The sequence below is a fragment of the Pseudopipra pipra genome, chromosome 6 (genome assembly GCF_036250125.1).
Source record: "Pseudopipra pipra isolate bDixPip1 chromosome 6, bDixPip1.hap1, whole genome shotgun sequence".
In the NCBI taxonomy this organism is placed as follows: Eukaryota; Metazoa; Chordata; class Aves; order Passeriformes; family Pipridae; genus Pseudopipra; species Pseudopipra pipra.
In genome coordinates this window covers 33,016,243-33,304,600 of record NC_087554.1, presented here as the reverse complement: position 1 = coordinate 33,304,600, position 288,358 = coordinate 33,016,243, and the positions used below count along the sequence as shown (strand labels likewise).

Below are 288,358 nucleotides of genomic sequence, written 5' to 3'. Positions count from 1 at the left end.
TGTGGGTCATCTTAGCAGCTTATCTGACAAATCTTTGCCCCAGTATCAAGATGTTAATTTGGGGTTGATGTGTCAGACTGGTTTTAGCATAATTTAACATTAAAAATGGCACATGATGCCCCCCTCTCAGCCCACCACTGATAGCTTGCAAAATAGGGCATTGTTTGAGTTGTTGAGATATGCCAGAAGAGGTGGCAGTTTTTCCCTTCTATTTTACCTCATACCAAATGTTGCCTGGAATCTAGAAATTAGTTCCTTATTCTAAACCTTGCTTTAGAAATGATCTGACAGGTTTCCTCAAAATAAGTTTATAGGACTGAGTAGACTATAAAATGGAGTTTCAGATTCTTACTTTATTATCAGCTGGAGGAGAGGTTTATACCATCTTTTATAAAATTTCATAGCAGTTACAGAATTTGCCAAGGAATCCAATTTTCACTTTTTTGTGCCCAAGAGAGTAAAACATACATAATTTTACCATTAAAAAAAATACTTAACCATCAGTTGTTACCCTGAGTACATAAATTGCTGGATTGTGATATACAAGAGGTCACACTAGACAATCTAGTAGTTATTTCTGGCTTTAGACTATGATAATCTGTGAAAACTTATGTGTTGCCAAAAATAAATAAATAAATAAGGCATCTTATCCTTCTGGAATATTTGTGACAAGTTCTGTGACACAAGACATGATGTTCAGTTTCCCATCTACCTTTTTGCCTTGGGGTATGCTCAAGTCAATGCCTTTGTATTTGCAACTGATGGAGGATTTCAGCAGGTGAGCTGAGTCCTATATGTAGTTTTTGAAGCGCTTCTGATCTCCAGTACTCCATAAATGTGGAGTAATATAAGATGAATTTTAATTTCCTTTCCATTTGCAGAATTATACCAGTCTGAAGCTTTTATTTTCTCCCAAGGAAGTTTTATTAACCCTTAAACTCTAGAACCATAGGTCTTCAGAATGAATGCATTGTCTTAGTAATGCATTCTCAGCATGGTTGCTTCAGTGGATCAAAACCGTATCTCTTCAGAGAAGAAACCTCTATTGGGTTTGCATGGCAAGGTTTTGGCAGCAGAGTGGCTACAGTGATGGTTTCTGGGAGAAGCTGCTAGAAACTTCCTCCGTATCTGACAGAGCCAATGCCAGCCGGCTCCAGGATGAACCTGTCTTTGGCTGAGCCCATTGACAACAGTTGTAGGGCCTCTGGGATTACATATTTAGGATGAGGAAAAAAATGCTGCAGAGCAGCAGCTGGATACAGGATTAAGAATATGAAAGGAAACAGCTCTGCAGACACCAAGGTCAGGGAAGAAGGAGGAGGAGAAGGTGCTCAAGGCACTAGAGCAGAGATTACCCTGCAGCTCATGGTAAAGACCATGGTGAGGCAGGCTGTGCATCTGTTGGTGTTCTCCATGGTGGAGCAGAGATCCACCTGCAGCCTATGCAGGACCCCACACCAGAGCAGATGGATGCCTGAAGGAGGTGGAAGCCCACACTGGAGCAGGCTCCCAGCAGGACCTCTGGCCCCGTGGAGAGAGGAGTCCATGCTGGAACAGGTTTGCTGGCAGGACCTGTGACCCCACAGGGGACCCACACTGGAGCAAGTCGTTCCTGAAGGATTGTACCCTATGAAACAGACCCACACTTGATGTGGTTTGAAGCTGACTCCCTGCCAAGTCTCCAAACTTCACCACAAGAACTTCCCCCCCCCAAAAAACCAAGGGAGAAGAGAAAAAAAACACAAGAGAACCGAAACAAGAGAGAGGCAGCTAAAGGAATATATATAAATATATTTGCACTTATATTACATTTTTATACAATTGAAATATATGTACAATTTCAAAAGGAAAAGGGAAAGGGAAGGGGGAAGGGAAAAAAGGAACAAAACCAAAATAAAATATACACGATCAATAGCCCAAGATCTAGCAACTAAAAGAATTAGCAAAATAATATCTTACTACTCTTCTTGGGACAACAGAAAGTCGCGCTGGAACGATCGCCGGCAACCTCCATCTCCCAAGGTCGGCAAGGCCTTACCAGGCCTCGCTCCCCAACATGACAGACTCAACAGCAGGGAAACCCGAACCTCCAAAGCCGCTGGAAGGAAAGAAGGGGCGAAAGCCTCTCCTCCTTTCTTCTTATACCCCGGCTTACATAAAAATCGTAGGGAATACCGGGTAATACCTTGGTTACAAACTGGTCACCAAGGAAGGCCTAGACTAAACTACCACACTCATGAAGAACTGCAGCCTGTGGGATGGACTTGCATTAGAGAAGTTTGTGGAAGGCTCCTCTCCCAGGGGGGAGACTGCACACTGGAGCAGGTGAAGAATGTGAGGAGTCCCCACTAAGGAGGAAGGAGCAGCAGAGACAATGTGTGAGGAACTGGCTGCAATCCCCATTCCCCATTCCCCTGTACCATGTGGCAGGAGGACAGAGAGAAAAACAGGAGCGAAGTTGAGCCTGGAAAGAAGGGAAGGGTAGAGGGGAGGTGTTTTTAAGATTTGGTTTTAATTCTCATTACCCTATTCCAATTTGTTTGGTAATAAATTAATTTTCTTGAGTTGAGCCCATGACAGTAATTGCCGAGTGATCTCTCCCTGTCCTTATCTCAACCCATGAGCCTTTTGTTGTATTTTTTGCCCCCATCCATCTGAGGAAGAGGGTGATAAAGCACCATTGGTGGGCACCTGGCATCTGGCCATGGTCAACGCACCCAAAACCATATGGCCATTGGTTCATTTCTCAAGTTAACTAGGTGATGCATCCATATCTTTCCAACTGAAGTGGAAACTGAGAAGATACATCTCTTGAAATATGGTACACATATAGTATACACATATAATAGACATAAGGCACTTGAGATACTTATGCAAAAGCAGAAAAATACAGAACTCGTCATTATTTACTGATAGTGGATGGGAAATCATTTGTCCACATAGCAAATACTGACAAAATAGTTCAGCAACTCCTTCTCATTTATAACCCCATGAGGGCTGACAGCTACTTCCCTTACAGCTCAAATCAGTGTCACACAATTATCCTCTAAGCAGTTACCCAATTTCTTGACACAGAGGGATTTTTAAAACCTGTATTTTGCCTTAGATATAAAATTTCCAACCCTTCAAGGAATTAAATATTCATTATTTCAAAATTCAAGTATCTTACCAGAAGCAGCCTATAATCCTCTAAAAAATGCAGTCTCTACTTACACAGATTTGAGAAAAGGAAACTAAAATAAACTAAAATTCCTATTACCTGGGTTTTATCCTGAAGTTTTAGGATTCACAAGATATCATGAGGAGACAGTTAATGGAAAAAAAAAAATCAATTTCACCTTTATCTAGCAGGAAGATTATGAAAGGGATGTACTGAAAAAAGAGCTTGTATTAAGTGCAATTTAAAAAGAAAATGGAGAGTGAGAAGCAAGAGGAAGAGATGTTATTTTTTCTTCTGAGTGCCACTATAGACCCTTGATTCAGACTTGGTTAGAGGAAACTATTATGATTTGGAGGGGTTTTGTCTGATAGCAACGTTAAATCTATGGTACTGCATCCTTCTTCTCTTTTTTTCTTTTTTTTGTTTTTTTCTTCTGAAAGCAAAACCAGCATTCTCTTAAAAAGCCCTAAAAATTCTCCAGAAATAGTATGTCCAGTTCAGCAATTGTTCCCTCTGAAGACTAGAGGTTCCCTCTGAGAACCAGTTGTTGAGATGAATCCTATCCTCAGAGTGCCCTTTTAGAGTGATTACTTAAAACAGCACAATGACTATTATCTGTGCAGCACTAAGGAACTGCACAGTAATATATACAATACAATACAATATATTGTAGTCCATATTTAAGGAGTTTGGCCATTTATAGGGCCACAGAAATTATCATGGGGCTGCAGCACCTCTCCTGCAAAGACAGGCTGAAAGAGCTGGGGTTGTTCAGCCTGGAGAAGAGAAGGCTCCAGGGAGACCTTATTGCAGCCTTCCAGTACCTAAAGGGGGCTTATAAAAAAGAGGGAGAACAACTTTTTACATGGGCAAATAGTGATAGGAACTGTTTTAAACTAAAAGAGGAGAGATTTAGATTAAATGTTAGGAAGAAATTCTTTATTCTGAGGGTGGAGAGGCACTGGAACAGGGTGCCCAGAAAAGTTGTGAATGCCCCATCACTGGAAGTGTTCAAGGCCAGGTTCAATGTGTGGCACTGTGAGACTCTGGATTACTATATTAATTATTGGCTCGGACCATCTTAAATATGTGTGTCAGATTGGCTGGCACACCAGAAGTCCTGCCTTGGGGTAGGGGCAGATTGCCCCAGAGGGCCAGAGCAGATAAAACCAGCACCATGCAGCCATTGTGTGATTGTGATCCTGCCATCTCCTGGACTCCTGGTAGCTGGATCTACACTGGATCTGGGGTAATAGCTGTAATTGTCTCTTTTTCTCTCTCTTTCTTTACTTCTTTTTCTTCTCCTAATCTCCTTTCTTGATATTTGGGTAACTAAAAACTGGATGGGTTGGATTTTGCTAAGCTGTATGGGCTAGCAGGTGTTAAGACAATGCTTTGTGAAATGCTTTGTTTTGGTTGAATGTTGCCCTTTAAACTTTTGCCAAGTTCCCTTTTTTTCTAAAGTTTCCCAGTAAAAGTGTGTTATTTGACCTCTTGAGAAACATGTGCAGCATCTTCTCCCATGAGCTCTCTCAAGGTATGAAAGACCTGAAGGCTCTTTTAATAGATCTGGCAAGCGGATTTTTGGAGCTTTCTGTATTTTTAAAGTGAAACCACTTTGATGAGCTCATAGCTCGAACCTGGGATCTTACAGGCTCTGAGCAATTTGATCCAGTCACTGGCATCCCTAACCATGGTGAAGGGGTTGAAACTAGATGATTTTTAAGATTCCATCCAACCCAGGTCCTTCTATGATTCTATGAATTACTATTTTGCTCTGCCCTGAAGACCTCGCTTGAGACTGAATAAGCTATTGTTGTCCCTGTGTTTAGAGAACAAGCAGACTTGCAGTAGATACCTTGAGACCGTGCTGGGGAGATCTGCAATCTTTGCTGATGCACAAAGAGATGCAGCAGTAGCTAATACCCAGATTTCCAAACAAGCTTATATCTCTGCAAGATACAAACACACAAAGCATTTCTGTACACTACTGGCAGGGCAACTGTCATTATCCTACCTATATCCCTAGACTATGTTTGTAGATAATAGGTCTCGTAAGACCAACTGGTATAGGTAGGGAAAAAACAACCAGATAAGCCTTTAAGCACTTAGACACTTTTTCAAGTCTAAAATAAAAATACTGGCTATAAAAGCTAGTCCCCCTCCACACCCCACCCCCCCCGCACCAAAACAACAACGAATCCGAAACAGAAGCTAGAATTTATTTTAGGCTATTATTAAATAAATCTATCAAACCAGGATTTAAAACTGGTTTTACTTTGTGTTTCTTGGAAGCAAAAACCTAAACACAGATTGTTATTCTGAATAGAAACAAAAGACTGCTATGAGTATCTTCTCTGAGAAATGGAGCACCCTAAGAAAAACGAATGAGGGTAAAAGATTATCCACCCTGTGAGGACAGGTATGCTGTATACTGCTGTCATTTGATAAATGTTCCAAAATTTCATTAGAAAAACTTATTTGACTACAGCACTAGTACATATAAAAAGTAAATTCAATTACTGCTTTTCACAAAATCCAAAAAGTTTTAGAATATTTCAGACATAATACTGATGATTCTCAGCATGGAATATTTAAACCCGAATGAGCTAGCTTTGATAATCTGTTCCTGTGAAATCTGTATATGGAGCAAGCTCAGGTACAGAGCTAAAAATTTATACAATTGATACTAAGGTTTTAAGGTCATCATATCTAGTTTTCTGCAACAGTCTCTTCAGAAACCTGAAACTTACCATCCTGAAACAGGTAAGCTGAGACTAATTCATAACCCAAGTGAAACTTGGTTTAAATAGGATTATTCTATCCTCAAACCATGGTTCAGAGGAAACTCATCTTGAACGTCAGTTTAGAGGACTCTCTCTCTAACCTTATTTCCTTACTTCAAATACACTTTAAATCCTTTTCCTTACAGTTTTCTTGATCTGTAAATAGTTTTCATCATGCTAGTCACAGAAGTAAGGGATATAGTCAACTTTAAATGTTGATGGTATTCAGAATATCCAGATTGTTTTGCCTCTGACATAATTCAGAACAGTTGCAAGTAGGGACAACATTCATATGTCAGATCCCCTCTCAGCACTTTCAGTCACGGGCCAAATTCTTTACTGAAGACAAGACAAAGCAGCAGGGAAAGTGGAAGACAGAAAAGGAACATAACTAACAGAAGTGCAGGCTGAACAACATGGAAAGATGACAGCAGGGAGTTGGAATAAATAATTCCTCATTAAGAGAGAAAGCCAGGAAGAAACAAGAATGAGTAAGGGTGTTCTGAATGAACTGTGCTAGTAGTCAAACTCTGAGGACATCAATGCGTAAACATGCCTTGTGCAGCTACTTTTCACAGTTTCTTCTGAATGGTATGGTCTGACTTTCTCCTCTCATGATTTTTATGATATTTCTTCCCTCAGCTTGTTTGTTTGAAGAAATAAGGCAAAACAAGCCATTGTACTGCCAGAACGAGGGATACTTGAACTCCTTCCCACCAAGTTCTGAGTTTGTTCAGGGAGGGGTACTTCAGATTAAGGTCTGGTTTTCGTACTCCTCATGTTTCCCTGCTTGTTGGAGTAGCTTGGTTTTGCTTATCTGTCTGATTTTCTGGTTGGTTTGACCACTAACTGTTCTGAGTGGTTATCGAAATGAGACTATTAGTAAACATTTGACTTCTCTTTCAAAGGCCTCATTTCTGGTGTAGCTTCCACAATTCACAAAATGCCACGCTAAATGGCATGTAGGTGCTCATGTTTTGGTCTTTTTAGTTCCAAAATATATGAATAATGCAAAGAGTGTCTGTGTCTGTATGTGTACAAATACATTTGTGTATTACAAGTAAAAAGAAGTGTAAGCCTGGCCCTCCTGATGACAAAAGAGAGTTATGTAATTTCCTTCACTCAGGGCAGCATTTCACTCAGAGATGCTTAAAATTAGAACTATTTAAAATGCCAGAAGCTTGGCATATCAGTTCTGAGACAATCTGGGGTGAGGGGAGTGCAGGGGGGAAGAAGAAAAATAGTTGTTTATTTTTTCTAACTCAATTTCAAACTAGTGTAATAGATTTGAGTTGGGATGCTACAACTGGTTCCAAATTTATAGTTCTTATTTTCAAAGTAATTTTTCCTCCTCTAGTCTCTATTCGCAAATAAAACAGAAATATATTAAAATAGTCACCTAAAAATATTAAAATATTTGACAAATGTTTTTAACAAAATTAATAGCTAATACTGTCACTTTAACTATCCTCTGCAAGATATAAAAAGATTATCTCCATCACTTTTTTTTAGTAAAAAAATGCAGCACATACTAATATAATGTGTTTTTTTCTTACATGAATATTGAACAGAAAATACTTGACTTGAAAACTTTTGATATTTTTATCAGATCACAGCTCCCTCTTGTGTAATTAACTCATCATTACTACAAAAAACTAAGTAGAATAGAGATTATTTAAATTAAATTCTATGGTACCTATTTATTCCTTCATTTTTATTTTTTTCTCATCAGTGATATTTCAGGTTTTGAAATTTCATATTGTCATGTCATTTCAATGCCAGGACAGATGGTAATACCTACAGTAAGTAAATACTTAAGTAGATACTTACGTTTTTTGCATTAAAGCTACATTTAGAGGAATATTACTTTTGCTCAGTGACTTGATTGTGACATTCATAATCAAAATCCTGGAGGCTTACTTGAGAAAATTCATATCTAATCTCTTATTTATTCTTGCTGCTAGGTCTTTTTAGGTTTGGGGGTTTTTTGCTATTTATATTTTGATGACTTTGGGAAAAATTCTAGCTATTCTCTTTTTATTCTCTAGTTTTTGTGTCCATAAGCTTATTATCATTCTATGTCTAAACTTTGTGGTAATGTCTGTGTCTCAGTGAAGTAAGACTCAGTAACAAAACATGCATAAGGGAAAAGCTGGAAAGCTTATTTTCAGTACAGCGCTTTTTTCTGACTCTACAGAGAAAGACTGCACTTGATTAATTGGAGTGTTATTGGCACTTGGAAGAGTTACCTTCGGAATAGAAAATTAAAAAAAAAAAAAAGAAGCAGCAGCTCTTTCTATAACAACATAGTGCAAACCCCAAAATGACCCTTCAGGAATAGGTGTACGAGATCATTGTATGGAACAGGCAAGGAACCCCAAATTTAGAAACTCCAAACAAACCTGGCACTAATGGTTTAACTGCTGCTTAAATTTAGGAGTGTAGTTTTGTCAACAGAAAATGATGAGTCCCCTCAGAGGGACCTGCACAGACCCCCAGGCTGATGCAGGGCAAAGCGGTGTCTCTGACTGAAACACATGGGAAGAATCTCGACCTTTTTCCTATGCCAATACACAACACCGTTGCAGTCAGGTTCGGTGGAAGAACCCAGCTTACTCACAAAACTTTGGTGTGCTGTTTTTAATTGAAACATTCGCAGAGAGACACACTTATTTCCAAGTAACCAACCAACTGAACCATCCCCGAACTCGGCACCGCTGGCCCGACACCTCTGGGAGCGAGCGGCGGGCACGTGGTGGGGCTGGGGAATGAAGGATGCGGGATGGCGGATGGGGGACGCGGGATGGCGGATGGTGGACGCGGGATGGCGGATGGTGGACGCGGGATGGGGGACGCGGGGTGCATCCGGTCCCGCTGTTCCGCTCCCCCTGGCCTTTAGGTAGCCAGTACGATCGCCCGAAAGCGGCGCGCGGGGGCCTTGGGCTGGGGGAGACTAAGCGGCGGCGCGGGTGGCAGGCGCGGCGGGGCAGCCCTGGTGGGCCGTTAGGCGGGCGGGTCCTGATTTCGAACGCAAACGGCCCAATGGGAGGCGCGGGCGGGGCCGCGCGCGGTTCGAGCGGGCGGTGATGGGGCTGTGCGGGGTCTGAGGGGGGACAGGACGGGACAGGACAGGACAGGGGGGAGAGAGGGCGGGGGGCGCCGGGATGGCGGAGCAGAGGCGGCGGCTGGTGCGGCTGGCCGTGCTGGAGGAGCTCCGGGTCTCGTACGGGATCAAAGTGAAGAGCGGGAGCTGCCTGGCGGCGGCCAAGGAGCCGGGAGCGGCGGCGACGGCGGCGGAGGTGAGCAGGGTGGGGGTGCGCAGAGGGGCCGGGCAGAGCCGAAGCTCACACGGGTCTGGGGCTTGCCGTGTCCCCGGCGAGGCCGCGGGCGCCGGTTCTGGCACCAGTTCCGTTCCCGTAATGCTGCGGCTCCCGCCGGCCGTGGCGGGGCATTACTTCCCGCCGCGGGGAGGCCTCTTTCGTGTGCAATGGGGAAAATCACTTTTTACCCTTTTCCCCAGGGAGTAATTGCTCCCGACAGTCGCCAGACAGCCGTGTTGTGATCCAGGAAGGTAATGGCTCAGTGATGCTGGTGCCCTCGCCCCCAGCAGTTCAGGACTTGCGTGTTGCCAGGCGGGCCAGATGGTGGAGGGGATGTGTTCCTCTTTTGTTCGTATACTTGAGGATCTCTGAAACACCCACGCTTGCCTCTGATCTGCGCAAGATTTTTATGTTTAAAGAGCATTATTTGCATGGTTTCCTAGTATAAGACATAACTATAGGTATTTTGGTGCCGACACTTCTGGCCTTGATTTGCCGGTGGTCCGAGGAATGAAATCTGTCCCATTATCTTAAATACCTATTTTGAATTTGTTGAAGGGAAAAAAGTGTGTTTTCTGTCTCAGGACTCTTATTTAAAACTAAAGTATCATATGAGTGGCAGCACTGAAGTCCATTTCAGAGCTCTGATCTTCAGGTAGACTCTTAATTTATGAAGTGTGGACCACTGTCAAGTCCTAAACAAGATCCCTGTGCCAGTGATATGGCACAGAACTGAACATCCTCAGACTGAGCTTTCTGTTAGGCTGAGAAGGTATTACACAATGCTGCAGTAATCCTTGGTCAATATAGGCCAAAGAAGCTGTGAAAACTCATGCTGGAGTTGGGTTGTTTGGAAAGGGACAAAGCAAGAGTTAATTTAGAATTAGTTTTCTCCCCCTTGTCAATATCAAGCCTACGGTTCTAGACTCTTCTTTTTTTTTTCATTTGAAGGGAAGGTAATACGAACTGTGAGTAATACATGCATGTCTTAATAAAATATGTCTATGTTGCTGTCTGTAATACTTAAATTGTATGCAAGGAAGAAAATGTATATTTAAATAACTACTGAGTAAGGCAGGAGAAGCTACAGAATAGCATTTGTTTTGCTGGGGGCATTTTATTTCTATTGTGAGGGAACAGACATAATTTTATTAACTTTATTGTTTGTCAACTACGAATTTAAGTCACAACTTCAGATACTTCACACAAAACTTAGAGAAGTGAGCAAATCAGTTAGGAATTGTAAATGTTGAATTACAAACCACTGGAATTCTCTATTATGCTATCGTGTAAATACAGGAAAAAAATATTATCTCTTGGAGTTAATTTTTTCTAGTTTTGGTAGCAACCTGGAACACAATGGCAGGTGTGTTGCTTCTCTTTCCTTATCGTGTTATGTTTGTTTTCTGTAGGACAGATAGGCCCGAAGTGGCCTAATGGGCTAGTAACTGATTAACTATTTTTCTAACATGGTCAGCACTTCAAGTTTTAAGCATAAATGACCAAGAGGTTGCATCCATCTCTAATAACAAGTTGGGCATGATCCCAATCCTCTTCTGGTTGGGAGAGGGACTAGCTTGCACATTTTGTAAATAGAAATGAAAAAGAGGTGAGGTAAGGAAATAAAAGTGCAAGTTGAAATGTGGGCTTTTATAACTGACACAACTGTGTAGCAACCCCAGAAATAAACCCACATTTAAAAAACGCTGGGGGTGAACATCAGTAGTAATGACTGAAGAGATTGCTAATTTTCTAATATGTAACAGACACTTTAATGTCTGGCTAAAATGCTAAATATGAGAGTTCAGAACATTTTTCTAGATTATTCTCTTGAGTTTAATCCTCCCTGAAACAGCAATTGTGAGTGTCTGAGATGAAAAAAAAAAAAAAACTTTTAAAAAAAAGAAGTTATTGTGATTGTCTTATGTTGATTTTAAGAAAAATAGGCTTTAGTTAATTTGAAAAGCTAAGGTGAGATTACAAAACAATCTGGTTAATATCCTTACTGATTTGGGAGCCCTATGAGAAAACTGACTTCTTGTAAAATTAAAAGTGTAAAACATACTCCAGAAAACCTTTGTGCTCTTTCACAATCATCTAGGGTGTTACCTGTAACTAGAATCAGCATAGTCTTTGATATCTAGATGACAGTGCTTTTCCAGACAATACTGTCTTATCTGAAAGACTTTGTGTTTTGTCTTAACTACCTTTATATTTATGCTTGTGGAATGTGTGCTTTTTTTGTAATATGCAGTTGATAATTATATCAACTTTTGAGTAATATTAATTGAATTTTGTATTTTAGGGTAAAATCTTTGGAATATCTTTTTATGCACTGCCACGATCACTTGTGCCAGAATATGGTTATATTCCAAGGTAAATTAACAATGTATATTTAGACTCTGCACCTACTTTGCTCTCTTTGTAGTACTGAACCCTTGTCAGAAGAAGGAATGCAATATTTCTTCCAGGTCTGCTAAAGCTTATGGTGGATATAAGAATAGTTTCAACTGGGGAAGGAGGGATGCAGAAGTTAGATGGGGAATTCAGAGCCACAGCTCTCATTCAGTTGTATTTCTTTATACTTCTTGTCACTGGCAGAAATTATTCTATATATTAAGTTTATAACAAAACTATGAAATAGTTTATCTGGAAAAAACAAGCTTTATTCTGAGCATTGGATTATGTTACTGTTCTATTCTCAGCTTTCTGGTTGATACTTGTGAATATTTGGAAGAACATGTTCATACTGAGGGACTCTTCAGAAAGTCTGGATCTCTTGTTCGTTTAAAGGCTTTAAAGGTATTCTGTAAAGCTGCTCTTGTTTTTCTTAATAAGCTGCATTTCACTTGATCATCTGCATGTTTTAATATTTGGACTCTTTTCAGTCATATTCCAATTTTAATATTGGAAGTAGATTGGTAACATTACGTGCTTTAGAAATGAGAGGAGATCTTGTCCAAAAACTGACAGGCTTCCCTTTGTTTTTAAAATATTTTGGCCTTGTGACTGAACAAACTAATTAACAGTTGTGCACACTGGATGCTGTGAGAATATTTGTGTAGCAGTGTTCTCCTAGAGGGTGTGTACATGGGAAACATGTAAATTACACATGTGGTCTGACAACATTGCCTGTGTCTCACTGTAGGTACTGTAGTTGGGTAACACATGACAAGGCTGAAACTAACTGTGGGGAAGATGTGATTGTCTTTTCTGACTTGGGCTAGAGGATTAATGCCTAAACTTAAATTCTGATGATCTGTTGAAGACTTTAAATCATGTTTCTTATGAAAAATTTCAGAGTAAACTGGATCAGGGTGAGAACTGCCTCTCAGCTGCACTGCCATGTGATGTTGCAGGGCTTCTCAAACAGTTCTTTAGAGAGCTGCCAGAACCCATCCTTCCACCTCACCTGCAGGAAGGCCTTGTCAAAGCTCAGCAGCTCGGAAATGAGAAGAAAACTGCAACTGTGCTGCTGTCATGTTTGATGGCCGACAGAATAATTGAAACTTTGAGATACTTTTTCAACTTTCTGAGAACTGTGTCATTAAGGTGAGTGTGAAGAGAGTGGTTGTAAACAGGCCTAATTCCTTTAACAACTTCTCTTTCTAGGCAAGTGCTGTAACTCTCTGTGAGTGGTTTGAACTTTATTATCTGCAGACATTCATTAGAATTCAGTCATAGTCTTTTATTTTATAAATCTCCAAGCTGGAAACTTGACTTTGTTCAAGCTGTATTTCTCATTCTTCTTTGGAAAGCAAAATTACCATAATCTGATTGATACTTTGCATTCCCCAAAACTGAAGGGGTTCTATAACCTCTATCCTCTTGATTTCAGTGACCTAGTTGTGCAATTACCTGGCCTGGTATGCATAAATCTACACATTAATCTTGTCTTGTTATGTAAGCACTTGAGTAAATTAGTCAATTTTTATTTTTTTAACTGCATTTGTCTTATTTGGTCTTTTCACTGCTGATATCCTGATAACTTATATAAAAAAACTTTTCTTGTTAAGATCCAATGAAAACAGAATGGATAGCAGTAATCTGGCAGTGATTTTTGCTCCCAACCTCTTGCACTCAAATGAAAATGAAAAGATGTCAGCTAATATGGAAAAAAAAATTCGCTTGCAAGCTGCTGTTGTGGAAACACTTATTGACCATGCAGCAGAAATCGGTAAGTTGATAAATGTTCAGCAAAATGTCTCATTGCACCTACTTGTATGCAGCTTTTCTTTTCATCTTTTAAGAATAATTTTAAAAAAATATTTCTTAACTAATCCAGGACAAGTACCAGAATTTATCTTGGAAAAGATTCCTGCAATGTTGGGTGTTGATGTCTTTCAATCTACTCCCTCACTGTGGGGCCAGGAAGACAGCGAGAATGAATCTCCCAGTGAATGTCAGAGGAGGAGGCACCGAAGTGTTGGGGGTAGGTATGTTGTGTGAAAGTTTCAAAACCAAAAAGAGAATTGAAACTTCCTGATCCTAGATGCTTCCTTTGTCCAAAAGCAGAATAGATGTCTGTGAAACTTGTTGGGCTTGACTTGCAAAGTCTATATAAGACTTCAGTAATCACATTACTTTATTTTATATTTACTCTGAGTTTATTCCAATGTGTCTGCTGTCTACCAAAAAATATATTTTGGTTTGTATGGATTTGTGAACCCAAATTAATATTCCAGCTTTTTGTTGAGTCAGCTGCAGATCCTGTTGCAAAACAGTAAAAGTTGAGTTGTTTGTTCTGTTTTGGTTAGGTTTGGGGTTTTTTTGCTGGTTTTGAAATGATACTTTAACACATACCTTGATAAATCAAGTCTTGAGGAAGTAAGGATACGAATGGCAGGTCTGTTTTTAATTAGAGTAGCTAATTTGTGTTTTGAAGTGTAACTTTGATATTATTGGATACTGTGTGCTCTGGTATCACAGATCTGGGGGTTTGGTGTGTTTTTTTAGTTTGGGGGGTTTGTTTGGTTTGGTTTGGTTTTGGTTTTTTTTCAATTTTCAATAGGGTTGGGTGGGGGTTTTTTGCCAAATGTGGACAGTCAAATGGTATATCCTCTCTTCTGCACTCTCAGAGGAAATACTGTGGAATACATATGCTTGACTTGATTCAAATCCACTATAACACTCATCTTGTATGTATTGCTATAAAAATATAGGTATGTATTTAGCTCATTTAACTGGAGTGTTAAACTTGACAGCAATTGAAATTAAGGCTGTATGATTGTATATGTTTAACCAAGGCATGTTTTGTTGTGTAATATGCTTTTCCACTGAAGAAGGGAGACCATCCCGGAGTTGCAAAGTGATAAACACAAATGTTAACATTTTGAGGAGAATCAGTTAGAATTTGGTAGTTCTGTGGAACACGTTCCAATAGTAGGTAGATTCTACTCCTTTTTCAGATGCAGTAAAACACAGCACTACTACATTTTATGTTTCCGAAGATGAGCTTTTAAAAACTACGGGATATCCACCAGATACCATAAAAGTACCACAGCCTGTAGTTTGCTAAGCTTTCCTGTGAACACATGGAAATACAACTGGAGGTTGCAATAGCACTATAGGTTTTGTTACACGAAACAACCATTTAAACTGATTTCCTTTATTTCTCCCTGAAAAGAATACAGGTTAAACTTGAGTTGAAAATAGAGCAAGACAAATTTCACATTTAAATTTGATTGCTTGGTGTGTCTTGCATTTCAGATATTGTTAGTGGAGCATTGAATAAATTTAAATCTAACAGAACACCCTCCACTACACCTCAACAAGACAAAAGCGGTAGGTATTGGTGTATTTGTACTATATAAAGCCCATGCAGTATCTTCTATATTTGTTAACTATATTCCACAATTTTTTTTTATCTGAAGAATTAGAACTTAGTTGAAGATAAGTGATTAAATTTAAATTTTTAAAAATGTGAATATAGATACATATTTATTGAGGATACTGCATTTACTGTAATTCTTGGAGCAGCTACAATCACTGCAGCAGTGGGCTGTGTGGTTTACTTCTGGGATTACACAACCAAACTTGTGCTTTTTAGCTAATGCACACTAAGGCTTCAGTGCAGTAGTGCAGCATTTTATCATCTTGGGAATGAATTTGCCAGGACTGAAATTCTTTCACACTTACTCTGTCTCCTAAACTTGTGGAATATGACTATACTTTTACTTCCTCCTAATACCTATATTGTTAATTAATGTGTGGGTTTGCATTTTCCTTTCTGATACTCTAAACTTGCAAAAAACCCAACAAAATAAAAAACTGAACCCTAGGCCATACTGATTGCTTTGCCTGTTCAAAATGCGTGCACTTTGGCTAAGCTTTCATAACAATTTTCTTTCAGAGTTAAAAAACCCAGAACAACTATTTATTTTAGTAAACCCTGAAACTTTTAAGCTACTATTACAAATTTGATTTTCTTTATTTCAGTCCTTTCGTCAGTGACTCCAGTGGTTCTTACTCCAAGTACCAAGCGTAAACTTCCAACTGATTGCTCTCAGGGCTTGTCCAGCAAGAAGAGACGGTCTTTTAAGCATAGTTTTGCCTTTGAGTTCTTACCAACTAGCATTTTTAACAGCAACTCAACACCAGCATCAGGTACAGTGCCTTCACTTTTTCCTCTTTGCTTGGAGTCGTCGTTTGTGGCTTTTTAATTTAAGTGTACAGTCTTCTGTTCTTGTTAGGCAGTCACTGATGCTCATTACTTTAGTGTTCCTTGCACAACTTCCCCATCTCGTTGCATAGTGTATGTTTATGTACATTAGTAGTGTCATGTCACAAGGATTGAGCAAAAGCACAAGTTTTCTATTAATCTCTGACTTGCAGTCCTGATGTCCTTTTACTTTTTCCCTCCCTCTGTATCATTGAGGGAGGGAATCATCATATATAATATCATTATACTCCTGTTTCTGTTTTAGAACACAAATCCATGCCTATGCTTCCAACCTCTTGAAAGGTTTTGGCTTCTGTCTCCTAAATGCTTATATCTTAGCTCTATGTGAAATATGATTGTTGCTATTATAAAGGTTCTTTCATGTATCCAATCACTTCTTGTTTTCTCTAGATGCTAAATAATCTCAAAACTCTAAAGAACCATTTTTACTTTTGTTTGGTAGTGCTTTAGTACCACTTTATTCTACTGGAGCGCTTTCAGCTGTCAGGCTCTTCTGCAGATCCTGGTGGTTTGTTTTTTTTTTTTTGGTTGGTTCTTTAATGTCCTGCCAGCTGAAGTTAGTCTGAAAAAAATTTCTAGATTGGCTGTTTGTTTTGCCTGAAGATTATCCCCCCCCGCCAAATGAGTGATCTTAAACTTACTGCTTTTATTTATTAAATCATTTCATGTTCTCTGAAATTCTTGGTTTTGTGCATAAGCAAATCAAAACGATGACGTTTTGTAAAGATAGTATAATGCATGTGTTTCATAAAAAAAGTTCAGTAGTAGAACAGCAACTCTTTTCTTTATTGTTTCTTTAACCATTCTGGCTAGGTACGTAAAAAAAATAAATACTGCAAATAATACTGAGACCGAATCTAATTTTTCTTACTAAGCTCTTAATCTGAGGAACTGATTTGATGATAGCAGTGTGGAAACTTACTTGAGGTAGTGATATCAGTAGCATGTAATTGCATTCCAGCCACTTTTATGGATGCTACAAGGAACAGCTTCATTTAATATTAAAGTGGAAGTCAAAGTAATTTCAAGCCAGCACTCCACAAAATAAGAAAACAAATCTTGTGCTGTTTAAAAACCCATTCTTCATTGTGTTAACTGTTAAGTCTTTACCTGAAAAAATGTGACTATTTTAAATTCATATAAATATAATTTTGTTCCTGTAGTTCACTTTGAAGCAAGTCCCTGTGTGTCTCTTGAGTCATCACAAACCTCACTGTCTCCTTCAACCATGGGTGAAAATCATCTGTCTAGTACAGGGAACAGAAGAAGTAAAAGACTTGCAAGCAAAAAATTATACAGGTAATTTGCCTTAACTCTCAGAACATAAAGATAAATTGGAAAGATGGGTCTACACCTCTTGACTAATGATATGTAAAGTCTCAATCTGTCTCTAAAATTACCTTTCTTGGTAGCAACTTGTGTAGTAATCTTAAAATGACCAGATCTTCCAATGTGGCAAAATGGAGCTCAAAACAAAATAAGAACTGGTATAGTAGCTTCCTGTGCCTAGTAAAAAAAGGTTGGCAAGAAGGCAATGAAGTAAGTAAAACTAAAGGAAATAACCATAAATGTCAGGATGTTTTCATTGCCCTCCTGAAGAGTTTTTTTTATGTGTCACTTCTTCCCCTCTCTCCTCCCAGGGCTGAATCAGGAAAGACAGGTTGTTTTTCTCCAAAGATAAGCCGAAAAGAAATGGTTCGTAGGTCACTGCGCTTGAAATTTGGTTTGGGGAAAAGCAATAGAGAAATGGTAAGTATTCTGCTTCTAACCCAGTCTTCTTGTTAGTGTGCAGATTTTAATCCAAAGTTTTGGGCACTGATTTTCAGTAGCAAGAAGGACTTATTTTGTAATGGAGGGGATCACAGCATTAACTGGACCTGCTAGCTGTCAAGTACAAGAAGCCTGAGGTTTATTTTCATAGCAGGAACTGATCAGGTTGTACTGTGTTTAGCTGGGATGGAACAAGAGGCTGAGGGAAGGGCAGCTGACCTGAATTGACCAAGGAGTGATTCTGTGCCTTGTAATGTCAAGCTCACTAGTAAAACTGGGATGGGGATAGTTTTTGAAAAGTAGCCACTTCTCAGGGGATTGTTGAGAATTGATCTACTTGTTGTAAATGATGGCCTTTGTATGGTGTGGATTTGGATTTTTTTGTTTGTTTGCTTTTGTCTGTGATGTGTCTGTGTCTTTCCTTTTTTACCTTTCCAATTCTCCCCCTCGTTCTGTTGGGGAATGGGGAAAGCAAGCATGTGGCTGAATGGGACCTTGCCTGCCAGCTGGGATCAACCCCACCACGTTTGTGATCAGTAGGTCTCACAGCTCCTGAACTTCTGACCTTGCAAAGCCTATGCACAGAATCACTCTTTTCAGAGTGTGATTAAGTCTACCTTACTGCAGGTAGGCTGTTCCCTACCTAGGTCTACAGAGAATCAAGGGAAGATAAAATATGGCCAAGAAAATGCTGCTGTGGCTGATTTGCATAGCCTTTTCCTGGAGGTTAATCTGTAAATGAGATTACAAGTTTATATAAATGCAACTAACACTTTGTGTTTGTTCAAGAATATTGTGTCAGGATGTACAGTTGGCAATAGATCTGAAAATATTGGAAGGCGTCTTGCAAGTCAGCAAGGTTTGGAAAACAGAATGGAATGTGGAAAAAGAGATGGACTCTTCAGCCCATATGCCAGTGAAAAATTCCCTAAGAAAGGTAATTATCTTACTGAGTATATTAGATGGGGAAAACTTTTACTTTTGTTTTTGTAAAGCAAAAGTAACTTTATGGATAAAAGTATAAAAGCAATTGGATTAGAAGTGTGCTTCTAGCTAAAGTTACTTCAGTGTTAGTGGCTTCTGGGGAAAAAGAATTGGTTTAGGATAGGCTTGCTGTGTTTGTAGTGCATTTTAGTAGTTCTGTTTTGTTAGTTAAGTGAGATGCATGATTCCAGTTCTTAATATTGCAACCTTTTTTCACATTTCTGAAATTTAAAGGAGCAATGGTGTCTTTAAATTCAATGCTGCTTAGACAATTAGTTTTTTAGTAAGAATTTTGCCTATAATTATTGTTAAAATCACAAAATACTCTTCTTAAACATTGATATTTATTTTAAGGTTCAAGGAATGCAAGCAAGTCAGAAGAAAACTTGCTAACTCCAAAATGTGACAATAAGGTAGTTCACCGAATGTCATGGAATAGTCCTGCTGCTATGGATTCTCAGGTGATCAGCAAGAGTGAGCAGATTCTGCCAGGACACCCTGAAATGAGAGTTGGCTCTTCAGAATCTGTTTCGTTATCTGGAAAGCCACCACTTGTTCCAGATGAATTCAAATCCACAACTGTAAGCAAACAAGACAACAACTTGGAACTTGTGCTTTCTGAAGAGGAAAGTAACTCAACTGCAGAAACATTACTGAAAGTTAAGCAAGCCTTCTCTGCATCTGGAAGTATTCATCACAATTTGATAGGTGATAAGTTTTCTCTCATGAATGTGGCAGGTGAAACATTAAGTGAAACTCTATGTCCCACAGGGCTCACTCCAGGGAAAGAATTGTTAACTGAAGAAGTTTCTGAAAATCTAGCAAATGTAAAATCCAGAGAGCAGTTGCACCAACTTAATCAATCTTCTGCTGCTGATAAACAGCAATCAAAACCCCCTGAAATTAAAGTTTTGGAGAAAAGAAACTTTAAAACATCTCTTGAGATTGAACTTCAGGTCCCAAAACTAGATACAAAAAAAGTAACAGAATTTCCTGTACCTCAAGTACTGGACAGGGAAGACAAGTTAACTGTTCAGAACAGTTCAACAAAAGATGACTTAAACAAATTAGATTTCTTTGGAAGGAAAGAGGAAATAGAATTAATACACTCACAAACAGCTGAAAACTGTGTGGTAAAATGCTGTAATTTAGAAGAAGGTACTGCTAAACTTTCTTCGGCAGGACAGCTTCCTACTTTACAGTTGCCTAAATTGCAAAATGAAGTAGGCAACAAATACTTGAAAGCTGAAAATTCTGCTAAAACTTTAACTAAGACATCAACTGTTTCTGATAGTGGAAAGGTTTCTGACCACATACAGTGGTTCAACAAGCTTTCGTTAAATGATCCAAGTTCTGCAAGCGAAACTAAACCACCTCTGAAATTTCAACGTACTCCAGTTAGACAGTCTGTAAGAAGAATGAATTCCTTGTTGGAGGCTAACAGACGTTCTGTAAGCTCTCAGCCACTTAAATCAAGCAGTGTTTGTTCACCACTTGTTAAATCTTTGAGCTGTGATTCTGCACTATTCTCCTGCACAGAAAAGCCCTCAAAGAATTCCATGGTTTTGCCGTGCAGGAGTGAAAGTATGTGTGACCAAATTTCTGTATCTCATAAGCAGCTAGACTTAACATCTAAATCACTTTGCAGGCCATCAAATCCACCAGAGAAGCCTGATGTTTCCGTCAGACCTGCTGGAATCCATGATCAAAAAGTGACTGTTCATCCATCAAAATCTGTTCTAGAAGATCTAACCAATCATGAAACGGTTAAATCCAGTTTGAAAGTTAATGCAAATATAAATATTCAAGGTGCTGCCCCAGAAAAATCTACAATTGCAAGAAGTGCTCCAGGAAAAGAAAGAGTTCGTTATAGAGGTTCTCCAAAGAATCCAATATCTAAAGTGAAATTGCTACCAACTGCAAAGCCAGTAGACTTATAAGATCAAATATCATGTCTAAACGGGTTCATTGTAACTTGGTTAACCTTTAGAAAGATCTAAATTTTTATGATTTTTTTTTTAACTCTAATTATTTGTAATTTTTGATTTATTTTAACTGCATGAGTGGTGGAGATGTACAAATATTAATTTGTTTTGTGTTGAGGTTTTCTTCATTTACTGAAACTTCTGTAAATGCTAGTCAGTTCAACTAAATGAATTTAACTTCTAAAACAAAAATAACCTGTTTCTACAAATGTTTGTGTTAGATCTCAAATTTGATTATTTAAGCTTCTAAAAACATGCTGCATCTCCCAAAACAGTTTTTGCAGTATTTAGATTAAGTACCAAGTTTAAAAAAACCCCAAACTTCTCAAATATTTAAAACAAAACTAACAGACATAGGAAAGAAAATATCTTGATGCCGAGTAGTGGTAGTTAAAGCTATTTACTTCTTAGTTTTATGTGTGTTGTAGCACTACTCGATACTACGAAGTTGGATCTTATATGAGCCTACTTCTTCTGAGACAATGTTTTTTATTTCTACTGGAGTAAATTGGGAGCATATTTTCCTTGTTGACTAGGTAAATGTCAAAATAAAATTCGTGCGTGCACACACACTGGAGAATTATTAGAACACATGGAAAACAAATGTGAACTTTATTCAAAAAGCAAAAAAAACTTAAAAACTTCATCCAGTGATGTGCTCTGCAATAGGTACCAAGTATTTTCAGTTGTGAGCAGTAAAATGTTTTATTTTAATATGAGAGGGGAGTTTTAACTTATTTTTAGAGCAATAGAATAGTGTTAACTAGATGGTGCAGAAGCTGGTTTTAGATGCTGAAAGTGTTTCAAGAGATGAATGTAAGAAGCCATAGTGTGTTAAAAGTTGATTCGCACAAGCAAATGTTTATATTTTTTAGAATGAAAATTGTTTATGTCTGTCATCAGTTGTAAAATTATTTAAGAGTAAACACTTGAAACTATTCATTAGCTTTTTATAAATGCGAATTGTTTATTGGCAAAATGTTAGAGCTGAAGCACTGGATATTTTGGTTTTAATAAAACCATTGGTTTTTTCCCTTTTCTGAACTTGTTCTTCTATAATGACTTAAAAAGTTAGATCATGTTGTTATATACACACTGTAGGCACCAAAATTAGTAAGGCTGAGAAAACTGAAGTCAGAAGCAAATCTGTTCTGGCTGTCTTTTTTGTTCATCTTAGATACAGTTTGGTGATTCTCACAATTAACAAAAGGCATGGTGCAACACAGTTTATCAGCAGTAGTCTTCTGACCTTCTTAAGTGGTATGTTAATGAAAGGAATAGTTCTTTCTGTTCCCTGCCTCCTTCCCTATGTGTCTACCAACTTGCAAGCTGAATCTGTTCAGCCGGTTGATCTGGTGGAAACCTCCTCTCTCACTCTGTTTGCTACATTAGTGTTAAGATCTAGGACTACGGAAACAGCCTTTAGAATATCTTAACAGGATTGTTTGGTGTTGTGGTTAAATATGGGAAGCCTCAGTTTCATGAAATAAAGGAGTTGATGTAACAGTTCACCACCATCCAAAGAGGAAGCTCCTTCTCTTGGCAACATGCTCTTACCCTCTGCCTTTAGCTGGTGCTGGTAGATCCTTCAGTTGATTAAATGCAGGCACCAGAGCACCACATTTTGTATCTTCTCACTGAGGTAAATAAGGATCAGCAAAACAACTGCCAGCTTTAATAGCGGATGCAAGGGGAGGTAGGAGCTGAAAATAGGACAGAAGGAAATGAAGGCAATGTCAGGAAGAAAATGAGATCTGACTCCTGTAATAGTGAGCTGTCATATCAATTTTTGTTTGAAAAAGTAAGTCTTGAGATTTTTTTTTCCTGTTAGTATGTACCAAATATTTTGAATGCTAGTGCAGCTTTGACAGTGTGTCCCAGATGGAGCAGTAAGCTACTTTTGATGATCGATGCAAGCCAATCTTGAACCACTAGATTTAGGTGTCAGAAAGGGAGAAGTTGGTAGGGCCTTGACAAAGAAAGCTTTAAATGCCATAAAAAAAATTGTCAAAGTTTAGGCTCTGTTTTTACAGGTTTTGCAGAACAGTCTGGATATATATCCATTTCTATAAAGTTGATTATGTTTTGCAGAAAGAAACACTAGATGCCAAGTAGAAGTCCCTACTGCTTAATCTTGCTTGTATAATGTACTATAGAACAGCAAAAAGAGAGAATAGTCTACATTTGAAAGTGTATGCCATGGTTCTCTTGGGGTTTATGTAGTATAATCTCAGAGCTTCTCTTTAGCTAGCTATCCTAAAATGGAATGTGACACCTTCCCATCAGTAGCAGTGAAGATGTGATACGTAAATTAGCCTTTAGAAGTTACCATTTTGACAAGTGCTATTACGTGGTGCACTTCATTCTTTTACAGTTTTCTTCTTGCTAACCTTTGCTATGTGTATAGATCTGCTTAATCTGGGGACCTTCACCTATAAATCCTTGGAGACGGTTCCCATGTTGATACCTTGTAAACCTGTAGTTAGGTAAATGCTATCACTCCATAAGTAAATCATATTATTCTGGGAAGAGAAATCACAGCGGGAAGACGGATACAGTCCCAGGAATATGTAATATCTTATTTCTGTAACTGTTAATCCATCACAGCCCTTCAGTTTTATTTTTAGACTATTGTGTTTAGCTGAAAAGGGAGATCTTTAATATGTCCCCAAGCTTTGTGTCATCTTCTTAACGGGACGAGCCCACGCCACGAGGGCAGGGTCCCTGCACGTACCTCGGGCAGCTCCCGGCGCGGGGGAGAGGCCGTGTCTGCTCACGGAGGATGCGCGGCCGCGGAGCCGCCGCACCCGCAGAGCCGCTGGGAGCGGGAGGTGAGCGGGAGGTGAGCGGGGCGCTCCGCGGTGCGGCGGGGCCCGGCCCGGCCCGGGGGTCCGTGCTGCCGCAGAGCTGCCCTGGGGCCGGGTCACGGCCCAGCTGCCCGGGGGGGCGGCACAGAAGGGCGCGGTGGTGCGGGCAGCGGAGTGGCAGCCCTGCTCCTCTGCGGATTAAAGGGAACGTTCTGTAGAAAGCGGGCTTTTTTCCTCCATACAGAGGCTGCAGAGGCTGATGAAGCGGGAGGGTTGCGAGGGGCGTGCGGTGCGGTGGGGGAGCCGCGCACAGGCGTAGCTGGGAATATTCCCAGCATTGGGGTTTTCAGCCATTTTTGCCTCAAAGACGTTTCCAGGTGCCTTGCGTCGAGCGGCTGGAGTATTGGAGCATCTTTAACTGTCTGGAGTGGAGAAATCAGACAGCTGTGCGTGTGTTAAGGACACACGGGAGGGCACCAGGGGGAGTGGAGGGGTTTTTGTTTATCTAAGGGATCGGAAGTGATGCATTTTAATTATGTTCTGATGTGAGGGGAAAAGGAGCTTTGAGAAAACAAGCGTTGGAATTAAAATTCAGCCTTTCGAAGAGGACAGTAAGTGATGCTTGGTTGTTGTTTTTCTTTTTGTTATTGGCTTTGGGGTTTTTTATTCCTAATTAAACTACACTGAGCAGCCATTTAGTGAAAGGGATTCAAGGAAACAAACCAATTTGCTTTAGGTGGGAAAGATGATGCATATGAAGTAGGAAGCCTTTTGTTTTCAGCTGCAAGAAAACCATATCTAGGTTGTTCAGAGGTCTCTCATTATTCATTTTGCAGTCAATGCAAGAATAGAGCTTGGAAAATACAGTTCCTGTCTGAAGAGTTCTTAGTCCAGAGCTTTATAAAATATCATAATAAGCGGGGGGGGGGGGGGGGGGGGAAGGGGGGAAGGGGAGGGGTGTAGTGGATGACGTATTCTCATTAAATGAAAAAGTGGATTAATTTTGTTTGCAGTGACTGTTAATGAATGTTATGGGCAAATACAAATCAGAAAATTGATTTCTGCAGTTTGCTACTTAATATTTCTTTTAAAAGGGAAGAACAAACCCACCCTGTTCCCCCCCCCCCCTCCCAGTTTCCACCTGGCTAGACTTTCAGCTGCCCCTAGAAGCTGTGGTAGTAAACTGTTATGTCCGGTGGTAGTATCGGATGTTATTTCCACCATGTGTACAGGACTTTTTTTCCCACTATAATTTATAATCAAATTCTTTTCTTTTTCACAGGATAAAAGTGGCTACCACTATGATAACTACCTTGTTTTGCAACATGATATTTCTGCTGGCATTTGGATTGGCTTCAGCGTTTAGCCACAGCCCTAGAATGCCTGACAGGGTTACTGAAGCAGATATACAAAGGCTCCTCCATGGGGTTATGGAGCAATTGGGCATTGCCAGACCCCGTGTAGAATATCCAGCACACCAGGCTATGAATCTTGTTGGTCCACAGAACATTGAAGGTAGCTGATTTCTACTTTGACTTGTGATGAATTTATGCTTTGGTAATAATTAATATTTTGTTTATAGATGCAGAGAGAATATCCTGAGTTTAAAATCATGGACTTCTTCACCATGTTGTTGCTTGATCTCTGTTTTAATATCATCATTCATCTTCTACCTTCATTAATGTAATGATTTTGGCAGAAGTAGTGGTTTTTTTTAATGTACAGGCTTTGCAGAAAAAGTTACATTACCTTAGCAGCGTCTCACCTCTAGTAGCTCAAAACTACAGCTTTACTAAATTATGCCTGAATATTGTGCATAAATATATCACATATATGTTCTATAATAAACAAATGTGACCTATAGAGTCCAAATCTCTTGGATTTTTATAAACATTTGCAGACCAAAAGAGATCAAGTGTTTGCAGTGCCATGCAAGATAAAGGGATAAACCTTACATTGGGATTTTTCCCTCATACTGCAGAACCCTGTAGGATTCTGCAGGATTCATTCTGGAGCACGCAGGGGGAAACCAGGGCTCGAGATGCAGGTGGGAAGGATATGGGTGCTCCTCTCCCTGCATCTGTAAGTAGCACCTCAACACTGTATTGCTGTGATGAATGCTCTGGGCTCAGCTTCATTTTTTTTTGGTCAATACCTCTGATCTCACACTGTGTGAGTAAGTTTTCCTTGGAATAAGTCTTTTATAGCTATGTAAATCATCTGAAATATCTGGCTCAAATGTTAGACTATTGTGATAGTGTTACAATGTGTTGCTATTTTAACTGTACAAACTAGCTTTTATTTTGGCATGACAGCAAAAGCTTGCAGGTATGCAACTCCAAATATTATTGTTTATGTTGGAACAACATCAAAACAGAGCAGAAGCTCTCAATCCTTCTCTCAGAATTAAACCACTTTGACACAGTGTAGCAAGTCTCCACATTCCAAAAGTCTATGTTCTTTATTTTATCGTCATTCTGATCTACAGACTATCCTATCCAAACAGATACAATTGCTCTAATGGAGGCTAAGGAGAGGATTAAAACTGAATAGGCATTTCTACCAGATAATTGCAGACCTAACTTTATAAATTTTCTAAAGAAACTTTGATGGACATACGTTTTTCTGCAAACTTAAATGACAGAGACTAGACTTAAAGAGTATAATTTGGTCTGTGCTCTTTTCTCCTCTTTTATGAATGTTCATAAATGGAGAAATTAGGACAGACTGGTAGAGTAATTTTACTCTCCGTCTTCCTCTTTCCCCTAGACTTTAAAAAAAAAATCCTTAAAAAATATAAGCAAATCTGAATCTCTGGCAAATACTTAATCTCAGCTGTTTACCATTACTTTCTAATTACAATATTAGCAAAACCAAAATAGGAATCTCTTAATATTGAAAATTTTCTAGTGCCTGTGAGACTCAAATAATGCTAGTTTTTGTCATCCATACAGTCTTCCACAAACAGCAGGTTGACAAATTTTTTTTTGTTTTACCTACTTTTTTTTTCTTGTTTTCTCTCGTTACCCCCCATGTATATAACAGAGTGAAACCGAAAGGTGATAAATCCAGTTAATTTATCATATTTAACACTCTCCTCTTGATCACGAGGATGTCTCTTTTTTTCTTCAAGCATACCATGGGTATTTAACATCCTATTGAGATATTTCTGCAAAAGAAAACTGGTCTTGTGAGATGACTGCTATCAGTCAGTGTAGAAATAGACAAGCAAATCAGACCTTTGTAATAAATGCTGCTTTTCGTGGAATGTTCTGCAGTAAGTTTTTCAGATAGTAATCACTTGCTCTTTCTTTGGTTTCTTGTGATGATATGTGTCTATTTATGGATAGATATCTCTTAAAGTATCTGATTAGAAACATCAGCCTACTGTTGGTTGCAGTTTCAAATTGTCTTTCATTGTTCCACACAGTATTTTCTCATACTGCTTTTTTTAAAAAGTACTACAATTCAGTAAATTTTCACCATGAGTTTATCTTTAAATATAGACCATGAGTTATAGGATAGTTAATCCATCAAAACTTGCATTTCATTTTGTATGGGTGATTTTAACTATTACGTTGTGAAAGACTTCACAATTGAATATACCAACTACTAATCAGTTAACAAGGCTCTGTTTCATCCTCTTTGAATATTTATTTCTGCTTAATCTGGAGAGAAACCTGCGTGATGGGTTTGACTTTCTATTAGGTATCTACTTTGGAAACAGAACTGCTAAAATGGCATGGTAAGACATCTATTCAAAACAGTCTAGTTCTGTGAGAGATACGTAATGCTTTCATATGTGGTGTCTGCCTCAAAAACTGCAGTTTTTACCGTTTTCCCCACAGCCTGCCCACTACTCAATTCTTGACAGGGGATTGACATTCCTGACCTCCCAGTGGCTCCAGTCAGCCAACATTTTCTGATCAAAAGAGCTGGATTCAGGCAAGGACCTCATTCTCTGGTGAGGAATGAGCATAGGAGGCATTTGAATGAGGACTCCTATGAGTTAATGACCTATGATGGATAGATGAAGTGTAATGCTCAGTACAGTAAAAACATAGTGACTTTTCTGAATGGTGTTTTGCTTGTTTGTTTGTTTGAGGGGGGAGGAAAGGGGACACAGATGGATCTCACACACATATTTTATGATATTCAGTCACATCATGCAGAAACAGAATTCTCTCAGAGGAGAAAGCACCAATCTCTGCTCTGTTAAACAGTTCTGCGCGACTTTCTGGATGAATGTTTTTGATGGTGGTACATTCTTACAGCTTGCTTGTGTCTCAGGTACTTCTTGGTCAATGCACAAGGAGTCGAACTGAGCAGCACAAGAAACAGTGTCATGGGTTGTAATGTTTAAGCAAAAGTCCTGTGCTCTTAGCACAGGTGTTGGCTGACAGGAGTAGTAAGGAGGATTGAGAGGGAACTTTGTGACTGATATTCCCAGTGCTGTCCATGTAAGAAATCAATTTATAGTTGAGTTATAGAAAAAATAAGTATATGTGTTTTTAAATAGGACTAGTACAAGATTTTAAAATTCTGAAGGATTCATCTATGGGACTTCCACAACATAGTCACACTGTTATCACTGGCTAATAATTCTGTGTGCAAGTGCTTAAAAAAATCTATGTGATAATAGAAAGGAAAACTAAGGCAGAAGGGAAGAAAGAGGCTTGACAGTTATTAGAATATGTCACAGCAAAACAAGTTTTTCATTCTAAATACCATCATGGCAAAGTGGTAATTCACTAACTACTCTCCTGAGGCGCTGTCTTCATTGGAAATTTTTGCCTGAAAGTAGTGGAGAGTAGGATTTGGTATGAAATGTTTATTATTTATGAGGAATTCTGAACTGCCAAGAGTGTTGACTTCCAGATGTTTTTCAGACTGTAGGTTTCAGTGACCAGTGACACTTTAAACAGTTTAAAACCAAGTTCATCCCGTGATAGCGTCTTCATCATTAGTGCACTGACTGTTCTGGGGTGCATTTATTTCTCATTTTGACCAGGTATTGCAACTCAGCATTAAAAAAAAAAATCCTTTATCAATCAGAGCTTAATAAATTATGTTCCTACAGAAAATTGTTTTACTTAACAAAATGCTTTTGTCAGAAATAGCCCCAGCAGCATAGACGTGCATCAGTGGTGATAGCTGTGAGTGCCATCAGCTTTAGCCAGGCCATGATTTCAGAAGTGCCACTGATTTTCAAAACACCAAGATTTCACCCATTATAGGTGTACACTTGCAAGCAACATACTGTCAGGAAAAAATTAATTTCTGTGGCTTTGGAATTTGGAAACAAATTTAGGCTGCCATAATATAGACAATTTTATACTAGCAGCCTGATTATAATGAAATGTTTGCAAATCTGAGTGATTATTATAATAACCTTTTCCAACTGAAGTTTTATATGCCACAAAAATACCATTGCTGTTAGTTCACAAGCAGATTTCCTAAATATACTCATTTTCCATCTCAGCTCTCTACATTTTTTCTGGTGTTAATCATCATATTTTGACTTTAAAATGCTAGAAACCAGAGGGTAGATGTGTTGCAAGGAACTATACATGGTCATCTCCATCCTTAGCCTCACCTTCCTCCCCCCCACCAAAAAAAAATATAAAATTTAGGACTGTATTGGCTGTAGAAAGTGAAGTCACAAACTTATTCTATACCAAGGAAAACTAAAAATTGGACACTTTTCAAAAAATACATTTAGTAGCATGTGTTCTCTTTCTGAAGTGACCAGACAGTTTTCTTGATAGATAGAAAAAAAAATTACAGTTTCTTAATTGAAATTGAAATTAATTGTTAAAATCTATAAATATATGGGGTTTTTATCTTCTTCTCTTTTCAGTTGTCAATTTGCCTGTTACTTCAGGTCAGGCTGCTAAAATAGGAGTAAAGTCTAGAAAATGCCTGATAAGAAGTTTAATCTACCAAGAAAGTACTGTGAAGTTCAGAGAGATGCAGACGCAGTGTGAGCTCTCCTCTGTTAATTAAGTAGAATAGGACAAATATATCACAGAAATGGGAATTTGCTGTCTGATTCCCTATGCTTTTGTGTACCATAGCCAGCAGATGGTGCATAGCATGTTAGCATGGCAGAAGCCAGACATATCCTAGAGGATGAGTGAAAATGTTTTAAATACCTGAAGGTGGTATCTTAGGATCAGCTGCTTTTGCTGGCCACTTGAGTTTCTTTCTGTACATCCCCTGATTCCTAAAACTAATAAACTCATATTAACTACTCTAATTTCTCTAATAATATTCCCTCTCCTTGTTGATTCATCTTTTCAGAAAGCTATGTTGGAGTCACTTAGCAGTGTCTATAAAAAGAGGGGAAAAACATGGAAAGGCAAAATAAGAATTTTTAATGAGTAGCTGTGTTTTAGTAGTTACTGTTTATCTTTGTCACTAAAATACTATACAAGCCCTACTGGGCTATATTCAAGCTTTCTACAGATAAGAAGACAGCTGTATCTGTGTTAAAAGAGAACAGTAGAATAAAATAAAGAAATGCATTCAACATTCAAAAACATAGAAGTTAATTTTTCTGCTTGGCAGGAATTTTACAAAGTAAGAGACTACTTTTTTTTCTTTCCTTGCATGCTTACATGTTTGTGCCAATATTTAAAGGGATTTGGGATTGTTTATTTATTTGTTTATTTGTTTTCCTGAGGAGTGGAAGGGATTGCATATATAATACAAATTTCAGGACTACTATACCATGCATAGCAGAACAGTAAAAATCTCAAACACACGGGGGCACCACTAGTTCAACTCGGGCAGTTCATAACACTTTAAATTCGTAATGGGAAATGTGAAGTCTTATTTTCATTTTGCAAATATCATTGTCTACCGTAAACTCAGTACCCCAGAAAACCTCTTGTGTGTTTGTGTTTGATTTGGTTGTTTTGTTTTTATTTCTTAAAAGCACTTCAAATGAAATGATTGTTGGTAAAGGTGCTGATGTGACAGCCTAGAGTCTGAAGTTTTCCATCTCCAGAGGAGGCATAATGTTTTCAACCTCAGTGACAACATTAAATGAGGTCTCCTAAATCCTGATCGTTTGTAGGCATAAGAAAATATGAAAAATATGATGCCTCTTAGGGAGGCTTTTGACTCTCCTGCTGAGACTGCTTGTAGCTACTGAGAAAAGACTGGGGTTGGTTTGGTTATTTTGAAAGGAAATAAATACCTGTTTATTGCTTCAGAAAAATGTTGGTACTGTTTCCCTGATTGAGATGATAAGAGAGTCTGGAACATTTTGCAAATATTTCTACTAACAACTGGTAGTTAATGACTTGTCAGCACAGACTCTGTACAAATAGCACTTTGCATGAAACCTACTGTCTGCAAAATTATGCAGATTACTCATGCATGTTAATAATATATGTTTTGTTTACATTTTACTAATAAGAAAACTTAAGTGCTGTATAACTTTGCTGTCTGTCCTGTATCATACCTGCAAGACTACTACTTGCTTCCTACAAGGCCAGTAAAATATTTGTATTAGAAAGTTGCAAAAACTTTTGCTGATGAATGCACTCAGTAAAACCAGTGCAGAAACGCGCTTTGCACTCATTCACTTTTGGGCTAATGTGTCCTATTCTTACACCCGAATATATTTGGACTTCCTCAGGTGACTAGAAGTCAGTGGTTATTGTACGATATCTGGGGGTCAGCAAACATGGCAGTGTGATGTCTGTGTCCTCTTTGCTCTAGTTTACATCCTCCGTGCCAGCCTCCAGGGATAGCAGTGGAGTCCTGGGGCCGGCCATGCGGCTGAGCTGGGCAGACCTCCCACAGCCTGCCCTGCTGATTCAGGGCTGCTTTGTTAGTGCAAAGAGACCACACAATCATTTGGAACTAGGGTTGTTATACCTGTTCAATAGAGAAGGTCTTGCTGCAGTTAAGACATAAAGTTGTATTCACATTGGGACTGCTTTTGCACACGTGACTTTAATCAAGCACTGTGTTATGGGCCTGGCATTTAACAAACAAAATCAAACCCCAGCATCACTCTATTAGTCTCTGCTTTCAGGTTTTGTTTGTTGGTTTTGGTTTTTTTGGTGGGTTTTTTTCCAAATTACTCAAATAGCCCAAGAAATATTGTTTCAAAATTTAACATGGACGTCTCAAGCTTGTAATATAAAATGAAAGTGGTAAAGCTAATTTTTTATATATTAATATGGTAGATATCTAGATTTGTATTTTCTTTGTATTTTATTTTGCAAATTGTATTATTAAACATAACCAGAATTTGAGTATCAGGCAGTGGTGGTGCATGTTGAAAGAGAGGTACTTTAGAATTCTAATTTCTGAATTTAAAAGCAAATGACAGTGACAGATGACAGTGCTAGATGACATCAGTGGTGCTTATGGTGGATTTTCTTTATCTGAGTGAGTGATATGGCACAGGTCTATAAAGAAATTGCACATAAAATGTTTATACCTCTAACTCCACAAACAGGAAGATAATGAGGTGGTATGACTTTGCTTTTATTAAAGAAAAGTCTTTGAAAATTTGGCCCATATTATCCTTGATTCCATATGAATTTATAAGACATGACAAGCAGTGAATAATAAGAAAGCCAAGTGGATGTCTGTGTTGCTATGTGGAGGTCATACCGTGTTACCTCAATGTTTTTCACAACCTTCCCTCTTGAGGAGCAAGAGCAGGATCCAGTGAAGGCAGTAAGTGTTACCACTGTGGACTCTGACACTTCTCAATTTTGGCAACTGCCCTTCCTCTATGCCCTGCAGGGGGGTGCAGGCACTATTCCTGTGTTCTCAGTGTGGCTGGGGAGATGTAGGGAAAATTCTCAAAACTACTGTTTTCATCAGAGAAGTCAGTCAGTGGGGAACACAAGAGGAAAAGTGTACTAATCCCTGTTTCTCTCTAAATCTCCATTATTTGCCTGTGGGTCTGACTAAGGGACCTATTTAGATTTGAGGCTTTGAAACCTTTTCTTGAAACATCATCTTCTGGTGACTGTGGAAGAGTCTGCAGGTGTCACATGTCTCTTCTGAGGAACCAAGAAGATAAAGAGGCTCCAACTCCTAAAACCTCATACTAACCAATGTTACGTGGTACAGACTACTGCTACTGTTCATGAAGTCATCTTTAAAAGATGCCATCAAAGGAGAAAGCTGTTTGAGATGGAACTCTTTCAGGAAAGAAAGAGGGCAAGTCTGTAGGGATTCAGAATTAAGTAGAATCTCCAGTACCTTAAGGTAATTAATCAATTAGAATGGGATTTGTAGCCCATACAATTACTTTTTTTGTACGTGTTACTAGAGGAAAAAAAAAATCCAATAAGAGAATAAGAAACTTGACAAGAAGAGGGAATATGACAGCTTCTATATTGTCTTATCCTTTATAGTAATTATGTTTTCTTGAGTTGGCAGATAGTATATAGAAATTTAATACAAAACTGTAAAATTTCATCTACCAATCAGTTATGGTCCAAAAGAATTTAAAAAATCTGCCAGTGAAGATCGGCCAAATTATGATGAGCTTTTGTTTTTAGTGATTTTTTTTCCCCTACTTGTCTTTCACATAGCTAAAATGTTTCTAACTAATGGCACAGCATGAGGAACAAACAAGAGGAGCTTGAAGCTTTGGCCGAGTCCCAGAGATGTGATATCATTGGCATGAGTGAAACCTGATGGGTTGATGAGACCTTTGACTAGAGTGCCCTGTTGGACAGTTACAGGCTCTTCAGTAGGGATAGGCAGGGCAGAAAAGGTGGAGGGGTGGCACTGTATGTTATAGAAGGGATAGAATGTATGGAGCTCACAGTTGGCAATGGCACAGTCAAGAGCTTCTGGTAAGAATCAAGTCAAACAAATAGTGTGGATGTCATTGTGGAAGTCTGCTATAGACCTCCCAGCCAGGACGATGATGCCAACAAATTATTCTTTGAGGAACTAAGGGCCACTCCCTAATCAACTGCCCTTGTCCTCCTGGAGACTTCAACTTGCCAGAAGTCGACTGTGAGCACCACACAGCTGGTACAACCTGGGCCAGAAGATTCCTAATAAACCTGGATGGCAACTTTATGGAACAGATCCTGAGGGAACTGACTCAAAAAAATGCCCTCCTTGATCTGCTGCTTGTCAACAGAGTGGATCTCGTGAGCAAAGTGGAGACTGGTGGCTGTTTTGGCCACAGCAACCACGGAGTGATTGAGTTTAAAATCTCTGTTGAGAGGAGGAAAAGTGCCAGCAAAACCTCAACTCTGGATGTGAAGAGAGAAGAGACTTCAGGCTGCTCAGGGAATTTGTAAGTAAAGTACCCTGGAAAGTGTTTTTACAGGTGCTGGAGTCCATCAGTGCTGGTCACTTTTTAAACATTACCACCTAAGGGCACAAGAGCAGGCAATTCCCAAATGTCAGAAGACAAGCAGGCTAGGCAGAAGGCTGGCCTGCCTGAGCAGGAATCTTCTCTTGGAAATAAGGCAAAAAAAAGAAGGGTGTATGCCCAGTGGAAGCAAGATCAAGGGACATGGGAAGAATTCAGAGATGCTGCTTGCCGCTGTAGGGAGAAAATTTGTGTGGTCAAAGTTCAGCTGGAGTTGAAGTAGCCAGAAAGGTGGGGGACAATAAAGAGTTTTTTTCAAATACATTAGTGACAATAGGCAATGTAGAAATATCATCAGCCCCTTACAGGATGAGGATGGTCACCTCACAAACAGGGACAGAGACAAGGCAGAGGAATTTAATACTTTCTTTGCCTCTGTCTTCAACATGGATGACAGACCAAGGGGGTCTCAGTGCCCTGAGCTGGAGGACCATGACTGTGAGAATGATCAACTCCCAGTTGACCTTGAAATTTTGCAGGATCTGCTGTTCCAGCTGGATCCTTACGAATCTCTGGGGCCTGATGGGATTCGACCAAGAATCCTCAAGGAGCTGCTGATGTCATTTCAGAACCTCTCTCGATAATTTTTGAGCAGTCTTAGGAATCCAGAGAGATCCCACCTGACTGGAAGCTGGCGAATGTTGTCTGAATTTTCAAGAAGGAAGACCCTGGAAACTTCAGTGCCTGGTAAAGTTATGGAGAAGATTATTCTGGGATTAAAAAACACCTGAAAGTCATCGGTCATAGCCAGCATGGCTTCAGGAGAGGAAAGTCCTGCTTATCCAACCTGATTTCCTTATATGACAAAGTAACCCACCTAGCTGATCAAGGGAAGCCAGCTGATGTAATCTTTTTGGATTTCAGTAAAGCTTTCAATACTGGATCCTTCTGGACAAAATGTCCAGCCCACAGCTGGATAAACACATCATGTGGTAGGTGAGCAATTGGTTCATGGGTCGAGCACAAAGGCTAATAATAAATAGGGTGACATTAGACTGGTGACCTGTCACTACTGGGGTTCTGCAGGGCTCCATCTTACCTTCAACATCTTCATCTTCAACATCTTCATAAATGATTCGGACACAGGACAGGAAGGGATACTAAGCAAGTTTGCAGATGACTCAAAACTGGGAGGAGCTGTTGACTCCCTCGAAGGCAGGGGATACCTCAACAAATTAGAGGACTGGGCAATCCCCAACCACATGAAGTTCAACAAGGGGAAGCACCGGATTCTGCACCTTGAGTGGAAGAGAGAATTGAATGAGTATGAATGGGACAATGAATAGGAAAATTTTCTGAAGTTCAGTGGAGCAGTAGAGAGAAAACGTGGTCCTGTTGTGGATGATTCTGGTGCATCCATGGTTCACATTACAGGAGTGAAAGGAGGATTTTTTCATAAGTGTGTTGACATTGATGGAGCATTTGGACTTCTCATGTAGCTGGTGTCAGTGCCAGTGAATAAAGCATTCCAATCTTTCATTGGCACATTTACATTTATAGAATTGAAATACTGTCCCATCCCTCGTGGGGTAAAGGAGGTCACTGTTTTCCAGTAGTTGCCCTGTTTCCCTGAGCCGTGCACTGCACACGTGGTCAATAGCGAGGTTGTGCTGTGGCAATGACAGGAGTGTGCTGTTTGCTGGATGTGCTTTCCCTCACTCTGTTGATGCGGGGTGGCTGGAAGTCAGAGCAGCAGAGGGGCCCGTGGCTGTGTGCTGCATGTTGCACTGTTTGTAAAAAGGGTAAGCTTGTCCACACAGTGAAGTGTGAAAGCTTCTGCTGAGACTGAAGGGCAAGTAAATATAGTCCATTAGAGGACTGTTCAACCAAGGCAGGCTTAAGAGATTGCTTTTTTCACTTTGTCAGCAAGTGAGCTGCTGGGTTTTTTTTATTGTGTATACAATTTGAATAATGACATATAAGCTACTGTTATAAATTTATTGTGAGGGGCATAGGCATTACTTTGATCCTAACCATTTCACAGTAAAAGCCTTTCATATCTTAAATATTTGTACTGTTTGTAATTAAAATATGGGATAAAATTGAATTGTTCACTGAAAGCAAGATCAGTAGTTGTATGGAGGGTGTGCTTAAGGCTTTAGAAAACACATTGAAAGGAATTTGTCTCTCTGCAGAGAAAATTAGTCTTTATAGTTTCAAGAAACTTGGTGTCATTAAGAAGAAGACAAGCTGACTCTGGAATCTGGGATGCCTGAGCATGTGTATAGCTGTAGTGTTTTTGGGTTTCCTGAGGCATGCTCTTGAATGGTTAAGGAAGTTGGCTAGGTCTGTATTTTTCCGTTCTTTGTTCTCCTATGCTTTTTCTCCTTCCCTATTCTCTTATTTAGCAGCTTCTGTGGAATAGTCACAATGTGTTAATTTATATTTTTTTTCAGTGCTTCTCATTTCCTGTGCTTAATCAATCTCAGTACATAGAACAAATAGTCCAGATTAACAAAAGATTTTGCAAAGTAGCGAAGATGGTATTGCATCTCTGATTAATAATCTATTTGCTCCCTCAGAAATCTGAGGCAAATAGGATAATGTATACCAGGCTTCTCTTGCAGCTCATATTTGCTTGGAGTTAGGTCAAGATCATAAGAGGTACAGTTTTTCTCAGGGAGAATACTCCTCTGTGCACCTGGGAGGGGCTTGGACACTAAGACTAAGGCATCTAGTATGACTCTCTAAAGTAAGGGGCTTTAATTTGGGATCTTGGATTCATTTATTCACAACAGATACTCGTGATCCTTTCTATTTTGTATCTCCTTGTTAAGATTGACCAAATTACCTCTTTTCTGAATTTGTAAGTGGGGTAACCCTATCTTCACTGTTACGTGGGAAATGGTTTCAATCAGACTGAAAGGGAAATTCGTCCCATTATTTCTCTTTAAATGTTCTGCAATCATTTTACACTTTTGAAAATCCATTCTCATTGACTTACTTGAACTGACTCTTCTGGGGGACAGCATTGCCTGTTTGAATTTGATGTGGAGGATTGCTCCCAACAGCAGATTTGTTTCAGCTGTGCTTTATGCTACCAACAGACAGGTGCCGGTAGCTAGAACTTCAGCAGACTAACAGCATTTCCATCGGATGTGTTCGGTCAGGGGAATATTCAATACTTGCAAGAAACTAGTTGCTTGTTGTGTTTCTTTTCCTTTTTTTTTTTTTCTTTTTCCCTCCAAGAATTGAGTGGTTAAGTTGTTTGTATGGGTGGGAGACTCATACGGACAGTATACGCCCCTGCAAAGAAATGAGCTGAAATGTATGCAGTTTAAATTTTTAATCATTCCAAGTATCTCCAATTGAGATGATACCAGCAGTTGATGAGGTAAATAAATACTTTTCCAGAATTATAAGAAAGGTGAGGCATTGTTCCAGTTTTGTCTTCCACCCAGCAACAGTTCCAGACCAGTGCCAGCTGATAACATATATGCATATATTTTAAGTGGAATGCAAAGCTTACTTAAGACAATACTGATCTCATCCCAAGAGACCTAAACTTCTAATTTATCCTGTAGGAATGTAAAATACCTACATACTCACACAGAAATCCTGCATGTAAAGGAAGCTGATTATTTTGGAGGGATTTTTTCTGGTAGAATGTGGCACAGAAAAGCCTGTTCATATGAGGAGTAAGGAGAGATGGGAAAAATATCTAGCCCATCCTTTCTCAATACAAGAGTGTTTGTCTGTACTATTCTGGATTTTTGCTAGTCTAGGTTTGAATAATTTAACAATGGTGTCTCTCATGGTTTCTTTGGATAGGAAATCATGAAAAGTTCCTCAATATTTAGTTGTCTTGTCTTTTTCTTTCAGACTCTCCCTGAAGGTTCAAGAGACCCATCTTGTGCTATTTTTGTAGCCGACTGTGTATGTTTGTATCACAATATTTTGACATGGTAACTGCAGTGTATTTAATCCTAATAAGTTTCTTCAAATCGGTAACGTTATAATACCAAAACTAACGCAGCTTGAGAGTTACTGTACATAATAACCCTATTTGGTATATACATAGCATTTCATTTTTATTATTGTAGTCTTTGCTGAGTGCACTATTTATCAAAGATTATAAGGAATGAGTTTTGCTGATGCTATTAAATCACTCAAGTGTGCTAAATTATGGCACCAGAGCAGGTGCTATTGTCTCCAGCTCTTCTGGAAAGAAAGGAAAGGAAAAACCCTGAAATGATCCTGGACATTTATACCTAAAGGAAACAATTCTTTTTATTAATATAAAAAGATTGGTTTGTACTCACTCAAGGGAATTCTTGGCAGTCGGTTTAAACTTACATGTATATATAGCACACTGGAGCCTGCTGAGTACCTCTGTTTTCTTTATGGATGGAGCTTTGGTGCCAAGAGGTCTGCACCACATACAAGCATAGATAGGCTTCTATCTGATGGATTGACCCATAGTGGACCACATTGTATACAGGATGTTCAAACACGTATTGATTATGCGGGTCTGTAGTTTACAGCAGAATCATAAACTGATGCTTTTAAGTACATATATGTAATCAATCTTTATGTGAAGGAAATCAGTACAAAAGAGAAATGTTATACTATACATTAGACATTATATTAAATTAAATTAGGTTGCATGTATGTTATACACTTTTTAACCTTATCACCATAACATTATTGTGTTCCACATATCATCTTTGTGTGGAGTATGGACTGTAAATGTATAAAAAGTTCATAGTGTGTGTAATGCTATTCTGCTTTTAGTGCTGTGTCTCATGGTTAGCTCCAAATGAAAGTCCCATATAACAGAGATGTAAATTTTTTATAGGGGTACTTTTATGTTTGTTACATATCTGTAAAACTTTTCTGCAACACTGTATTACAGAGTAAGAGACTTGTACTTAAGGGGGAAAATTAGCACATTGATTAGATTTTAGACGGTTGTGAAAATAAAATAGAAATATACAGGCTTATAGACTAACTTGTTTCTGGTAGCAAACGTCCAGCTGATTATTTACCAAATATAGACAATTTGGCTCAACTACCACTTTTAAATGGAAAAATAAATACAAAATTCGTGTTTTGTATTTGACTGCCTTATGTTTGCAATTTTTGCAAGTGATTATGTTAGCTTACAATGTCTAACTGTATAAAAGATGATTTAGGCTGGTCATGTTTATTTGTAATTTGGGACAGGAGTACTTGAATGATTCCTTTGGAGCAGCTTTCATGTTCAGAGGCTTTATTCCCGTCTTCTGGATCTATGAAAAATATATGAATTGAAAATAAGACTATTTGGTGATAATATGGTGATTATGCTATTTACCCAAACAGTTATGTCTGCATTCACACTTTAACTCATATTTTCCAATTGGTCAAATTCCTTCTCGTCTCATTCATTGTTAGTGGAATTTATATGTTTGACTGTATGTTGTTAGCCCTCTTTATATAGGGTTTTAAAAAAATATTGTGCTGCTGTCACACAACCATCTCAGTTGCTGGAGTGTGTGTGGTGGCTGTCTTATGTCAGGGAAAAAGAACATGCTTGAAACTAACTTTTTATTTGTCTGAAATTCAAAAGAATAGTGTATAACTGCATTTAGAAAACTCCACAGGCAGCTGGGGTTTAGCCTGTGGATACATTTGGTCAACAAAGCCTGCAGAAAAGATCTGGGGCAGATAAATATTTGTAGAGAGGCATATAGAGAGAGTGGCCTGAGCTTGTTTCCCAAATCTTTGATGAAAGACCCTACTTGTCCAAGGCAAGGCACTCAGCTGAGATGTGTGGAAGAAGGCCATAGCAAACCACTTCTATGTGCATTTACCCAAGAACAGTGGGCCCATCATTGTGTCCTCTGCCACTGAGTTATAAAACCTGTGCTGTTGTAACCCTGCAGTGATGGTGATCTCAGTCCCATGGGGCAAATATAAAAGCCTGCATCTAGAACTGATCTATTAAGTAAAGGTGTAGAAGTCGCTGAATGTGATGTTTTGTACTAAATTGACTACTGTGTACGTATACATGCACAAGAATTCCCATCAACAACAGGGACTCTTCATCACTTTTCACCATTACTGCAGGAAATGGAAGTTTACATTTAAGAATTGATTTGAATTGAAAACAATTTTTTGAGGTTTATACAACCAAATTTGCTAAAATACTCTGGGTCCCCAAGGACCTTAACGCCCTAAGTCTCCTTGGGACTTAATTTATTAATGTATTTCTAGGCTGTGCAGATAGTGTTATTTTTTTCTACAGTGTCATTAACTTTGTCTTCTTGCTGATGCTGTCTTGGCATATCTTCTGTTATTAGTTTCTACAGTGAACAGTATCAGTGACTGAAGATGATTGTACAGCAAATGTATCAAGTTTCATTATTGTCTCCTGTTCGTTTTTCTTTGCATTTTTTTTTTGCCTAAAACTTTCATTGTTAAGGAAAAAAACAACCCTAAGAATAATAATATGTGGCTGATTTTGTTTCCTAGTTTCATTTTTCATTATCTAAGTTACTGGATTTAGGTCACATGGTTACATTTCTAAAAGAGATGCTTAAAATCTAAACTTGGATCTGTCTCTAAAACAATTACATATAAGAGAGAGATACATATATTTTAAATAGAAGTCTGGATTACTCGAAACAGCTAAAGCACTTACACTTTTAATCTTGTAAAAAGACAGTGTGTATAAATTGTCTTTGCTAGGTGGTGCACATGAGGGTCTCCAGCACTTGGGTCCTTATGGCAATATCCCAAACATTGTGGCTGAGCTGACAGGTGATAATGTACCAAAGGATTTCAGTGAAGATCAAGGCTATCCTGACCCTCCAAATCCCTGCCCTATTGGAAAAACAGGTAATTTGGCTGTAGCCTTTGTACCTCTGTCTTCACTCTACATCTTCCAGTCTTTCAACTGGGTGTTTTAGTGGTTTTAGATGAACTTTTTTTTTTTTTTTTTTTTTTTTTTAATATGTACACCTTCTGTATTGCTATATGACTGCTGGAGAAGGTCATGTGAAAAAATTATATTGACCTCAGAGTAGAAGATAGTGAGATTGATGATAGCATCTTGTTCCCAAGGGACTTCATTTTCAGGCTGGCCCCTGAAAAAAGTTATCTTTCTGTACAGTCCGTTATTTTAGAGACTTTCATTGTGCCAAGAGGAATGAAACTGTCTGCCCTGATCTCCAACCCAGACCATGAGTCAATATTTAAGATACCTTGGCTCCAATCCATGTGTCTTTATAGCTCACTGAGGCTGCCTGTCTGCCAAGAAATGGAGAACTATGTGGATGTACCCCAAGATGTTGCATGCAGGCTCAGTCTGGCAGAGGAGCAGTGCAGCCTCTGAGTGCCAGAGAGGTGCCCCAGACACCCAGTGTGTCCCTCAGCTCACAATTGCACATGTACCGAGCCCTGCAGGTGGCTGGTGCTGAAGGATCACTAAAGCAGCACTGCATGTGCGTAATATAGACATACTCTAAGAGAATTGATCTTTTTCCTGTTATTTGAGCCAAGGAATGACTTCCAGTACTGAAAGTAGTAGTAAAACACTCATTGGCTGCCTTGGGAGCTCAAACTGGGAATGAGCACTCTATTTTTCTCTCGTTTTTTATTTGTGAGCTAAGATATCCTTTAAAAATGTTTTCTGTTTAGTCTTCTTTTATGTTATTTGGAAAATGCAGAACAGTTGTTTGTATTCTTGTTTAAAAATGTTCTAACTAGCTTAGAATTCATCAAAAAATAATATTTGTCATGAAAAGTTTTGTGAAGTATTTTTACATTTCATTCAAAAATTTGACAAAATTTCGAATAGCCCTTCCTTACTGTTTTCTATTACAGCCCATTTGGTGATGATGCCTACATCTCTTCTGAAATAATACCTCCTCTTCTAATTTTTTCATTATAGCTGTTTGACAGGTTGCAAATGATGGGTTTAGGTTTTCTCACACACACAAGCACACACACAGACTTTCTATCTTCTGCGTTTGCCCGTTAGACTTCTGTTAGTGATTAGATAAATAAATTAAAAACATGGCATCCAGGGAAATGCCTTTGAAAATCCCTCCAATTTTTCTTTCTTAGGCGAAATAATAGTTGTTAGCTAAGCTAATACAGTCAGATCTGAACACAGGGGGAATTCTTAGGGAAATGCTGCCTGCTCAGATAAATGGCTCTGTCATAGGTATGCCATGAGTGAAGATAGTATCTACTAGGATTAGAGTAAAATGTTTTTCAGAGCCTTAAATGGAAATTCAAGTGCTGACTGTATTATGCATACAAATTACCGGAGGCCTTCCTCAATCAGGTCTGTGGATTTGCTTAATGGAAACAATTTTTCCAGTCACTGTCTACATATGCACATTCCACAGCAGGAATACATAAGCCTGGAGCACTTGAGCTTGAAGACTTTTAGATTAGCAGTCACAGAGGGCACACATATGCCCAGCTGCCCTTTGTGTTTTCTAGCAAAAGACACACATACTCTGAGAAGATTGACCACACTTCTCTTGTCACCTGTTTCTCTCTTGAGATAACCTCGTCCCTGCTGGGACTGAAATAATTTTTAAGTGCTTTAGTGATATCTGAGTTACTTAGCCAATATATGTAGTTTTCCCCTGTTTTCTGTTGGCAACTTAATTTTTTCCTCATCCTAAGGAGCAAATAGGGAAAGCAGGATCTGTTGAACTCAGAATAACCTCCTCAGGTCATTACATCAACTCAGTTTTAAGTCAAACCTTTATTGTTTCCCACGTCTAAGAGAAAAAAATAATCCATCTGCAAGTCTTTTCACGTGATGACACACAAGGACAAAAGGGAAAGTCCACATGTGTGTGCTCCAGAGTGCCTGTGTTCTGGCAGATGTAGCTGCTTGGATGCCCAGCATCATGCCCTGGCTGGAAGGATCTTCTTCGGTGTGTCTGAGAGGAACTTGGACTGCAAGCTCCCCATGATGGCAAAGCAGAGGGAGCTCCAGGAGCAGACTCTATCTAGAAAATACTCTGGCTCCAAGTTGCTGAAACTTTGTTTAATCTAAAGATGACTTGTTTTGGTAAAAAGACTGTAAGTTGATTTTTAAATGGGTATTATCTTGACATGACACTCTCTACAGAACCATCCATTGTGGTTAAAGGAGGTTTCTAGACCAATCAGACTAGTTACCAATCTGCAGAAATGTCTTCATCATAAAACTTCTGCCACATTGCATTTTTAGGAGATCTTATGATGCATAAATGATTTTCAACCAGTTTGAACAAAGTAGCAAACCAGAAATGGAGCTCCATGAAGAGCTGCTCAGTGAAGGAAATTCAGTCTTTGTTCACAGCACTGTTTTACCATAACCTTCAAAAGTATTGCCTAAACCATTTCTAAAATTACCTGTGAGTATTTAAAAAAGAAAAAAAGATCCCTTATGAATAGGAACAGGATACAGTTCTACATAAAATCAGTGCAATAATGAAAAGAAAAACAAAAAGGAGGAGGAGAGCTTGGAAAATAAATTTTGTTTAGTTTTGAAGTTTCATGAAGTTGCAAGGTTTTGGGTTTTTTTAAATTAAATACATCCTGACAAATTCATTTCAAAAGAAAAGAAAACTGGTATTTTCTAGTCATCCCGTTCTTTATTTTTTTTTAACTGCATGATTGCATTTAAGAAATTTGATGACTAATGTGGCACATATTGTGTGTTTCAAAGCTACTAAGTACTCAGCGCTTTCTAACATACTTTTGCAGTTGATGATGGGTGTCTAGAAAACACCCCTGACACAGCAGAGTTCAGCAGGGAATACCAGCTGCACCAACACCTTTTTGATCCAGAGCATGACTACCCCAACGTGGGCAAGTGGGTGAGTACATGCTTCCTGCTTATTTTTTTGCATGTGAAACTGGGTATTGTCTGCTGTGTGTGATACTATGAAACCACAAGGAAAATATTGTCTTTATTGCTGGAAAAATTATCACCCTAAGGGAAACCACTCAAAAAAGGTAAACTTGCCCTGAAAAATACAGAAATAGTGCTTGCGATTGATAAGCACCCCAGAAAAATAGAAAGTAGAAATCCTTGTTTTATTACCTGTCCCAAAGCATGATAGCTATGTATGTACTTGATAAATGCAACAAACCACATTTCAAACTACAGTGAATAAGTAACCAAAATTAGTGCAGATCTTAAGACAAGATTTCAAAACATAACGGGACCCTAATCCAAAAGAATATCCAAGTTCAGTGACTATTCATTGTTCAGCTACTTAGATAAAAAATAGCAAGAAAAACAAAAAAAAGATGGAGTGCAGCAATCCCTAAACACCTTAAAAAATCCAGGACCAGACAGCTTGCTCTAAGGAATGCTCTCTGCCTTAAGGATTTTTGAGTACTTGATGCTGCTTTTTCCTCTGCTCAGGTTGTGCACTATATTGAAAATCTATTTGACACGTCACATATAATAAATACAGTGAGATACACTAAGGGCAAAAATCTCGTTCTAAGTATGCAAAGACTATAATAACTGCAGCGAGACTATTTCTGCAGGCTAAAGGCTCCAAAGAAAGCTCAGCTGCTTAATCTTAGATTACATCAGTTAAAATGTCCAATCCCAAAACCGTCTTCAGGCGCCAGGAAAACAATAACAATGATCATAATTTATGCTTCTAGAGCAAATAATGAAATCTCATTTTACATTGCTATAACACTTTACTTAAGATTGCCCTAAACCAGTGCTTTGTAGGCATATATCGATAAATGGACATGTTTGGCAGCCTCTTCTCCTGCTGTAATTGTGAGACAATGATTCATCATTCATAATCAAGCCAGTGTAAGATTTATAGTCTTAATTACTTATGTGAGTGCTAAATTTCTGGAGAGAATCATGCCAAAAATCCAAATTTTGGAGACTTGTGTCAGTAATTATCATCAAAGGTTTTCATCTAAAAAACACCAGATGGTGAACTTTCTTATTTTTGCCAGATAAGGTTGTTAATTTTCTTATTATTCATAAGTACCTTACTTTCATAATACCGTTTTGAAGACTATAAAAGCACTTCTGAAAATCTTTGGCGTCTAGTACTATTTCAGAGTCAAGCGTGTTGTCATTAGCAACATATATACGTAATAAATGGTAGTTAATCATTAGTGAATCCTGGACTTTTTTCATATCTCCATCCATCACTACTTATTCAGGGGAAAAAGCTGCTCATGCATGGATTAAAACAGACTTTTAGGTACTAAATAGTAATCACATCTAACTGCAGCTTAGCAAACTCCAGATCTTTCTAATTAGAGATGAAACAGCTGGTCATGTGCATGAGCAAATGTTCTGCCGAGATCCAGGAGAATTGCCTCATTACCTCCTCATTGTATATTATTACATGTTAAAAATATAAATACAATGGTATCTTTTTATGACTGATTTTGTTATTTTTAACTCTCTGGAAAAATCAGAGAAACACTCTAAAAATTATTTGTTTGAGACTTGATAAAAGAGAGAGATCAGATCTTTTAGGTCACTCACTGTGATCTGCATTAGGTTGTAAATGACCAGCACAGCTGGCTGTGGGCTGCCCAGGTGGTAACTGTGTGCATCCCATCCTCCCACTGCCCCCAACCACCAAAATTCCCTCTGCCCACCAACAGCTTGTTCCTGTTTCTTGTGTCAAAGAGCCTAGGACTAAACACCACTAGGTCTGTGATGGCTGTCTACTTACAGACTGTGTTTCCAACAGCTCCTACTGGCGCACACCCTGTAGGTGCAAGGCTGTCACCACCATCTGAAGCTTTCAGGGCAGGCGTGTCTCCTGGACCCATGTGGGCTGCCATGTGCTCTTGGGAGAGCTTCTCTCCTGCCTTTTCCTTCCACAGTGCAGTTTAGGCACTGTTACAGTTCCTAGTGACTTGTCCTTTCCAGGACCCAACCTGCATTCCTTAGCATAACAACCGTAAAACCCAACTTACATTAGCAGGTCAGGAAAAAAAACCTGCTTGTCTTAATGGGACAGAAGCAGGCTGGTTGGTTTGTTTTCATGATAGACTGTCACGCTTGCAAAGTACGAGACCTCTGCAGTACCCTGTGAATAACAGACACACTTTATAAGAGTCAAGCAAGTCTAGAAGGTGTCTCATGCAGCAAAGTGTATGGTTCCATGTAGATGCTAAATATGATGTGTAAATACTGCTAATACATATGAAAATATAAATATGTAAATCATGATAAATGTGCACTGGGTTAGGAGTGGGAAGAAGAGGAAGAATTTTTTTGTCTTTGGAACAACTCTCCATATGTTAATATGCTGACCTGTGGGAAGTCTCTGGAACAGATTCTGTTTATAGAGTGAGATGCACAGCTTATACTCTCATCCCCAGCCCCTAAAGCTCTTTTTTTTTTCTCCTCATATGTGGAAAACGTAGAGGCGACAGTGGGAATAGTAAGATGAGGGACTTTTGGAGGTTGCTACCCTACTGTACAAGTATAGTTTCTAAGATTTCAGGGGTTTTTTCCCCTCAGTTCAGACTTTTCCTTGCAGGACACAGATATTTTCCATTTGAGTCTGCCTTTTTTGCAGCTTATCTCTTTAGATGGTTTGAAGACGTGTTGTTGGCATCCAGAAAGACTTTCACAAAGACCATTTACAATATACAATTTACAATACAAATCTAAAACCCACTTATATGTAAGTTGTTATTTATTGAAACCCAAGGTGTTAACCAGTACCATGTGTAGGGGTTGAAAAGAGAAGGGAAGTTAGCTGTGTTTTCTGACACCAGTATCAGTACAAACAGAAAATTAAAAGCAACTATGTTTTTCAGCAACACTCCTTTGTACTGAAGCAATGGATGACATTTCACTCTAAGGATAGAAATAATGTCGGTTTTGCTTATCAGTCACAGTGGAGGGATCCAAGGCAATACAAAGAATGGCAAATGGGAAGCAGGGCTTAAAATATTCTACAAAGGTGAAGTCCTTGTTAAGAAGTTACTGTGTGTGGCTTCCTAATTTTAATAGAAACCTGAACTAGTCACTCAGAATTTATTTTAATCCAACTACAGTTGTAGTGAGCAGCCCTAAATGTATCTGTCTTTACCAACTGATATTGCTAAATATCTGGATGGTAATGGTGATTATTAGGATATGTTATGACAGGTCTGGTCCCCCTCTTCAATTTTAGACAGTACAGATTGTATAATTCAGTGTAGTATGCCTGATGTAATAGAAATTGTCATGCTTGATATTCCTGGCAACACTGGAACTTGACTCAAAAAAAAAAAAAAAGCCCTCCTGAAAGGGTGCAACCTTGCTAGTGGTTTTCAGTTTTGCTCAATAGTTGTGCAGATGCACGTTACAGAATTGCTGATTAATACTGACTTGAAGATTCAGTGCAGTCTGAAATACTTCAAAGATAAATCTCTCTGGCATTAGTTAGTTGGTTGCAAACATTTTAACTTCTGATTTTTTTCCCACCCAAATCCCAGCCTAATCCAAGCATCCTAATCCAGCATCCTAATCCAAGTAGCCAGGAGGGTGCAAAGGAACCTTCAAGAGTGATAGGAAAGTAGCAAATCATGTGCAGCATGTCTCCAGATGAGCTATATCTTTAACTGGACAAACTCTGTGCCTTCATTCCTAACAACCTCTTGGTGAAGGATGGGCACTGCAGAGGCAAATTTTGGTGGCTGATGAGATCAGACCATTACGCAGTGGAACATATTTTCAGGATTGCTGTTACCATACAAGTATGTTCTTAGCTCATGCTCCATAACCTTATTTGCTTTGTACTCCACATAATGCTGTAGTTATGGTCTTAAAAGATTCCCAAGCAGACTAAACAAAATATGATATTCATGGTTCAATTGTGAGGAATTTTTCTGAGTGACAGAAATGTTAGGTCCAGTAGTTAATTCTTTTTATTTCAGAAACACCATTTTTCCTCTCATGAAAAGTATAAGGTCAAAGAGTTTACAAAGAGAGGCTTTGGTGGTGTTTTGTTTCCTAAAGAGAATAATTCACACAAATGTGAGTTTCCTTAAAATGTTAAATTTAAGTTTTCCTGAAGAGAATTTGCATAAATTACTAGCCAAGAATGTCCCTCTTGGCCAACTTCATCTCTGTTCCCTTTTGGCACAGCTCAGACAAAATAACTGAGGTTGGGCAAGAGAGAGGCCTTGTGAATTTGGGGTTTAATGAACATGAGAAGTACAAACCAGACAATTTTGGCAGATTTCATTGTAACACTCGAAAATGTTTGTTTTTTCTCATATCAAGGCTGCAGAGAGGGTAGAAGTGTTTGGTGAATTTGTTTTGCGTTAGAATTACACTTTCTATTTATATAATCAATGTTAGGTCAGTTGTTTATAGCAGAATTAATGGCCTTGTTTATACAGTCTTCTGCTTTTATACATGTAATTCTTCTCTTCTTCCATGTTCAGGTTAAAGTTTGGTTTTGGTTTTCTTCATAATGTACAATTGAAACAAAATGTGGTGAACATGTGTGTGTTATTCTAGACTTTATTAGAATTCACTACTTGTAAGAAATACAACAATATGTGGATGCACTTATGTAAACTATGGTCAGAGGGGATTTTTGTGTTGGGTTTTTTTCTTTTTTCTTTTCTCATCATCATAACTTTCTTTTCTGCCAAGATGTTTCTGGCAGTTTTTAAAAGGTTTACCATTAAAAACGTTATAGACCAAATGGGTTTTAGAAACTTTATTGAGGGCACTACTTAAACAAAGGAAGAGTTGGCGCTGAACTGCTTTCAACAGAACTTTGCACTGGGAAGTGTTGATATCTGGAAGGGAATAAGCAAAGACAACAAAACAGTAGGAATGACGCCTATTGCTGTTTTTAAAAGGCATTAGAAAATCCCTCATAAAGCAAATATTTTTTTGCTCCTGTTCTTCTGTCACCTCAAATGCATAAAAAGATATACCGGAGGCAGGAATCCTGCTTCCCCTCCCTCCTACTTTTTTTTATCTTTTACCTTCTGCCTTTTTAAAAAAAAAAATAGTCTACGTGTATTTATACCATGTATCATGTGATGGGGAACATTCAGACCATATCATTATAGCAGCATGTACTTAAATCACTTATTGCCTTAACACGATGATAACATAGTGCAACATAGTGGAAAATTACTGTTACTGGCTTTTAAATTGTTAATAAGGCTGTGACTGCTCCTGAAGAACTTCACATGTTAGCAGGAATATCCAAATATTTATTTGTGCTTTATCTTTCCCATAAAACTGCACAGCCTTCTAAACTTGCTAATATTTAACATCAAAAATAGTATTTTAAAAGAAGAGTGTAATGAATTTGATGGCTGGTTTCTTTTTTTTCCCTTCCAGAGCAAGAATTTACTCTTTGAAAAGATCAGTCGTGGTCCAAAAAGAAGAAAGAGGGTAACTATTGGAATACTTTTTAGCCTTGTGTAATCTAGAGAGAATTAAAATCATATCATTAAAATGAAGAGTTAATCTAATGCATTCTTATTATACCTTAGATAATGTGTAAAGTCAGGGAATCTCTGTGATAAACTACTATAGCCAGCTTCAGAACTGTACACTGGCTACAAGATTTATTTCTCTAAATAGCCTGCTGCTTTCAGAAGATGCACTTCAAGGCAGAACATTAATTATAAAACTTCATATTACCTGTGTTTTAAAATTGATCCTATCTGCATAAAACCATTTAAAATTATTTAAATGTGTCTAAAAGAGAATTTAAAAGTTCCCTCCTAAAAATATTAGTAAATTTAATTACCACTGTCTATGCATGTGCATATGTTCTTTGGGTGTAAATGACACTAGAGGTAGTTCTTTAGCAGAGTTTGTCTTGGATGAAACTCCTATCTCTATGTCCCACTTGCTTGAAAGACAAAGATGACTGGGCTCTCATTGTTCTGCTCCTGGAACAAGGAAGGCAATCCATGTATCACAGAGAACCTCTGCACAATCTGCCTCACTACCATCTCTTTTTTGGTAGCGTCAGCCTTTCTTTTATTAAAAAAAAATCGTTTTCAGGCAGAGTCAGAATCTTTAGCTTTGCTGCTGGCATACTGTTTTTCTAAAAAGTCTAGCTCTCTGCCAGAAAGTAGCTTTTCAAAATATGACAGCACAGTTTATACTGCAAATGAAGTAAATTTAATTTAAAATAACAAGCATAAGTGAAGATTATTTATTTATTTAGCTCTCAAACTTCTAGTCTTCGCTAGAAAGGGAGAAGATAAGTTGATTTCTTACCAATTCACACATCACTGGCAATCAACACTGTTCAACCATGAGTAATGATCTGACCTGAACTTAGTATCTGTCTCCTGCTTACATTTGATTTTTGAGTTTGTTAGTGGAAAAGGAAAAAGGGTAGGCATCTGATTTTAATTTTTAAGTTTCGTGGAATGTTTATTAATAGCTAGAACAACATGTTAAAGTGGAATTCATGCAATATATACATGAGAGGAAAAAAATTGAAAAAAAGAAAAAGACTTTCTGTCTGTGAAATGACTGATGTGATTGAATACAAAAGAAGCAATTGCTGGAGACATGACAGCTGCATGGCCAGGGGTAGCCCAGAATTTTGAAGATGAAGCTTCAGTGTCTTGCTTTGCAGCAGATTTATTCTCCTAGCACAGGCATGTCACCTAATGGTAAATTCATTAGAATTTAAGGTGTTTTAGAGTAATACTGTAATGATTACTAATGCTTTAATGAACAATTCAGAATTTTCACTTCATCAGCAGAAGGGTAACCTAGAGATGTCACCAGCAGAGTGTATTTCTCCAAAAAGCGAAACGTCCACTGGATTCCACTGCTGCCTTCTGTGCTCCCTGCTACTCTTCCAGGCCCTTCTGCACAGACATAGAGTTTCAGAATCTTGCAACAAATTGGTCTTTTGGGTCTGATTGTCCCAATTTTAGCTTAAAACAAGTCTTATGTAACGGTGTAGGTAGTAACTCTGTTGTATCTATACAATGTGTAACAGTCACAGAGGCACTACTGAGGTCTAGAAAACCACAAATTCTAAGTATATGTTGCATATCCATATATTTTTAAACACACATGCAAGCACATATATACATAATCAATACATACAGCAAAGGTGTGTATTTACCATTTGCTACTGTGTTATTTTTTTTGTAGCACTTGTAGTGACAGACAAGGAAGCCTACATGACATCTAATTTTAATTAGCCATCCTCCCTTTTTTTGCATTTCTATGCATGAGCATAGTCCTGTCCAGAAAATAATATAATATCCCGAAGTGTCAGGAGCTCTTCTGTAATCACTGAGTCACGTTGCTGTGGGCTCGGAGCTGTGCACAAAGGTGCTTGGGACCTTGCATTGCTTTGAATTCTGCACAGCTGCATAGGATTAAACATTTTTTAACAAATCAGCCAAAATATTTTACATTATATTTTGATTTCTTTTGTCTGTTGAGAAGGATTTACATTTTTATGTAGTTTCATTCCCTTCTACTTTATTTCAAAAAGTAGCAAGCAAGTACCATTCCAAAAAGAAGACCAATTAATCTTCCTAAGAATCTAAAATAATTCCTAGAAGTTTATGCAACAGTTGAATTTCACTAAATTAACATTAAACAGAACTTCTTTAAACAAACACAAACAAATCATTTACATATGTCTTATTTCTGACAATTTAAAGCATTAAATTAGAGTTAGTTTATTTTCAAGGATTTTTCCACATTCATTTCTGATTCTTAATATTTTTATGCTTTTACTTGCAGCAGGCAAAACACTCAAAAACCAGTGGAAGTAGGCAAAAGGGTTGCTCTGTGCTATGATTAAGTATTAATGATAGCATCCACAAATCTGGAGAAACCCAAGGGGTTAAACTTGAAGGCAGACAAACCCCAAGTCTTTTCCAGAGATTCAAGAAATACTTGGGATATTTGAAAATAAATATTTTGTGCCCATTTTGAATGCCTTTTTTTTTTTTTTTTTATTCCTAATTTTTGGTGAAAGAACCACAGAAATATCTCAAGAAAAGTAATTTCTGTAACATAGTCAACCTGACAAGAATCAGGAGATACTGGAAAATTTGCATTCCTCCACTTAAGCAAACAATTTTTATGGCATCAAAAACCTGCACACTAGAAATTTTGTCTGTGTCTGTGAACGAGAAAGAATATACTTGAATTTTGTTTATACAGACACTGTAACATGACAGAAAGCAGGTGTAAATTATATTTAATACTGACGTGCCACTAAACTGCTTGCTATTTGTAAATAGAGTAAATACATTTTATTACATTGATATAGATAAAATTTGAGCATAGGCTTTCTATGTTACTTCATCTGCAATCTCCAAACAGTTTTGAGACAGGATCTGTTCATCTTCAGCCTCACATTGTGCTGCTTGCATAGTGCAAAGTGAAGTTAAACCCTCTCTAGGGATCTTCTTTCCAGCATTCCCTTGTTCTGGCAGTGGTAGGAGAGCCATTTTGTATGCCAAAACCTTGCTTGGCTCTGCTTCTGTGCCAGCAGTTATTTTATCTCAGCATCAAGAGAGGAGGCAAGGAGGGGTTTCCTGGAGAGGACATGGGCTGAAGAAGAGACTATGGTCAAAATGATTTGGTGGTCTCTAACTTGTCTCTCAGCATAATGTCCATCAGCGTCTAGTAATTTAATCTAAAACTTACCTGTACTTCTCTAGCAAGTTCTGTCCTGCCTCAAGAATTAGGGAGTTAGGTCTGCTGTGGTTTCTCTGCTGAGCTGGGGAAAGGGGGAATGGAGCAAAAAGGCAGTGTTTAATTCAGATTGTCCTGTATTCTTTCAAGTCCTCCTCCACTTATATTCCTTTCAGTGGATTGAATTAAATTCTTTCACAAAAAAAAATTGTAGAAACAAAACAGTGATTGACTTTTTGATTTAATCTCTGGAAGCAATTTTTTTTCCAGTCTGCAAGTGTTTGACAGATAAGAAATGCATAAATACATTTACTAATCCTAGTTACCTTTTATATGTTTCCCTGTTTCTAATAAGTTTAAATAATTTTAAACTTTTTCAGAGTGTGAACCCCTATCTGCAAGGACAGCGACTGGATAATGTTGTAGCAAAGAAGTCTGTTCCACAATTTTCGGATGAAGACAAAGGTCCTGAATAAGTACAGTAAAAATGAAAGATAAAAACTCATGCCATCCCCTGCTAGATTGTAATATTGCTTATATATAATCATCTATGAAAATCCTTGTGAATGGCAGCATGCTTATTATTTATACGACTGTAGATGAAAAACAGCTGTATTTATAACAGTATGTTCTAGATAAGAAAAATATGGTTCTGCTTTTTGTTAAGTTACGGTAAAAGGACATTTCTGTTGTTTTTATTTTAGTCATGGAGCAAACTTTAAAAATGTTAGTCATTTTAATAGCTAACGTGAGGTAAATGGTCCTAATGAGCAACTTGTAAATAGAAAGATGAAAAAATGCCCAATCTGACTCCAGCATTTAATCTTAAATGTTACTATGTTTGACACATGAAAATTTCAGTTTTATGTTTTGTTCGCAAATATTGTTACTTAGCAAAGACAAAGTATTTATTTTACCAGAGAATTTTGGCTTTTGGTCATTTTAATAAACATTTAAGCAATCTACAAGGTTTGCAAAGTGACATTTCCAAAATATTTCAGAGGCTCATTTGTCTCTGTTATTTCTGTGCAAATTTAAAAATTAAAGAACTGCTTTTTGACTCTATTCACTGGAATATTTTTCTGTTAGTTTTAATCATTCCTTAACTTTCCTGAACACTTGCACATCTTTCGTCTTTATCAATGAAACTGTTATGTTGAATCTCCCCCACAGTTCTTTGTCTGAGTAACAGCAGAATTTGTGCATTATAGTGTTCTTAAATTATGCTTCCAGGGGATATTATAAATGAAGATGGAGACATTTGTCTGTGTTAATAAGGTTGTATCAACAACCTCTGAATCTAAATCCAGGCTATGAAGGTCATTACAGTTGATCTTCTGAAAAATTATGCTACTCTAATAACACTGGCAGCTATCATTGCTCTTAAAGTTGTTCCAGGAAGCTTAAATTGCCTTTTTGCCCCTAGGAGATTGAAGAACTTTGTATTCCAGAGTTCTCCCTTTCTGAAAGAGGAGAATATAAAATTACCTAAAATTTTTTATTTTTAGAATACATCTGAATATTTAAAGCCATGTGCACGAAGCATTGGAATTATGGAAAAGAGCCTTATTTACAGCTTTGAACTTGAAATCTGTGGAAAAAGAAGTAGTTTCCTTTCCCATCCTACAGAAAAACACAGTAAAATAACGATGACCCCTTAGAAAACAAACTAAGAAACTAAAGTTCCTAGCTACCCAAGATTAAAGTTAACAGGATGGCACATATATGACTGTCAATAGCATTTGCTTTTTTTGTCCCACCACTTGGTAATAAATTATGTATGTAGAGAGTTGGCCCTCTCATGTCATCTATGGGTAGATTGTAAAACTGTGTGACATTTTAGGATGAACTATCATGTCTTTCATCATAGATCCTTTTTTAAAAAAATCTGGAAGAGAAGACTAAATAGTATGTAATGCAGTGGGGTTTATACTCGCACATGAGCTGCCTCCTACTGGAATACGATGGGAGCAATTCATGTGACAGAACTTGAAATCTCTGCTCCTTAAGCCTACTCTTTTTATCTGCACTCCTGCTTAGTCTTCACCCAGGTTTTGAGAGTTGCAAACTTGCAAAGGTTGTCTCCAAAACCAGCAAAAAGTATATATATGCTGTATATATATAAAAATAAATAACTATATATATAACTATATATCTGTCCTTATTAGCTCAAATAAAATCCATTTTAATCACAAAAGTGAAGCAACCATAATGGCAATTAATTCCATTTTTTAATCTCTTAGTAAGGACCAGTACATAGTAAAAGGAGGTATTTATGGTAAATAGGGGGCTTAAAAACAGAGGGGCAAAGAAACATTGTTTGCTTAATAGTATCAGTGATCTCACATCTAATTTCTTGAAATACTTTAGGCCACTACACCCTTTCTGGGGATGATGTGATAATCCAGAACAGCAAACTGGCCAGAACAGGAATCTTTAGATTCTGCCTGTGACCTGGGTAGGGCCAGAGGAGCTGTCCTCCTGTGGATGATAGGTCTGCACAGCACAGGCAAAGGAAAAATATCACAATTCAGAGGTGATTTTTGTCTTTAAATGCAAACAAAAAAAACGCAAAAACCTTTAGACTGCACAAAACGATGTGTCTTACAGGAATTGTGTGCTGGAAGAAGTCAAATGCATGGTGGTGAGCAGCTGTCTGCTGAGTCCATCGGGCAGCTTGAGTGTTTCACCAAGAAGACTCAATAGCACTATTATGAAATTTTAATAAAATATAACTCTTACACCGTGATAATGAGATTCATTATTCTAATTTCAGTTTCATACTAGAGCTGTTTTACTGTACTAGGATTGGTAGTCCCATGTTGATTTAAAAAAAAAAAAGAAAAAACAAGAAAAAAAAAAACAAAACCCTTGTCCTTCTGCTTCTCCAACAAGAGTCCTAACATGTATATGGAGTTTTTATTAGAATCATCTTTCAGAGTCACTGAGTAAAAATACCAACTATCCCCCTCACTAAGAGCTCACTTCACCAAACCAATAGATAAAAGAATCTAAATAGCTGCACAGCTCTTGCAGGTGTGATTGCCCTTTTACATTTACGATGCATGTGAATTAAGAAGCATGTCTGTTGATACTGTTGTTTAGAATTTTCATTAAATTAAAACCTTTTTAGAGTATTTTAAAACTCGCAACTGTGTTAATTACCTCTGACGTATTTGAGACACAATGTCCTTGAAAGAAGCTATACAAAATAAAGTGTATTGCCATGCAACATTGATTTTGTCTAGTAAAGAAATATTTATTACCCTGGCTTAAAAAAACCACCATGTAACTGATCATATTATAGTATTTGATTTGTGACACAAAACTTACTCTGGGAGTGCAATGTGTGTATGCACACACACACACACACACACTAACATGCACTTTTTAAAAGATAATATAGTCTGATAATAAACTCAGTAGTGAAGAATATAAATATGTTAACCCACAGAAGAAAGTAATATAAAAATGCTTAGTGAATTACTAAGGAGGGGAAATAGTGATATGCTTCTATATATTGGCACATTTGCATTCACCTAACAAAACTGTGTTGCTGATCTATTCAGCAACTCATGAGCAATCCAAAGAAACTTGGAAATAGTTCCAGGAATCTGATGTCAGAGTCCCAAGAGTCACAGGGTTGCAAGTAAAGCTGATCTGAAGCTTATTTTATGAAAATATGATGAAAAGTTCTTCATCCGTTAAACTGAAGAAAGGCACAGGCAGAAAGATGACTACTAAGTCAATTAAGTTTTTGGCTTTGTTGTGGAAAAAGTATCACTCAAGCCCCTTTGTTTCAAAATGTCAATAGCTGAGGATGAAGACAGGTATTTTTTTGATGATGAAGAGGAGACTTGAGTCCATGCCCTCAAACCAGGTCTCTAACCAGTAGCTTTGTGGAAGTGTTGAAAAACTTTGTTTTCATTTTCATGCTGTACAAAAACTAATTTTTGAACATTTACATTTGTTGGAAAAAGCCAGTGATAACATCAACCCAAAACAAACTTGGAATCTTCTGGCCTGTTTGCTGGTAAGCTCACTAAACCAACTCTAACCTTATTTGTAAGGCTGTTAACACTTACAATGTGATAGAAGTTTTATGCAATTGCTTCTTTTTTTATATATACACAAATCAGCAATGTCTGGATCTGTAGGACAAAGAGTTCAAAGATAACTTTTCAGTCAAAGTCACACACTTAGATTTATGGAAGGAGAAGGGGAAGGTAGGAGGATTCAGATGATACCACAACCCCATAAAAATTGGAAATGTCTAAGGAAAGTACAATTTCACATGATCCACAGGGGAAATGAGTATGTTCACTATTTTATTAGCTAAGTGTGCTAGAGGTAAGATTTAAGGTACCTCTCCATCCAAGTCAGAAACTATCAGGGCCATCAGGGAAAGAGAGGACATTATCTCCCGTTTTGAGACACCTAAATCCAAGGTTTCAGTCTAATGGAATTGACAATTAGATTGAACTATACTTCTGCCATACTTGATACAAATAAGAGGGCAATCTAATATGCCCTAAATGAAAGACATCAACAATAAAAACCAAAAAGAACATATTGACTCCATTGCCACATGGATACATATGCATACACTTAAAAATTTAGTTTTGTTTGAAGACATGCAATTACCTTCAATACAGTTAAAAAATAATCATTCAGGAATTATCTCAAATAAGAAGTCTTCTTTTTAAATAAAGAATTATTGTTGACCCTTAAAAGGTCTGCCTGTTTGTGGTGCCTAGAGTCAATGACAGATTCCAAGCATGAGCGAAGACAAGTTCTCTTGAAGGGTTCAGTCACTGACAGTGAGTGGCTTACATGCAGACTACATAAAAACTATAAGGAAATGTAGGTGAAGGAAGTGGAATTGCCATCATGAAGGGCCTCATGAATCACAAATGTAGCTGACTAGCACAGGATTGGGTCCTAAGCCAAGATTTTCATATACAAGAGAGCAAAATGCTCAAATGAACCATTTTCCAAGCACACTCATGGTCCACATCTACCACACTCGAGCCTTTTGCTGTTAGGTGAAGAGTGGCACTGAACTCCAGTTCATCGTCCTAATTTGCCATGAGAAGGAAGCATGTACTTTCAGTTCTTATGTTCGCTTTATTTATGATGCCAACTGCTTTGCTGCGATTACGTGAATTCTGATGGTTGGAAGAGCCTCTAGCCATGTGTTCAACACATGGGAGCATAACAAATGTTAAATAAGAGTGTCATGGCAGTAGTGTTACCAGTTGGAACTAAAAGAGCTTAAAAAAAGTCCTGTTTGACTATCAAGGTCTGTATTTTTATGTGCAGCAGAGGTAGAGATGGTAGGAATTGAGAATGGCTTCAGACTTTAGGTAGCTCTAATCACCTCTTTTTATTCTTTCCTGTAGTTCCTGTTACCAAAACACATGGAATGCAGCTCCTAATGCAATGTATGGTCTTTTACATTTAATCACTATGTTTCTTCATCCTACTCTTCTCTCCAAGAAAAACAGTGGTGGGAGTCAGTGGCTAAATTTCATTGTAAACTGAGTGAGGCAAAGGAGAAAGAAAGCACAGAGAAAAATAATGTGCTACTAGTCTCAAACTCTCCCTCATTCCCTAACCAGCGTCATTTATTTAGAGACCATTAAATGTATAGTGGGGGCTGCTTTCCTGGGAGCCACCAAAGATCTCCATTAGAGATGGTAAGGGTTTTTAGGTCTGGGCATATTTGTTAGATCACAGAAGGTGCATACGACTTCAATGCTGAATTGAATCTTAGCCTCTTTTAATTAGTTCTTTATTCTGTAAAACAAAAAAAACCACCAAAATCCTAGCAGTTCTTCAATTCAATATATGCATTCTAATGCCCCAAAGTCCTCTAAAAGTGGCTGAAATTCAAGTGGGATAGCCCCTATGGGAAGATGTGGTCCTGATTCCTCAACACAGTAGAGAACGCCTTTCTACACTGGGAAATAAAATACCACACTGTGACATTTTGTATTTCTAAATGGACAAAACAGACTTATGAAAGAACACGTCAGGCCATCCAGAGAAACACTCGTACTTCACCACTGGTTAGTTTTTTCCCTTTCTTTGAACAACATTGCAAACAGTCACTAACTCAATTGCAAAACTTTGATTCCAACAGGTGGTGCAATGGCTGTAAGATTTATGGGCTTGAAAGTTGCATTATTACAGTTGAAGTAAGAAACCTATTTTTAATGCTCAAATGATCAAATTAAAAAATAGTCATAACTGATTTAAGTAAGTAAAAGTCAGTGTTATGATAAGCATGGCTGTCATAGTTTGTGCACAGACTCTGGCTATTGGTTAAATTCCCAAACAACTCTACTACTCAGCTGCCACAGGAGTCTGTGCATGTGTGGGTAATGTACATGTGCACAGTTAAAAAAGCAGAAAAGTATGTCCTGCTTCTGATTCCTTATAGCTTTCTCTTGCTACTCCCACAGTGTCTCCAGCTTTGCTTCAACCTTTCTGGTGGTTACTGGTCTGAAGCTACGGTGTCTTGGAATATTTGTTTTCAGGGACTTTGATGAATGCAAAGTCTTCCAGCATGCAAGCAGTAGGCGCCAGAATGTTACACATTTCTTTAAAGTACGTTAATTATTTTCTGCTTTAGTAGTTGAGGCTATTTTCTTATTTCTAACCATATTGGCCATTTTCTGCTGTGTTTTTACGTTCTCAACAGCAACCTATAAGCCTTTAAAAGAACAAGAATTATCCACAAACTTGAAGATAAGACCTTCATAGACCTCCTGTAAAATACCAGTTGCTTGTTAAAAAACACTTTGTGTCTATTTAGTTCTGTATCTGGAGGTTCTTGATCTGGAGGTTTACAAAACTGGGAATTATTTCCAATTAAAAGATGGGTGAACAGTTGCAAAGAGGCTGAGGGCTGACTCCACTAAAGGCCAAAGTACCCACAGTTGGACTTGTGTCCAATGCAAATATCAAAGTCCAAGCACATGCTCCTCAAACTGTGACTCCCTTTCCTATAGCTATAGGCTATACACAACTATGTTTTCTTGTAATCATGTACCTCAGGGGCCTGAACTTCTACTTCTGTGCATGCCTAGGACTGTTTGAAACTTGGTGAACCTGCATAGCTCTACATCTCTCTCAGTCCTAAACCCAGCCTGAACCCACAAACTTGGCAATTCCTGCCCTATATTCCCTGGGGAACCAGCCTGGCAATGAGTCACCTCACACATGTCTATAGGAGCAGGCATTGAACAAAATACTGCAGCAGACATAGACAATTTAATTAAAAAAAACGGTGCCTGTAAGGGTTATGGCAAAAGAATCAAAGCTCTAATGACACCAGAGAGGGAGATCAAGAATAAACACAAATTTGTCATCTAGTGGTTCAGACGGCAGGCTGAACACAAGGAAGGACAGAGTAACACCTGGGCTCTAGCTACTCCTCAAAGAGTGTTTCGGTAGCTGGGCAGACACTTGATGAAAACACAAAAGTAGTCTGAGAGCATGGCAAAAACAAGCCAACCACGCACCCCCATCCTTCCCAGTAGATGGCTAATTTTGGCTCCCTGTCTTAATTGTTTCCTGAAGTGTTGAACAGCCTCAGCAGGGAAGGTACAGAGCCCTCTCATACAAATAGGCTCCAGACTCAGGGCTAAGAGGCTGCACCTCTGGAGGTGCAGGTTTGCACACCTCCAGTGAATAGATAGACACCACAACCATTTCTTTTCTGATTCCTGAAACAACACCAGCTTTCTTTCACTCACTTTTAATGTATTGTTTTTTCCAGGAAAGTTAGATGTATTTAGTTGCTATCCAAATTATTGGAAGAATGTTACATTTAGCAAGACTTGGAAACTAGCAAGAGTTAATTTGCTTGACTGTGCATTCTTTATTCTAGTAACTTTAAAAATATCTTATAGATCATTTTGCATCCGTTGAAAAGGAAGCACTTAAAAACCCCACTTCCTTGCTCACTATTAGCGTTCCAGTGACAAATTTGATCTTGCTATCATTGTCATATATGGGATTTGCTGACAAAGAGCTCCAGTGAGCCTAAGGGATCCTGTTAGCGTTGCTAACACAGCTCCTTATAGCAAGACGTGTCTTATTGTAAGTATTTTCAGCACCAAAGCTAAGATATAATCTTTTTCTCCACTCCATCACAAATAATTCTGTTCAATGTGCTTTCAAGTGGAATTTGCCCTATTAAAATACACAGGGCCAAATACTGAAGGGGTTTCCAAAGCTTTTCCATAAGCTGGTGGCAGTACAGTCAAAGCTAAGAGGGATCTGGACCCCAAATCAAACAAACAATTTGACTAGAAAGACTAAAACATAAAAGTACTTGGTCTTACAAAGTACTTCTCCAAATTAGAAACAAAGAAATCACATTTCATCATGGTGGCTTTTTTTCTACTTGGGAAGAAGGTTTTGTTAGACCTGACTGCAGTAGACACTCCCCTCTAATGCAGAGAGGCTTTTGAAACAAATCGTCCTATCTCCACTAGATAAAAAAATGCTTTTTGCCTCCAGATAGCCTGTGCCCTCAGCTGGATTAATTTCAACTAATTACATCAAGATAATACCCACTGCATTTTGTTTCTTCTATGCTTTTACTTCATAATAGCTTTCTCAATGTAAAAACTTCAGCCTACAGTAAAGGCATAGTCAAAAGAACTCATAAATTCTGAATCCAAGAATTTACTATATTAAAAAGGAGGGTTCCTTCTTTGCCTTGCAGTGCAAGAGAATATCCCGTTCATTTCTGTTTTCTCTTTGGTCAGATCAGAAGAACAAGAAATGGCTACGATGATTTTTTTTCTTTTTTTTTTTCTAAAAATGTGTCTGGTAACTTTTGGTGATGCCAGCTTCCAAAGACTCTTTCCTCTTAAGTGTTCTAGTATATTTTTCAAAAGAAAAAATTGTTATTTTTTTACTATGAATTCATATGCTCATTTTGAAACCCTGGTAAGAAATAATAATACCTCCTTCACAAGGAGTCTAGTTCCATCTGGTTGAGAACCAAACAGCCTTGCCACAGTCTGATCTGGAGTGTAATTGATTTGATCACTTGCAATTAAACTTCTTCACTTACGTCTTTAGTGCATTAAGACTTCCTGGGGAGGGGAAAGAAAACTGTTTACATTTTTAGACTTTTTACAAGTGCATCCAAAAGCTCCAAGTGTTTGGTGCCTGATTAATTACAAACACCTAAAGGACTGCTCGCAGTCCTATTTACAGAATCCCTCCTAACATCAAGTGACTTAACGCTTTCCCAGGCACTTTGAATCGTATGTTCTTCTGGGGGGGGAAATCATTTAATCAAACTGCCAATGAAAGCAGCTAGTGCAGAATTGCTGGGCAGTGTGGTTAGTCCCAGAATTTAAGATGACAGCTCTGAACATCTCTACAGAAAGGGAAGAGTGATATCTGTTGTAGCTTGTTTGGAGAGTAAAGTAAAAGGACTTGAAAAATGCTAATTAGAATTCAAGATAATGTAAGAAAGGGAAAGATCAATGAATAATATCTAACTGTCCTTAGCCAAATAGGCTAAACAGGATACTTTTGACAAGGAAACAGAAGAAGTAAAACAGAGCAGTTGTTGGAAGTATCAAGAAAAGAGGTTTGGCCCCAGGCTTGCCTGTATGGTTTCCCAGAAGTGATTTTTTTTTTGGCAATTTTTAAAAGAGTAAATTTTTGGTAACAATGCAGATAAAAAGTAGACTATTTTTGTATTTTATTATTATTGTATTTTTAATTCTTAAGTTCGTAAAGTTTAGCGTTCTAATATGCACGTCAACTAGAAAGTCCTTTAACAGGGGAAAGAAGTATATATAAATTATTTTTAGGTCTTTTAGAAAGGCTCGCCTGACTCCAGTCTCTTGGATTGTTGTGTGTGCTTTATACACTCTGAATAGTCCCACTGAAAACAAAGTCAAGCATCTGGCCAAACAAAGTCCCTGCAGGATTCGGGTCCAAATCTAAGTTTAGCAGAAAAATGAAGTATGTGCACAAATCCACCTTTCTTACCAAGGCACTTAACTATCTGTTTGCACTTATGTATATAGTTAAAACGGTGTATAAGACAACCAGCAGTTCTTTTTAGGTAATGACAACTGGTTAAACACTTCTTTGTCTGCCTTTAGATTTTTTTTTTTTGTCCAGAACAGTGAAAACTTGGCTTATTCACTGGAAATATCCTTTTTTTTTTTTTAATTGGGGAGAATTACAGAAGTTAAAAGGCCTTCTTCCTTATTAAAAGCATTTAGAAATTTCAAAATGGATGTATTTAAGCATATAGACAGAAAAGAGATGAAAGTTAAAAAAAAGTATGTTTCATCTTCCCAGATTAAGTGGAACTCTCAATTTCTCTTATAAATTGCTTATTTCATGGGAAGTTAGGTACCCAATTAGCTTTAAGGATTTAGGCCAAAATTATTCTGTCTCCATTGAAAACTCTGTTCCTTACAGCAGTTTTATAGGTGGGAAAATGGAGTCAAGAGAAAATCAGCGGGAGTGAAACAAGGTAAAGGATGAAGGGAGAATGCACTTGTGCCTCTTATACCTCTTCTTTTTGCTGTAGAGACCATCTAAATAAAAAATGTCAGTGAGAAGACTTTGTTTTCTTCCCACCTGCATTAGTATTTATTCTGAGAAGTGAAGTAACTGATGCTGAAGCAGTACAACTGTTTAACAGAATTCCTTCCTTCCTGTAACACAGCAGTCATTTTTTGAGACACTGGATTTCAAGTATAAAATGCAAAAATTCTACACAGTCTAAGGAAGTTGTTGTCTCAGATGAAAAAAAGGGCTTCAGATCTTTCATTCCTGCAAAGCTACTTTTTTATCTGGTATTCTGTTTTACATGGATATTGCCAGGAAAAGCAAAAAAAAAGATAAGATTTCCATTTTGAAAGGAGGACAATGGGATATTAAAAAAAAAAAACAACAAAAACCAAAACAACCCCCCAAAAACCCCCAACCCTCAACAAAACAAACAAAAATAAAAGCCTTGCAAATCTTCTTACATAATAAAATAGCTCTCTTGCCTCTCTAACTCTTTTTTTGTTTCCCTATAGACATAAGTGGCACAGTCAGGAGAAAAGCCTAGACTTCTTGAGTACCTGCTATTTACCTTACCTGCTAGACTGTCATTGTATGCTCTGTAGGTGTTGCACAGAAGCCCCCACAGGTAACACTCCGAGGTACAGGTGGTCACACAACAACAAACTGCCTTCCATCACAGCAAGAAAGGAGTAAAAGGGCCTACTTTGCCAGAACTGTGTACAAGACATCTATGTGTGTCAAAAAGTGTAATTCATCTAAGATGTTGGGATGCAGTAAGGTGTGAGAAGGTAGTCTTTTACTTTCACAGCAAAACTGGAAACTGTATTTCATAGTTGTCATATCCTTGGAGGGAAATATTTATGTAAATAATACATTGAGCTCTTTAGATGCCTCTTTTCATAATTCCCAGTTATAACTTCAGACTGTACGGGCTTCTTATGTTCATACAACCTCAGTTTGCTTAGCTAAGTCACTTGTATCATTTTGCTCCAGAGGTGCCATGAAAGCAAAGTGTCAGCAAACACCTCCTACAGCTTCAGGAGACAGAAGAAAAAGAAAAACAAAGGCATGAGAGTAGAGGAATTTTTCATGGGTATTTTATGGCTTTCATTTTCTTGGTAAATTCTTTTATAGTCATCAAATACATAAGATGCACCAAAAAAAAATTGTGAGAAGAGTTATAAAAAGGTTAGCTTGACAAATGATATTTCTTCATTTGGCATGAAAGTTTATATTTATCCAGCAGTCAGACTTCATCCTAATAAAATAAGCTTTTGTAAATCACTTCTGAAAAAATAATCACATATGGATTCGATTATGTCAGTAGGTATTTTGAGGCCACAAAACATATTTTTTGTTCTATGTCTGCAGCACACAGCAGAGTGGAATGCTGGTGGGTGACCATGTCTCCTAGGTGTGGAGATGACTACAAGCCTACAACCTGACTCTACATGCATTATATGCTAAACAAGAAAGCTTTTCAGGCATACCAGGATATCATACTTTTCAGAGCAGAATCCCAGACTTCAAGCTTTTCTCTCTAACTCATTTATTCTTTTGATGTCCAGTATCTCATTCCTGAAGATTTGCAAATTATTTCTAGAGCAAGCAATATTTTGAAAATAAAAAAATGAAAATATTTCATTCTCAAAAAAACCCAGCCCTAAAATAAGCATTTTTCCATACTTAATTTTCTCTCATTCAGCTTATGGAAATCTATACATTACAATGTTGATGTTCTGTCAACATAAATCTAAAATATTGGGTTTTTTTAGTAAGTACAATATTATCAAAATCTTTCTTATCAGCCTGTATGGTGGAGCCTCCATCACTCAGACATTAATTCTAAAACAAAAATAAGATTAAAAATCCTTAATTAAACAGAATTTTGCCAAAGTTAAGCACAGTCTCAAGCTTGATTCTCTAGTAGATTTTATGAGAAATGTAACTCAATTCAGACTAGCCTCAGTCTTTTTTTCTGGTACTATCTCATGTGGCTTGATATGAAGTTCAGTGCTACTTAAATGAGCCACAGGGAACTGGATTCTTCGAGTATCAATTCTTTTGTATGACAAAGTATGTAGTCTTCTTCCCCTGTATAGCAAAGAAGCTCAAACACCTGGGCAAGAATTCCATGCATGGCCCATCCAACACACACTACATATTATCTCGCTTATGCCCCAAGTCATGAAGAACTTCTGAGACACTGCCCCTCTTTCCCATCAAGTCAGGAAGATAGCAGTGTACACCACCAGAAGCTCAACCATATCCCACAATGTAAAGATATCCTTCATCTCTGAGGAAGAAAATGTACCACAAAATTTGTTTCTGAAACCAGACATCTCTGCACACATCTTTTGTCACATCAGATAACAAACTTTATAGCCTCACACCTCCACCAGACAGCTTCAAACCCCCCGAGGATGGCAGGTGGCAAGCAGCAGACTGCAGTGGAAGGCAGTGTTTGCTTCTAGCCTTGTTACTAGCTCAATCAGAAAAGTTACTGTTGTGTTGGTGAGATAAATTCTTCCTTAACATTTCATTCCTTTATTTTCACATGTTTTTCACAGGCACCACTGGAATTTTAAAGGGCAAAAAGCACAGCAAAACATCACTATCTCTGTATTAAAAAGAAGCTGAGGCATGCTGGTAGGTTGGTATGTAGGTGCATACATTCATATTTTCTCCTTTAAAATGCATGAATAGAGTGGCTTGGCAAAACTCTTCTTGAATGTTACCAATGGAAAGGAAACATCTCAAGTGACTGCCATAGAAAAAGCACTTAAAACATTAGAGATTTTGTCATCAATGGTTGAGTGTATTATGTACACCCTTAGGTTTTTCTCTGTAAATTAGTGCCAGATTCATAGCCCTGTATACCAAGGTCCTTTCTCTCTTTAGCAGTACAGCTCAAAATAACAAGTAAGGCAGTTCAGATGTGCCCTGTCTCTATCGGACAGCTTGCCTTATTTCTGACCTGGAGGACACATCTAGAAGTGAGAGATACTGGCTTTCTAGGTATATTAGGGCCAGCTCTCAGCTGTCACAGAGCAGTTACATCTCCCTGAAGTCATTATAAACTATTTCAATTTACTAAAGAAGAGGATCTGGCCCCTGTGAGTCTTTGACTTCTCTGCAAAGGCTTTTAATAATGTGCCAGCTGTCCTGGCAGTGAGGATATATTGAGTAGCACTCGAAGTTAGCAGTAGCAGACAGGAGCTCAGCCCAACAATATTTTTCTCTGCAAGAATTAAGTACAGCACTTCTTTTAAGCTTACACAATTCTTACTGTTCCACTAAAACAAAGAACAACTCACACAGTGAATACCAGCAAGAAATGGGAGAGGAAATTTAAAAAAAAAAAAAGCCCAATAAAACAATAGCAAGCGGGTGGTTGAAATCAGTCAGGTTCACAGTACAGTACACACTGCTACTACTCCATGACATGGAAGCTCTTCATCTAAATCTTTCTCACAAAAACATGCAGATTCCCATAGGCCTCTTTAATACTAAATAATTACACAACATTTCTCCATCAGTATTGCAGCTCCAATTAGCAGCACTGGTGAGCTTCAAAAGAATTTCAAGTGTGGATAAGGAAGAAGTATTTCCCTTTAAGCACTGGGTCCTTTTTTAACCAGTCTTTGGTTGGGATCTGACCAGCACAGCTGAACTTTTGGAGTAACCACAGGGAATGTTTTTTTAAAGACTTCAGCAAAAATAAAGAATACAATCTTCCAAGCTGGAAATTATCTGGATACCTGATGTTAAAGAAAGAACAATGAAGAAAATGATGTCTTTTCCCTGGCTCCCTCAATCACAAAAAAATAAAAATAGACACAAATGTTTCTTCTTTTTTGACAAGTCTATTTATTTATTTATTTATTTATTTATTTATTTATTTATTTATACCTTCATTCAATCCAAGAAAGCAGCTGCAGCTGCAATTGTTTACCTTGTTGGTACCCAAGTGGTTTATTTTTGTGAATGAGCAGATAAGTGCTTGCAGGAATAATTCTACTTTCCAACTGTCAAAGAAATTTGAACACTTGTCTTGCTGGATCCAAGCAGCTAGTGTTTACTTGAAACACTGTGTGGATTAAACTGAGAGAAAGATGAGATGGTTCTTGAGGAGGGGTCACAACTTCTACACCAGGAGCTGCTTCTTAGTGTTTCTTAGTTTACTTTAATTCAGAGTGACATCTACTCCAGATCACCAGCTCTGGCTAGATGACAGTAAGGCATTAGGTGGACATACCCGCTCTGCAATAGATGCCCAGAAGTATCATCTAGGAAAGTCAATACCAGAGTGGCATGTAAATGACATCTCAGAAAAACACAGCAGAGAGGCAGGTTGCCTGCCTGGAAGCACATGCAGAGCCAGGACCATCATCAGGTACCACAAGGAGCTCAGGGCAACTGCAGAAAACACTTCCTCCAGCACCAGTCAAGTGGTCAGACCATGGCCCTGGGGAAGGTGCAGCGCAGAGCAGCTCCCCAGCCTGTCTCCAGGGCTGGTAATCAGAGTGAGAAAGAGCAGATGAGAGGTGAATAGACCCTTCCCTTTCAGTACAACTACTTAAGAGAAGAAAAAGAAAAAAGGAACATATAGTCTGTCAACATACAGAGAGGAGGGAACTGTGACTTTTTCTTTGAATTCACAAAGAAAGTACCCCAATTAATTAAAAACATGTATTAATTTTATAGCACTTCTATGAGTAAAATAACAAAAAATCCTAAAAGTTCCCTGGGCCTCTCTTTCTATCCATCTAGGTACCATTTGCTGTAGTTCTTTGCAAGTAATCCTTCCCCCAATAATTGTGTTTGAATTTCAATGGCTCCTGCACATCAAATCATTTTCTCTCTGATGCTGCCACCTACCACTGCACTACATCCACTTGCTCGGTGACTGAAGTGATTCTTTTTTAACAAGCTGTTGCTAAGCACTCATCTACGAAACTAGTACTAAGGGGAACCATGCTTTGGCCTTAGCAAAGAACAAGCTATTGCTAAGTCCTATGAAAACTACTGTGGAAAACTTGCCATCTTGCATAGCCCTGGCACCCCTAATAAAGCAGATTCTTTCATTTTAATTTGTCTTCTGCAAAACCAGGCACAATAAAACTATCTCTTTGTCAGGTGAGATCCGGGCCTCTCTGCAGCTCAAGATGAATGCTGACTGTTGGGTGACTGAGGAGCAGGGCTGGTTTGGTTCACGGGCAGTAACTTGTGCCTGACAGTAAGGAAAGCACAGACCGTTGCAGCACCACCTGCAGCGCCGAAGTCCCTTGCAGAGCTTCTCTCAGCTTTGCTTTCACCTGGGTGATGCCCACAGCTTGAAGCAGCAGTTGACAAACATCTCCGTTTAATTAGGAAGCCCAAAAGTCAGTCCCTGTTTCAGAGGCTGCTCCTGTCCGTAGTGACCATCAGCTGCATTGCATCTCTCCGTGGTAAAAAGTCCGCAGTAGACGAGTGCCGGTGCTGGAGCGCCTGGAGGACGGGTTAGCCGGCTGGCACTGCAGGGAGTGCAGGTTTCACTGCGGAGCAGTGGAGTTCCTCCCCGCTCCAAGGCTCTGTCCCTCGATGCCCCTAACCCCACGCTGGCTTCAGATTCGGGATATGCTTCGGGCAGCCGCAGGGTTACGGCTGCGAAGGGTTCGGTCCGTAAAACGCTAAGCTCCCGCTGTTTTTTGCCTAATTTCGAGGGACACCTGGGACTCCGTGGGGCTGGCTCGGGCATCGCCGCCGCCCTGCCTTAGGCCTCCGCGCTGCCCCCACGACCGCCCCGACGATCGGGCGGCTCCGGCCACCTCCGCGCTCAGCCTCGGCAGGACGCGGCGCTCCTCCGCCGTCCCTGCCCCCCGCGGGATGCCTGAGGATCCCGCAGCTGTCCAAGAGACGCAGTGACGGGACACTCGAGGTGTCCCGCCTCTTGCGGGACAAAAAAAAAAAAAAAGAAAAAAGAAAAAAAAGAAAAAAAGTCAAAACAGCCAAACAACAAACCCTCCCTGATACAGAGCTATGAGCGCCGGTCTGCGGATGGGAGCCACGGTTGAATACCCTCTGCACACACACATAACCGCAGGGTTTGTGGTGGTTTGTTGTTTATGTTTGTTGTTTTTTTTTTTGTTTGTTTGTTTTTTTTTTGCCAAAGCTGCGTTACTCCCGGCGTATTGCAGAACCTCAGCAAATCCAACTTGTAAGAAGGAGGACTGCAAAGGTAGGCTGGTCAGCGGCTCCCCGCAGCGGCCTCACTCGTCCGGCCGGCTCATGGGCAGCGCAGCGCCCCGGCAGCCCAGCCTGCGGCCAGAGCAGCGTGCACGGAAGGGCAGTGGAGGCGGGGCGGAGTAGGATTTAACTCTTCTTAAATGTCATACTTTAATGGGGATGGAAAATGTGAATTTTCTGTGCATTCCAGGAACAATTCCTTGGGGTAGTGACCTTTAGCACCGATTCTCTTATGAGAGGAAAGTAGTCGAGTGTTTATCTGGATGACTGAAAGCTTTCCCTGGTGGAAGTTTATGGAAGTGTTAAAAGGGGCGGATAACACGGGCTTTGGAGGCGCTTGTCCAATGATCTGGAGGGGCTTGGAGAGCAGATCTCAGCTGGCAGACATTTAAATGGGAGACAGCTCGGCGCTGCTGCAATTTGTAGTCAGGATTCGAGACTCTCTCTCTCTATGGACTCCCGGGCAGCTCCGGGCTCCCACGCCACCCTCTCTACCGAGTGACCTGCCGGGCAGAGCCCCGCAGAACCCAAAGCCCCGCCGAGGAGCTGCCGACGACGAGCCGGGTCCCGCCGAGGAGCCGCCGCCGCGCAGGTGAGCCGGGACGGGACGGGACGCGCTGCGCGCACAGCGGGGGCGCAGATGGGTCCGGCAGCTGTGGAGGTCGGTCAGTCTCTGTAGGAGGCAAAATTTTAAGTTCTTTATCCTACCTTCGGGGAGAGGGAAGGGGAGGAGTCGTTCACTGGTTTCTAGCAAAACTCCAGGGCGACTCAGTTTTGCAGGGGGTGACACCCGTCCCTCCCGTCAGCGAGAGTGAGGCGGCCCGACCCTTCTGCTGCAGTGCTGGGGGTTAGGGTGCTGTTACATCTCTTTCCCCTGACAAGCACAGGGACTGCAAAAGCCCCGTTAGCTCTGCCTCTCATCTCCGCCTACAGCATCACTCCCGACAAATTGGATTCGGCGCCCACCCGAGACACGGAAAAATCCCGGCCCGGCCTCTGTACGGAGTGGGGCGGGGGCAGATCCCCAGGTGCCAGCCCCGTCTCGTCCCGTCGAGCGGCCCACTACGAGTTCGCTCAGCCCCTGACCCGCCTTTGCAAACCTCTGCTCCTCGGAGAAGAGTCTCCTTGGTGCCCCAGGAGCTCCCGGGTGCAGGGGACCGTACCGCCCGGGAGACTCGGTGTGTGTCAGCGGGATCGGGGGCCTCGAAGGGAAGGGTCTGCACCGGCAGTGACCGTGGGCAGCGCCGCGCGTCCGTCATCGCGCGGCCTCGGGCGCCGTCGGGCGGGACGGGACGCGGCTCACCGCTGCGCTCGGCGCCTCCCGGTGCCTCCTCGCCCTGCCCTCCCACCTGAGTCGGAGCCAAGGGCTTTTTGTCGCCCGACGGTTTTATGTATCTGTCGACCACCGCTCCCCTTCCCTGCCCTGACAGGCCTCTCAGCCAGGCCAGAGTGACCGGAGCCCTCCCCGCAGCGCGTCGGGCCCCTGCGGCCCCGCCGACGCGGACGGGCCGCTCTCCTCTCGGCCCCGGGCCAGTGGCGCGACTTGGAGCAGGGCTTTTCCCTCCCGGAGGAGGCTTCTTACTTGCCCCGTCCTTTCCACTGCGACCCCCCCCCGGGGGGTCAGCAGTCACCTTAGGGAGTTCGTCCTCCGTGAGGTAAACCTAGACGGCGGCCCGGGAAAAGAGCGGAGCGGTGTTCCCAGCCGCCGTGAGGAGCGCCCGCACCCGCGGGGTATCGGGCCGAGCCGCTCCCGGACAAGCCAAGCTAACCAAGCCTGCGGCCTCTCCCCTCTGAAGGCCGCCGACGGTCCCGGCGCCGCAGCCAGGCTGTGCTCAGCCACAGCTACGTCTTACCTCGTCGGCTTGGGCGGTGCGGCGGGGCTGTCCTGCCCCGGCCGGGGCCGTTCTGTCCGACGCGGGGAGCGCCGCGGCGGCAGTGGGCTGGGAGGGTGTGCCGTCCCCGCGTCCCGGTGGGCTGGGAAGGTGTGCGGCCCCCGGCCCGCTGTTCTGAGCCGCAGCGTCCCTCTCCGGCCATCAGCTGCGGCCTCGCTCCTGGTGTCCCGCTTGTGGCTCCTTTTGGTGACAGGATCGCAAGCGAAGCCCGTTTCGGTCATCAGGGCTGAGATCCAGCGTTGAGAAAACTTCCTTTTGCATAGACGGAGGATCTGAAACACCAGTGTGCGTTTGGCTCTCCCTGCTGCTGACAGGACACGGGGTTTGGTCATCCGTTTTGTGAGCGGCGACTTTCGGGTGCAGCGCCAGTTGGGCCCCCAACCTCAGCTGCCCCTGAGCCCAGCCCGGTGAGCCGGGAGCTGGAGAAGCGCTCCGCTCCTGCCCCACTCTCGCTGCCCCGACAAGCCCCACAGTAACCAAGCAGCGTGCGGTGAGGCTGTATATAAATTATAAAGAGCACTGATGCCCGTAGCTCTCTGCTTCTATTTAGCATCCAATGCCAAGCTGTCCTAAAGCATTTTCTTTTTCTGTTGCCAATGCCGCCCAGAAATGCGTAACCTCTGCTGAATACTCTCTCCTTTTCAGCACGCGTGGCTGTGCACGGGAGCAAGGCTATTCCGGTTGTTTTAGGGCTCCGTGAGCAAATCTGTTAGAAGGGAGTTTTGTGCTGGGAAATGGAGCTGTCGGGCTGCGTGGACGTCTTCAGGCAAGGCTAATTCGGGTTTGGTGCCAGCCATGCCCACCATGATCTTCAGCTTCCCTGGAGTGTTGTAGGACGTCCTGCAGAAAAATGCTCACTTAAAGGGGGAATTCTCAAAGTTTCAAGGGGGTTTTTTTGTTTATTTTGGTTTCTTTGTTTTTAAATTGCTGCCTATACTCATTACATGTCTCAAAAAGGCCCATCTCTATGACCCTCAAGAAGAAATTATCTGAAATGTAAATGTATCCAAATTCTACCAAACTGTCTTGATCTCAGAAAAAAAAAAAGGCAGTTCTCTGGGAACTGCAGTTGCCATGCCTTTTTTTATATTTAAAAATACAGATCTATGAACTATAAAAACATTACATAAGACTATTTCTGTAACTCATATGCAATAAGTGGGCCATAAAATTATTCTGATCCTTTGGGACATAAACCACTTCAATTTTCTAAATAGTCAGAGGGATTGTGTTTTTCCTCTTTGGCTAGTATTTGAAGCCCGCCAAATACATTTTTCTTTTGGGTCTTCATCAGATTATCTTTCATGTTTTCTGTGAAGCACAGGAGCCCATGGCTCATCATGATATTATCCTAGCAAATATGGTTCACAGATGAAATTATAGGCCTGCTGAGGTCTGTGAGAATTTTGCTGTATATTTCAACAGAACCAGGTTTCCATCTAGTTGTTTTAAACAAGTTGCTTTGTGCTAAAAATTTCAGTAGTAACTTTCTGACTCTGTCTGGGAACTCACAGGGAAATTCTGTCTATGAACTGACATGTGGAGGTCCTTAATTTGCAGCAGAAAATGTATAAATTAAAAATTACATCTTATTTGTATGAAATAATAAACCTGAAAGCATATACATTTCCCTATCAATGGTTGCTAGTACTGATCCACAAATTTCTTAATCTGTTTTAGATTATGAGATCTCAGCTCTAGATAATCCCCATATGAAGGGATATCAATGTTAGGGCACAATTCTGCTCCTATTTGAAGTCAGAAATAAAATTTCTTTTGGCTTTATGATTAAGACTTTACAGATGATGAAAAGTGGAACTCAGCAGTGAAATATGGAAAGAATAGATTTTTTGAGTATTGAGTTACTATTAAAAAATAAATATTAATTCAATTGTATCTCTCTGGAACTGAATGAAATAAGTGGGAATTGACTATGTTGGTTGTGGTCATCTGTTTGTTCAAAGGATTCTCAAATGAATTGTCAAAAGGATTTCTGGTTATGCCAGTGTAACATCCAGTAATAAAAATTTTGCAGAAATTTGGAATATAAGCTTTTACAGCCTGATTCTCACAGCTTCTACCCAAGCTCTAGGGCTATTATTTCTGCAGAGTTATGACAGTAGTGAGGAGAAAAAACATTTACTTCAGAGAGATTTCTCTTCAGTAAAACTTCGTGTATGGTGACGTTGATTTTAGTTACTTCTACTGTCCTCTTCTCTGCTCCTTTTTTTTTTTTCAGTATTAAAAAGACCTTGTTAAAGAAACATTCACAACTTCTAACTCATAGATAGATGAACCACTTCACTTCCTAATGTAAGCAAAGGTGTCATCTTCTCTCATAAGCAAATGCATTGCCCTGGGACCAAAGGTGATGTAGGGTGCCTGCATTGCATTTTGACTGCTTTCCTTCCTGAGGCATACCACCTCATGTTCCTTTGTATTTTGCATTTAAAACCCTATCCATTAATCTTTTAATAAATGTTTAATAACTTATTATTAGAAAAGGATCCTGCTTGAACTGCTGTGGGGATCTTGAAGTTCACACAGCCTCTTCTGTATTTAACCTGTATTTACCCCTAAATGACTGGATTAACTTTACTTTTAGAAGTGTTTTTTGGAAGTGACCATAACAAATGTTTCTGCTGAGTGGCTAATTTTCATTTGAATCACAACTTCTTTTATGAGAATGTAATGTAGCTTCCTTTAAGGCTGGAAATCAAATCAGTGAAAAATTACTTTCACCCCCCCAGTTTAGGATTACATTAAAACACATGCTTGTGTTTCCTTAGGGTTAAGCATGTGGTTAACAAAGATGCATGAATCTGGGATACAGACCTTTCAATAGTAAATATTATCATGAAATTTTCCCCAAATTCCCATCCCAAGGTACACTTTATTTTCATATGACTAGACCTTACTTGTGCCATCAATTGCACATCTATGGGGAAAAAAAGGTGAAGCATCGTGCACCTCATCAGTTTTAAAAGTAAAAGTAGTCCAGGAATATGCATGCTCATGAAACCTCAACTAAGTTGTGGGACACTAAACAAACACCTGAAGTTTTCTGGCACTGCTTATAAACTAGCAATTTATTTTCATTTGCATGCAATTACTTTTTTTTTTTCTGTTATGGCTCTGGCACCATGTTGAGCAAATAAATGCATATTATAATACTGTATAATAGAGCATGGGTATACAGTCACCAGAGAAGTAGGAATAGTTTTGAAAGAAATCATTCTAGTCTCCTGAGAAAATAAGCACTGGTTTATAAGCCTTTTTAAAAAATATTTTTAAAGCAAAATTAAAATGAAACATGTTTAAATAACATTCAGGCTGTAATAGAAATGAGGAAAAAGCAGCAAATGTGAAGTCTGGACTGACATTTGTGAAGTCTGGTTATTAAAATTGTGTGTTCCATATCATATTTAATTTAGATATTAAAAGCAACCCTTCCAAATTGTCTGTTGGAGTCAGCAATAGTGTCATTCTTACACCCCTTGCTTGAAGCCTGAAGCTTCTGACAGGCATAGGACATGCTGGTACATAAACATAAATGAATAAAATGAATGCATATATTTATGATATATATTGTGAGCTCTAGGGGCTCTAAAAATCTGTAGACAAAGACTCAAAAGCAACTCCCTGAGTATAATGGAACACCCCTATGATACATTTCCACTTCAGAAATTCCTTTCCCAATCCATTTGATGAGAAATGCTTTTCTAACAGCATAACATTTATTTTCTCCATGCGACTGGAAAGATCTAGTAAATGAGAAATTAGCGGTTATCTTTTATAGCAAATGGTACTGACCCTGAGCCTCTGCTGAGTCTCTAGGTGGCCCTCACAGCATTGGCATTTGGCTGCTTTCCTGCCTAGTTGTGTGGTCTCAGGCAGAGCGGATAAAGCCGTCCAGGACAGTGCCCTTGGTTTCATGTGTTTCTTGGGTAGTAACACAAGCAGGACTCTTCAGCTCAAAAACTAATTTTTTTCCATACTGATAAAATGAGTCTAATAGGGGATACAACTGCAGCATTCCAAGCAGGTAGAAGACACTGACTCCCTCAGGGTTTTTTCCACAGTTCTTCGCCTTTTTAATGCCTGCGCTCCTTCACAGTTTTAGAGTTTTACAGGTTGGGGTTTTTTTGTAAGTAGTTGCTCATTTCTAGTGGCTTTTTCCAAGCTCCCATGGGGAGGGTCCCTCAGAGATTCCCTCATCTGTCTGTCTTGCTACCATATCCCTGGCTTTAAGAAAAACTCAGAGACCACAATACATTTGGAAGGGGGAAGTGTAACAGCTGATGAGTTTCTGCTGGGCTGGCTGCTGTCTTGAGCTGACTGAACAGCCTAAATAACTGAGAGCTTTGGGAAGAGGAGAAAAGTGGAATAAGGGAGGCAAAAAAGGTTGTTGCTATGCTATTAATTAGGTTGGAGCAGGCATGCAGCTTTGAAGGATCTGATCATCTCCACTTAACAGCACTTCTTGAAGTGGTCTTTTTATTGTGTGCACAAACTCTATGATATTTAAGCTCATATATGAAACTCTGTTTCATATCCTACGTCCTTTCAATATCATCCTGCATATAATGAATAAAACTCAGAGGTCTTAAAAATTCTTAACACTTGGATTGCATCTGTATTACTTCTGTCAAGGATTCAGCTTAATGTGTGAGAAGGTGTAGTTTGAAATTATTGATGCATCTGTTTTAACCTATACCTAAATATTCTTTCATTTTAGTTGCCTCACTTATTGCATATCTCAGCTTAAGCATTATTACACGCAGGTGCATCAGTCCCCTTTAGAGGTGCAGAGTGACAGATCTTGGGATGGTGTAATTCAGGCAACATGTGGATACAGCATACACATTATATACTGGATGTATACTATGCAAGAAGCTGTACGAAGCAAGTCCAACTAAGGAACACATAGCTAGACTAGGTCTGCTGAGTCAGAAACTTTAGTCCTCTGATATAGCAGCTAGCTGTGTCATAATAATAAATCCTTGTGTAATGTAAAATTTATTCTTCCACCATTATAAGTCAGGAGCAATCTTCCTAATGTCAGTGAGCTATAAGAAAGGAATGAGAACGAGGGTAATATACATGGGGAAAAGATCTGGAAAAATATGGAGGGTACACAAAATAAAATTATGTTTGGACTTACTTTAGCCTCTGACTTTCAATCACTATTTGAAAGCTTTTATCACTTGGTAATTTGGAAACATCTGTCCAGCTGGTAGAGTCTGAATGCTTATCTTTTTATAAGTGTGTGTGTACACACAGTTCTTTTATGGAACTGAAAATTTACTGCATATCTGGCTTCTGTTGATATCTGAAATCCACAACTGTGCTTTATTTCCTCAACTTCCTTCATACAGGATGGTCCGCACACTGTATGCCATCGGTGCCTTGTTTCTTTTGATGGGATTTCTGCTTCCAACAGTGGAAGGGAGAAAGAGGAATCGTGGATCTCAAGGTGCTATCCCTCCTCCTGACAAAGATCAGCCCAATGATTCAGAGCAAATGCAGACACAACAGCAATCAGGTTCCAGGCATCGAGAACGAGGAAAAGGCACCTCGATGCCTGCTGAAGAGGTGCTGGAATCCAGTCAGGAGGCTTTGCACATCACTGAGCGCAAATACTTAAAGCGGGATTGGTGTAAAACTCAACCCCTCAAACAAACTATCCACGAGGAAGGCTGCAACAGTCGTACCATTATCAACAGGTTCTGCTATGGCCAGTGCAATTCCTTCTACATCCCCAGGCATGTCCGTAAAGAAGAAGGCTCCTTCCAGTCTTGTTCCTTCTGTAAGCCCAAGAAATTCACCACCATGACTGTTACACTCAATTGCCCTGAGCTTCAGCCCCCAAGAAAGAAGAAAAGAATCACCCGAGTTAAGGAATGCCGGTGTATATCTATTGACCTGGACTAAACTGAGACAAAAGTTGCAATTGCACTCTAACTGTACTCAATCATTGCCAGCGTGAGAGTGAGTGGCATGAACTAGCATACCTTCAAGGCTGGACAAAACTGAAAGGGACCTAGTGAATTACCGAAAACCAGCAAAAACCCTCCAAAAAGAAAGAAAAAAATTGATGTAAGGAAAGGGCATGCATGTGTGTGTGTGTAAGGGAGAAAATGGATATGTATAAGCAAATATCTCAATGTTCACTGAAAAAGAAAATTAACAGGGGTATGAAATATTGAAAAAACGCTATTTACTCACAATCATGAATTAGGATTCCTAGCGTATATCCACATTTTTGTGGCTTGCTGGGAAAGTGGGTTTTGTGAATGTTCACCTTTTGTGCTATTTGCTTTTACTGTATTACATGAAACATCAAAGTGAGAGGACAATACGTTTGAAAGCATGAATCTATTCTTATATACAAAATAGACAAAATGCAGTTTAAAGTGTAGCAAAACCATCACTGAAAATAGCAGCCATGTCAAGAGTTTGTAACATGCTTCTTCAGAAAAATAGCTGTAATCCAAAAGCCATGTCTGGGGAACAATGGGGGGATGTGGTAGTGTTGAAAAGTCACTATAGGTGGATGGAAAACAGAGCTACATCAACTTAGAAAGAAAAAGGCCAAAGCAAGTAGTCAGGGAGAGTACAAAAGGGAGTAGAAAAAGGAAAGATACACAAATAGGAAGACACAGAGGAAGAGATATTGTCTTCTGTTTATGTTTTGCTTTAATTTATATACCTAGTCATATATTACATAAATTAAAAAGAAACTATATACAAGGCTATAAATATACTTCTGAATTCTAATGGTTCTCTAAACCAATCAAACCCCACTCTTATGCTACTAGATTCATTTGATGTCTTGTATTTCTGATATCAGTTATTCTTCATATCTACATATATATGTATATGCAGTATCTTTTAGTCAGTGATATCTATACATACATGCAATGAGTATGCATACTTCAGTGTGTGTATCCAAACTCCTTCTCTTTTTCACACACAGACATAAAAAATACATAACCACAGCACAAAAATCTTGCTAACCCAGATCAAGTACAGAATGGCAGTAATTTAGTACATAAAGAGCAAAGCAAAAATTAAAACAAGCATCATGTGACTTCAAATGCAATAACCACACAAGAGACAAAAGACACGACATTCATGACTAGTAAACATTGCATTGTTATTGTTATTTTAGCTTTGCCACAGGCATGCAGTTTGTTGAAACAGAGATGCAGAACTTTGCCAGCAATAATCTTCTTTTTATATCTTTTGCCACAGACTTGCATTTAAACTGGATTTGGAGTAAGTACAGAAAATTTCCTGAAAATTGAGGGCTAACTGACCCTCTCATCTGGGGGAAAGAAAACATAAAAGGGGATGCACTGCTTCCGACAGCTCGATGACTCTCACCTGTGAGGTTATCCTGCCTTTTCTTTCCTTCAGGATTAGAAGCTTAAACTTGATCAGGGGGTTTTGTAAGAGCACAGAAGGCCCTGCAAAAGAAGTTGGTTTAGCGGGGTGTGTTCTGGGCCATTGGACCAGAAAGGCAGCCCTTCCATGCATGTAGCCCTTGCTTTCCCACGTGCTTAATGGGAAGCCTGGCAGTTGTCTCCCTGGCAGCATCTCACACCACATGGTGTGCAGACTGCTCCTGCTGTCCTGGGTGCTGCCTTTGCAAGGGCACTTTCAGGCCAGGTGCTGAAGAGCTTACAGGGTGCTGCAACCTCCCTGCCTGTGCTGTGCCTGTCCCTGTGCCTGCAGGGCCTCGGCAGCTGATCCTGTCCGTCCAGTGAGTGCCGAAGTAAAGGAGTGTTCCTGTGCGAGAGTCAGTACCGGGCCTGAAAGCAACCCTGACCTCACTGATATGAGTGAAATGGGAGTTAGGTCCACACTTACTATATGAAGAGTCATTGATAGTTCAGAACTTAGTTTCCCCACCCAGCAGCAACATTTTCCAGTATCTGCATAACTGTTCTCTCTCACATCAGATGCCTTTCTCAGCCACAAGGTGATTATTTTGACACCATTTCTTGCCACTGAATGCTGAGGAAGACAATTCCACCCTTAGTAACATGTCCAAAGGGAAAAATATACAATGAGTGGCAAGGCACAGATTCATCCTGTTTGGACTCATTATATTAGTTGTCCCACCTGTTATACAGTGCATATATTGGTGATATCCTGCATCTCTACAATTAATCTATTTTTACTTTAAAATCCACTGCTGTGTAGGCTGCGTTTGTAAGATGAAGAGATTGCAACTCACTGATTGATATTATAAAAATGCATTTCATTCGGTGTACTCTCACTCAGCAGGTTTGACACATTTCTTCATGGATTTTAGAATCCAATTTTAAAATCTGGAATTACAGGAGGTAGATTTCCACTGTGTGGAATGTGAATAGTTAAACAGAAAGATACAGATATTTAATGTTATTATTAATACAAATTCTCTTTCACTGATAATAGGCAGGGATTGTTTTCCTTTAAATTACTTGTTTGATTTTTATTTTTTTTCAGAGGAAAGGGCCAACCTCAGTCATGGCTGAAAGTTTTGGAGTAGCTTAGGTTTCTGTCCAAGAAATGGGAACACTTTAAGAATGAATTTTTTCTTCATGTAAATTTGACAGCAGAATTCCCATTGTCTTTGACAGGGATGGCTATGTCCCTATACTCTTAGCTGTTAAGCAAAGCTTCAAACATTATTGTCTCCTTTATTTAAGATTAGGCTAGCATTCTGAAGGAAAATTGATAAAAGTATTCAAAATCCTTATGCTCCAAAACCGCCTGTGCATAGATCATGACGGAACTCCCCTTGAGGCAGATCTTTCCCTCCCCCATGTAAATTTTATACAAAGAACTTTTATGAATTGCTAGTTATTGCTTGAGAGTAAGAAAGTTCTGCTAACTTACAATTATACTAGATATTTAATATCAACCACAATATGTATTTAAATGTCTGCTTTATTCTAAAAACAATGGACTATATAACCTAAGGCTGGAGTATTTTCATGCTCAGTCTCACAAAGCAAAACTTGGTTTAAAATGAAGTTTTAATTATTTTGTAACTGAATAGAATTGGAGTTTTTTTTCCCAGCATTTTGTACATCATTTTAACTACTAGTAACAAATAAATAAAATATCTTCTCCAGCCCGTGTCTATTGTTGTTTTTTTTTTCTTTCTTCCTTAAGTTTCCAGCTCTTTCTGGATCTGTTGTACTTTACTCTGACTTCTGTGGTTTCTTCTAATTATAAAGGGGTTTACATTATGACAGCGAGACACAGAGACAAGCAATGGCACCATCATTCAACATGGCTACTTCAATAAGGTTTTTAAATGAGATCTGTCACTCCCCCCTCACCCTTCCACAATTTATAGAAGGAAAATCTCAATCTTAACTCACACTTTTCCCCTTGTAAACCATATAGTGACAGTTCAAAATATAAATCAGTCTTGAATTGTTGGAGTGTTAGTTGGAGTCGGCATGCCTGCCTTACACCATATCTCGGTTTTATGTCTAGCTAGCAGTTTAGTCCTACTTTTAGGAAAAAGAGTAAGGAACACCTTTACAATACAGCACGTTACAAGTTGCAAATAGGGACAGAGGAGATGAAAAACAATTATAAAAGAGAATAGGAAGATTTGCCCCTGCTGGCAGCATTGGCACAAGGCCAGGGTTGAGGAAGGACTGCAACTAGAGAGAACAGGTTTCTTCAAACTTTCCATATCACCAGTGGAAAACCGGTGGGAAACAGGCAGTAGTGATATAAATTTTATCTCTCCAACCTGCCACCTTGCCAGACCTGTGATGGACTGGGTTCAGGCAGGGCAGAGCTCGATGCAGTGCTGCCATCTCCAGTAGCGGTGGCATTGGCTGCCCTTGTGATACCAGCTGCTTTGCTAGGGACTGCCATCCTGTTGAACCAGGCTGAGAACCTCCTCTGATTTCATGTGAACCTCTGAGCAGTGATACAGGCCTAGTAATTTTCAGACTTACACCTTTTACTTCAAAGAAATGAGTGACATAGTCAGATACACAGTTATATGGGGGAACAACATGCAGTGTTTTCCTGTGACACACAAAGCAACAACTAGAGAAAAAAGGTCAGATGCCCCATTTCCAGCTCTGAAAAGCCGGGTGCTGGTAAGATCCAGTGTGTTCTTCCCTGACACAACAATGGAGCTGAACAGTCCAGTAGTACTGCTTGTCTGGGGACTTCTGAAGGTTTTTTAGTTTAGTCTTCCTTCTCTTCTAGTATTTTTGTGCTTCTAAAACTTACTGAAAAGATAATAACATTAGCTAATACCATTATTTTTAGAAGGTGATTGACTTTTTCTGGTCTGAGATATAGGCACAGCTGAGTAGAATGTTTCCTTGAAAAGATGTGCATATATATCTTTATTTGAATATTTTAAACAGAGAAAAACCTTGTGGCCTTACCTTTGTAGTACTCTGTAGTACCATGGTCTTATTATTTACACGCTAACAAGCTCAGACATTCATTAAAATTCATATTTGTCCTACATACCAGCTTTGAATTAATGATACTTCCACTGTGAAGTCCCATGGGCTTTACAGATAATTACACTGATCCAAAGAAGATAACAGAGAGAGAATTCACACACCTTAATCTGCTTCCAGGGATGCAGATAGAAATAAGACTATTCTTCTCTCTCTCCCCAGTGAGATAGGCTAGATTTCTGTGTGTGCCACGCAGTTGATTCACACATGCGTTATAGGACTGAGGCATCAGGAGAATGTTAGATTTGCTAAGCACGTGTGCACATCTGAGCAGCAGATGCACACAGTAGGTATAGTGTGGCCTGGATGGGTCAGTGGGACAGACGGCATCGTGGCTCTGCTCCAGTTGCCTGTCAGCAGTGGTGCCTGGCTGGGAAGAGGGGCATTGCATTTGCAAAAACAACGTGGTAACTTCACCTTGTAATTTACCTTCTTCTGAGTAGAGGAAAAAAATAAAAAAATGAGAGCAATTAGAATTGTACCCTTGGGGACTGATGTTCCTTTTCCAGCATACAGGAGTAAACAGAGTTTTTCGTTTCAAAAGGTTTCCTGAAGGAGAACAACCAAGTCAGTGGCAGAAGACTGAGAAGTCCTGTTTGCTTAACAAAATTATGCCCTTGCACACTTTTCCTTTGCATTTTAAAACACTTAGATCCTATTTACTCCAAATAACTCAAACCTGCCTTAGAAATTACTTCATTAATTACTGAGATACAACAGTCAATATCGGCAGAAGAAGGCCCAACATTTTTTCTGAGTCATGCTGCTTGCTTGGATGGTTGCACTAACTAAAGTTTTGAATACTTCTGAAGGTGATAGTTGCATCATTTAAAATTTCATGGAGTGAAAAATTAATGTGTATTTGGATTTAGGCAAAACAATGAAGATATTTTTAATACCCATCAGCTCTTGGCCTTAAAATATCAAAAATATTAATCTTAATAAGATTCAGACACCTTGTTTTATTTTTTTAATCAGCTGAGACTGAAACCAGAACTTCACAGCAATGCACAGATATCACAAGGGATCCCAGCGCAGATTTTTGATACTACCTTGTAATGTAGCTTCAGAAAAACATCTGAAGCCTGTCTTCACTGCCTGCCTGAAAATGTAGCTGATGACTCTAAGGTGCTCTTTGACAATGTGTGACTTCTGGCTGCCTGAATTCCTTCTCTAGCTTTCGTGGGTCTGGATGGAGGAGTACAGAAATTTTAACTGTCACTTGCTCCCTTTCTTAATATTTTCTAAGAGTCTTGAAAATAAAATTTATAATTGGCTTTTTTTGAATGATCAAAGAGAAACATACAAGGATTAAATTCTATACTGACATAAAATATGCTTGTTTGAGATCACACTAAAACCCCCCCAAACTTCTAGGTTGTGATAAGTAATAACTTCTTGCTGTGATACAAAAGTAAATCACATAGCTTGGGGATGGATCAAATAGAGAAATTACACTGGCTCACAATAAATGTTCCGCAAAGAAAATTTGAATTCCTATGTTTGCATTTCTTTTTTAAGAATGCCTCGTGGAAAAAGTCATATTCCAATTCATATTACAAGGGAGTAAAAGAAAAATGGTTAAAAAATATCTTTCTCTAGAATATTTGAGAGCTATATCTTATCCTTCTGCCTAGTAATATCCATAAAGTTTCCAGCAATAAAGCAATTGGAAAAAATTAATGTGTCGGTTACAGCTCATCTGGGACAGAACACCCCAATTCATCAATCATAATTTTATAGTTATTGCAGGGCATCACTACTGAGTTGAGATTGTTTGATTCATATAATGATGGATTTGCAGACCTTAATATTGTTTTTCTTTAAATTCAACTTTTGGAATTAGTTTGCTGAGGTGTAAAGGCACAGTATTTTCTGTATTTAAGAAAAGAGACATATTCTCAATCTTAGCTCTGTATTAATGTATACTTATATAGAGACAATTAAAAATTGTGCTAAATAGATGTAACATAAATGTATTTATCTCTTTAAACAAAGGTATCAAAACCCTAGGTTCACATTAGATATATTTAAAAATCTGAAAAATGTATATTGGATAAGATTATACATAAAAGTATTGGCCACTGAGCCAAGCTCCTTAACTACACACTTTAAGAGTGATTAATATGGAATAAAGCCAAAAATGACACTAGTTACAATAGTAGTCAAGAAGAATTTATTTTTCAAGGATGGAGACAGAGTTGTGTGTACTTGGTAAAGTTTATTTCTAGAAAATTACACTTAATGGCAAAGATAAAGTCTTGCTGAACTTCTTTCTTTAAGACCTGAAGGACCTTGAATGTTCCTTCGGAAACAGATGTTCAAGAGGAACATGATTTCTATTTTTGTTGTTAATTTGTTTCAACTTCAAATGAATGAAGAAGCTGGAATTTGGGTGTTAAATTAGATTTAGCAAATAAAAAGGCGAAAGAAAACTATGTGTACAATGGAACAGACTTATTGAATGGATCTAAATCCTATGGTAGGTAATTTGATCTAATTTTTGCAGAAAGGCAAATGCCAGATGTTTGCTCCACTTTGATCTTAATAACACTTTAGGCTGCAGACAATAAGATTGGTTTAAAATTTATTGTCTCTTTGATTTCTTCATTCTAATGCTTTTTAAATTCTTTACACAAGACAGATCTATATATAGGCAACTCGGGTGGCATCAGAAGCACTGTATACTTAAGACATTCTTGAAAACCTCAGTATGGAACAGTGTTTGCTGTTTTATGCATCAAAACAAAGCCAGATTTTATACAAGCAACATTCAATTTTCATTTTATTATAATGTCTCTTTTTATTTTGCATATGATGTTCTGACTGTCGCATCTGTGCCACAGCTCCTTATGCTTTTATCTTTCAATAACCTTATTAAAAGTCAAGACAATATATTAAATCAACATTAAGCAGCAGGAGTTGAAAGTTAAGCTAATCCATTCCTTTGCACTGGGAGTATAATCTGTGTGGATCTCTAATTTCACCATTGAGTTGCTTTTAGGATTCTTTTTGTACAGAATATGCTTTTTAAAAGGAGAGCTGCTGCTGAAGACACTAGTAAAAGCCTCTGAGAAATCATAACATCCAAGAGGTGTTCAACTTGCCTTTGGTTTGCATCTTCACATTCAAGGAGGCCATTGCTCTGTGAATGTGCACTGAACTCATCTTACAGCTGTTTTTTAAGTGGTGTCAGGTTTCTACCAGAGTATCTTGTATATTCACTATTACTGAGAAATGATGAAAAGCAAGTGAGACAGAACAAACAGTAGAGCAAGAACAATGATTAAAAAGAAACAAATAAAAAAATCCTGGTATACACCCTGAATGTCTTATCATGATTCTCTGGCACAGTTCGGAGCCATCTGTCCCTTAGATCCATGCATGATGTCTCAACAATTGCTTTTATTCTGCTCAGCCCAGTAGTCTGAAAGTTCAAAAAGTCAGAGTCAGTTTTCCTCTGAAGGAAATTCTGAATTTTATCTGGTGATGAAACTCCCATCACTCAGCCAACTGAGAGAAGAGCTACTCTGACAGGTCTTCTTAAACAGTCAGCATTGACGGACTATCAGAAGTTGGCAGCCTCCCTACTCCTGTACCACCAAGTTTAGTTCTTTCAACAAACTCCTTTGCAAACCAAAAGAAAAATTCCTTCCTTCAGAACCAAATATTTTAGTTCATTACCAGGGACAAAATATTATGCACACATGCATAGAAGTAAATATTCTCTTTCTATCACATAAGCATGATAAGTGAGAAGACTTGCAATCACTTCACCTCAAGAGAGAAGCTGGGTAAAGCAAAAGACTCTTCCCATGAGAATTGTTCAAATGCATTTTCACATCTTTTCTTCCTTATCTTTGCTATATCTCCAGAGTGAAAACATCTTTGTTTATCACTATTACATTGCAATACTGTTTGCATAATTCCAAGGCACATTTTGTCAATGATTTGATTTCAAATCATTGCAGAAGCACTGATTTCCTAAAAAGGCACTGGTTTCCTAAAAAGGCATGATGTTTTGGGACTGAAAATCTTTCGCAACACTAGCTTTTGTGCATCATAGTTGAAAAGTGTACAAATGCTACCCAATGAAATTTAATGGAAGCCACACAAGGAAAGATTTTAGCCTCAACATTTATCTTTACCAACACACGGAACCCCCTTGATTACTGTTGGTGAAAAAAGAAGGCAGTGTCTATTTCACAGGAGAGGATAGGAAGTAACAGTCAGTGTGATGGATGGTGGAAAGAAATAGAGGGCAAGGGGAAAGAAATATGAGCATCAAGTACTGATCTCAAAGATGAGGTCTAGTCTGCTGTCAGAATGTATATAAATAGTTTATTAATAACAGGAGAGATGTATTGGCATTAGTGTGAAAGGAGTGTAGTCAGTTTGTATTGCATTGTCAGAAGTAAGCCATCTGGGTAGAGTACAGTTTATATTTGTTAGATATAAATAGACTACATCAGTAGAAATCCAGCACAGATCAATTCTTGTAAAAATATTCACTTACTTCAAGGCATTTATCCAGCAGATGACACTGCAGTAATCTCTACTATCATTATCAAATCTGTTACATTCACTTACAGGGGGGCATAGCTGTACATCAGCATGACAGAGAAATCCCAGAGAAGTTTTAACCTTATGAACTTTTTTACAAGTAATAATTTAATTTCAAAAGCTGGAAGTTTATCCTTTAATTAGCATCAGTCGATGGGTGAAACAAACTCTGCTTTCTCCCACAGGGGAAAACAACAGTTACCAGGGAAATCTTTCAATCTTCTGTAACAATTATACCACATCATTGCTAAGCACACCAACATTGAGGATGATGTCCTATTCTTTCCCCAGTTCTTCCCACTTAACCTGTCAGTCCCAACAGCAGCTTAGCTTCCATCTGGGGCTGGTACATTGGGGAAAGGAAGACCAAAATTACTTGGTGAGGTGACACTGAGGAGAGAGTTTATGCTCAGGGGAACCCCTGCAAAGTGAGGTTTGGTGCTACTTGCATCTTGCTTGCAAGAGAATGGATTCAGAGAGGCATGCAATATCAGAGATATGTCTGCAGGGCACCCTTGACACACGGTCAACAGCTTGCTGATGAAATGTCTCACTATCAATGCCAGTACAACCAACGTCTCCTGGGAAGCAATCTGGTTTATTGCTACATGCAAGATTTTTTTGTGATGCTTAAGGAATGCTTCATTTGATGTTGCATGTCTTGCTTGATTTAAGCTCCTATGTTTCATCAGTGATTTGCAGTAAGTACATTTTTCTTTGATTTATTATTTCTTTTCCAAATAAAACTAGTATTGAGCAATACTGATTAGTTTCGGTTCTGGATTTTTCAGATTTCAAAGGTTTAATTAATTCAATTTACTGCTGAACAACATACTGCCTGATAGCTATGGAAATAGGATCTCCAGTCTGTGGATTGTGCCTCTAAGAATAAACTAATCATAGAGTCCATTCAAGTGAAATGCTACACAGCAGCTAAAGACTGCAGCCTTTCCTCAGGACTCATTGTTGGTACAATAATGTGAACTATATATACAGTATTCATTCAGGTCAAAATAGCCTGGAAGCTGGGGTGGCAGCTCTAAATGTTCCAGCTTCAGCCTTAGTCTGTTTGGCTTTGCACAAAACCCTAACCTTACAGCGCAACCTCAGACAGGACTAGTTTTATGCAGAGGATGCAAGTTGCCAAAGCTTATATGTAGGGCTGTGTTTGACTTTCACAATGTAAGACCTGGAGTGCACATTCCCTCTGAGTTGGAATCGGATGTTACACCCTGAGGCACAGGTCAGCATGTCCGTCATGCATAGATGAGACCGTCTGCACCTCTCGGTTGGAGAGGGATGTTATTTTCTTAAGGAGCAGGATGTTATTCCTAGAGGTCTGCCCCTTGGTAGGGTCAAGAGTAATATTTTATGGATAATGTTTATGATTAATTTTGGCTGTGGCCTTTCCTTTCAGAATTTGTATGGTGTCAGTTCAAGCTGGTAAGGGGAATGCTTGACAAGGTTAAGGCGTGAACCGTATGCTCACTTTTCCTTCCAAAGTAAATACTACAACAACAATGCACATGGGAACCAAGCAGCACATTCCTAAATCAAATCAGAAGACTCATACAGGGAACTAAAATAGTAGGGTCCAAGAGGGTGGGTTTTCCCTTTTTGTTTTTTCAGTCCAAAGGATACATTTTCAGAAAGATGCCTTGGGAATTAGCTCTACACAATCCCAGGAGCAAAAAGGGCAGTTTGGCATCAGGTTTCTTTTGCTCACACTACTTAAAATTAATATTCTTTGCCTCTGTTCTCTAAAAAAATCTGCTAAAGTAAGGTGAATACTTCTTAGCTGTTCAATGCTGCTTTAAGGAAAGGACACACTAGCATCACAGTGTGATGCAAGTTTACATAGACTCTTGCTTTTGGAAAATATCCTGATTATCTGCCTGACTGCGAATAGGATCTTTAGATTCATATGTAAGTTGTTCTCTTTTTAAGAATCTAAACTCTTTTCTCAGCTTCTGGAAACTGTATTCCCTTCACGTTTTTTCTTAATATATTAGTTTCACAGTAGGCTTGCAGGTCAATTTGGTTTGATATTTTAGAAGACACTTAAGACCAGAAGAGATGGGAAACTTCTTTTAAAATCTCAAGGTGTTCTTTTTGGTGGGACATAGTGTTCGGTCCCACAACTTGCTTTCTGTGTCAGTGTCACTAGAGAGCAATGAGTAGAAGGAAGTATTCTTGCAATATTGTGAAAACTTCCAAAAAGATACTACTGTATGTAAGCAATTAAGACGACAATTTCAATAGTGCGTGCATGGAGCAGAAAACCATCTTGGATCTGCATCACCATTTTGGAGTGTTGGAATGTATCATCCAAGGGGTGTGGTGGGAAAAATCATTATATGAGAGTTTCTGATGGCGATTTCAAATTTGGAAGAGAGGGCAAAATTTAAATGGTGGAACACCTTCTCCTCCCCCTGCCCCAGCCTTGTCTCTTATTCATCCTATAGAAAATAATTTCTGTAATCAGAGAATACATCTCACATTGTGCTTTCCTTTAAAATTCTGAGGTTGTTAAAAATCTTTCAAATCTTTAATATCACTGAAATTCAGAACCTAAGGGTAGCAATGTGATCTATAATTAAAACCCTATCATGAACGCAAAGCCTCCTGAGAACATTTGCACTGTACCATTGCACCTCTGAAAGATAGGATTGTTATGGCTACTCTGAATCATATATAAAACCAGCATTATCACATATAAAACTAGCATTGTTAGCCTTCATCAACACTTTAATGGAAATCAAAGATGTTCAAAGTGAAAAAAAAAAAGGGCATAACACACTTCTGTCTTATTCACAGCCAATCAACAGCCCAAAATACTGCTATAGACGCTGCAAGTGAGATTAGCAAGAAAGCTTCAAAACATCATCATGTTTCCATTTTTGAGGTTAATAAGAGAAGCAAAAGATAAAAAACATAGACATCAAAATTTAAAATGTTCCTCTTAACTCACATGCATGGTCCCTTGCAGCTCATTTTATATGGCCATTTGTGGGTTAAGCTTTTCATAACAAGTTAATTTCAAATATTACTGCTCAGCTGATTACATAATTGTAGAATTCTCAATTGAATCCAAGTGTTTATTGACACTATCTTGATTAGTTAGAAATGGTATGGTAGGTTTTTGGGCCTGACTCTGTGACTAATTGAATCTGAAATGAAAACTTGTAAATATTAATACAAATACTTACAAGTATGTCCAAGAATTTGGCTGAGAAATTTAGGGATCAATTACTGGAGCTATTTCAAATAGCTTAATCATTGCAGTCCTGGAATTTGCAGTTGGAATAAATTTCATTATTAGCAATGAACAAATGCTGGAGCTGGATAAATGCACATGAAGCTAGCAATGGTTTCTTAAACAGGGAGGAGAAAGAGGAAGACAGAAAAATTTACAAAGAGGAAACAATGCAAAAGGAAAAAAAATGAAAGAAGTCTTAGAAGTCTTATAACACACTGTGACTGAAAATATTATTCCTCACTCACCCCTCACATTCTTTTTACAAAGCTGCAGAGGGTTTTCATGAAGGCTCAGCATGCCTAAACAAGTTTCACTCAGAAAGAATAAGTTGTAAAAGTTAAATCACCACTCATTTCTTTTGAGCCTGTCTTCAGCTGTGATCTGTGGAGCTTTAGCTTCTCTTGTCAAGGGTAGATAAAACAGTACTATAAGACCAAACTTGAAAACCCTTAACTTTTCCCAAGTGTCTGGGAAGTATAAGAACATATATAAGAACAGTATTTCTTCCAGCCGCGGTCCATACAGTAGATGACCTATATGCAAACTAGGAACTTCTGAAGCCCAGACATCTGTTCATCCACCATCCTACAGAAAAGATCTGGCATATTCATGAATGCATCAAAGACTGCTTGTAAGATGCAAGAAACCTAGAGCAACTAGACACAATGAAACGTAACAATTATGTAGAAAACAAAAACAGGACTTACAAACTGTTCTGCACATTTTTTTTCATCTCTCCCAAGAACCCAGCGTGCCTTGAAAGGCAGATCTCCCAGTTAGGCTGTCTTAGGGGCTTCTATTTTTTTTGCACTGGAATCCCTTGGTTTATTGACTCACGGTAGTAGCCCTTTCAAGACTGCTTTGTTTGACCTAGTGTATTTATCAATATTTGTATTGCTAATTTCATTATTTTGTAAAGGACCTTAGGATTTGTCTCATGAAAGAGGTTACACATAGAAATCCCCAGTCTGCTTTGATTAAATTTTCTGACAAATGCATCTCAAATGGTCATTTGCTTTTAAATTATTTCAGTAAGTACAGTATTCCAGCTTTTACTACTGATTTTGCACGAACTATCATTTCCTGAACTAATGAATGTATGAAAATTTCATTATATATTACTGAAATAGATAATAGATCTATGAATGGATCAATTTCTTTTGCCATATCAATAGCATAGTTTGTATTACAGATGTATGTACACATATTTTTAAAAATATATGTATGCATACATATGTATCTGCATATTTATAAATAAAGTAACTTAACAACTGCCTGCTTTTATCTCCAGCTTTAACCCCTGGATAAATAGCTGTGATATTTACAGAAATGAACCAATGCATCTCTGAAATTATTTAATTGTATAGATCTAATCTGCCTATTAATTAGAAGCGGACAGTTGTATTATAGTATTTAAAATCAGTATATCATAAATTCGCTCTGTATTTATGAAATAACACTTTTCAATAACCCCAGAGCTGAAATACATTAAGAAATAATAAAGAATTCCATGTTACAGAAAATAGGCTTTATGTCTGATGAGTGTTTTATCTGTTGTACTTGCTTCCCTGCATGTGGCATTTCTCTCTCAGAATAACAGAGGCACAGCACTATAGGAAATACTGCTCTTAGGCTAGATCCTGTGTGTTGCATTCCAAGAAGCATAAGGACAGTTCATGAACTACAGGAGTCCAGCACTCCTTTTGGACAGAGGGGTCAAATTTAGGTTCTTAATGAACAGTAAATCAATTGTTAATGCGGATAAACAATCTGTCATCTGACGTCTTGGCATATCAATAGGATTCCAAGAAAAAAGTTTATAATGTCCATCTTTTCAGAAGCACACCATTTTTTTGTGTCAGAGTATCAAGAAACTAGACAGTAAATAATATGAGGAACAGAGAGCAAATGTCTGCAAGTTGGATTGATTTGCTCAAGTATTTTTAATTAGGATGATGTAACTAATTACATCCTTGTGTAGCTGTTCAGTGTCTATCTAGACATGCTCAGCATTGTGGTACTTAAGCATGTAGTATGTCTTTATGGAATCTTAGAATGGTTTGGGTTGGAAGGGACCCTGTGAAGACCATCTCATTCCAACCCCCCTGCCATGGGTGCAGACACCTTCCATTAGACCAGGCTGGTCCCAATATCTGTGTCTCCCTCCCTTCTACAGAAAATTGATTGCAAACACTTCATATTTGGTTAATGTTTACATCTTGGTGATTATTTCTATGTGGCAATATATCTCCAATTAATTTACGTAGCTGAAATCTTGCTCAGGTTCTTGTTTTCTCCAGCCTCAATGCATTAGTCTCTTCTGTGAGGAGAAATGCAGCCTTTCAAACCAAAATCCATTGGCTTGATCATGCTTCTGTAGATTTGTTGAGTTTCTCCCTCTTTTAACCTGAGCAGTTATGATTTTCAAGGTCCTTCATAGTATGCATTTGCTCTTACTCTCTGTTGACATGATCACTCCAACTTCTCTTGGCTAAGGATAATGATTTTTCAAGCAAACACACTAATAATGTTCTCAGAAACATCTAAAACCAAGTCACAGTCTTTCAGTTTTAAATTTGTGATGGGTGATGCTAAAACCCCCCTCAAAACTGGCTAAAATATAGCCAGCTATCTTTGGAGCATTGTTGAGGATCCTGGTGAGGATGCTTCCAGTTTCTGTACTCCCCAAAATGGTCAGCTGCTAGATGAAATCACAACACAATTTTATACTTAAATTGTAATTGTCTTCTATTCTGACTATAGGAAAACAGGAAAAAAATACACCCATGATATTAAGGTTTCTTACACTATCAATATATAAGTAATGGCAAAATACATATAAAATTATAATTCAATTTATAGATCTTTCCCCCCCTTAGAAAATAGAGCCCAAATGTCTGGACACACAGATAACACATACCTCTGAGATGCCATTTTATTATAATTTTGTGGGCAGTATGCTCCAAGTTACTGAAAAGCTTTTCCATATTATGCACCTGGAAATGTGACAAGTTGCAAAAAGTGGGATGAGAACTAAAGGAAATCTACATCTTCATACCTGTGCAAATCATTTCAGATGCACCCACCAAAAAACACCTTCAAGAAACTGACATCAGTAAGCTATCAGTAAGCTAAGTATTTGAATTCCTTGCAGATCTGTGAAATATTGTGTGTCTTTTTAACAAGCACACTGAACCTGGCATATTACACGTATCAGTAAAACAGTGGAAATAAAAAGTTATTTAGACAAAATTTTTCAAACAGAGAAACCTACAGTATCTCAACAATGTATTTTGCATACAAAAAAGACAACTGATACAATGATCAAAAGTACTGAGGAGGAAAATATAGTCTTTTATTTACAGTCAATGTCTCCTTAAGAATTTAGTTTAAAAATAAATACTCCATTCCACAACAATAACTTTTACAAAATTAATCATGTGCACATCTTGGTTTTTGAGAAAATTAAACTTTCACATACATAGTAGAAACACATACAGACGTAAACACACACACACAATTACAATGTGAAGGGGGAAAAAAGGACCTGAATCTATTGAGCTTATTCTTTTAAGACATTTATAACATATTTAGTCAAGAACTACCCAAATGAGTTTAATTCCTGAAAAGCAAAAAACCCTAAACCATACTAATATTCCATTAGTTCTGCTTTATATATTGTAGGATGAAAAATGCAATTTTTCAATTCAAAGGACAGCAAATATATAACTGTTGAGTTTATGTGTGAACACTCAAGTAAAGCTATGATTTTACCAAAGCAAATACCATATGGACATGAAAGACTTAAATACTGTTATGTCTCTGAAACTTGCTCGGTACACAGAGAACATTAATAGCATTGTGAGAGAATTTACCATTTTGCTACATCTTCAAAGAGAAGTTAACCAGCCAAAGAGGGCTTTATTTTGATGATTTTGAGTCATATGGAGAGAAGAGAGGAAAGAGTACCAAAAATAATAATGTTCAAAAGTGCAACTATTCAAATCAAAATGACTGAAAAGGAAGAAAAAATTAAAATCACTAAATGAAGGTTGAAAATCATACTATAATCTTACTAAAAACACTGTCTAGTGGCCAAGTCTGATTCACCACAAAAAAATATTTCTCAATTTTTGCTTCCTATAACTTCTGAATATGGCGAAGCTTTTAGTACAGAGAAGAATAGCTGAGCACAGCTTTTCTTCTTGAGGCAGATATACCCCCCAAAAATAGAGTGTCACTATAATACAACTATGTTTTCAAAAAATATAAAAATAATTCCATTATTCCTGAGCAGCATGTCAGTCATCAGCTGGGCATTCACAGCTTTGCAGAAAGCACCTACAAGAAACAGTGCTTTTATCAACTGTCAAAAGTCCTTATCCAGTCCCATCTGACATGGAGCATGAGTTTTCCTTTGCATCAGTTATCACTGGCATTTCAAAACCAGTGCAACGTGACAAGAATGCATTTAATTTGACACAGCTTTTCTGAACTTGACACCTAAAAATCTGTGAAAATTCCCTCTCAAGTATTTCCCTTTTCTGAGCTATATGGAAATGAAAGTGTGTTGTTCAGGCTACATGCCCGACAAGCATGCACACAGATTATTTTGCTCGACTAGCATAGCACTCAGGCCTCCACAGAAACCTGTCCAAGATCAAGCTGGCTTGTCTAATATAGTATCATCTTTTAATTAAAAAACCTCACACAAACCCAATCAAAGACTTCAATAGGAAGTTACATGAGCATGGACTTCCCCAAAAGAAAACCCACGAGGAAGATATAGTGAGCTTTATATTGTTGCAGTGGTACTTTTTACCAACATTTTCATTCTAGGTATGTTTCTGAGTCTCTTTACTTGGCCCCTGCATAAGTGATGGAAAGTATGTGTAAAACTTAATGCTTAAACACTCAGATACATCTCCCACATAACACATCTGGGCTTGAATCAAGCAGAAGTTGATTAATAACAAGTTCTGTCCCCAACTCAGAGAGATGGGTTTTCTTGATGTAAAATGGTAAGCTACAGAAACGCAGGAAAACACTGTATTGATTGTCTAACTCTATTAGATGGAGTTGTGTTCAACCTAGGTGAATTATGAAGGTTTAACTCCTGCGCAGTAAAGCATTCAAGTCTTTATTTTGGTTTGGAATTTAACTGACCTCATCCAATAGTTGATTTTTTTTTCTTGGATGTTTAGGAGCCATGTGACTTTACTTTTATTAAAAGAAACAGAGAGGGAAATTAGATGAATTGCTGAGTAAAAATGGTGAGAGGCAAATTCCTGCCAGTTGGCTGAATTTGAATATTACAGGGAATCTTGAAGCAATGAGATTCACAGATGGACCTTCTTGTTTCTTTACAGCCCTTCTAAACACACTGGGCTGTAGTAGTATAACTGAATAAAAAGAAATGAGAAAAAAGTATTATTTTTATGTGGAATGAAATCATTTTTATTTGTTCATCTTCCTGCAGATATGAAAGAAGTCTGGAATCGAACTCAGAGCTTGTTCTGTTTTGATTCATTACAAAATGGTATCCTCCCTCGTAAAACCTAGAAGATACCCACACCACAAAAAATAATTCCAGTAGATAGAAAAGAAGAATTAAAAGAAGGAGAACATGGCTTTTATCCAGTTTATAGTGATTAGCTGCTAATGGCAATACATCCCTAAAACTACTTTACAACTAAGAAGTAAGTATCACGCGTTATACAATATATATGTTATTTGCTGACTATTGATGCTCCAAGCTGTAGGAAACAGTGCTATGGTCTTTGATCACTACTCTGTTTCTGCAGTTTCTATTATATGGTTTGTGAATAGTTGCTCAGGATGACCATTCGTTCAATTACACTGGAATATATTTACAGCATGTAAAATGAAAAAGTACTGAACTACAAGTTTGATCTCTCTGGGAGAAGTCAGGGAGAAAATGTACCATTTAAAGTATTCAAATGCATAATTCAGAGATTGACAAAATCATCTGGTGGAAGATACAAAAAAACCCAAAGAAACACTATCAACCAGTGAGGAGATATTACAGCTCCTCTTTCGAAAGTCACTTGAGCTTAACCTATAAGGATACTGTGTGTCAGTATCAATATAATACATGAATCACAGAATCAAACTCTTCATCTTTGAGCTTACCAAATATATAACAGTTTAATGGCTATCACAAAAACATCCCACCTGATATCTTTAGTGTTATTCTGTGCCCCAGTTAACTTTTAATTGTAGTGAAGACAATAGTTATCAATGACGATTGAATTTGGCCCCGTCATTTGGCCCTATGCTACAAGTATTTGTTTATGATTAGGAATGGCTGAGAATGCAGATGGCATGACAGCTAAACTCATCTTACCTCTAGCAAAATATGAATGTTCCTGTCAGAACAACACTGGAAAATCTGAAATACCGCTCTCTGTCCAGACTCTGATGATGGATCGCTCTTTCAACAGTTTTTGCTGTCAACACTTTGGTAGTCACAGCACAATAAAAGAGTAAGAATATATAAGCGATTCTGTTCATATTAAACAATCATACAAGCAATAAATACCAGAACACAGGCACAGAATGATGCTCATATGATGCCTGCAGCATTTCTGAAATCTGTGGAACCTAACTGAAGGACACAGACAACTGTACAAAATTTCTGTTTTGGAAGAGTGTGCTAGCTTTTACCTTAATCTGGAAATACAGCTGTGATCTCTTTCCCTCTTGATAATCTATGGCAATTGACATTATTTTCCAGTCTCCCTTCCAGGAGTCCCTGGGGCAATCTTGGCTCAGGGAATTCAACTGCAGTGTACCTCCTGAGAAAGGTACTTCTAGAAACTGATGGCCAAAGCAAAGATGCCATGCCAACAGCATCGTTTTCCATCCTCCAAAAGTTCCCATAACTCCAAAAACTTTTGAGGAAGAAGAAAGAAAAAGGAAAGGGAAAGGGAAAAGGGAAAGGGAAAGGGAAAAGGGAAAGGGAAAAGGGAAAGGGAAAAGGGAAAGGGAAGGGAAAGGGAAGGGAAAAGGAAGGAAAAGGGAAGGAAAAGGGAAGGGAAGGTTTGGGAAGGTTAGGAAAGGGAAGGTTTTGGAAGGTTAGGTAAGGTTTGGGAAGGGAAGGTTTGGGAAGGTTTGGGAAGGGAAGGTAAGGTTTGGGAAGGTTTGGGAAGGGAAGGTTTGGGATGGTTTGGGAAGGTTTGGGAAGGGAAGGTTTGGGAAGGCTTGGGAAGGCTTGGGAAGGGAAAGGCAAGGCGAGGCAAGGCAAAGGCAAGGCTAAGGCAAAGGCAAAGGCAAGGCAAAGGAAGGCAAGGAAAGGAAAGGTCCCATACTGGCATAGTTAATAACAGGATTCTAAAAGAGATTTTATTCAGTTTCACAACCCCATACTGTTCTCTATGGATGTTTTTTACTGTGTGGGCCAGAGAAATACATACATAAGTAAAAGTACATGCATCTATAGGCACTATCAGCCTCTAGAAAAAGGCTTCTTATTAACTCAATAGTAAACTGTTGAAGGGGAAATTGAGGTGAAAATGTATGAAATGAAATTAACCAGAAATATCTAAGGGAAAAAAAAAGTGCAGCCTTTAATTTACTCTGACACCTGGCAGAAAGAAATCACAGGAAATGCAATGCTGTTCTACATTATGCAAAAGCTTATGTTACTTAATAACGCCCCTGCATAGGTGGAGCATTCTGCCTCTAAGCTATTTATCAGTTCAGCATTTTTACTTCACTGCTTCTTAAAATATATAGTCTCTTATGTCCTGTGCTTGCAATTTACAAACAGGTCCTAATTTAAAATCTTGAATTCTATGAGGTATCAAAGCAAAATCATTTAAAGTCAGTTGAAGCTTGCCAAATTTCATAAAATAGTACAGTTTAGGTGTAGTAAATCTTCAAGAAGTGGAAAAAACATCCATTTTAGTAATGTTCTCAAGAATATTTTTTTAGATTGAGAAAATTGTTAAAAAACACCCAAGAAAAGGTCTTGCAGGTATTTTGAAGAAAATCTGCAAAACCAAGTATTTTTGAAGAGTTCTAGCAATTTTGCTTGCACAACTTCTGAACTTTAGATAGCTAAAAAAATAGTATAAAATTCATACGGTTTAAACCGTACTGAGCAGCAGAAATGTTTGCTAATTATACTAACAGGTCATATCTAATAATTCACTAAAAGGAGAGACAATTATATAAATTTGGCACCACGCGAGCTGCACCCAAGGTAAAGTCCCTTGTATATGCTCAAACCTTTGACTAAGGAACTAGGGCTTCTGTGACTTTGGGATTTCTCACTGTGCAATCCAAAATGCCAGTTTTCTCAGATCTAGCTTGGGAATCTCCAAATCAGAATTGAATTTCATAGCGTATAAATTTGCTATCTTGTAAATACCACAAGATGCATCCAACAGATATGAATTAATTTTTTTAAATATAAATATTTATAATTCGACAATGTTTTCCTGCATTATATTGTTCTACACCACACTGTTTGTTCATATTTTAATTTCAAAATCACAATAAAGGGCTCTTTCAGCTTGGATAAGGATATATCATTACAGATAAGAAAAATATTTTATTAAGTCTTTTTGCATACTTATTGTTATATTTTTCTCTCTAGAGGAACTATCTGAACTGGTGAGTCAATGGACATGGGATGCCACTGAACTGAGTCCAATAAGCTGTATTCCGCTACACACACCTTTCAGAAAAATGTTCCATCCTGATTTGAAAACATCAGAAAATGAAGACACTCCAACTATCTTTGGTAACTTCTTCCAGTGGTTAACTAGCCTCATTACTAATAGTCTGTAATTTATTGGTAATTCTAGTTTATCTGACTTTAATTTTTATACTGTTTTGTTACATTTTTCCTTGCTGGCTCAAGGAACCATGTTGCTCCTGGTATTTTTCTCTCTTTGAAGCAACTTATTGACTGTAATCAAGTTACTGCTTAACTTTCTTTTTTATTTTCTTTACAGTTATGTGCAAATACACAGGCTTATCTTCAAAAGAAGAACGACGAAGAGAACTCTCCAGATTGCAAATTCTGAAATTCACTTAACTGGCATTAAGAAATTCCAAAGGTGTTAAAGGGAAAAAAAAAAAAAAGAAAAAAAAAAAAGAAAAGAGCAAGGTGCATAAAAATACTGAATGAGACAGAGAGAAGGCCAAGAATTAGAAAAAACTAAGTGGACATGATTTTCTGAAACTATAAGCCTAGATGGGTGCCTAAACACAGATTAAAGAGATGAATATTTCTAAATTGTTGGGTGTTTCTGAAATTCCACACCCAGATAAGATTAAGGCATACATTTTTAACATACTGACCTGAAGCAATGAAGAAACAGTATTATTAAAAAAGTAACTACACAGTCTTCCGCTACCCCATGTTCAGCCAGGAAAGATGTTTAAATCTCAGAAAGTAATTGGTATCAATTTAATGGAAAATATGGGCAATAAGAACCCTCTACACAATATGGAAAACAAAATATTTTATTCATGTTTCATGTAGAAAAAAAATTAGACTGGTCAGAGATACCCTGGCTGTTTATATCTGGTTGGAGAAGACACGCTCAACAAGTCAGAAAGGTTGAAATCTTATGAAAACATTATCCTTCCTAGAACTGCTTAAGATGTTCAATTATTTTTCTCTCTGCTTACTGCATATTCCATATATTCTACTTTAATTTTCTACATATACAGAAACTGAAGATCATACAGTTTCTGTTTTGATGCAAAAAATTCTAAGTTAAATACAAAAGTGTAACATTCAATCTATACATTTACAACCCTGTGATAAAATTTATGATAAAACATTTGCGTGGGTTAGTCATGGCAAAACTCCTGGGTAGTTTTCACAGGTTAATAAAAACATAATGAAAATATAATCTATATTGTCAGATCTCAAAAACACTAAAAGGTCTTCCATTTTAAAATCTGCAAGTGATAATGTTGTAAGTAAGGTAAAGAGCACTTCAAAAATTATTCATATCTACTTATCTATACTAAATTCTTCCTAATAATTCAATTTATAAATCAGTAATGCATATAATTTTTTTGGGTCATAAGCACCTACTGAGTAACATGGCCCTTGCTTTACAGACTTTGAGAAGCTTGGCAATAACAGAAGAGATGAAATCAAAACAAAACACAAACCCCACTTCTGAAGCCACCTCTACTTCATGGTCACAGAAGCAACTTCTACAAAGTGTTGAGGTATTTTAAATTACATAGACCAGAAAGTTTTAACTGTCTATCTATTGCTGCTTGAATTAATTTGAGTCCACTCTTTACTTTTACTTCCTTGACAGTAATGTAGACGTACCACAGACTTCTGTTCCATTCCATATTTATGTATTCTTTCTTTTCTCCTTTTATTCTCCCCAAACTAGAAAGCTCAGGGTAAAGTGAGGCATCAAAACTAACTGTAAGCTTAAATCATAACTTTCTGGTGACACTTGGTGATCCCAAGATGAATGCTGGCTGATGCCTATTTTTTATGTCTGTAGTATCTAAACATTTCATAAATAAAACACCTTACACAGATATATCTCTTAATATCTCCTCTCCAATGCAACATTTTAGTTAAAGCCAGCAGGTGTACCATTGTGACTACAATTACTGTCTGAAGACACTTCTGGTTATCACTAGGGCTGTAAATGTGATATTTAGCTGACAAATTCCATCCAACGGTCTTAAAGTCTTGATTAAGAAAATGAATCAAATAATCTCGGTGAATTCTTCTTTTCATTTAAAAATAGTTTAATTAGTAGTCATGGGTCATGGGTGAAGTTCATGGGTGAAGCTTGAGAGGAAAATCAGTACAAATGAAAGTTAGGAAGAAACGAGGTCCCTGTGCTATGTAAGTTTTTGATCTTCGGAAAAAATAGCCTTAATTCTCAAAATTTTGGCAAATTGATAATCTGAAAAAAGAATTATAAATATGATCAAGGAATGCATTACATTAATAATTTTAATTTTAATCCCTTTTTATATACATTTTTAAACATTTCAAAATTAAGAGTGAATCTAAACTGAAAAATGAAAATTCACATTTATAAATTTTGCAACAGGATATTTCAATAATTTAAAATCTTTTTTCCACAATACACTTCTAATGAGAATTTTCAAGACAAATCGTTGTTCATAAACAGTGCTATTCTTGCTGCATAATATTTCAAGTAAAACAATTCATTGAAAAATTCTCGATCAAGTCAAATAACAATATACACTATCTTCATTACAGATAGAAAACTATACCAAAATCAACACTCATTTGCTTAAACACTCAGCAGAATTGCCTTGCTTGCTATTGTTCTTTGGCTTTTATAAGCGTTATTGCTCCTCTTGCTTATCACTAACAGTACTGGAAACAAATGTACTTTGCCTATTTAGTGGAAGACAGAAAACTTAAAACTTTGGAATTTTTTTCTCTGCAATGGGACTAGTCAACCTACAAATCAGATTATTTTTGCTGGCATATTATTGACTGCTTTCATAAGAATTATGCTCACACATCTTGAGTATATTTGTAGCAGCTAGAAACTCAAAAACATACAAGAGAATCTTAAGTCCTTTATTTTTATTTATGCAGGAATGAGAAAGATACTATTTAAGAAACCTGCAGTGAAATCCTCAAGTTAATTTATGGATGGGGTCTCTACAACTGCTGTTTCCCTTAATATTTCCTTAATATCACCTCTAGGGATGACTTTGCCTTAGGTTTCATCACAGTTTCTCTACTAAATTTGGCGTATGATAACTGATGCCTGTTTCATGTATATTCCTTCCAGTTTCTAAGCAAAGGACTAACACCTTTCCCCTGTTACCTTTTTGCACCTTTTTGCTTCACCTAATTTCTCTTTGTAACCAACTTCATACACCATTATCATAAAGAAGGTTTCTCTCTTGTGGACAGCAAGCAGAGTCACTTTTCTATTTTACCTTAAATTAACTTCTGCTTCAAGATTTCTCCTCCTAAGAATCAAAATCCTTAAAAGATCTTCAAGGAAGTGGATATTCAGTTATATATATATATATATATATATATATATATACGCACACACATAATGTATGCTGGACACATTCTTCATACAAACATAGGTGGAGAAGAGCAGGCTGCATTATATATTCTAGAGTGAGATACTTACTGTTTAAAAGAAAGCTTTCAATGGAATTAAAAGCCAGAGATTTAATGGCAAATGCGTAACTTCATAGAGACATATTACTGTATTTTATCTCAATGAATAATGACTAATAAGATCATCATTTTGTGGAATTGATACTTTAAATATATACTGAAATAAAAATATACAATTTATCCTTTTTTCTTTTGAAGCTTAAAATTTAGGAAATGTTAGGTTAAAGCCATAAAAATAATGAATCAGTTATGCCATCAATCATATAACTAAAGAATTTGAAACTATTCCTTTCCATGTGCAAAATATTATTTCCATTTCAATGTATGGCATAAGCTGAAGCTTCTTTAAAAATATAGTAAAATACAGCATAAATCTATAGTTACATTTAATCAGTTTTAGAAAGATGCATCCAATACTTCGACATGGTAAAATTATTTAGAATCAGTCAATTTTACCTCAGTTACTGCTGAAGTAACAAAAGCTACGATGCAATCGTCTTTTGTGAATGGAGTGGCATATTTGCTCTCATCTACACAAAACCCTGTAAATATAACCTACATGTTGTTAGTCATTACTTAACTCAGCATCCAAAGTGCTCATTTTAGTTGTTCTGTATTAATGCATTATGCACAGAGTATTTTAAATAACGATTAACAACAAGATGCATTTTAAGCAACGTAAGGAAGAGTTACAGAAAATAGTTTCGACTTCCCATATAAAAACCTTCTTAGAATTCCCTCCATTAAACATACAAACCCCTCTGAAGGAACTCAAAAGTCTTTAGTGGATTGTCTGGGAACAGATTAGCAAAGCAGAATTCAGTATTTAACATAAGGTGTTCTCTGGGCCATGGGTGTAATAAAGCATCATGCGAGATATGAAATAACTCCATCATTTTCATCTTTCTTCTTTCAGTTGGCAGTCACACTGGCTTCCTTCTGACGCAGTCTTTCTTTCTGTAAAAGAAAAAGAAAGAGTTTTATTATCATTCTTGTCTATAATTTTCCACCTCCTCTCAGTTGCCATGAGCACTTGGTCTTGAAGATGGAGAAGTACTAAACAAGTCACAGTAGATTAAAGTTTTCTTTAATTTAAAAATGCCTAGAGCACTCAAAGAAGGCCCAGAACCAGTTCTTACTCACTGTGGAAAAGCTGAGTTTGCTTTAGCTACACACTTGTCAAATACTGTGTGTACAGTAAAAATACACATCTCTGTGAAGAACAGTGCAGCCAGAGAAAATCAGATACATTTCAAATTCATGTGACTCTTAATACCTTCTCTTGTCTGGAATGGTTTCTGCTGACATAAAGGCTCTAATTTAGCATCAGCTAGGTTATCTTGCTTAATGACTTCTTCCCAGGTAAGTGTAGTCATTCTTATCTCTGACGCCTGATACTGCAACTGATATGCTCTGCTGGGAATGGAAGTAATATACTCACTCCTTCATGTGCATTTCCTTCCCTTAGTCTCTTTCTTACTAGAGTTTGAAAAATGCCAATCTAACCTATCTGTCTTTCACAAAGACAAAAAAGGTTTTCTTTACAGTGCAAATTATTAGTCCTCTTTTTGTGTTGTATTGAAAACACTAGTATACAGCAAGGAACAAAATAGGGGTTTAATCTCTTCTACAGTTATTTGACAGAGCAAACAAGATTTTTAAGGTTTTGAAAAAAACAGCCACTGGACAAATGTATGCAGTGAGTTTCAATGCACTATGAAGCATGGAAGAAAATACAAGAGACTTCAGTGGAAGGGAAGAAGAAACCACAAAAGCAGCTCTTCTCATATTTTGTTATCTAAAACAGCAGGGCCATGCTTTCACACAACTCAACTAAGTTTTAAATATAACTGTTGGACTACCATAGGGCATAAGCTTTAACGTTTCTCCTTGGGAAGAAAATTACTCTGCTACGTTCAAAGTAAGCATACTACATCACCCTTCAACAACACAGAAACCAACCATCATTCTGAATGACAAGGGTAGTGTCACAAAACCCATTTGCAATGTCATACTGGAAACCAGATCGTACCAGGCTAGCTGTAGGATTGATCTTCTTCGTTTCAACTTTCTTCTCTGCAGTTAACTTGCTCACTGACTGCTGAGCCACTTTAATTCTGAAACACAAAAAAAGACATCATTAGATTCAAAGAAATTAAAGGTATTCTGGCTCTGCTTTGCATCTACTTTATCTGTAAGAACCCTCACCACTAACTTTCTTTTTGGCACGTTAGCCCAACAAACTACTATTTCTATTCAAAGGCACTTAACAATGTACCAAAAGTAGATCAAAGTACATTTGCAAAGGGACAGCCCGTCTGTATTGCTCACTGAAAATGTCACCTGGTAAATGATTTTTCTGTTCCTGCAGTAGCTGGGTTTTATGGAATACCTTTCCCACTAAAAAGCTGCAGTATCAAGGCCAAAATATCCTCCTCTGAAAAAAAAAAAATCTATCCAGTTCAATCTGTTGCACATATAGAATATGCTATTTTAGTAGGCCATTTGCCAGGCTACACATTATATTTCCTGTGAAAATGTTGAAATGAAAGCATCTGCCATTTTTTCCGTGTTTTCTGTGTTGCTTTACATGGAATTGACTGACTAATCTCATTGATGGGGTAACTGGAGAAGGAAATCAGAAGGTATTCTTGTCTTGGGGTAGTTAAAGCTGTCTTATGTTCAGCTACAGACCAGTCTACTGACAGTACTACAGAGATAAGGGGAAAGAAGAACACAGATCTGATTCCTCTGTTTCTTTCTTTTTGCTCTTATGGTCTTGCCTACAGAACCCTTGTTTCTATGGGGATTTAACAAGAAGAACCCAATGAGAAATTTAAGCAGGAGAGAAAGGAGAAACAGAGAATTAAAAAAAAGGGACTGGACTCTCCTCTTACAGACTGGAAAGCACATGGGAAATTATGTGCTAAACAGTGATAAAAAGGAAAGAAAATCCTTGGCATTCCTAATACAGGATCTGCCCAGTGCTCAGTGCCTTTGTAATACTGATGCTACATACCCCTACCTTATAATTCATATGCAAAATGCAGAGGGAAAAAGTAGGGAATGAATTTTTACAAGCAAGGAGAACTAGCAAAATAGGAAACTAGTAATGCACACCAAGTCAGTCTTTTACTAGAAGCAACAAATTTCCTGGCACTCTTGAAACTGAAAAATTCTACTTCCTTCTACTATTTAACTTTTCCCACTGGCAGAAATAATTGTTATGGCCAGTCAAAAAGTATTTAAAATACCATGTCCAGTTCAAACCACTTTTGACACACTCAGTTTTTGAGGAATTTTGGAAGAAAAGCAAAAAGAAAAGTGGATTATAGCTGCAATTACTGATGTGTATTTCCTCTCTGTAACAGTAGCAGCAAACTAGATTCTTTTTAAAATACAGAACACAGTGATAAGTTCAATTACTGCGTTTATCAATTTGGAAATATTATCAGTGCTGGAAATTACAATTTCTTCTTTATGTATTTAGAGGCATCTGCTTGGTAGTTATTGGTGGTCTCACTTTCCAGTGCTTAAGAACAAGAGCAAACAGTTAGCACTACTTTAAAGTAAAATAATTTTCAACACTATTTAGCTACAGCATTGATTCAAGCTGTAACTACACCCTCAAATACACAAATACAAAATTATTATTCTGTACATTTTTTAAATACAGATGGCCTATTTTAAAACTGAATTAGTGTTCCCTGTTTCTACAGGTAAACACACCATTCCATCTTTTCACAACTTTGTTAATCAGCACAGTTTAATTCTTCATGATGAATGTAAGCACCCACTGGACAGCATGCTATTTCTCACAGCTAGGAAGTTTATGCAAAGATAATAATATATTTCAAGACAGTCTTCAGATTCAGCAGAATCACACCAAGTGATCAGCTATTCTGAGCACATTTTCTATCTTATCCCACTCTCTTTGGTCCTAGAAGTGTTTTCAAGTAGAGTTTAAATGTCTGGAGTCCATATTTTCACCTGAAGGGAGAATTACAGGGATTATAAACTTTGGAACTTAAAAAGAAAATTATGCCTCTTACTGATTTAGGCCTAGCCCTGTGCATTTTATACCATATTTGCACCATTTCTGGGAAACCTGGATTTTAAAAAAGAGAATTAATATTCTGGAATACAAAATAAAATTAAACCAACTCACTAACATGATTTGAATCATGTAATATTTGGCTCACAACAATGAGAAACATTATGTGTATTACACTTTGGTCTCCTAGGGAAAAAAGCCACCACTTTGCTAACAAATGACTGATAAGATTAGCAGGCACTATCAGAAATGTAACTGCATAATTTAAAAGGAAGGTAGTTATATGGATTTTTAAAAAATCAGGTGGCTCAATTTTAAGAAAGTTGTTAGCAGTATTTACTTCAGTAAAGCTGATGTAAAGGTGCCTATGCTGTAAAGGTGCCTTATAAATAAAAATAACTCTTTGTCAAACATGGATAGAATACTAGAACTGGCTAATGTGTTTGGAAGCACTATACTTGAAATGCAAAAATGAAATGGTATGAAAACTATCAAATTCAAAACCATAAAAGTGCCTAACTTTATTTTTTTAAAAATTTATTGTCATTAAAAAGCCCCCTAGATACGAACACATATCATCCATTAAAAGCTGTGACAGCCTTCCAACAAAACTTACACACACACTGTTCTTTACCCACATCCTTAGCAAAGGATAGACATGAACCTGTTGGAGCACATCCTGAGGAGGGCCACAAAAATGATCAGAGGGCTGAAACACCTCTTCTATGAGGAAAGGCTGAGAGAGCTGGGGTTGTTCAGCCCAGAGAAGAGAAGGCTCCAGGGAGAACTTACTGTGGTCTTCCAATACTTAAAGGTTTACCAGAAAGATGGGGAGGAACTTTTAGCAGGGTCTGTTACAAAAGGAAAAGGGGTCATGTTTTTAAAATAAAAGAAGGTCAATTTAGATTAGGTATAAGGAAGAAGTTTTTTACAATGAGGGTGCTGAAAGAGAATCAAGCCCTGAGATGGAGCTTCACCATTTAAAGCACAATTTAAATAAGAATCCCACCAACCATTCTACACTCCTTTCTTCTGATTTTTTGTTGTGTGAAATAATGTACAAGGTAGCAGCTCACACTGACTGGACATTTAAAGAGGCATGGCCATGAGGGAGAGTTTAGAGATGTGCAAAGAAATGGATTCAATGAAGAGATTTCATTTTCTTCCTACACCAGTATAAAATAGTGTGGATGGACACAATAGTCTAGCTATGTTTTAGAGAGTGCACTGAAGAGAAATTGGGACTTAATCTAATAGATGTGAAATCAAGGAGGAAGAAAGGGAATAGAAAAGTCAACGGAAGTATATCTAAAGCAGAAAAGCAAGAAAGGATAAAAGTGTGCAGTAAAACATGATAGAAAAATAGTGACAAGGACACTTTCAGACAGAGAGTTCTGGAAAGGACAAAGAGACCAGAAAGTATGGTAGAATAGCTGAATCACAACACAAGAGACAACAGTGACTGCACATTGGAACAGACTGCCCAGAGAGGTTGTGGAGTCTCCCTCACTGAAGATAATCAAGAACCATCTGGACACAATTCTGTGCAATGTGCTCTAGGATGACCCTGTTGAGCAGGGAGGCTGCACCAGATGATCGACTGTGGTTCCTTCCAACCTGACCAATGTGCTAACTTAGCAAGCAGCAACATGAGGCCACAACATTGTGGAATGCAGGTCGGTTAAGCCTTTAAATCTGATGAGCTGCAACACTGATGTGTTCAAAAGAAAAGTTATTCTCTTTCAACAGTGATCAAAAGAGATTAATATACCTTAATGAATAAAGAAGATGTGGTGTCAAACTGAGCAGTACTGCACAGTAGCACACGATACAGGAAAAAAACTGAATTACATAATCAAAACAATGTATTTTTAAATAGGAGACGTGACTCCAATACTGCATATGTATCCTTACTAAAAGCAACGGGAATATAACTGGCTTTTTCCTACCTTTATGTGGCAGATGTTGTCTTACCCTGTATGCAAGTCAGGTCTCTTAAATTAGAAGTTATTAGTGAAAAATAAAGACATTATTTTTATTCAAAATTATTTTTATTTTGTAACTAGGGACACAGAAACTAAATCTAAACATAAGCCTGTATTTTTTAAAAGTTTCCTTCATAAGCTCATGAAAATACTTTTTCTCCTTACAGGAAAAGATATCAAGCCAGGGATTAACCAGATAAACTGATTATTATTTTCACACCTGCTTCCCAATCAATTCAGACAGAAGGAGGAGTGAACTGGCATGCTCCATGCTCTGAAGCCCTCAGTTAGAAAAACTAAATGAGCCAATTGCTACTCATGTAATGTTCTGGCTCTGCTATTGTATGATGCCAGAGACCAAATTATCTGGATTGTCTCTCAGCTTCTTGATACTCTGGAATAATCCATTCTTTTTGCTTCTACAGCTCCTTCCATGCAGCTGGTGTGTTATGTGGATAGCTGTGGGTTATGAAATAGCCATATGACAATTCTGTGCCACCTGAGCGTTCCGTGACTAGAAGTTCAAACTTCTCCCATAAGACTGTTTTGGCATAAGGAATTGTTGTGCAAACAAAGCTATGGGTCAAGATGAACAAGCAGAGGTAGCTACAGTGAGCATCAACTGTTCAATCTAGAGCCAAGCTGTATACCCAGACCAGATCCTTAACACAGCTGAACAGTGACTCCCCTTGAGAGACTAAGAAATATCCCCATAGCTCAAATTCCTTTCATGTATTACACGCCTTTCTGCTCTCAGTCCTATAGTGATTTCTGTATGCAGCCCATAAACCTTAAGTAACAGCACTGTTTCCTGAAAACAGTTAGCCCATGCGATATAACAGATTAGATTTCAGTCTTAAAATTTTAGAAGACAGATGCCTGGCAGATGATTTTAGAGAGCTCTCGGTTAGCTTCAAAATTAGGAACTTTATACCAGACTATGAAGTTTGAACACTGTCCAATTCTAATACTGTGTTGTACAATACAATTGCTTTCAGGCTTAAAACTTCTGGAAAGAACTTGGTCATTACTGATCAAATCTTTAAATTGCAGTTTTAATAAATGTTCACTAACTAAACCAGTACAAATACAGTAAAATATATGTTGTCAGTGGATTTTGTTGTCAAATCTCAAATTGCTAATATGTTTGATATGCGTCCATTTTTTCTGGATCTACTGACAGCATTTATCTGTACAAAGCAAGTGAGAAATTTTATCTCTGCAGTCACAAGAAACAAAAATCCGTTTTTATGTTTTTAGGAAAGCTAGTGCCTAATTAAAAACAATATAAGGCTACACCAGTTCAGATCAAAAATATGCTTCAGACCATCTGAGATGGCCACTGGCACACCTAGGAGAATATAAAGACAGCCAAAACCTACAGTGATAATGCCCAGAACAGCTTTGCAGCTGGAAACTCTCTTCTTGTGTAAGACCTTCATAGATTTTTCTAATATGATTTTGTATTGTCACCATTTGGAAGCAATGCAAGCTTTTGCCACCTGTGACATTTTGTGGCAAAGTGTTCAACAGATTAAGTATGTCTACTGCAAAGAGACATCACTGCATTTGGCTTGTACCAGACACTTCCTAATTTGAATTGATTCTGTTGTATTAGATGTGGTATGTAATGACTATTTTCCATTAATCCTTTGTGCCTGTACAGATCCCTATCATATCCTGTTCAGTAGAGTCCTTTCCAAGCCAAAGAATTCCCCTTTATTTAAATGGTTCTGTATGCAGAAGCTATTCTGTACCTAATTTTTTTATTCTTACATCTCCTAGCTCTACCACATCCTTCTGGAGAGGAAGGGAAAAGAACTACATATGGGTAACTGTAGATTCATGTAATGATTCGGTGATGTTTTCTGTTTTGTTGTATAGTGCTTTCCTAATAACACCTAAAAAGAAACACTGTTCTTTCCAAGAGCAAGAACCTTGACACAGCACTTTGCCAGATCTGTTGTATGCTCTATGGGAAACAGCCATTTCTGTTTTGCAGCACAGGCCTGTAAGTTGTAATTATCTCCTCAATTTGCTCCATAGCTATACCTTAACCTCAGAAACATGCAAAAATCTTCCCATTTATTTTTTTTTATTAAACTCACATCAAATGCTTCTGTATGGCACGAACCATTAGCCTTCAGCCTGGTAATGTTGTAGGGCTCATTGATCAAATTTTCTCACAAACATTTTGCCTTTTCCTGATGCTGCAACTATGTGTACAAGAAACTCCCAGCAGAAATCTACAATGATCCTAATGATCATATTTCAAATATTTTCTTAAAAGTCATTTGTGTTGTGATGTCAACTTGCCTTATTAGACCATTAGTTTAATATCAAATGAAATAAATCTGTTACATTCATCTTTTAGCTTTTATCATACAGGCAGATTGTATGATAGCTGGATGATGCCCTTTCTGGATCCTCAGGAAAGAGTGTTTTACAATAGCACAAACTGCTCAACATAGTTGGAAACCTAGATTCTCTGTCACTCTTTTTCTTAGGTAACATATACATGACATACAATAGATGAAAGAGAAATTCACTTTTCAAATCAAACTATAAAATAAATTTGGTCTTCTAAAATAGATACAATGTGTTGAACTAAAGATTATTTCTCCTCCTTGCTCGCTGTGATATTGAAAATGAAAATATAATCCACTAGTTCTTCTGTGGCAAGTGTTTCTGTCAAATTTCAGTTAGGCACAAGGTAGTCTCATATTTAGCCTAATAAATGGTTGAAAATGTTAAATATTGCATGGCCACCACTGCTAAGAGATTTTGCAATCTACATGTTATCTCTTATGACCACATCATGTTGTGAACAAGTATTCCCCAAACTTACTCTTTTCCTGTTCAGAAATAAAGGGCACTGAATACAATTCATTCTCTAATAAATGGAAGAGTTCAGTAAAAAGCTATAGCCAGCTCCAACTTACCATAATAAACAAAAATTAGTTGGGCACTGCTTGGTGTTTTTTCTTTTGTTAGGATATTTTCATCTCTACCATTAGGTACTTACACTGCTACAGTCAGAGCTTCTGCTTCTCAAATATGTTATTGCCTTTGTGGCAATAAAAGAACCACTGCCTTTTTTTCAAAAGATTAAGCTGAAACCATCAACACATTTTGTGTTAGGGATGAAAATAAAGAAAAAATAAAACATTTTAGAGAAAGGACCTTTCATAAAAGATATTATTAAAAATATAATTTTGTTTCTGTTTTTAAGATAAAGTATGTAATTCTATTTGTTAAATAATGATTATATCTGGTTTTGTTTTCTGAATTCTGACCTATAAAATTTGTATGCATGTTCAATCTGAAAGAGATTACTCAATACAGTACAGTAACTACCAATACTGACTTACATTGTCAATTCTTCCTCTACAAAATTTCCTTCAAAACAAAATAATTGGTTCATGATAAACAGTACTTTTTTAAAATTAAATTACAATCTCTAAAAATGCACAACGAATAGTGCATCCAATTAATTAGCCAGTTAAGGAAGACAGCTGTCCATTCCTGTCATTCTAAGGTTTTTAGTTACCAGTGTGCACAATGACTCTTAGCTTGCTTTCAAATTTTTTTGGACAACAGCTCATCAACTGTTATTTTCATATTTTTTAAAACAGAACCCTTAAATGGTTCATGACTTCACAAGGCATTTTCAGGTGATGAAAATAAATTTTCCATCATGCTAATCTACTGATATCATCTAATTTACTGATGTTCTTCTTTTCAGTAGCACACAACAAAACAATTTAGGATGATGAAAACAGTTCTGCCATTCTAATTTACTTATTACACAAAGCTCCTCATTTTAGCAGCTCATTGTCTTGATGAATCACGCAAAGTTTGAATGTAAAGGGCAATGAATTGTCCTTTTGAGATTAATGAAACTTTGAAGTAAACTCTGAAAAAGTCTATGTGATCCAGAAAGTGTCAGCACTTTGAAGTATTATAGTAAATGCTGCTCTGCATTCAACTGATACTGCTTTACACTGAATAGGAATAAAGGCATCCATCAGAGAAGCTGATGAAATATTTGATCTGTATTTTTATTTGTAAATTGTATTTATATAACTATTAAAGCATGAGACGTTCTCAGCTCACCTGAGCAGGAAAGCACAAAATATAGCAGGCTACTTACAAAGATTTCTTTGAAGGGATCATTGTATGCCATCGGCAAGATGCTAATTACATAAAAAGGAAAGGATGTATGGTCTGGATTTCTTTTTCCTTGGGGAGTTAATTTCTATTCCTCTTAACTGCTTTTGGAATAAAAATAAGTCATGATTCAGCAGAAAACATATGCCTGAGATGATCTTTATCATGACTATAGCAATGTGCTAGAGACTGTTTATTTTACACAGTTTTTAACATGTAAACCAAACTTGCCTACTGATCTAGACACAAGGAAATAAAAGATTTTTTGTAAATGTTGACAGTTTTCAGGTTCCAAAATCAATCTAATAATAAACAACAGAAAAAGCTACAACTTTCACGTGTTTAAAACTGTAAGATCTGTAAAACAATGTTCATAAGGTTGATAATCAGGAATTTATAATTTCTACATCTCGCCCTTCAAAAAATATACTTTACACGGACCTAAACCCCCCACTGATTTGGAGCAAAATGGAAAATGCAAGTGTAAATCAACTTTTGCTGATACTTTTAGAGACATTTTTATCTAAATCTCTGTTAATTTGCAATAAGCACTTGAATTTAAATTTCATGCTGAAAGTGATTGCTCCATTTTTTTTCCAAAGCATGACTACATTACCACTCTAGGACTTTTTAAATGATATGGTGAGCATGTTGAGTTTGTAGTAGAGTTGCTGTTTTGTGTAAAAGATTTTGAGCTTCTTAAGAAAATCAAGAAAATAATTGAAGGTTTTAGGTTTTTGCATTCTTTAACTAATAAAATCAGGAGACTGTTGTGAGATCTAATGGCAAGTAGTTTGATGTCCTCAGCAGGACACCGAAAGTCAGAAGTAGTGCTGTAAATTCAGTGTGGGGCTTCGACACTGTGCTAAGTGTGGCCTGAATCTCTGGGGCTTCCCTTTGATGCAAGTGCAGTATATTAACTGGAAAAGCATTCGCTTTTATTTGTCTGTACTGTCTGCGACAGCAATATCGCCTCATTTAGGCTAGTTCAACATGAAAATGCACAGAGAAGCAATCTGTTATAAATTAGCACAGCTCCCCTTTCATTTTACTAGCTAGTAATTGGAAGGGGTTACAAAAGTGTAATTTATCAGATTATATGTGTTTATCTTTTTGTGGGGACAGCATGCCTTTGGTGAATTTTCCTATGCACCCTGAGGGAATAATCTTTCCTTGATGTCCATTAGATCAGAAAGAAAACAATGACGCCTGTGAAATATAGGAGGATAATTTGTTGGGTTTGAGAAGCAGCAGTTTCCCAGACATCTAAAATGGTATTAATGACTTTATTAGAACCTTACCGTTCCTTGGAAATGCTTTTGCTCTCTCGTTTCCAAATGGTCTTGAAGTCACTGCAGAATTCGTACCACACCGTGAAAACGTAGTTTGGTGTGATCTCCTTCTCGCCAGGCTTTGGCTTTATCCCAAAGTATTCCACTGTTTCTTCAAAGCTACAAGGGAGGGGGAAGAAAAAAAACTATCAACACGTAAGTCCACTGGGAAAACAGTAGTCAAAGCTGGTAATTACTGTAACTTCCCATAACCTTGGAAATTTTAGCAGCAATTTACGCTGAGTATAACTAATCTTCCAATACCCACCTCATTTCCAGGAGGATAACTTACAGATGCACAAGCCATCATAGATACATGTCACACTGGCAAATCATGGGCATATAATGCAAAAAATTTAACTTCTTGCATTTCAGGAAATGCTATATTATACCTATTTATTTAATTTTATTCTGCAACACTCCATGAAGATATTATTCTCCCATTTACATTTATTGAAGGACTATGGAAGAGTCACATGCCAAGTCAGGAAAAAATCTCCAGGCTTGGTTAAAAATAATCTTGTAGTGTTTAGGGAGAACTGTGAGTAGCAACAAACAAGCCCTAGACAGTGTCAACGGTCAGTTTGCAAAGCTTTTACTGAAAATTAATCATCTCCTTCCACATGTGTCAATAAACAAATGATTAATTTTACAAAAAAAGACACTGTCAATATTTTAATGGTTTTTTATTTCTTTTACAATGTGGCTACTGAATTGCTATACAGCTGGATATTTCCAAAGTAGTCTCTTATTACAGATGGTATTTCCAAGAGCATTTTAACTGACTGTGCATTTTTAACCTTTATGGTACTGCTTTGTATAGATAAAATGGAATGATCCACGTGGCTAGGTACTGATATAAATAGAAGTATGTTCACTACTGTAAAAGTTGAACCACTTTTCTCTGCAAAGTAGGCATAAGAATCCTGAAAGATTTGGTGATACTTATTAAAAATGCTATAAAGTTAGCAACATATTTAAAAACTACTAGTTTTTCTTGAAGTAATAACTTTATTTAATCAAAAGAAAGTAAAATTCTTCTTTAGAGTTGATAATAGGTCCTAAATCTAGAACATGGGAAGTGTAAATCTTGAAAGTAAAGCAAATAAGAGGCACTTTAAAGACCTGTAATGAGTCCCCAACTATTCAACAGATGCTACCTGAACAACAGATAGAGCTTCAGCAAATATTTCTTTTCTAATTTATATTTGCATAGTCTGCATATGTTTTCAAATGAAATTGTAAAGGTTAGGGCCAAGGTTTTTTGACTTGGATTGATGTTAAAGTTTTTTAGCTAGGCTTGAAGAATATAAAGTAAGGATCAAAAAATAGAGAAGTTATCCCCCCAAAATAAAAGAATATATACTCCAGCTGCTTCACAAAGTAAAGAAACTTTTATTTTAGCTACATGAGCCAATATGCTCTGGTTTGTTTAGGATTTTTTTATTCTTTAAAGATAGAAAGATATTCTAGACCATGTTGAAGAGTATCTCATATTGTTCAAGGTGAGCTATTAATATAATAGGTTTTTTAATCCCCATATGTGATAACCTTAACCTTTTACATTTCTTACACAGGTTTTGTATGAGACATGTAATTATAATTCAAGTTAATCGATGATGCATGGTAAAAGAATCACAGTGACATAAGTATGTATGAGCCATAATATTCAGAGTGGAAGAGTCTCATAATGACACTGTGAGGAGAAAAATAAATAAATAAAACTAATACAGCTTTAAATATCTGTGTAAACCATTTTGGTATTTCAAACCCTAAAAATACTAAAACACCTTAGTCATAATTACACGGTTAAAAACATTTATGTCTACTGGACAATCTAATTTTCATTGCATTCACTTGTGTCAAATACTGCTCAGATGTTCACAGCCCTCGACTGGGATAGCTGAGCTAGGAACAGCAAGACCATAAACTCTTCTCAGGTTTGCTTCATTTAACAGCAGCCCCAGTAACATAATTCTCTTCTTCCTAATAGAACCCCTCTCCACTCCAGTTGGTGCACACAGAGGTGGGATTCTGAATTCCTGCACATTGTCTCTCACTCTGCCTTCATGCTGACTCTTCTCATCCTCTCTTCGTGTTTCTTCTTCAGCCCTTCCCCCAGCAGTACTGCTTTGCTTTCACTCAGCTTAACCTGGCTTCCTGGGCTGCTTTCTACCTTTCAAAAGCAGTAATTTAAAATATTGAGTATTCAGTTAGCAATTAAAAAACAGAAACTCTGTGTCAGACAACTAATTCCCTAAGTCCACTGCAAACTAAGTGCAGCTCCATACCTTGGAGAGTCTACTCTACTCAAGAAAGGCTACAAAGCAGGTAGAATATGAAAGAGCCCTGAGCCAAAAAAGGTAGGTTTGTAGCTAAGTAGAGCCTGTCAGCCACCCTTGAAATTAGGAAGCAAAGCCCCAGCTGATGTCAGCCGCTCGTTCAGCCAATTTAGGCACCTTCTGCAAGCAAATGGAAATAGTCCACCTAAGACTTGAACCGCATTTGGGAGGTGCCTATCTTCCTTTTCCTGTCTTCCTAGGAAAACTAACCTAGGTGTCTCAGGTGGAGTGACTTTGGGCTGACAAAAGTAAAATTAAAATCCAGATTACCACAAATCTGTCTTTAGTGACCATGAAGAAAAAAATATTGATAAGAAGTTAAAAATTAATTTACCCCAGTTTATTTATAGCAGGTCCATAGCAAAGGCAGATCCTTCACTCTCACAAAACTGTAATTTGGTAAACAAAATTTATTAGAAATATTAACTTATTGGATATTTTACCCTCCATCTACAAATCAATTTATCTCACTTTTGTCCATATTTTGCCTCCTTTGGCAAGTGTGTAAGGCACAGATATTCACACAATGAAAACATTAGGATTTCACTGGTTTCTTAGGCAACTGAATGCTGTATACTAAGTAATGAAAGTGTTCAGTGATGATGAAATACATTTTACCGCATTAAGTAGCTAATCAGTTATTTCAATATTCTGTAAAACTGATTCAGTTCAATGCTGATAATAAATAAAACCTCAAACACAGTACACTGTTTGAAGAAAAACGCAACTGAACTTTTTCCTGGAAGACTACATAAGAGTTCTTCAGAAAACACATTACTTCTTTGAAGTACAGATCCTTTTTCCTATTTAATACAATTCCCAAGTTAAATAATATCTTTGACCAAAATAAACTGTAAGAAAACACTAGCAAGAAACTTACCATTTCTGGGCATTTTCCAAATTGCTCTCTTCTTTTTTACGTTCTTCTTTAGCTGCCAATGAAAAACATTTTAAAGATATAAATTACTGCCTTACCGTTTTAGAGATCCCAGAGATTAAACATCCCTTATATTTAAAATTGGATAGTTTCTATACTAGATATAATAAAAGTGATAAACACTTGCTAATTTTCAATTTTTAATTATTTCCTGTACCTAATGAATGCTTCTAATGTACCAATAAAGTGTATAGGATTTGATACGCAATTTAAAATCCGTATTATAATATATAGTGGTAGGTGTTAATATAAAGTAAATAATTAAACCTGACTTTCAGATTAAAAAAAAAAGAAAATCATTAAGTTGTGTATGTTTCTATATTGTTGTACGTCAGAATTTACAAATTTAAAACTGTTTAATTGGACAAATAATTGGAAGTTCAAGTGGAGTTGAACAGGTACTGAACATAGTTACAGGTCCATATAGCTACCACATTTTATTCTGGAAGCTGTAAAGTGAAAATACTTTAAATGTATGGTACGCACATGACTTTTTTTGAAAAAGCAGTCAAGAGTATGAAATACGGTTAGTGAATCTGAGTCTCTCTGCTACAGAATGCTCAAAAGAACTACTTAAAAGGATTTGATTTTCAGAAGACAGGCATTCTCTACTGTTGAAAATGTTTCCTGAGCTGGATACTCAAAGCAAAAGCACTAGTTTTTGTTGATCAAGTCTTCTTAATACAATGGAGCAACTTCAGCTGCAGTAGAATACTACATATATAACACAATACTATCGTGGAAAAGTTGTTACTAATCCACATTAGAATAATTCTGTAAGTGCTAATGTCAATATAAACAGAATTCAGACACTTCTATATACAAAGATAAAGAAGTGTATCTTTTTACTGCTCAGTCTATAGGAGTGACTGGTTGAAATACAGCTACAAACTGGAGTTCACAGACAAGGACATCGAGAAATTGGTCCCGAATGACTCTATTTCATCATAAGGCTACTGACAAAGAGGTTTGTACTATGACAGTTAAAAAAAAGATAAAACTAAAAAATGTATTACTTCAGTACATTTGCTGTTAACAAAACAGATTGATTTCAATTCATATGCTTCCCTATGTTGGGCAAATCTGTTGGAGATACTCAGATTATTTCAGTATGGCAATAGCCAGAAACAATGTTGTGTGACCTTTGCAAGGAAAGCAATTAATTCTATAACATTAGATTTTCCACCTCAAACCTTGGTGGCAAGACAGCTGCAACTGAAATAGATAGGGCAGTTCTGATTTGTTTGCATTCATTTCAATCTCCTGAAAATTCAGCTAAAGTTAACCTACTAAACTTAATTCATTATTTGACAGGTCTTTCATTTTATATCATTAAAAGCAAAAAACATAGGTTGGAATTCTGATGATTCATAATGATACAAAATAACTGCATAAGCTGAACTGTGTATAAAATTCTACACTTCATTATTACATTAATAATTTCTTTCTGCTTGTCAAGGAGATGAAAAATTCAGTAGGGCAAATTTATCAACATAACTACATTCCCAGCTACAACAGAAATTGAATATCTTCAGGTCCCTGTACACAAAACACAGTAACTAACAAGGACAACGTGCTCATACGTATATAGTTAGGTGGCAAGACCTGACCTACTCTCTTTTGATCTTGTAAGAACAGAATAAGGAAAGATAGTGGAAAGAAGTTTTAATTTGTTAGAGAGAGTAAAAAAAAAACTATGTGGCTTTTAGGAAGGAGCACACAACATTTACATTAATATAACAGTGTGTGTGTTTAGGTACCAATAAGAGGGAAAAGAGGAAGGAAGAAAATACTTTATTATCTGACAAACAGTATTTTTCATATTTTTAACTGTAAAAATGTCCACCTAGGAATTGTTTAAAAGCATTTATTGGAAATTCAGATGTTGAGATTTGTTAAGAAAATGAATTGGCAACTCTATATAACAAATTATATGTAAATAGGTGTTATAAATATTACATAATGTGTAGGACAAGAAACCAGAGTAATTCATTAATCTTCCATAAAATTTATAACTGATTTTCCACTCAGAATTTGTAATATCCTGCTCTTTTTCTCCCTCTCCACAACTGCAATAACTAACACAATCCATGCTGTCAGCAAATGTTTCCATGAAACACTGTATTTTCCTCAGGAGTCCTCAAAGACTCATAATCAAGATATCAGTCCTTATCTAAATTTGTGGAATTACTGAAGGCAATTAAAATGAATTACATAAATGAAAAAACTTATTTCTTTTTATTTCTCTGGCAACACCACACTTGCTTGCACAGAATTTGCTTTTTGCAGAAGTGGGATCAAGTAATTCTTTCACCATTAGGCCACATGGTTGATTTCAGTTTCCTCAATTTCCTAAAGTTAAGAATATATTAACAGCCATATCAGACTGGCACAGGGATTTATCCAACCTAATATCCTGACCCTGGCAGGCACTGAAGCAGGTGCTCAGTTAGATTTATGGGCCAGGACAAACACACAATCCTTCCCCTGAGTGTTCTCTGCCTCTGAGATTCTGTAGGTCATACAAAACGTTTCCTGCACTGGATGCCATTTTAGTGTAATCTCAATGGATTCCCTCCTAAGAACTTGCTCATTCTCTGCCTAAGCTTTTAGAAGCTTTTTAGCTTCCAAAAACTTGCTGTGGCAGAAGTACTATAGCCTAACTATGTGCAGCAATTATTGTTTGTTTTGAAATGGACATTTCCTATCACATTCTATTTCTTGTATTAGAGAAAAGCATGACTGCAGTGAACACTGAAATACAGTGACGATTGGCATAAGCTTTTTAATTAGGACGCTTTCGAAGCAAATTTCCTCACTGTCCCCATTTATTAAGCATTGATTTAGTTTGCAGATAAGTTCTGGTGCTTGTAAACTGATTTCCATTAGGAGGAAACTAAACAGGAAGCTCAACAGTAAATACACTCCAATACTTAATAGGGACAAAGGGACCAAAGTAACATTTGAGCCTTCAGACAGCTTTGAAACAAGAGGTGGAGATGTTCACCTCACAGTAAATCTAACTCAGAGTTTAAATCTGTACTGCAAACACACTGCTGAGCCAATCCTACTGCACCAACACATCTCATGATGTAACCACAGATGTTCTACCTTACATGTATACAGATTACATAGGGGTCCTTCAAAATTACTTCCCCAAAGCTGCATTTGGTATGGAGATACCCTCCTGTCTGGTCTTCAAGTCATTAGTCTTGACCAGTTTTGAAGATGAAAGGAAATTGTCAAATGTAAAGTTTGCTGTCTAGTCTTGCATCTAAATGCAAGTTCTTAATAAGCTCTACTGTTGGATTAGTCCATATCCTGAATGAAGTATCAGATCCTGTCCTACAAGAAGCAGACAATCTTAGTCAATATAACATCTTCCATCTTCCAGATATGGAAGTCAGGATCAACTAAGAACTGCTGTGTCTTTCTACAGAAAAGAGCTTTGAAAGGAAAACAGGTATTTACAAAATATACAGTTCTAATTTGCTGTAAGAAGTTATTTGTAATACAGCTGCAGACTCTGAAGACCAGCCACGAGTCTTACTCATCTTGCTGTCTGTATCTAGCTCAGAGAATAAGCAAAAAAAGGACTATGATCTTATGAATTTGCCTTATGAATCTAAGATGTTTCTAAGACTTCCTTCTACTGAAATGCAGAAGCGAGCATTTGAAGATTCATGACCCTGTAACAGTTTTAAAAGTGAAATGGTAAAACGGTAAAAAAATCCCCCAGCTTATTTCTTCTACATATTCTACTTGCTGAGGATGGAACAGCATGTGAAACACTATATTGAAAATGAGACATTACCAGAAAATATTTATTTTTAACAGGTCTAATATATGCACAGCAGCTTCCAGTTACAACAAAATGAATATCTCTCCATGCATCAGGCTACTATGAAATAGTTCCCTAAAGAATGAAGGAAAGAAAAAAGTGGACACCAGCATAGACTGAAAATTGGAGAAGGTCGGTAAGTAAAAGAGGCAAGCACAGAATGATGATGCACTAAGAGGGGAAAACAAAGAAAGAAAAACTCTTTCTTGGGTACTCCCAACTGCACAAAAATCTGCTACTTCTGTCCCTCTAGTGAGAATACTCATTGATTCTGATGGATAAACTTTCTGGTATTTCTCTCTGACCTTAAATATAGGAATGCATTTAAGAAGGATAGTTCACACAAGTGTACTGATCTAGTTGTATCCATTGCAGCTTTTTGTGGGAGGCGTGTCCAAGGCACAGCTTTTTTTTTTTTATTTTTCAGTATCTTATTATTTTCATAATTGAAAGATCTGATGCATAAAGTTTTATAAATTTCCTAAGCATTTTGGAGCAATGATAATCTTCAAAATTACAAGAAAACCTAGACAAGTAGCAGTCAGGATGGAGACATTGGAACTCTTAGCTTATATTTCAAGGTTGAGTACACGCTTCATGAACTTTTAGAGGCAGGCAAATTATAGAGTTTTCTGCATGGGAAAAACCCTAAAACAAGGTATTTGATTTTTTTGTTTTTGCCTCGAGGAAGGAAATATGTCTTCTCTGACTCATGTCTTCCAACCGACCAGTTAAGATTAAGATAGAATCTAGGATAAAACATAGACAAAACCAACCAACAACAAACCAAAAGAAAACCCCTAATGACATTCCTTTTGTAACTTTTTAAAGCTTGGACAGAGACTGCTAAAACAGTGACAAAAGGTTATTAGGACACTTCTAGAGAGCCCACATTCCTTACTAGTCAAGACTAAAACCTCTTAGGTAGGCATGTTGAAAGGTAGTCAAAACATGAAACTCATCCTAGAAACATACTAACCCCCTAATCAAGGGCTGAGGAAGAAGAGTATATCTACAGAGAGGTTCAGCTGGGTTATCATTTTCCAAAGTGACAAAAGTCACATCCTATGACTTTGCCAAGTAAGGAGAACAAACAACAATAGACCTTATTTTCTCACTCTTTTTAAAGCATGAAGACATACCACCATTTGATAACAGAGATCCAAATCTCTTGGATTGGATGCTATATTTGGGTATCAGAAGCTGAACCCAGAACACTTTATGGCTAAAAGTACACTAAATGCATCTCCACTCTCAAGTACAATTTTCACGCAAGGGAAACTTTTTAATAACTCTGTTTAATCGGGCGCTATGCAAAGTAGAAGAAACAATCTGTAGTTTTAAATGCATTGAGGCTTTATTGTTTCGTTGATGATAGCAATGCCAACAGCATGTAACTAGCAATTCATACGAAGTGTTCATAATAATCACCAACATCCATTTAATTTCTTTATTCTTACTGTTATCTGACTGTCTAGAAAAAGACAGGGCTCTGCATAAAAGGCCATGAAGACAATACATTGTAAATGTTATAAATGAATAATCTGTATGATATAATACATGAAATACATTTCAATACCTGACACTGCCAGAATCTGCTTTCTTGAAATGTGAATTTTAAAGGAATGGAAATAAAATTAATAGCATCTTTTAAACAAATTAACAAATTTCAAGTGCAAATAAGCAAGTACTCATGAAAATACTCATATGAATGCGAAAGAATGTAAAATCACAAAATGAATAGTCTGAAGTTTTTTGCCAATTATGATGTTTCAAAAACCCTAGAGGAGTTGTGTATCCTGATCTAAGAAAAGATATATTCAAGAAACATCTATCTGTCTAGAACTGTACATAAAAGCTTAATTTTCTCCTATTTCTACATTCTTATATGAGTTACTTTTAATACAACCCTATATTTTGAGACGTAATATTACTTTTAATTTTGTTTTGAACAAAGGAATTCTTATTACTTAGAAGACTTCCTGTACAAACATAGCAAATGAGAGAATACATGAAGTAGAAAACATTTTCTGTTTCATTTTGGGTTTTGTTGTACTGTATTAAATTTCAAATCTGAAAAAACCATATGACTGCAAATTACTTCACTTGGCTACAGTCCATTATTCTCATGCAGGAGCTTTTTTGTCTTATAAATGTTTTATATTTCAGAAACATTAGAAAGTTTAAGTGTTCTATATACAGCTTCCTAGTAACTTATAATATGTATTACTTGATAAACTGTTTTTAGCTAGTTACTAACTTCTAATTGGTAGGCTTTATGAACTCAGGGAATTCAACAGACACCCTGGAAATTATATGTAAATATCTGATTGTATGACTAACATAGTTTTCTATTACAGTATATTAGAAGGCAAAAAATTCCCAAACCAAATGATCCCATGACCATGAAGAGATCTTTCTTCTACGCTATCAGATAAAAAAGAAGGTCTGGGAGCAATGTAATCAATGAAACTTGGTCTACTGTAGATCTGTATTTCAGAGGTGGTTCCCAGATGGATTAATTAATGTTTAATTAAGGGTTGAGTTCCTGATACAGCCTTTCTCTCCCTGGAAGGCTAGTAGGGTCACTCTTGTCTATTTAGCCACATATTTTTATTGAGATTTTAAGAGCTTAATACCTCAGGATCTCTAACTCTGTCACATTTGGTCAAAATTGGCCAATGCATTAAAAATTATTAGCAGGGGAACAATCAACAGACTGTGTAATCACATAAGCCTTATTTCTTTCACCTAGTCATTAAATTAGAAAACAGCACATTTTAACATGGAATTTGGCTACACAACTTTTTTTTAGATGGTTTAAATACTGGTATAGACATCTTAAGTCCTTTCAAAATAGTCTTCAGAACACTTGCTGCCATGAGGTCTTAATCATCCTTCCCTGAAACAGTTTACTTTCCTCTGCAGTGGTGCAAATTTTTTTTAAAACTAAAAACCCAAACCAATGATGAAAATGTACAAATGATTCTATAGTACAAAGAGTGTTTGTGCAGTCTTGGAAAGCTGCTTAACAAGCAAGCTTCCCACAAGTTACAAGGAATGTAAGTTGTCAACCTATATCTTAGGTATGGGTCAAGGACTAATTAATTAACATTTAGCATACAGAAATTGTGCAATATCATATTTAGTATTTTTAATGTTACAAAACCATAACAAATTGTAGACATTTGTACACACACAGAGAGACACAACACCAGCAGAACATGCTCAAGCAACACATTCAAGAAAGTGTTTATTATCAGAGGTAATAAAACAACCTAGGAAATCATGTTTTCTTTTAGAAGTGATAATGCTGTCTATAAATGTGCCAGAAAAAGTGTTGAAGGTTATTTTAGAGAACATTAAAACTAACTATGAAGAAAAAAAAGTTATTTTTCATAAAGTCCTAAATTTCTTAAAATATATTTCTCTTAGTACGATTTTATTGTATTTTGTGAGAGCAGATTTTTAAATTAAAGCTATTTTTCAATTGGCTTCCATACAAAATGTTAATTTTTTCATCAAAATTAGGACTAACATTAGGCTTACTTTCCTGTGTTCTGGAGGTACTAATTACAAAACAAGACTTAGCATTACATTTCTCAATTTATTCCAATTAAATTATTTGAAACTGCATTCTGTTAAAATGTAATCAAGCCATTAATCCCTCATTCTCCCACACTCAGTGTCCCACATAATAAATATTTTTTAAAGCCTACTAGTACTTCAACACTACAGAAATATATTCTAATTCTACTTTCTTACTAATAAACTCCTATAACGTTGTGGTCTAATTCCAAGATTAATCTTTGACTAAATGTATCTAAACAGTTTATGGAACTGAAAAATTAATTCTAATCCTTTCAAACATAATAAGGTTAAATCTGTTCTGTGTCCAGGAAAACTAGATTATCTGTAACTACAATCTCCTTTTGTAAGCTTAAGTAGAAACTTTAAGGATTGACATGCTTTTATACCAAGGACAATATTTTTAAATAGTTGAATAATTATTAAAAACCAATAAGAAGCAGGAGGTCTCAAAACCAAAAGAATATTATTTAAAAAAATTAATTTGATGGTGAACCAACAGACAAGCTGGCAGATAAAGAATAATTATACAAATATAATTAAAATCATTTCAGAAAAGCTTGTGAAATTTGTGGCCTGAAAACTTTTAGGAGAAAAAATCCATAGCAATACCTCCTCCTGTGGAATGATAACAGTGATTTATGAAGCTCAAAAGTAATTTCTGCTGATTGAGCTCAGTCAAGATTGGTTTCACATTGCTAAAGTACAGCAATGCTCGATGTGTAGTGGCCCCAAAGGTTGAACTCACTAGGATATGCTCTTCTAGGTGATCGAAAGCATGGGGGTGGGGGGTTAAAAGCTGCTGCTTTGTTTTACCTACATTTTCCCCTCATTAGGATACGCTCCTCCTGCAAAATAAGCCAATTCTGGTGGTCGGGAGCAAAGTCTCATTGTAAATGCCCAGCAGGATAGTGGCAAAGCTGAGATTAATTCTCCATAGATTTATATAGACCTTTCTCACTGTTGATTGCTTGTACTGTTTCAAAGGTGTGTATGTTGCCTTTTTTTATTGCTGGTTACTGACTTTATTTCAGCATATGGTGGTTGGCGCCATGACACAAAGTGAACATTTTATACTAGAATTAAAGTGGATATTTGACAGTTTCTGTCAGAAAGTTCAGAGCAAAGAATTTGTGAGACAAGATTTATTGCATATTTTATATGGGACACATCTGTTTCTTTGCTACTTTTCTGTTTAAATAAAAAAAAAAAGCAATGAAGGTTCTTTAAGAAACAAAGACTGTCAATAAAAAGCATGAACAGAAAAACTACATTATTTAGAATGAATTTAATAATTCTGACCTTCTAAAAAGGTGCTGCTTGGAACTATGACAGTCACCTTCCCCTTTTTGTTCATCCATATAGACAGGATGGGGGAGGAGAACTTCAAGCGAAACTGGTTCTCAAATACACGAATACCCATATTTAAGGGTAAAGAAAATCAAAAGGAAAATCAAATCTAAGTATTGATATCGGATATTTACATATAAAAGTAAGGTGAAATATTAAGGTAGACTTTGCCTATCTTTTTTTAGCATCCATAACTGCATTTTAGTGATGCGAAATGTGCCAAATGAACAGTCCTTCTTTAGAAAATTTCTTATAAAACTACAGATTGATTATAAGATGATCTACAGCAAACTTTTCCATATTTATCTATTAATATCACTGAACCTGATACAATTGGGCCTCTGAAGTTCATTGATTTAGTCTTCTTCAAACCTGAATCAAAACTGAATTTGAAGAACACCTAGCAGGATCTTGTTTAAGAAAAAAGTTGTATGTCTTAACAAGAAAGAAAAAATCTTCCAATAAAACTCTATATTTTTAACTAATAAAATTACTATTTATAAAGATTAATATTTAGTAAGAAACCCTAAGATTGAGCCTAAGAAATATGAAATTCAAATAGCTAGAATTAAACAAGAAACAACAAAAATAAAGAAAACATATTGCTCAAAAATCATGAATGCCTCTGTGAAAAAGCATGCATGACTTAGCTTCTACTTAGAGAATACAACAATAGAAAAATCACTTCTGTTGGACTACATATATTCTACACAAATAGTTACGATAAACAGTTAAAAATACTTATAATATAGGTTCAATACTTTCCCAAACAAAAACGTTGTAATTTCCTCTACAAAATCATAAGTATTTGTCTAATTATTTCATATTTCCAATGTAATTAATTTTTGTTTTTAACTCAAAGTTTTTCTACAACCTTGACTTAAGCAGAAAAATTTATCTACCTACTAGTTTGGAAGGCCTGTAATCTGATATAAAATGAAAAAAAATTTGGAAAAATAGATGCAAACTTTGACCTGCAATATTTCTCCATCTTGCCACAAATAAAACACAGGATACTAACATTAAAGAGTATTTTGTTCAGATTCCTTTAATTGATGTTTTTACAAGAAACACCAAAATGCATACAAATACAAAGCAAGGATTTTTTTCCTGAGCTTGCCTTCTTTGTGATAAACACATAGAAGAATATATTGGAAAAAAAGGATCCCTCAATTTCTAAATAACAATCCTACTATTCTCCTTATGGGGGAAGGATGACAGGAAAAATGAAGCATGTGTGACACATTATTCAGGCCATTTAATTCATTCATTGAAAGCACTCAGATACTACCATGATGAGAGAAATGAGAGTGTACACAAAAGAAAAAAAAATTCACATTAGCTTGATTTAAGACTAGGAAAATAACAAGAGTTATTACTGCATCTACCTGATCTATTTTAGTGTTTTACAGCTTGCTTATTTTCTGTTTAATGCTATGCTGGGAGGATCTGGAATTTTCTTCCCACAGTAGATTTAAACATTTATAATGTTCACATTTATCCTCATACAAAAGGAGAGAAGAGGATATGAGTATTAGATAATAGGACCAGGGAATGTGACTGCAGCAGCTAAGCCCGCTACTGCAGACTTTCTGCTCACTGAACCTCTAGGGCTTTATTATTACCTTATTGTTTATGAGGTACCTCCTATCTCTTGGAAATGGCTTTTACTGAATAATATTAGTGGATCTGTGCAAAAGGCAATTTCAATTTTCCCATTAGTAGAAGAGTTAAATATAACTCAGTCATAGCTGAAGTTTTATTGGACGACCATTTTGAATCGATATTATCCCTTAAAAACCACAAAACCTATTTCTGAGAAATATAATTAACACAAATCATTTGTATTTCAATTCATTATGCTGTAATAAAATAGTCATAACGAGCTTGATTCCTCTTATTGTTTTTCTCTATTAGAACAGGAAAGTCTTGAATCAACTTAAAAAATCATATGCAGGTGAAAGTAATAATATACTTTGGAATTTGGTTCATCTGCAACTAGAACTGAAGAATATTCTTTACATCAAATATTTATTAGAACAACTTACTTTAAAAAATGTTTGGAAATACATAAAGTTATTGAAAATATTTTTAAATTTGAAAAGAAATTTTAAATACTGAGAACATTTACTTCATTCTCAAAAAACCCAAACCAATATCAAATTATGGCACAGTGAAAAATGACTGGAATTAAAAAGGCAGGAAAGTCAAAGTTCCCCTACCATTATTTCAAATAGAATTCATAGAATCAGCTCTCCTAACTAAACCTGAGGATTCTCTGTCCTATGAACTGCTCAACTACATTTAAGGAAAGAATCCCTGATGTGTAAAGCTTAATAATCTTTAACATATATATGCTTTATCCAACTCCCATGCAACTCAATGCTGGATCAGGCCCTTTGTGTAAAACAGAAATTAAGGAATCACATTGTAAACAGTTACTGAAAACTGTACTGATAACTCCATAGATATTCAAACCAAACACATTTTATAGAGCACTTTTTTCCTCTTAGCATTATACTCTTTCAGTTTGAAGATTTCTGCTTGGCCACAGAGCTACAATGTTGTGTTTAGTCAGGTATCCCTGCCTGTCCTAGGGCACCACAATCCTCTATAATACCTCATTCTGTTCATTCTCCACTTTGTGGAGGGAACTTCCAGACTGTAAGACATTCCCAAGATGAAAGACTTCATACACATGCTTTGTACCAACAGTTATATCCGAAAATATGCTGTGCAGAAGCTTAAAAGAAGTCCTTCAAGAAATATTTTTTAGACACTTTCAAAACAGCTGACTTGGGACAAGGTTTAGATGGCTGAAAAATCTTGATGCTAAAAAGTTTCAATTGATTTACATGCTATGAAAGAAGTACCGTTCCAATAAATTTCATACATACATCTCTTAAGAGATATAAAACCACTGATTTCTCCACCTCTGTCAGGGTGCTCAAAAGCAGCACTGTAAAGGCTCTTTGCAGGACAAAGGTACATTTTTAAATATCTTGCCCTGGCATCTGAAGTATTTAGGCTCAAAGATATCACAGAAGTTGCAGGAGAGGTTGAATGATGACCTGAAATTAGATTTTTTTTTTTAATATTTAGGAGAAGTCTGTCTTTAATCACAGGTGTAATCTCACAACACTGTATTATCCATATGGTTTTACTCTGTCATTCCTCAATTTTGAGAGATTAGTATCAAGCTGGTACTTTAACTTTTAACCAGCTTCAAGCTTCTGATAACTGCCCTAGGAACATTGTGATTGTTATTTTTGTTCTCAAAACAAGGGTCCCGCTACATCCTTTTCAACAACACTGCAGATTTTACCTGTTCTCATTGCTTAAAAAGGAAATCAGAGTTTACACCGTAAGAGAATCTAATCCATAGAGCTCCAATTTCTTGATGAAATTTTCAGCATCTAGTATTTTTATCAATCATGCTCAAAAGCATTAAAACAGGATAATCATATGTTTGCACAGGTATGAAAAGTAATTGAGAAAAAGTATTAATATACCAAAATTACAAATGTCCACAGAGAAATTCCACACAAATGCATATCAGATTAAGCATGTTACTGTCATAATCAGTTTGTATTATATGGTAGCAGTGATGGGTATTTCCAAGCTTAATACAAAGACTATGGTGTGAAATTATAGAGTACAGGGGACAAACATAAACTGAGAGTGACCAGTGTGATGGTACGTACTAGAGCCTTTTGAGAGAAAGTGTGTTTGGTCCTTTCATTATTTAAATGCATGAACCTCTTCTATCCAATCCTTTCCAATTCTTGACTCTGCTCTTTCCTTGCAGTAGTATCTTTCATATATGTAAACGCTTGCTAAAGTAATGAATCAGGGAGCATCCTGACTTCCCGCAAGGAAAGCTTTGACGTGGATTTAAATGCTATTAGTTCCCTGACTTTGAATATCAGCACAAATAGGGCAAGACGAGGATGTCCACAGCAAAGCAAATCCAGATAAACTGTGTGCTAGTGGAGTTGACTGGAGAGAATAATGACACAAAAAGTAGATAAATAAGAAATCATGCAGGAAATTCATAAGAATACAGTAAAGAAGAAAGCAGCTGGATTAAAAAAAAAGCCTAATAGGATCCCTGTGAAAAACCAACACACATAACCTACAGTTCTGTTTATCTCTAAGTCTATGATACAGAAACTGGAAGAAATTCAGTAGAATTGAACAGAAAATAGAGGTTACAATGAGAATTCAAAGTGAAAGCCAGAGTCCAGACAGCTGATTGTGGCTATAGTAAAGGTATCAGTAATTCTAGGTATAAATTTTATAACTATCATATACATCATATTTTTGTATTAAATCAAGGGTATCAACAGTAACATTCATTATGTCACTCAGCTGCTATTAATAGGAAATCCTTCTCTATCATGGAATGCCAGTGACTTTGTAGCAGCCATGGTAATTCAGTATAAAACAATCAAATTGAAAAGAAGCTGGAAGGAACTGTTGTCTCTAAGAGATTCTCTCCTTGTCTTCCAAGAAAGGATGACATTCCATTTTTTAATTAACAGTTCTTCTAAATTACATTCATATTACACATTCTGATGGAGTGTAAACTTCCAATTTTTATAGTAAGTCATGATACAGTGGAACTGATTATAGCAATTTGATGTATACCTTTTTCAAAAATAATAAACTGAAAGTTTCCTGAAAAGTCATATCTGTAATTAACATCAATTTTAAAGACTTTGATTCTGGTAATTCTTCTGGCATTGTAGAAGGAAATATTAATTTCAGAGCAAATTCTTGTTCTTTGAATCAGTTCACTGTCAATATTGCATTAGTTAAGAGGCATATGGATGCAATCACATTCCAGGACAACTTATTTGGTGTCTTATGGACTGAGGCTAGTGTCTAACTATACAATCTCTGAGTAACACAGCAATAAGGTTTGGTTCTTTGCAGACTCATGCCAATTTATGTAAATCACTCTTTCATCTGTTTAAATACAACGATCTTTGAGCGATGAAAACAGTTATGACTGTCACAAACAGTTTGAAAGATAAAAGTAATTCTGCTGCTGGCTTATAAAACAGCGTTCCACATCTAAACACAAACTTTGCCTGGTCTGTAATGTCATTGCTGGGAAGGATAAAAAGTTTTAAGCAAACATTATCACTGCAAGGAAGTATGACATATTTTTCATGTTTGACACTGGACATAAATATCCTCCCACACTGTTTAATGTGAGAACTGCATATGCGTGGCAGAGATAATAAAACATCTCAGTGAAAACAAATGAGGAGAAAAAAAGTTATGGTAAGTAGAACAGAAAATAAAGCTTTGAAGTTAAAAGTCATCATATCTGTACATTTTATTCACAAAAGGAAGAATCAGTATTTGATATGCAGACCGAATAGTCACAGAATCTACAAGAGCATCTCATGCCTTGTAGAACTGGTTATATGTACAGAGATATATTTTCCAGTTGACAGAAGCAGCTTCATAACTGCAGGTAAGAAAATCAGGACAACTCTAGGATCCTTAAAAGTGCTATTGTTCTTCTGTTTTTTACACACAATATTTTAACAGGCAGCTGGTACTGAAATTCAGTGCTTAAAAAAATTATCCTTGATTTTCTTATTCATTTGTTCAGCATTAAAATGTTCAAGAGCTTTACAAATAAAATGGAACACAAGTACCATAACCCAGTATGTAGATTAAAGCAGAGGAGTACAACACTAGTGGGAAGACACGTATGTGACTTAATTTCATATACAGTTTTAGAATATTTTTCTTTCTTTCTGTTAATAGTCTTCTTGGGGAAAAAAGATGTAAATTTATTGCGTAGAAGCAAGAATTTTAAATAGTTCTCAGAGGTTTCTGGTATTTTGGGAAGTCATTATAGAACAGCTCTACCAAACTGCTTTGAGTAAGGACTTTAAACATAATCTTTATATCTGTCTTAAAAACAACTATAATACTGTCACACTATTAAAGGAAATGAGAGCCAATGTAATTTTCTTCCTAATCTTTGACTGTATTAAAATGTATAAAGGTATGTCCCATTAACAGTAAGAGAGAAATAAGAAATGTTATCGTATTGTGAAAATGGTGTCTTGGGAGTATTGTTGACTTCTGATTCACTACTACTAAATAATATTAACATTCTGCTTTCTACTTCATAGACTGCTTTGATAGAAAAGCAGCAAATTTGAGTGGAAAGGCTTTTTTTCCTGTAATAGAATAAATTATCATCCTCCCACCATCAAAATATGTACGAGGCTAAAAACTAACATAAGAAGGTTGCTTTCCCTGGGGGCATAGATCACTACGTAGCTCTCTTGTAGCCCCATTTAGTTACTGGAAGGCAGCTGCTGTAAAGTCTCCTGAGAGCCTTCTCTTCCCCAGGCTGAACAGCCCCAATGCTCAGCTCCAGCCCTCTGATCATCTTGATGGCCTTTCTAATAGAATTTATTTCTTATTTTCTTTCCCAATAGACTACTTCAACAATCCTATGTCGTGGACTCTAAAAGGGAAATGAGGAAACGTGGATCAAAAGTCCCCTTCTGTACCAGAAATACATTAAAAAGTGCGTTAGACTGGATGCATGCCAAGGTAGCTACTGCAGCCTAAGAAGAAATTACTCCTAAGAAGATATTACTAAGAAGAAATTACTCAGCAGTTAAAATCTGATTTACAGACTTTTTCCATCTAATTGTTAAACTTGTCTGAAGAATGCACTAGCTCCTGAAATAACGCTACAGTGACTAGCTTGGTCTATGACTCTATTTTTCTATTGTATAGTCCCAAAGACTGCATAGTGTTGACCTTTCATGTAGTATACATAAAACTACTAGTACAGCAGTTGTAGCAAAGTTGTAGCAAAGCAATTAATTTAACCAATGTTTCCTAAGTGCTAGACTAGAATTCTAAATATAGGACAATTTCTTTCACTTCAGGATTAATCTCAACAGATTAATCTATTTGCCAAATCCCTCCCTCTCCATCTTGCTTGTTACCTTGGATGCTTCAGTGTATCATGTGCCTTTCCCAAATAGCTTTGCTTTCCATTGTTAATAAATTTCAAAAACTGTTCTGTCTTGACATCAGACTACTTGTTTCCCAGATGCTGCTGTAAAATAAATTAATTCCTCTAATAGCACAGTCTTCATCATCAAGATGCTTTATTCTTAGAGAAATGAAGAGAAAAAGCTATGCTCTTCCTATGCTAATTGCTATGAATGATAAAGACTTTTTGATGGGCACATTCCAGAATATGAGGGAGGAAACCACACCCAGATTAAAGTTTTTACATGCTTTCTGACCTGGATCCAATGAAGAAGAATTTGGGACCAGATTTTGCAAGATCCTGCATGAATCTGTATTATGCATTTCCACGTTTATTAAAATAGACAAAAAATAAAAGTAGCTAAGTGGCAAAATAAGAAATAAATTTAATTAAGGTTATTCACTTACTCCTTTATGCCATTCGCTTTCTGGTTTGTTATTATTCTTGAGAGAATGCACAAGGAGAATAAAAAACACTATGAAAAATTAACGCCAATGGCCACCGGCCAGTATCCCTTCCAGTGAGCTGCACAGCAGCAGTAACAAAACTTTTTCTTTTCTACTTTTCAAAAGAGAGTATTTTGCATCTTTGTCATAGTCATCTAACCCTTCTGATTTTTTTTGCATGAGATAGTTTGGTATCAAACGAGTTTTATTCTAAGCAATTCTGAGCAAGAATTTCATGACCTAAACAGCATTTTAGACCACCCATTAATTTCATGATTTCAAAGGTCTTCTTGCATATCATGGCAATTTAAATGGAAAATACTTACCAACACATTTCTCACCCCCCCAGTAATTCCGTGGGAATACAGTAAGTGTATATTAATTTATAGTAATTAGTAGGTTTTCGTATTATAGTAAAACTAGTATAATTTATTGCATATAATTAAATCTACTAAAGATTATTTCCAATTTGAGAATAATCTAAGCCTTTTTCAAAAACCATGTGCATATCAAATATATCTGATGAAGTATTAAGACAGTTTACATAAGACATCTTTCATGTGGGATTCAAAAAGTACTTGACAAAGATTATCTTTCACTACAAAAAACAGCAAGAACCATTATTAAACATTCTGTGTAACAGAAAAGTGAGACGCTCTCTGAAAAGGACATTAACCAACTCTGCTAGAATCACGAAGTACCTAAACTGGGAATAGAATATAAAGCTTCTGGCATGTAATTCCCTGTCAAAGGCACTGGGCTACATTACATCCAGCTATACAAAACAGCACTGACATCAGCAGAAGTACAGTTTATCCCCTCTAGCATTTTAGAATGTCAGTCTCCATAACACTCACAGTGTTTTTTGTTACAACAGAGCAAGCATTAGATTTAATTGGTATTAATTATCATTAGGAAATGTAAACATTTCAGTTCAAGCAAATCAGTATTTTTTTCCTTACAGTATTTTCAATTTAGCATTGACTAGAAATGATGGGAATTGTACGTATAAGAAAAACTTCAGTGTGTATGAGTTCCAGCCTCATTATTTTCAATCCAGAAGTTTCAGAAAATCATCTGAGTTTTGGATACGTGCTGTCAGCTGGCAGAAAGATAACAGACAATTTTTTCTTACATTTGCTCAAACCAGCCGCAACTCTTTTTTAAACAAACAAAACTGAAAGCAGATGCTTATCGGATGCTCAGTATTATCAGCTAACTCCTAATTTCAGAGAAGTAGGAGTTTACAGACACTTGCCTCTGAGCTTGACATTTGTCCAATGCCTATTCTAGTGTCACAAATCAAGATGTGTTTCTGTGTTATTTTTATCTGTCTTCATTGTAGGATTTTATAGGATTTCCATTCTAATGCCACAGAAGGTATCACCCACCATTATAAAGATTCAAATCAATCAGGTGATTGATGAAGAAATAGGATTGATAGTTACAGAATCCAACAACCTACTGAAAACTCATCTCAGAATAAGGTAGATGAAACAAAGATGACAAAAGATGAGAAGTTAAATGATACAAAACTAAATGTGTATGATTAGATACCATAAAGCATAACATTATAAAGCAAAAGGAGAACAACAGAACATAAGAAAAAAGTGGTCAAGTAAGTAATCCAAGTGGTTTTGCTTTTTCTAGAATGCAAAAGACCTGAAACACTAAAAAGTGTCCAATAAATTTAACATAAAGAACTTCTTGTCCCAGGCCACCATAGAGGAAAGTATCCTTTTTTTTTTTTTTTTTAATATATACATTATTCACACACATAATGATAAAATTATCTATTACACCATTAAAGATAAATATATCTCAATTTCCACATCAATAGGCATAAATAGGGCAAATATCTGGAAGAATGTTTTTCTATTTGAAATGATAATGCACAATCAAAATGCAATTTTATCTAAAGCAGAATTAATCTTCTTCCTAGATCAACTGGGTATTTTTGTCATATTCCACTCGTCAGAAAGTAGGGTAGCTCAGCACTGCAGAAGAAACCAGGTACTGAGTTGCCTTTATTTTTTGAGACTGTGGTGAAACGATTTGCTATTCCTTCTGCTAGTTTTAGCTAACATGGAGCTAACTTTCTTCATAGCAGCTCCTATGGTGCTGTGCGTTGGATTTGTGACATAACCATATAACACATCCATGTTTTAGCTATTGCTGAACAGGCTTGCATAACATCCAGGCCTTCTCTATTTCTAATGCTGACCCCCAGAAAGTAGGCTGGGAGTGCACAAGTAGTTGGGAGCGGCCAAAATGATGACAGCTGGCTGAATCAAACACAGGGATAACTCACACCATATGACATCACATGCTCAGCAATAAACTGCGAAAAAGAAGGTGGAAGCAGGGGAGAAGTTCAGAGTTACAGTGTTTGTCTTCCCAAGTAGTAGTTACATGTAATGAAGTCCTGCTTCCCTGGAAATGTGAAATTCAGAAATGTGTTTTTCTAAATGAAACTTGTGCTTGTCACCTGTACATGGCACTGGTGAAGCCACACCTCAAATCCTGTGTTCAGTTTTGGGTTCCTCCCAAAGACATTGTGGTGCTGGAGCATGTCCAGAGAAGGGCAATGAAGCTGGTAAAGGTCTGGAGCATAAGTCTGATGAGGAACAGCTGGAGGAACTGGGGTTGTTTAGCCTGGAGAAAAGGAGGCTCAGGAGGGACGTTATGGCTCACTACAATTACCTGAAAGGAGGTTATAGTGAGGTGGCGGTTGGCTTCTTCTTCCAGGTAACAAGTGATAGGACAAGTGTGCCAGGGGAGGTTTAGATTGGGAATGAGGTAAAATTTCTTCACTGAAAGGGTTATCAAGCATTGAAATAGGCTACCCAGGGAAGTGGCAGAAGCACCACAGGGATGGCCCTGCAAAAGTTCAAAAAATTTGTAGATGTCGTGCTTAGGTTTAGCGGTGGAACTGGCAACGTCAGGTTAGTGGTTGGACTCGATGATCCTAGAGGTCTTTTCCAACCTTAATGATTCTATGAAATGGTTGAACACCTGCCTTCTGATGGGAAGTAGTGAATGAATTCCTTATTTTGCACTGCCTGTGCACACAGTTTTTGCTTTCCCTATTAAACTGTCTTTATCTCAACCCATTAGTTTTCTTTCATTTATCCGTCCAGTCCTCTCTCCCTCGTCATGGAGGGGGAGCAAGCAAACAGCTGTGTGGTACTTAGCTGCCAAACTGGACCAACTACAACAGTCCTCATGAGAACCAGGATGTAGTAAAAATTACAGAATCTGTGAAATGATTGTGAAAGACACTATTTGGTTAGGGTCTTGGCAAGACTTGGACGAAATTGAATTATTACAATATTTAGCAAGCTAGATCAAGAAGCATGCTGGAGATCATAATGGCTCTGTAGAAATACATATATATACACATATACATATATATATATATAGCACTATCTCAATCTTGATGTTATTATTAAACTGTAAAGTGAAAATTTCCAATCAAATAAGTTAAAAAGACAATACAATTGTCCTGCAGTGACAAAAAGATTTCCATTACAATTTTTTGTTTCAGAAGTTCTGTGGTAAGAAATATCCTGCTTTAACACTATCCAAATACACTTGCAATTAAAAGAAAAATTATATCAAATAAATATATCCAGTGAGCTTCATGGCCTGGGAGAACAGTAAAGGAGAATATTAGCTTACTTAACAGTACAATTTAATAGGAACTGCTACTTTTGAAACATTCTGTTTTCACTTGTCAAATTATTTACATAAAATAGCCTTATGAAATAAAGTTATTAAAAAGACATTAAGACTTCTCAAACAGTAAACTGTTAAACTGCTCACCATTTCTATGAGAAATACAATTAAATTCTTAACAATTCTTAATACAGTTGTCAGAAATACAGAACTTCTACTGTTTACCCAAAAAGTCTGTACTCTTACAAGGGGATGGGGGAAAATGTATTCCTTTATATATTTTGCACAAGCACAGAGGCAATGGTGCTGGCAGAAGCAGGTGATGGGAAACACATAGATGGGAAGCAGGAAGGAACAGGACTGTTGTTTTCAACAGCAACCTGAGTTTACATTGTCTTGAATTGATGATCAAATTGTACCTTGGATTTCAGCCATTGTCTCCAGACTCTACCCCGGTAAATCACTTTTTTTATGCTTATTTCTATCTCACATAAGACAAAATCTTTAAATCTGAATAAATCAGTTCATAAGCTCACATTATTGATAAAAGATGCCATTACATCCTGTATATATGTGAACTTTCTCTAAAATAATATCTTTCATTCTAGTCTTTTATAAACTCAAAGCTTTATATTCCCTCTGATAAATTAATGAATATATGATGAATATATTTTTCATTTTGCATACAAATAATAATTTTTTTAAAAGCACAAAATAATCAATGGGAAATGTGTGAGATCAAGGGAACAATTATCTTTGACCAGTGATGTCCAAGATCTGCATAACATATATTACCATACATCAGGCACATTAGGAATATAATCCACAGGAATTTTCAGAGGCAACAGATATTTAATGCAGCTTACACTATGAATAACTTTGTAAACCACTACACTATTTGCCAATGTTTTTTTTTTTTCTGATGCGGTTACCTTTCTGGAAGAATTCCTCTAATTTCCCCTTGAAGGGCTGGAGATGCTCTTCAGAAGACTCTCTGCAAACCAACTTCATCTGCTTCTCAGAGGCTACAAAGAGAAGTTGAGACACATTTGTGGCATAAGTTATCTACCAGAAGTAGAATCCAGCACTGTAGAAGCCTACATCTAAATTAGTCACCTGAACTTAGAGGAAATAAATAAGTACTAAGGAATACAGCAACTACATTAAAATAAAAATACTAATACTAGTCTAGCATACCAAAGAGAAAATTCTGTATGTTTTTAATTTGTCTTTTGTAATGACTTTGTCCTAAAACTCCTGCAATGTGCTAAGGTTTGCTACTAACACAGCCAGACTCAACACTAATTCTAGGTGGTATACTTAAAGCTCCAAACTTTGTTTCTGTGGTGAGTGGAGGACGTCTTGTATCTGGGCTGATTTTAACCAATCAGTGCCAGGCAGCCTACACTCAAACATTTTTCCTAAAACAGATGCAGGAATTCAGCTTTACTTCAGTATTCAAACTCCAGATCATGAAATGAAATCGTGGAAGTCTGTAAGAAAGTTAACTTACATCGAAGTACAACTTGTTTACTATTTAATCTCTCTCTTATTTTAAGAACTGATGCCATGATAATTTCTAAAAAAACTCCAGTTTTTGCCAATGAATTTTAACATGCCTAGAACTTCTAGTAAGCTTTGTAGATTCCAGCATTCCACACTAAAGGTGGAGACAAAAATCAAAATGCAATTACCTTCCATTTAGCAACTGAATTTATGAATTACTACAAGATTTTTTTCCCCACAACTCTTCATTCCCAAGAAGCCAAATTTAGTCTTGCAACCTGCAGCATATGACAAATCTTTCAAACTGTTCAGAGTAAAATTAACGGATATTTGTTGTATGCCAGACCATAGGCAGAACAGAGCATTAAGTTAAACATACTGGATTGGGAAAGTCTTTTATTAGCTGCTCAGTTAATAATTTAAATTAAGCAAAAAAAAAATTAGAAATCAGGGAAGTTTATATGACATCTAAAGATTGTTTCCTTACGATACATGCTGCTTACCATTAAAAATTTGAACTTTCCGTGACTATTACAATACACTTATTGAAATAGGATTTCGTTCAGGCAAATTGTGTTACTGCTTTGGAAGACAACAGACATTAGAGTTTTACAGGTAGGAAAAATCTAGCAAAGTAACTGAGACAGTACTGTAAATTTCTGACTAAGTCTAAACAGAGTAGCAGCTACAGGTTTGTGTTTTCTCTTTTTGTTTAAACAAATCTACAGAAAATCATATGAGGCAATATTTAGAAATTATTTTGAATAAATATAAAATGACAACTGTAAAAGTAATAGTACACATAATGTGTTCAGGCATTTGAAACACAGTAAATGTACATGATTATTACAGTCATGTAAGGTTGCAATGACCGCATAAGAATAATTATTTTACAATATTCTTACATAATTTAATTTGTATAAATCTATACAGAATTAGATATATATGAATATATATTATAAAAATAAGCTTGTAGCTACAGTAGTATCTACACACACTCTAATATACACTAGAAAGGCATTTTCCCAAACATATGGTATTGTCTGAAGTATTGAAAGCTTCCTGGATGTTTCCTACAAGCTTTAATAACCCAAGATTTAGAAAAGTTACTCAGACATGCCCCATTTAAATATTGAAGTGACCACGACTAGAATGAATTGTTTTTAAATTAAAAAGAAAGCACATATAAACCACCTTCAATATTTCTTTTTAAATTGAGATGACGAACATTAACCTTAATCAGACGACAAAAATATGGACAAGAAGTACCAACATATAGAGCATATAGAAAAAAACCTGATTTGGGTAGTGAATTCTGAAGAAGAATCCTAACATCCTTAACAAGGAGATCAACAATTGGCATGAGGGGAGAGTAAGAAGGCAGGAACAAAAATGAAGAGAAAATGAGACAGATGACGTAGAATAAGGAAATTAGGGTGACGTAGAATAAGGAAATTAAGGTGTTGATTAAAACTCTAAAATTTTGAGATGAAGTGGAATGAGGGCAGATACCAGTTTCAAATGCTTAAGTTATCTTGAAAGAGTGAAACTGAAAGAGATAGAAGAAGTTAAGTAACTGCTGGCAGACTCTAATAATTTACATTACTGGAAAGACTTAAAAAGAGATCTTTGGATGATTCTCTGATGACAATATTTATCTAGATGATAGCTATCTAAAAATCCATTTACTTCCTTAAGTTCTTGCAGATAATTGCCAAAACAGAATGAAGGGTTCTGAGAATGTTTTATCTCAGGAATCAAGGACAAGGGTGATGAAGTGAAAATCTGTCAATCACAAAAGCATTGTATTTGCCCTACACTGCTTATTCCTCCTTTAACTGACTGCATTTAGGTGATACTTCCCTCAATAACCTAGACTTTTGGTCTACAAACAAAAACTTATCTGGGCAACTGAAGGTCAACTAATTCTGTTTGAAGTCAACTGCACTGAAAAATTTAACTAAAACTTGAATTTATTTACTTGCTAATGTTAAAAATAAGACATATCCCATAGGTACAGAGGCAATAACTGATGGCAGTCATGAACTTCAGCTGGAATTGCAGGCTCCAAAATGTCATATTCCTACAGAAATCTCTCCAGTTTCAATATTCCCTTCAATGATGAAATATTCTATGCCAAATAAGGATTCCTTATCCAGTATCTATAAGCAAATGGTGGCTAGGACCGCAAACCAAATGTACCTTTTAGGCTGAAGAACCTTAGAACATCATCAAAGTTGCTTGGGATAGCTATGGCAAGGAACCATGGAAGTGTGTTCAAAGGAATCAATAATCAGATACAAACAAAGACACATTTTGAAGAGAAAAAAAGAATTCCATGACAGGATTAAATAAAAGTTTTTGATTCAAATGGCAGTTGTAATGATACATGTTAAAGTCAGTTGGTCTTTGTTCAACTATTTTTGTAATAACGATGAAAGGCTACCATACAACTCTATGACCTACCTCAGTTCTACACCACATAATAAAAGGTTTCTGGTAACTAGCATTCATCGAATTTCCTGTCATATATAAGGAATATATTTGTTTGTTTGGTTTTACTAAAAAAATTACTTGATATATACCATTAAAAAATAAAAAAATTGACCATGTAATGTCAGACATTATATAGAAAACCTAAAGCTGCAAAGTCCAGTTCCATTATTTGCTTTGATTTTCCTTGCTAAAAATACTATAAGTGGGAGAACATTACATTAATTCTTTATATTTTGTTCTGATATTCACTACAGTAGAAACCTTCACTCTTTAAAAGAAAATTATGTCAGCAAAGTTTTTATTAGACTTGATTCTGAGCTAAAGGATCCTATTATGCATTCCCCCTTTGAAATAAATATTAAGAAGCCACTTTCTGGAAAACGTCTGAAGGAATTCTGAGGAAGCTGACAGCTAGCACACCACATGTACACATCTCCTCTCACCATCTCATTCCAAAATAATCATTTGGGAAAATAAACAACCTGTTTCAGCATTACTGAGTTCAAACAGATGCAAATTCTCCATTAATGTAACAAACTTTTGGTTCTTTTTCTTGGTATGCACTGTATGTTAGTGAAATTGAATGCAATATGCTACTTTGAAAACTGTTTATTTTTAAATGAGCTATTGCAAAAAAAAAAAAAAGAAAATACAAATGTGCAACAGTATTTGAAAGCCCTTACAAATTACTGGATGTACATCATGCTTCACCCACTACAAATTTTGGCCACAGAAATGGAAAGCATTAGCAAAACACTAAAACAAAGCTGGAAACTGCTGATTATCAGTTTGCCACTGTCTTCAGATTTAATGCAGTACTTGGCTCAAAAAGTTCTTTAAAAATCCCAAATATAAGTGAAAATATTTACAAAATAGAATGTCTCTCACTTAATGCCTATTGGGCAATAGTCTTTTAAAACTCCACAGACACTTGTAAATCTGTCAAAAGAATCATGGCCCATAAACAAACTTTCATGTAAAGAGCATTTCAGTGTCAATCAGACAGGATTTGGAATTTTTTAAGCACCACTTTTAAAGTAAATGCAAAACCCAGAATAGTTGAATGTTGATAACAGTAAATTACTAACTATTTAATCACCAGAACCCACCAGTAGCATTTACAGGAATCATCCTGACAGCAAAACCAAGTATCAACACCATGAATTCCTATAAACCTGTCACTGACGCTATCCCCTATGAGTTATGTCTCTGTGAAAGCTGCTAAATCTCCCCCTGGTCTTGTTTGTTCAGAGCCTGGCAGGTTATATGGCCAAGCTCGCTATTTTATTTTGTTATAATGCAGGCGTGTCTTTGACAGAAGGTTTACTATTTGATAATTCTTTTTTACAACCCTTACCTTTTCTCTTCCAAAGAGCTTTTGAAACCATACCGCAAATGAATTCAACGTAGTGCTAAACAACCCCAAATTTCTGTATGAGAGAATCCCTGATTTTTTACAGTTCAGAAGTCTGTTATACTACTTGGGCTTACACACCCAAAAAAAAACCCTAATAAATTTTAGATGAAATGCATAAATTTATATTATTCAGCAAGTGCTATATAACTTTCTTGTGATTTAGTTTCTTTGGACTTATTTTATTAGATTGTCTTACTTGCAAACAACTTTGCAAGGTAAACAAAAAGTTACAGGAGATGCATATTTACCCATTGTACACTGCTGCAGGATCTGGCTATATTCTCTTGTTATTACATGCACTTAGATACTTATTTAGTGGAGCTATGCACATGAGATTTTAGTGTCAAACGATCCATTATATTTCTGCTATCTTCTGCTCTTGCACTTATTTATCAACTTATTTATAAACTTGAATGTAACTGTTTCTTTTCAGATACAATTTTAAATAAATGTGCAGAAGGGAAGAGATTTATCTTGATTCCTTAGAAGCACACAGTAAGAATTTTGACAACTTCTAACTCCAAGAGGTTATGCTGCTAAAGTTTCAGAGAAAGTATTTTATTTGCTCTTTGGACACATTTATAATCAGTACACATCTCAGTGTATTCTGAAGCTTCATTTTTATTGTCTTAAATAAAGCTTCATTTTTATTGTCTTAAATAAAGGTCAACAATTTAATGCAAAAAAGTGTTAGCACATATGAAACAAAAAACACCATTCTAACCTATTAATCGCTTGTATAGTTACAGTTCTTTGAAGATATTTTCAGCTAATTCAGAAGAAGAACTGTGTTTCTATATAAGATTATTTTCTTCACACATTTAGAATTCAGTTTTCTTAAAAGAAACCAATTTCAGAGGATAGAGGCTAGTATGTAAAACTTTAAAAAGTCCAATCTTTGTCTGAGCTACATTTTCCTTGTGACACATAGAAACAAATATTTGTTTAGGTGCTCAAGCTCTCATGCATAATGAGAAAGAAAAAACATTTCAGTGACAAGTCCTAAGCTGTGGAAAGTGAAATAACTGAATTAGTGGCAAACAAAACATCCTGTAAAGTTCACCTGTTCTGAAGCCAAGAGTCAGACATCTTGACAATTCTTAAATGTTTGATCAGATATTCTGGCTTTGTCTTTTGAGGGGGCTTTGTTTGTTTATTTTAAGTTTAACAACATTTTGAACTTTTACAGTTGGTGATGGCATGCACAGGAACTTTTAGGCCTGTATTAGTTTCAACTAACCTAAAAAAAATTTTGTTTGCTCCTTGTTTTGTCAAAGGTCATCAACATTATATATAAATAATTTAAAAACCTTTCTGCTAAAACTGTTTTCCAAGAATAAATTTAGCAAAATGAACGAAGACTGCTAGTAAAACTAAATATTTTTCACACCATAGCAACATATCTGAGCCTCTGGTTAATGTATTCCCTCTGAAATAGTAGTTTACATTCAGTGCATCCTTCAGTGGTGCAGCATACTGCACATATAAATGATTATAATGACTAAAGCCTCATAATTTTCCAGTCGAGCCTTTGTAAGATTCCTTTAAGTGCTTCCAGCACACATGATTAGTAGAAAATTTTTGTTAAGTGTCAAGATCCAAACATACAGACCTCCACACATCATTAAGCTCTGTCAGGAGTGCAGAACCATGCACTAGCAGATTCTGCTGAGAAATTTCCCTTCTGTCTGAGCACTACAAAAAATGAGTATTTTGAAACTGAAGGGTCTTGTCTGGCTAATTGAGAGGGAGACAACATTTTTAAAGAAGGAAGAATAATATTTTTATCAGATGAGCTAGGATTTTTACATTGTTTAAAAAAAACCTCAAATTTTCAAACACACAAACATTTTATTACTTAGTGTACTGGACAAGGGATCAGATGGAATTGCTGGGCAACGGCTGAAACAGTATGTTTATGAGCTGAAACTGTAGAAGTCAGAAAAGTGATCTCTTGTTTTCCTCTATAGTGCTGGACCTCTGATTTTCTGTGCAAGACAGATCATAAACTTCCACCTAATTAATTCTTCTACCAAGGTTATGGCTTTGGTTCAGCTGAAGAACTCTCCTTAGATTTAAAATAATGTAAATTCATAAACTGCCTGCAATATTAGCAGGAACACTTTACTTAAAGTGCTAAGTAGCCTCACTATTACTAACTTTTATCACACTGTCTAAACTAATGCACTTTCAATCATTGATATGTAAGTGACTGTCTCAGTCCTAGCAGAAATCTGCCTTTTCTTTTACTGAATACTTCTCCTAAAAAAGGAAAAGCTGATGAGGTCCATAAATATGAAGTCGCCATTCCTCCCAATGCTAGTATTACACACTCTCCAAACAACATAATTCATTATCCATTATGCACACTGATAGGGACAATACTCCTCCTGTTCCCAGATGTACACTACCTGCCACCAGATGTATACTACATAGTTATGTAACTAATGCTTAACATACACACGAATGTTTTATTTATTTATTTATTTGTTTGTTTAAAAGGGCACATAGAAAAGCGCACAGAAAATTTTAACTGTGCTAGTTGCAAGATTCATTTTAGAATCTTAACATTTGCAGAATGTTTTTTAACAAGAAATTTCCGAGAATTCTTTAGCCAAAGGAAAAAAATATAAAAGAAAAAATGAACAGCATGCCATTGTTTACCCAACAGACAGCTTTCTCCCTGTGCCTTTGTGCACACATGCAGACATCTGCTTTCAGGGAATAAACTCTTCTAAAACATCATTGCTTTGCTCCTCATTATATTTCTGAATGTTATTAAAACCATTCCATACTATCCTTTATTATCAAAAACTAGAAAATCTAATGAAATTTTAAGAAATGATCCATTTAGGAAAATTTCCTAAATGTATTCATATATGAACATTACCAGTGGAACACTGTCAAAAAGTTTTATTGTAAAATAGAATCCAATGCACATACAGAAAATACGTCTTTAATGCCTGTGTTGGATCTTTCTAAATCAAAACAAACTGAAATACATCTCATACTGCTGAGGCAAAAAGCAGTCAGAAAACTCTGAGAAGTAAAAGAGTGTCAACTCTTGCAAACAAAATAACTTCTCCTTTACAAAGACATCCTTTGGTTTTTTTCCTTTTACCGTTCGACATTGCCTCAAAATAGATAAATGTTGTACTGTGCAAAAATACAGTGAAACCACATACGAAGAGCTATGCTTCTTTTATGCTAATACCTAAAGAAATAACACATGCATGTATTTGGCTTCTCATGTTCCCCAACTTCAAATTTCTACTTGCCTACACCTCCAAAGTTTTAAAGAACATCTAATTAACATGAAAATTAAAGTAAGTTGATCCTGTAAATTATTGTTCCTGTAAACTTCTCTGCTCCTGCTGGGAAAATTTTTTGAAGACATATATGTTAGTCAGACATCTAAGTTCCTCTTTTAAATTGACTTAAAACATTTCATTTAAATTAGAATAAGGCTTCAATTGGTTGAAAATATTTTAGAAAAGGGTCTTCGGTACTTTTTTGAATACTATTCTTCTGTAATGAATAAACAATCACCTTTTATTGAGAAATATGTATTGATCCAACAAATTATTTAGGAAGTTAACACTCAAACTGATATAATATTTAGAATTTTCATGGGATCCCATAATCTTACTTTCTATCAAGCAAATCAAACATTAGATAAAACGTCTCAACATTGTAATCCTTGCCCTATTGATTATTACTGTATCATGATTATACTAAAACTCTAGTCCATAAAACAGACTTTATCTAAGGCTGTATTATGTATGAGGCATCCAGGACATAAATATATAATTCCATCTAAATAAATTGTAACATTAAATTAATTTTTCCATCCATGCATACATAGAAATCCAAAACAGGCTAAAATTGTCTCAATTTATTAATTGAAAACACCAATTATTCTCTAGAACACAATCAGTCTATAGTTAATTAGTGGACATTTTGTTGCAAAAACCTTCCATTACGTGTCAGGACTCTAACGGCAAATCACATATTTAAGAATTTTAAATTAACTTCTTATGAATAATAATGACTAAGCTTTTCTGCCTTAGTACATTTTCCTATTGGTAAATATATTCCCTTATAATCCTTCATAAATCCAGATATTGTTCAGTATTTTAAATCTGGAAAATCAGAGTTTTAGTTAAATGAGCATGAACTGATTATTTTTTCTTTTAGCTGTTTCCTCTTTGACTCTTTTTATAGTAACAGTGGCTGAAAGAATAGAGAATGAGTGACCCTTTTCAATTTCCATCCTTTTCTTATTTCTAAATTCTCTTCCATGCTTTGCAAAAGACTGTGATACATAACTCCCAGAAGAGGCACTGAATGAGAGCACTGTAGATGCAACAGTTTAGTCTGGTCTAATCAGCTATTCTAAGAGACAGGGTTAAGTAGCATGGTGTTTGCTAGTCACATCCAGTGCACTGGATCTGTTTCTATGAATGAGAATATATTTATTTATATATAAATACATATATATATTCATAACTGCAAAGACTACATAGATTGTCATGCCATTTAGGAATGAAAATAAAATGAAGCACTTGAAGAAGAGGCAGGCGAGGAGAGGTATGTTCAGCTGACTGGGGATTTAGTTTTTCACTTCAGCTATCTAACAAATAACTACAGAGAAGACAGAGCCAGACTTTTCTTAGAAATGCACATCTGAAGAAACAGGAGCAATTGTCACAAGTTTCAGCACAGGAAATTCTCACATGGGATAAGGAAAAATATTCAAGACAGTGATTCAGCACTGGAACAGGTGCCCAGAAACGTGCTGGGATTTCAATCCTTAGATTCAAACCTGAGCTGGCTAAGGCCCTATACAGCCTGATCTAAATACGAAGTTATTCCTGCTCAAAGACTCTGGACCACGGGACCTCCAGAGGTACATGCCAACACACCAACCTGCATTTCTCTATGATTTTAAGATACTTGTAATGCTTCTGTATAAAAAACCAATGTGAAAACAGCCAACAGAACATTTTAATTTCTCATCTTTTCATGCACAGATTTATTTGCTTCACTTTTAATCTTTTCATAAATATTGTACAATTTTAAAAAATGGGGTGTCCATAACTTGAAGTTTTGGTGAAATTCTGCTATTTAAATGGGGGAAAGTTGGGACTAACATACTTAAGCAAAACATAGACCTGTGAACAGCTAGGTTAAGAGGCACCCAATGTGAAACCATATCTCCTGGAGTACTGAAATCCAACTGATTATTATAGAGCTGATCCATGAAGTCTTGCTTCTATTTCTATTGGTGGCCATGAAAGGAAGGGAAAGTAAAAGGTATGTGGTATTACAATGGGATTTGAATGCGGCAATCTCAGAGGAAATTTAATTAATTGTGAGAAATAAAAGTGTGACTCTTGAAAGTACCCAGAGTGGACCTATCTTAGTTTCCATTTTTAACCATTCAATAAATATCTTTGCTCTTTCGGTTGTTAAGGTCAAGAATACTAAAAAGTTATAATCAACATTGCACTAAATGATACAAGACATCTAATACTGCTTTGATTAATAGAGCAGCATTTAAAAATTTTATGAACTGCACTGCAAAGAAGAGGAATGAGTATGACAGATGGGAACAATCTACCGTGCAACTAATTTTTAATAATTAAAATTGTTCAACTTTGGAAAGAGATAGTAAAAGGTTAATGGTAAAACTTATACAAGTCTATCAAACTTTAGTAAAGTGGCTTTCTTTCTGAAAATCTTATGATTATACAATTCAAATATTCTGTGCTTATTCCAGAAGAATATCAACACCAAGAACATCAAGTGGCATTGTGCAAATTAGAAGAGGAATCATGTTTGGTCCCAGGGAAAAGAAAGAGTGAAAATCATTGCCCTAGACAAGGAGTAAGATATCTTACAATCTTAAGCAAAGCAAATCCTTTTTTTCCATAACTATACGGATTAACTGGAAAGCTAACACCTGTTAAATGAATAAATGTATCTGCTAATGATACTGTGTAGTATTTTAAAACCCTGGAAATACACCAGCTATCCAGACCTGGAGTGAAAGCCTGAACTTACAGAAAACATTTCTTTTTCCTGTGACATTAAAGTGGAACCAGATTTCACTCTAAAATTTTCATTTCAGTGTTTAATATTGAATTCTCTTTTACTTCTTTCCCCTTAAAAGCCTATATTAAATGCATATTTTTGTTTCTCATTCTTTTTAACCTAAAATGTTTGTGATTACAAAGCTTGCTCTGGAATACATGTTAAAACCCCGCTGGATTAAGGTTCTCCAAAAATTTGGTTGACTTCTTGAGTCGAACTTTAGTCTAATCCCTTTAAACTAAAGTTAGTCTGTCCCTTTAAAGTCTAATCTGAAGACATAAAAATAGACAATTGTATGGAACTCAATCTGTTTATCAGAAACGGATAAAAGCATTTGTGCTTCATCTCGATTTGAACTTTCGGTTCCACAGTGTCTAGGTATTTCAAACCAGAGGTTTACACCGCTAAGAGATGCCACTCACGATAACTCTTATCTTTTCTATGTTAATATCCACGTTAAAAAGACAAATTTGTGTCTTGATAAACTAGTAAAATATATTTTTAAATACTAAATGACAACTACTATGAAAAGTGTCTATCAAAACTGTCATTTCAGTTGCAAGAGGTGATAATTTACCTTTTTTTTAATCATTCTATACAAGTTTCAGAAAAAAAGGTAAGTCACTAACAGGAACATCAGTTCATTCCCTAATGACACACAAGAAAACCCCTCTTTCATTTACTACCTTTGTCTCATCTCACTTACAGGATAATCTGCTTTAAGTCTACCTCAGCCAACAAAGTGCGAAATAAATCCAATGTACCCTATAACACAGGCAGCCCCAGTTAATATTGTTCAAATTATTCACATCTGAAGGGCCGCGCCTGTCTGGATAGCTGGGCCCGACGCTTCTCCGGACTTGGTTTCTGCTTTTCACATCTGTTTCAGCTTTAGACTTTCACTGGTATTCTGCCAGCAGCCACAACTTTTTAATGGCTACAATAAACTACAGAGACTCATCAAATCTTTGTTGTACGTGTTAAAATTATAACCTCTTCAATTAAAATTTTGATTTAAAAATTAACTAGAGCATTAACTGAAGAAAAAAATTTGAAAGGGAATGTTTGAAAGAGATAAATTTTTATATGCGTGATTTGTTTAAATGTAAGAGAAGCTAATCACAGGAATGTTTGTTAGAATTCTGTTGCATATTTCTGAGTGATAAAATACCAACATCTGAAAACACTTCCACAACCTTCTTCATTTCAAATCTGTGCTGTCATTAACTTTATAAGTTAATTGCTTTGGCTGGGTTTCAAATACATCTTTACAAAGAAGAATTATGAAAAAAACCGGAACATAACAATTTTTCTAGATTTGCTATAAATACCTACAAAAATTTGTTCTAGAAAACATAAATCAGTGATTAGAAGAAAGCTTGAGTTTTTATTTTAAGAGTTAAAGTGCCTAGCTGCTTGTGTCTTTGCAATGTGGAACAAATATGATATGAATGTCACAGCCTCAATGCAGATCCTGCACGACTAAGATGCATGACAGCAGGACTACATGCTAAAAAAGTACAAGATCAAACACAGATCATGTTTCTGCAAAAACTAGCCCAAAAGAGGGCAGGCCATGGGGCTTACAGGGCCAAGCGATGAGAGGAGATAGAGCACTCACTTATGCCCGGGTCGAACAAACAACAACTGATACTTTCCTACCACTGTTAACCTTTGAAACTATCTTAAAGATGGCAGTGACCTAATCCAGCAATTTCTAACTGTAAGGATAAACTATTTTGTAATGGTTTTCATCACCTTACATTGAAAAAATAATCGTGTTCAACTCTGATTCTAAAAGGACTCTGCCATTCTGATGCAGAGATCTAAATGTAAAAGTTTTTGTAGGCTTTTATACAAATTCTCTCCCTAAACTCCATTTTCTACACGAAACTATTGTAACTAGAAGGAGCAACTTCTTTGTAACAAAGAAAGACAGGCTTAAAATATTCAGTCATCATTTGCTGAATTTATTTTAGAAAGTCATGTGTAGCACAAAATAAAAAGGAAACTGCTTGGAATAGTTAAGAGAACAACCCTTCCTAGTTTATTTCCAGTCAGTACCTTGATTGATAGATGACTTGGGTTTCTGAGCCTCTCTTTTTAATAAACATTTTTAAATGTTTATTTTATGTCCCAGGGTAAAAATATTTTGAACTGGAGATTTCCATTTCCCTTTGCTGTGCCTTGGCAAGCTGTATTTTATTTCTACATTAATAGTATTCAACTCTTTCTTGTAGCTTTTAAATTGCTGTTATACAAGTACTGAAGAAAGTATTTATGTTATGGAACTAACAGATATCTACAGTTAAACACATAGTTCTGGAGAAGTCAGAGGAAAATTCACACATAACTGAAGAAATATTCAGAAAGATTTCTTTAGGGGCCTCTCAATTGTAAAAAGGAAAATTACTTCTCAGGATCTCTACTTTCATTTTTATTAAGTCACGAGTTTAATTTTTTTTTCTTTCTAATTTATGTGAGTAATTTGTGCCACAGTGTAAAAACTCTAAATGAATCAACACTATAAATCTAATTAGCAATAAGAAAACCTCATAAAGATCACATTTTAAATGGCACTTTGTTGTTAGCAGAACAAATGTGAAAGTTCCCAGCTACCTTCTAGATCTCTCTTCAGTTTCCTTAAGTCTTTTATTAGGTCTTCAAATTTAACTTGGGAGGCCTGGAAAAAATCTTGTGGTTCTGGTAAAGGAAAAATGCTCTTGTCTGTTCCTGCTTCCTAAACAAACAAACAAACAAACAGGCCACTATGAAAATTGAAAGCATTTGCAGTGAAATAAATTACTTTTTTTAAAAATTCTCATCTATGAAACTGTATTATAAAACTATAGAAATAGCATATTTTAAAGCATTCTTGTTAAAACAACATATATCTCATTCAAGATTAAATACCGACCATTCTGAGTATTGAAACTTCCTTTTAGATGTTGTAAAGCAAACTGTGCTCAATTTAAACTTTGAAACGAAACTGAACTGACAACATTTCAGTTCGTTTTATGTCAATACAGGTTTAGATAAGGGATTAGAAATTTCTTAAAAACAGATAACAGGAATGCCTATTTTAAGGCAAGAAGTGTTCTTATGCCAAAAGTTTGTGGTTTTACTCTCTCAATTCATTAAATATACAAATGCTTTATAAGCATAAATTGAAAACCATATTTATATATTGCCTGAAGTACTATACACAGATAAAAATATACCGTTGAAGATTTATGTGGCTAAATAAACCACATGCGTTAATGTCTGTATGGAACTGCTAAGTATATACCTTATTTTTAGCAAAGTAATAAAAAAATTTGGAAGTAAAACAAAACAAACAAATACAAAAAAGAAACAAATAAAACCCCAAAACCAAACAAAAAAACCCAACCAAATAAAAAACCCCACAAACCTCTGAAAAGGTTCAAAGCAGTATCTCCAATGGAAGTTTAACAACTAAAATATGTATAAATGGTATTAATATGATATTGCTGTGTATAAGCATATACTAGTGAGTTTAAAACATGCATATACCTGTGCATAGATTTCAAGTCTGTAATAAAAGAAAACTCCCAGGTTGGAGAAATAATTGTATTTTGAACAGGGAAAAAATAATTTTATTTTTATAAATGAGCATTTTTGGGGGGAGAAGTGCAATGGATGACAATTACACTGTGTTAATTTTCTCCCAAGGATGATAAACTGTTTTGTTTTACAGAATTCCTTGAAGTAAAATTACAATATAGTAGAAAATCTGCAGAAATATTAAATATCATATATTTAAGTAAACTGATTAGAAAGCAAAAAAAAACAAACCAACCCCCAAAAACCCCCAAACACCAAACCCAAACCAACAAAAACAAAATCAAAAGACAACAAAAAAGCAAGAAACCCAAACAAACAAAGAACACTAGTACAGAGTTACATATCTCATGATTACTAACTCATCAATCCAACCACCTTATGCAAGAATTAAAAAAAAGGAATAAAAAATAAGCCATCACATACTTAAAATCAATTATTAGTGACATTTTTATTTAAAATACAGTAGTTCAAATTTTCCACTCAATAAGTTTGGCCACTGCTAATATCAAAAAGCTTCATAAATGTAACTCACTCAAAAGCAGCAGCCACATCTCCTCCTACATTTCCATCCCTAACTACATCCCCATCAGCTGACTCACCTCCTGCATTTCCATCCCTAACATCATCCCCATCAGCTGACTGACCTATCTTAAAATACCAAGCTGTCCTTGCATTCTGTCATAAGAGTGAAATCATGCTTCTGTCTTCCAACATAATGACATCACGGGAAATTTTACAACATTACATTGACCTGGATGTAATAAGACAGGGCTGGAGTGACCACCTGTCCAATCTGCAACAGTCACAGGCAGTTGCCTGCAGTGTAAAATTTTCCAAAGCATATTTCACACCTATTGAGGTACACAACTATTATAAGAAAGCAAAAGAAATGGATTTTGTTTTTCCTTTAGAGGTACTGTGTTCAGATTTCAAAAAAGCTAATATGATCCCTTTTACAATTTGTTGAAGAAACCTACTTTTGGAGAGGCTGATACAGCAAATGAATCTTTTACCTTATCACAATGGCGTAGGAAATATATGACGACATAATCCACAAGATTAATACCGCTATCCTAGGAAAAAATAAAAAAAATATTAAAAATGTGTGATTTACACTGATTCAAGTAAGCAAAAATGTACTCTATTTCAAAATAAATGTAGTATTATTTTATATTGCTATAAGAAATAGGACTCCCAGTATTTTCAGCCTTAGCATTACTGACCAAAAAAAATCGATCTTTTACAATACTGGCTTGATCACACCACCACTGGATCTAGAGTTTCTTTTTGTTCTAGATACAAGGTAAAAATACATGCACTGGGAGAAACTGTCCCCATATTTTATTTAATAATACAGGGCATTACTGAATAATAACATTAACTTGAATAATAATATTAACTTAAATAATAATATTATTTAATAATATTACTCTTGAACTTAATATCAACTAAATATTAAAGTCATCTCAGATATATTAAGGTGAACTGAATTTCTTACTCCCTCTACTCTCAATCATCTATAATGTAGATCTGAAAGAGGCATAGATATTTTTCATATTTTATTCCAGATACAAAATATACTAAGAAGTATATTTCATGCCCTGTTACCATACGAATTTTAATTCTCACTTTATGGAATCACCATTTCCATGTTCCTCCACACAAGAGAACACAATATTTTGTTACATGTCATTGGGTCAGCATAGGCCAGATGAACAAAGGAAAAGTTATACATTACAGAATACCATTCAGCAACATAAAAGAATCATCAGATATGGAATTATATCTGAAATGTCTTTGAAATTTTTTGGATGTGTTTTCATATTCTACATTGACAGCTATCAGGACAAACATTTCTATATGAACAATGTCTGGCTTCCTGTACAGGGCTGCCTCGTTTATATTAGAGCCTGCAGCACATTATATTTTATTAATATCATACACCAGCAAAATTCTTTTAACTAAGTCAGTGCTGTCATGCAGACAGAGCCACTCTGCATGTATAATGGTTTTAGAAGACACTGCTGGTAGGTCAAAAAAATCTCTATAAAAAGTAACTTTCTAAGATCATGTGACAACAAATGACTTTTATGTAAAATAAGAGATATTTAAAATTGGGTCTTCACCTTAGCTCATGGAATTCAGCTTAGACATAATATTGTTTGCCAGCAATTCACAAGAAGGGAGTAATGGGACATAGGAAGAATATCTTAATGTTCAAATACGCATTTTTTCTCCTCGCAAATATGGTCTACCAATTATCTCTGAGGTTTCATGTCTGCCCGTAGCAGCTGGACCCTTTGAGTTTTTTTGCATTTTGGAGACTAATCTAAACTAATAATATATTTATTTTTGCTATCAGGAAACTGTAAATACTATATCTTTTTTTTTTTTTAGCTTTTTTTCTGCCAAGGAACAAGTTTTATTCAATTACACTGTATATCAGTGACTACTTTTCATAATGCACAATTTTGGAACAAGCTGGCTAAATTCAGTCACACAGAAAGTCCCAGAGATAACTAAGTTCTAAGAAGTTTACAAGTAGATGGAAGAGTTAGACTAAAACCATTACTTGTGTACTGAGAAAAGTCAGGCAAAGCCCCGTTGTTTTACTTTCTCCTTCAAGCTAGCTAGCCAAACAACAAACACCTGAGTAATGGGAAACTGGTTCTAGTTTAGCTGCAGCTTGTACTGTGTCTTGTCCATAGAGCGAGACTGGAATGAAAGTGGTCATATGGAACAGCGGAACCACCACAATGAAGAGGAAAATAAGAATTACAAACAGAGTCATTTGGGTGGGAAAGCACCTCTACGATTGTTGAGTCCAACCGTAAACTCAGCACTGCCAAGTCCACCACTAGACCATGTTCCTAAGTGCCACATTTACACATCTTTTAAATTCCTCCAGGGATGATCATTCCACCACTTCCCTGGGAAGCCTGTTCCAATGCCCGATAACCCTTTTGCTAAAGAAATTTTTCCTAATATCCAATGTAAATCTTCTCTGACTCAATTTGAACTGTTTCCTCTCATTCTATCACTTGTTACTTGGGAGAAGAGACCAACCTCCCCTCAGCTACAACCTCCTTTCAGTTAATTGTAGAGAGCAATAAGGTCTCCCCTGAGCCTTTCCTCCAGGATAAACAACCCCAGCTCCCTCAGCTGCTCTTTATTACATAAGACTTGTGCTCCAGAACTGACACCAGCTTCATCGCTCTTTGGGCATGCTCCAGCACCTCAATGTTTTTAGAAGATAAAGGACTCAAATCCATTGGAAAAGCTTTCATTAATACAGTTGCTCACTGAACAATTTATTAAATACGTTTTTACACTTCATTAATGATGATATTCACAAGTAAAACAAAAAGATCCCTAGACATACCACTTTCCTGATGTTGCTTGTCTCACAAATGCATTCTTCTGTACATAAAGCATAACTAGGAACAAACCCTTCAAATCTATCTTTCTTATAGTAAAGAAAGCACTTCACGTAAGAAAGAAGAACATGAAAGAAGAGGTTTTTTTCTCATCCTACAAATATGTAACAACAACAGCAGAAAATATCTCCTATTCTTAGCTGCTTTCTATATCCATGTGGAGTCTAAGAATGTTTTGGTAAAAGAACTACTTTGACCAGTGTTTCCATTGCCTACATTATTTAACACCTCCTCCTCAGCGTTACTGAACTAGTAAGAAACAAAGTAACCTCATCTCAAAAGGTGTCTAGAGTTTGATCCTGACTTTGATCCTAGCATGACTAATCAAAAACCAGCTAGTGGTTCTCAATTTTTGACAAAATAATTTACTGCCACTTATAAGCATTTTCTCATGCATGCCATTCAAAATTCGTGTCCTACATCCATTTAACGGACAATTAAAAAAAAAGACTGAAAATATCTTGCTGGGTCTGACACCTCTTTGAAGAAGAATAAAATCCTGCATGTTTTGAATTTATATCCCTTATATACAATTTGTTAGTGTATATGTTACACTGAACCTTTACTGATATTTTGATTTTGAACATGATTTTTTAAACATTTTTACTCACCCTAAATTAAGAGCACAAAAAAACAATGGGGACATTTACTGCAGAAGATTTCAGCAGTTTATGCTCTCTGATTTCTCTCTGCTCTACTGTAATTAAGTCCCTGCTAGTAAAAGAGACACACAGAAGTTCTTTCTCACATAAGATAATTATCCTAGTATTACTGAATAGGAGAAACTAAAAGATTGTGGAAACATGTACATGTGCAGAAGGAGGTGAAAAGCTGGGAGAAAAAACCATGAAAATTGTACAAAGTGCCTTGCTTTTTCCAACAAGAAAGATAAGAAATAAAAGATTAACTTTTGAACAGATGACGAAACGAAAAAAGATCACTTGTGAAAAATTATCTTTAATTAAAAATTACTACTTACTCTGCTTTTGACGTCCTTTAGTTTGGGGAGTATTTCCAAACCGAATCCATCAGCTTGACCTCGAGTCCTATTCCCGCCATTCATATAATTTCCAAAAGCCAGAATCAAACCCAAAATTTCCTTTACACTTGTCATGTTCAGCAAAGCCTGGAAAATGGACACTGGTCTGTAACTTCCACTGGGAAAAAAATTCTAATTGCTAATATAAGATAGCCTTTTTAAAAATTTTATTTTTGCTAAGGGTTTTGTTTCTTATCTGTTTTTACCTTGGTAGGTAAGGGAAGCTGAAGCTAGTACAATAATCAAGACTGAAGAAACATTTATTAGACCGTATCTCCCTAAGATACTATGTTAATTAATCTATATGAAACAAATTATATGGCATCGTATACTATGTTGATGACAAAAAGATTAATGGAAGAAGATTACTAAACATCCTTAGTAGCCTTTAAAAATCTTACAGATGAAGTAGTTTATCATCTGTTTGCATAAGGCACAGTCAAATGTACTATTTTTGCTGTCACTAGCTTAGACTCAGACTGTCATTCAGTCTGCTTCTCACTGGTTGTGGTACTCTAAAATTCAGGCTCCTGGATCCACACTTAATGCAGATATAACAGGGCTAACTAATTACTATGTCTCAAAACAGAAAACAATTCTAGCAACACAGTGTAGAACTAGTAAATTATTTTCAGTTACATATAAGGACACCTGTCTTGTCAATTGAGAATCTAAGGCCATAGGACTAATCTTTAACTATGTAGCCTTATACACTGGATAAATCAATTGCAGTGTAAACTCCTGAGAAGTAAACTGAGGGCAATACAACTTTCCCTATCTCATACAACACTTTTTTATGTCTCCTTTGGAAAGGAAACATCAAGTAACTATTTTTATTGACAGCAAATCCAAAGGGGTAGAGCATGTGTACTTTGTGGAAGCAAAGCTAATCAAAAGTTAATCTTCAAATTGGAAAAAAATAAAATTAACCGTTCTGCCTAAGATGTTAGACCTTTAGGTCACTTTCAGTTTCTCTCAATTCTCATTCTACTTCAGATATTTGGTTATAATTTGACAATCTTGTCTTTAGTCTTTCATAGCATAAAATATTTGGCAGAGTTTTGTCAGACACTTAAAAAAATCTGCTGTACCAGAGTTAACAGAAATTAATAGATGACAAGCATCTATTGGTATCAACAGTGGTATGCAAAAAAAAGAAAGTTTGCAAGGCCCTGTATTAAGCTTGTCTGATATTTAATTTCTTGTTTATGGAGATTATCTATTACATACTTAATATGGAAAGTAATAAAAATCTACCATTCAAATAAAAATAAATTTCTATGTATTGCACAGGGCATCACATGCAATTCCCTTCCCCTTTCCCTCTTCCTTTTGTTCTTATAAGCAGTTATACATTTAATATATTTTTATTTTCCTGGAAAGGCAACAAGGTTCATCTCTTACAGCAAAAAAGAGGCATAAATACTCTAATATATATTTAAGTTTTAATTTAGCTTTCATTAGGACTCACCTTGGAAGCACGAGTTATGATATCTACTTTCCGGTGCACTGATGTTATCCCTTCAGAGAAAACTGACTGAAAGATAATACACTGAGCTCGTTCTGCAAAGTTGGGGATCTGAGATAACTCGTATAAAAATCTGTGGGGAAGAAAGGACTATTCATGAATCTTTATAATTCTTATCTGTGGGGTACATAATGAATGACAAGCTGCAGTATCATGAAATATATGTGCAATCTTTCCTACTTTGAATCAAGTCTGACAGAATTTATAATTGTTATATTATTTCTTTAAGAAAATGCTAAAAATCCTATTAATATCACTAAAAACGCACAACATTAATCATTATCACATCAATCCATTAACTATCATAGCTGCATAGTAATAAACAGAAGAATGTCAAACCTAAATCATCGGTTTAAAAAAAAAAAGGAAAAGCCAGACAAACACTATCTGTGTACTCTTTCAACTTATATGATTTTGCTTCCCTTAAAAATGTGTCCAGAAATACAGAACTCAATATATTCCTACAAGTTTATTTCTACAATGTCTGCCAAAAAATTTATTCTGATTCTCAGCATCAATTCTATTTTACTAATTTCCACCACATTTCCAATCATAGAGCAGCATGTTTTATGGGAAATGTACCTAGCTGTGTATTTAGCTGTGAGAGTATCTGTCTTGGGTCACTGTTTAGCAAAGTTACTAAGTCTTTACCTTCTCTATACCTGTCCCCGTATAAACATTTTTCTCATGAGTCTATTCTAGCTTTTCTTCTTTTAACTCTTTGGTAAATAAAAAGAAATAGAGGCATATTCAACAACTCTAATTCGGATCTCACAAAATGAAAGCATCCCAAAAGCATGAGTAATTCCTCCCTTTTCTCTTCATCAATTTAAAATGTAAGAGTTTGGCTAAATAACACAAGAAGCTTTAGCATTTCTTATAAAAACAATGATTTGCTTTTGGGTTTTCAGTCGAGGATTTCAGTGACACATATGCTTTCTTGAAATCCAAACCCAAGCTGTCTTTTGCTCCAATATCACTTTAGAAATACTCTTCTAGTCTCCTGTCAACAGATATCCTTAGATCCCCTTAATGCAGTGCCATCAAGATTTTTCTATGTCACCAAATTATGGGAAATTCAGTATTCAATTTATTAGCTTGAATTCTCCTTAAATGTATTTTAATTATTTAAGCCAATACATCTGATTTCTCCAAATTATTTCTTTTCTATAATAAATAATATCAGTGTATTTAAATCTGCTTTACAGATTTCTCATGTATGCAAGGCTTTGCCCAATACATAGTGACTGTCTAAAAAAATCAGCACAATCCACCTGTGGCTGGTGTGAACTACTATGTTTTAATTGGAATAACATTTTTTTCCTTCTTTTTTCTTTCTTGCCTGATGAAAAAAATCTATTGTGAGAGAAGATCAGGGAGGCCTGGCTTGACTCTTATACTTAAGCAGTGGGAAAAAAGAAATGTCAAGCTGGTATTAATAAAAATGCTTCCTATTGGGGATGAACGGTACTGCCAGGAAAAAAAAAAGAGGGTATTTTGCACTTTGTGTGAGAGAAACAAAAGAAAGAAAAACCAAGCTGCTCCATTAAAGTTCTAACATACACACAATTAAAAAACTTAAATTTAAAAAGTCAAATGACACATGTTCTTGCCTTTCCTTGAAAAGAGAACTATCTCCCACATGGCTGCCCATCAGAATACAGCGTAATTGTGCTGAGAGTTAAGAGCATCAGTGTAAAAAGAAGATAACTCCAGATTTTGGAATTCAAAGCATTCAAAGTTAAATCCAGACAGAACACTTATTATAACTGAAATTCATCACAAAAAGGAATCTTAGTGACTACAAATGTACTTACTAAACAAAAAGTCATAACCTGAATCTAGGGTTATCACAGATAAACCACCAATTCAGGTGGACAAAATTTTAGGAGAGAAAAGAATATTCTTAGTTCAGGCATTTTTGCAATATTAGTCTGAGGAAAGTATGATTAAGACTTAAAGTAATGATGATGTGAGTGTGACATAGCTTTTGGATGGGTTTCTCATTACCACACTTCTTATGGCCTAAAATAAACACAGAGAATATGTTGTTCATCTCTGTGAGGTCCATTGTACTCCTCTTTCAGAAACAGTAAATAAAAAATGCATTCACTTGAGAACATTTATCCTACCAGAATTTTGTAGTAAAGGCCTTGAGGGAACTTTCAAGCCAGGCATACTGCTATGTTGTTAGTGTAAGAGAATATTCTTGCAAATATAGACAAAGCAACCTGGTTCTACAGAGGCAAACTAATTTTCAGATCACATTTATCCACATTTGAAGAATATAAAATTTATAAACAATTTTTTGAGAAAAACGTGCTTCTAAGTAAGCCAGAAGGATTTAAACTGAAGTCCAAGGAAAGCTGTCTTCAAAGAGAAGCTAAGGGCATTACTTGGACAGCAATTATAAATTGCTCTCTACTTCCTGAATCAAACTACATACAAAACAGGAAAGCTCAGTACCATATTTGGCTACTACTTCCTTCATTAGTACTTATTTCACAGTAGAAAGGACTTTACAGAGAATATTCTACAACTAAAAAGGGTCTTGGAAACTAGCTAAAGCATCTGTATCCTGTTAGTAAAGCTCCAAATTGTGGCCAATTTTGCATATAAATCTTTATCATGGTAATGAATATTAGCATTTAACAACTATTATCATGAAGCATAATTTAGGAGGGTATTGTTATGTTGCTGTCATAATTACAGTTTGTGCCAAATTTAACATGACAGCAAGATAAATCAAAATCACACGTGCAGGAGAACATCAATGATACCACTAAAGCTTTTTATTTGTCTGGTAATCCAAGCATGTAATGGTTTCCTTTAGACTTCAGTGAATTCACATCAATGGTTTCATTATATGAATGCCTACTGTTAGTATTTGCAACCATTTGATAAATGGTTCAGCTTACACTTTTGTTCTGATCCTCATAAAGAAAATACACGAGGCTTATGCCCTGTATATATTTTTAATCACACATGCAAATTTAACAGTCTTCTGTCTTTAACCTTTTATGGAACTAATATGCACAACAGAGTTCAAAAAAATTTCCAGTTCTGCATTTAGGTTGACTTAGAGGCTGACTTAGACAACAAAACCAGTGGCATCTGATCTACTGAGTTTTCAGAAAGGACATTATTTTGAAGGTCCAACAAAATTTACATAAGCGCATAAAGCAAACTGTTTCCCCCTTAAGCTACACTTAAAAAGGCTAATTCTCTTAACCCATGTAGTTTAATAATAGGGTAAAAATGGGATAATTAACAGTTTCAGAGAGAACACAGAGAGTAATAATTGACAAAACATAGCTTTTTTCTTTGACACTACTATTTCACTCTGAACCACCAGAGGTAACTGCTTTATTTACAGTTTATTTTTACTTATGGAACACTGATAGCATAAATTCAACTTTGTATTTAATGAAGATTAACCTCTCTCCACTATAAATTACAAAAAAAGACAACCTCTGATAGCTCTAGAGGTCTACAAGATTCATATTCTTCAGAAGACAAAATGTATTCATATTTATTTAACTCGGATATACAGCAAACAGACTGCCAAAGATTCAAGCTCTGGAAAACATCAGCTAGTCACACAATGTATTCTTATGCCCCAAGCCAATGCAATGACAGTCATGGAAATGGGATGCAAAAACAAGCCAGTATATAAACTTTACAAATATTTGTTCTATTAAGTCTTACTAAAGAACAACAGTTACTCTTACTCGAGTAAGATAATAGCCTTATCTCCTAACACTAGCCTATTCCATAGTGGGCAGTCACAAATTGAGTACTTAACTGCTTAGGGTAGGAGAAATAGAAAAAATTATCTGTTCTTCAGCACTAACATTTTAATGGGAAAAAGGTATGAAAATGTAATACTTCTGACATCAAACAATCATATACTATCTCTGCTATTTCAGTTATTCCCCTCCCTACCCTTTCTTACATCAAAGACAGCAGAAAAGATACAACAAGACAAGATGGAAAAGGAAACAAAATGACAAAGAGGCCTCAGTGCAGGAAGATCAGAAGAAGAGAGTAAGAGTACAAAAGGGAAAAGTAGTGCAGTAGCAGAAAGCAAATACTACTGGTAGGCCAAAATCTAAAATCAAATGTATACTCTAAAATAAAATTCAGGATTATATGACGAATTAAATAGTCCGTGGAATCTTGAGGATTCTTTCACAGTGGTCTCAGGTGTATTACAATAGAAGGAGCAACACTTAAAAAGTTTTTCATCCCAACAGTTGTCACTGGCCACAACGGTCCCAGGAGAGGAATGGTGGAACTAGTAAGCATAACACTGTGTCTTTGTCACAAGACTCACCAAAACCCTCTGTTCATGCAGCTCTTTCAAATAATTAACAACAAAAATCAGTCCGGCCCTGCTTTATGACATGTTAATTTAGCACTAAACGCTCTAATGGAACGATAAGCCTTTTACAAACATAAGAATGGGAACAGAAATTCTTACTGATTCAAGGTTACATATTTTATCAGTTCTTGTGGTCCAAGTTCATGTAGTAAAATGTCATTTCTGAAAAAAGTTACGTGATAAAGGCAAAGTTTACCTCATGCCTTGAAATACACAAAAAAATTTATAATTACTTACCAAAAATTATGTATCAAAATTGCTTTCAATATATCATCGAAGGACTGTATTATATAATGATAAAATATTATGAAACAAATCTTACTGCTCTGGTTTATCCAGAAGCTTCAGTTCCTCCTCTTTTGAAGTCTGATAATATTGCTTGATTTTCTCCAGTTCATCCTTTTGTGCTCTCTGAGTGAATTAATACAAAGTAATTAGTTACTAATTAATAAGAAATTAATAAATTACTGCTTTACCTGTTTGCTTGCAAGCAACAACTGTATTTTTTTATTAGGAAACATTTAGTCTATGCAAAAGAGTGAAGCACAAAGATCCATGAAAAATTCCTTCAGAGCCCTGCATGCCATTTACTACCAATGGCCATGGAGCACAGCATCCTTGTGCAAATATTGCTACAGGACGCTTCACAAAGTTTAGGTCAGGAAGGTATCTGTGACATCTCCACAGTCCAGTGTAAATGTGGAGATTTCAAGTTTGCTTTCAAGCAACTTCAGAGTCACACAGCTCATGAATGCTATATCCTTAATCTATACAGCAACCTGGGGTAACTACAACAATCCAGGAGTCTGATGAGATAAATTCAGCATGATAGCACAAAACAGGCCTTAAGTGAGGACAGTATTTTTCAGGCAGCTCAGGAGAGAACACTGATAGGTGTTACACCTTTTTTTACATTTTAATCTGATTCCAAAGGCACTCCACTGTTTAAAATTTCTGACATTTAAAAACTAAGTCAGCAAGAGAAATAAACATCTCAATGTGCCTTTTTTTATGTTCATACAATATCCTGAGTTGGAAGGGACCTACAAGGATCGTTGAAATCCAACTTTTGGCCCTGCACAGGACAGCCTCAAGAATCACACCATGTGCCTGAGAGCACGTGCCAAACTCTTCTGGAACCCTGGCAGGCTTGGTGCTGTGACCACCTCCATAAAGAGCCTGTTCCAGTGCTACCCTGTGGGTGAAAAATCTTTTCCTTTATGTATAATCTAAACATCCCCCGACTCAGCTGTAGTTGGTCAACCAGGTGGGCTCCCTTGTCATAAAAGGAAATTATGTTTGACAAGTAGGACTGTCCTCTCCTGAAGCCATGCTGGCCGTGACCGATAACTGCACTATCCTTCAGGTGTTTTTCAATACCTCCCATGATAGTCTTCATAATTTTACCATGCACTGAAGTGGGACTGACAGGCCTGTAGTTTCCAGGGTCATGCTTCTTGCTCTTCTTGAAAACTGGGAGAGCGTTAGCCAGCTTCCAGTCAACTGAGACATCTCCAGATTCCCAAGACTATTCAAAAATCATCAAGAGAGGCCTCGTGATGATATCAGCCAGCTCTTTGAGGATTCTGGGATGAATCCTATCAGGCCCCAGATTTGTAGGGATCCAGCTGCAGAAGCAGATCTCACACAATTTCAGGGTCAACTGGGAGTTGATCATTCTCGCAGTCATGGTCCTCCAGCTCAGGGCACGGGAACCCCGCTGGCCCGTCATTCATCGGTGTTGAAAACAGAGGCAAAGAAAGTGTCAAACACCTCTGCCTTGTCTCTGTCCCTGTTTGTGAGGTGACCATCCTCATCCTGATGTTATTTATGCACTGCCCTTTGCTTTTAACATATTCTAAAAAACTCTTTTTTATTGTCCCCCACATTTCTGGCCAGCTTCAACTCCAGCTGAGTTTTGGCTGCATAAATTTTCTCCCTACAACAGTGAATAGTATCTCTATATTCCTCCCACATGAGTTTGCCTCTACTGGGCATACACCTTTTTTTTTTTTGACTTAGCTCCAAAAGAAGATCCCCGTTCAGCCAAGCCAGTCTTCTGCCTGGTCTGCTTGATATCTGACATTTTGGAAACTGCCTACTCCTGTGCCATTAAAGAGGTGATATTTAAAAAGTGATCAGCACTGATGGACCAGAGCACCTTCAAAAGCGTTTTCCCAGTCGACTTATTCACTACTTCCCTGAGCACCCTGAAGTCAGCTCTCATTGTCCAGGGCTGAGGTTTTGTTGGCACTTATCCTTCTGTCAACAGAGATTTTAAATTCATTCACTTGATTAACCTAAATTCACTCAGTTGCTTTGTGGCCACTGTGGCCATGCCATGGTCAAGACCAATCACCACTTCACTCACAAAACTCTCTCTGTTAACAAGAAACAAATCAAGGAGGGCATCTTTCCTGGTCAGCTCCCTTACTACCTGTACCATGAAGTTATACGGGTGTTTCAGAAATCTTCTGGACCTGTTTGTCCCAGCTGTGTGATGCTCTCAGTTAACATCTGGCAAGCTGAAGTCTCCCACAAGAACAAGGGCAGTTGATTTGGAGATGTCCCTAAGTTCCTCACAGAATAATTCGTCACCATCATTGTCCTGGACAAGAGGTCCATAGTAGACTCCCACGATGACATCTGCTTAATTTGTCCCTTAATTCTTACCCAGAGGCTCTCATCTGTGCTACTGCCAATTGTAAGCTCCATATATTCCAGTCCCTCCATTCCATATGTCACCCTATGTTACCTATTTTATGAGTGGTAAATTGCCTAAAGAATTTTTCTACATAAGGTCTGTAGTCTAAAATTACAACATAAAATAGAACTTTATTTATTCTGTGTCTGAAATACTATGGTGATTAACCACATCGTTGCCCCGTCTTTACTTACATTTTCATATAGTGCTTCCAGTGTTTCTAGATCTACTACAGAGTCATCAACGCACAGTATAGCTGTATAGAATACAAACACAAATTAGATGCTAGAAAACATACTTAAGAGTTCAATTCTTTTTCCTGAGAAATGTACTAACCTAGCTAAAGGACATATGCATCCAGTTTGTATTTTACTATTTTCAGTGGTTTATTTTTGTTCTAACTTCAAATCACAGTACTCATGGAAGAACATTCTATAAAGTCTGTCTTAGGAGAATAGAGTTCTACTGTCCCCCTCTAATACACTCATCAGTCAAAGATATGACCAGTCAAGTACTCAGCTGATTGTGTACAATGAAATGAACAGCACAGATTTCCTGTTAGCTTAGAAGGCTGGATAGGAAGGAATTGAGAGTTAGGGTATTTAGGTCTCTCTAGGTGTACAGGAGATCAGGGAGATACCCTTGTCTTGGAACTAGCCATCCTGGGAAGTAGACAAGTCAACAAACTTGCAAAATTTGCAACTTGCAAATTTGCAAGTATAAAAGATTGTGCTACAGTTTTTAAATTACCTTCAGCAGTCTCATGTTTAAGTTAGCTTTACCCACTAGAAAACTACCTACATGACAATTTCTGGATAAATACTTTTCAATATCACACAGAAACACATGAAGTACACTCTAATGATTAATTATGCCTCATTACCAAAAACGAGAAGTCTCAAAATCTCTCCTATCTTAGTTTCAGATTTTACTAAGTTTGGAATATGATGCTAGGTGTTTCCAACATTTGAAAATCCCATTACTTAGGCAAGTGTTGGTACTCTTCTGAAAACTAAATGGGATTATTTCATTGTGCTTTCTAATGCACTCTAATGTTAAATTCCAGGAAGCTAAGAGATGCACAATGGAATGGAAATAACTGTGGATGTTTAAATTTTTTGAAATCAGCTTTTCCTTGAGATCCATAATGGGACTGGGCACAATTTTTGAACTCATGACTTATGTTTAAATATTACTGAGAACATTAATCCCCAAAAAATCAAGCTTAAGGCCTCTACCAGTTTTCCATGTAACCACTGACTCATCATTAGCTACTACCTGATAACTTTTGATTTTAATTTTATTACATTTCTTCAAAGGAAATTTGACTGCTTCTGAATTTAGAAGATTTTAAAAGCTCTTGCTGCATTTGCAATCCATGTTTGAAAGGGGCAAGGCACACATCTTTAAATAATTATTTAAAAGTAATAAGCTTTCGCCTGCTCTACCACCTACCCCATGATTTTACATTGTGAAATTTACCAGCAGGCTAGTAAATTTTCCCTGTGGCAGGCTAATTAATTTTATTAAAAGGTCCAGTGACATTTAGAATGCTTTAAAATTCTGCTTGTCAATTATGATTCTGTCTGTTGACATTACACCTTGGTTAGAAGTAAAGAATTATAGAGAAAACAGTATCAGTGAAAAAAAGCAGTATCTCCAACTATTTTTGTACTACTGCAAAGATTCCAAAAAAGCTCAAGTGTGTAACCAAATGTAAAGCCTGAACAACTGAGACTGACAAAAATCTTTGTTTAAAGAAAAGTCATTAAGGATTGAATTTAAGAGATGTCTCCTGTAAGACAGTTTCAAGAGATGCATTATCTTCTGTATTATCCAATGTAATTTCAAAAGAACCTAAGAGATTGGAAAATCTCTTGGAAAATTGGTTTCACGGTTCAATATATTTAATTGTGAATATTTTAAAATATTTAATTGAGTTCAGAAGCTTCCCTTGTGGTTCAACATTCATCCTATTTTAGAATATTCTCAAATCTGCTTACAAGGAGAAATTTATTTGTCTAGAGTTACGTAGAAAAGGCAACTTACTGGAGAAAAACTGAACCTTTACTAGAAATGCAAAGCATGTAACTAATAGTCAATTTTTTAGGTACAAAACTATTATGATGACAGCAAGTAGTTTAATAAAAAGAGCACTTTAATAAGAATATTAAGAGTTTTAAACCTAACTGAAATTTTTAGCCAGAGATTTGTCACCAAAAAGGCCCCAGAATCACAAAGCAGTTTTTAATGCTCTATTATCTTATCCATGTTTCTATACTCAACATCAGTTCTAACAAATCATCATTTTGAAGTGACATGATAAAACAAAAAGTGTCTGAGATTAAACTAACAAAATACAACCTCATAAATCACAGAATTAATAATAATCATTGTTAAGAAACATATAATGAGTTATTTTCTCTCTTTGAACAAGTATGTGATTGTATAAAAGTTCCAGGAAAATATTTTCTGATTTACAACTTGCACTGCTAAAATTGGCAATGTCCATGCAGACAACCTGCAGTTAAAAATCTGACCATATTACTCAATTTAATGATAACTGGACATCTTAGGATACCAATGTATGTAGAGACACATTCCCAGGAAGTCAGAAGTACTGCCAAAATCTACATAGCCTCCTTTATTTCATCTTTATGTATTTTAATATCTTCGTCCTTCTCTATTTTTTTCACTCAAACTGATTGAACTTTATGCCATACACATTTGGAGCAGAAGACAAAAACATGTAAATTTTATGAAGACTGGCCCGTTTTTTTGAAAAGAAGCATTGATTTTGAAAAGCTGGAAGAAATCCCCAAATTCACAGGTGTCTCAGTATTCTTACTCTAAAAATATGTAATGAACAATACATTCAAGGTATGTTGAATAAATTAACTTGAATTTGAACAGCTGAATAAAACCCCATTACACTAGATCAAAGAAAATAATTATTTTGATTTCTACTTAAAGGAACAAAAGCTTCTTAATTTTTCTGTGAAAAAGAAACCCCACTTTTAATCATATGTATATTAACATTATCAAAATTAATATGAACCTTGGTAAGTTTTTCAAAATGCTCTTCCTGATACAGTGAACTTAACCATAATACTTTACTGCATTAAATCTCATTATACTGAGACTTACGTAAGTGTAAGTAATATAGGTGAAGTATCATAAATCTACAAAAGAGGCTCCAAAACAATTAATAGCTATTACAATATCAATCATCATTGGTGATTTTTACTTTCATCTTGCTTTCTAGTTAGCTGTCTTCCTTACACTGTCAGTTTAGTTAGAATATTTCACCTACACCTCACAATATGTCAAAAGGAAGTAGACTCATGCTGTGAAAAGCTGGTAATTTTATTGGGTTCCTCTACCTTTAAAAAATCTGTTACTTGGCCAAGTCTGGTTTCTGAGATCCTTTTTTGCAGGGAAATTGAGGCAAACATTTTTATGTGGCCTATGGTGTCTGCTCACAAGAAGAAGAATTTATATACACAAGGATCATTAGTGCAGGGTTGCACCCATTAGGCTATAATAACCGTCAGCTAGGACAAAAAACAGATCAGCATCATGCATTCAAACTAACAGGCACACATAAAAATACTTGCCAACTACATTTCCCATACAAAGCATTGCTTTGAATATAAACTTATACCAAAGGTATTTAACATAATTCACTTTTAAAAAATGAATCTAACAGATTCCCTGCTGCACAGATTTCTCATACTCTGATCACTTCAAAAATGAAAACCAAAGAAAAGCTGAGAATTTAAAGCATACTGTGTGCAGTCTACAGACAACTTTAGAACTTAGAGGTTAAAATGAAAAATATACTTATCTCCTCTTAACAAGCTTAAATACCAACAGTCTTAAGTCTGACTTTGATATACAGCCTCACTCCTACTAAACACATTTTGGTTAAATCAGGATTTAAGTCCTGCTGACAGAGCTTACATATACTCAGCAATATCAAACCACTTAATATGGCAATTAGACTGTGAAATATGAAGAAATCACCTTAACTGCTCTCTAATGATAAAACAAAAATACATTATTTAAATAAAAAGAGCTTGCCAAAGGTACATGTATTTGACCTGGAAGTATTTAATTGTTTTATATTCTACATTCTGTTGAGTAAGGCTTGATTTCATGGGAATATGCAGCCCATCACTGGGAAACTGAAATTAAATTGTGACCGATCTGGTCAATTAGACAATGACAACAACTGTAAAATACAAATCCCTACATGGCAAAACTGCCTAAAATATCCAAATCACTTTTGTTTACTTCTGACAAATTGATATGTTATAAACTTATTTAAAGGTTTTCTCCACTATTTAACTGTCATGCTACACAAAAAAATACACATAACAAAGAAGCACCATGGGCACAGTGTGGGTTTAGAAAACTAAGAAAGCTCAGTTCCTGAAAGAAGTCATGAGCAAAAGATTCTAGCACTAATGTTAACCTACTCACATCATGCTGGATGCCCAAGGCAGATTCATAAAAATGTATGTTGTGAATTTTCCCGAAAAAGAGAATTTAATTTTAAAGAAAATTTAATTTCAAAGAAAACCGTTTCCCAACTTCTGAGGTGGGTATGCAGCTATCTCTATACTTCGTGCATAGTATACAGTATACATAGAATGCATACATGTAATGTTCTGTGTAGGTGGGAAAGTCACTCAACTTTGGAACAACAGTTTTTAAACCCTTATAATCCATACTTCCACTTTCACTTTCAGCTGAAACCCCATAAAACTCTTTGCACATAGTGCAAGTAAGAAATATTCCAAAGCAATTCTCTTTACCCAGAAGTATTTCCAAAATATAACAGAGAAACTGCTGCATGGTATGGCTAATACACAAATTGGAGCTGCCTTGGAATAGTTTGGCTTTAGCATATAACACATAGTCTTTAAGATGCTAAGAAAGTGCCTGGTTAACAATGATACTGGTCTCTAAAGTTCAGATGTGCTGTAAACTATAAACTGCACTAAGAAAATGCAACCTATTTATATAACTGCTATGATCTCTCATCAGAGGAAGACCACACAGCAATCATGGGATGATTAGAAATATAATATTGAATTAAAATGATTATTAGACTGATCATCAGTCTGGCTGAGTTAATCTGAAGTTCACATTCCTCCAATTATTTACTTCAGTATGTTGACAATGGAAGGTAAATCATTAAGTTGAAGAAAACCAGTCAGACACTTTTCAATTGGTTGACTGACATTGTACAATACTATCATAACTATGTTTTTTCTAGACAGTTTGTCCCCTTCTGTGGCATGATAGTTCTTTGCATTGCTCACCATCAGAATATCATTACCGTGACACTGTAACAAAAATATATTCTGCTATTCTCCACAAAAAACAATGAAGGTGAATCTACAAAAGCAGATGGCATGATCTAGGCTTTTTAACGAATTCCACTCTAATCCATCCCATCTAAGTGTGATCAAATACATTTCTCTAACATTTTCAAATCTTAATGTGCTTCTGCATAGATAATTTACAGAGCTGGTGAACACAGGAATGTTCCAAATGTCCAATAAACATACCAAGTCCCCATATGTGCTATTACAGTTTGGCCAGTGCTACTCTGATGTAATAAATGGAGTCCTGGACAATATATTTAATTGCTTAAAATCTAGGAAAAAAAATACTAAATTAGCATTAGTCTCAATGCTAAAGATCAATGTTATTTTCCTCTTTGTTATATAGACTACATTCTGTCAGTATTGTAGTGCTACAGCGCAGCTACTCTTGCTTTGGCAAATGTACCAGCAAAGCCTGTAGTTGTTCTGTGGGGAGTAATATGGCACTTTACTACCACAGAGAGTACAATAAGCTATAAGGTGTGCAGCTGGTGTGATCTACTGCATCTTACAGATTAATCCCGTGGAAAATATAGCACCATGTATACCAGTAGACCACCTAGTTAATGTGTCCTGATGGAAATCAGGGGTATTACTGAAACATTTCCAGCAATACAGAGAAGCAGAACTTCTGATGCCCTACAATTTTAGTGGCAAAACGCAGGTGCTGTGGAGGTAGGGAGGGATTTGGGGGAATTACTCCTTTGAACATAGGCATCTACATTTCATTAACATCCCATATTCTGAAACTAAAAGTTTTCTCATCTGGGCCTCCCCACAATTTTGCTAGTTAAGTCTTGAACAAAGATCTCAGTAGCTCATGGAAAGCTAGCACAGATGACATACACTGCAGAAAAGAGCATTATTATGTTTTTCCAGTGCACTACTATTGCTAGCTACTATATTGGAACTGTCTCAGCAAGTGGAACATTGCCTTGTAAAAAGCTGGACCAAGGGCCCACAGAGGGTTTTCATATACAGTTATAAACAGCATTTCCCATTACAAACAGAACTGAATCACCTCACTGTGGAGCGAGTTATAATATTTCAACAGCAAAGCCACACAAATAGTCTTGAGCCACAAGTTTGTCTTTCAAGCTGTAAGATTTCAGCTGAACAATGACAGGAAAAGATACAGGTGGATTAATACAAAATGGAGATTACTTCTCTAAGTGTGTACTGTTAAAGCATGTCCCTTACCTAACAACTGATCTCCACTATTCCTCACCTCTTCTTTTCAGAGGTTTTAAAAAAATATGGAGAAAGAGCCTTAAAAATAATCTCAAACCTACGCACAATTTGATTATTGCTATTTGTCTTTTCAATATAAAGATCCAATATAGCATACTGAGTCAGACAGATTTTCTGCCTGCTTCTTCTGCTCAGGAAATGAATAGTGTTAATAGTGGTCTAACTAAAAACTATACTGTTCTCACAAGTACCAGATTCACCAGTGTTCTCAGAACATTGCAGGACCTAGGATTTGTTCTTCTCTCCCACCTATCTAGAAGATATTAGGACAGGTGCAGCATGACAGTGTCAACTTTTCCTCTGCATCATATAATACCAACACTACTCAAAATAATTATTCAGTTTTACATTGTCTTCTCCCTAGACTGTACTCAGACACAGAATGAATTTAAACTTATCTGCAAAGGATGCATTTCACTCTCTCAAACCAACACGTGTGGAAGACTCCCTTCCTGAAGTGTGGCAGCTGGCTCATCGTCAGATGCAAACTGAAGCATCTGAGTGCCACATACGCTCACTTGCTTGTTTCGCACTGCCAAGTTATCTACAGAATATGCTGTGAAGTTCTGTGCTTTAATATGAGAGCATAATCCTATAGATGCAGAAATCTCACACTATTTTAAAGGACCGTGTAATTTTTCTCGTGATTTCTCGTTTTGTCTTCTCTACAACTTTGCATGCATGTGTATGCACAGGGCAGTTTATTTGAGTTTTTCTCTTTATTTCTGTAACTGCTACATACAGTAGAGCAAACGGTATACTATACATAGACAGTAAATTCATTTGTACATAACTTTTCAACAAACACTGTCAGAAAAACTTGAAATATTTTTTTTTAATTTTTGACTTTCTTTTGCCTCAAGTTTCTCCATTCTCCATTGCAAGTGGTCAAAGACCATTAACTTTTCCCTGTTTTTCATGTACTGAATTAGGCCATGAAAATTGGCTTGAAAAAAGAGATGAGTGCTTAACTTGCATGTTTCTTAGAGGTAGCTCTTAGTAACTTCACTTTGTAATGAAAAAACCCACAATCTTTGACAGTCATGACCCTATGATCACATGCTTTTTTGGTTAGGTGTTATCATGAGCCATTTAGCCTATTACAAATTTTTTTCATCCAGTGCATTGACTACAGTAGGCCTCAAATAATTTTTCTGCTGACAGGCAGGACTGCACACAGATTTAAATTACATAAAATGCTATGGGAAAAACACACACTAAAAGAGAAACAAGATAATTCCACTTTTGTCTTCATATTTGTATGCATTTCTTAAGGTCCCCTCTATATAACAATGTTTTCCCTCAGTCTTGTGAACTGGGGTTTTATCCCTAGGTAGTCACTGAACACGGATTTTTATTAGAATCACTCATCCTGCTTTGTAATTTTTTTATTAAAGTTCCACTAACAGTATTCCCAAATTGTGTTTGTAACTCCTAGCTCTTTCCATAAGCAAGAGACAGCATATCCTATTGCCTCCTTGAGCAACACATGTGGTGACATGCCAGTCATTTGCTACCTCAGACTAGAGAGGGTGATGAGTTATAAACTTTTCTTCAGTGACAGCACTTGTTTCGCTGTCTTTCTCTCCCAACACCCTAATTTTCATTAAACTTGTAGGACTACATTAGCTATGTCTGCACCTGCAAGTAGTGTAGTTTTTAGATTTGTAGACAGCAACAGCTGATGCTGAGGATTCAGTGTTCACACTATACACATTTCAGGGAGTTTTAACTATCTCTGATTTGATCCTGGGGTATTTAGAGCCTGCTATAGGTGGACACTACTGGCACTCTCCTAAAGCAAATCTCAATTTAATTCTGAAGGATGTTTGTGCACTCTGAAACTGCTCTGCAATGCTTTGCAATGCAAATACAGCAAAGGGGATAACTAGTAAATATGATTCAAAAGTGTACTGCTGATTCAAGCTAAAAATGCTAATGTATACATACCCAAATATTTGAGTCATTATGTTCTCTTAAATTTGGCATAAATTGGCCAGAAGATTTCAAAAGCTATAGGAGTATAGCAAACAACTAAGAGAGAGATAGAGATGTTCTACTTTAGTAGAACATCATGGCATGGAAAATAAAAAGTAATAAAAACCATCTCTGAAGATACTAAAGAATACTACCCAGTTTTTATAATGCAGCTTCTATCGTATCCCTATGCTGCTGTAACTTCTGCCAGCAAATTATTCAGACCTTTAGTAACAGCAGTTTTTTTCCATCTCATTCTGATACCTTTCACACAATACTGGCAGGGATAAAGTTATTCCTTCTTTTCCTTATTCCCTTGCATCCCAAGAGACATCTGTAAGCCCTTTTGCTTTTAAAGTGCTAGATGCTCAAAGGCTCTTTTGAAATTAATAATAATCAATGCCAGCAGCATCTCAACACCCTACCCAGTATTTGCATGTGATGGAGGGAAAACAATAGCAAAAAAGGAGACATCAACTTGAGTTCTTCCAGCAGTTGTTTTAAATGGTGAATATTTTCCTTTTCTTAATGTGAAAAAGAAATAAACAATATCCTTAAACAATATCTTTTTAAATCCAGAACATAAGCAGACTCTCAACTACCCCAGTGTTCTGAAAAGTCTGTATTTCTCTACAGTTGTACTAGCAAACTCAAATAATGTCTACCAGTAATGGAATTTACACACTGTGTAGCTCTACTCTTTGAAAAATGCCATCCAGTAATTTTCTTTCTGCTTGTTATGTGGCAACATAATTTTGGGATGTACTTTACACTGCTAATGAAGCAAAATTTAAACATTAAACAAATAATGACTGCATGTTTGAAGACCTAAAGATTTATGTATAAGCCATTCATTTAATTTTTTTGGTGGAGGACTTGCTTTAGAAAAAGCAGGGAACTGCAGGGGAGAAATATGAAAATACTGAACTGAAAATTACATGCTAACTGGAATGCTACAGAAGGAGCTGTACCTAAATTCAATTCTGATTATTAGGTGGAACTTTTACATGTAGTGGAATATAATGGAAAAATTATTATTCTGATAGCTTAGAGGACTATATACAAAGCACAATCTGTAATTTAAGACATTCTCTGAGGACTATGAGAAAATATCCAAGGAAGTACAATATACTAAGTGTAAGAAACACCTACCTTGTTGAATATCCTTCATCTCCAGATGCAAACTCGATATTAAAATTCCTACGGTTTGAGACCGTTTTCCATCCAACAATTTGGTAATCTAGAAAGATGAAGCAAAATGATCTGAGATCAAATGAACACCCTACAAAGGATTCATTCACTTTAACAACAGAAGCTAATTCGTGAATTGAATTCAATGTTTCTCCAAACATCAAACCATTTTATTAACTAAATGTGGTAGTAAGACCTTCATCTTATCTTCATGCTCTGCACCTTAACAAACAGCTTATAAACATAAGACTGAATTATCACCAGGTCTAGTAAAGAACATCACTTCTTACTTGTAGGATGCTATTAAACAGGTGGGGAAAAAAAGGCACATAGGATATTTATTCTGGAATATAGTTTTTCCCCCTTCTTCTTAAGGTGAAATTTAAGAATTATTTAAGACACTCTACATCCCAAGTTCCTTAGCTTGTCTGCTAGTTTACATTTCAATGTGAACACGTTTATGTCTACTTTTTGAACAAAGGATCAACTCCTGACCAAGAAGAATTGAAGAATTGTCTTTTTGTGCCCTCTCAACACTATTTCTGGAACACTAGGCACTACTGAAAGTATTTCTTTCACTCTTGTCTGAATGTGCTTATCCCACATTGTTGACACTTCACAGGGATTTGAGGATTTTGTTCACATTTTGGGTACCAACACTTGATAGTATAATATACTGACATTCAGATTGTAATATTTTCAGATGTCAGCTGGGGGAGAAGAAATAAAAGGAGAAAGGGAAACCTTAAGGAAGTTATTTTGGCTGGTTGAAATTAGTGACAATGATGTGGATCAGTTCATAAATAAAGTAAAGTAAACCATCAGACTTCAGGAAGTGTAGTTCCGATATTAGAAATGTCAAAAACAAATTTCCCACTATGTTTGGACTGTTGTTATTTGTGATTCTGATTTATGTCATAAGGAAGATATGACAGCAGCACATCACAAAATGCAATACAGACACAAGTTCTTAGAAGTGTTCAGATCCAAGCAGTCGTCTTACTTCCTAGTGCTGATGAACAAGAACTATTAAAAATACTAATTCATGTGAAAGATTAAAACTAATAGCTATGTTTTCCAAAAATTCAGATTCTTAGTATCTGAACAATATTTAATCTATTTCCAAATTTAATTTTAATTTTTGTGTGACACTAATATTTTGATATTTAATAATGTTAAAAACTTTAAGTAATTGTTATCTCTTATTCCTGTAATATTTTTGTAGATGCTCACATTAGAGACAGTTAATTAAAAAAAATTATACTAACTCATACAAACATTTCCCATGTTTTATGTGATTTAGGAATATTTAACTGTGCAACTATTTAGTCATTCACCTATACAAAAGTAGATTTGTTGACAAATACAGGAAAAAGAGAAACGATACTTCTTATTTATAACAAGTTGGAACACATGCTGTCTTCAACAAAGATTTGACTGATATTTTATGCCCCTCTTGTAGGGAATCAAAATTTAATAAACTTATGTTAACATAGATATTGTATATTTTCTGCCAAAATTTGAAGAAAAATCTATCCTGAGAGATTTCTCTGCCTCTATGTATGGCACGTAAGCTGGATATTAAGAAAGTGATATTGTTAAAATTGTTTTCTTCAAATGACAAAGAATTCAGGTTCTTTATCTCCTGAGTACACAAGACGATTTGGCTACAAGTTACCTTTAACGAGCACTGCAGAAGCATCGCATCCTGCTGACTGAGCAAATGTAACTAACTGCATGGTTTATCATGGTCATTTCTGAAGCTTACATGAATTTGCTGAACTCCGAAGCACATTAACTTCTTACAGGGATAATTACAGGGTTGTGTAGTATGCAATTTGTATAGCATTCACTGACCTCCAAGTTGACCTTGTTCAGGGCAAATTCATAGGTTGTCATAAACCCCATTAGACATGCCTAGTTTGAGGCAAAACCTTTCCAGACTATAGCTATTGCAGATAATATGACATTTGAAATCATTCTATTGAAGTATTTTTTTAGTGTTAATATATTCTCCAAATACGATCAAACTAACTCACATTGCTAAGTAAGACTTCCTCCTTAAAAGAAAAAAAGGAAAGAAAAAGTGAAAAAAGAAATGAAAGAAGACCCTATGTATGTTTTAAAGCTAAACCAGAGATTCATGTTTTAAAATGGCAACTGACTGTATGTTCACATGCATTTTAGACAAATGTACACATGGTCACAATTACCAGGCATCAAACTAGACACAGACTACCTAAAACAACTTCAACCAAGTAACTGAAGGCTAATACTTTATTCATTAGGGAGCAAAAATGGAGGAGAAAGACAACAGAACAGTTTAAACTGGGCATAAAACTATTCCAAAACGATAGTTATAACGTTAAGGATTATACAGGACTTCTATCATAGATTTTTAGAAACAACGTGTACCTTGTAAGATATTGCATCTAAAGATATAATCAGTAGTAAAACAGAGAACAAATTTTCAGAGATACTAATTTTGTCCCAAATTACAGCTATTCTGGGAAAGTCACTGAGAAGGAATTAAATATGTGCGTGAATTCCAAATAGAAAGGAGACACAAAAAAATCAGCACTTTTTTAGTCCAATAAAAACATAAAGCAACCAAAAGGAAAGTTTGTAAAGACTGCACTGAACTATTTAGTCTATGCTTTTAAAAGACAAATCACTGATCACTTCTCAGCATATTGGGACTTGCTTGTAGCTGGCAGTGACAGGTAAGCAGCTAAAATCCAGCTGATGCCAGCTGATGCTGCTATGTCAGCAGGTGGGGTTTGCCAACTGCATGCTGCTTCTCCAGACTGTGAATGCATCATTCTGGCTTAGTGACAAAATTGTGACTGCTGGTGATAATTCATTTATGTCAGTAATCCATAACATTATTTGCTCTATGTGGTTTTTCCCTGTTTTTTAATGTTATTAAGTTAGTTGATTTGCTGTACACAAGTGTCTCTTCTACATATTTCAAATATTTATCATCTAATTTAAAAGTGAAGATATACTGAAGCTTGAATACATTCGTAAATTATTCTGTCATTTCCATTAAAAGGTGTTTCTCTAACATAGGCAGAAATGTATTTCATTGAATACTATAAACCAGACTTCACTGTTTTGTCTAACTGCAATGTCTACATTCTGTCCAGGACACTTACTGGTGCTGAAATCTGAAGAGACTCAGTTTACTTTAGTGATTAAAAGCTAAATCCTTCCTCCTGGTGGTGCAGGGATTCTTTCCACAATATTTAAATTTATTGAGAGAAGCCATAAGCTAAAGAGCTGTCCTGCATATCACAGTGCTTCCCTCTATTCCCACTCATTAACTTTTACAGTGAGTCAACCGCCTGGGCCCATAAGTAGACTGCTGAAACCCTGTTCAAACAGAAGATCATGCACAAGAAGCCAAAGATCATGCCCCTCAAGCCATTCTACATAAATACTCCAAGAGTTACCAATGAAATTTCAAAGCTTAAGACTAGACATTATCTTTCTATTCCTACTCAGAGGAGTGCCAAGTTTAACTATTTCTTATTTCACATGGATGAACCATTTTTAAAATATTTTAGGAGACAGAATTCTATTTACAATTTTATTAGCTTAAAAAAACCCCACTATCTTTAGCCTTTTGCTAAAGGACACACAAATGGCAATTCCTCAGGCTAAAACAGGAGGTACGAAATAAGCTAGTAAGAAATTAATTTCAGTATCTTTACTCCTATCAAAACTGTGAAAATTAGACCACAAAATAGATATTTACTCCTTATGGATACTTTCTATATTCTACTTGACTGCAGAGCTTTGTGATAAACAAGGAAATGTCAGTGATTTTTTTCAGCACATCACAAAATATAAAAAGAAAGTGAGAGTGCATCGGAAAAGCATGCACTAGCATTTTACTACTTCTGCTTTAGTTTGAACACTGTTTATTATCTTATGCAGACAGTTGAAGACAGTCATTGTGTTTCAACGCTGCAAAGCTTCCAACATTTTCTGCAATATCTGCCCTTCTTGCGGAAACACAAAATTCATTAATTGTAATTCCTCATTTAGTTAGATGGACAAAAAACTTGCTGACAGACATATCCCTTTCAGTTAAAAAAATGCAATTCACTCAAAATATTGACACTCTTCTTAAATGAGAACACATGTTAATAATTATGTGAAGTCTGTTAGAGATAATAGACAACAGAAAAGCCATTATCTTTAATGTCCTCCTGCGTCTTTGAAATGATAATCGTTGCACTAAAGGGCCAAAAATGATTGATGGACTTTCATTTGGAGTATACACCTGACACAAATTACTTGACATTTACTCTTTGTTTTTTGTAAGATGAAGACAGAGTGGCATCACAAACATCCAACTATCCTGTTTCTTGAAAAGATGTAGAAAATAACTTGAGTTTTTGAGGATAAATTACTAACAAGTGCTCAAATATATTGGAAAAACTAACACAACTTCAAAATATGTGTTAAGTTTAGCAAAGGAGCTACAGAATGCATATGGAATAAATCGCAGCAAAGGAATGTTCTTTTCTAAATAATCCCTTTTTCAGAATTAGAGAGAATTAATACATAATGAATCGTGTCTTTTATTTAGTCCCAAAATATATGTCCTAATTCTGCCTTTCTTCTATTTGGTAATATAAGAATTTTGGTTCTGCAAATTTAACAGGAAAGGGAGAAACTATGACTTGAAAACAATAACGTGCCTATCAGCTTAAAAATTTGCATGGATATGTACAGACAAGATAAATTAACATGGAATGACTGAAAGCAAAACTGTCTGCATATAATACTTCAGTCCTTCATCTGACATGAAAATATCTATTTCAGAGTCTGAGAAAGAGGTTAGATCACTCAGATTATATTCAAATCTATAAAAGCAGAGTTCTTCCAGAAACAATGATGAGGTTTGGGTTTTTGGTGGGTTTTATCTTCCAGAAAAATAGGTTACAGTTTAATGCTAATTGTTTTTTGTTTCCATTGTTTTCATAAGCAGCTATGGACCTTAATGGTACTGTACTGAATCTACTTGCAGTTGTACATTTTTGGTACATAAAACTTCATAGTTTAAGTCCATTTACATTTTAGCAAATATAACTTAAAATTTGCTTTTCTAAAGAGATCATACATTCCTAGACAAATATTTTTAATTGAGTGTCAATGGAAAATAGAATACATGTAGAAATCATATGCCCAGAACGCTCCATCTGAAATCAAAGCATAAGAAAATAAAGAAATTATGATGAACACAGTCTAGATTAACAGATGCACTTTCACAAGCATGTCAGCGATGCTCTAAAAAAAGGAGTTCAAAATATGAGTCATATTCAAAAGACAATTAAAGTCTAAATGTCCAACAGAATCAATACCTAAACTGAAGTTATGAACTAAAATAAACTGGCAGATCTAGCCCTTCTTTTTCTTGATTTCCAAGAAGCTGTAACTTCTCAGTAATACTGAAAATGGGACCACCTACAAGCATTTGAAAAAGGTTAACTAAAGACTCCAACACTTTACATGGCATAAACAGTTTTAAATCCAACGGATATTATCAAGGTGCACCATACCAGTAACTTACACATTTATATTAAGCTAACTGAATTAGCCAAAATCAGAAAGAAATTTATTTGATTCATATTTAGGTGCTAATGAACTTTTGCTTTTTCCAAAAATTGCAAATTTGCCTGCTATAGATTCAATCACTTCAGAACTAACTGTGAAATAAATCCCACTCCTTCTATATATTATTTATCTACCTAGAGTCTCTGGGAAAGTCAGCAATCATCTCTTTTCCATTTCATGCACATCATCTCCAAAAAATCACTGCATTGCATTACGTCATATAAGATTATAATGAATTTAATCTTACCATTCAAAAAATTTTTGTGAGAGAAGAATTACAATTTTAATATTTAAATATATTGCACATTATTTTGCTCAAGTCAGTAAATTCTCCCAACCAGAAAAGACAAATTCTGCTCTCAAGACATATGTAAACACCCAGAATATTAATTTTTATCATTATCTACATAATACTGTAGACCTTTGAATAAAAGATTGCATATTTGCAGAGAAGATAAATTCACAAGAAACAAGAGTTTCCTGAATTATTTCAGAGGATGTAGAGTTGCAAAAAAATAAGTTCTTCCAAAGCTGCTAAATTTTCCAAACGGATGGATAATCAAAGAAGCATGAGTAGCAACACACTTTTCAGAGCTTCTAAATCCAAATAAGCATTACCATAACTAACTACAAGTATATATGAGTTTACTAGAAAGTACTAGAAAGTACTAGAAAGTATCTGACTTCCATTTAACCTATATTATTTTTACATTGTATCACTACCAGTTGAATGTGCTATATTTTCCAAAAGAAGTTATTATGTTTCTAAAAATAAATTAAATCACCCTCTATGCAGTCCTTTAAGAACTTATATCACCATTGCTGCTGGAAGGTTCTTAATTTCCCTTCCTTTTTTCCCCCACTTAGAAGCCTCTACAAACTGTGTAACTCAGTGAGTCATATTTTTGTCAGGCATGAAAGCAACAAATTTGGGAATTATGAAAGTGCTTTTTCTCTTGAAAAAAGGATAGCCAGCTGTTTCCATCCATAGGACAATGGACAGAAAGTGAGCTTCATGCCTTTTAATTGATTAACAGTGTCAAGATGTTGAAAAGGCACTCAAAATGTCATCCATAGCATTTCTGCACTTCAGGACAGTATCAACTATATGTGTATCATTCTAAACAAACTTTCCTAAAGATCTCCCAATAGAGAAGCCCAATTTCCCTAGCCAAAACTCTTCTGCATTCCATTGGTATCCTTACTGTTAAGAAACCCTTTCATAATTTTTCTTTGCAGCAGCTGCATGCACTTGGTTACACTTACTCTGCGTCCCAATCAACCTTCTCCTTTCTAGACCAAATAATCATAATAATTCAATTCTTTTCTCAGGGACTACTTTTACACTTTTCACCACTCTCCCTCTTATTGACTCTTTACAGTTAGCAAACTTTCTAAATGAAGGACTGTAGTGCCTAAATCTAGATGCAGTTCCCAACTGAGACATGGCTGAGTGTTTTGTCTTGCAAGCAATACTTTTACTGATCTATCCGAGTTCTGTTTTTCCTTTTGGTAGTACCCCAATTTGACAATTCATGTTTCTCCTGTGAGCCATTATAATGGCAAGACCCTTTCTCCTAAATAATTACCCATTCGGTTAGCCGGTTGTACCCCATCTTATTCTTAGGTAGCTGAGTATCCTTAACTGTATTAACCTGGTGGTTAACTGCATCAGCTTAGTGCTTATCCTTGTCTTTCAGACCATATCTCAGATACATGAAAGCTTCTGTACTTCAGTACATTTGAAGCCTTTTGCAAATAGGTGGTGGCTGCAGAGTTTGTATTTCATTATCGAAGTAATAAGTGAAAATACCAAAGTAACTACAAGCAGCACAGAAGCACACCAAGTCCTCACATTGTCTCCCATTTTGACACTGCACGTATATGTATGAATATAAATACAGTCTATACTATAAATATTTATTTTAGAAATTATATATTATATTGTAATTACATTATATATGTAAGAGTGTATATAACATGAATATATACTCAGAAGTTTCCCTTCTGAGCATAACCTGCCAAATGGTAATGGAAAACAGACCATCCGTTCTATCACAAAATCAATTAGGTTGGAATAGACCTCCAAGACCATTGAGTCCAACCTATGACTGAACACCACCCAGTCAACTAGCACATGGCACTGAGTGCCATGTCCAGTCTTCTCTTAAACATCTCCAGGGACTGTGACTCCACCACCTCCCTGGGCAGTCCATTCCAATGTTTAATCACCCCTTCTGTGCAGAAATTCCTCCTAATGTCCACACTAAGCCTCCTCTGCTGCAGCTTATATAGGACAACATTTAGATATTTCTGGAGGAAAATGGCAGATGTCTATCAGCTGTAAGCAAAAAAAGCACAGCTTACAGTGAATTTTTTAATCTGTTTCGCCATAAGGTGCCTACAACGTCGACATACGGGTAAGAACGGAACAAAGTGAAATTTCTGTAGGTTTTTCAAAGAAGCATTCATTTCATGGCCTAAGCGTGATCATTCCAAGTAGTTTCACAAAACTAATGATTCTGAGAATAAATTGAATAATATTGTTTTATTTGGAACTGCAAGAGAAATGTAAATAAATGGTAAAGATGTAATAATTCAACAGGCTATTGTTAGTCTCCTTAATTTTATAAAGCCTAGTTAAATGAGAAATTTAACTTCTCCTCTAATTCAAAAGATAAAATCTTACTTCCAGTTGCATAAGGAACTTGATTATGACGCATGATATACAAAAAGAAAATGCTTCTGTACTCAGAAAATTAAAATTTTGTTTCAATTCTAAATTTTCAATTGACCAAATGATGGAAAGTTGAATACTGCTAACCCCAAGTTTTTAAACTCTCACGGAAAGCCCACAGTTTGTTAACGCCATGATCATAATCCCATATGACATAGCAATAGATATTCTTAATTTATCTCTTACGAAATTTGGTTTTGTATTTTCACACAGTACTTTAAAGGAATCTTTTTCATTTCATTAATTTCAGGAAATATATCCCTTGTCTTAAAACAGTAAGTTTACCTTTAATACAAAAGCAGAATCATTCAAACAGTGACATAAATAATGAGGATATCTTTGCAATACAATACACTGGTTGCTCAAAAAATTGGTATTTATTATTATATCATTATTTTCTGTAACTATTATTCAATTCAATTTTGAATAAAGCTAAGAGAGATCATTAAAAAATCACGCTGCTGTAACAGGTAGGTTGGTTTACAAAGCAGCAAGGAAAAATACAATTTCATCTTTCAGGATACAGGTCTAATCCTGTACCTGCTTTGCTGTCGCCCATCTGGAGAAATGAGTCTACTTCCTTAATTGCTGAGATTTTAAAATACAAAAGCACTTATCTGTACATATTAATTCTCCATTAAAGCTACATTGGTTACATTCTTCACAGTGGTTATATTCTTCTAAGTTATTTAGAAACCTGTATTTTCTATTAAATACTTCTTTCTAAAATAGGTAAATTTATGAAATAAATACTAGAAATAGAGCATCAGAAATGGGATGGGAACTAATGGGATTCATGGATATAGCTGCTACTAAAATATCACATACACTTGAAGCGTCTGTCAAGTAAAATATGTTGAAACATTTCTCACAGAGATATTCCTGTCCAACTTCAAGCTAATATTTGAAGGACTGTAGCAATTATTTCTTTGGGCTGTATTTACAAATGCCAGCATGGCCCCATTTTTCGTTTTTTACTTCTTGCATCGCATGAGTTTGAATTTTATAAGTTCTATAGCCTTACTTACACTTCTCATTAGCTATTGTGTTAAGACGCAATACAGGAAGTTTATGATCAAGATGTCTTGACAGATCTGATTGCACCAACCTGTGTGTGTATACATATATATGTGTGTGTGTGTGTGTTTCACATTCTCTAGATTATAAAATCCAAGGTAGCTAGCACAGCTCACATGCAAAGTGCCCTCTTGTGGTTCCAAGCAGATAAACTCAGAGATTTATGATACACGATATGTTTAAATAGTTTCTGACACGTAACCGTGCTGTTTCAGGAAAACAGTATTGATTATTATTCACCCTAGAATTTTTCTGGAAGCAAATACTAGTAATGCCATTTCTTTTTCCTATCTGCACATTCTCTCTGTAGTGGATCATGTCTGAGGCAGACAATACCTGCCCTACAGCAATGACATACCTCCTGCATGTAGCTTTGGCCATTAAAGACATGATTGTCCTGTCCCTTCCTGACACAACTCTTTAGCTATACCAGAAAAAAAATATTTGGCATTCCTTATTCAAAATGTCTCTTTATACTTTATTTTTCCAATAACATTAATCTCAGTGAAAGAGAGGTTTGCTAGAGTAACTTAATGACAGGTGTTAATTATAAATCAGTTCAAGGACAGACTAATGGCCTGAAATATTGGAACTTTCCAATATGAACTGGAACTTCCATTCAGTTCTCCTACACAATACTTTTTCTACCTCACTGGAATATGAAACTTTCATTATCAAAGGCAAGAAACCTTCCAAAGTAAAGAATAACCTCGCATTCTCAAGCAAGACTTGAATCAGCAATCCACCCATTTTGCTTGTCTGTTCATCCTCCAAAAGACCCCAAAGAATTAAAAGGTAGTTTCTCAAAATGAAAAACTAAACAATAACACACACAAAAAAACCCCAACAAACAACTCCCCCCCAATAAATACCTTTTTGGCCTTAGTTTTTTTTTCGTAAGATTCTGATAATGGTTTTCTTTTTTCCTGAGTGGTGTCTTTGGAGAATAAATATTCAAACTCAGTAGTATCAAGTATATCAGGTTCTTCTAGTGATTCCCATAAAGTTGGCACAGCAGTTTTCCTGTAAAGTGAAAAGTAATAATAAAATTTCCAAACATTTATGATAATAGATATAACTATAATAGATGGAAATCCATGATAGATTTAAACTCAAAGGAACACAAAGGGCATTCCTCCCCTACAACTTGTTCTTGTAAGGAGTCAAAATATTTTGCTATTTGTTTTAGCTATTTAGTCCATGCCTGCTAGACTATCGAAATGCATTATTTGAATTGTACAGTTCTTTGTACAACAACTGCAGTTTGTGCAAATACATCTCAAGAGATTTCTGCCACTTCAACTAGGATTAGGAGTATTTCAACAGCAGCTTTTTTGAGAAATTCCCAGTAATCTATTTAGACCTACAAAAATAAACAAAATCAACAAATAGTGAACAAACTTCATCCAAGCATATTTTAAGAGCATTTGGAGTAATCTGTATAGGACTTGATTTACTCCATGTTAGCTGCAGATGTTGTATGCTCATATTTATCCTTGTTGCAGCTCTGACAAACTTGAATAATTATGTGGCTTATATTTTGGGAGCCTAGCCAGTATTCTTCTCCATACAATCAACTGTAAATTTTAAATGTGGATTATCTTTCCTTCTTTTTTTGCCTTCCAAGACCAGATTTAGCTTTGGATCAGTCTGAAACTTGTTTACACAATCCTCTAGTTTTACCTGGATTTGGGGGAAATACTATGTAGTGCTACAAACATCGCACTTCAATTCTGAAAGGGCTTTGTATCAAAATTTCAATGCTTCAGGAAAATATGTGGAATAAAACTGCTGAGGGCTCCTCTTGCCTGTTTATCAATAGAAGGTGAAACAAGTTCTTCCAGCAGATGTCACTAAAAGGCAGTGAAATTATTTGCAATTAAAAAAGGTGATGAAAACCACTATAAAATACAAATGGCTGATGTCACTAAACAGATGTAATATGCAACAAAATGGAATACCTATGAATTCAAAAGGCACCTTTTTTTTTGTTTCAAATTTAGGATTTTTTTAATACTCAACTGTATGTCTACTATGGTGAATTTTAAGGAATGCCTATTTTTTTCCATTAGCATCCACTGATGCAGCATATTCTGTGTCACAGGAAACACTTAGAGCTCTACAGCTTCACTCTCCCTGATATTAGCCATAGTGTCAGCTATGACACCAGAAGAATGAAGGATTCTTTCTGCAACAAGAAGTCCTGAAGAGCTGCTGATCTGAGCAGCAAACCCTTGAAGAATTTTCCAGTTCTAGTACAGATCATGAAAACGCCGAATCATTACAACTGGTGACCAGTAGTTCATCAGAATGCTTAGACCTTATCTTGCAAAAGCTTGGTGAACTAAAAATATTTCAGAAAAAAAAAAATTTGATTTCAGTGAATCAATAGGAAGAATTACAGTAAGGTTTATTTATGGACCAACTATTTATTCACTGTGAAAATATTATGCACTAGTAATTTTGGGAAAGTAAAACCAAAATGTTCAAGCTTCCTGCTCCAAAGTATTTCAATGTTTTTAATTCTAAAAAACTGAATAAATACGACTAACATTTTATTAATATTTTGTTCCTGTCAACTATTTTATATAAAATATTAACACCCTACAATGCTTTATTATACCAGAATAATGGTTCTTTCTCATCAAAATAAATTCAGAGTTGTAAAGTAAAATAAAACTCATATTTAATTACACTTAACTGCAATTACTTACTTTAACGATGTTTAAATGTAATGGAACAATAAAATAAAATATCATTGATAATAATTTTATTAATTTACATAGAATTGTTACTATGATACATAAACTATAATAAATAATTTCTAATAATTCATAATACAATATATATAGTCAGTGTATAATACAGTATACAATATACTGTGTGTATATATATTACAACGTATATAATATTGTGACATGTTATGGCTGTAAGTCATACATAACAATATAATTTCATTTATTAGAATGTTTAAATTTAGCATCTTTCAACTGCAGTTATGTTAAAAATAATTTTGAACACAGATAATTATTTGAACTTAAAGATCCAAGTAATCATGTAATTTCATTACTTGCACAATGCAGGACCTGAATTAACGAGTACGTCCTTGTTAAACTAGAAATAGTAGATGTCATTTAAGCATCCCCCAAAACCACTTTTTGAGCCATCCCTCCTAATGGAGCTCTGTATTACATTAATAAACACAAGAACCAAAATTAGAATCAGTCAAAATCCAGAAGAGCAGCTGAGCAGCATGTGAAGCCACATACCACTGTGGCAGTAAGGTATGCATGCTGGCCCAGAAAGCGTAAATGGGAGAACTTCTTTTCTCCTGTCAGTTGAATGAATGGGTAGCATAAACAAAAGATTGTGGGATCATTTCAAAAAGCCTGTCCAAAAATTGTTTACTTATGCCTGTTCACCAAATTATCACTTATAAACAAATCAATAAAACAGATGTTTCACAGTAACTTTGGATTTGGTACAATAGAATACACTATTAGACTGTCATTATAGAATCATAGAATGGCCAAGGTTGAACGGACCTTAAAGATCATCTAGTTCCAATGCCCCTGCCATGGACAGGGATACCTTCCACTAGACCAGGCTACTCAGAGCCCCATTCAACCTGGCCTTGAACACTCCAGGAATGAGACATCAGCAGCTCCTCTGGGCAACCTGTTGCAGTGCCTCACTACCCTCATAGTAAAGAATTTCTTTCTTACATGCCATCTAAATCTACCTCCTCTATCCCCTAGATTCTATTGATATTGGAGGTTGCCCACCTCAGGTGCAAGACCTTGTACTTGGCCTTGAACTTCCTGAGCTTTACACAGTCCCACTACTCAAGCCTGTGAGGGCCCACTCTGGATGGCATCCCTTCCCTCAAGCATATCTAAGATTTTATCCCCACACTAAATCACAGTAAGATGGGTAATTTTTTTATTTTTTATATCTGTTTTTTTAAAAACTACAGTACTGAGATTTGTCCATAATAGATGCTTCATATTATAGGTTCCTGAGCCGCCTATATCTACATATATGCTTTACTCTTCCTGCTCAGACAGAATTACACACAGACGTTAGGTTCCAGTTTAACTCTTTCTAGAACTGGAATCATAGAGGATGACACAACATAGTTCTCTGAAGATAGTATCACATGAAGTGACTGGAAAGCAAAAATGAAACTAAGTTCTTATGTGACCAAACTTTAACTTCAGTTCTAATTCTAATTCAGATTTAATTTAAAAAAATTAAAATCTTTCTAATCTCTTGGCAACCATTTTGCTTTTTAGTGCTAAATCTAGGAAGGACCCTGTCACTATGGTTATCCATGGAGTACTTGGATGACTGGGTGAAAAAACCCACAAAAAAATATGGTTTTGTTATGATGCACAAAATTTCCATTTACAATGCATACAATTTTAATTGAACCATAATATTTTAAAATAACTTCCTATGATCTATTTCTAGACTTCAATTTTTTTTCTAGATTTTTTTTTTCTAGATTCAATTTTTTTCTTAAAGCATATCAATCCATGCCTCTACACTGATTTTGTTATACATTCCTAGACTGTTACATTTTGTTATTAGGTCTTAAATAGTATACCTTAAATATCATACCTACCATGACAATTCTAAGTAGTGATTCTAAGTCCAAGTAAATATATTTTACCTGCTATCTTGCAATTGTATCCGTGTCCAGTACAAAGGCTTCATGGGACGGCTAGGTTCAATGGCAGGTTTTCGAGGACCTTGGTTTGAAGATAAAGTGCTATTAAAAAAGAACCCAGGCCCAGGAGGTGGAAGAGGTGGAGGTAACCCAGATCCAGGCAGTGGAGGTGGAACAGGAGGTCCCAGCCCTGGAAGTGGTGGTGGTGGCGGTGGTGGCGGTGCTTGCAAATTCCTACAGCCTTCAGAAAGTGGAGGTGACAGTGGTGCACCAGATCCAAACTGAGATGTCAGTGAAGTTGGACCCACTGGCAAAGGTGGTGGTGGAGGAACTAAACCTGACAGTGAAGATTCAGGAAGGGGTGGTGGAGGAGGAGGAGGAGGTGGTGGTGGTGGAGGAGGCAGCATTTGTTTTGGTTGACAAGATAAGACACTTTCTGAAGACTGTACATTGTAATTGTCCTTATTTTCACTTTGGGCAGAAATACTGTGTGACAAAGAAGAAATATTAAGCTTTTTGGGTACTATTTGGTTATTTTTCACAGCTCTGTTATCTTCTTCACTAGGCTTTATGAAAGTTTCTCTGTCAGTCTGTATACATACATTTCGGTATGCCTTTGGTGGGTTATCATCTTCAGTAGAAACACCAATATCCTTTGCTTTTTCATTTCTTCTGTTTAACTTATTATCAAGTTCATTTTTCAGATGTGCAATGGTTTCCTCAAGCTGAGCAGTTGATACAGCATGTTCTCCACGAATATGGAATACCCTGAGTTCAAACTGAGACTGCAGAGCAACAAGAAAAAAAATCCCTTAGTGCAAATATTCTTCTGAAGTGCTAATCTGGTAGCAATTAAAAATCTTCAAATTTAGACTGTGTTCTTATATTAAGCAAAGAGAGAAATACTTCACTTTCCTAATTCTAAATGCCTTTATTGCAAGCTACTACATAATTTGACAATTACTACTTGTTAAAGAAATGTAAGCAGGGTGTGTTTCAAAAAAACCATATTTTATAAGTAAATATCCAGAACATCAATTTGGGCAAATTCTAAGTTGTACACTGTCTTTAAGCAGACTTACTGTTTTTTAATTGAATGCAACAATTAATGGTATATTATGGAAAAAGGTATCTTTTTCAAATGTTATCATATTTAATGACATGATTTTATTGACTATTTCGTTTCATAAATATGCCATATACATATGTAGAGTTAACATGTTATGAAGTAAAAAGTAGATTAAAAACAACAGAAGTCAAAATTCATCCAGAATACAATAAATAACAAATTAAAAGAATTTCTTAATCTATTAAGTGCTATCATCAATTAAATCCACAGGGATATACATAAATTCTTCAAGTTTATCTTTACTTTTAGATTAAAACTTCATTTCAACCAGATATACTTTAATCTACAATTCAAGAAAATAAATCTTAGAACTAAGAGGATCAAAATAATTTCACTGAATAATTAAGGAAGGAAGAAAAAAAAACCCATTTATGTTACCACATATAAGAAAAATATAAAACATTTGGTATAGAAAGATCTCCTTTAAATAATACAATTCAATCCAGTCCTGCTATTCCAGATGACTAAATCTCTACAAGCTATTTTCTGTTATGCCATGATACTACTATCAGGCAGCTGGTTGATGCTATCTTGTTTCTTTGCATGGTTCTTTCAGGATCCCTCTACCAAGGGAAGCCAACATTTCAACAGAAGCCATAATGAGCTTCGATTTTCCCAAATTCCTGCAGGCACAACAATTTACACTTACACTTACTTTACAATTTACACAGTGCTTGTCAGAAGTGGCAACACAGCACTTCCTACTTACCATTCCAACTTGGGTATTAGGTCGGAGTTCATAGTTTATGGTATTAATTAATATACATTCAAGTAATACATGTATAATGTAATATATTGGACTTTATATTGTACAACAATGCTTGATTAGATATGCAAACAATATACATTATTTCTTAGAGCACTATGATCAGCTTGTATTCTAATCAATTTCTTAAGATAAAACCCAAGGTAAACACACTGAAAATACTGGGTACAAAATGCTCCTTTTCTCAGCTGGCAAGTGTAAAGGTCAGAAATCAAGTTTAAAGTCTTGCAAAGGTAATGAAACAGAGATTTGCATTGGAAACAACCTAATTTCTTTTAGTTTTATAGAAGAATTAGGAAGAATATGTACAACAGAATAGATTTGCTTAGCTTTTTATTTTCCTGCTGTTACTCTATCAAAGTTTGTTGTCACTCAGCTTTATTATTAGTTCAGTTCAACTATCACAAGATTTTCGGCCATTTGAATTGTTCCAAAGAAATCACCTGTCTCTTTAAACTTGGCATACTGACCCATAAATGAGGTAATGAAGTAAGTTTGCCTTAGGGAATTCAACTGGGTTTTTTACATAGTATTTTGCTCCTATTGGACATCAAAAACTCCCTCATAGAACAATTTACTTTGAACATTAGAGATTTTCCCAGCAGTAAATCTGAGGCCACCTTAAAAACACACTGTAAAACAAGGACAGTATCTAACAAAACTATTTATTACATTTAAATGGGCATGAAAGCAACTGTATTAGTATTATAAGCCTTTTCAAATACAGATCTTCAGTCTTTATATTACAATATAAAATTCGTGGTTTAAACTCAAAATTATATTTGAGGTGATTGTTTTATGCTTTTTCTTTTCATTCTTTCATATTTTCAAAATTATTTTCTGTTAATACAGGAAGTTTTTATTAACAAGAATTAAAACTAAAGTTATCAAGCACAAAAAAGAAATGCAAGCTTAGCAAAAATGAAACATTGGAAATGTGTGTTGAACATCTCATCCATGTAAGAGATCAGTCATATCCAACTGAGTACAATAAAAAGAGCAATAAGTAATAAAACAAGTTTTTAATTACTTTTTATCTCAAAATAATTATCTTATTCACCATAAGATTAAGTAATATTGAAACCTTTTCAGCTTGCATATCTAATACTTTTGACAAAAATTCTAGAATATGTATATTAATATGTACTATTTTTATATATACACATAAATAATGCATATATATTCTTACTAAAGGTCTGCTTCCTGGCAAATATTTCTTAAAATGAGAGGAAATGCTCTAATATCATATAATGAATCAAATGGAGATCAAAAATGATTAGAATATAATAGTTTGGTCACAGCTACTTTAAGCAGAATGAAATTGAAAAAAATTTCAGCACGTAGCAAGATGTCTAAGGCAGGTAAGGTGTGGGAAGAAGGCTGGAGGGACAGAAGATATGAGAGGGCAGCTGAAAACTAGACCTTATAAAGCCACCCTATGCATGAATGAAAATGATTTATTTCTGAAGAAGGGTAGAGGATTTTGAAACCTATTAGAGTAAAATGCCTGTATAAATTTCTGTGTGAAATGAAGACATTACAAAGAACAATGTGGGAGATGTTCATCAGCATGTTTTAGACACAGAGGATAGCAGTTGTTTTCACATGAAAGCTGCATTTGCCACTTTGCTGAGTTGTACAGATGACTAGTTGCTTGCTTCTCAGCAACACTCATAAAAAAAAATTGGGATTGTATGGCCAGATTCATCATCAAATAAACTAGTGCAAGTTTCTACTCCCCTGACATTTCTACTCCCCTGACCATTTCACCTTCTTGCACCATGAATCTGCTCTTTCAGAGAATGTATCAAATTAAGCCCTCAAGCCTTGGCCTGTTGAGGTTCTCTGGCTTTTCTTTGTATCAATGACTCTTGCCAGTAACATCATTGAGTTTTTTTTAGATATTACTCCCTCTTCTGTACACACACACGCGCGCGCGCGCACACACACACACGCAAGATTGATACAGCCACCTAAATTTCCATGACAGCAGCGATGTATTTTCTCCAGATTACTTTTACAAATACCATATTAAAGGTAGGTATGTTTCAATACAAGCTTATTACTATTTTCATATTGCTGGCTTAAAAGAAAATATAAGTATGTAAAACAACGTACTGTTAAGGCCTTAATGTGCTGGAATAAGTTTTTGATCATATATTTGAAAGTACATCCTGAATATCTTAAGCCTGATTCACATAGGAGTATACTACTGAAAAAAGCTGCCTTACTTTGGTACAATCTTTCTTGCATTCACTGCCAATATTAAATATGCAAACAATACTGTGATAGGAAGCTGAAGAACACTGTTAAAATTCAGAATTCATAAAAATTTTATTGGACAAGGAAGCAGTCTGAAAATACATGCTGCAATTCAAGAAAGAGAACTGCAGCACACATAGGTACTGAAGGGATTGATCAGTAGTATGGCAATTCCAGGGGAAAAGGATCTGCAAAGGACAGCATATCACAGACTGATCACGAGTCAACAACTCTGTATCAGAATATATTAAAAGAACTGTCATAAGAAAAAAAGTAATCTTTGTGCTTTATTTGCTATTCAAGCCTCATCAGAGCAGCTGCACTCAAAAATCAGTTTAACTTCTCGAGGTTTGTCTGGTATCTGCAACTGAAACAGGCATGATCCATCTTCCTTGAGTAAAATCAACTCATGAGAGCAAATAATCCCAGCGGACTTCTCAGATCCCTTAGACACAAACATTTATATATAAGCTCAGAAGGTCTCTATTATCCTCTTCCTAAAAAATAATGGGTAAAAGAAAAGCCACCCCTAAACAAAAAGAAAAAACCATACAACAATGAAAACCCCCCCATCAACAACAATAAAAAAAGACCCCTCTTACTAAAATACATGATACTGTCATGGTACAAAGATGATTATGCAAATATTCAAAAAAACTGACACACTGTAACCTGGAAAACAAGAGGAGCATTTGGAATGGCTTTCCAGTGTCTTCCTGTCTTACACCCATTCCTCTGCCATGATTCCAGTGCCTTCCTTTTGGCACCTACTACGTAACTTGACACAATACAGAGAAAAAAATGTAAGATATATTTTCTGAGACAATGCCAACAGCTCAACCTTGGTTCTATGAAAGCCAGGAAATTAAGAATTTCTTCAAAGGAAGATAAAGTACAAAATTTGAATCACTGAACCGTTACAGTATGAGATAAAAAATCATGTAATTAATCACAAAAGCAAAAGACTAAATCCTCTCATTCAGAATGTAACCTAGAGGTTGTTTAAATGTCTTTGAAATGATAATGTGGATTGATACAGATAAATCTCAATACCAATGTGACAGCTTTTCTCTGTGCTCTGATAGGTGACAGAAAGATTACAGTCTCATTTAATACAGTCAATATAGTCAATTACAGTCAATTAAATGCAATCCACTCAAATATATTTGTTTTGTTACTGATTTATATAATGTGATTTTACATCGACAAAAACTTTTCAACCATAACACAGAATTGTTCTGATATGAAAAGCTGTGAAACAATTTGTATGTATGAATATGAGGAAAGTATAAATCTCTACAGCAATCTACATTCAAAAATCAGTTGTTGCCTTGTAATTAGTCACAACTTATTTTCACCATAAATGTTAACAAAAATCCCGAGCAGTTTAACAGTAAAACATAAAAAAAAAAAATCTCTAAAACACTGTCTAGAGCAAGCAATATGCTTTGAAACTAGCAAGTTAATGCTCCACTGTCAATGCCTAATACTTTTTCACTAGTGTTTACAGTGTAATTCTACTCTGAAAAGTGAGTGTGTAAAAATGACACATATTTAATGAACAAAGCTATTCTAGGTATATCAGACACAGACCTCTTCTTTAACTGAGAAACACACACTTTTACAGGTTTTTACTCTAATTAGTGTGGAAAAACAACATATTAGGAAGAAAGAGAGCTTGATTTTATTCCCTTCTCTGACTTTTATACACTGATTGTTACATCTAATTAGTTACTTATGCCAAGCCAAGAAAATGAAAAAAATGGGAACAAAGAAGACATGAAGTATCTAAGGATATATTTTACAGAAGTGGAAATGGTTGGGGGAGGAGGGATATTAAAAAAAGGAGAAAGAAAAAAAGGAAAAAAAAAAGATAAGAATTATGGAGTTGCCGATGAAAAGTATTTTTATAGAGTTCACAGCTTTTTTGTCTTAAGAGTATTTTGGCAATCAAGGAAGTGTCCATAGAAAAGAGAGGAAAACCAAATTTTTTACAGACAGCCTCTGACTTTTTGGTTTTGTTCACTCTAAGTAATTTCATCTTCAGTTTTTGGAAGAACTCACACTTTTTATTCTTGTATTGTGTTGACAAAGGAAAAGAAGTCCTTTTTTTGTTAACTCTCTGTCCTTGAAAAAACATACATTTGTTTTAAATTTTAACAACAATCAGAGATTTAGCAAAGGATTTCTCCGCAGGAAAAAAAAAAAGTTAAGCCCATGCCAATTTATATTTAAATTCAAAATTCCTCTCTGACAAATACTTCACCAAACATAACAGTTAAATATGGTATATTACCATTTTCAAGGGTATGCAGTAAGGATTGTTCTCACACCTCACAGTAAAAAAGTAATAACTGACCATTCTCAAACATTCACAGAACTGTAAATATTTGTGTAGGCAATGTATACAGAGTCTAGTCCTCTAATTTAAAAATATTAAATACATATAGAGGAAATGTAGCAAAAGTAGTTGCGAGAAATTTGACCATGGCAGGTATACACTACACTGTTTTGCTATATATTTCTGAATATTTAGTTATTTAACAACTATTGGCATTTATGCAGTTGAGAAAGAAATAAAGTATTGTAGCTAGCAATTTTGAAATACAAAATTATTGACATAGCACGTAATTAAACTATACCTACTTACACTGCAACACAGACATGTTTTTTTAAATATCATGTGCTTTATTTCTTATATATAGGCCTACAAATGACTTAAAATTCACATAACATTTTAAGCACTAATTCACTTGATAATTTAAATATTTACTCTGAAAATATATATCATGTTTAGAAAAAAAAACAGGTAAATGAACAACTGAATGAGTGTGCGAGAAAGAAATACATTCAATACAAGTAGACATTTAAAGGCAGTCTAATGAAAAATTACTTTTGAGAAATGCCCTGTTTCGTACTCCATTTGCTCTTACTTCTAGTGTTCTCTTATCCTTTGTTAGAAAAACTTCAAAACCAGCAAACTGCCCTTCTCTGAATACAAAAAATCAATGAGAAACTGAAGGTATTAACAGAATGATACCTGCTTTCTCTACTGCAAGAACATTCAAATCAAGCATGTCATTTTTATGGTGAATGTTTAAATTAACATATCCTTACATTTTCTTGAACGTTTATGTTTCTAATATTCTTTCAATTCACTGTCCCAGTTTCAGTCAAAACTATTCTGGATATAGCCAGTAACACGTTCATGCCATTTCCGAATTAGTTTGCATTTATAACACATTTTGAATACTTCTTTTATATAGACTCGGTCCTGCAATCTTAAAATACATTTATTAACACCTTCAGTTATTCTTCACTCTCCTCCCTCCTAGTGTGTCTCCTTCCTCCTAGTATGTCAGTTGTATTACCCCTTTGCTTTGTCCCCTTAACTTCTTCCCCAGTGCTGTTTTTATCTCTGTCCTTCCCATTTCATCTTCAACGCATATTCAACTGTATACTACATAGAAAATGTCACTGAAATTACCATATTCATTAGAGGCTTGTTGACATCCTTCGCTTTTTTGTATTACTATAAATTTATTCTTCTCCTAAATTAAATGCCATTCTTCAACAATTTGATTCTTTATCTGTCTTCCTCCTCTTTACCATTTTTCAAGACCCAGAATCTACAATAGCCATAACATCCTTTCAGTTGCAAAGCCTGTGTGCCTGTCTCCAATATGAAGTGCCTTTCAGAAGATTTGCAAGCTTTTGGCCAGTGCATTTGTACTTATTGAGTCTAGTGGGTCTATGAAGACAATGAATAAGAAATAGCTGGGGGTTTTGTTTGTTTGTTTGGCTTTTTTTTAATATATGTTCCATGAGCGTATAAAAAACCCCAAATAAATCCACAACTGGAACTTATTAAGTCTGCTGACAGTGGAATACAGTGGGAGTGGGAACTAAATCAGGCACACGCTGTGATTCTTGGGGTGTCCTGTTCAGGGCCACGAGTTGGACTCGATGACCCTGAAGGCTCCCTTCCAATTCAGCATGTTCTATGATTCCTTCTCATTACTGCTAAGCTTTCAGTGACCACGTAAGCAAAAGGTAACAAACATACCTTCATTTTTATCACTATTGGAGGAGTATGAATAGCCCTGCAAAGCAGATCTATGGCACAAGGATACTGTAGATGTTTTCTGACCAGGACTACACATTTCAAGAGACTATTCTGTACGAGATACAAACCACCCCTTACATTACAGACTGCACAAAGTCCTATATTCTTCTAAGCTCCAGCATTTCCTCCTCCAGCTCTCTGTGGGCCTTCGATTCTCTCAATTCTGCACTCTTTTCCTCTCTCCTCACAGAGTGATTCCCAGATTGCCTAAAGTTTGCTTTCCTCATCCTAATTGCTTTGTGTCTGCTCTGCAAATGTTTTCATCAACTTACAATAATCTAGGTTTTCTTTCCTGCACATATACATATCTTCCCTTCAGTCCATTCCCTGTTAAGAACTACCACCCAATCATTTTAGATTACACAAATTATGCATAGCTCAAAACAGCTCATCTCTAGTTCTTTTCCTACAGCCGTCCTATATACATGTCACTTTATTCAGATCAACCCCCTTAATAAGGGTACATCCCTCCTCCTCTCCATAACTTCTAATAAAACAATTAGATGTGCCCTTGAAATTTCTTGGTAATCTCTCAAGATCCTGCAAATATTATGAATCCAAATATAGGGAAAAGTATCTCTAATAATGTCCACTGTACTCTACAGCATACTCCACAGTTATGGATCCTATTGTGTCCACTTCAGCACCTGCTACATTATGTACTCTACTGTGGAACCTCAGTGCCCACAGAGAAACCTCACTGGAATCTAAATTATTGTATCTGACATGGATAGATGGTATGATTCCAACGAGATGAGGTTCAACAAGGCCAAGTGCCAGGTCTTCCACTTTGGCCACAACAACCCCCTGCAGCGCTACAGGCCGGGGACAGAGTGGCTGGACAGCAGCCAGGCACAAAGGGACCTGGGAGTTTGGATTGACAGGAAGCTGAACATGAGCCAGCAGTGTGCCCAGGTGGCCAAAAATGCCAATGGCATCCTGGCCTGGATCAGGAACAGTGTGGCCAGCAGGTCCAAGGAAGTGATTCTTCCCCTGTACTCTGGGCTGGTGAGGCCACACCTGGAGTACTGTGTCCAGTTCTGGGCCCCTCAGTTCAGGAAGGATATTGAGGTGCTGGAGCAGGTCCAGAGAAGAGCAATGAGCTGGTGAAGGGACTGGAGCACAAGTCCTATGAGGAGAGGCTGAGGGAGCTGGGGTTGTTTAGCCTGGAGGAGGCTCAGGGGAGACCTCATCACTCTCTACAACTCCCTGAAAGGAGGTTGAAGCCAGGTGGAGGTTGGTCTCTTCTCCCAGACAACCAGCAGTAGGACAAGAGGGCATGGTCTTAAGCTATGCCAGGGGAGGTTTAGGTTGGATATTAGGAAGAAATTTTTTACAGAGAGAGTAATCAGGCATTGGAATGGGCTGCCCAGGGAAGTGGTAGAGTCTCTGTCCCTGGAGGTTTTTAAGAAGAGACTGGATGTGGCACTTAGTGCCATGGTCTAGCAACCACGGCAGTGTTGGATCAAGGGTTGGACCTGATGGTCTCGGAGGTCTTTTCTAACCCAGTTGATTCTATGATATATATCAAACCGAAAATTATTAATGGCTTTGATTCACTAACTTCTTACCACAGACACACTTGCAAAGCAATGTCTTCCCTTGAGATAAATGATAAAAAACTCTTAAAAACTAGACTAAATAGGACTTAATAAAGCCAACTGTTAACATGTGCTTAAAGGGGCAAATCTCAGGTTATTAATAAATAAATATTAACAGTAGATAATTTGGAATTTTATGTAGATTTAAAATGTTTGGTAGGTAACATAAAATTCCCACTAATACTAAAGTTTCTGTTCATTTGAAGGACTGTTTTTAAAATAATAAGCCCATGAAAATATTCAGCTGACAAAAACCAGTTTAAGCCTGCATGTATCTCAGGCTGTAGTGAATTAGAATAGAGAAAGTAATACTACACCCATTTGAATTTGCAAAAAATTAGTGTACAGCAGCAACCTGTCATGCCATGCAAAAGGGAGTGATCCTTGCAGTAAGTGACTGTGTTGATTCTTTCTAAATGTAAGCTAGCTTATGCCAGGAAAAATAAATCCTACCTAATATGTAAAAATGGGGTATCCAGCTAAATTGAGACCTACCCATAAATTTCTACGAAAACTGGTATTTTTGTGGACAATTTCATTGGTAAAATCTCTAAATATTGTTAAGCTCTGTTAAATATTTAAATTCTGCAGAATGGAATGAGGCAACTCAGTATGCAACACACTAATAAATGTAAATGATATACTGGATATAATTTCTCTGAGGCAAAGCTAACAAAAGAAGGAAACCATGCCATCAGCTAAAAATTTATTTCAAACTTTTGTTGAACTAGGACCACGAACAATTAATATACAAAATCCAAACACTCATTTCCTATTACTTCCCTACTCTGCTTCTCACTTGCAGCTGCTACCTTAGTCTTAGGACACCCTCAGTTACCACGTCTGTATAGATACAAAAATACTAATACCAATTCTTTGTGGTGGTGTTCAGAAGACTACATGCAAGGAGAAAAAAACCCCTAATATTGCTACTAGAATACTTTTAAATACAATACATAGAAATATAGAGCTCTTATTAAAATTATATATTATTTAATCATATGTTTTGATGATAATTTACTTTAAATAAGTTATAGTATTTCTCAATTGCCAGGAAAATTACATGAATCATTATTTTTACCGACACATAGAATGCTTTGGCATGTAAAATGTGAAAACAACATAAAAAAATGGCTGAAAACAAGCTGAAGATGAAGTTTCAGTGACAAAAACTACAGAGGCAGTATGGATCCAATAAGAGAACTGATTGTAATAGAGAGCAAGTTGTCTCTGATCTTAGGAGAATGTTTTTGGACACCTAACAGCTTTTTTATTACTGTGGCTGATTAAAATGAAAAGCCTTACTACTAAAATGTTCTTTTTGATGAGTTTTTTTGCCATGAACTACAGACCTTGCAGTCCAGTGGGATACAAATCCTTTGATCCTGTGCAGTCACATAAATTCAAAGTCGTAAACCAACATTGAATTTGATTTTATTAGTGTGGCTGATGTTGCCAGAATTGTAATGCAACCTTGTTTTTCTTCTCTTTTCTTCCTTTTCTTTTTGAGAGGGGGTGGAAAGGAGAGTTTACTGTCAACATTGCTTCACAGTATAAATAATTAATTTCTTTGGCAACCAAACTACAAGATTAAGCCATTATAACAAAGCCTTGTAACTACATAGGAGAGCAATGATATAGATCACATTTTGCCAAGTTTCAACCAATTATTTTGTTTAAGTAAAAGTTGAAGCAAAAAGCATTATCAGTACAGCACATGGAAAACAGTAACCAAAGTTAAACTTACATATTTATAGAAGGATAACAGACAGCAATGAATATTTCTCAGTGGGAAATATTCAGCCAAATAGTGCTATGAGAATAATAAAAAAGTAGCTCTACACTTTTAGAAACAGATGATTTTTATTCTTCATAATGAACATCATTTTTGTCTAAAGGTTCTAAGAATTTTTAGAGATGACTAGCCTTTCCACTGATATATACAGTTCACATGTGCAATCAAAACAACAAAAAGATTTTGAGGTGTAGCAAGCCATTCACTTCCTAGCTATGGAGGGAAATTATTTTCTGGGGCCTTTTTGAAACCAGACATCAAAAAAACAACAGAGATTCAATTTTACTTTAAGAAATATATTCACCTAAAAGATGAATCCTCTGATGCTTACAATTATCACATTCCTCACGTGTTACAGAGAGCAAATTTTGCATGTCAAAACAACTTGATTACTTGGTGAATCAGTCCTTCCTTCAACCTAAAACATATTATACTACAAAAACTACTAGCTCTTTTTCTATAGCAAAGGAAATTAAGGCAGAGGTTAATTTCACATTTGGCTTCACATTCAAAAACCAACAGTTTTCATTACATTACACATTTTCTATGAAAGGAAAATGTGTAACATACAACATAACGTAACCCAAACAAACCATTTCTTTCCTCACAACTTCATTATAGCAAAGATTTTTTTCATATTGACAATACTCACCTCAATTACAATGATTAAAGAGAAAATGCAAACTGCAAATATCCTTGTAAAGGCAAAGTCTATGAGTAGATACCCACCACATAAGCTTGTCTTTCATGACTTCTATCTTACTTTGACCAGGAAGCTTCCAGTTCTGCAGATACTACCATGAACTTCAGTGGTAAAACCAGAAGATAGTCTTTAAATACTCACCAAGCAGGTAACAGATAGAAGAAAACCCAACACTGTGTTTACTACTAATTTTTTTAACTTTGTAGAAATGTTTATGCTACACTTAGCAGATAAAGATACTAGTACACTTATCTAAGATACAGCTTATGAACTCCAGAGATTCTACATGGATAAAGAGAAGTATAACATTAATTATGGAAATGACTCCGTGTAAAAAATATACCTACTTTAAACTAACTTATACTACGTGCTAATTATGCATCATCACACTATTCTAGACTTTCCCATCATGGCTTTGAGGAAAATACTGCACACACAGAAATGTCTTAAAAAAACCCAGCTTTGGTCCATTACTCAAACGGGAACAACCAGAACCACCTTAATTTTATCCCTCTCCATCAAGTTTCCAAGTAATGCAGCTACACAGAAACTTTCTCTTCGACAGAGCCGGTATCTCATTCAGATGGGAGTTATTCCAGACAAAAATTAAAAACTGTATAATGAAATAGCAGCAAGATTTTAAGACTTCTGCATTATGTGTGCTGAAGCTGAAAGATATAAGAACAATGCACAGACTCACAGAGAGAGACACTACAGTATTGTAGTAAAGACATGATAGTGCTGACCTGGAAAAGCAGATTCTATACTTTCTCAAACTGCAAAATGTAATAAGAGTCACAAGTCACTTTAGTCAGTTGTCCCTGAGTGGTCACCTTCTTTAATAAGCAACTATCTTGAGATTCTGGGATCCAATTTATAGTTGCAATGTACATTAAAAATGAACTGTGATTGAACATATATGCAACTGTAAGCATCTCAATAAATCTGTTACATCTTAGGTCTCTGTGCATAAAATATGAATAACAGGAATACATGGTTACCTTGACACATATTATAAAGTCCAGTTTATACTTAGAAAACATCCTGACAAATTAAAACTTAGGACACTAGAAAAAAACACAGTGAAACTATCTATATTCAGATTAGATTTTGATTAATAAACAAGGGAGGGTATTACTAACTGACCAACAAAAATAAAATCAAATACTGATTGGAAGGTATTCATTCTAGGATAATATTCTGGGGAAAATTGCTTACATATAAGTAAAACCTTTATCATGATGCCCAGGCTCAAGTCTCTGCAATCTACCTCCTACTGTTTTCTATCTTAATTTCCAGGCTACTTCTTTTGCCCTTCAGTTTGCTTGTCTCAGATCTCTAGGACTACCAGTCCTAGTATTCTTACTCACCACTTTTCCTAAAATTCTAGCTCTCACATCTCCATACATATGTCCAACTCTTAATGTCTGCTTTGATTTCCAGTGGGTTTTCTTTCACACTGCCTAACTATCAATAAAAGGGTCAGGAGACAGGCTTTCTTTTTGAAAGCATAGTTGGAAGGGTGATCCCCACCTAACTAAGAGTAACTTGTGGCACCTATTAATCAGTGAAACTTAGTTTTGCTCCAGTGTTATTTTATAACATCTTTGGTGGCTCTGTGGAAATGGCAATTAACAGTTTGTTCAACACCAGACGATGATGTAATAGATGCAATTACATATTTCATTCAGACAAATGGCTTAAAACTATTAGATTTAAACATATATCTGGTGTAGTAAACTTCAAAGCACAGATAATTCTGGCAAGGAGATATGGGGTACATATTTTCGAAATCAAAATGGTAACTTTGATACTACTTAATTTTTACAGGCATTTACAATCCCATGATCATTTCACTTAATTTCTCTTACAGACAATTTTTCCTTAGTTACAGAAGTCTTCCAAGTCTGTCAAAATAATGTCATAATGTTCAAAATATGTGTTCTACTTCTTCTCCTGAGTGTGTAACATATTTATTCAAGGTGATGAGAAAAATTAATTTTCACAAATGATAAAAAATGTAGCGAGTTATAATGAAATTTTTTTAAGAGTTTCATTTTAGCCCTAATTAAGCAGAGTGTTTTGCAAAGTGTCTAAATCTGAGCAGGAACTCAGTCTTTCTGAAGTTTTAAGGCTATAAATTATTTTGCTCTATGCACATTTTGACTATATGATACAATATCTATGTGCTGAAACAGAGTTACAGAGACTTTCACTGTTTTCAATACAGGGAATATGGTCTGCGGTAACTTCTTAAATAATCAGGGGAATCCCCGGATCAACATGTGGAATTAACAGCATTCTGCAGCTGACATGAGGTTTAAACATTTGAAGTTGTCATAGTGAAATTGCATTGAAAATACGAGAATGGCAGTATGGCAAGTAGCAGTGAAAAAGCCCACAACATAACAAAAGAAGAATCTTCCTCGATATTCAAGCTATCTGATAAGAAAGTAATCACAATGTAAACACATGATTAAAGGAAAATAAGGATGAAAAGCACACACTTCATCAAAAATATGAAAAATAGGAAGTCAATGGAGGAGGAGAAGTGGGAGAATTTTGCTTAATATAACTATTTGAGCACAGAAGAAATGCTTAAAACTTCATCAAGAAATTGATTATAGAACATGAAATGAATACAGCTATTAAAATGTGCAAGTTTTTAAAACAAAATTAAGCACTGAACTGGGGAATATCTTCATACACCAAGAAGAATCGCTCCAAGCTTCCTTTCTGAATGAAGATGCAATTGTCAACAGGTAGTTTCAAAGAGATTAAGTGTTCTTTGCATGCTGCTATGCGCTCTGTAGAAAATTATTGTTTTATTGCTCCTGTCCTTTACCATCATTTCCTAGTCTGCAATTCCACCTTCTCTAGCACTGGTTATGCAGATTTTTCATTATAGGGAGATTTTTCTCCTGCTGGGATTTTAGTATTTTAGGAAATACATACTTTAAAGATAATGTTGCTGCCATTGTTTGGGAGCCTTAGGAGCTCAACAATTTAATAGGACTTCAGTCTCTTCTTTCTCAAAAATGTTATGTTTTTTCCAATCTTTATGTCTTCCTTTCTTGCACTGCAGAAAGGCTCTGCAGCAAACAGGGAAAATTCCTTCAGGAGGACAAAGTAACCAAGAAGAAGATTCATAAAGGCACACAGTACACACACAGTGGTGAAACCATACATTTAGCAGCTAAACACAGAAGACTGAAACATTTCAAGTTAGGCGAGATTAGTATCAATAATTAACCACAAGCTGGGAGACCTTCATCAGTTCACCACATGGAAATGCTGAAAAGCCTGAACAGCTCATTAGGAAAGACTAATAAACCCTTGCTGACCTTGGCTGCTCCTTTGAGCTGCAACTCCACCAGACCAAGCAGCATACATGATACAGGTTTTCTTCTACACATGCAAGCTGGGATATGAAAATCCAGCAGAGAACACTAAAAGCAGCAAGCCACCTTATGGATGCATTTCATCTTTCAGGAGTTAAAAGCAACAATCTCAGCATCCTAAAGCAAAATTTTATCACCAAAACTCAGCATCTAACCATTAGTTAGATGTTTTAGGTACTGTGGAATATAAAGCTTTCAACACTATTTGTCACTGAGCCCCATATTTTAATAGTAGATTTCTAAACACAGTGACTGCTGACAAATCATGACATCCCTATCCCATGCAAGAATTCAAATTTATACACACAAACCAGAAGGGGGGAAAAAACCTCTAAAAATTTCTTTTTTCCACAAAGGAATAATAAAGATCCCTGAGAGTATCCAGGTCAGACTTTTTTTCAATTCAATCTGCTCAAAGAGAACTTGCTGTAATAGACTATCTACAAAAGAGAAGATTTAGACAAATTAAAATACTGTAAAACTTTTTGATTTGGTGTTAAAACATCTAATTTCTGATATAATTTCTGAAGCTGAAATGAAATTTTACATTTACATGTAAGTAAAAGATATTTGAAATTGTCAAAATAAAACTGCAATCACCCACTTCTATAAAACAGATATTTTCATAAGCATTCTGACATACAACAGCTTTCAACACTATTCACCATTGCCTCCCACAGCTGAATTACAAATTTCAAAATGCAACAACTTTTGTTATACTCATGTTATAATTAAAGAGCAATGGAAGCATTCATAAATGTAAGCATACTGACCATGAGGAAAAATGAATGGGAAAGTGAAAAGATACAGAGTCAGGAATGGACTCATGAAGCACAAGACACAGAAAAACAGCTTTGTAAAAGGATGAAAAGGTCATCACAAAGGTAAAGGTTTATTACTTTATAAAAACATAGATGTTTTTATGTCTTTTTGGTCTCAGTACAAAAATAAATAATTTTTAAATTATCAGATCATTTTGACTGGTCTACGACTTTCCCTTTCACATTCCTTTTTCTTCCACATTTTTCAGCATTTTCTGGGTCACTTTGAGGCACTGGTCTTTAACTTCAATTTATGATATGAAATTGTTTTCAAAGTTAACAAGTTCTTCTGTGAAAAGGAAATTACTTTCTAGCCACTTCTACATTTCAGCTCTTGGAACCTTCACAAAAAAGCAAAAATGCAAACATTACCAAGGAGGCCACAGAGGTCACTATGAACACCTCATGATACATTCTTCTCTAAATGAGGCCAGCTTGTTTTTTCATAATGTCATGGGCAGTTTTACACCAGCTGCATTACCATTCACTATTTCTTAAGTATGTTCATAACTGTGTTAGATGTAACCTTACAGGTATTTCTTTCTAAAATTTGTCATAAGATACTTTGAGATACATAGAAATATTATTTTATTATATAATGTTTATCCCATCATTTTTAAGTTATCTATAGTTATTATTTCTTACAGTATATTATATGACATGCATCATGTAATGTTATTATTATAAAAACCTGTGATTAATAGCTAAAGATGCTATTATTCTCAGTTAGGAAATATGTAAAAGATATAGTGAGTTGGTGGAAGCCTAACAACCTGTATAGGAGAAAAAGACTCATGCATAGCGTACAGGGTTATAGAATAGCTTAGGACTTTGATTCCATCTTCCAAAAGCAGTGTTCAACTTCCATGGAACTGAAGATGAAGGGACATTTGGTACCCTTGTGCTAAAGGGAACAAGGAGATACTAGGGAAAAAACTTAAATTTTTACTCATTTTATGAAATAAACTTAGAGAAAAAAAAGTATGCTGCACCCTTGTGCAGCTATGTGTTGGGTTAAATATTAAGCACTGCAATCAGAATACTGCCTTCAACTACATTCCCTTCTTTCAGAAGTCAGTAGTCTATTTACATTATTTTGATTTAATGTTAAATTGTTCTCATTTTCTGAGTTGGTTATTAGACACTAAAGACTTGGTTCTGTAGGGAAAATACTATGAAGGTGATTACTTATCTATTGAGCAACTTCAATTCTAGCTCCATAATGTGCAAGTTAATTTCTGACCTAAAACTAAGACTGTGTCAGATACACAAACAGTGGGCAGGATGTCACCAACACACATACTCTCACAGTTTAGAAGTATGAAATTTGCACATCTACAGAGAAACTGTGACATCTTTTGGGAACTCCTTCTGAAACACTTAGCTGACATCTAGCGGCACAAGCAGGAAAAGCAAAACATTTAACATTGGAGAACAGAAGTAGTTTCATATCTTAAAAATATATTAGTTATTTTTTTGTAAATTTTAAAAGAAAAATTCAAGAAATCTTTTGAATGCAACTACATTACCCTTTCTAAAGATTATCTCATGTGGATGATTCAGTTGAATTATATATATTAACTAAACCTTTAAGTTATGAGTTATGCAGATTGTTAATGCAATATGAGACGGTAGAGAGATTCATCAGTAATTGACTTGGTGTAATACATGTTGTAAACTTAATTAGTATGCACACTACATGACTAAAATTGATTTCAAGTGACATCAAAAAAAGGAAGAACACTTCCAAGTTTTGGTGATAACACAAAGATGGCAAAATACAGTACTGTCATTCACCCTCCCTATCCAGTGATTGTACATCCTTCAGGACTTCTACATTCACTGCAATTTCACTGTCTTAAAGATTCAGCGTGAGCCTCTACAAACTAGTGGTATGGGTAAAGCTCTAGTTGCACTCTGGGTATTCCATATGAAGTTTATAAGAAATGAACACAGTGATAACAAATCCTAAAAAATAAAATCCATTAGGAATTATCATTCACACACTCAAGAAAGAAAATAACTACAAAAAGAAACAGTACAAAGGTATAGGACACTTCTTATTACTGAAGAATAAACTTTAGTTAGTGAATTATCTCTCACTTAAAAGCCACTACATATATTTAACCCAAGCATTTCCAATAATTGGGGTATCTACCATTTTTCTGTTATACCCTAAAGAATAAAATGCAACAAGTTATTACATGAAATCACAACACAATTCTCCTTCTCTATTATATGTTCCCATATGAAATTTTATAATGTAAAGTTCCATACTTCACATTATACAAGATTGTACACCAGTATATGGTAATGAATATTTTTTTATATTGAAATAATTCCTTCCCTTCCTTCAAATAATGAAAAGCTACAAGAAAGACAGTATACAGAAAAAGTTTAGTCTTCTCTAATGCATTCCATTCCAGTGCAAATGCTGGTGACATAAAGAATGAACTTTGCTGTTATAGCCCTGCCAAGTTGGTGAACAGGGCTTTAGACTGAAGTTGCTGGGAGAGGGGAACCTCAAATCATCCCACATGTACCAGTTTGATGTCCAGAGCTTGGAGAGGGGTCACAGCTCAGTAGAAGAGCACCTTAAGAGCAGCACAAAGGAATTCCAGCCATTCCAGCCAGCAAGTCAGCTTCACTGGAGGCCCAACTTAAATGACTCTACAGGTAGCATGGGAAATGAACAAGAGTTTAGAGACATGTGCACGTCTGCAGGGCACTGCATCTTATCGGCATCTTGGATATGTGCTAGGATGACCCCTATGACTGCAGTGTTGGGAATGGAAGGGTACAGGCTATTAGGAAGAACAGGTAGGGGAGGTAGCCCTCACCTCTTTAGGGAGACAAGGAGGCAGTGTTATCCTCTATGTCAGTGACCAGTTGGAGGGCATGAAGCTCAGCCTGGGGATGGATGAGGAGGCAACTGAAATCTTACGGATCAGAAATAAAGGGAGGGCAGGGACAGGTGACGTTATAGTGTGGGTCTGCTACAGGACACTAGACCAGGAATACTGAGCAAATAAGGCCCTCTAAAGACAGATAGGAGCAGCCTATCTGCTCACAAGCCCTGTTCATAAACCCCAGTCCTCATTGGGGACTTTAATCACCCTGATAACTGTGTTGTCCCTGTACTGGAGGGACAACACAGCAGGACACAAGCAACTCCAGAGGTTCCTGGAATGAGTCAATGGTAAGTTCCTTCTCCAAGTCATAGGGGAGTCAATGAAGAGAGGTGCTACGCTGGACCTTGTTCCCATAAACAAGGAGGGGCTGGTGGAGAATCTGAAGCTCAAGGGAAGATTGGAATGCAGCGACCATGAAATGGTGATGTTTAAGATCCTTAGGTTAGCAAGGAGGGCGTACAGCAAGCTCATTATCTTGGATTTCAGGAGAGCAGACTTTGACCTCTTCAGAAACCTGCCTGGTAGAGTACCATGGGATAAAGCTCTGGAGGGAAGTGGGGCAGAGGAAAGTGGGTCAATATTCAAGGATCTCCTCCTTCAACCTCAGAAGTGATGCATCCCAACAAAGTCAAGCAAAAATGTCAGGAGTCTTGAGTGAATGAACAAGGAGCTCCTGGACAAACTCAAATACAAAATGGAAGCCTACCAAGGGTGGCTCCTACAGAGCTTACTTGGACAATTCCTGTAAAGGAACTATCCAAGCCGACAGGGATCTGGTAAGGAAAGATAAAGTCCTGATAGAATTAAATCTGGCCACAGTCATGAGAGGCAACAAGAAAAGCTTCTATAGGTACATTGGTGATAAAAGAAAGAAGACTAGGGAAAATGTGGGCCCTTTCTGGGAAGAAACAGGAGACTTGGTTACCTGGGATATGGAGAAGGCTGAAGTCCTCAACGACTCTTGCTTTGGAACACCAGCAAGTGTTCCAGCCACAATGCCCAAATTGCAGAAGGCAAAGGCAGGAACTGGGAGAATGAAGAACCGCCTGCTGTAGGAGAAGATCAGGTCTGAGACCATCTAAGCAACCTGACAGTGCACAAGTCCATGGGACCTGATGAGATGCATCTGCAGATCCTGAGGGAACTGGCGGAGGAAGTGGCTATATTTAATAAGTCACAACAGTCCGGTGAAGTTTCCATGGACTGGAAAAAGGGAAACATAACACATTTTTAAAAAGGAAAAAAAAAAGACCCAGGGAACTACAGGCCAATCAGTCTCACATCTGTGCCTGGCAAGATTATGGAAAATAATAGTTTTCCTCCGGGATACAGTGATGACGAAGGGGCATGAAGGCAGTGGAAGTAGAAGCAACAAGGAAGAGACAATGAAGACACTCAGAACTGCCAAAAGAAAACCCCAATCAAAACAAAAAGCACCCTACAGGAAGAAGACATTACTCTTTCAGTCAGCATTTCTTCTATATATTTTCTAAGCACCCACTGCTGGTCACTGCTGGGACAGGGTATTCAACTGGTCTTTGGTACAGGAAGTTTTTATGTCTATCTATATTGTAAAACGAAACATCACTTTGTATCTCAGGAATGATCAATCTTACAAACTTACAAACACAGTGCATGGTCTCCACTAACTTATGAGTAACTCCAAAATGCAAATTAAAAAATCTGTTAGAATTATGTCTCATATACAATAAACACAGGTATTCTTTCTCTTAATAAATTATTTTTCTGATCATCATGATGCAGACCTTTCGCTTCACTGCCGTTATCTGAAGGCCTAAAAAACATTTATATCACCTCTTGTAATTTGCCTTTGAAACTACACAGTGTAGTTTCCAACATAAAATAATTGCCAAATAACTGAAATATAAGAAGATGAACATGATCTGTAGGACATAGCTGCTAAAACTCCATAAATTTTCTACTAATCATGGACAGCAGATATTTGCATGTTATCTCTTTTCTAATTGTATTTACATACATATATAGAATGGTGAGATTTTATGGTGTTGAACGTTACATCGGGATTTCACACTTCTGGAAACAACCCACTCACAATTTCTGTACTACTAAACAAGACAATATATAAACACAATTATCAATAAGACATGATATTTGAGAAAAACTCAAATAACCCAGATAAAGTGAATGTTTATGTCATTCAAAGGTATGAGTAGCAAATCACAGTATCTACTTCTCCTCCTGTGTTTTTCAAATGTACTTTTATGGAAGACAAAATACTCAAGAGGAACATTATTTTCATGAAAGGTGTCACCGGAGAGATGTGTGATTTTTCATGGATGCCTACCAATACCTGTCTCTTCTGCTGCTACTATTTCCAGGGTTGCTGGAGAAGCACGCAGTTTACTCTCTCACTGAGACTATGTATTCTATGAAATATCCTCTCAAAATGAATAAATCCCCCTTGGATTCATCCACTGTTCTTGTGTGGGAAAGTAACACTCTTCTTTTTAACAGTTATTACTGATAATATTTATTGTATGTTACTGTTGTATTTAGTGCTAGCTTGCATTTCCCTGTGCTGAATTTTAAGAGATGCTGCACACTCCACAAGCTGCTACCTTATTCCACACCTGCCTACTCAAAGACCTCACTGAGTTTTCTCAACTTCATAGGTTTTACGTCCATTAGGTCCTGGCCCTTGTGCAGGCACAAAGACATAAACACTGTGTAATACAAATACTGTACTTGTGCTAGTCTGATGATTACTCTACGTGATCTGCTGACACAGGCACTGTATCAGTGTGCTCAATTATCAGAATCTCTGTGTTTTTAAATGTTTATTTTCCATTCTATTTGCCTTAATGATGACAAAGGAAATACAGAATGTTTTGTAACTGATGACCTGTATACTAAGGATTTAGCATATGGACCTGTATTAGAACACTGTGCAGCTATGCTCAAGAATATATTTTAACTGGTGAGAAAAGGAAGATGCTATATATTTTAAACCAGGGGTGTTCATCAAATTCACTTATACTGCCATCTAAGTTCCTGCTTTTATGATAAAAACATTTCCTTCTAATATTTCACTTTGCTTAGCGCAGTCAATCATGCCAAAGGAAACTGAGTTTTAACACTAAGTTGTGTTAGTTCTGATTTTGACAATTAGTTGGTTGAGTTTACACTTTAAAAAAGGAAACATCAGTACAGAGTGCTCAATGCAAAACCTCAAAGAGTCTCGCAAATGCTTATTTTTCATTCTAAAATTACAGAAAACTGTTTCTACAGAACTATGTTTCACTGAGAAAGATCGAGTAGTTAAATGTCAGTACCAATGTAGAAGTACTGCACTGCTGAGTTAGAGGGAAGAATCTAGGAGCACGGCAATAAGGAAAACTATAAACAGGAAACACGTAAAACTGCTTTTTCCCATCATATATGAGTGTTTGTATAGATTTTATAGATTAAGATCAATTATAGCTGAGTTGGCAGTCAACTGAAAACAACTTCTAGAAATAAACAATTAATTCTTAACATTTGATGGAAAGTATGTTTGCACTACTTAAATCTGTAAAATGCACTAGAGTCGGGGAAAGAAAAAAGTCATTACAAAAGTATACCTTTAATGTTTCAATTTCTTCTTTGTGTTCCCTCTTTAAATGCAAAATGGCAGCTTGGTACTCTGTAAAAATAAAAAGTACATTCCAGTCAGAAAACAATGTGCCATCTTCAGCATAGTATATTTCATACAACACTACTGAGTCCAGAAGGCAGATGTAGGCTCTCAAATAAATGACCTTTTACAGTGGTGATGGAAAAGAAAATCTGAACACGGTAATTAGCATTTTTTTCTATGACCACATGACCAGATTTTCCATGGTGTTTCTGAGAGAAGAGGATAAAGAAAAGAGGTCTTCCATGCTGAGAGGGGAAAACTGTGGGAAGATATGGCAGACTGGAATAACAACAAGAAACTTTAGTTTGGCTGAGTTCTGCAGATAAATGTAGAACTGACAGAATATTATGACATACACATGAATGCACCCCCCCCCCCAATGATAAAATAACATGCATTAAATATAACAATTTAAATGGAACTGTGAACATACAATCACTATACACAGTCAAACTGGATAAAATAGAAATCACAAATGCAAATGAAGACCTGAAAAGGTACCCAACAGCAAGAGATACAAACAATTCTTGGTCTAAATTCTATCAGATTAAGATTAATTACAGAGTATAAGTATCTTCACAGGATACTGTGAATAGGATACAGGATAGTTCTTCCATTTAGTGAGAATATAACAAAATCCAAAGGTATTATAATTAAAAGCATGAAACTTAAAGCCAGAGAAATTCAAATCAGCAGTGGAAAAATGAGAAGGCTGGGCATTGATTATGCAGGTTTAGTGATGGCTGTAATGTTAAGAACCTGGGTCTCATGCTATGGCTCCCCTCAATCCATACATTTGGCCAGATGAAGAAAGATACGCACTTTTGATATACTGGTGTAATGGTTTGAGAGAAGCCTGTCTTCTATAACACATTGGCCCAGAAACTACAGCCCTCCTAAACAAGCAACTGGAGTTCATTCTTAGATGATCAAAGTCCCACTTCTATCTGCTTCCAAATTAAAAATTCAGAAGTGTATTTCCAGTTCCCTGGCTTGGCTTCCGCTTCCTCAACTAAAAGAGGAATTAAATCCTAATTTAAACAAGGATTAAAAATAGTCCAAAGAATTTAAATTTTACTGTCAATGTTCTCTAACACTAAGGAGTTTGTATGGTTTATTCAGAAGCAGAACATTAAAGTATCAAAGCATGGACCAAAGTACCAGAGCAGTAAAATATTCCAATGCTTAGGTGCTTTTTTTTTTTTCATTTTTTTTTCTTTTTTTCTCTTCAGAGCACATGAAGGAAAGAGGAAAAAAAAGATAACCTCATCATCACCCTGAAATCTGCATGACATCAAAGCTTTTAATGTAAACCTATTTTTTTCAAACACAGGTGAAGCTATGTGCAAGCAGCTGAATTGATATACAAAGTCAGAAGGAAAAGGGATTGATATTTTACAAGGTACGAAATAAAAACCTTGGGTGATTCCAGCTAGTAATAGTATCTATCTAAACTTCTCCTTCCTCTCTAACAGGCCTCTACTTAGAGCTTTCCAGCAAGAGAAAATTGCCTGACCGCTCTGCTGGAATCACAACCAGTTAGGTCTACTAACTTTTAAATTTTCTGCTGTTAATTCCTTTGACTGGTTGATATTCCCTCTGGACATGGGCTCTGCATATCCATTCACCTAAACAGGACTTAACAAACTGTTGCCTCAGGTCCCCAGAAAAAGTTATGACCCTTCTGTCACCTCAGCTGCTTAAGCACTCAGTTTGCAGGGCATGAACCTCACGAACATCCTGACTTGAAGTTTAGCTCTTCAAGGTCACATGATAACTGAAGCAAACAACAGGCTTTGAAAATGCTGCTAACAATCAGTTCTTAGTTTGGCTAACAGAAGGATACAACTCTATCTTAACAAAAGGTCGACTTTCTATGTAGGATTGCCACATGCTTAAAATTCTTTGGGATTTGGGTGACTCATAATTCACATATGCTGACATAGAGCTGCACTAGCACCAGAAGCAGATTTTTCACGTTCTACCCATTCCCAGCCTTCTGCTGCTGACTTTTATTTTGGCACAAAGGTTTGTGCAGTCAGAGAAAGATGGAAGAACCCCCACGAATGAAATCTAACACAGCATAAAGTTAAGAAATCTTTTAAATATTAAGTGTATGTCATTTTTGTGACAGGCATTTTGCAAGATACCACCATTTAAAGGTATTTAATTTAGCACATGTTTTTCATTACTTCTAGCTGAAAGCTCTGAAATAAGTTCTAGAGATTGTTTTGTTTAAATTTTGTCCTAAAGCAGATGTAAGGTACAGAATAGCAATTCTTTTATTGTTTACTTATGCCTTAAAAATATGCTTACAAAGTACTAGATTATAAGAATTAATACTCCTAATTAATTACTTAAAACACTCCCACTGCATAAAAACAAGTGCATCATAAATTGACATACTGTAACATATTTAATAGATTATCTACTATGATATAAACTGACATACTAGAGCATAAGCTTCTTTTCGTTCTTTTTACCATTATATTCTTTTTAACTAGAAGACAGTATCTACTGGATAGAAGCTGACACCCAGCAAAGTACCCTTTTAATTCTTCTCAAGTAAACATTTATTTTTCTGTGCAAGACATTATAATGAAAAAGAAATCACACTCTGGTTTATAGTTTTGCATTATATAAAGTAACTCATGTCCACTCCTTTTCTATGTTTTGTGAAGTCACCTTTCTTTAGTAGAATTCTACATGGATAGTTAACTTCTTAAGAAAATATCCTGCACACAGAGATGGCAATTTGAATTTTGAATTTCATTAAATTTGAATTTCATTAAAACAGTAAAGAATCTGACTAGAAAGAATAACTGAATTCCAATAACTCCAAAAGTCTGTTAATATATTGGCAACAGAATAATAAAGTTTATGCAATGGTGTTGGGATGCTGCTTAGACCGGTAAAATCACAGCAGCAAAGTAAACAATAAGGACATGTTAACAGAACATGTCTGTGTTTGGAATAAAATATAGGTCAGGTTTTATAAACTACTGAGTTCTCAAATTCCATTTAACTCACAAAAAAGATTCATGAAGATTACAGCACAATCCAGAAATACCAACATATCGATGAGTGATCTGTATAGGTTAAAAATTAACAACGCCACAGCTTAATAGATCTGATATGGCTCTGCGTGTAGCCAGCCTGATTCATACATAATCACTGTAACTCATCCAGCCTTATTAAAGACACATGAATATATGTGGACGGCTCTCAGATCCAGATGAGATACAAGTTTCCAACTGAACTGTATAACCTCTCACTTCCTTGTGCTCCCTTACCTCAAGAACATTCAAGACTGACATGGAAAAAGAGTTTCTAATCACAGAACTGCAGAACAGTTCAGGTTGGAAGGGATCTTGTAAGATCATTACTTTCCTCTTTTTTGGTATTGTTTGTTTGAAACATTATTTTTCACTATAGATAAATATAACTATGATTAAAACAAAAGAATCAAGAATCATTTCCATAATGAGTAAATATGTATTCTAGTGACAAGAAAATAGACCTCTAGTTTCTCTAGACTGAGAAAATATAAAATTAGCTGCTTCCACTGGGTGGCAATTTTGTACTCCATTAAAAACCTTTTTTTTTTTTTTCCTGAAGTCAAACTATAATTCATGAATTTCTGGATACAGAGATATTGTTCTTTTATTCTGGGTGTGAACTTGTTATCTCATTAGTTTTTCATCTATATTTTTATTTTAATACAGTTTTTTGTCTTACTTTTTCCCTAACATATAGCTTGCTAAATGTTATTTGATAGTAACATACACATTTTACATTTCCTTGTTCAGCTGTACGTTCTTATAAGGTGCTTGGGAAAAAATAAAACAATTTCTCAAGTGATGAACTAGACTCATAACCTGTTCTGCCACCCATTGATATGGTCAATATTAGAAAGTATCATAACTTTACTGCCAGTTACACTCTATTTAGTTCTGCCTACACGTAACTGCAGGAAAAAAGTAATTATAATTAGTATCTTATCTGATTTTAAAAAAATTATTATAGCATTGAACATTGCAAAGACAGAAGCAGTGCAAATAGCATAACCTTCCTTAGGCAACTGTCATATTTTGTATCAGTGTATTCATGATTTTAAAGTATGTTGTCAAAAAGAATTATATAAAGATAGCATTGACTAAAATTATACCAGTACATCAGGAAATGATAATATTTTCTTTAAGTATTACAAATTTGAAATGCTCCAGTTAAAATATGGAATTAACATCTACCCAAGTAATGTGTTGCAAGAAGGAAATAAAATTGTCTTTTAACAAAATACCCACTGGAAAGAGGAAGTAACTGTATCCTGTAATTTCACAGTATGTAAACAGATAAAAGAATTATTGTTGAAGCAAAATGGAAAAGCTGAAGAAGCAAAACTAAACAATTAAAAATGGGTGAATAAGTATGAGGTGAAAAAGGACTTAAAATGCTCTAAGGTGATAGACATGGAATTCATTATAGAATCACAGACATCTACTGTGTGAAACAACTAAGTATTACACACTGCGAAACAACAGACAAATCCTACAACCATTTATACACCAACATCTGCTAGAGCAAAGAGAGTACAAATACACTACAGAACATTAGGGGTGTACAGGTATGACAGGAGGAGGTTTTATTCGTATTCTCTTGAATAGCAATTAAAAAAAAAAAGTACCTGGAACCCAAAAAGATACCGAACTTGCATATGGAGAAAAAGGTAATGCAATATAGAAAGACTTCTTACCCTGATTAAGTTATATAAAAAGTATATATATATTTAATAGTTACTGTACTTTATGAGTTTTAAGCTTTAACACAGAATAATTTGAAAAAAAAAGGAAGATGTATTCAATATGTTGGGTTAATTTTTAAAGCACTATGTTTTCTAAAATTTTTGCGCTGAAAGCTAATCTTGCAAATAAAATGTGTAACACAGGACTGCTCAAATCTACCCTTAATAATCATAAAACCTAAGTATCTAAAATAGCAGCATATTTTAGTTTTATTAGGCCCTTGATACCTGAGTATGAGCAAGTCCATCCTATTGTTCAGCTTTATCATTTTTCCTGGTCTTCTAGGATAAAAACGGTCTCCAGGCAACACACTTGTTAACTTCTGTGGGCCTGTTTGGGTCTATGGTTTCTACGGAAAAAGTTGAGCTAGGATATTAAAGTGCTAAGGATATTGAATGAAGGGTTTAGTTTGAGTTGGTTTATTTTAAAAAACAGAATTACGAAATAATTACATCTCTAATCTTTTCAGTTACAAATTCAGATGAACTTCAAAATGTGAACCATGCGTCTGTATGATCACTATTGTTTACTGCGTAGAAGAAATTGCGCAGGCCAGAATTCCTTCAGCCCAGAACTCCACCTTTTTAGGGATGAGATGAGTGGTAATATTTTCTTTTTCTATTCCACGAACGATTCTCAAATGTTGTTTACTTATTTAATTGGAATGGAGGGGGAAAATATGAGATTTTTACAGGATGGGCAAATATAATATAATTTGCCCGGTCTCTCAGTAAGCAGTAAATTACACAAGTGGCCAATAACTCTAAATACTTAAGTGCTTCTAGGACCTCTGCACCACCACTAGAGTCCTATGAGGAAGGGCCCACTTTGAGTGAGCAGTCATGGCTTAGGAACGTTACTCCACAACTCAGTGCCCCCCACCAAGACTCTCTCAAACCACACAGTGCTCTCTTGCTTCCCCTTCCTGCTGAGACAGGATGGAGCTGAGAACCAGAGGCACAAAAAGTGAAGATCATGGGCTGAGATAAGAAGAATTTACTGGAAACAGCAATGAGATAAGAAAACAAACAGTAACAGCAACAATCATAATAACGAAAGTACAGAAAAGAGAGGGTTATTCACATGCAAAAAGGCTTACCACAGACACCAAAACAATAACAATGGCAGACAGTTTCCCCTCTCCTGCCACATTTTTTCAACCAGAAGCCATGCCCTTCTCAGAAGGCAAAGACAGTCCCTTTCCCCCCTCCCCTAGCAATGAAGTGAGGTGGTATTGAATAACATTAAGGTCCAGGCCAAAACCAGGATGTGAGGAAAATGGGAAATGCTAGCAATTGAATTGTCAGGGAGAGATCTGTCTCTCAGACCAGACTGCCCACAAGTCCACTTAATGACAGACTATATAGACAATATAACTTTACTAACCTAAGATCATAGATGGTATGTATGCACAGAGCAATTCTAACAAGTTCTAATATCAGTTACTTTAATTAATGCAAAACAGTCTTAACACTGTCTTACTTTCTAAGAAGTATCCATGAAGCTGTAACAAACATGACTGGACTACCATTACAAAACTTCAAAGGAAATAAGAGGGCTTCAAACTCCTTTGGATTTATTTCTTCTAATATGATGTCCATTTGCATCATCATCTAAATGGTATTATATGGTAGAATTAAGGACTAATTTGTTCTTCAGTGACAAAATGCATCAAGAGTTTATTCTGATCATAAGGTTTGTTTATATGTCTTGTAAGACTAACTCAACTACAAAAAAGGATCAAGAAAAAATCTCCAAACACCAAATCTTAATCCTTAGAAAGTTTTAAGTCAGCAGATTGCTATTCTGTAATTCTATGAAAAGCATGAAAACAGGAAACTACTTAATGAATAAATATACACAGAAAAATCCTAATGCTTTGAAACATGCCTTATTCAGCTAATGTCAGTTACTTCAGCAAGCAATTGCAGAAGTGACAAGTTATTTTAGAAAAAACAGGAATTCTATCAAAAAATTCTTTTTAAAAATGAGTTCCAACTCAGCCTCATTTAGTTATTACACATTTTGACAATAATTCCTCATCCCTGGCAGCACTCAAGGCCAGGTTAGATGGGACACTGAGCAACTTGGTCTACTGGGAGGTGTCCCTGCCTATAGCAGGGGAGTAGGGACTAAATGAACTTCAAGATCCCTTCCAACCCAAATCATTCTATGATTCTATAATTCCATTATTCAAAAGAGCTGCTTAAAAGGAGCTTCCAAGTCATGAGAGTTCAAAATATGTTTCTTAGGCTTCCCTTGAAATCCACCAACAGCCAAGGCTTTGTGTGTCCTGTTCTTGGTGAATACAAAACTGAGCAAGAAAACACAGAAAGACGCAGTAAGGGCTATAACTGAAATAAACTTTCAAAAATCAGGTTAACATAGTTCATGGTTTTTCTTAAAGCTCAATTAAATCTCCTTTTCCTTCAAAAGACATCTGTACTGATTCATTACTGGGAGGTGTCCCTGCCCATGGTAGGGGGGGTTGGGACTGGATGATCTTTAAGGTCCATTCCAACCCCTTAACATTCTGTGATTTTATGATTACTAATGGCATTATCAGTTACTATCTAATTAGCCCTCACACAGTTTTCAGTGAGATTTTACTGTATTTTTTGGCAGTCTTAAATGTGCTCCTGTTTTGAATAAGGATCAGTGTATGACCAACTACATCAGAGTTATGGAAAAGTAAAAAGCTATCATCAATTTAATTCTTTCAAACTGACTAGTATTACACTACTAAACAGTGCAAATCTATTTCTCGTACAAAGAGCTTCTGTTCCTGCTATTTATATTCAATGTTTATTCAAATCGGTAAAAGTATATTGCCACAATATTTCTCATCATTTATTAATCTGCTTCACCTTGTTTTTTGCTTAAATTCAGCAATTTACCTCAGTTGTATGTAACATACACCTCAGAATGAAGGACCACAGCCCACAGAAAGAACTTCACTAGCTCAATTTTCACCATGGTCTTTGCTTCAAAGATTTTCAGAATAAACACTGCCAGATTATAACAAGTCTAATTATTAGGCAAATTAGATTAGCTCTAAAATTGGTTACATCTACCTGGAGTCTGCTCCAGGTAGACAAGATAAATGAGCGGGGAAAAAAGAGGAAGAGAAAGTAATACACCAGTTCTCAATTGTGATCTTCTTCTAATCAGACTTCAAATCTTAACTTTGTAAAATTTTACACTCAGCACTGTGAAATGGATCTGAAAGTCAACCTAAATTCCACTCACTTTAGTGGGATGGCAGACACTGAAACTGAAGTAACATAAGCTAGAATTCTTAAAACAGTTCCTGATGTATTATAGAACTTCTGTAGTTTTTATCAAATGTTTAGTTCTAAACAATGAACTAAACACGTATAGCAGACTCTGCACTTACCATTTCTACTGCATCAAGGAAAAGTAAATACTACCTTCACGGCAACAAAAGAGACCAAAGACTAGATACAGATGGACAACATTGTACATACACTGTTCCACCCACCTGGTGGTCCCTCCTTGTAAACGTTTAGGTGAGCTAGAGACAAAAGCATAAGTAAGATTGTATTTAAGCTTCACACAGGGAATGTATATTTTACAGTCCTGAATTACATATGCTAGGAGGGAGTCTGGCAGACCGCATGCTTTTTATTCATTTCTACAGACATATAATTCAGTCGCTATTTTCACCTCCTGCTTACATAATTTTGCCTTGCAAAAAATTATCAACTGCTTGTGAACTGCCTAATTTCTGAAGTGCTGCTAGACATTAGCACTGTCTATCAAACCAAATCAAAATCAAATAGCAAGTACTTAAAAAAATTCCTACCATGTAAAAAAGCCCATGGACATTCCTTGGGCCACATGCAGTAACACTACGAAAACAAACTTGCAAATATTTCTTTAAAGTTCTCAGCTTGATATATATACAGAATTGCATATCACACACTGCAGAATGATGAAATAATTTATTTTGTTCATTCCTCAAGATTTTCAATTGGAAATAACACCCATGTTTACTCATTATTGTATTCTCATGCTATTTGTTAAGGCAAGGAGACCAAAGCACATCAGAAAGTTTAGACTCTTCTGAGAGATTCATTCCATACAATCTGATTAGAAGACAGAAGCTTGGGGTAGGAACACTTCCAAGAATTCCGTTTTGCTTTTTGTTTCCAAAACATGCATTTTTTAAAAAAAAAATTACAAACTGTACAATAAGAGTGAAAGACACTGCTCACATATATGACAGATGACATATGCCACCACGTGGTAGATATAAAACATATAAAATATTCTTAATGATAAATAAAGTATGAGGCATGCTTCGCTATTTTGCAAACAAAATAACACTACAGCATGCACACTTTTCATTAATGCATAGAAAATCAAACATGAAATAAAATGTTGATGTCTTGGACAACCTATGTAATTTATGGAAATGCTGAATATATGTTCAGTTTTATCATCACACAGAATTTGTCTGAAAACAGAGCAGCAATAATGTTTATAAACAGACACAATACATGCTCATGAAAATCTTTGTTGTCATATTGAGCAAGCTGCACTGTTCATGACCCTTTCTAAAAGAAAAGGTACAAACATTCACTGGTAAATCTGGTGACCCAAAAAAATTCAAGCTACATCCCTTGGAATACTGGATGCAGAGGGTCCACAATGTTTTGAATGGAAATTTTCATTTTCAAAACTGTTGTGAAAAGCAAGTATACACATTCAAATATTATGCAGTATTATTCTATTTGTGCTCAAAACTGTGCTATGCAAGAATTTCCTTTTCTTCTCTGGTAATAAAACAACTTAACTACTTGAATAATTTTAAATAAAATCTTATACGAAAACCTTTCCCACAGAAATCTCCATAACTTACACTTCAAATAGATGGGTTACTCCTCAAACTTTACATAAGCAATTTAGTAACCTTCTCTGCCATGACCTCAAAACTTCAAGAAGAAAGTAGAAGCTTTGAAGTTAAATGACCTATATAGCCACTTCTGGTCAGGACCTCATTTTTGTAAAAAGCCTTATATATTAAAGTCGGTATGTGGAAACATGCAAAATAATGTTAAGACAATTTAAAAGTAATTAGAGAACAAAAGCCAGAAAACTTGAGTGCAATCTACCTCTCTTGAGATGTACCTCACCCTGTAGCATAAAGGAAATCATAAACTTATAATTGCGCCGATTCATTAAATTTCATAATAGTGAGAGTTCCTTAATGTTTTCTTCCAGCATGGTAACCCTTGGTCCCATCATTTTCAATATTCTCTTTTCCTGTAAGTCTTTGTTTCCTTCTCCATTATTTCCCCATGTCGTTCTCATCTTTAACCACCAGGTGTCAGAAAGGAATCTACTCACCACAGCTACATCTTTATTACTTTTTATTTATTTTTACAGATGCATTGATTTGACCTTCCAGGCTTTTTCATGCTGCAGTCATAAACAGCAGCAAATTTTCTTCCAATAAACATAGACATGAGCAACTTTTAAAACACGTAATTTGTTCATTCCTGGAATGGTCTTTATAAAGCATATCTGCATTTAAAAATCCTTTTATAAGTAGGAAAATAAAATTTATTTATGCTCGAAGAAATTCACAGAATTACCTACTTTTTTGGGATAGGGGATTGGCTAAAACAATACTGCATGTAGTTTTAATACATGATTCTAATCCTTACTCCCCCACTCCACTCCATCTACTCCTATCTGTCCTTTCTTTACTTCCCACTGAACCTGAACTCTTTTCTTTTACAGCCCCATAATTCATTATATGTAAGGATGTCAATTCTGTAGACTGGGAAATGAGCAGACATCTTCAATTTTGGGGGGGGTTCTTGTTTGGTTGGTTTTTGTTTTACTTTTAAAAGAAGGAAGAACCCTTCAAACCTAAAATTTCGAATACTTTCAGCACCTTTAAGATTCTGGTACAATGAAAATATGGTAGACGTGAGGAAGGGAAACAGATGGAGAGGGACTTGTGGAGAATAAACAGCCCTAAACAAGCCAATAGTCCAGTATCTAAATACTGTCTGGATGCTAAGATAATACAGAGCATATTAGAGTAAACTTACTACACGACATGAAGTTTCTTCACCACACTCACTGAATTCCCTGAAAATAACAGAACTATATGCACAGAAAACCAGCTTCCTACAGAAAAACCAACACCCTTGATTCTCTGTTATGGAAATGAAGAAAACAGTTACTCCTCTTTCTGACAACAAAGAAGTATGAAGCACTATTCAGAAGCAATCACCTGAGTAACTTATCTATTTGACCATTCCTCAGCTGTGAGAGGTTACAGTTACAGTTCATTTACCTGACAGTAGAAACTAATAGATTCAGTTGCCATTTTCACCCTCCCAGGAAGGTCACATTAGAGGTACTTCTGACGGGGACAGTCAACATTGATTCTTTCTCAATAAACATCCTACTTTGTATTTACAAATCTGATCTATTACAGGATTACATTCTCCAATGCAATATGGTAAACAAATAACACCTTATTAGGAAACATGAGGAACAGATTAATTACAGAATTTCTTTGTTGAATTACAGACTCTACCGACTTAATTAAGCACAAATTTAAAATACAAAGTACTTATTACTCTAGAACTATAACACCTTCGCAATCACTATATACTATATATAGTAAGTATACACTGCGAGTCCATGTATACTATACATGCAGTATACGTGCATATTCAGTCATATGGGGGTGGGCATGTGAGTGAATGAAAGCACAATACAGATCCACACACAGAGACACACCGGTTCCCCCATATAGTCTCAGCAATTCTCAAGTTTAGAACTGTTATCACACTTAAAACACGGACATATGTAAAACTAAGAAATGCACAATAAATTGAGTTTGGTTTTTTACAGATAAGAGTACACGTCTGTGCTGTAGCAGAGGGGGCAATCTTGGCAGGGCTGATATTGAATTTATCTAAAAAGAAAACCAAAAGGCAGTCAAAAATGCAGGTGCAAATTTTTAGAAAGCATTAGCGTGTTCAGATCCAGGGTTTCATTTAGACTAGTATCTAAATCTCTCATGTTCAAACACTGGGCCAAACAGTACTTCAGAACACATGAACAGCGAGACTGGAGAACAGGAAAGGGAATTCAGTAAAACTCAGAGGCATTTCTGTTACACAAAGGGCCTCATATATTTTGAAATAGAACCATGGAAATAAAATACAAAGTCATTCTTCTTGTGCTGTACACAATTGCTCTTTCACTGTGTTTCAATTATATAACAGGAATCATCTTGTAAAACCCTCTGACTGTTTTGGGGCTTTTCAACATCAGATTGGTCACGTCCATAGTGGGGCCTACATTTCAAAATAAAAACTACAGTAAAAGAAATAATTCACAGAACTTGCCCTCCTCATATTCAGGTAACAGATTAATCTTCTCATAAGGAAAAAAATTAACCTTAGAATGAAGTTGCTACTTTGAGTGGACCAAAGCTGTTCTGTATGTGAATCCTTAAGCTCGCTGGTATCTATGGCTACACACATATAGGCATACAGAATGATTTTGTATACTGTAAAAAATGTCTCAAAACTTTCCTGAAGTCATTCTAGAAAGTAGCAAAAGGACTGAAAATGGAACACGAGCATCTTAACAGCAATCTTCATCATCAACAGGTGCCTATCTTTTTGTTCCTGTCTCAAGAGGCACAGTATATGAATGTCGGTGTCAGCAGAGGTGGGGAAAGAAAAGCAAAGGCAACTTTTGTTGCTTGCTTGGTTTTGAGTTGTTTTTTTTTTAATATTTTCAAAGTACATCTTAGCAGACAGTGTTGCAAGATATCTGGAACAGCAGCTACTGCAGTGATCAGCACAGGTACTGTAATGCAGTGTACAGCTCATTTGTGTGAGACTGTAGAGATTTCCAAGCAGCACTATACCAAATACCTTCTAAATACATAAAGTTATAGCTTTAGCTAGCACAAGGAAGGGGAGCAAATGTCATTGTTACTCCAGAGGAATATAGTATGGCTACAACAGTCTGGCTTGTCATAAAAACCTCAACTTCTCAAAAGCATGATGATGCATCTGTCAGAATATGAAACATTGACATAACATGGCCAAATACACCTGTCATGCTACACAATATAGGTAGTAAAATAATTTACAACACCTTTATGCAGCTCACCTGCACTCTGAGATCACATCAAATTGATCACTGACCATTAAATCGTAAAAGCACTATCTTCAACCAAAGCATAATACCCTGCTTGCTGTAGTCCTACTTTATCTCATTCATTACAATAAAATTTATAGTAGAATCCCGGAACTAAACCCCAAATACCACAATGAAATCAAATAAACTTAAAGTACTAATTTTTTTTTTTTATCTTTAGAGACAAACACAAACTGTTCAAGGCCACAAAGGAAGTTTAGTTAAAGAAAGACAAATCATGTTGGTATCTTTCATCTCTTTGTTCTGACCATTATGCCTCTCTTTCACATTAGCTGGTTGTTCCCTGCATTTACATCATGACCATAAAGTGATTTTCTTGCTGTGAACCCAGAGCATAGGGAACCAAGGATTTAATATATTTGAGACTTAGCTATAAACTTCTGCCGCTATTCTGTATTTCATTCACCATTTACCTGGCCATTTTTTGTTTAATAAGAGCTTTCTCAGTCACCTCCTGATTTTCTTATTTACATTGAAAATTGTGCTTACTTCATCACAGACTGTAATAGACATTGTGGCACCATTACCTCACTGCAGATTTAAGGATGATGAACATACAGATTGTGAGAGAAAGAGGTCTTTAAATGTTAAATACAGACATACGAATTAACAAGAAAACATGTAGTGGAAAAAAAACACTAAAGGAATTAATGTTTCAAGTGGCTTTTTAAAAACATTTTCTCCAGGAGGAATGTCAAATACTTTTCTCTCTCTTATTACTTTTTACATTTCTGTTTTGCTAAGCAAAGGACTAAACTCTCTATTTATATAAGAGAACTAGTTTGATGCTGATGGCTAAAAACGCATTTTTAATAGGAATCACAGAATCTGTATATGTACACCACCTTACTGTGGAGACAGTTCTTCAAACATAAGTAGTTTTATGAGCAGCAGAACCCACGTCTAAATTCCTTTCCTTGGACATGGGAGTCTGCAATGCTGACCCGGGTGTACACAGCAGCTGAGATATATGTGGATTCCATGTGATGTAGTATTGCAGATGAGTTTGCTCAGTATAGACATGAATTTGTCTCCTCTACCTGGCTCGACATTTTCACCATATGTAGAGCTGACACATCTACCCTTCTGTCAGATTTAATGCTTTAAAATTAGAGAAATCTAAGAATTATGGAGGAAAAATAAAAAAAAAACTTTTAATGAAAGCAGATGAACAAAACTTTACGACCAGAAAAATATGCAGAGAGATGTCTTGGATTACATGGATTTTCATGGAAAAACTATATATTAAAATAACCTTTTTTTTAGTCTTCCAGGATATAAATGTACTACAGACTTTCTGGACTTCAGCTATTTTAGACAGACTTCAAACAAGTTCCAGTTTCTCTAAAGAACCATGTAAGCAGCTTGTCTTAATTAGAGAGCCAGCTGACAACACAGTCTATGCTCTATGGAAACAGAGGAATTAAAGGATTAAGAAAACATAAGATAAACCAAAATACTGTAACATCATCCTTTTAATTCAAAACTTACAACCCAGGATTCGGGTGTTGAAGGTGACAAAACTACAACTACACAAGGTGTTATCAAATGCATGAAAAAAACCTGTTGCAGAGTTGTATTTGTTCATGAATTTCTTTCACTTCTAATATTCCTAACAGGCCTAGTCAGCCCCACACACTTGTTGCTTGCTATCCCACACAGTTGTTCCTTGCTATGTCCATTTGCTTTTCAGTTTGTTTCCCACACATCAAGGCAGACTACGAGCCTCAGGAGGGAGTTAGCTACTCCTCCAAGCTGCTATGAATCATTGTCATGTCTGCTGCGTAGGCCAAATTAAGCCTGAATTTCTTGCTTCCACTAGGCAACAAAACAGTGAGGAAAAACACGGCAAGGAGGTGAGAAAAGATCAAAAAGCCAGGAATCCTTTCCCTCAATATCCCTACCTTCCTGCCATAGTTGTCATAGTGCATGGTGATGAAGGAAGCAAATCAAAGACACAATGTAGAATTGCAAAAAAGATTACAGTATTCCAACTTTCAAGTTTTCAGTCTTACTTAAATCCTATTTTATTGTGACAAATGAAAAAAAAAATCTATGCTACCTCATAACATACGTACATATTCTTGTACCCTATTAGAAGTACAAAGACAAATTAACAGATTTATCCTTGGATGTGATCACATTTGTGACATATATTTTGTCTAAGCCTAAAATAAAGCTGTGCTAAATGAATACTTACCTAATAATTCATCCTCTTATTATTGTTTTTATATAAATTCCTATTGTTTCAGCAGATTAAACTCTTAACCACAGAAATGAAAACAGTAACATACAGAGTTGACTGAAAGTTAAAAGAAGCCAATTTGGCATTTTTTATGTTACAGATATTCATCTATTCAGAAATATCAGTGGAGGAAGACTAGAATCACAAACATCCCTGCCACACACAATTTTTTGAACTCTCTTCTGAGATCAAGAACTTTTCATTTTATCTTAGTTGTCCAGACAAGACACTGAGGTAAGAAATAAGGTTTCTGTTTGAGACCAGTCAGTTTAATGCCGCGTTATAGCATAGTTTTAAGAAGCCCACTTCAGGGGTCAAGAAGTTCCTAAAGTACTGGTGTCTGGATGGGAAGGGCCATGAAGGGAAATACACATGCACTTCAAAGGTACCAACTGCTGTAAGAAAGAAGACACTGAATTCAGAAATTTTGCTAGAAAAACGCCACAAACCCCCAGCAATAAAACCAACATTGAATACAAAACCTATTCACTACTCACAACCAGTACCTTTCTTTACTTGCAGTTTTTACAGTGCTTTAAAACAGTCACCTAACTCAGAAAGGTCAATGTAACTGATCCATCACGCGCAACTTCCAACTGCTTGCAGTGTCCTCGCTGCCGCAACTGCTTTCTGGGAATCCATGAATAGCTGAAAGAAGCACACCTGCTAATCTCTGAGGTACACCTATAACTTCGCTGCACTCTTAACATACGTTGCAAACATAGTCTTTGTCTATTTTCTTTAAAAGCATGTCTCCTCCCAGCTGAATCACCAGCGGTTTGTTTTCATTCAAATCCATCTGCCAGACGCTGGAGCAACTAATGAACTGCAGAATCTGGTCTATAAAAATTTGACTTAGTAAACAAACCATCAACATGTTGATGACACTGCCACCCAAAATATCACAGTTAACAAGAGTAACAATTTACATGGGCTCTAAGCCAGCCTGTCCTTCCTATTTATATTTCAAGAAAGCATGACCTAATTTCTCAACAAGTAGTAGAATCTAGAGCTTTTGTTAATTCAGGGGTTTTTTCTTTCTTTCTTTAAGTGTATGTTTTTGCCACAGAAGATTACAGTAATTAAGAGGAAAAATATTTATTTGGGTAAAATTAAATACAGCAAGTATATAGCCTACAATAAGAATCTAAGAGTAACATGAACAGCCTGTAATGCTCCTTGTCAACAGCTGAATACCTGTCCTAGTCATCTAAGTGATAGACTCCCACACTTCAGACCAATCAGATGCACTGTAAATTCAATTCTGTCTGTATTAGAACCATGTTGTTCTTGTTAAAACCAAGTTTTCTCAATCTTCCAACAACTTTTACATTTCCAGTATTATGCTCACTTTACAAAAAGAGGAAGATTAAGGCAGAGAAAACTGAAGGAAGAGGGAGAAAGACTAAACAATACAAGGCAGCAGAGTAAATAGGAGTACAGTTTCTCATACAGAAGGTCAGAAGGAATTGGAAAGAATCATACAACATTACCCTGTACAATTTCTCACAGCAAAGTAGTATATAAAAGGGTTTTTTTTAATCCCACTTAATCCTTCCTAGGTAGTATTTTCTAAAGTCATGAAGGCACATGAAGAACAGACGGTCTCTTGTCTTTCATTTTAATATTTCAGACAATTCCACAGTTTACAGCTAATTTCTGAATAACAAGAAGTTCCTGATTTATATTTAGGAATATAAATTTGAAACAGTTGTGGTGGCTAAAATAATCACTTTCTGCCTTCTAAATATGCTATGTAAGCATCTAAATAACATAAAAACCAGTAAATATTTTTCTGTGGAAAGCTTACCTGATAATTAGCATTGCACTTCACACATACCCTTTCATACATTTCTATAGGACAATATACGTGACTAGCTATAAAAGTGATCTGTTCACGCACACGTTGCAACAATGGTATTCATTGTTTTCATTATGGACAGCACCTGAAGAAAACATGGCAGCCAGACCAGAGTTCAGCAGTTCTAAGGCATTGGAAAAGGCAGTCATGTTTCCATGCATGCACTAATCTGCTGGTTGCTTGAACAAAATCCCACAGGAAATGGATAACCTAATTTATCAAAAAAACCACTTCTTTCCTCATGAATTTGTACAGGCAAGTATGTAGATTTCAACAGAGATTTAGACATTTACATTTAAAAATCAGATGCTTAAAAATTAGCAGCAAGCCACATATCCAAAACATAAGGTCTGTTTTTCTAGATAAGAAAATACTGTCACTTATCACCATCTCTGTATTAAACAAGATTAAAAATGTCAGAAACTAATTTCTGCAGATGCTTCACCTCTTTGTTTTACCTGCTTCTGTGTACTTTAATCCTACTTTTACTTCTTCGTGCTTTGCTTTTGGCGGTGGCCAGACAGTCTGGAGTCTCCCTGGAGTCTTGTCATCTTGCTCTGAGGGACTCAGGTCAGGCTGTTAAAATTACGCAAGAAAAAAATTAAAGTCTGCAGTATCAATTGATTCCAAAACAGCAACTTCCATGCTCAGCTCTACACACATACTCCAGAATGGTTATGTCTCATTCTACTAATTGAAACAGTGCTCAGTGGGTTGGAAGGGATAATTTTGAGGAGGAAAATAACAATGCATGTGACATACAAGGATACGTTGGAACTGTTTGCATCACTGTGGAGAGCTGTCTATCCTTTGGCGAACCACAGAGGTGGTGAAGAATACTAGGGTTTTTTTCTGTATCTTTATTCCAGAATGAAAAGACCCATTTGTGCTCCTCTTAGAAGCAAACATTAGTGCAATTCACCTAAGACGTAATCTGACAATATAATTTTCTGAAACCAGAGCTAGTTTATGAAATTCCTGCCCCACCCCCAGCAGAGTGCTCAGTCCACATACCAGGTAATATTGCCACATCAAAGTGCTCCTGCAGCTGTTAATGGGACTGCACTGTCAACTGGAATGCTAAAATAAGTCCTTAATTTGGGGGGAAGGAGAAGGGGGGAAGGGAACCACCCACTAAACAAGCATTCTTTTACAGGTTTACATTTCGTGGGGTTTTTTTACATCTCCAACATTTCTGTTACCAGATTTACAACATGTTACTTGGAGTAATTGCATAAACACAACTGCAGCAACAGTGAAACCCTGTACAGAAGTGGCCCCTTAAACGGCCCACAGGAGCAAGGAAAAGGAAAGGCATGATCCTTTGACTCTGGCTTTGCCCTGAGAAAATACAGATTTGCACTAGACTGGATGTTAAGCAGACACTTATAAAAGCCACTCCAGCTGACTCCTGTGCCTCCTCCCTCAGTGTGTGCGATGACAGCTTCCCAAATAGGTTTGCTGTGAGCCACACAAACGCTGACGCCAGCACAGCACAGGGACTGGTGTAAGCAGGAAGAAGCAAGTCAGGAGTGGGAAGGGCACACTCAGACTGCAATTGCTCTACATGCCACAGCCAATGAGTACCTCTTTTCTACTCCCCATAGGTAATTTACTACAAACTGGTATTATCAGTCTACCCAAGTGTCAGTCAAGATTTTTTAAATGTTTTTAATTTTATGAAGAATAAAAATTTTAAAGATAGTTCAACCAACACCGCATTTAAACTTAAGGAGCTTCAGGTTTAGGGTACAATCCTGCAAATTCAATCATTCAGATAATTCCCGCTTCACCAACAACAGTCTGCTCGGCTGATTACATCTGCCAAAGATGTAGCTGTAAGAATTTTGGGTTAGGGGAATGCCAATCCAAGGGCTACTCATTTAATTAAAGAGTTCAAATCACATTCAAATTCATTTATGACTGTATGAAAACTTAGCATAGATTTTTTTCATTTCTTAATAATATACTAACTACAACTCCATATGCCTAAGAACATTAACCTTGTAAATGTTTATAATAATCCATAACTTGAGTTGCTGAATTGAAATCAGTAAGTTAAACTTGGATAAGGTTAAATGCTTATCAATATTTCCAAAGCCAGGTATTTGCAGGTAAACAAGAAAAAAAACCACTTCATATTCTATGTCTTGAACAAACTGAGCTGCAAATCACTGACAACCTCTTGTATCAGCTCTTATCATAAAATTATTTCTACAGGTAAAATGAAGAATTACTTTTAAAATTAAAAAACTAAATGAAAGAAAACTGAGTGGATTGAGAAACTATTAAATAATACTACAGTAAATATCTGCAGCACCAAACCGATTTAAAGCCATACTTAACATCTAGGGAACTGTTACATAGAGATTTTTTAAAATCAGAAACTGATCTTTAAGTTCTCACTTCTAATTGAAAGGCTTTAACTGTCACTGTGAGCTGCAGCCAAATTCTGCCACAACTGTAGATCATCAAAACCTTTGACAAATTAGCCCCAAGATTTCCTCGGCTGGGAATTCAAAATCTGAGACTGCCAAAAGAAGAGGGCAATCCTGACATCTCCACCAATAATATTTAAACAAGACATTATTTTTTTATACTTCTACTTCCAGATCTAAGGAGGAAAAACAATTCAACCTACAGATTTGTCTGATGGTCCATCCCCAGGTTTTGATTTTGACCTTTCAAATACAGCTTTCAAGGACTCTTTTTCATTTCTCATTTTGCGTTTTATGGCTTCCAGCTCTGAAGTATCTGCAGTTGTTTCTTTCTTGGGAGGCCGTGTGAATAAAGCTTTAAAGACGTCCAGTGCAGATTCAGCAGGGCTTGATTTTATCTCCTCAGAGGGAAATCGTGGTTCTCTTTTGCTGGAGGCTTTGTTCTCTTGAGCTTCATCGCTGTCCTCGGTCTCCCCAGATGCCTCACCAGAGTCCTCAGTTCTACCTTCATTCTTGGAGACATCTATGTTTAACAAGTGCGAGAGCTGCTCCAGGAAAGTTGGATTTGCTTTAGGTTCAGATGATTTTTTTTTAATGGTCAAACCTGATGCAATACCGGATTTCTTAACAGGCTGTCGTAATTTAAGCAGAGCTAAATCATTCTCCCTCGGTTTAATTTCTGTAACAGTTTCCACATCTTCCGTGGTTAGTCCCTTTTTCCTCACACGTAGTCCACTAAAGAAGGCAGGCAGCTGGAAAGTCTTTTCAGCCAGTGCTGGTTTTTGGAGTGATATATTATCAACTGAAGGTCTTTGTTCTTCATCTGAAAGTTCTTGAGGGCATTCCCCTGTAGCAAGCAAGCAACTGAATTGCTCATCCATTAACATTTTGTCTTTTCCATTGGAGTCATGCTCTAAAATACTATCCAGCTCGTTTGGGAGCTGCTTAGAAAATTGTGGATATAACTCAATGTCATCTGCATCCACAGCGTCATCACTGTTGCTGTGCTCTTCTGATTCTGAATCTTCCTTATTTTGACTGCTACTGTCCAAAGCCTCAGCAGACAAAGCAGCATTATTTCGCCCATATTTGCTTGTATTGTTTTCATCGGTGTTTAGGTCTTTACTCTCTGTGTCCGATTCTGTGTCACTTGTTGTATGAACCAAAGTACCTTGTACGAGAATAGCATCCTTGTCATCATTGTCCGATTCAGACAAAGAAGTCTGTACAAACCTTAAATGCTGAAGAAGTAATTCGTTTTGGTCAGCTAACTCCAGCTCCAGGCCTGCTTGCCTGCTAGACATTGGGTCAGCTCGGCCACTGGTACTATTCATGCTCTGCTGATTTTCTGAGTCGTCATTACAACCATTATCATTCCTCTCATGCCAGGTGTTAGCATGAGTGTTTATATTGCTGTGCAAAGGCTGAAATGCTTTAAGCACTGTTTCTTCTTTGGAACCTGTAGATTCAAACTTTGTTGTAAATCCAAACAGTGTTTTTACAGAAAATGTGGTGAAAGGGTCAGGCTCAGTTTCTGCTGTACTCTTCATGTGTAAAAGCTCGCTACAATCGGGCACGCCATTATCTTCTTCCATGTTGCGTGAAGCGCAGAATAGGTTCGCTTCTAGCAGTGCTGCTGACTGCTGAGCACTCACTACGCGCATTCAGGCGGCCGGTGGGACTGGCTGCAACAGGCGGCCCGGCCCGGCCCGGCCCGGCCCGCGCAAGCCGCCCGCCCCCGCGGCCGGGCCGCCCCGGCCGCCCCGCCGCTCCTTCCGGCCGCGGCCGTCGGTGTTCCGAACTCTACCGCGGGACCAGCAAAGAGACCCACCGTAAAAAAAAAAAGTTCTCGGCAGCGCCTGGAACCTGTTCTCTCGCACAAAGGGGTTTGTCCCAGCGCTAATCTCAGCTGAAACCTCGGCCAACGGTCCCCGCGGGGCTCCTCGCCCCGACGGGCTGCGCGCCCCCGGCTCCCGACGCGCCCAGCCCGCAGCGCCCGTCGGCTACAGCAGCCGCCCCGCCGGGCCGCGCCGCGCCGCGCAGCCGCTCGCTACTTCCTTGTCCCGGTGCGCCAGCGCCGAGTGGCTTTCAGCAGAAAACTCCTGACGGATTCTTTTGCATAGTCTTTCCACACGGAAAAAGAACTTCTTTTGTAAATCCATAACCACCAAAATATGTCAAATGGAAACCCGAGGTGACGAATCTGAAGTTTCCAATGCCTTCTCCCGAAGTTCTTCAGAGCCCCCACTGCCCGGCCGGGCAGAGCCAACTCGGGTGAGCGCCCTTGAAGACGAGGAAAGCAGGAAAAAAGAGGCTCTCTTCCGATTTGCTGCAGGTTTCATCTGGAATGCAGATTTCAGCCTCCAGGGCCACGAACAAAAACCAACGAGACTGGTTTCATATTACCACTGTCCTTGCTCTGCACAGCTACTGCAGTGAGGTGCACACAGGTACTTATCAGAGACTCCGGCCGCACCCAGGGACCGGGAGCGCTGGGCGGCGGGAGCACGGCCCGCGCCCAGGAGGGCCGAGTTAACTGTTTGGAAATCGGACGGGCTGTCCATTCGCACCGCACCAGCCTTGGATCGTTCCAAACCAGAACAATCTCTGCTAACGTATTCTGGGATAATTTTCATCTCTCTACATATTGCTACAGTACTGCTATATGTGTGAGATTTGTTTAGGTAATACGGGCAAAAACACTTGAAGGAAATTTTCAAGACTGTCTAACTCATTATTAACTTGTTAAGGGATACTATATATATTTTTACTAGTACATATAAAGAAAGTATGAAATGCTTCTAAGCATCTTTGATATTCAGAAAGTCAGTAATATTTAGGCCAGGTTCCCATCACAAGTCCCCACTTTTGTTATTTTTCTTATTTTTGGAATTACAGAGACTGCAAACCTGCAGGAATTTATATTCTTCTTATTCCCAAGCCTTTAAGAAGTTTGTTTAGTCAAATTTCCACACTGGTACCTTAGAAATACAAAGATACCATTTTTTTTTCTGCACCCAAGTTAAAGAGTCATTCTACAGTCGACCATTTAGCTGTGATGAGTAATCTTAAACAAGCACCATGGGGAAAGTTGTCCTTCACAGGGAAATCAGCTGCAGATCACATCACTGTGTGTGATTTCCAAAAAACATTTACTGAAAAGCTGAATATTACAGACAACAAGCAACAACAAAGTACCCCAACACATTTAACTTTCAGTTTGATATTTAAAAATGTAGACCACGCAAAAAACATTTGTTTATCTTTTCAATATATTATAAAAGATCATAAAGTCAACAGCAAAACTCATTGGTATCTCCCCTAGGAAGAAAGTTTCCTGAAAATCATATTGTAATACTAAGGGCTTAGATGAAGCTTACAGACACCTTTTCAATTACAGGGTTGTGTGCATACCTGTAGACAAAGGGCACTGCAATCATTCCCATCTTTATCTGTGATTTAACACAGAGCAATGTCTTCTGCCTTACTGCCTGACATTTCCTGTAGTGAGCTCCGGACTTGCTTATCCGCTATGCTTAATCATCAGGTGCAAAGGTCAGAAGCAACTGATGGGTCATGGCTCCCCTGATTTTCTAGGCTTAATATAGATTAATATCATAAAAAGAAGATCTACGTAAGGAAAGAGACACAGAGTCTTTAGGACTCTCTACACCAACCTGCTCTTATAATCCTAGGATTTAAAAAACAGGTGGAAGAAAGCTACCTCAGCACTGGTGATTTCCAGCAAGACAAAATTTCTCGAAGGGAAAGCTACAGCAATTCTAAATTTCATTTCATGACAAAATAACTGGAGCAAAGTGATCACACTGAACCAAAGTTTCCTACATTTAAATTTACATCTATTTTTATGTTCAATCACAGGACTAGTTGGTCATTGTTCTAATAATTTCTATGGTTATGTCTTGTTTATTTATTTATTTATGTGCCTATTTATTTGGGATTTGGTTAACTACATATGGTGGATAAACATGAAACCATATTTTCAAGAACAGTTTTTTTGGTCACTAACAAAAAATATACCATTATGAACAGCTTCATGATACCTTTTAAACTAAACATACTTAATCAGATTTATCTATTTATTTATCTGTTAATATTAACAGCAACTTACACTTCTCTGTAATAAACAAGGGTCACCAAGCTGTAACAGTCATATGAATATAAGGTTACTGATCATAGCTACTATTTAATTACTCAAGATTTTAATAGGACATATGAAAAGTTTAGTTTTAAAGTGAACATAAAACAGGAATCTCATACTTTATTTCTAAACAACATCCCAAAAAAATTTAGAAGACAAGGATCAAATTAATAGGAAAAGGATGGTGCATTAGGTGTCAGGCTAGACCATGTATTGAGATGCTAGGAATCCCAGAGTTAAATACTGAATAATTAAAACTCCAGAAGTAAAAATAATACTTTATAAAACCAGAGGTAATCTCACAAGCCTGCAGAAAATGATACTGCTTTATATGTACCTATATTTGTAGTAAACTCTAGGAAGTGTGAAGAAACTTTCAAGCTTTTTGAGCTTTAGGACGAGCAAAGAAACTCATCTCGATATCTACCCCTGGAGGAATGATCAAAAACTGGAAGTCAGTCAATCTCTCAAATTCACCACACGGTCCATAAACCCCCAGTCTCAAATAAGGCTTTTGTAAGGACTTGTTTCTTACTTTCTAATGATCAGCCCAGTGGACATTCCCCTGTTGAGGGACTGGATAGCTGATAATTAAATGCATATTGGTTACTTACCCAAGAGTGTTTCTAGGTAAAATACATACATCAATATGTGCCCATTAATATTTTTATACATAAAAGGGATCATCATATTGTGATGTGCAAATGAGACAGCCAGTTTGCTGGCAGAAGTGTTTTAATGCTGGGTGGATCTCATAAGGATAGTCTCTCTGAACAGGCTGTAACACTGCATCTAAGGGAACAACTTCAAAATCTCTAGAAGAAATCAGTTATGATAATGTTACAAGCCTCTTTACTTCATAAAACCGACAACACTCTGGTGCCTCAGAAAAGCCCTTAAAACCTGTCATAGCAACTTTCAGGGCAGTCAATGCACTAATTATACAAAAGGACAACCATTCCTTAGAGTTTAAAGCACATTTAATAATCCACACCCTTTTTGACCTACATTTCATCACAGACAGAAGTCACACCTACAACTCACTCCAGTTCTGTTCTCAAGGTGTTTAAGAGCTTGTGAAGTAGGTTTTAAAACCAGCCTTGAAGAAAACACATATTAAGACAGAATAAGGTGATCTGATTTCTATCACTATCATATGGCAGGACTCAAGACTTCCTGACCCCATATCTATTCATATTTCCTTTTCAGATGACTGTAGTAACAAACTAGATAAACACGAATAGGACAGAAAGACACATTCTACAAAACAGCCAAGTGCCTAAACTGAATAGAAAACAATGTTTCTACTGCTTTTTCAAAATAAAGAACCTCACATCAAGAAAAGTTTGCATAATTTCTTGAAAATAGTAATAGAATCAAGTATGCAGCAATTGTGTCAGGCTTTGGGAGAGCCACATGAAGCACCAGATTGTGGCTGTAGCTTGGGTGGTTTGAACTGATCTGAAGCTCAGCTGACACAGTCCTGCCCTCTGCCCTGTCCCCAGCCCAACATTTACTGTGCAGAATTGATAGTGGTCTTAATATTCTCCTGCTCTCCTGTTTTTCTCTCTTGCTGTTTATCTTGTTTTATACTTAGTATCTCTTTAAATGCTCTAAGAGAGAAAAGGCATGGAAGATGGAAGAAAACCTCTAAGTCCTTGACTGATCATTATTCTCAGTTTTATGTGAGCAATTTTCCTGAGTTTGGAGGATCTGGGTATTACCGACATAATTTCTTTAAATTTAAGTAATTAATTTTAGACATAGCAATAGAAACAGAGATTGATAATTCTTATCAAAAGTCTGTATTACATGATGTTAACAGAATGCATGGACACCAGACACGTTTGGTGTAGAGGTCTGTATAACTGCAAAGTCTTTTGTTAACATCTTCATCTAAATTCTGCTTGACATTGAGATATGGACTACTTAAAAGAATTTGAAAAAAGACTAATAGCTATATGCTTATAAAATCAGAAAGGACATTAAGAAAGTCAGTTTACTATTCTGAAGGAGTGCATACTGTATCAATAAATGTATGAAACATTTAGCCTGTAAAACCCATCATATGAAAAATCAGTGGTAGTTCTGAGGCAGAACTTGTAGGAAGATGTATTGGCTGATCTAGTTAATACAAGCAGACTTACAAGTAACAAAGACAGAGAACAGAAGATCACTATAAACTATGTAAGTAAACTAAGTAAGATCTTTGTGCATTAAGGCACAAAGGCTGGTACTCAGTGTAACAAAGAATGGAGATGAATTTTTAATCTTTTTCCTTTTCTAGGTTGCTCTCTCTTCATCTCCTTTCAATAGGCCTTTTGCTCCCCATCTACAGTATGATATAATAGTTTAAACATTAAACAAAAAACTTTATAAAATAAAATCCAGAGTTACATTAATTTACCATAATTTTTTAAGTAATTACTAGCTATTAATAGTAATTTTAGCTGAATTTTCACATCTCACTTATATATTTTTTTATCTGAGATGAAATGCCATATAAAAAATAGGGCGGACTTGCATTTCCATTTTGCTTCATTATCTTCCATATTTCTATATCTTCTCCATGTGTAAGATTTAAAATCTATGCAGGATTTTTTCATGCTTCTGCTATAGACTGCATTTAAAATTCCTGTTAGAGCAGAATTCATTCACTTTCTCCCTCATCTACTTTACCTACCTTCTTCCAGTAGAATAGAAACATAGAAAAATGTTTTCAATAATATAATGAAAGAGCTTGAGAACTGGGCCTGTAGGAATCTCATGAGGTTTAATAAGACCAAGTGCAAGGTGCTGCCCCTGGGTTGGGGCAACCCCCAGTATCAGTACAGCCTGGGGGATGAACAGATTGAGAGCAGCCCTGTCAAGAAGGACTTCGGGGTGCTGGTGGATGAGAGGCTGGATGTGAGCCGGCAACGTGCACTTCCAGAAAGCCAGTCATGTCCTTGGCTGCATCAAAAGCAGAGTGGCCAGGAAGTCGAAGGAGGGAATTCCTCCCCTCTGCCTGTGTGACACCCCACCTGGAGTACTGCATCCAGCTCTAGGGTCCTCAGCACAAGAAAGACATGGACCTTTTGGAGTGAGTCCAGAGGAAGCCACCAAGATGATTAGAGCAATGAAGCACCTCTCCTATGGGGAAAGGCTGAGAGAATTTGGTTTGTTCAGCCTGGAAAAGAGAAGGCTTTGGGGTAGTCTAATTGTGGCCTTCCAGTATCTGAAGGGAACCTACAAGACAGATGGAGAGATAATATTTACAAGGGCATGTAGTGACAGGGCAAGGGAGAATAAATTCAAACTGAAACTAAGAGTAGGTTTAGATCAGATATTAGGAGGAAATTCTTTGCTGTGAGGGTGGTGAGGCACTGGAACAGGTTGCCCAGAGAAGTTGTGGATGCCCCATCCCTGGAGGTGTTCAAGGCCAGGCTGGATGGAGCTCTGACCAATCTGGTCTAGTGAAAGACTGGCAGGCGGCTTAGCACTAGGTGATCTTTAAGGTCCCTTTCAACCCAAGGGATTCTATAAGCAAACACTGGTATATCTATATATTAACATATACAAGTATATTATACATTAATGTTAGGATACTCATAATCCAGAGAAAGCAGAAAATTCAATAAATAGCTTTGTTTTTCACATCATCATTATTATCAATAAAACTGAATTATAAAATGGTAGTGCCAAACTTTTGAACAGTCAGACTAAAGTTTTTCTTCCAACAGCAGGAAAGGGCCATAGATCACATGACTGGGTGTAGTGCAACTGTGTATAAATAAATAGGTCCATTTCAGATGCTATTTCCTGGAAACATCATTTTTGCTCCTGAGTTACCCTCTAGATACTGGCACATTTTTTTCCAAGTTGTCTTGCTGTCCAGTGTGATGACTGCATAGGGAAGACAGTATCTGGGTGTGACATCCCACCCTTTAGGGGAAGGGAACGCCCAGGGGTTGCTCTCACCACAGCAACTCATGCAGCCTGTTTTTGGCCATTATCTTTCTTACAGGCTGCTTATAGCAATGCTGCAGTCCAAATAGATTCTGATGGCAGCAACTGCAGCAGTCTTCTCATTACAATTCTTTTGGCAGCTCCTCCTCCAATCCCATGGACTCGTCTTGGAGATACAAGGGTTCTGTAATTCAACCCAGAGTTCTGTTCTAAAAGACTTTCAGAAAAGTCCCAGGGAGTGAGCTGCAGGATAAAGTGTCTCAGTGAGTCCCTAACAATCCATCAGCCCATGCTGAGCACCCTTTTTTTAACTGAAATTAAGGCTTTTGTTCTGAATTTTTTAAAAATAGTGGAATAAATATTCTTTCTTGTTAACTACAAGAAGCTGAAGTTACTAAATTTTTCATAATGCAATGAATTAGATTTTTAGACATAAAATGTCTCTTTAGAAAAAGTAAGAAAAATTGAAATAAACTGCTTACTAATCTTAGATATCTCTGCTTACTAATCTTAGATATCTCTTACTTGACTCAAAATGTTGTTCTTAAATGGCTTTTAATTTGTAACTCCTCCTGCTCTATACAAGGACTGTAAATGCAGACAAAGTATCCTCATGGACTGTTGTAGTATATATTTCTAGCAGTGATAATAGCTACATCACAATTCTTCTCAGTCCAGTTAATTGTCTTCATCTCATCATTTTACTACAAGGATAAATAAATCTGTACTTTCACAGTAGTACAACAGTATTCTAAATAGTTATTTTAGGAAAAGAAGATTAGGACAAGAAATCAATTTTATAACAAGCTCAAGAGAATAGCAATGGTGATTTTAAACACCATTAAAAGCATTTTAAATGTACTTCTAAGTCAGTTCTGGTATTTCTACCAATAGATGTCACTGTTACATAAATTTTGTTAGTGTTTCTTTGTACAAACTGTATTAGGTAGTCTAGTCTTTAAAACAATATCTTTCAACCCTTTCAACCTTTTCAATCCCTTCCATGTTTCTTTCCTCTTCTATTACATTCTGTCCCTTTTCCCAATTTGAAAACTTCTGCCAAAACATGTCTATCTGTAGGCTGCTTACTGCTCACCCTGGGAGCATGTAAATATTTCCAGCTACATTAAGCTGGGCCATGTTGAAGTGTCTCACATTGTAATTAACTCATTTTGCCTTCTGAAGCCTCAGAGGTTTATATCCCAGGAAGTTTAGAAACTTTTCCTGTCAAACGCATGGCCCGTCTGACTCCAGTACCAGTTCAGCTGCACGAAAACTGGGTATTGGGCTGTGCAGATGGACAGAAGCACATGCACATACACACACACACATACAGACACACAGAGGTGTGCACATGTGCACACACACAGCTTGTTGACCTGAATCTTCCTGGTACTTACCCTTGCTGTCTCCTAGTTGCTAGCTCCTGCAATGCATTTCCAGGAAGTAACTAATTTAAACTAAACACCCATCAAGATTTTAGAAGTGACACATCATGTATCTTAATCTACTTATATAGTTCCAAAAGTTTTCTTTATGTATTGCTTTCAGGCTTAGCTGCACAAAGATACATGGAGTCACAGACCATCTGGAAAACTTCATCCCATCCAAAATTTTTAGACAGACACGAAATAAATGCATACCAAAAATGTAATTATATATAATAAATGCTTGTTGAAACCCAATATAGCATGAATAGAGTCGTACTCACATTCAGTTCCAGGCTCAAATGCAACACGTTTCTGTTGATCTTCTCTTTATCACTTGAATGAGTAAATGAGTTGGAGTGCCCCAATCTGCAATCCAGAACCCAAGTATCTTCATCTCTGTTTGCCACATCCAAATTAGTCAGCCCTTCAGTGATGTCATCCTTTAAAGCAGACTCTGCTGGAAGGCCCAAGTAAAATGAAATTAAATAAAATAATTCTATGCATCTGCAGATAAACCCTGGATACAGAAAATTATATATCTTTTTGAAACTCTGGTACACGCTACGAACACTTGCACTTACAGTTCTCCTATTTGTTTAAAAAAAACCAGAATGGAATAAATGGGGTAGAAACTTTGTTTTCACTCAGAAAAAAAATCTTTTTGTTCTTAATTTTGTGGGACAGATGTAGCATTAAAAAAAAGTGGCCTGCTTGTCTTCCCCCATACACAGACAGACTGTGTGTAAGATGCTTGAGTTTTCAACAGCTCTGCGAAGGAACTCTTACTCGTCCTTCTGAATGTGCTAATTAGACACACGCATTTCAGAGGTGGGTGTGAAGTATAAAAACTACACAGACTGATTAGACAAACTTTTTGACGTTGGCTAAACACAGCCTTAGTGGGCACTGTGCCAACCCACGTAAGTCCCTTACACCAAATGCATAGAAAGCAGAGTTTTTCAATCAGAAGTGATACTTAACACTTTGCCTTGCTCCATTAACCTTAAAACATAGTATCAACCTGGTTTTGGAACTGTTTAGTTACAAACAGACATGAATTTAGTGGGAGAGGTAACAACAAAACCTGATAGCCAAGAGTATACTCCTCTATGTCATGCACTAGAACCACTCAGCACTCTCCCTCATTCATAGAATTGCTGGTTTATTAGTCCCCTCCAAAAATGCCTTTTTCTGCATGATAGCCTCTACTGTAACAATGAGAAGAATAATGAATTCCATGAAGTCAGTGTGTTCTCTGAAGTGTAATGTCTGATATGATATAGGATATGATATAGGAAACATACACCTCCTTCTATATTCTCTAGGACATATACACTCTTCCATATACACAGACACATCCATCCTAGAACATTTTACTGGAAACTTCAGACACTAGCATAATTCCTGGCTGCTGCATATTGTAGCTCAGCATTATAAAAGCAACCCTGGAAGTATTTAAGGTCAGATTGGAAGGAGCTCTGAGCAACTGGTCTAGTGAAAGGTGTCCCTGCCCATGGGGTGGGCGTTGGAACTAGATGATCTTTATGGTCCCTTTCAATTCGGGCCATTCTATGAATCTATGAACTGCACTTACAATTTTGTAATTTTTAAAAGGTTGGATTTTTTCTTTTTCCCTAATTTTAAAAGACCACATTAAAAAAGTAGCACTAGGGCTGTCAGCTGTAAGAATGTTGGCTTAAATATAGGCTGATTTTCAAAACTTCTGTTAGCTTACAGCTCCAGAAAATTCAGGTGCCACACTGTATCAGTAAGCATAGTAATGTAGAACACCTGGTAAAATGGCCAACACTTCAAAATACAAATCAGTTATTATTGTGTGAATAAACTCATCTGCTTATTCACATGAAATCTCAAAGTGAAATCCTATCAAAAGACAATATTTCTGCAAAAAGAGGAAAGAGTATTACACATACTTTTACACGTTTTGAAATTATGCACTGTGTATAATATGAAGATATTCAAGTATCAAGAATCAAGAGTATCAAGATACTCAAACACAAGACAGCACATTTTATGACATTCTCAAGTCCAGATGTGCTATCTTTAAGATCAGGGATCTAAAAAGAGACTTGCTTTCTGACTTTCTGAATCATTGCTTTTCTGTATATTTCTACATATTTCATAAAATATTTTTCTTGTTGGCCTGTATGTCATTGCATAAGTCATTCTGATATTTAGAAAACTTTAAGATCAGAAATGCAAATACTATGCTTGGAAGTATAATAAGCTGAATAAAATGTATCAGTTGAATTTTGATCTCATTTTTATTGCTCTGTACAATTAGCCCTGTTATCTCTGGCCACCCTACTTTATGTGATTATGACATATGGAAAATAGAAAGTTTCAAGTAAGTGGAGAAGAAACAGTAAAAATCACCATTTTTAAGGTAATTGAACATTATTTGTATCATGCTAGCAAATCTATCGTGCCATCTTTTGGTGTTTCTCTTGATTTCTGTCATGTATCAGTGCTGCAAATTTTGTATCTACTGATTTTTCATCACAAAAAATTGGAATAATGTAATATAATCTATAAAAAACATACATGCTTTCATAAAACAATGTAGTATTAAAACAGTATTAAAATGCAAATATACATAGTAAAACCCAGGAAATAGTACTATTTTTAATGCAATGCTCTTTGGGAATTCATTTTAATTTTCTAATCCCCCATTACTGGTTGCCCATCTTGCTCAGCATTGCCTTCAATACTTCAAAGCTTAATTACAGCTTGTCGTTGGCAGTATGTTTGGATCAATTTTTATCTATGCTTGTCAAGATATCTGTTCTACAGCAGCTACACCTAAAGAGAAAATTCCTTTGTGGCAGTGAATTTTACCCATAATATGGTCATTGAAATAATTTTCATTGATTCATTAAGTGATACAGAGCTGTAGCAAGAGGCCACAATCAGAATTCCTTCTTGCAGCAGCTGGTATTTCCCATAATTAACTGTGACCCAGCTAAGAACAGTTAGCCTGCCAAATGCTTTCTGGGCCTCTAGAAAAATTAGTACCTCCCTCAGCTGCAGAGATTCAGTTTTTGTCCAGATTTAATTTTATGCACCATCATATTAATTTATGGCATTTTTTGCTGTTGGCAGACTGCTCCCAAGTCTGTTACCAAGCCTCCATGCTTCACACTCTATTCCAATTATAACTTAATGTTCTGTTATCTATGCATTTATCTGGGTAGCTGATGACCCCATTCTGCCCTGAATCAGTCCTCACCTGCACAAACCATTAGCATACAACCACTTCTATGGTAAGGGACCCATCCACCTCAGCAGACAGTGGAATATGAAAGGAGAAGTTTAACCCTCTCTCTAAGTATTCTATTTTAAGCAAAATCTTAAATGCTTGGTCATATTTTTTCCTGAAGTTCACCATTCTGTCAGTTCCAACAGATGGATTTTACTGCTACTTACACTTACCCAGAAAAGAATTTTTTTTTAAATTGGCAATGCACTGTGTGTTTAAAAAAAAGTCATATATATTTTATGCATGCATATGCAAAGAAATGTATATATCATTCAATTATAGACTACATTTTGGAACTTTTAAAATCCATATGCTTATCTTTTAGCCAGCTGAACTGATTTGACATCTTTTTTCCCCCTCCTCTGAAAAAATAAGGCTTCAAACAAGTCCAGTGGCTACTCAAACTGAGTTCCAGATTTTACAGTTTATACCAATTAGGAGTGCCTCCTATGAGCATTACATGTACAAAGAAGACTGCCCAAATACAGGTCTGTTGCTATCTATTGTCCCTAGGGAAAGGAAGACAGCAATGTAAATGCAGGAAGATTAAATACTTAATGCTTCTTTGGCAATTTTTACCATGCAGACTTTGTGAGTGTAAGCAAACAACTTTTTTATCTTGTCACATTTACAAGTAAGACAAATGAGGCACTTAAACCTCAGGGGTACAGACAGGGTCACACCATCATACTGTGATAATTAATAGTACATCCAGGATTTCCTAAAACCTCTAGTCCTATGCTGAACTTACATAATTATATAATTATTCATATGTTTGAATTTCTTGGTACAAATTACAATTCTTGTCATACAAAGTCTTTTAAAACACGAAGTCTTAAATTAGCAAACAGGTGCATTAGGTAACATGTAATACATTTCTGTTAGTTCACCATTGTGGAATACACAGTTCTACAGTTTCTGTGGACATGGTATGTTTTCTCTGGGCAGTCTCTCTCTATAGAAAGCCTGTTTGTACTTTCTCAGCTGTCTTGAACAAAGAACTTGGGGAAAAAATCAGCTTCTCAAACATTTTTTTTTGTTAGTTCAAGGAATTAGGATGACTCATGATATCCATTCTCTATGGGAACATGGTTTGCTTAACCACGACACACTTAAGTCTGACGCCAATATTTACACTCTCTTTTTAGCTATGTTTCCTGACCACTGGTCATTCTACATATTGATATTTTAATCACACTGCATTCTTCCTAGATTGCTTTCTTATATGTAATGTAGAATTCTATTGCCTATTTGAATGTTATAAACACTCGCATGAATGACGAAAACCTTGTGTTAATTAGATATAGACACTTGCGTTCACTGTTTTCTTCTTAAAAGGAGTGAAAAGAAGGTAAATAAAATTTAAGTCCTTGCACACCGTTGGAAATTGAGTCTCTGAATGCAACGTTTTGTAGACCTTTAAAGTTTTGCGGGTCTTAAATTTTAGAAAAAAAGAAACAAAATTAATAACCAAGTAGATTTTTTCAGCAAGTGGACCACAAAACTGAAACAGTCTAAATGCAAAAGTTGCTTATTTAAAGGCAGCATTTTGACAGTAGAGATGAACACTTTGAACATCAGAACTACACTGAGGACTTAAAATATTACTAACTTAATGATATTACTTAGGGATTATTAGGGATTTAGCTGTTGCAAGATCTTACATCAGTGAGTTACAGCACATTAAATAGTCTTGGCTACACTTCCTTGCTCAAATAGATTAGGCTTGACCAATGTTGTTGAAAGCATTGGCGGAATGTTAGGATAAACTGAGCTAAAGTTTAAAGTCAACCTACTTTTTTTTTAATTTATGGGAATCCAAAATATGCAGATCCTACCAATTATTTTTTTGCTACAGGCATGTCAAATTTCATGATCCATCCCTCTGGCCTGACCTTTTTCTTTCTAAGCAGTAAGTGCTTTCTGATTTTTCCTGTTTAAAATATCTCTGTTACTACACACACCATTTTATTAAATCTCAAAAACAGCATTGGAAGTAGTCTCAGCAGTTTCAGATTCTGTAGTTAGATGATATTGCACAGTTCCATCCACATGCCACCTGTGGTTATCTCAGATCTGTTACTAGAAAGACATTAATTCTGTATAAACATAAATTTTGCACTCAGTGTTCCCATGTAAGTAGCTGACACAGAGGAAAATAAGATTTGATTTTCTACAGTTAAATTCTATTTTAAAGTTAAAGAAATTTGCAGATGACATGAAGTTGGTGAGAGTGTCGATCAGCTGGAAGGTGGGAGGGCTCTGCAGAGGGACCTGGACAGGCTGGAGAGTTGGGCTGATTCCAAGGGGATGAGGTTCAACAAGGCCAAGTGCCAGGTCCTGCACTTTGGCCACAACAACCCCCTGCAGCGCTACAGGCTGGGCACAGAGTGGCTGGAGAGCAGCCAGGCACAAAGGGACCTGGGAGTTTGGATTGACAGGAAGCTGAACATGAGCCAGCAGTGTGCCCAAGTGGCCAAGAAGCCCAATGGCATCCTGGTCTGTCTCAGGAACAGCGTGGCCAACAGGAGCAGGGAAGGGATTCTTCCCCTGTACTCAGCACTGGTGAGGCCACACCTGGAGTGCTGTGTCCAGTTCTGGGCCCCTCAGTTCAGGAAGGATATGGAGGTGCTGGAGCAGGTCCAGAGAAGTGAAACAAGGCTGGTGAAGGGACTGGGGCACAGGCCCTATGAGGAGAGGCTGAGGGAGCTGGGGTTGTTTAGCCTGGAGAAGAGGAGGCTCGGGGGAGACCTCATCACTCTCTACAACTACCTGAAAGAAGGTTGTAGCCAGGTGGGGGTTGGTCTCTTCTCCCAGACAACCAGCAGTAAGACAAGAGGGCACTGGCTTAAGGTGTGCCAGGGGAGGTTTAGGTTGGATATTAGGAAGAAATTCTTTACAGAGAGGGTAATCAGGCATTGGAATGGGCTGCCCACGGAGGTGGTGGATTCACCATCCCTGGAGGTTTTTAAGATGAGACTGGATGTGGCACTTAGTGCCATTGTCTAGTAACCATGGCAGTGTTGGATCAAGGGGTGGACTTGATAATCTCAGAGGTCCTTTCTAACCTGGCTGATTCTATGATTCTATTGAAATATGAATAAGTAGAGAGAAAAATAAGAAAAGCTGAAAGGAAATTTAAAAATCTAGAGGAAGCTATCCTCCTTCCCTTTTAATTTTCCAGATTTCCCTTATGGGAAGGAAGCAAATAGAAGAAACCTGTTTGGTCTCCTGGAGACTCAAGACTGAAATCTTAGCATCAATACAGTTCTTTCTCTTGTATTGGATAGAATGTGAAGACCTACGGAGCTGCCTGTGCAGAATAGTAAACAATGTGTACTAGGTAGATGAATAAATCCTTTTAAGACTAAGAAGATCTGTAGTTCAGTGGAGGAGTAGAGAAATTGGAAAATTATACTAAATGCTGTCTTTGGGAACAATGATATGTGTCGTCTTTCTCCGTAGTTTATATAGTTTTATTGAATCTGTATTATAGCATGAGGTGATTCATACTATAAGTAGTTTAGCAAAATCCTTGCTGCAGGTTGCCTCTGTTTCCACAGTACATTTAAGAAATTCTTTTTCATGATGACAAATTGTGGATTTTTAAAAGCAAATGTTAGGCCTGGTACTTGCTATACAGCTCTTACAAAGAGGACTGAAGGGTACAGTACTTAGAACAATTTTTAAATCAAATCCCTCAAAGTGATGAGTGTGGTAAGAAAGCCCTGGAGTGGTGGTTGAGATCCTTGTAATGCTGAGAAAGCTAGAAGCTCCTAAAGTATCAATATCCAAAACAATTAACAATTTATTGTCTTTTGGCTGTGTCCTATTTCTCCTGGCAAACAGTATATACAACTTAATACTGCTAGTATTGGAGGAAAAATGTTTAAGAGGCTTCAAATCAATCCAATTACTAACAGAGAAATGTATCACCAAGTGAAAATAAGACCTGGCTAGCTAATATTAGTGTGTTATTCTGAAGTGTGAACTTGAAATAGGATATTTGCCCACAGGAGGTGATAAATTGTACATAGAATTTATATAGAATACCAGGAACTTTTACTGAAAGGTTCCTTTTTAATGCCAAAGAATTTCACTGCTCACAGTAATTCCAGATGGGGATAACACCCTGAGTAATATAGTTAAATAACCAATCAGCATATAATTATACAACCTTTCTCAAGTTAGCCATTTGTGGACATACAGAAATTAAATTCTACAGAAAACTTTTGAACTACCTGACAATTCACATATGTTTTTGTTATTAAGCATATGCTAAATGTCTTGTGGGGCTCTAAAACAGATAATGATGATTTTCCAAAAAACAGTTTACAACTGTTTCCTTCATTATCTGAAGTAATTTCTAGCACATACTGTATTTTTTATAGATTGCCCTCAAAGCAACTACCTAAAACAGAAGCATGCCTAATACTGTAATTGCTGTCTACTATGGGGTGTGTTTCACTGTGTCTTTTTACAACTGGTTTTCTAATCTGTGGCCTTAGCCAGTGAACTAAAAGAATGTGGAGTAGGAGACTGATATTTAAATTCTTTATTCGTTATTTTGTTTAGCAAGATTTGTCCTTGCAAGCAATAGTCTTTGAAAAGATTAGGAACCTGTGTCTAGTGCAATAAGGAGAATAAAGAAGTATATAGAAAATCCAGACAAAAAGCTACACAGTGGAAAGCTAACATTTTTTAGGCAGCAAGCTAGAATAGAGGCTACAATGTCAACAGGTTCAGTAAACGAAATAAGCTATTTAATGACTTTAAGTGTTTACATTATTTTTCCCACATATTTTACATTATTCTGTTTAGAATATTTCCTGTTATACACTGGTTCTCACTCTTCTCTCACCTATTAGAAAGAAAAAGTCACCACAAAAAAGATTTGGTTTGTGCAATAGATTAATAAAAAATCCTTGACAATAAATGATTTTAAATAATCTACATCTTTTACCTTACACTTCAAAATGTTGAAAACTGCCTAAAATAAGCTTTAACATTGATGAATCTATTTGCAAACATCACTTCGGTCACTTCTACATTGAATAAATGTTATTTTATAAATATTTTAGTGCAGATATTAAGATTTGACTTACTGAAGTATGGATAGAAATGTGCCAAAGCACCAGAAGCAATAATTAAAAGAACAGCCTGTACAGGTAACCAGGGACACTACCGATAGCAAGAAAACTAATTAACACTGAGTATGTTATTTATATCTAGACCATGGGGCATATGATTCATGAGTGAAAAACTACACTGTTTTAACATGATAACATGATCTGTGCTCTTCCTCCTCCTCCTCATGGAATAACACCACATTGCATGTGACATTCTTATGCCTTTATCCAACAGGAAGCCACATGACAGCCCAAAAGATATTGACAATCAGGAAACAAAGATAATAGACAGCAACCTTGCTTAACATTCATGAAAACCAAAATATACAAGACTTTGCAGCAAAAGGATCATTTGTTTTATTACCAATTCAGCAGAACCCAAGAGATGAGGTGAGGATTTGACAGCCAGTGTCTTTTTCTCTCTAACCTCATTAGCAATGCTGTCCAGACTGCTTTAACATATGCAATATCTCGAGTGAGAGTCATAATATCCTGTGAATGGGCAGAATCAACTTAGAGAATTCACTTACCTAGAGATCTGTTGAGATAATTTTCTTCTGTAAAGCCCCACAAAAAGTTTTGTAACACTAATTTTCTCCATCCAACTAGAAGGATGTCTGAGTCAGTGTCATAAAAACTACTAATCCAATAGCTAATAGTACTAATTAATATTAGTACTATTTAGTAATACTGCTAGGACAGCTTTTGATGCAGCCCTGTATTCTGTTAACTATACTAGTTTCAGACATAAATTAGTATCTCTTCCTGATTCTGACTATGTCATACAGGTGCACCAGCTGAACTCCACACCAGTGGGGTATTTCTGCACTGTTACATGGTGTCAATCTATCCTCTGGGACCTATTCATCAAGATGTTAACTCAAGAATGAGCTTAACAACTGGCTCCTTTTCTTGTCAACTTCTCCTTACTTCTATTCCAGCTCTTGTCTTTCATTCAAAGAAAAGCCACCAGCTTCTTGTACACTGCCTAGGCCTGTGGTAGTGGGAAGAACCAGTGCAAGATGCATGGAGCACGGCCCATGGAGATGTAGTATTTTGCAAAAAACATCAAGAATAAGAATCAATTACATGTGAATTTTTTTTGAAGTCCCGTTATTTAGCCTCACTTGGCAGAAATATAATCCTGACAAAAATGATCCTCCAGAAAAATTTAATAGCTTCCTTCAATATTTTTTAATCTAACAATTTTTTGTTGTTGTTGTAGTAAAAATATTTTTTTTCTCCGGCCTGTTTCTCACACATAGGTAAACTATTCAGCTGACATTTTAAAACCCTCAGTTTCAGATAAGCACACAAGATGTATATTTTTATCTGAAATTATTAAAGTTTGATGAATTCATAAGCACTGAATTCATGTGATAGACAGCAATAATAGCTCCAACTGTAGTCTATAACAATACTTAACACCTATTAAATAACAAAATATCATCTTACATGCCTTCATTCCAATGTGAAATCTGTCCTTTCCCTACTACAGACAGTCCCAAATTCACATCTGCAAGAATGTTATCTATTAAGTTACAGATCTGGTAAATTAATAGCTATCTAGAATAAATGAAAAGGTACTAAATATACTGCATTTTAGCTTGTTGTTTCCCTGGAAAGTGGTAACAGTCCAAAGAAAGATACAGAATTAATTATAATTATGAAATACTTCTGGTCATTTACATATTTAAAAGCAAAATAAATATTGACATAGAAACTGCAGAATCAAAGGCAAGAAAAAATCAAAGCAGAAAAAAATCTGCTGAATTGAAGCATTATTATTGGGGTTTTTTTCTTTGTCTTTTTATTTTTTTCTTTCCCTTTCTCATTTTCTTTCTCTTTTTTTAAAGACCTATTTTTATATGTCCAAATCCTGTAACTTAGCACGTACAGTTGTGTCAGACTCCTAGACTGGACGGATTTAAGCTATAGAATCCACTAAAATTTTGTGCTTAGCAGTGTGCTTAATGCTAAACAAACAAAGTAACATAGCACACAAGAATTGACAGTTTTAAAAAAGAAAGAGGTAACATATTTCAAACAACATAACACGGGTCAGGCTCAACTACTTACCGAAAGAGACAGAGATTAATAATCTATTTTTAATGGGGAAGGACTTGTACTATTTGTCTCTCAACAAGCACCGAAACTTCCCAAAATATCTGAGGTGTAAGGAGTAAGAGATGTGAGATATTTAAGGCAGAAGGAAATGGGGCAGTGTCTGAGCCAGTCAACACGCCAAACACAGAGTCAAAGCAGAGGAAGTAATAAATGGAGGAGCAGGCTGAAAGTTGCCCAGGGTCAAGGATTAAGATGAGAGGAAGGAGGAGAGGGAGAACTACGATATAAAAGTGAGAGAGAAAGGTGATGGAGATTAAGGAGAAGAAACAGGCTGTGAAAAGATTCCACTGGAAGTACCACAAGTACCAGTCAGAAAGATTTTCTTGGCAAAGAATATAATCAAACAGCTTAAACAGCTATACTTATCTGGGAGGGCAAGTTCTTTAGGATAGAAGCAATAAAAGATAAATCCTAAAATTAAGAATTTGACCATCAAAACATTTAACCATGTAAATACTGAATGTGTGCAAGTGCAAAGACAACAAGAATATCACTTATCACTCAATACAATTTGAAATGTAATCACAGGTCAGTTTACACACCACCAAGCCTGCTGCAGGAATACACCTGCCTCAGAGGAGAAAAGGATCCTTGCACAAGAGTTAGCGGGGCTCACTGAAAGAGCTATAAATTAGATTTGAAGGGGGAAAAGGATAAAATCAGGCTTGTTAGAGATAAGCCTGGGGGCAGCACATCAATGTTTGAGAGATGGTGTCCTAGCGAGGTACTTCAGTCTGCCATCTCAGAGGAGGTAGGGGATGGAGATTCATGCAGCAACAAAGACCCAGCGGATACTGATGTATTAGAATGGAAGTGCCTGAGAACAGTTATATAAAAATTAGGGCTTCTTCATTCAAAAAAGTGGTGGGATCAATAGCCCAACTCAAGTGCATCTACACCAATGCAAGCAGCATGGACAACAAAGAGGAGGAGCTGGAGGCCACCATGCATTAGGAAAACTGTGCAAACATGGTGGGATGACATGCAATTGGAGTGTTGCATAAACTCTTCAGAAGGAATAGGTAAGGAAGGAGAGGTGGTGGGGAAGGCCTGTATTCTAGAGCATGTCTCAATTGTCTGGACCTTAATGATGGTGATGGTAATGTTGTTAGTTATCACGTGGGATACACCTGTGAATTCCAGATGTATTCACAGGGAGGTAGAAGCAGCTAGGATGAACAAGATTAGAGAGGCTCTGCCTCCAGGCAGGGGAGGAAAGGGACAATACGGTCTACTGGACTGTGTGGATCCAGTGGCCTGGCACATCAGAACCACAAGAATTCAAGCTTTGGTTGACACTGGTGCTCAATATACCTTAATGTCATCAGGACATGGGGGGGCAGAGTCTATTTCCATTTCTGGGGTGACAGGGTGTTCCCAGTAGTTGACAGTGTTAGAAGCTGAATTGAGCTTAGCCAGGAAAGAATGGCAGAAAAACCCCACTGTGACTGGTCCAGATGCCCCCCGTATGCTGGGCATTGACTGCCTCAGAAACAGGTACGTCAAAGACCCACAAGGACATTGACGGGCAGCCTCACTCCAGCACCAAGCATCTGCTGGTAACAAATCCCAGCTATCTGCCATTTCCTACCACCGCTGACTCTCCAACCGTTCCTGACAGGTTTTCCAGGCATGGTAGAGGCAAACCACATGGAAGAGTGGTCATCTTATCTCTGTCCTGTGGCCACATGTGTTTTTTCCAGGTGGGGGAGGCCAGCTGCCATCCTAATTTGGTCCTGTGGACAGGGCTTGGGAAGTTTCCCCTCATCAGTTTGTTTAACCCAGTTTTATCAGTATTGTTATTAGCATTTCTTCTTAGTAAAGAGTTATTTTTTTCACTTACATCCGGGCGTATTTGGTCTCTCTCTCTACTGGAGAAACCAGGGGTATTGAATCTGAGGGAGGAGACTTCTGAGGTCTCCACCCCTCCAAATCGTCTCAAACTGAGAAAATAAATTAAGGTTCGAACTAATTCCTTTAGATTTATGGTTTTCCTGGTACCTCCATTTTTTTTTGTAAACATGTAGTGAGACATACCCTACATGAATAACATATGAGCTCAAGAATAACTTACAGTGGCATCCATGAGTGACTTCTCTTCAACTGTTAAAAACTGCTGCCAACTGAAAATTCTGCATTCAAACAAGATGGTGTATGTTTATCATATTCATTCTACTGTCAACACTTTGGTGCACTTCAGTTATCTTTAGGGGTTTTCTCCCAGGTTAAAGACAATTTTCTTTTGTGCTTTAAAATATCCTGTTGTCCTTCCTTGAACATGAGCCAGTTTTACCATATACATTTTGAGACAAAGAATGAGAACTGTGAGATATTTGAAGTTTGGAAACACCAAATCTTGTAAAGTAGAACAATGTTTTTGGAGTTTATTTCTTTTCTAAAAATTTCAAATCTGATTTTTGGAAAGCTATTAAGTTTTCAACAAATATTTACATGGAACTATCTGTCAAGACTCAAAGATCTCATACATGAAAGGAAATTGTGCCAGGTCCTGCACTTTGGCCACAACAGTCCCCTGCAGCACTGCAGGCTGGGAACAGAGTGGCTGGAGAGCAGCCAGGCACAAAGGGACCTGGGAATCTGGACTGACAGGAAGCTGAACATGAGCCAGCAGTGTGCCCAGGTGGCCAAGAAGGCCAATGGCATCCTGGCCTGGATCAGGAACAGTGTGGCCAGCAGGAGCAGGGAAGGGATTCTTCCCCTGTACTCAGGGCTGGTGAGGCCACACCTGGAGTACTGTGTCCAGTTCTGGGCCCCTCAGTTCAGGAAGGATATTGAGGTGCTGGAGCAGGTCCAAAGAAGGGCAACAAGGCTGGTGAAGGGACTGAAGCACAGGTCCTATGAGGAGAGGCTGAGGGAGCTGGGGTTGTTTAGCCTGGAGAAGAGGGGTCTCAAGGGAGACCTCATCACTCTCTACAACTCCCTGACAGGAGGTTGTAGCCAGGTGGGGGTTGGTCTCTTCTCCCAGACAACCAGCAGTAGGACAAGAGGGCATGGTCTTAAGCTGTGCCAGGGGAGGTTTAGGTTAGACATTAGAAAGAAGTTCTTTACAGAGAGAGTGATCAGACACTGGAATGAGCTGCCCAGAGAGGTGGTGGAGTCACTGCCCCTGGAGGTATTTAAGAAGAGACTGGATGTGGCACTTAGTAACCATGGTGGTGTTGGATCAAGCGTTGGACTTGATGATCTCGGAGGTCTTTTCCAACCTGGTTGAATCTGTGATTCTGTGAAATAGTCAGCTTCATTTTATATATGAAGTGAAATTGTGGGGGTTTTGTGCATGGCTTCTTATTTATTTCCTTTAAGTTCACCTGCCTTTCTATTACTTAGTAAATGCTTTCTCCAGTTCTTCACAGCACTTCTCCCAAAACAGCATGGTATCATATGCATTGGCTAGACCTCAGAGAGGTCAGGTTGGATATCAGGATATGCATCCTCAGGCACAGCAATATCAATTTTAGTTAGTGATGAAGACTGACTATGCCTGGGTTAACTGTTGGGATAGTGAAAATGAGACAAATCAAAGGCGAACAGCACAGGGAGCAGGCTTCAGAAGACATGAGGAAACAAGCTACTTTAGAACAGCTACCTCTCAACACCACTCATTTCTTTTGTTTTCAGTCCTTCAATAAAGGACTGCCTAATTATAGCAATCTCAAAATGGCAGACCAGAAACAATGCAAAAAAAGTGTTATTACATTACTTTAGTAGTTACCGCCTAAATTTCTTTTTAATACAGTCTGTATTTATTCATATTTTAACAAGTATCTGCCAAAATGACAAGCAGCATTTCACAGTCTCAACTCTGACACATCGACATGTTAAAACTAGTCAAGTTTGGAGACAGCTTTTTATTTTCTCTAGAGTGCTTTTTTTGGAAACATTTTTTCAGTGTATGGCTGATTGCATAACATCTGCAAGATACTACATGCATGTTCAGTAAAACTTGCATGTGAAAATAACTGTAAAAAAGCCACAAGTATCTCAGCTTTATCAAGGCTTTCTTGAACCCAAAGGGTTCTATTATGAAACAAAAGAAAACACTCTTCATTATGTAACATGGCCCTTTTTATTGGCCTCAGTCAGGTCTGGTAAAATAAAGCCTTAGATGTCTAAGTACCTAACAAGTGGTCTGCTTAATTCACTAGAAAAATGTTTCTGTCATTCAATTCATTTTTGCAACTTTTTAATGTAGTCATATTACATTACTGAGGAAAAAAACAAGCTGTATTCTTTTAAAAGTTCAGAGTCTAATTAAAAGGTGATTCATTAGCCAAATGGATTTTTGTCACATGAAATTTTTCACTGGCATGCTAATGAACCAGATATAAATACCAGTCACTACTGGTATTATAGCTGCCAGTATTATTACATTTACTTTAAATATAAAATTACAACTTCGCAAGTGCTGGCCATCTAGCATATAATTTTGTTTTGGAAAGCATTTCTATTTAAAGTCATTCATAAGCACATACCTGCTCTCTGTCTTACTCTGAGTTAAGCATGCATTCAGTACTGTTCTTGAAAAGGGAGGTTCTCTCTCTCTCAAGGCACAGTGATAACATACGCCATTCTGAATCCTACCACTATACGAATGTGAGAGCAAAAAGCTCTTGGTCATATTTCTGATTCATACGAAAGATATTCTTCATATTTTAAAATTCTTTCATCTTCAACATGTAGATGCCAAAGGAACCAAATGAAAAGCATAACTTCCCTTTATTTTTGTTCTCACAGTTCTGTTGTAACAGTAAACCTGTTATGCAAATTATGCACGTTCGCCCAAGACCTCTAAGGTTTGTCCTCCTGAGCCCTATACTTGTGTCACCGAGAAGTACAATTAGTTTCACTTCATTGATTTTCCTCCTAGGATTAAAAAAAGGGGATGCTATATCTGTGAACTGAGGACCCTAAAATCTTTTTCCAGAAAATCCCAACATAGTCTATTAAGTTTTATAGTTGAAAGTCAGATGAAGTGCATTACTGCACTGACACAGAGACAATGACTGAATTATACTTAACTAGAATTGTAATACAGAAATACAAGTAGTTCCTAGGAGAAAAAATGCAGAATTAAACAGAATTCAATTTCTAGAACAACAAACAGACTACAAAGCACCAAAATGCATGATGAAAGTCTAGATGTGTTTTTAAAAAAATTTTTTTTCTGAAGGAGTGAATCAATTTTTGAATAATTTGGCTGGATGAAGTTAACAACATGGCTGCAATAAAAAGCTGACACATCATTTACAATACAATTATTTGGATTCAGTTGCCTAAGTGAATGTTAGACGCTAAAATTAATTTATCCTGGTCCACAAAAATGTGGATCATTATAGATTTATTTATCATAGATTTGCCAGCTCTATGCCTGTGCCTCAGACACCCTAGTGCACCTAAAACTGCTTTTTCCATTCTGTACGCTTTTACATCCCTTCCAAAGATCTTGTGCAATAAGGAGGTAACACAAATACAGCATTCCTTCCTTTCATTTGTGAAATGACCTTACAGGTAATTGCCTAGGGCATTGAAATGGGTGGCAGAGATAATTTCATGTGAATAAGCAAAGCACGAGCTTCCATATTTCAAAGTGTACAGATAGGAAAGTGTAAGTCAGATGAAGGAGAAAAGTAGTAGAAGTAAAGGAGACACAATGAAGGGGTTGCGGGAGTGTAGTAGGGATGAGCGCTGAGTAAGAAAGCAAAGCAGCATGCTACTATACATCACTGAGAAGATGGGTGGAAGTATTTCCACAACTATTCAAATCTATGACTGTTTAAATATTAGTATCATTAGATGTTGTTTTTAGCAGCCAAAGCTGCTAAAGCAGACCTGAATTCCAAGAAACCTTTCATTTGTTCTGCTGGAACACCCAGCTGTCAGCCCAATTTGCACATTTAACATCAATGTCAATGAGTTACACATAAGAGAATTCAACCTGCTGATGACAGAGCTGCAACTTACTTTACAAAGTTAATTGAACCTGCTTTTATGCTCTGTCTCATTGACCATCCACATTATTAATGCCTCAAGCCTAGGCTATGTCACAGCCTTGCTTGTAGCCTGAAATCCCCTTTAAGCCTATAGTCACGCCTAACCCACATGAGGAAAGTTTCAGGTCTGAGCTCTGTGCCACAAGGCTGGAATGACTGTAACTCACTGGTGTGAGAGAAGCTGTGTAATGTCAGCCCTGCCATGAAGATTTTGAGAGATGTATGAAGTCTGTGCAGACATATCTTAGCAACTATATGCAAGATTTGTTCAAGCTCAGGCTACTCTTTGAACTCTTTGATGAGTATCCATCCAAAGAGTCTCATACACCAAACTGGAAAAGCAGTGGGTGGCTAGCACGGACCGGGTATGCCATGCAAACACATCCTACATGACAGCTCTCATACAAAGCATCTACATTACTATAACTGAAATACCATTACACAGAGAGTAAAAAAGTAGGATCTGAAAGTCAATTAGTATGGTTAGAAATACCATGGAAAACAGGGGTGAAAAAACCCCACCTATTAAATTTAATTAAAAAAAAAAAACAAACAGACAAAACCAAACCCAGACTCCTGCCAGTTCTAGAAAAAAAAACATTTCACTTTGGTCCTGTTATAAAAGAAAGTGTTCTCACTGTACTTAGCTATCTCAAAATCTTTAACAAAAGAGATAACTCTTATGAAGTTCATGTCACCCTAGAAATCTGAAATAGCTTCCAACTACAGCCCATTTTCTGCTAACCTTTGAATAAAGCCTTTAAACTCGAAGTTCTTACAGGCAACCAAATTCTGAATAGAATGGAAACAAATCTTTTGTTTACATTGCAAGGTGAAATGGTTTAAATGTTATCCAACCACCTTGATGAAAAGGACTTGACAGATGTTCAGTGCCTGATGAGATGAAAAATAGAGCTCTTTGGGCTAATTACGCTTGGCCTCTTTTGCTAATCCACAGAATGGAGAAAAAACTCTCAACATGGATTAAGACTGTCAAACTAAGCAATGAAATTAGGAATATTTTTTTTCCCATGACTTGCAAAAATATAAGGAAAATATTGAAATGGAACACTGTCTTTCATACTATAAATTAGAGGACAAGATAGAAAACTGAAGGCTAAAAAGTAAGAGATTATTGAAAAATGTGAAAACCTGAAGAAGTATGTCCTAAGATTTTTCTTCCTATCTTTGGATTTTTGCATAATTAGACATTAGAAAGAAGTCTTTCATTTTTGCATAATTAAGTATAACTTGCATAAATAAGTTTAAAAGGGGAATAGAAATTAATCACAGGAAAGAAAGATGTAAACAATCCCTGAGGATTTATATGGTGATATTTATCTTACTCATAACACTTAAAACTGTAGTTTCACTGTGTGTCAGATTTAAAGAATCATCTGTTTTAGTAAACTAGCACAAAAATTATTAGGTCCATATTCCATGAAAGAAGGATATGACAGGAAATTAGGGTACAAAAGCATTATAAAGAAATACTTAGATCTTGTACAAGACTATTCAGCCTATGCAAAAAGATGTATTACCATCTTTTGTTCTTGGTATATTAGTTGGAGTTTATTATTCACCAAGAAAACAATTTTCAGAAGGCTGCTACTTCTAGGAAAAAAAAATGTTTGTTTGAGGTTTTCTCTATTTTTAGTTTAATTTCTATGAAAGCTGGTATTTTCCAAAAAGAAAAAAAAATCTGACTGGCATGAATTAGTATAGGCTATCACATACATGCTCAAGTTTAAACTGTAATGTCTATTGAAAAATTTGTACATAACTGTAACTTCATTTTAATATACATTTATTTGAAAACATATACTCTCCAAAACTGAGTAGTTTTTTTAATCACATTTTTAATATATTTTACTTACTTAACTATTTTAATTTCTTAAGACAAAAAAAATATCATTTTGAAAAATCAGAAATTAGTGAACATACGCTCAGGTTTACAACATACTGACAACTACAATAATGAGAAGAATATATACTCTAGAAGAAACTTAGAGAAAATAATCTCTAAATTTTAGCTTTTTGAGATGAAATGGTTCAATGCCAGCAGCTTTCCAGGTCATATATACATATCCTAAACAAAATTAACTCAAGAAAAAAAAAAAAAAACCAAACTTTTAATCTCTCCAAGTGACTAAACAAAGCTTTAAATTTCACTATTATAACAACACTATCAGACTCAAGTATTGTTAACAAAATGTTAGTCAAGGGGCTGCAAAACCAGTGAGTTCCAGTGACATATAAAATAAAAGAAGCCAGTTTTTGAGTAATTGCCCCAAAGATCTTGACTTCTGCTGACTAATGCTCCAAATTTATCACAATATGCTTGAGAAAATTCTGCAGCTTTTAGATATGTCTGCCTTAGTGGCTGTAGTGTTCGGTTTCTCTGGACATGGAAATCAAGCTATTTGTTATAAATACACTGGCAGTATGAACCAGATCCCATATACAAATTATGTATACGAGGTAAGCATGATTAACATCTTAGGTCACACAGAAGCACCTGGTACTTTGCAGATAATAACAGTTAAAGCTGCTGGGAGCAGGTTGGGAACTGAGGGCGTGCCTTTCCAACTGGAAGGGCCTCCCAGGGCTACTAGTCTACCTGCTGACAAATGTGAAGTGTTAGGGGGTAAAAGGAATAGGAACAACAACTTTTAGCCTTTCTGCAACTTCTCCCTCAAAAATAATTAGTAAGTTCATGTATTCATAGAACTAATAACTTGTTAATGGCCAAACTCCCCTGTACGAAAGTTACTTTTACTGATGTTTCTGGAACAGAAGTACTGAAGCTTAGAGAACAAGAATCAATTTACTTCCTTTTGTACACATAATAAGAATTATTTTCTATTCATAAATATTTAGTGGCTTTGGTGAGGAAAGAGGTTCAGATTTACAGGGGTTATAATCAGGAACCAGTTTCTACTCACAAGATAGACATACATATATAAAATCACTGAAGAAGTTACAGAATAGAAACTCAGAATATCTTTTCCCATAAAGTCAGACTTTTTTAGTACACACATTTTCCTGCTTAATTTTCCAACATACTCAAGAAAAATGACAGCAAATACGGTCATATGTTAGCTAAACTATTAATCACTTATACCATTAATCTCTGTAGTTTTGAATTATCTAAGTAAAAAAAAAATTATATAGTGGTAGCAAAGAAAGGCTAAGTGATTGCTTAAGACAATTTCAGAGAGATTCCCTGTATCCAGAATACAGAAATGACCCATATGCCCCTTCATTGTAACAGCAAACCTTACAAGAAAAAAACATAGCACTTTTCCTTTTAACATTACATTTAAAATGTAAATGAAAAAAAATTAGAAAATTACAAAGCATCTAAATCTTTATCACACATGACACTACTAATGGCAGTATACAGCGAATGTCGCTCAGATGAGGGACTGTGACTTATTTCTATTTCCTTCCTTACTCTCTTTTTCTGGTAAAGCCTAATTTTGCTCAGCCTTTAAAATTCCTCAAGTAAAACACATCCCACAGTTCTCAACATTTCACCTCTATTTTCTCTGTCCTATTTTTACCTTGCAGATCCCTACAACGAATCACACAAGCCTGAAGAGCTCTTTGAATATGATCTAGAAAATCATAAACACTTGCAGCGATTGAGAAGTCACCATAATCTAAATGTAAGGGTAGTCATAATCTAAACCCCAAGAAAAATTATTCTGACACAAATAATTAAATAAGTCATTAAACCACTAGGTGCAGTATTTTAATGCTATGACTCATAAATAATATTAACTACTTATGGGTATTATTTAAATGTATTATTATAGATTTAATGTCACATCTGAGTCATGAAATAATATTCAAAATTATTTACTGATATGGGATACCACAAACACATAAACTGTGTCTTTATTCATATTTAGTAAATTTATTTTAAAGTATATTTTTAGCAGGGAATATGCATTTTTTTCACCACTTTCACAAGCTGGATTTGGTGCTATGTCAAAATACCAAAGAGTAGCTATTAGAGATTTTATAAATTCCCATATATATTATTAAATCATACTTACAGGGGTAAATACTTGAATTTGATCTCACTTTATATATTATCCTGATCCATCAAGAAAAATGTCAGCTGAGCCATTTCTGTTGACTTCTTTTAAATGGCCAACAGAATACATAGAGATTTACAAAACAACAACTTCCACAATATCCCAGTATTTTACTTCAAGAAATTCTTTTTATACTGATGAAAAAAGAAGTCCATTTCACTACAGTAAGTTTCTTAAACTGAATGGACAAACTGTAAACCAGAGGGAATGTTTTGGCCTTTTCTCCCCCCATGAAATTGTTAATCTATGACCAGCATAAAACATTAAGCTGTCTCTGGTTTTCCATGCCAATTTAATTCACTTGGTTTCCCCTCACTGACTGCCTTTGACTGAAGAGTCACATGTTACAAAGAGAGAATAAAATATAACTGTTGCTTAAGTGTGCCATGCTGGGAAGTCATTCAACTAAAACAGGAGCTATTTGTTCCCAGCGTCTATCAAGAGCGGTCTTCAGAGGGTCTTTTTAACTCAGAGACCATGTCTTGAACTTCCAGTCCTGTCTACATTCATTTCAAACTGCTATACATCTATAGTTTCAATGCAGCATTGCCCTGTTTTGTATACACTAGTACGAAAAGATTTTGGCTTCACTGGGATGAAGTATTAATGATCTTTTATCATTGACATGTGTCATAAGACTCAATAGAGAACACACAATGATGTCCTCAAAGACAATCATAATATACTGTATGATGAGGAACTGCATTCAATGTAACAGGAAAACAAAGATCCATTAAACAGCTATGCAGTGAGACTGTAATTTTAGTTGGACATACTTATTAGCAAATATTATACATATTAGCAAACTTTGCAAGATTACGTATTTAAAAAGGACACACAAGCTTAACTGGAAAATTTTAGATACAGTCTGCAACTGTCTACAGAAGGAGCAACAGAAATCCTTACCAAAGAGGATATGTATCTTACATCTAGACCAAAGTAGCAGTCAGGATAGTGGTGTTACTCACTAAGATTCAGAAAGCCAGTATCTGGAAAGATCTTCAGAAATAATTACCTCCATTTTAGCCACACTGAGTCTTTAGGTAACACAATTCCCATGGAACCATCAAGGTTTTACATTGGAAAAAATAAATAGAAGTTAATGGTATTTATAACACTGAGATGGTAAACTGAATTTTGCAGAGATGACAATCCACAGGAAAAAACACTAAGAGGAAATAGAACTTATGACTGCTACCCCACAAGCAAGTATAGTACTGAATTATATTGGTTCTATTAAGACATTAACATATTTAACATAAAATTTCATTACTTTTTGATCCAGACTGTAATCTACAGAATCATTTCATAGTCAGAAAAGGAAGGCAATAACTTTAGATAATAAAAATAGATTGATAGGATTTATATGAATCAAGTTTGGATTAAAACTTTTGAACATCACTATGATAATTAATCTCATAAATTTTATGTGGTAACGAGCTCTCTCTTTGTTCAGAAAAACTGTGATAAGACTATTCAGGTTTGGAAAACAATGAAAAATTATCAATTAAATAACTGATGAATGGAAGAGGAGAACTGCTGACAAATGATAGAGAAGATCAAAGTACTCAATGCCTTCTTCACCTCAGTCTTTACAAGTCCAACATGCCTTCAGTTATCCCATGCTCCTAACATCAGAGGGAAACTCTGGAGTGAGGAAAACTTACCCTTGATGGAGAAGGACTAGGTTAGGGGGCATTTAAACACCCTGGATGTATATAAATCCACAGAACCAAACAGGCTGCACCCACAAATGCCATGGGAGCTGACCACTGTCATTATGAGGCCACTCTTTGAATGGTCAGAGCAATTGGCAGAAGTTCTTGAAGACTGGAAGATCCCTCTTACCTTAAGAAGGAAACTCCAAGGAATTACAGACCATGTAATGGTGATGGAGAAAATACTCCTGGGAAACATTTGCAAACACATGAAGGCCAAGAAGGTGATCAGGAATAATCACCTTTACAATGGGGAAAGCATGCTTGATCAACCTCAATGCCTTCTACAATGAAGTGATTAGGTTGGTGGATGAGATGCGAACAGTCTGTGTCAATTACCTTTACTTTATTAAACCCTTTGACACTGTCTTCCATAACATCATCATGCTGACAAAGTATGGGTTAGACAAGTGAGCACTGAGATGAATTAAAAACTGGCTGAACAACCAGGCCTGGAAGGTTGTGATTGGTGGCTTTAATTGCTGTTGAAACTAGTGGTTCAACACCTTCACTACTGACCCATATAATTGGACAGAGTGAACTCTTCACAAATCTGCTGCTGAGACAAAACTGAGATGAGTGGCTGATACACCAGAGGGTTATGCTACCATCCAGATGGACCTCTATGGGGAGCAGCAAGGGGCTGACAGAAACCTAATGAAGTTCAACAAGGGGAAGTACAAATTCTTGCACCCACAGAGGAACAACCCCAGGCACCAGGACATACTGGGGGACCAATCAGCTGAAAGTTACCTTTGCAGAAATGGACATTGGGGTCCTGGTGGCCAGCAATAAACCCTCATAGGAACAAAAAAAGGCTAACAGTAACATGGGCACAAATAAAAATTTACATAATTCCACCTTAACATAAGAAAACACTCTTTTAGCGTAAGAGTGACCAAGCACTAACACAGATTGTTCAGTCAGCATTCTCAGAGAAATTAAAAAACTCTGTTGGACATGGGCCCAGGCAACCTGCTCTAGGTGACCCTGACTGAACAGAGGGTTAGACTAGATTATCTCAAGTGGTCCCTTTAAACCTAAATGATTTGGAGATTCTATGATTAATTCTCTCTTCTTTTTTATTTTAATTCTTTTCTTAACTTCTTTACAGAATCTTCAAAGAACATACATTCTGAATAAGATGGGTTTTGTGAAGCAACACACTCATGTATATTACTTTCATGTGAATTACCTGTGAGAAACTATGCATCATGTCTCCATGTGATCCATATGCAAAATTACCTCATGAAGTGCATACTTGCTGTGGACAGAACGCTATAGTGCTTTTAAAATGCTAATTAGCAATTCTCTGAACCACTTCAATTAGAGAATATATTTATAAACCTTTCCCTTCCTTATAAAAGGAACATCACAAACAACATAATATAATCTGTCTCCTGTTTGTTATAAGAGCCTTCAAACAGAGTTTTGCTTATATGAACTTCATTTCAGGAACACATCATAAGGTCTTGTTATTGAATTTCTCTTAACTGACTGTGTCCCTTTTCAGCTTAAAGAGTCAGTTAAGTTAGGAAAACACAAAATAATATTCAAATAGTAACTTTATATTCATTATTTTTGCTACCTTCATTAAATATCTAGGATAAAACGTTGCCTGTATGCCATTCTTCAATTACAAGTCTTCTAGCACTGGCACTACAATAAGTTCATTTTTTTGTAGTTAATCATAATACACCCAAACAAATTCAAAACTTCATACATGTTAGCAAACCTAGCCAAGGTAACACTCCCTACTCAGTCTTGGAGTTCCCCTTTCTCGATTGTCCACCCTCTCTTATTCTTCCTTCACTATTAAGAGCACCCACTCAAATATTACAGTCTCTCCGTATCTTCATCCAACTTTATTCACCTCACTTCCCACTCCTAACAACTTCTATTTTAGCCAGTATCTTCTGGCTTCCAGTTTTGGGATACAACTGATGTTCTGGAGATCAAGTGATTCCCTACTGTGAGGAGTGGCCCTGCTCACATGTCCCTTCTGTCTCCTGGTAGCACACTTGCATGTCCTCCCTCATCTTAGCTTTGGTTTTCTTCAGACCACTAGGGAACTGTTCAGCTCACTAAACCAGCAAAAGCTACTCACCTCTCTCCTTGCTGGCTCAGTTTTCAACTTGCTTAGTGATCTGACACAAATTACCAAAAAGCAAGAAAAACATCAAAGTTGTTCCAAAGAAAGGGAGGAATAGTGAAGAGAGGAGGCCTTTGCTAGAAGAAGGAAGAGAGTAAGAAGAGAATGGGCCTGTCCTTTTCAGTCCCATAGGCTCAGCCATTTTACCTGGCACAAGCCTTAATCATTCAGTTCTATTCCAGGTTAGTTTAAGTTTCTCTACAGTCCTACTAACTTTGGATTTCTGTGTTTTCAGGGTATAGTCTTTTTCACAACTACTATATATCAAAAAAGGAGCATTCTTCATTGGCTGGGGGTAGGGTAACACCATTTTTCTCATTTGTTCTTGTTCTCACTTTCCCCATTCCCCCTTGTCAAATTTTTATTCTTTTTTCCACATTAGCACCAATATATACAAAAGAAAGTCTGGTAAATGACCCATCCAAGCCTCATTCTGACTCGAACCATGGTCATCAGTCACTGTCCTAGAACTGCCCTAAGTCATAGAGGCTACATCATAACCAGAGACTTTTAAGTTTCCTGCTCTGAATCAAATGCACTTCAATAACTGCTAAAAATACCACTAATCTTCCTCCTCTTTCAGATAATACTTAGTAAAACAGCATATTGGTGTCATTCTTTACTAATTTAACAATTCTGAAAATTTTCTCCCTATTTTTTTCTACCACTGTGAACAACTTGAGAGAGAAGCATTGTCAGGAACTAAAAGGTCTCAGAAAAATCTTTCCCTGAGGCAGATATTCAGGTATACTGAAGATCATTTCAAAACCAAGCTTGGCTTCTCCAGGGATACAAAAGTATAATGTATTTTATGTTAGAGTAGGAAGAACTTCATACCCAAATGCAGAAAGTATGTTCCTGACGATTTAATAAATGTCTTTTTTATGAGAAATTTTAGTGTTTGTACTTCTGGTTTTGCAGAGCAGTTTATTTCTTGAAAGCCTTAAGTTATTCTAAAGCTTTTACTTAGAATTTTGATAATTCAAATGAAACTATTACATGCAAATATAAGTATGTTAATTCCCAGTCCTGCCTACAGAGAAAATTGCTAAATAATTATTGTTGAACTATAAATTATTCTCAGTTAACTATTAACTCGCTAAGATGAAAGCTGTGGTCTCTTCCCATGGCCGACAGTTGCACTTCAACAGGAAGACCCCAAAACCTGTACTTTCAAATGAATTCCTGATAGAACTCTGTGCAATGAAACTACAAGATACGTGCCATGAATTTGTATCTATATATCTATAAAGAAACTGAACTTCAGAAAAAGTGGAAGTACAGAAGTAAGGGTACTCTGCCTTAGCTAAATGTTTCAATTTTGACTGCAGGAATATTCTCCAATTATCAAGAAAAAGTGTGAAGAATTATGATTTTAAAACAATCAGAAAAGAGAATTAAAACTATGTGCAGAGCTGTATGAGTCCAATTTGTTATTTAAACTAATAAATTAGAATATTTAACTAATTCATGGCATTTTCCAGAAACAAAGTTACATAAGTAACTAAAGACTCTGAAAGTTTTGCAGAAATAAGTAGTGCGTACTGTGACAGCAATAGAACTTTGAAAAGCCATTCATAAGATCAGCATTTTTGCCATGAAACAAATCTTTCAATCACTCTGACTGATAAAAAGTGAACCAAAATTCTCCATAACCTGGAGTGCAAGTTTATAACTGTAAATCTTAATATCACTTACATTGACTAAATTTGAAGATACATCATTTGTCTCACTGAACTATAGTTTGTTAGTTATTACTCATGTCAGTTTACAGAAGAGAAGTACTCCAAATGCTCTGTCAATATAAATAATTCCACCCCTGGTTCAGAAGAAAATGGAAAGTCATCCCAGATCCAGAAACATACCTACAGTGTTATATATGCCAGCAAAGTAAGAAATTTTTCCTTAAAGTCACAGATTTTCTGACACACCAGTAATAATGCTGGCATACAATCATACTTGAAAATGAAAAAAACCCCTGAACAAAAACCCCAACAGAATAGTATTACATCTTTCAGAAAGTTGCTGTGATTTTTTTTATCTATATTAATGTTGTAAGGTAACTGTAAACAAGAACTAAGATCTGGTTTGTCTGCTTTTCTACTCTCCACAAAGATGTTTCTGTTTAATAGCCAGGATTTTCAGCCAACAGATGCCATTTGTATGTATGTGTCTTATTTTGTTTCTTGTAAAGCTATTGTGGGTTAACCCCAGAGAGCACATAAGCACCACACAGTGGCTCACTCACTCACTCCAATTCTAGGTGGGACAAGGGAAAGAGGCATGGAAAAAAAACCCAACAACTCAGGGGTCAAGATAAAACAAACAAAACTGTTTAATAAATGAAGGATAAGTGGAAGAAGAGGAAAGAAAATAAATGAAACAAGTGATACTAAAGCAATCACTCACCGCCTCCCATAGGTAGACTGATGCCCTGTCAAATCCCAAGCAAAAGATGACTAAGACTAACCCCTCCAAAGCCCCCTCTTTCTGCTTTTTTCCTGAGCATGACATTATATGGCAGGGAATTTCTCTTTAGTTATTCTGGGTCATCTGTCTGGGTGTGTTCCCTCCCAGCCTATTGTGAAGCCCCTAATCTATTCACTGGGGGGATGTAGAGTGGGAAACAGAGACTGATGCTGTGCAAACACTGCTCAGCACAAGCTAGAACATCCCTGTGTTTTCAACACTGTTTTCATCACAAATCCAAAAAACAGCCCCATACAAGCTACTATAAAGAAAATTAACGCTGTCTCAGGCAAACACAGTACTAGATTACAGCACAACAGGTACAGTTCCACATCTAACAATTCTAAATAATACTCTAATTTAAAAATACTAACATAAGATTGGCTGTGCTACTTTAGTCTTATAAAAGGGTGAAATTGCTAGTCTTGTCAGATAAACCAGCTCACCAAAAGGTATGATGAGTACAAGCAGCAATGAGAGGCCTAGGACAGCAGAGCACAACAAGAACCAAGAAAGTAATGGAAGAACGAGAGCATAGCACTCATCTTTTCTGCTGCCAATTAGTGTTTGCATCAGCTTTGTCGATTCATCAAACAACACTCTAAACTTGATTTAGTCTTGAATGGGACTAAAGCTACTTCTAGAAGTACCAGTCATAAATGCAAGCTCATAGGTAGTATTCGACACCCTCTGGCTAAGGTAATGGTTTCATATCCCTACACACCTCCTCTTTTGGAATCCCCCTTTCATGTCACTTTGCACTGTCAGCCCTCCCTATAACACACAGGGGCCAATCTGAACCACACCTACACCACTGCAGAATTAGGTCACCCAGCTCTTTTCTTGAGGATGAAATAAAGGATATAGATGTTGATGTTCTAGCTAACTAAGTATTCAGTATGTCATATATTTATGCATTTTTATAATCACAGGATATATTTATAAATAAACCCATGCACTGCACTCAAATACACTGTAACATGATTCCTGCATGCAATCATTTTTTAAAATAAGCCTTTTGTTACAGAATTTGCATTAACCTCTTGTATTTAAATGGTCAAAGTACGAGTCCTATACTCAAGGCAATGTAAATTAGTTAAATATTAGAATATTGTTCAGGCAACATTCTATCAGTTAAGCTAAACAAGCTAAAAAGAACATTTTGGATAATCAGTTATCATAACATTTTGACAGACTAGAACACAGCACAGGAAAATCAGGTAAATAAACATGTAAACTTTTTTCATTTTATATAGAAAAATCTTTCATTACCTTTGGTTAAGAGGTCATTCAGTAACAACAGGACTGAAATATAAGCTGACATAAAAATGCATCTCCAAGGAACTCTTATATAGTTGTAACATTTGTTTAAAAATTTCAACAATTTTCACTCCTTAAGTAGTGAAAAATACTTTAATTGCAAACATATTTATTATTAAAGGCTAGTATTAAAAAAAAAAAACCAAAACCAAACACTACAACACTTTCATGGTTGGTTGATTCTATTAAAGATTTATGAAATAAGACTTACCTGGACAGAAATTCTGCTGTGTCTGAGTAGTTAATTTTTCTTGCACAGCACGCTTTTCAAAACGCTCTGCAGTTGCATTCTGATGTGAGCCCTGTTGTCTGTTGGCAAATCCCAATTCTCCAGGTTCAGAAAACTTCAGATAAAACTGTGGCTCCAGATCACTGAAAGAGAAGTTTATAGCACCATGTCTTCCACAGCCATAGTCACTGAACATAGATTCGTCCTCGGTGTTCTGTGTTGGTAACGGGAGAATCCGATGATGCAGCTGTGGGCTAGGCAGTCTTGAAGATAACGGAGAAGGAACAGGTGACATTTGTTTGTGTGTATTAGATAGTGGATATGAACTACTAAAAACATTACTCACTGCTGCTAAAGGGGGTGAATGCAGCCTTTTCTCTTCCAGTTTAAGATTATTACTTGTCTGAGGAATATCAGGACTTTCATTTATAGGCAGGTTCAAAAATAAATGCTTGCTGTTTCCCCGGGATACCGTGGTTCTTTTCTCATATAGAGAGCCCGGCAGGTTTCTGTCTGCTCTTGTAATTTGTTGCAGTCTCTTCCATTCTGCAGCTTCATCTAAACTGTCGCTCCGTATAACTTTCAGAAGAGCTTTATTGACTGCTCCCACAAGGTTGTGTGACTCATCAGTAATGTGCACTCTCTCTGCTTTGTACTGCAAACCAGAGCTGTCTTCCTGCTTCTCCTGCAGCACAGTGTTATTACAGTCTCCAGCAGCTTCATCTACAGAGCATACATCAGTTCTTGATATAAACTTATTACGTACTGTTGTGAGAACAGGAGGAATGGTTTCTTTCTCTCTGTGAAAATCAGGTGAAGACTCTGCAGGGGGTTTGGTAACTTTTTTAATACAAGCATCTAAATCCTGTATTTCACCAACAGCTGTGATTCCTGGTTTCTCCTTGCATATTGGCTCAGCATACTTGCTACCTTTCAAGCTTTTAGCAGCAGCTGGTTTACTTAATGTCTCAAGTTTATTAGATAGACTGTAGTGAGATGGCTTCACTGAAGTGCTACTCTGTTGCACCTTTGCAACTTCAGGAATGCATTCTCCATTATCCACTGGTTCAACTGTGACCACATCGTTGCTGTCTTTGGAGCCAGAACTTGGTAAGTCAGCATCCAGTTTCACAGCTTTGTTGCTCCCAAGAATACACCTTTCTGCTTGTATTCTACTGTCTACTGGCAAATTTTCCTTACCTTTTACTGTTAGCCAATTGGAGGCAGAAGAGGAACTGGGATAACTCCTGGTAGGAAACCTTGTGGAGAGCATCTTCTTAGTTTCCTGTTGCGTGTCTTGTGCACTCAGTAAAAAAAGATGTTCATGTATTTTTTTTCCCCCTTTCCGGTGTCTGAATTCTTCAAAACTCTCTTTCCTTCTGTATTTCCTCATTTTTTTATGATTCAAATTGTCTCTTGTTGTAGAATCCAGAAAGAATTCCTGCTGATGTGTAAGACTAGAGTAATTATCACCTTTAAGTTTCGTGACTCCAGAAACGTCCTGTCGCTTTCCCTCCTGACGTCCTGTCTTAAGGTCCGGAACATGATGTGATCTCAAAACACTGGATAACAGTTTTTCCTTTTCAGTAGTCAGTTTGTACAGCTCAACAAGAATGTCTTTCGTGGTAGTTTGTTTGAAAATAATATCTCCAAAGTTTTCATATGGCTGTTCTCTCAGCTCCATCTCTAACCTCTCTCTTACTTGATAGCAGCTACAGAAACGTTTACTGGTTCTATCCAGAGTTACACAGCCCTTGTAAGTAAATCCTCTGACTTTTCCCTCTGGAAGATAGAAGCTGATGTAACAAAGCTCCATAATGGGTTTGTGCAATTGAAGGACAGTATGTGTGCCTTCCATTATGCTTGCCAAATTAATCATTCATTTAAATTATGGGCTAAGTGTTTCAAAGCTTGCATGACATAGCATGTGAGGCAGGGAATGGACGGAAGGCATCTGACTAATCTTCAACAATAATATTGTCTGCTGGAAAAAATAAAGAGAAGCCTGTCAAACTTGATTATGGCAAATTTAATATGACAAATAACAAGCCTGCAGAAGCATAATCTTTTACTATCCTCTGATACAAATCTTTTACCTTGAAAAATCTGACACAAAAAGAATGACATTGCTAACACTCATAGTTGGAGTCATAATCCTTCTGTCATATAGCATCCCTCTGTCTCCAGGGTTCTCAGCCAATGTTCTTCAATAAGATCACAAGATATTCACTAAACACCCATTTCATACAAACTTTACTTCTGAACAGTGGAATCTATTGCTCTCCCTCTGTTAAAAGTTAACTTGCTGTTGAACATTTAGTAAAAAGAACCATTCAAGCATATCTGTTGTCCTTTTACTCAACATAACACCATCACAATGTAATTAGGTCTTGCTGCTTTATTTGCTAGGAAAATGTGAAAAATAAATAAGGCTGAAGATTTTCTTTCTGTGAAAGTGCCATGACATCAAGAAAACTCGGAATAAGGAAAAAAAAGTTTCTGTTTACTTTCTAGCATATAGGTACTACATAAATGTATTTTGATTCAACATGCAATACTGTAATAGTACTAAATCCACTGCGCAGGCTCGAAGGGTAATGACCTTTCCCAAATCTTTGTTCGCGAAGACTGGCCATACATATACTACTATGGCAGATTTATTTAACTTTGTTATTGTATTTTCTTGCTACAGATGAGATATGTTTACAGTCTTTTGATACATCATAGAAGTTCATTTACTCCTTTAGAGCTCTAAACTGGCTTTTTATCCAGAAGGAACTCTGCTACCACAATTAAAGTGGACAAATTTGAAGTTCACCAAGAAATGCATAAGGATCAGGGAAAGGCCTAAAGCCCAGGGAGACAGAAAGCTGGAAACCACCTGCTCCAAGGCTTTTCTACATTGAAAAATGCAGGGATTTCAGTTTTCAACTTAAAAAGCATAAATACAACATAACTTTTCATCATTTTAAAGCAGTTAAACTTAGCCTCAGGCAACAATAATTAAAAGGAAGCTGCCATATTACTATGTAACACATTCCAGAGAATCATATAATATGCTGAGTTGGAAGGGACCCATTGAGATCATTGAGTAAAACTGCTGCCCTACACAGGACAGCCCAAGAGTCACAGCATGTACCTGAGAGCATTGTCCAAATACTTCTTGAACTCAGGCTTGATGCTGTGACCACTTCTTGGGGAGCCTGTTCTAATGCTCAACTATGCTCTTGGTGCCCCCCAGGACAGGGTTGGCCCTCCTGGCTGCCAGGGCACTGCTGACTCATATTCAACTTGCCATTGACCAGGCCCCCCAGGTGCCTTTAGACAGTGATGGTCTCCAACCCCTCATTCCCCAGTCTATATACACAACCAAGGTTGCCCCCCCCCAGGTGCAGATTCCGGCACTTTCCCTTGTTGAACTTCATATCGTTGGTGATTGCCCAGCCCTCTAATTTGTCAAGGTCCCTCTTCAGGGCCTCTCTGCCCTAGAGGGAGTTGACAGCTCCTCCCAATTTAGTGCCATTGGCAAAATTACTTAGAATTCCTTAGAGTCCTGCATCCAGGTTGTTAGCGAAGATGTTGAAGAGAACTGGACCAAGGATGGAGCCCTGCAGAACCCCACTAGCAACCAGTCACCAGCCTGATGTTACTCCATTCACTGTAAATCTGTGCCCGACCTGTGAGCCAGTTGCTCACCCATGGCATAACACAGTTATTCAGCTGTGTGCTGGACATTTTGTCTAGAAGGATACTGTAAGAGACAGTATCAAAAGATTTGCTGAAGTCCAAAAAGATGACATCTACTGGCTTTCCTAGATTAGTTACATGGGTTACCCTGTTGTAGAAGGAAATCAGGTCCAAAAAGTAGGGCTTTCCTCTCATGAAGACATGCTGGCTGTGATGGATGGCTACATTGTCGTCCAGATGTTTTTCAATACCTACCAGAATAATCTTCTCCATGATTTTAATAGGCTCTGAAATGAGACTGACAGGCCTGTAGTATCCATGATCCTCGTTCTTGCTCTTCTTGAAAATGAAGAGAACGTTTGCCAGCTTCCAGTCAGCTGGGACCTCTCCGGATTCCCAAGACCATTCAAAAATCATTGAGAGAGGTTTTGAGACGACATCAGCAGCTCTTTCAGGATTCTCGCATTAACCCAATGAGGCCTTATAGGATCTGTAGAGATCCAGCTGCAGCAGCAGATTCTACACAAGTTCAGGGTCAACTGGGAGTTGACCCATTCTCGCAGTCATGGCCCTCCAGCTCAGGGCACTGAGACCCCCTTGGTCCATCATCATCCATGTTGAAGACAGAGGCAAAGAAAGTGTTAAACACCTCTGCCTTGTCTCTGCTCCTGTTTGTGAGGTGACCATCATTCAGTTTTGCATATTTTTTCAAGATACAAGTATTGTATCAGTTTTTATTATGCAGAGTTATATATCATTTTATAACAATGCCCATAACTTATCATAATAAGTGAGCCCTAACTGTAAGATGCAAGCAGCACTTACCCAAAACATCCTATCCTATCAGCAAGTAGTCATTTATTGTAGTGTTTTATTTGCATTTTTTTTATAATGATCTTTAAATAGTTTCAAACTTTCCATATATTTTGAGTAGTATTGCTCTTCATGCCAGCAAAGCTCTTACTATGTACACATAATCCTTGAAGACAAAGGAGAGATCCTAAGGAGAGAGAGTAGAGTAAGAACAATCTTCCATCAGAGCCAGATGAGCTTCTTAACTCTGTTCACCAGCAGTTAACAGTTGTGTGGCATGATTCAGAATCCTGTGCAAGTACAGGAAGGGGTAGGAACGGTGCAAAACCTTTAGTCAGCACTTCTGTTGAAGACCAGATTGCTGTTTCATAGACCCACAGAAGCTTCTGAGAAAAATATGCCATCTTGTTTCCTCTTGCATTCTTGTTTTAACTCATTGTCTGAGCCTGGAGTTTGAATATGGACAAGGCTGAGTACTGCCAAAAAGAGCAGCCTCACCTCTAGTCTTCCTTGTCTCCAGCTGTGCAGGCCTGCTGCTCTTCTAGGATACAGTGATGATGCAGCCACAGCGGGGGTGTGCCACTGGCAGATGCGACCAAGAGTGGTTCTACATATAGAAATAAGAGGAGCAGTCTTAAACCTACTAATTCTTCAGGCAAGAAGTACTGAACATCCTTTATGGCAGCAGGTTGCCAGTACATCAGCTCAGCATAGCACAAAATTGCCGCTTAAGTAATCTACTGTGGTGACATCCATGAAATATGAGCTATTTAACTTGTGGACATTTCCATAAATGTCTCAGCAGTCACAGCTAACGTATGCTGAGTCACTTTTTACTTAGAGAACATTACTTAGAAGAATATCAAGGGAGTTACTAGGCAAGGAAACGGATGGCACAGTCTGGTTCACTGGCAACATACAGTTGTTCAACTAGGAAGAAGAAAAAATAGGTAACTGGCAAAAAACTAGACAAAGTGAGGGTGCATATCCCAAGGAGACCAACTCTATGCTTCATATTGACTTAAGAAAGATGATGCATCACATCAAAGTATTTGTCAAAGCATTTGATTTGGAAAATAACAGATGCAATACACAGAACATCAATATGCAGAATAAAACAGTCTGCATTATGTGTATTTCACAGTCTTATCTAGGAGAAAACCCTTAGTGTTAAAGTAGTCTGAATTATTTTATCTGTTCCTCTTTTTCACCTCAACTGGCATGGTAATTTCTCACTAAAATATGATTAAGTGATTACAAGGAAATAGCATCATGGAAACTACAGACCCAGTAGCTATACACCCAGACATTATGATCAAATTTCATATCCTCAAATGACATCTATGGTTTTATCAGGTCCAAGTCAGATCCATTCTGTAGAGTACGTTACTCTTGGTAAAGTGCATGTTTTTGGTTTGGGGATTTTTGGGACAAAAGACTGTATGTGTAAATGAGAGAACTAGCTAGCCCTTGCCTCTGCTGCACAGATTTGCTAAGGTATGCCCCTCCCAAAACACAAGCAGCTCCCCTAATCTAATCTGAATTCTGAATCATTACGTTACTGAAATGAGACCTACAGTTCTTCTTAAAACATATTGCAACTAAAAGCTCTTTTTCAGTTAGAAATAAATACATCTTTTGAACTTTCTTTTTTTAAAGATAACAAACTGTTATCCCAGTTCAAACCTGGTCTAAAGGCTACATCCTATTAGATATCTTCTTAATTACACCAAAATAAACAATGGATTTGGTGCACCCATATTGACACATTAAAATGTAAAATCACCATGAGTAGAACATAACTCACCTCCTTATGATGAAAAGATTTACATAGACTTTGAAATTAAGTATTAAAAGTGTATTTTTAGAAAAAAAAACAGTAATAGTAACAATAGTAATAACAGAAAGAAGACTTTTTTACTATTAGGGCAATGATATATTCTATATCTAAACTTCCATTGATTTAAAAGATAATGTTATACCATGTGCTGCACTGTTTACTGGTATTTTGAAGCTTATTTCTATTAATAGATACATTCATTACTAAGAAAACCTTTTAATTTCACTGCCTTCAGCACCTTATTCAACCTTTTTATAATCTTCCATCAGAAAACAAAGAAGTGAACTCCCTGCTATAGAAGCAGAGGCACTAGAAGAAACTATCAGAAGAATTATGTCAAGGAAGAAAACTGGTTAAGGACTTTCAAACATAATTACAATACGTGCCCCCAACTTCTCTGTTCACCTTGCAATCTGTTTATAAAATTACTTCCATTGCAAACCTCACTACAAGGAGTGAACTGTTGTAAATTAAAGCCACATTTAGGCAAAGCACACACAGGTAAAATTTTAACTACAGAACACATAGTGTGGAGCAATGAAAGCAATATTCAGCATAATTCCCAGTTGTTTCTCTTGTGCGACTTTCCAATGAGTAGTAGCAGAGCAATGGGTTTGTGAGAAATACTGCTTCAAGGAGAAAAGCTATTACTCAGAGATATCTAAAAACTGGAAAGAACAGCTGAGAGTTTTAAATAGGCAGCTGAGAAGCAAACCTGCTCTGCTGATGGATTTTTTTTTAGTGTAACAACAAAAAATGTCCAGATTTAGTGGCCCTCAAATTCTTACAGCAACACATTCTATTCATTTTGCTGTTCAAAATGTTCTCTTAGAAAGCCAGGAGTCCACTGCTGCAGTTCTTTCTCTCTACGAGGATGCATCATTTACTGCAGGACAGACGGTCTTCCTCCTTTCCCTGATACTTAAGCAAGAATTGAAACTCCTAACTTTCCCAGCTCTCCCTAGTATCTAATTGTCATTAAGTGACAACCTGTTTCTGAGCACACCATGGCTAACTTTCTGTGCTGTTATGTAGCTAATTAACACATCACAATAGAAAAAGCGTGGTACAGGAAAGGTAGCAAAAAATTGAACAGAAGAGCTTGTTCCACATCACAAGCTTGAAGAAACCAAAATGAAACTACCATAGTATTTGTTTTGTTTGATAGATACAAGCAGAGACAAACTCCATCATTTTCTTCTTCTGCTTAAAATCTCATGTTTCTCCAAGGTTCTTTCAAATTATCACTTGACTTACAAATATTATCATTAGAAAGATAAAAAGTTATTATCTCTTCGTAAGGACAAAGTATTACAGCTCTTTGCAGCAGCTTAGACGTAAATAAAAAAAATTTCATAACATGAAGTTTCCAACTAAGCCTACATTGTATTTCCTGGATTGTTGCAACAACAAAACAAAACAACAACAACAACAAAAAAAACCAAACACCACAAAAATCCCACCAAAATTAGAGTATTTAAGTACTTGTATAAGGGTTAGAATGATAGTGTGTATTGTTAGCAATAGCAGTTTAAAATACTGCTCTTCTCAACTTTGCAATACTGATCTACAGTAGCAAAGAGAGTGTTAAGGAATACAAAACAGAGTCTATGCCAGACAGAGAACTGCTTTATTAAATTTCAGATCTCATGCAATGGTACAGGGGAAGTATTAAAGCATATTACAGCCTTGCCAACAAATTCAGATGAAACATAAAGCAGTAACACAAAACACAGGGTTGAAAGTCATTAAGTTAATCCTCAATGCAGAGCTTTTTATACTAAAACCAATTTTTAACCATAAATGCAACCTTTGGCTGTGTCATTCTGTTCAAACTATTTCCACACCAACAAGCACGAAATCCAGGACCAAGTCCATGAAACAAAAAAATCTGAAACCCAGCCCTCTGAATACATCATCTTTGTGATCTGAAGATGAGGACATCCAAACTCTTGAAACATGAAGCCATAATTTAACAAAAAGATAATCTACACAAGGCATGTAAAGTTAATTAAAATTGTTTTTAAAATTTTATGGTGGACTGAATAACATGATGGTGCCTCACTAGAAACAAATACATTCTCAGTAGCTAAACTATCCCAAACTTGTTTCTGGAGCTTTATAGACCACTGTCTCCCTTGAAATAGCTGCAAATATGCTTATTACCTTTTTAGTGCACAGGAGACAGAAGAGAGCAGGGATGATACTCTAGGGTTTAGAACTAATGCTCACCATTTATATTAAAAATGTGTGTTATGTTTGACTAGTCAGGTTGGAAAACAAATGTAAAATACACGTATTACTCACACCACCTGGCCTTAAAAATGTTTAAAAGATGCATAGAATGGAAAACTAAAATTATAGAGAAATTATTGACTTCTATTGAAGTCAATAAGAGTGTAGTTTCTGAGTAATAAAATATTTTTAGTACAGTGATCTCTAGAAAAGATCACAATTCCTGACAAATATTTTCAGTTGTACAAAGAAAGTCCCTTTATTCAGATTTTTGCTCCTATGATGAGATGTATATAATGTCAATGGTGTCCTTGAAACTGATCGTTCCTGTGCAGTGCAGTTCTTAATAAGGGTTGCTTGTAAAACAGCTTAGCTCTCCACAGTATTCCTTCCAGAAAAGGCTGACATACTCCTGTGTTAGTAGCTTCCATTTTACAGGAGATACATGGTCCCAAAAAATAAAAGAGGGTTTCCAGCATTATGCTTCCTGTAAAAATGTTTCTCCTGATATTTGTGTTGTAATCCCTATGAAAAATCAACTATCAAACTTAAAAAAACCCTATTTGAATTATACCCCTTAATATCCATGTTTTAATCCTGACCCCTTTCCTATATGATTTTGTATTTGAAAGACAGAATGACAGGAAATAGAAGCTCAAAACAGAAAAGAGAAAAACAAGGAGGGAAGATGTTACAGTGGGCAGGAGAACGTGGAAAACACCCCTTTATTTGTAAAATGCCAGAAGCTAATCAAAGATTTCTGAAGCCATAAATACGTGCTTGAAACCTCTCTTCTCAAATACAAAACTTTGAGCATTACCCATTTTCTAGTGACAAACCAATAGTCCATCTCAACAACGCAAGATATTTTCCTGTAAGTGCTCCTCTACCATGCCCACCTTTCTGAAAAATGGAAAAATTCCAATTCCCAGAACAGAAACTAACTTTAAAGAATATATGTTACCATATCACTCTTTGCACCTACTTCCAGCAAAATATTGTGCCAAATAATTCTTGATCTTTCTTCCAACACAAAAAATTACTCAATACAGCTTTGACAGACTAACACTTCTGAAGTAACGTGTGTTAGCCTAGGCAGGACCGGCACGAAGAACTTCTTTCTGCTAGATCAGCCTTGACTAGAAAGTACAGATTTTAATATTTTATAAGGAAATTTCCCATTGCTTATGATTAAAAGGTATGCAAATATAAGATGACATTTCAGACCTGTAGGACATTATATTAGGCAGAATCCCTTGATTCACAAACTGTTAACAGGCTTCAGCAAATTAGCTGAATTCCTGCAACACTAATAGAAACTCCAGGTTACCCAGCACTTCTGATGCATTAGAGCCAAATGCACCTTCCAAGGTAAACGGCCATTAGCATAGTATACATGGGCCAGGTAGTTTATATAGCCTTTAAAACAACAGAATTGAGTGCATAAATAAGTAAACTATCTTCTTTCTTATTGAGTTCCAATATCAACAATGGAGTGCAATACTGAGTGCAATATCAACATACGACAAGACCAGGACATTTAAATTCTGCAACCACAAAGTCTCATTTTCACTCCAGTACTTCCCCATTAAAGCCACATATGTGAAGAACCACCACAAACAAATGCTTCTGGATTCTCAGAAGCTCTCAAGGCTCTCTGAGGCCACAAGACAGCCTTGGTAAATAATTTCTAACTGGTGAGCTGGTCTATACAACAGGAATCAAAGAAATGGATGTAGGGTAATCGTGACAAAAGAACCCTTTCTGTATTAAAACTACCTTGGATGAGAATAGATGGAACACAAATGAAAAGCAATTATAATCTCCAGATAACATGCACTTTTAGATTTCCTATTAAATTTTGTCACCTAATGCATCTCAGAGTTCACATAATATTTTATACATCTTTCATCTAGATTAAGCATCTTACTGAAATCTCTTATAACACACAAATAACATCCCAACTTTTTGCCCATGACCTGTAAAACATGAAAATGTATTGCAGTTTTCATAATTTTGTTAAGGAAGTAATTTGTATCACTCTCTTCACATTCTGTGAACAACAATCCATTGCTGTTTATTAACAAAAGAGGAAGCTACACATGAGATTATACAGAGTCATAATGTTGAAATGAGTGATAATTACAGGCTTTATAATATCCATATTTTATCTAAAAGCTGATGTACATTTTAACAATGATACTGCAATGCAGATGACGTAGAGAAAGCTCTTTTAAAACACTATATTCTGCCTATGATTACAGTTGAAACAGAACATTATCATTTCACAGAAATGTTAAGAGGGTCAAAGACTTAAAACTCAATTTGTCTTGTTAATGCATTATTACAAAAGAGAGAACAGGAATAAGGAAAATGAACAAAAGAAGAGAGAACCATGGAGCACACATAGAAACTGCTAAGAAATACGTAAAAATTTATAGGATTATTCCTCTAATTCCTCAAACCCATTTTCTGACATAGTTAAGTATAAAATTTAAAAAAGGAAAAAATTAGGAACAGTCATTGAATTTTTCAACACTAGAAAAAATTAAACTGATGGAAAATAAATAAATAAATAATGCATATTTAAAAAAATCCTGGATAAGACTTTTCTTGAACAGTAAAAAGAGTAGGGGAAATTTAAAAAAAAAGGGCATGTAATACTTAAAGTTTCTATTTTTTAATATTTATTTTAAATATCCAGGTAAGAGTTTTATTACTACACTGCAGGTTGAGTAAGAAATGTAATGTATCATTTCTTCTTTCAGAAGAAAATAATTTCCTGTCAGGTCTACATTTGAACTTGAGTACAAAGAAGGAAATAAAGGCTTGGAACAACTAGTGATTCAAGGAAGACAAATAATTCTGTTCTGTTGAAGAGCTTTGTCAGGGCATGAGTTGAACCCTGCAGAAGCAAACAGTATTATGACTAAGGAAACTGAAATGGAAGTGCACTGGAAGCACCAGCAGACGCTAATGGAAACTCTGATAGCAAGTAATACATTTGTTTCTTACTCACAGTACTTTCTGAATATAACCTGCAATTATTTGGAAATATACAATATAATTTGTGCAAGTGGATTTTTTTCTTCTCTTTTAAATTTTTATCTGTGCTAATACACCTTTTGCAATTTTAGTTTCAGAAAGCAAACAGACCTGTCTTCCCCAAAGGAGACTGACATGAAAATTCTCATCCAGTGTAGCCTACTCCAATTTAGCAAAGCAGTCTGTATTTTTTTCCTGGCACAACTGCGTCAGCAAGTTAAAAAAAAAAAAATCAAAGATGTCACACAACATGTCTTCATGAAACTGTGTTGGCAGAATTCAACCACACACTGCAAAAATGTCCAAAATCTGTTTGACAAAGATGACTAATTCAGAAGAAGTTACCAAATGAGATTTCCATCACAAATTCAACGATTTCACTGTTTAAGAGGTTGCTAATAAAAAAAATCTGCAATGGCTATTATAAATATGAAAAGTCTTTAATGTAGTAAGTACATTAACTAGCAAACCAGCAGATATTAAAGGAGAGAAAGAGCAAAGGCGATCTGCACACATATCCTGAAGAAATCGCTCTCAACACAGCAATGGCCAGTTTGAAACAGACTATTTCAAGAAATAATGCTTTTAAACAAACAAATAAAATCCCTCTACACTTCGGTCAGGTTTTTACACTCTCCATCTCATTCCTAGGCATTTGGCAGGGAAAAAAACCAAGGGAGCAGATGAGTCTACTGTCCTTCTTCCAGTTCTTTTGGACTAGAATAGAGTTTCCTGACTGCTGAAGAGGCAAACTAAAAGGAAAATATCACAAAAAACATTCCTTTCAGTTTGTCTCTGGAATGCAAAGTACCACTAAAAACACTGCATTCCACAGAAAGATACGTCCAGCATATAGAATTTGAAGCAAAATGTCATTACCAAAATTCACAGCCTTATAAGTAAGGGAGATTTTCTTAAGTGACAGCAACAGCAACTCTTATAGAATTTAAAGATTTTAGATGAGTTTAATAGCTTATAGCACAAAGTTATATTTGTCATTTCTCACCCCACCTCTCCAGTTTAATATTTTACTGAGATTTCCCAAGGAAAAACATTTCAGGAGGCAGTATTTGGTATGGACAATTGAAGCTGAAATAATCAAAGTGTCACAAAGTTATAACTGAGAGTCTTATAATGAAAAACGCCTGAACAACTTTAATGTAGCTGGTAGTAATCAGTCTTGCTGGTTTTTTTAACTGAGTTTCAGAAAAACAAGATTATTTTACATGACAGATTAAACAGAAAGGAGCTCCATTTTGCATGATAAATGAAATACAAGCCAGACTGCTTCAAATACCAACACTGATTCCCGTATCTTCTCTTCTAAAGAAGATTCCTGGAGCTAACAGATATTACAGCACTTCCGAGAATGAGGCTGCCCTCCTGGCCTAGGGCTCTCAGTCCAACCCAGCACAGCAGTTAATTTCTGCCTTTCTCAGTGAAGACCAAAGACATCTTCACCATATTCCAGACCATGTCGTCTTCATTTTTTACCACATACAGAAAATGAAAATCTGTTGAGCACATCTACCCAAAATTCAGAAGGTAGACAGTACAATATTATCATGGCAACTGGAACTTACACTCTCACCTTATGCAGAAGATGCATACTCAAACTGTTATGATTCAACGGGATTCAAAAGATACTTATAAACAAGGAAGTAAACAAACAATACCCCAAACTCTCCTTGCTGGTAAGAAAACCTGTGATTAGCTCAGCTGGTTAGAGCATGGTGCTAATAATCCCAAGGATGTGGGTTCTGTCCCTGTACAGGCCACTCACTTAACAGCTGAACTCAATGATCCATGAGGGTCTCTTCCAACTCAGAATACTCTGTGAAAAGAGTATTTTGCCAAATCTGGAAATTAAAATAAATTTTAGAATTACTTAACCTATCTTAAAATAAAGACAGAGTTCATTCCTCAATAACAGAATTACATGATATTCTGGGCTTTACTGATGTTGCATTAATATAATATATATACCTTATTCAGACAAATAATCCTCCCCTACAACATCACTAACACCTTCCCTACATCTTTTGTACCTAAGATGAATACTCTCAATGAAATTTTGTAACTTAAAATAGAAAACCATGTATACAGGAGATTGTGGCTAATACTCAGGTGAACTCTCATAGTGATGTAAAAATTAATTACAGGCAAAAGGAAAAAATCTTTTGTCTCATGCTACAGAGGTCTTAATGAAAAGTTGCACTAATTAATAGTCAGCTGCTTTTCGAGTAATAAACAAACAAACAAAAAACTATACTAGACCAAACAAGCTTGTACAGACCTCTATTCATGTGTCTAAAACATAATCTTTACATATTTCAACAGAAACATACTATGCTATCAGGAAAAGTAAAACAAAAACCAAATCATATTAATAGTGAAAAAAAGATATGAACTTGCAATATCATATTTGTACATGTTAGACTTGGGTCATAAACTGCACACATGATTTTTTCCAGTTTTAACCTAGATAAATAACCCCCTAAAATAAAACATTTTTTATCAATGAGTAAGTTTTACAGGATACACAGTAATTTGTTTCCACTTCTGGTAGCAAGTATAGGATATTTCTACAGAAAACCAACATGAATTAAATAAACCTTTTTTAAATAAAACAATTGTTGTCTTGTTAATCTTTATCCAAAAGCTTTAATTTTTCTTGTCCAGACAGCCAACATTTCAAAAAGAACTGCATCTTGTTCTGTATTGTATTAATATCTTTAAGTTCTCTAAAGCAAGAAAGTACATTTTTATTTGTTTAATTATTGAATGCCTATGCTTGTTAGTGTCATGATGATATTTAAATGAACATTTAGTACATAGCCTTTCAGATCAAAGATCTTTCACCAAACATCACTTTGAGAGACATACGTGGCCCATATATTCCAAAGTTTAAAGTCAATACAGTATTTAAGGAAAGCAAAGAAGAAAACTAAATGGTTATGTTACAGCAAATGTTTGAGATATTTCATGAGCAAGGGAAGCAATTCCAGGTGCAAAAGGAGGTGCAAGTGCTAAGGAGGCTTCAGTGCTGAAGACAAAAGAGAAATAGAATTTAAAGAATAATAACAGCAATTAAAAAAACTTCTCATAACAACATTTTATACCCTTAGAAGAACCTCTCCATAAAATCCAGCAGGTTTTAAATATATTTTTCTGTAACTAAAGGTCAAAAACACTGCCCCCTAGTAAGTTCTTAAGAATCAAGAACAATTTTCTGGAATAATGTATTTGACAAGTTAACAAACCTATTTTTAACTATGCATATTTAAAAAAAAAAATGCAATGGTTGAGAATAAACTCAGAAATATTTTTAACTTTTCCCTCTTCAAAAATTTTACTGGTCTTGAAATTACTTTATTATTAAGGAATCTTGAGTTGTTTCAAAAATTCTATTATTCAAGTTTTGAAAACCTTGGCTGTACTAAATAAAATGGGATATAATTGAGATGATCATATTAACACTTCAAACAAAAAAGTGTTAAATCAGAGAACTATGGTTGCATTTGTTTTCTTCAGCGCAACTTCTTTCTAGTAGAATTTCATCCATAGTTAAATGGTTTTGACATATGACTACAACTAACAAAAAAATTATAAATCCAACTGCTAGGAGAGATTATAGGTTTTCCAAAGGCCTGTTGAACAAGTAAGAATATTAAGTACTGGGGTTTAGATATACATTTAGTCTGCTTTACTAGTCCTAAGTGCAAATGAATTAACCTTTTTAAAAGTCTTGAAAATGGTTAATTGTTTATTTGTCATAGCAATTTTCTTGGTCTGTGTCCTATCATGGAACACAGAATTTTTATTAGATTCAGCAAGTCTGTCAACACCAAATGCACTTTTACCAATAATGATGTTTTAAAGGGTTTATAAAACTCAAATTATTTTAAGATTAAACAGGTTGCATAGATCCCCCAAGGGTGTTATAACTTAAGCAACATGAAACCCCTCATGGGAAAAAAACCAATAAGATTAACACATGAAGACACAGTATTTCAATGTAATAAGCTTACAATACTGCAGGATAAAAAGAATGTCTTTGAGAAAATTGTCATCTTAACATAATAAATACTGATTTTACTTCAAGATTTTAGTAGCGCCATTTAAAATAATCTGTAAGACTCAATGACTCTCTAAACGGAGGACAGAAGCAATTCAATAATGAGAATTTAAAGGCCCTATGTAATTTTCTAATTACAAATCAACAAAACATATATGGTCTTGTGGAGATACTAAACCCTCCATTATCGCCACATGTATCTAGTCTGGCAACACTTACAGGCAAGCAAAATCGCAAACATTAATCTGGAAAGATGTAATGAAATGGCATGAGACTGCGAAGTGATCAAGGCAAAAAGAAAAAACCTCCCTCAGATTGCAGGCAGATTCAGGCTCTACAGACTCCACTGCCACAGAGGAGGGTTGAACTATTCTGATCATTAGACATACAATCAGATTTTTAAAAAAATCAACAAAAATGACAAGAACAAACTTCTGCTTGGTCACTAAAATATTAATGCAGTCTTTGCTCCTACTGTCACCCAAATATGTGCAAGTCACAACTACAAACTACAGCAGTGACATAAAAAGAGAGGCTGTCATCAAGGAGTAATGTCTAAATATATAAAACATGCTGAAATGTTAGAAACTATTTATACTTGATTAAGGTTCAGAGTCCACTGAGTTATATCTATTTTATCACTCCAAGATGGCCAGTTTCTTGCGTTTTTGGCACTCTTCCTGATACTTAAAAGCTAATGGAATATACATTCAGATTATATATATTTTCAAGTCATACGAGATCAAAGGTAGAAAAACAATATATTTCATGTCAAAAGAGCTAAAGAAAAATTAAAAGCTGACTAACTTTCTCAGATTCGAAGAAGATGGGGTGGAAAAAGGGATGCTAATTTTTGAAAACAGCAACACAAAGGCAAATGGAAAATTTTTTTTAAGAACTGAACTCATTCAGTTCCTAAATACTATAGCAAGAAGCAAAAAGCCATCCAACCCTCAAGCCTTAACAAAGACCTCTATGATTGTTCTTGCTTTTCTTTTCCTACTCTTGACCACTCTCTAGAGAGTATAATTTGTGTTTATTTGCATAGGCTGCTTTTGACTTTTGGTTCCATTTTCAAACGTGTTATTTGTGCAAGTTACAGCAGGACCAAAGCTTAAGAAAAGATCACCCTGTTAAACGATATCGTAAAGGCCCTAGACCTTTTCCTAGTTAAACAAAAAAACCCAAACCCAACCAAAAAAAACACCTCATATCCCAGACAGAAATGTCTCTTCACCATATTTTTATATCCTGACAAATGTCGGCATAAAGTTGGCATTTATTTTTAAAAACAGTTATTTCCCAATTTTTATTTGGTATTTGCCTATCACTTCCTCTTTAGAGATAGGAAAATCTGTAAACAGAAACTGAAAGGAAAATTCCAAATTTTCTGGAAATAGCTGTCTAGGTAAGAAAATCTCTACAGAGAGTCTAATCTTTTCCCCATGCCTCTATTTCAATCTTAACAAGTTGCAAAATGTTAGGGAAACATTGTCCTGTTCTCTACTTACTACATGATTAAGTCACCCATGCCCATGTAGCTGTCCACCTTACACATATATCTATTAAAAAACCCATACAGGAACATGCATGTTCATGGCACTTGACTTTTAGTGAGATAGGCTGAACTCAAAACTAATTTCCATTGCTCACACGATAGTTTGATTCATACCAAACTGCAACTTTCTATGTCTAGACATTCTGACTACGGTCCTTCAAATTCATTTAATGATGTTATGAGCTGACAGTTTCTTTTTCATAGTAATGCAAAAAGCAGTTATTCTTTCTTCCACTCTCCATTTAATCCGAAATTGTTTAACTGTTTCTGCTGAAACTTACCCAAACAAGCCAATTCACCTGCAAGTACCAAACTACCTGAAAGGTGAAAGTGCCAGCATATTATGTGCGATTTACCTAAACTTCATAGGAATACTACTGATATGCTTGTAGAGATATCTTTAAATGTGTACAGAATGGTTTAATGATAACACTTGCACAAGACATTTCTACAAGTAAAATGATTATTAAACCATCATGAACAATTCAAAGGATGGGTAAAAATAAATAACTAAAACCAGAAACATAACCAAAACTTCTCTGTAATTTCTCAGCTACTTTTTAAAATCGATTGATTTTCTGTGAAGCTACAAGAAAAGTAAGGACTCATTATGATTCCTGCTACGCTCTTGAGAAAACAAGTATCACAAGACAAGACTGTGGGACAGCTGGAAGAACTAATTATATACAGTTCCCAGACCAACTCTCTGTTGTATCATAATGTGATTTAATATTGCATTCAAAGAAAGGAGAGTGTGCAAAACAGCAAGAGAAGGGTTTCTCCAGAACGTCAGTATGTGTCCTTTTCCTGTATGTAAAAGATATTAGCAGATGTCAGTATACAAACGCATTCTAACGCAGGGTAACAGTTCATTAACCTCATCTGCAGCGGTGACTCCGATAAGCTTTGCGACATCGAGTAACAGACTGTCTGAACGCTGTAAATATTAATCACGTGTTTCCCACTCATCTGCCCTCCTGAGCGCATTTGATGGCATTTGCACCCATCAAATGCTACAGAATTATAACAATCCGCATTCCCCGCTTATCTGTACGTATCCCGCACATCAGACTAGAAGAAAAAGAGTTTTAAGAGTCATTTGGGGGGGGGGGGGGGGGGGGAAGTAATTCAGTAATAATTTACACTAATAGCCCAGGCAGGAAAGAGGGAAGGAGGAAAGCTACGGACTTTCTTAGGACTGCGAGAGAAACTAAGAGATCCCAGCCCTCGTGATCCCGCAGAAGCTATCTAAAAATAACCACCGAGAGAGCAGACGAGATGCTAACGAGGACTAAAGAGACCCCCTCCCGCAGTCTTGAGTTAGTGGGTTTCTTCTGTAATCCACTCGATCGCGACAGAGCCACTGCGGGGAACGGAGCAGATGGGCAGAGCGGTGGGCAAGCGAACGAAGGAGTATTACCTTGCGAGAAGCAGCGCCCCGGGCTGCGATGCTCCTGCTGCTGTTTCAGGCGCAGGGGAGGACACAAGATGCCGAGTAGCTGCAGGACTGCAGCTGCCCCGCGCTATTCCCGGCCACCCCCCCCCTCCTCCCCCTGACCGCTGCCGCCTCCCGGCTAATTCCCGGCTAATTCCCGGCGCGGAGCCCCGCGCTGTGCGCGCGCCCCGCCGCTCGCTCCCGGCGGGGGGGCGTCAGGACTGCCAGGCCGTCTGACCAATCGGCGGGCTGCGCGGCGGCGCGCGGACGCTCCGCGCGGGGCACGGCGGCGGGCACGGGGCCCTCGGGGCGCGCGGGGCGGCGCCGCTGCGG

The 288,358-nt window shown here is 36.6% G+C and overlaps 3 protein-coding genes across 18 annotated transcripts; 2 read left to right on the top strand and 1 right to left on the bottom strand.

Annotated features, from left to right (window-relative positions):
* Nucleotides 1–9,088: 9,088 nt before the first annotated feature.
* LOC135415929 (neuroendocrine protein 7B2-like) lies at nucleotides 9,089–55,216 on the top strand. Of its 7 annotated transcripts, XM_064658474.1 has the most exons (12): nucleotides 9,089–9,245; nucleotides 11,572–11,642; nucleotides 11,972–12,068; nucleotides 12,568–12,818; nucleotides 13,283–13,443; nucleotides 13,552–13,698; nucleotides 14,976–15,050; nucleotides 15,705–15,872; nucleotides 17,112–17,247; nucleotides 17,589–17,697; nucleotides 18,508–18,655; nucleotides 19,057–21,731. In XM_064658474.1, exons 1-12 carry the CDS (start codon nucleotides 9,111–9,113, stop codon nucleotides 20,640–20,642), a joined length of 3,084 nt encoding a protein of 1,027 aa, XP_064514544.1. In that variant the 5' UTR covers nucleotides 9,089–9,110; the 3' UTR covers nucleotides 20,643–21,731. The 7 variants fall into 7 exon arrangements, with proteins under 7 accessions (XP_064514544.1, XP_064514545.1, XP_064514547.1 ...); XM_064658475.1 differs by lacking the exon at nucleotides 14,976–15,050; XM_064658477.1 differs by lacking the exons at nucleotides 9,089–9,245; nucleotides 11,572–11,642; nucleotides 11,972–12,068; ... (7 more) ...; nucleotides 18,508–18,655; nucleotides 19,057–21,731 and adding exons at nucleotides 23,420–23,518; nucleotides 24,777–25,009; nucleotides 40,539–40,688; ... (1 more) ...; nucleotides 49,168–49,221; nucleotides 52,845–55,216.
* A 14,021-nt stretch (nucleotides 55,217–69,237) lies between these two features.
* Nucleotides 69,238–80,280, top strand: GREM1 (gremlin 1, DAN family BMP antagonist). The gene is made up of 2 exons (XM_064658481.1): nucleotides 69,238–69,850; nucleotides 76,529–80,280. Exons 1-2 carry the CDS (start codon nucleotides 69,651–69,653, stop codon nucleotides 77,082–77,084), a joined length of 756 nt encoding a protein of 251 aa, XP_064514551.1. The 5' UTR covers nucleotides 69,238–69,650; the 3' UTR covers nucleotides 77,085–80,280.
* A 20,154-nt stretch (nucleotides 80,281–100,434) lies between these two features.
* On the bottom strand, nucleotides 100,435–288,146 carry FMN1 (formin 1). Of its 10 annotated transcripts, none has more exons than XM_064658465.1 (21): nucleotides 288,011–288,136; nucleotides 274,333–274,441; nucleotides 269,317–271,318; nucleotides 241,075–241,250; nucleotides 229,274–229,391; nucleotides 219,986–220,018; nucleotides 211,626–211,687; nucleotides 188,511–189,292; nucleotides 184,708–184,858; nucleotides 174,355–174,442; nucleotides 164,773–164,834; nucleotides 162,197–162,285; nucleotides 157,434–157,563; nucleotides 155,903–156,049; nucleotides 152,500–152,559; nucleotides 150,521–150,641; nucleotides 137,319–137,411; nucleotides 116,382–116,433; nucleotides 113,130–113,279; nucleotides 103,652–103,736; nucleotides 102,382–102,576 (listed from the first exon to the last, which is right to left on the bottom strand). In XM_064658465.1, exons 3-21 carry the CDS (start codon nucleotides 271,211–271,213, stop codon nucleotides 102,532–102,534), a joined length of 4,341 nt encoding a protein of 1,446 aa, XP_064514535.1. In that variant the 5' UTR covers nucleotides 271,214–271,318; nucleotides 274,333–274,441; nucleotides 288,011–288,136; the 3' UTR covers nucleotides 102,382–102,531. The 10 variants fall into 10 exon arrangements, 9 of the variants coding, with proteins under 9 accessions (XP_064514540.1, XP_064514542.1, XP_064514543.1 ...); XM_064658468.1 differs by having other exon boundaries at nucleotides 269,317–271,315; XM_064658464.1 differs by lacking the exon at nucleotides 274,333–274,441 and having other exon boundaries at nucleotides 269,317–271,315; nucleotides 288,011–288,145.
* Between the last annotated feature and the right edge of the window lie 212 nt (nucleotides 288,147–288,358).

Coding starts and splice junctions, on each gene's coding strand:
- GREM1 (XM_064658481.1), top strand. CDS start 69,651: ATGGGAGACAGCTCGGCGCTGCTGCAATTTGTAGTCAGGATTCGAGAC. Junction 69,851..76,528: donor GAGGAGCCGCCGCCGCGCAG/GTGAGCCGGGAC, acceptor TCCTTCATACAG/GATGGTCCGCACACTGTATG.
- LOC135415929 (XM_064658474.1), top strand. CDS start 9,111: ATGGCGGAGCAGAGGCGGCGGCTGGTGCGGCTGGCCGTGCTGGAGGAG. Junction 9,246..11,571: donor CGGCGGCGACGGCGGCGGAG/GTGAGCAGGGTG, acceptor TTTGTATTTTAG/GGTAAAATCTTTGGAATATC. Junction 12,819..13,282: donor CTGAGAACTGTGTCATTAAG/GTGAGTGTGAAG, acceptor TTTCTTGTTAAG/ATCCAATGAAAACAGAATGG.
- FMN1 (XM_064658464.1), bottom strand. CDS start 271,213: ATGATTAATTTGGCAAGCATAATGGAAGGCACACATACTGTCCTTCAA. Junction 189,293..211,625: donor AAGAAATTGAAACATTAAAG/GTATACTTTTGT, acceptor GTTGCTCTGCAG/TCTCAGTTTGAACTCAGGGT. Junction 116,434..137,318: donor AGAGGAATTCTTCCAGAAAG/GTAACCGCATCA, acceptor TTTCATTGGCAG/CTAAAGAAGAACGTAAAAAA.